Source organism: Panicum virgatum, chromosome 9K (genome assembly GCF_016808335.1).
Source record: "Panicum virgatum strain AP13 chromosome 9K, P.virgatum_v5, whole genome shotgun sequence".
Classification (NCBI taxonomy): domain Eukaryota; kingdom Viridiplantae; phylum Streptophyta; class Magnoliopsida; order Poales; family Poaceae; genus Panicum; species Panicum virgatum.
The window spans coordinates 4,209,075-4,485,559 of NC_053144.1; the positions used below are offsets into that span (position 1 = coordinate 4,209,075).

The following is a 276,485-nucleotide window of genomic DNA, read 5'->3' on the forward strand; positions in this document are numbered from 1 at the left end:
AAGAATAATAAACCACAATTGGTACTGGTTCATCATTTGAGATTCTAAGGAATGAAAAGATCCTTATAACAACAAGATGGGGCTTAGGAGGAAGGCATGACTCGAAACCATATTTTTCATCCAAGGAAACCTATGCATTTTACAAGTATGCTTCTAAAATCAGAGTTTCACTCACTCATGGTTTAAGCACACTAACACTTATCTTATAAGGATTCATACTAGAAATTCCTTAACAAGCTCATGTAGCAACTGCAAATATTATGAACCAATTAAACATCAACCAAATATGTATGCACTTCCTAACCGTCCTCACAAGATAGACAATTGCCCACTATGGTTGGGCTTACGGGGTTAGCACGGTGGTATACATAAATACGGCTCTCCCTATATAGCTAGTCGATACATTCTAATCGTTCTTATCTTAACAAATCGCGGTTAGTGTTCCTGCAGAAGATTGACAGAACATAAATATATATCCCCAATGAACCTTTCATGCCAGCACTCATGAAAGCGTTCCCAGACATTACCGCTCACTATAGAAGCGGCAGCCATACAATTTCCGCCGTATGGCCAACGTTAACATACGCTACTTAGTGGCGTATTCACTTGTTCCTTTACTCCCAATATAGTCGACCGAGATCGGTATATTGGAAGCAGCTCAAGTAAGTCACTGCTTGAGCGCAGCGTTCGGTTCGCATCACCGACGGGAAGGTCAGACTCCCTCAGCTGACTGAGTACACTTTACTCCCAATATAGTCAACTAATAGTCGGTATATTGGAAGCACCTCAAGTAAGCCACTGCTTGAGGGCAGCGTTCGGCTCGCATCACCGACGGGAAGGTCAGACTCCCTCAGCTGACTGAGGATCCTTACCATCTTACCTCACGTAGGTGCGTCGTTACAAGAATTAAGAGTTGCTTGTGAGTATGGTTTGACAAAATGTAAAGTGCTGGAAGTCAGATAACATAAACCATACAAAAAAATAACCACCTAGTAATTCCCATAAATTCCCTAGGACTTTACGTTCTAAACACAACTCTTAACGAATCCAACGTAGTTTTCCGAAATTCTTTATGGTTCCAATTTTATATGGAAAACGATTTTTAAGGTTCCAACACCTCTGGTATATGCTTGTAGCTCTGATGCCAGCTGTGGCAGAACCGCCTAAATTATCCCGGCTCAAGTGCGTAAACCATCACCATAAAGGCAACATTAGCTTAAACGCACTTCAAACGGAACAATTTTTGGTCTGTCGGGTAACGTCCCGATACAACCACCGATTCTCGGATCGAACAAGCATACCTCGCACGAAGGCGAGTCCAGAGATATTACAACCACAAATTTTACAACACAGGCAAGTTCAGTAGTGATTACAAAATAGTTCAAACCATTATTACAAAACCAACTTAAGTAAAACAGTTCTACAAAACATAATTATAAGTTCAGAGTCTAAACAGCGGAAGATGAAACACGATTTCTACAACACGTCGCCAAAAGTATACCAAGCTAGCCCAAGCCGGGTATCACTCGTCATAGTCATTGCCGGCCGAAGACGTATCCCATTCTACGGACCAGCCAGGAGGCAAAGCGCAAGGATAGGTCAAGCTAGCGATCTGATCCTCAAAACTCATACCTGAAAAAGGATTTCAACAGCAATGCTGAGTATTCTAATACTCAGCAAGACTTAACCGACAACGGGTATAAGTAGCCCACCTTAGCTAGACTATGCAAGGCATTTGTAAGGCTCTGGTTTTCCTTTGCTGAAAAGCAATAAAGAGTAGGTCCTTACTTTCAAGTTTTAGCTTCAAGATTCTAGTTGATTAACCATTCTATGTAAGCATCTACTAACCAAACATGGTGGAACTTCTAAGCAAGCATCAAGATTAATAAGAATATTGTTGCTCTTATTACTCTGTGTGGCAAAGAGATCAAGCAGTCTCATTTCATCGTGAGAGGCGGACGATTCTGAATCGAAATTCAACCTTGCAAGGGTAACCTAGCACACACGTCTGGAATACCGTCGGGTCATTCCCAAACAACCGTTAACCTTTCTTTCCGGCTTGTGGATAGTGCCACTCTCCCCGACTACAGGGCTCCAAGGCCGAACCTTGTCCCTAGAAGTCGTAGTGTTGCGCAACATATAATAAAACCTATCCCTACTGAGAGAGTGGGAGGTATATCCACTCCCCGGTCCAATCGGCTACTAGGCTTGCCGCGTACCATATTTACGGCATGTGACTAGTACTTTCAAAAACTTAACCAGCACTACCACACACCGCGACCTTAGCAAGTTCATCAACACAGACGGGGTCTCACATAGGACATAATATCGAACACAACCCCGTCCGTCGTCCTTATATTGATAACAGAAAGTAAACAAGCAATTCCTATAAAGCTCGCGAGTGACAGGCAATCACTCGACTTTTACCGTTCCTATAAGCTTAGCAGATAGTCGAACTCAGGTCTAGTGTTCAGTACATAGGTTCCTAGGATCATGCATCTAGGGTTTTCAATTCAAATCCTAAGAATTGTAAATGCACAAGTAAGTAACAACAGTAAATGATAATAATTTGAAATATAGGTTATGTCCGGGGCTTGCCTTCTCGGTAATTGCTAACTATTTCAGCGCTAGGCTCTTCCGAACTTTGGTTCGGGGCTTCAGTTAGTTCCGCAGTGTTCACTTGAGTTTCGAGATCACCTCCGTCAGATTCCGGGATCAGCTCGTACGTCCCGTCCGATAAGGCAGTCGTGTCTATATGCAATGCAAGAACAACATTAAAAACAAACATGGGTAATCGTTTATAGAGTAGTTAAATAACAAATTTAACTACACAAGGCATTATGATCAACAACACAAAAGAAGTTAACTAACTTCACAAAATGAGTGGTGGTGATTTTCCTATACAAGTAAGTCATGGTTTGTAAATAAATTAACAAATCAGAGTACAAATAGTACTAAAATCTACCAAAATTACCCTAAACAGAACGTGAACAAAGTAATCTACCCTGTAAAAATCATGCCAAGACATTTAACCATTTAAACACAAAAAATCATTTACTACGATAACATCTAGAACAAGCAAGAATTACACAGGTCAAACTAAAGAAGATCAGAAGCTCAAAATTTAACATGAGATCTACACAGTTATGATCTAGCTACTGTGAATTTTTCATGATTTTATCTACATAGAATTTATTCTGAGAAAATAAACAAAACAGACATCAGTTTAACAAAAATCAATTTTAACTACTGATCTAGCCATGAACTGAAGCTTAAACTTCCTGGACAAACTAAACTACTCAAAAAGAACATGTCAAAATAAAATCATGATTTATTACAAACAGAAACTATTTACCATAAATAAAGTGTACTAAACAAAGATTAAAACAAATAAATAGCTACACAAGAGAACTGACCACGAAATTTTTATAGAAAAGCTAGTGTTACATAAGTAAACTACCACCAAAATTTCATATCAATATCAGCTTTCAAGCACCAGATAAGAAAAAGATTAAACATCTAGTATTTCTTTATCTAGTGACACAAAACCATTTATACAGCAAAAACTTGCAACTAAAGCCTAACATATTATGGTTCTACTGCATAGAGCTCTTCAAAAGGATTCCAAAACATCAAGATTTGCTATTTTACGAATTTTCTATGAATTGATCTAGAATTTCAAAGTTCACTGAAAATATTACAAAGCAGCCCCTACTGGCACTATTCATCTGAGTCTAGGCCTATGCAAATAACCCCCTGGGTTTTCTTTCCTTTCAACCCGAGGTCCCTGGGCCGGGTCAGAGAGGGGAGGCGGCGGTTGACCGGCCGTTTCCCGGCGAGGGGCTCACCGGCGGCGAGAGGGGAGGGGTGCGTGAGCTTCACGGGTGCAAGGCGCACCTCTGGGTGGCCTAGAGTTGCGCGGAGGGGCTCGGAAGCGGCGGCTCGGCGGAGCAGGGCGGGTCGGCGGCGGAGGCAAGCGACGGCGAGGGTGCTCCGGTGAGGTTCAGGCGAGGGGAAGTGGCCTGGGAGCTGCGCGAGGTCGAGGCGGTGCTAAAGGTGGGGGCTGTAGGGGTAGAGCGGGTCTGGGGTGGCGGCTCCTTGGCGGGGTGAAGCTCGGCGGCGTTCGGGGTGAGCGGCGGCGGCGTTCTGGGGCGTGGGGTTAGGGAACTGGCTAAAAGAGGAGGGGAATAGAGCGCGGGGCTTCTTGTAGTGCTCAGGCGCGCGAAAGATCGAGAGCTGGGCCTCGGGTTTGGGCTCTCCACGGCGGCGTCGCGGTGGCGGCCGCCGGGGAGGTTCTGGGCTCGGCGGGGGCGCGTGGCGAGGGGTGGGGGCTCCAGCGCGAGGCAACAGGAGGGGGAGGAGCTCGCCGGCGACGCGTGGGAGCCAGCGCACGGCGAATTGATGGCCGGGAAAGCCGGGAAGGCGTCGGCGGGCGGCGCTGTCGGTGGCCGGCGGCGAGAAGCAGAGCAGAGAGGGGGAGATGGTCATAAGGGCGATTTTGCAATTTCCAAAAGTTCCAGGGACCTTTCTGTAAACAAGCAATAACTTTTAAACCAAAGCTCAAATAGAAAAGTGCCCAACATGAAAGTTGTTCAACTTTTCAAGATCTACAACTTTTATGTTGTGCAAAAATTTATTTGACCAAAGATTCAAGAGTTAAAATTAAAAATCGTTGAAGGATTTTTGAATTCTAGGAATTTTGTCTTTTTCAAAGCAATTTCACTTCAAATGTAGACCTTTAAGCAAAATTGACTACCATGCATTAAATGCACTGAAATTTTGCACAAACACCCTCCACTAAAACTATAATTACACAACCTATTCAACACAACTGCAGAAAGGACCTTGCATAAAATCATAATTACACATATACCCTTTCATAATTACAAAAAGATCCTTTTTAAGCATTTCAAGCACATGATGCAAAGCAAACCTACACCATTACTGTGCGGACACTTATTTAATTACTGTGCAAACACCCGGGGTGTTACAGCAGCAGCAGCAATTTAGCCCAAGGTCGAATGCCCCACAGTTCAATAGTGGGAATGGTAATAATCGATGCTTCAACTGCGGCAGTACTTCTCACTTTGCCAAGAATTGTCCGCAACCCAGAAGGAATAATCCAGGGCAAAACTCCAACCAGAACAACAACAAGGGCAAGGGCAAGAGGCAAATGGTGCAAGTCCGGCAAGGGCGAGTTAACTTCACTACTCTTGCAGACCTTCCAGAGGGAGCACCAGTAATGACGGGTACTTTCTCTATCCACAATAAACCTGCAGTCATATTATTTGATTCTGGTGCAACTTATAGTTTTATAAGTGCCAAATTTGGAGCCAGAATAGGATTGGACTTTTGTCATACTAAGAGATCTTTTATGATAACAACTCCTGGTGGGAAGATAGCTTCCAATCAAATCACTACACATGTACCCCTTAAGTTGGGCAGTAAAGTGATAAAGACAGATTTGATTTTGTTGAATTTAGAAGGCATGGATGTTATTTTGGGCATGGATTGGATGACTAAGCATAAAGTACTGTTAGATATCTCTTCCCGAGCTATAGAGATAGATTCACCCCATCAAGGAGCCACCATACTCTATCTACCACAACAAGAGTGCTTCAACTCTTGTGCCTATACCACAAAAGAAATTAAACTTGAAGATATCCCTATTGTGTGGGAGTACGCGGATGTATTTCCAGATGATTTGCCTGGAATGCCCCCTGATAGAGATATTGAGTTTGTTATTGAGCTTCAACCCGGTACCGCCCCTATATCTAAGAGGTCGTACCGAATGCCTCCAAATGAGTTAGCAGAATTGAAAGTCCAACTCCAAGACCTTCTTGACAAGGGCTTTATACGTCCAAGTTCTTCACCCTGGGGATGTCCAGCCCTGTTTGTGATAAAGAAGGACAACAGCTTGAGGCTATGTGTTGATTATCGACCACTCAATGCGGTCACTATTAAAAACAAGTATCCTCTTCTCCGCATCGATATACTGTTTGATCAGTTAGCTGGAGCCAAGGTTTTCTCAAAAATCGATCTTCGTTCTGGCTACCACCAAATAAAGATCAGGCCTTGTGATGTTCCAAAGACTGCTTTCTCGACCAGATATGGACGCTATGAGTATCTGGTCATGTCTTTTGGTCTTACCAATGCCCCAGCATATTTTATGTACTTGATGAATTCAGTCTTCATGCCGGAGCTGGATAAATTCGTCGTGGTATTCATTGACGATATTTTGATCTACTCCAAGAATGAAGAAGATCATGCTGAGCATTTGCGAATCGTTCTTCAACGATTACGAGGTCACCATCTTTATGCCAAATTCTCCAAATGTGACTTTTGGTTAGACAGTGTGAAATTCTTAGGCCACACTATCTCCAGTGATGGTATATCTGTTGATCCAACTAAAGTACAAGAAGTGATGGATTGGGAATCTCCTATTTCAGTTCATCAAATTCGCAGTTTTCTTGGTTTAGCTGGATATTATCGTCGATTCATTACTGATTTCTCTAGAATAGCCAAGCCTATGACGGAGTTATTGAAGAAGGGAGTGAAGTTTGTTTGGAATGATAAGTGTGAAGAAGCCTTCCAAACTCTCAAAGCACGATTAACTACTGCTCCAGTATTGGCTACACCGGACAGTACCAAACCTTTTGATGTCTATTGTGATGCTTCTGGTACGGGACTTGGTTGTGTGCTTGTGCAAGATAACCGGGTTATTTCTTATGCATCAAGAGCTCTCCGGAATCATGAAAAGAATTATCCAACACATGATCTGGAGTTAGCAGCTGTCATTCACGCTCTTAAGATTTGGAGACATCATCTTATGGGAACTCACTGTAATATTTACACTGACCATAAGAGCCTCAAATATATCTTCACTCAAGCTGATCTCAACATGAGACAGAGACGCTGGCTAGAGTTGATAAAGGATTATGATCTAGAAGTGCACTATCATCCAGGGAAGGCTAATGTGGTTGCGGATGCACTCAGCAGCAAGTCACAATGCCATTGTTTATCTGTAGAACCATTCAATGAAACTCTATGCCAGGAAATGATGAAGTTAAACCTAGAAATCGTACCTCAAGGAAGTTTGAACCATATATCCCTTGAGCCTACACTTCATGATAGCATCATCATGGCACAATTACATGATGAAGGTATCAAGATCATCAAGGAAAAGTTATCACAAGGAGAAGCAAAGTACAAATGTTTCCGAGTGGATCATAGAGGAGTTCTATGGTTTGAATCTCGACTGGTTGTACCCAAGGATCATCAGCTTAGAAAGCAAATCCTTGATGAAGCACATCTATCGAAGTTTTCGATTCATCCTGGTGGTACCAAGATGTACCACGATCTTAAACAAAATTTCTGGTGGACTCGAATGAAAAGAGAGATCGCCAGATATGTGTCTGAATGTGATGTTTGTCAAAGAGTTAAGGCTAGTCACTTGAAAGTAGCTGGTACTCTCCAACCTTTACCCATTCCATCCTGGAAATGGGAGGACATCAGTATGGATTTTATCGTTGGCCTACCCATTACTCCTCATAAGCATGATTCTTGTCGGTACCCCAGGACTGGGGTACCCCTTCTTGCTGTATCTAGGCAGGGCCTTGTAGTTATCCATGACTACGACCAAACAGCCGGACCCCTGTGATCCGGAGTCCTGATCTCTCGGCAACGGTTCCGGACCTGCCTCACGACTGGGAAAGATCCGGGAACGACACGTGTCCCGGAAGAGGCGAGCAGCCCTAACAGCCGGGGGTCCGGACCTCCCGAAGGGTCCGGACCCCCGCGGAAGTCCCGGACCCCTCATGGGGTCCCGGACCCCCAGTATGGTAACCGGACTCCTCGCTAGGGGAAGAAGTCGACGCCATGCCTCGGGGTGGTCCGGAGCCGACACGTGTCTACAGGCACGGACACATGTGCAAGGCCGCTTGGTCTCCATACTAAGCCTCACCCACCACTGCATTCATTATAGCAGGGGAACGTCCGCATTAATATAGCAGAAGCCGAGGCGATACCTTGACCAGGGGACACTATTGATCGCGTATTACCAAGATAGTGGAGCTGCTAGCGCCGCCCACGCCACGCCTGCCAGTCTGCCATAACAGATGGACACGACGGCTCGGTTTCTCCCATTATGACGTCTACATAATAGCCTCCACAGGCTACGCCGCAAGCTACGCTCCCCCAACGGACACCTTGGTGACGGGACAAGTGAAGACCACTGTAGCTATAGCAGGGCGTGGGAGCGTATCGGGGGAAGATTCGTAACCACTGTACCCATCTAAATACTCTGCGTAGTATGCTGCGCAGTCACGTTGGGCCCACTTGTCGGGGCCCCAACATCCTATGTATCCGCCCCCTTGGTCTATAAAAGGGGGCGCCCGCTAGAAGGAGACTCAAGCTGGGGAAGAGCCAAGGTCCGGCAGAGGATAGACTCATACACAACAGAGATCAAAACTTCTCCCAGTGGACGTAGGGTATTACGCTCCGGCGGCCCGAACCACTCTAGATCGAGTGTTCTTGTGTGCTTTTCTCAGAGCTAGATCAGCCCAATCACCTAGTACCTCCCCGAGCACACCCTCTCTGGGAATAGGCGGGTGCGTTCCGCCACCCGGCTGTGGGTACCCTAGAAATCCCACGACATTTGGCGCCGTCCGTGGGGAGGATTAGGCGCTGGCTGGATCTTCAGGCTCCTGGGGCCGTGTTCATCCTCTGCAACGACGAACGAGAAGATGAAGAGAGGCATGGTGGCACCTACGCCGCATATTACTACGCTGTGGCACCAGCGCCCTCGGTGCGACGGTGCACGGCAGCGGCGCCTGCTGTGCGTCGCCACTGCGACGCCTCAGAGCCGGCACGGTGGTGCGCGGGGGCAACGCCTGTTGCGTGCCGCCCCGCGCCATCCCAGTGTCGGCTCAAGGTTTTCTCTCAAGCAACGGCCATGCTTCCTCTTCGGCGGCATGACGTCGGTTCAAGGCTTTCTCTCAACATGGAGCCTGGAGCCGACGGCCATCCCGGAGGAAGTTGGCCGTGTCGTCCTGCCGTCGCCAGCACCGGAGATCCACCTCAGCGTAGCTCGGTGTTGCTGCAGACAAGGCCCGCCACCAGGCGCGGGGGACCCTGGCGCTAGCACCAAGGACAAGCCGGCGAACGACCGCACCTCTCCGTGCTTCGCACCGGTCCTTCTGCTGCGCAAGGGCGTCTGGCTTCCATCGGCAGACGACGGCGGCGGCAGGGGGCCCACTCCCATTCAAAGCCAAAGAATTTGTCTCATGCTACCTAAGCATGTGACAGCTCTTAGGCAAGGAGTGGCCCCCCGGGCTCCCGAGGTGATGCTGGATGATGCAGTTCAGGCACATCTAGAACGCCTTCGCCTCCGACGACTATGAAGAATTTAGGGGTGGCCGTGCCACTTCCAACCGGAGAAGAACACGCTGTATAGCATGCAGCCGTAGGTTGCTCCTAAGGGAAAGAGAATTCCTCCTTTGTAATAGCGTGGCGCCTATGTGTGAGTCCAGAGCGGTCAAGGTCCGACCTTGTAAACCCGACCTCTGGCCCTATTGCACAAACATGCAAGCTACGGTCCGGAGCGGTAGAGGTCCAACCTCGTAATCCCGACCTCTAATGTATACCGTGACAACCACAATAATAAAGGAGATTTCCTTTCTCAGTTTTATCTAGGCACCACCATCGATTACATTTATTCGCCTTGGTTTAGCTATCCTCTCCACTGAAACAGAATCTTCCTATTATTGCTAACAATTCAAGATAAGTTGCTGGCTTGTGGCCAGGTGGGGACACCCCTTCAGGCTGGAAGGCAGCTCGGACCACTAAGGACCTGGTCCGGAGAAGTAGTACCCGTATCCTGGGGTAGAGAAGCTCCGCGTAGCTTAGCCTGGTAATGTACCCTAAGTTTACGTACTTCACTACCCTGTTACAAGTACTCTAGTATCCGAGAACTGCTGTCTTTAAAGGTCCCGAGCTCACTTCTAGCATAAGGCTTGGTTTCTCGCACCTTACTACTCAGATCCGGTGGTATATTTCATCAGATCATCAGCAACGCCTCAAGTCCACTCCGGTGGCCCGCTCCGGCGGAGACCGCTCGCCACGGTCGGCTCAAGTCCACTCCGGTGGCCCGCTCCGGCGGAGACCGCTCGCCACGGTCGACTCAAGTCCACTCCGGTGGCCCGCTCCGGCGGAGACCGCTCGCCACGGTCGACTCAAGTCCACTCCGGTGGCCCGCTCCGGCGGAGACCGCTCGCCATGGTCGACTCAAGTCCACCCCGGTGGCCCGCTTGGCGGAGACCGCTCGCCGCGGTCGCCTCAAGTCCACTCCGGTGGCCCGCTCCGGCGGAGACCGCTCGCCACGGTCGCCTCAAGTCCACTCCGGTGGCCCGCTCCGGCGGAGACCGCTCGCCACGGTCGCCTAGAAACAGGTCCGGGAGGTGGTGCGTGCTCCCTGCGCGATCCGAGGTCTGTGTAGCCGCTTAGCTTGGTTCCGCACCCTAAGCCTACACCTTCGTCGCCCTGTGGAGAGCACTCTAGAGCCTGAACCTAGCAACCGGTGTACCGGCCTCAGGGGTCCGGAGCACCCGCTCTTTGTATGAGCACACCAGCGTAATCAAGTTGCGTAGAAACACATCACGATAGTGGCCCCACCCGCGGGTTCGTACCTCTCCCGAGGTGGGCCCGGGGGCCACTGTCGGTACCCCAGGACTGGGGTACCCCTTCTTGCTGTATCTAGGCAGGGCCTTGTAGTTATCCATGACTACGACCAAACAGCCGGACCCCTGTGGTCCGGAGTCCTGATCTCTCGACAACGGTTCCGGACCTGCCTCACGACTGGGAAAGATCCGGGAACGACGCGTGTCCCGGAAGAGGCGGGCAGCCCGAACAGCCGGGGGTCCGGACCTCCCGAAGGGTCCGGACCCCCGCGGAAGTCCCGGACCCCTCATGGGGTCCCGGACCCCCAGTATGGTAACCAGACTCCTCGCTAAGGGAAGAAGTCGACGCCATGCCTCGGGGTGGTCCGGAGCCGACACGTGTCTACAGGCACGGACACATGTGCAAGGCCGCTTGGTCTCCATACTAAGCCTCACCCACCACTGCATTCATTACAGCAGGGGAACGTCCGCATTAATATAGCAGAAGCCGAGGCGATACCTTGACCAGGGGACACTATTGATCGCGTATTACCAAGATAGTGGAGCTGCTGGCGCCGCCCACGCCGCGCCTGCCAGTCTGCCATAACAGATGGACACGACGGCTCGGCTTCTCCCATTATGACGTCTACATAATAGCCTCCACAGGCTACGCTCCCCCAACGGACACCTTGGTGACAAGACAAGAGAAGACCACTGTAGCGATAGCAGGGCGTGGGAGCGTATCGGGGGATGATTCGTAACCACTGTACCCATCTAAATACTCTGCGTAGTATGCTGCGCAGTCACGTTGGGCCCACTTGTCGGGGCCCCAACGTCCTATGTATCCGCCCCCTTGGTCTATAAAAGGGGGCGCCCGCTAGAAGGAGACTCAAGCTGGGGAAGAGCCAAGTTCCGGCAGAGGATAGACTCATACACAACAGATATCAAAACTTCTCCCAGTGGACGTAGGGTATTACGCTCCGGCGGCCCGAACCACTCTAGATCGAGTGTTCTTGTGTGCTTATCTCAGAGCTAGATCAGCCCAATCGCCTAGTACCTCCCCGAGCACACCCTCTCTGGGAATAGGCGGGTGCGTTCCGCCACCCGGCTGTGGGTACCCTAGAAATCCCACGACAATTCTGTTTGGGTAATCGTTGATAGACTCACCAACACCGCTCATTTTATTCCAGTACACACAACTTATTCTGCCAAGAGATATGCAGAAATTTATCTCGATCAGATTGTTCGTTTGCATGAAATTCCTAAGACAATTATTTCTGATCGTGGGCCTCAGTTTATTGCACGTTTCTGGGAGCAAATGCAAGAATCCCTTGGAACAAAACTGATTCGTAGTTCAGCTTATCATCCACAAACAGATGGGCAAACTGAACGAATCAATCAAATCCTTGAAGACATGTTGAGGGCATGTACTATTCAATATGGCAAGAACTGGGTTAAGTGCTTAGCACTGGCAGAGTTTTCATATAATAACAGTTATCAATCCAGCTTGCAAATGGCACCATTTGAAGCATTATACGGTCGAAGGTGTCGAACTCATTTGAATTGGTCACAAGCTGGAGAACGCAAAATATTTGGGCCAGATTTAGTCTCTAAGGCAGAGGAGAAAGTCAAAGTTATCCAGGTTAATCTTAAAGTGGCTCAATCAAGACAGAAAAGTTATGCAGACAAAAGAAGAGATCCTTTACAATTCGAGGTAGGGGACTTCGTATATTTGTGAGTATATCCTACTAAAGGTGTTCAACGCTTTGGCGTAAAAGGGAAATTAGCACCCCGATACATCGGACCATTTGAAATTATCGAAACTTGTGGACCCATTGCCTACCGACTTCGTCTTCCATCTCAGTTGGCTGCCATTCATGATGTCTTCCATGTATCGCAACTCCGGAAGTGTACCAGGGTACCTACTGAGATCCTTGAACCACAAGATATCGAGATTGAATCCGATCTATCTTATGCGGAGTATCCAATCAAGATTCTTGACACCAAAGAAAGAAGTACTAGAAGGGAGAAAGTTAAAATGTACAAAATCCAGTGGAATCAGCATACTGTAGAAGAAGCTACTTGGGAGACTGAAAATTTTCTCCAACGAAACTTTCCCGACTTTCTTAGAACCAATCCAGGTACCAAGTCTTTGCATCCTTTCTTCCTGTAATCTCGCGACGAGATTCCTTTTAGGGGGGAAGGCTGTAACACCCCGGGTGTCTGCACAGTAATTAAATAGGTGTCTGCACAGTAATTATGTATGTTTGCTATGCATCATGTGCTTGATTTGCTTAAAAAGGATCTTTTTGTAATTATAAAAGGCTGTATGTGTAATTATGATTTTATGCAAGGTCCTTTCTTTAGTTATTTCTGAATATAGCTTTTGTGGAGGGTGTTTTTGCAAAATTTCAGTGCATTTATTGCATGGAAGCAAATTTTGCTTTTAAGTCTAGGGTTGAAGTGAATTTGCTTTGAAAAAGATAAAATTCCTAGAATTCAAAATCCCTTCAATGATTTTAATTTTAGCTCTTGAATCTTTGGTCAAATAAATTTTTGCACAACATCAAAGTTGGAGATCTTGAAAAGTTGAACAACTTTCACGTTGGGCACTTTTCCATTTGAGCTTTGGTTTAAAAGTTATCGCTGGTTTACAGTTTAGTCCCTGAAATTTTTGGATATTGCAAAATCGCCCTTTTCTTCCACCTCCACCCCCCCTGCTCTGTTCTCGCCGCCGCCCACCGACAGCGCCACCGCCGGCGCCATGGAGCGCCTTCCCGGCCATCCCGGCCATTACTTCGCCTCGCGCTGTCACCCACGCGTCGCCCCGGAGCTCCTCCCCCGCTTGTTGCCTCGCGCTGGAGCTCCCCGGCCATGCCACGCGCCCCGCCGCTTCCAGAACCGCCCCGACGGCCGCCACCTCGCCGTCGCGGTGGAGAGCCAGCTGCAGAAGCCGCCGGCCTCTTCTAGCGAGCGCCTGAGCACTACACATACCCCAGAAATCGATTTCGTTCACTCTTTTGCTCTCCCCTCGCTCCCACGCCTCGGAACGCCACTGCCGCTCCACCCCGAACCCCGGCGAGCTCACCCCGCCGCGGAGCCGCCATTCCAAACCCGCTCCACCCCAATAGCCCCCACCTTTAGCCGCGCCTCGTCCTCGCACAACTCCCAGGCTACCTCCCCTCGCCCAATCCTCACCGGAGCACCCTCGCCGTCGCTTGCCTCCGCCGCCGAGCCGCCCTGCTCCGTCGAGCCGCCGCCTCCGAGCCCCTCCCCGCAACCCTAGACCACCTAGAGGTGCGCCTTGAACCCGTGAAGCTCACGCACCCCTCCACCCTCGCCGCCGGTGAGCCCCTCGCCGGGAAACGGCCGGTCAACCGCCGCCACCCCTCTCTGACCTGGCCTAGGGACCTCGGGTTGAAAGAAAGAAAACCCCAGGGGGTTATTTGAATAGCTCAAGACACATAGGAATAGTGCCTTAGGGACTTCTTTGTGATGATTTTCAGTGATCTTTGAAATTCAATATCAATTCGTAGAAAATTCGTAAAATAGCAAATCTTGATGTTTTGGAATCCTCTTGAAGAGATCTATGCAGTAGAACTATAATATGTTAGGCTTTAGTTGCAAGTTTTTTCTGTAGATTTTGATTTGTGTTTCTAGTGCATAAATATTAGTTGATTTCATCTTTTTCTTAACTACTGCATAAAGCCATGTCTTGCAGTGAAACTTTTATGGTAGTTTACTCATGTAACACTAGCTTTTCTATAAAACTTTCATGATCAGTTCTCCTGTGTAGCTATTTATTTTATTTACTCCTTGTTTAATAGACTTTATTTATGATAAATAGTTTTTTTTCTTGATAAATCCTGAATTTATTCCTGAGTGTTCGTCTGGAGTATCTTAGCTTGTCCAGGAAGTTTGAGCTTCAGCTCATGGCTATATCAGGGGCTAAAAATAAATCTTGCTAATCTATTGTCTATTTTGTTTATTTTCTCATATTTATTTCTGTGCAGATAAAATCTTGAAACATTTACTGTAGTTAGTTCATTTCCGTATCAACCTCCTGTTAAATTTTGAGGTTCTTCTTTGTTCTAATTTGACTTGTATAATTCAAGTTTGTTCTATGTGCTGCCTGCATAAATGATTTGTTGTGATTAAATGGCTACATGTCTTGGCATGATTTTTGCAGGGTAGGTTGCTTTGTTCATTTTCTGTTTAGGGTGATTTTGTCAGCATTTGTTACAATTTGTACTTTGAGTAGTTGATTTGTTAGCAAACTATGTTTTGTTTGTTATAAGAAAACCACCCCCACTTGTTTATGAAGTTAGTCAACTTCTTCTGTGCTGTTGATCATGATGCCTTGTGTTGTTAGATTTGTTATTTAACTACTCTATAAACGATTGCCCATGTGTGTATTTATAATATTATTCTTGCATTACATATAGATACGACTACTTTGTCAGACGGAACGTACGAGCTGATCCCGGAGTCTGACGGAGGTGTTATTGAAACTCAAGTAAACACTACTGAACTAACTGAAGCCCCGGACCAAAGTTCGGAAGAGCCTAGGGCTGAAATAGTTAGCAACTACCGAGAAGGCAAGCCCCGGACATAACCTATATTTCAAATTAATATCATTTACTGTATTGCTTACTTGTGCATTTACAGTTCTTAGGATTTGAATTGAAACCCTAGATGCATGATCCTAGGAACCTATGTACTGAACACTAGACTTGAGTTCGACTACTTGCTAAGCTTATAGGACCGGTAAAAGTCGAGTGATTGCCTGTCACTCGCGAGCTTTATAGGAATTGCCTGTTTACTTTCTGTTAACAATATAAGGACGACGGACGGGGTTGTGATCGATATCATAACTTCATGTGAGACCCCGTCTGTGTTAATGAACTTGCTAAGGTCGCGGTGTGTGGTAGCGTTGGTTAAGTCTTTGAAAGTACTAGCCACATGCCGTCAATATGGTACGCGGCAAGCCTAGTAGCCGATTGGACCGGGGAGTGGATATACCTGACACTCTCTCTTAGGGATAGGTTTTATTTTTATGTTGCGCAACACTGCGACTTCAAGGGACAAGGGTGGACCTCGTAGAAGGGTGGACCTTGGAGCCCTATAGTCGGGGAGAGTGTTCCTATCCACAAGCCGGAAAGAAAGGTCAACGGTTGTTTGGGAATGACCCGACGGTGTTCCAGACGTGTGAGCTAGGTTTATCCTTGCAAGGTTGAATTTCGATTCAGAATCGTCCGCCTCTCACGATGAAATGAGACTGCTTGATCTCTTTGCCACACAGAGTAAGAAGAGCAATAATATTATGATCAATCTTGATGTTTGCTTAAAGTTCTACCATGATTGAATAGTAGCTGCTTACATAGAATGGTTAATCAACTAGAATCTTGAAAGCTAAAACTTGAAAGTAAGGACATACTCATTATTGCTTTTCAGCAAAGGAAAACCAGAGCCTCACAAAAACCTTGCATAGTCTAGCTAAAGTGGGCTACTTATACCCGTTGGCGGTTAAGTCTTGCTGAGTATTAGAATACTCAGCCTTGCTGTTGAACTCTCTTTCAGGTATGAGTTTTGAGGATCAGATCGCTAGCTTGACCTACCCTTGCTCGTTGCCTCCTGGCTGGTCCGTAGAATGGGATTCGTCTTCGACCGGCAATGACCTTGACGAGTGATACCATGCTTGGGCTAGCCTGGTGTCCTTTTGCGACGTGTTGTAGCCGTCGTGTTTTATCTTCCGCTGTTTTAAAACTCTGAACTTAAATTATGGTTTGTATAACTGTTTTACTACTTTTGGTCTTGTATTAATGTTTTAGAACCAGTTTGTAATAACATTTATGCCTGTGATGTAAAAATTGTGGTTGTAATATCTCTGGACTCGCCTTCGTGCGGGGTATGCTTGTTCGATCCGAGAACCGGTGGTTGTATCGGGACGTTACCCGACAGACCAAGAATTGTTCCGTTTGAAGTGCGTTTGTGCTGATGTTGCCTTTATGGTGATGGCCTGCGCACTTGAGCCAGGATAATTTAGGCGGTTCTGCCATAAGCACAACCATCTGTCAACTGGGATGACGACCTAGATGATTTCATGCCATGATTTATAACATATGATGTTCATCGGTTTAATATGTATTCGCATTTAGTATTGTTAATATTGTATTTTGCTTGCATGTATGTCTCGTACCAAACTTGCATTCACTGGACATGTACATAATGTCGAGTTTGAATCGTATTTAGTCGTAATGGAGCATCGAAGTATAAACATACCATCTATTGTATGTAATGGAAAATACGAGAGTGATCAGAGGCGAACGTTGAAGTGTATAAAAAGCACTAGGGCGTCGGACCCTCTTAGCCCTCTGCTGGGCACGGACATGGCCCTCGGAGCTTTTCATGTGACTAGAATACTATAAAGCACACATTTAATTAATATAACGATAAGAAATAAGAACTAAGAAATGCATTACATAATGTGAACCATCAAATTTTACATCATAATACAACGATAATGAAACAAACATCACACATGCAGTGGCATGGCAGAACCCATTGCAAACTATGGTAAACAGATTCCGGACTAACCTAACATGCCTTAGGTAATTTAAAAAAAAAACAGAACAAACACAATGATGCAGCAAGTCACTAGCACTAGGGTAGTTCTAGTAGCCGTACCCCCACGTAGCAAACTGCGTTGAGCCTTCTCCGCAATATGCACCCATTGCAGGTGGTGCAGGCGGTGGTGCCGGAGGCACAGGGCCCTTGTTCTTGTGACAAGGACAGTTGCAGTAAGGAATAGTGCATGGTTCATCCTGTGAACCGGCAACATTGCTGGTATCATCAACTTCGTCGTCTTTGTTACCCTCGCTCACTTCCTCATAATGGTTCACCTTGCATTCCAGATCAAAGATCTTTATCTGGAGGCACTCGATGAACTCCTGAACAGAATCAATTGGTGCAGGATCGACCCACCTAGTAAAACCACAGTTTTCTGGAGCATCGGAAGACTGCAAAACAAATTTCATGTAAGGTGTCTCATTAAAGATAAAGAAATGAAACAACCGAGTATTACCAATGCGTGTGGACATTTAAAGAAACGCCAACCGCCATCCATCCCGTCGGTGCACATCTGCACTAAGCAGTCCTCACCATGTCTGCATTTTGGCCATGGTTCTCTACGGTTATCGTATTGTCGAAGAGGAGTTTCATTGGTAAATTCACTCTTGTGCTGTGGTGGAAACTCAAACACTGGTTCCGGAAAGGAATCAGGTCCAAGAGGCCCCTCCCATATTATGGGGTCTCCCTTTCTTCCCCCTTTTCCTTTCCCAAAACCGTAGTAATTCTTCCCGCTAGACCCACCTCCAGACATTGGGTATACAATGAGGTTTGGTGTTTAAGTGCTGCTGGGAGTTCACAAACTTCGGAGTATTTATAGGCGCACAAAGGTCTGATACCCGGAGTGTGGAGTGTAAATGCACCTAAAAAGCCTACATGACAACACAGTGAAGAGGCTAGCTGACCAAACACTGAAAAGACTAGATTCGATTCTCGAAATGACTACTCGATGCATCTCTGTGCATGCAGACTCACAGCGCTGCATTGCTGCCGCTCGGTCGATCACGCCTAGATGCCGCCTTTCCCACTACACGCCACAGACCTGCGCTGTAGAATGACAGGTCCTTCGTCCTCGACAGAGAGACTGCTTTGAAGGTGAGCTGGAGTGGTTGCCGTGTTGTCACATCTTTTTGAAATGGTGGAAGGGCACTGTTATTGGGTCACGTATGTCTGGGCAAAGAATGCGACATTTGGGAAACCTGTGATCGCCGTGCTGAGCAGTGGCAACCTGTGATCTTGTACTCGCAGCTAGATACAATATGGTTCCTATTTTGAGCTATTCGAGCGTGTAGTCGTCATCATCGTCGACAGGATCTCGGCCGCTAACTCCTACCGCACCTAACTTGTCCTTCATTAAATCACGGGAAAAATTGCAAGAACTTCCCTTATTTCACGAGCATTATGGAACCCACAAACATAATAAGTTCACATCAATAGTATATATAGAAACAAATGACAAGTAAACTAGCACAATCATAAACATCGGATACAAATAAGCGGTCCACAGCTATCTCATTACAAATAAACATCAAATATACAAACATCAGATATATCTAACCACCCCTAGGGCGTCGGACCCTCTTAGCCCTCTGCTGGGCACGGACATGGCCCTCGGAGTAGATGAGACCACGAAGAATCGTTAGATTCGACACGAATGTATGAGCCAAGTTCATTCATAATTACCTGTGGTCCTGGCGACTGACACGCTCCAACGCGGTGGGCACCGGAAACTCCTGGCGCTGCCCAAACTGTCTCCAGACTCTCCAGGGGCAATATGCCTCAACCGCGATGTCATAAACCAGGACGGTGGAAGTAAGCCACAGGCTCGCATTCGCGGAGCAGTGCGAAGACAGGCCTGCTGGTGCACGGGTAGCCACAGCCTCTGGGTTGTAAGGCTCCCAGACAACGTCCTCGGGCGTCAGCATGTCGAGCTCCGAAACAAACTCAGGATATGCGCGTCTAACCTGCGCATGCGCCCAGGACCTCTGCATTCGGAATAAGTAACATTAAAAGTGCGCTAATGCATCATGTAACAATGAATAACAAAATTAGATGTATAAGAACGTACCTGACGCCAGATCCAGATAGTTCCCATAGTGGGCCTCTCGTCCTCCTTGTCGCCGTACATGCCCCCGTGGTAAGGCTCGTGGCTGACCATGGGCCAACCAACGGCTAGCCTCTCGTACGACCAAAGCTATAGTAGTAGTGGGCACCCTGCCAGGATAGCGTTCCCATGTGTCTTCATGCAGCCGTCGCAGAGTCCACGGTAAGTGGCTGCAAGTACCGCCTCACCCCAGCTGTAGGGCGGTTCGTCCTCGTCCCCATCCGCAATCTCCCGTGCATACGGAAGGAGAATCCTATCGACCGAGTTGCCATGAGTGTTGTTGAACATGATGTAACCAAACAACCAAAGTAGGTACGCCTCCAACGATCTGGTCACACTGTACTCGTCGGCATCCGCAGCCAACAGGGCAGGCTGCATAAATAATTAAGATTAATGGTTTCAACTGACTATGGAACATGTGAATTGTAACAATTAAATTTATATATGGAATGAATACGTACTGTAAACTGTAGAAACCAGGTCTTCGAAGGACCTGCTGCTCGCGGGTGCGGGTTGATCGGACCTGCTTCTTCCACGCGGTCAACCAGGGCAAAACGGGCCTCCAGGTCATCCTTCCACGAGGCCGCCACCACACGCGGACCTACAGCCTCCCCGACGATAGGGAGGCCGAGGAGGTAGGCCACGTCCTGCAGCGTAGGAGTCATCTCCCTACACGGGAGGTGGAACGTGTGTGTCTCCGGCCTCCATCTGTCAACGAGCGCCGTCAGGAGGGATTGGTCGAGCTGAATAGGCCCAACTTCGACAAGACAGCTCAGAGTCAGTAGACCGGCCTCACGTAACCTGCAATAAACAAAATTGTCTAAATAAAGGAATACCGACGAATACATAAGTGATAAACAATAATATTTCATTACATACCTGTCACACCAATCGTGGTGTATAGAGATCGCCTCCCCGGGTGGACGAGGACGTAGCACCTCTAGGGCTCGGTGCTCAACAGCTGCAAAGTAAGACCTGTGGCTCGAGTCGATAACTGGGTCTAGCAAGGAGTCCATCTCCATACCTGCATTTTCAAAAATATATGAGAACACATAGGTACATATATGTTTCATACAAACTGGACACATAGGTACAATAATATTTCATTACATACCTGCAATATTTCATTACTACATATTATAAATAATGAAATATAATTGTGGATCATGACACCGAATGACTTCCACGAGCAATTCTCGCCGATGCTCGTCTGAACGTAGGAGGTGCTCCATCTCTGGGATTTCCGGAAGGACCGACGTCAGCAGCATCGTGAAGTGCATTCTGAGGACACTTCTTGTAGTTGTGACCCAATGCTCCACATTGGCTGCAATGCTTTTGTGCCTTGCTTGCTTCCGACTCGTCCATACTATTCCGAATACGACGTGTCTGACGGCGGCCTTTGCCTTTCTTAGTGGCTGGATCAGGAATAAACATCTTATTCTCATTAGCTTGAGTGAAAGGCCCCACAATTCCAATCCCGTATACCTCATGTCCCCAGGTGGATACAGCTGCTTCCTTGCTGAAGTAAGGTGAAACAAATACTCCTGGCTGCAACGCAGACTCTGCACATGCCGCAATGAGATGGGAGCATGGCAAATGCAATAACTTAGGCTTCATGCAGGAGCAGAAGGCTTTGCCATCTACTATAATCAAACTCTCATGTACCACCCTATCTCTACGGATACCACGACCACTTCTATCCTTGCATAGAACCTCAAATCTATGCTCCATTGTACCTGCCGATATGACGCGGTGCAGTTTGGCCTTTTCAATCTTCTCTTGCATATATTGTGTCACTCTTTTGCAAAACTGAATTTGGGGGTTGCTGATGTTTATGCTTGCAGCCGTGTAACGCTCTCTGAAATACTTCATGCACCCATACATGATGAACTCAACAATTCCCACAAGAGGAAAGGCACGACAAGAACGCATAACCATATTGAAACACTCTGCATGGTTCGTTGTCTGAATACCATACCGTATTCCGTTGGTATCATACAGGAATGACCATTTCTCCTTAGGTGCACCTCGAATCCAGTGTGAAAATGGCTTCTCAATTGAATCCCTAGCCTCTGCTGCCTGACTCGTGCCTGCTCCTGATGCCTTTACCTTCACTAGCTCTGCAGTCAACTGATTAAGCATCTGCCATAATGCATTGAATTTTCTCTGTTGATTTTGGGTGCACAACCTCTTAAACAGGTTCTTAAGATCCTTGTTCTTGAAGTGGTCATAGAAGTTTGCACCCATATGCCTAATGCACCACCTGTTTTGGACATCGGGCCACAATGGAGGCGTTGTCGCAGTTCCACGTTGCAATTTCAGTATTGATTGCAGCAGACCTGCATGCCTATCACTAATAAGACACACATCTGGACGTGCAGCAACAACATGAATCTTCACTCATTCAAGGAACCAATACCAACTGTCTATGTTCTCATTTTCAACAAATGCAAATGCGAGCGGAACTATTTGGTTGTTGCAATCTACACCGATTGCGGTGAGTATCTGACCTTTATACCTTCCAGTCAAAAATGTGCCATCAATGCAGATCACCGGAAGACAAAACTGAAATGCTCTAACAAAAGCACCTATGCAAAAGAAGCCTCGTTGCATAATTCTTTGTCCCCTAGTCACGGCTGGTACGAGGTATGTGTCATAAAAGCTTCCAGGATTTCTAGCAGCAACCTGGGATAACATACGAGGCATCATATGATAACCTACCTCGTATGTGCCGAACCGCATCTCGAACACCCTTTGTTTAGCCCGCCATGCCTTCAAATAACTGATGGTGTACTGGTAAGTCTGCTCAATGTGTCGAACAATCATTTTTTACTCATAATTTAGGTTGTCCATAATAAACCCATATATTTGCTTTGTAACAAAGTCGCAAGATATATTGCGATGCGAGGAAAGAACTTCTGACAGCAAACAAGTGTGCTCTGTCACAATGGAACATTTCCAGTTTGACTTCCATTTTCCCTTGAATGCATATACTCGCCATGGACATCCATCATTCACACACTTCATCTCATATTCTTTACTGCCAGACTTTACAACTCTGAATTCTCGTTTCAATGATATTGCCCATAGTCTCACAGCATCTTTTACGGCTTCAATGTTTGGATATGTTGCACCTTGCACTACCTCATTCCCTCTGTACTCCCACTCCTGATTTCGTACTTCTTCTGCGACATGACTGCCAAAACCATGCTCCTTCCACTCTTTTGGCAATGAGTACTGCTCGTCATCAGATGAGCCATCATATTCTTCCATCTCTATTGCGGTTTGGTCTTCTGGCTCCATTTCGTCGACAATGCTATGTATCCTCTCTCCCTCATCAGCAAGGCCCTGTGGTCCCATGTTTTGGTTCTTTGTCTCTTCTGACTCATCTTGCTCAACATAATTGGTCTCTCTTCGAATACTCGGAGTTCCTTGATCTGCACAATATTGGATTTCATTTTGTGTCTTCTCCCGGATTTGAACAAGAATGGCCAGAGGCCACCCACGCTCTAGAGCTGCTTGCATGTACTTCTGCCGGTCATCAGTGTTGTGTATCATCATCAATTCCCATAATTCACTTTCAGAGACTGGACGGTGATCACATGTGTCAACGGATCAACACGGAACCCACGCTGCAGCCACTTACATATGGAACCAAAACTCCTTTCCAGAGGTTTATCTATGGCGCTAGATGTGCACTTAAAGGCAGAAAAATCTACTCCATTTGACGCATACATAACATTATAATCACCATAAAATACTTGAAACTGCATCTTGCTCGACATATCTGTATATCACATAATACTTATCGAGTTATACTCTTTACTTCACTACTTTATTCAATAATCCGTAAAAACTAAGTATGAAATTCAACTACAACGTATAAGTATTCATAACTACGTGATGATACTCAAATTATATACTGCATATGCCAAATTCTATTTTAAATCATAATTAATTTATAAACACATCTCTAATAGTACTACAATTGTAATAATAAATGCGTAGTACTAATTTTCTAAACTAATTTACTACTACGTAACTACAAACTAAAGTATCATTAAACTCCTACTTAAATGGTTTTACTATAGCACTAATTAAATTAAATTACTCACCCCTACTTAAATTACTCCTACTTAAATGCGTAAAACTTATATAAAAAATTATATAAACTAAATGTACTAACCTGCAGATCACAAGTGCTGAATCCGGTAGGGCTTCGCCGCTTCCCTTCTCCTCGCCTCTCTTTTTTTTTCTGGATTTTTGTGAAATTTTCGGGCTCAAATGAGGAGGGAATGAGGGGTTGGAGCTTCTATAGGGGGTTACCCCGGTCGCCCGTGGGGGGGCGACAGGCCCCCCCTCGCCCGCGGGGGGGGGGGTCGCCCTGCCGCGCCCGTGGGGTCCGACAGGCCCTTTTTTCCAGGGACATCGTTGCAAATTTGAAGAAAAAAATTACGCTTAGGGTCTGTCGTCCTATGGGGGCGACCGGGGGTATTTTTGAAATAATTCAAAACGGATATATATTTTTGAAAATTTTATTTTTTAAAAATATAAAAATGAAAAAAGCGCCCCGATAGAGAGAGACGTTGGAGCGGCGAGAGATTGAGCCCGAGGAAACGGGAGGAGAGGAGAGAAGCAAAACGAAGCTCGCAACCACGGCGGAGATGGCCTTCCGCTTCCTGCTCTCCCCGCCGACCCTTCCGCTTGGGAGCCCCACCGCCACCGCCACCGCCACGGTCGCGTCGTACCTAATCCCCGCCGGCCACGGCCGCCGCCCTCGACGCCCGCTGGAACACGGCTGCCGCTGCGGTCGCCCGCCAGAGACGGCGCTCCGTGGCAGCTCCAGGGGCCGCGACTCGTACGACGACGAGGAGGCCGCCCCCCGGCCCCTCGTCATCGACGGCAGCAGAGAATCCTCCTCGGACCGTCAAACGGGTGAGACTCCCAAGCTTATACGCTAGTTGTAAAGTAATTCGTGCGTGCGGTTCACTGGTTCTACCGTCTAAGGGAATTTTGGAGTTGGCCGGGGGTTCGCAGTGCGATCGGAGAGAGCGAAGCGTAGGATTTTCTGCGGAAGCAAGTACTATTGGAGTGCCATGAGCCCATGACTGAATTTTCAGTAATATATATATAACTTCTAAAATATGGATAAATTAGTATGGCCCGTTGTGGGGATACCTTAATGTGTGGATACGGTCATCCGAAAAACATTTGGGAGAAATTCTCTGTGTACAGGTGAGAAATTGACGTGATGATGATTTCTGCACGTTGCCTGGTTGATAATTGTTAGAGTGATAGCACAACCTTATTTCAGTTAATTTTTCCGTAACCTTTGCTCGTCAGAATAGTTGGCATGTTCCTTGTGGATAACACAATTCCTAGCATAATGAACGTCACAATTTAGTGGCACTTAACACTGGGCTACTTTTTTCCCTAATTTGTAAAGCTACCTGTTATATGTTTGTATGTTGTGCTTTCATTTTCATCATGTTGTCTATTTTAGGGAGTGCAGCAACAAGACACCAGGTAACTTTGAAAGAAGGGGACACAAGTAATGCAGACCACGAGGGGTATCAAAATAGGCAATGTAGTGCAGATGGGTTTTCAAAGAGCAGGTCCAAATCAGGCTACTTCAAAGCATTCGGGGTTGATTTATCCCCTGATAATGTGGCTGTTGCTATCGTCTATTTTGTGCAAGGAGTTTTAGGTCTTTCCAGGCTTGCTGTCAGCTTCTACTTAAAAGATGATCTTCATCTCGGTCCAGCAGAGGTATGGTGGTGACGATTCTTATTTGCTTCGTCCAGATACTAGTCCATTTCAGCTTTCAATCTCCGGGCATGTGTGCCTTTCTTTTGCTGGAGCATAAGCAGTATGAGAACAACAAGTGTATTCACTTAGAACTCTTTTGTGCGAACATTTTAACTTGAAGTGATATGCCTGGATACAGAGATTCAGCATGGTTTCTGTTTTCTAGACTGCAGTTATATCTGGTTTCTCAGCCTTGCCATGGTTGGTCAAGCCCCTCTACGGCTTTATCAGGTTTCACCAAAATACCAAATCTCCTTCCTGCATTCCTTTCTATCTATTTATATTCACTTAATTGCAATGCTGTATTGTTGCTATTTTCTATACAGTGATTCCATCCCTCTCTTTGGATATCGAAGAAGGTCATATCTATTTCTATCAGGCCTCCTTGGAGCACTTTCATGGAGTTTGATGGCGACTATTGTGGATGATAAATACAGTGCAGCACTCTCTATTATTCTTGGATCTCTTGCAGTTGCCGTCTCTGATGTTGTGAGTCAGAAAATGCGTGCTTAAAATATTTTAGTTCCACGGATTGTATTTCTCTATCATTTTCTTTATGCGCGGTTCACTTCATTTATGCAATCCATGGTACTCAGCTGCTCGCTCTAATTATGTTTTCAAATATTTTTAAACCTAAAGAAATTCAAGATATAATTATCGCAGATGCATTATTCATGCCATTATATCTTGTTAAAATAACTCAATTCCATATGGGCCTCATGTGTAAGAATATCTAAAATTTATCTAAAACATCAAAGATATTCTCTGCACCTTCTGAACTCGTATATATGTTCAACACATTTCGGAACAGAAATGTTAGAACTTCTGGTTTGTTTTTATAATAAAACTTAAAAAAAACTTCAGGTGGTTGATTCTATGGTGGTTGAGAGAGCTCGAGGTGAATCGCAGAGTACATCTGGATCTCTCCAGTCTCTATGTTGGGGATCCTCAGCCTTTGGAGGAGTTGTGAGTGCATACTTCAGTGGTTCTTTTGTGGATACTTACGGCGTAAGGTTTGTTTTGTAGCTAACAAATCTGATAAGAGTTGATGAATCCTCTTGGTGTGTTTATAGTTCCCTGATCAGGTGCTCCCTTAAATGCAGATTTGTCTTCGGTGTTACAGCACTTTTGCCGCTGATGACGTCTACTGTTGCAGTTCTTGTAAATGAAGACCGCTTGACTTTGGAGGAACGTTCATTCTCACTGTCAGTTTCAAGTTCAGAATTAATTGAGAGATCTAAGCAGCGTATCATGCAGATTTGGAATTCAGTAAAGCAACCCAGCATATTCCTACCAACCTTGTTCATATTCCTTTGGCAAGCAACACCACAATCAGACTCTGCTATGTTTTTCTTTACGTATGTTCTGCAGACTTATTTTATCTGGTTAATTGCTCCGCACTGTTCTGTTAGATTTATTTCTGAATTCAATAATGTGATCACAGTTTGGGGGTCTTCAAAATAATAAGAGTAGTTCAGGAAGTACCAGAAGAAAGTTCAACTTCTTGCTGAACACTGTTGGATGCTGCATCTAGCTTGTGTTGTTCTTTGATAGCTGCAATTGAACTGAAATGATTTCCTCCCATGCTAAAGTTCCTTACTCTAAGCTGATTTCCCGGTAACACCACCAGTAATAAATTGCAATCCCATAAGGTAATCGCTATATAGATTATGGTCTACTTCATAGCAAAACCTGAAGATAACTAGATTTGTTGCATTCTTCTTTGTAATCATATTCATCACATTACTCTCTGTGGTAACATGTATGTAAGCTCAAATTATGTGTTAATTACGTACACTGAATCATACATCTACTTAGAAGCTTAAATGCCCTAGATACATAAAGTCAGAACTTGGTCATAATTGGCATTGTTCTGATATGAATATTAGCAGCATCTGTGATTAACTTCTCACTGAAATTGCTGAATCTTCATATGCTACTTTCTCATGTTTTTCAGCACAAACAAGCTTGGGTTTTCTCCGGAATTTCTAGGACGTGTCACGCTTGTTACATCTGTTGCATCCTTGTTGGGTATTGGGCTGTACAATTCGTTTTTGAAGGAAGTTCCATTGCGGAAAATTTTCCTTGTGACAACAGTTTTAGGTTCTGCGCTGGGAATGACACAGGTCCTCTTCTGTGCTTACTTGTTCTAGTGTTGTTGCTATAATGTTTGTTGCCAAACCAAGTTTACTTGTGTATTTTTCAGGTTCTTCTTGTCACTGGCCTGAACCGAAAGCTTGGTATAAGCGATGAATGGTTCTCCATTGGGGATTCCTTGATTATCACGGTCCTTGGTCAGGTATGCAACACTTTTGCAACAACTAGATTATTACATGGACCATTGGGGGTGTCGAAGTCATGTACGAGTACGACAGGTCCAAACAAAATTCTAAAGTTATAATTTTGTTATTGATATAATTTTGTTCAATCAGCATTTTCATTTTTGCCTTGTGCTACAACTAGGTGATATGCTGCAATAGTTCTTTTTTGTTCCTGCTCATGAAAGTCGACATCAACCTAATTCCTTTTTATATGTCTATTACCCACTCCAGGCTTGGTACAGCAAAGGCGTAAGTTTTCTTTTAAAAATAGGCAAGGTTGTAAATATATATATAAAAAGAGAAAAAGTGTAACTATAAGACACGTGAGATATGAATATGCTGCCAAAGACTCCTTTCGTGCAAGTGTCGAATATTCAGATTTGAATGTGGCATTCATTTGTCATAATGGTTCTTTATCGTACCATTTCGACATAATAAACCTTTTGGATTCCATAAGTATCAATACATCTGGATCTGAACCATGCTTTCAGCATTCTTTTTCCTACCTAAAATCATATTCAATTAATATATATAAACTTGTGTTGTAGGCTTCCTTCATGCCTGTCTTGGTGTTGGCTGCGAAATTGTGCCCTCCAGGAGTGGAAGCAACTTTATTTGCTACTTTGATGTCCATTTCGAATGCGGGCAGTGTTGCTGGCGGTCTAGTGGGCGCGGGTCTAACTCAGTTCTTGGGAGTCACCAGAGACAATTTTGAAAATCTGGCTCTGCTGATTGCCATCTGCAATCTCACTTCCCTGCTACCTCTTCCTCTTCTGGGTCTCCTGCCAGATGAATCCCCTACAGATAGTGCACAGACAAAAAATGATTGACGTACTCTTTTGATGGATTGTTACAAGACGTGCAAACTCTTTCGGCAGAAACCGGTGACAATCTGCTTTATCTTGAGCGGTGCAGTGCTCATCACTGTATAGAAAGAATAATGTTGCGCTGACAATGTAAAAGGAGGAAGCAATTTTTTGGAGCCAAGATTGTTCACCGCCTCCCTCATCAAAATGTACGAAGGGGAAGGCAATCCTGTTGTGGTCGTGGGCTCATGTGCCTGCATCAGGTTTTGTTTTCGTGTGAGAAACGATGTGGAGGTGAGGCTGTACAGGTGTACTATTGTAACCTATGATGTAAACTGCAGAGTGCATTCAGATTTCACCATGTTTGCACCTCTGTCCAGCTGCTGTAAGTTTGAACCCCCCGTCTGAATGAGAATATGGGGTAAAAGGAGTTGTGATTACTGAATAGTGGTGAAGATGGCTTTCCTTTTGCAAAATCCAAGAACTTCGTATGGAAATGTAAGCTGAGGGGATGCCAAAATCTTGGACTATGTGTTATTAGTGTCGTACTCTTAGTTCTGTTTTTTCGAAACCTTATATTTTGGAGGGATGCCTTGCGATCAATCTATTGGGATATTTAATAACTATTTACCATCATTGCAAATAACACATCTTCAAATACCAGTCTTAAAATGACACCTACATTTTTACCATTGGTTCAGCATGTAAGCGGGCCGGTCTGCAGAGTTCCTGCAGGCCGCCGCAACTGCCGCGTGCGCAGGCAGCTTGCTCGGCAGGAGACCATGTGCTAAAGATTTTCAACCTGCGTTGTCCCGCTAGGCCTTGGCGGAGGATGCAGCGCTTTTTTCTTTTTTATATTTAAAAAAAATAAAATTTCAAAAATATATGTCTGTTTTGAAAAATACCAAAATACCCCCCGGTCGCCCCCATAGGGCGACAGGCCCTAAGTGTAATTATTATTTTTTTCAATATTCGCAACGAGGTCCCTGGGCAAAAAAATGTTGTGGGGCCTGTTGCCCCCCCCTCGGGCGACCACTGGGCCCCACCCACAGGCACGGCAGGGGGGCCTGTCGCCCCCCCCCCCCCCCCCCCCCCCGCGGGCGACCGGGGAAGCCTCCGACCCCCCATTCCCTCCTCATTTGAGCCCGAAAATTCCACCAAAAATCCAGAAAAAAAGAGAGGAGTGAGGAGAAGGGAAGCGGCGAAGCCCTGTCGGATTCAGCACTTGTGATCTGCAGGTTAGTACATTTAGTTTATGTATTTTCCCATTGGTATTGTAGAGTAATTTAATTTAATTAGTGCTATAGTATAACCATTTAAGTAGGAGTTTAATGATACTTTAGTTTTTAGTTACATAGTAGTAAATTAGTTTAGAAAATTAGTACTACGCATTTATTATTATAATTGCAGTACTATTAGAGACGTGTTTATAAATTAATTATGATTTAGAATAGAATTTGCCATATGCAATATAGAATTTGAGTGTCATCACGTAGTTATGAATACTTATACGTTGTAGTTGAATTTCATACTTAGTTTTTACGGATTATTGAATAAGGTAGTGAAGTAAAGAGTATAACTCGATAAGTATTCTGTGATATACAGATATGTCGAGCAAGATGCTGTTTCAAGTATTTTATGGTGACTACAATGTTTTGTATGGGCCAAATGGAGTAGATCTTTCTGCCTTTAAGTGCACATCTAGCGTCATAGATAAACCTCTGGAAAGGAGTTTTGGTTCCATATGTAAGTGGCTGCAGCGTGGGTTCCGTGTTGATCCGTTGACACATGTGATCACCGTCCAGTCTCTTGTTAATTGGGAGGTAGAAAGTGATTCATGGGAATTGATGATGATACACAGCACTGATGACTGGCAGAAGTACATGCAAGCAGCTCTAGAGCGTGGGTGGTCTCTGACCATTCTTGTTCAAATCCGGGAGAAGACACAAAATGAAATCCAACATGGTGCAGATCAAGCAACTCCGAGTATTCGAAGAGAGACCAATTATGTTGAGCAAGATGAGTCAGAAGAGACAGAGAACCAAAACATGGGACCACAGGGCCTTGCTGATGAGGGAGAGAGAATACATAGCATTGTGAACGAGATGGAGGCAGAAGACCAAACCGCAATAGAGATGGAAGAATATGAGGGCTCATCTGATGACGAGCAGTACTCATTGCCAAAAGAGTGGAAGGAGCATGGTTTTGGCAGTCATGTCGCAGAAGATGTACGAAATCAGGAGTGGGAGTACAGAGGGAATGATGTAGTGCAAGGTGCAACATATCCAAACATTGAAGCCGTAAAAGATGCTGTGAGACTATGGGCAATATCATTGAAACGAGAATTCAGAGTCATAAAGTCTGGAAGTAAAGAATATGAGGTGAAGTGTGTGAATGATGGATGTCCATGGCGAGTGCATGCATTCAAGGGAAAATGGAAGTCGAACTGGAAATGTTCCATTGTGACAGAGCACACTTGTTTGCTGTCAGAAGTTCTTCCCTCGCATCGCAATATATCATGCGACTTTGTTGCAAAGCAAATATATGGGTTGATTATGGACAACCTAAATTATGAGACAAAAATGATTGTTCGACACATTGAGCAGACTTATCAGTACACCATTAGTTATTTGAAGGCATGGCGGGCTAAACAAAGGGTGTTCGAGATGCGGTTCGGCACATACGAGGCATCATATGATAACCTACCTCGTATGTTATCCCAGGTTGCTGTTAGAAATCCTGTAAGCTTTTATGACACATACCTCGTACCAGCCGTGACTAGGGGGCAAAGAATTATGCAACGAACCTTCTTTTGCATAGGTGCTTGTGTTAGAGCATTTCAGTGTTGTCTTCCGGTGATCTGCATTGATGGCACATTTCTGACTGGAAGGTATAAAGGTCAGATACTCACCGCAATCGGGATAGATTGCAACAACCAAATAGTTCCGCTCGCATTTGCATTTGTTGAGAATGAGAACTTAGACAGTTGGTATTGGTTCCTTGAACGAGTGAAGGTTCATGTTGTTGCTGCACGTCCAGATGTGTGCCTTATTAGTGATAGGCATGCAGGTCTGCTGCAATCAATACTGAAATTGCAACGTGGAACTGCGACAACGTCTCCATTGTGGCCCGATGTCCAAAACAGGTGATGCATTAGGCATATGGGTGCAAACTTCTATGACCACTTCAAGAACAAGGATCTTAAGAACCTGTTTAAGAGGTTGTGCACCCAAAATCAACAGAGAAAATTCAATGCATTATGGCAGATGCTTGATCAGTTGACTGCAGAGCTAGTGAAGGTAAGGGCATCAGGAACAGGCACGAGTCAGGCTGCAGAGGCTAGGGATTCAATTGAGAAGCCATTTTCACACTGGATTCGAGGTGCACCTAAGGAGAAATGGTCATTCCTTTATGATACCAACGGAATACGGTATGATATTCAGACAACGAATCATGCAGAGTGTTTTAATATGGTTATGCATTCTTGTCGTGCCTTTCCTCTTGTGGGAATTGTTGAGTTCATCATGTATGGGTGCATGAAGTATTTCAGACAGCGTTACATGGCTGCAAGCATTAACATCAGCAACTCTCAAATTCAGTTTTGCAGAAGAGTGACACAATATATGCAAGAGAAGATTGAAAAGGCCAAACTGCACCGCGTCATATCAACAGATACAATGAAGCATAGATTTGAGGTTCTATGCAAGGATAGAACTGGTCGTGGTATTCGTAGAGATAGGGTGATACAGGAGAGTTTGATTACAGTAGATGGCAAAGTCTTCTGCACCTGCATGAAGCCTAAGTTATTGCATTTGCCATGCTCGCATCTCATTGCGGCATGTGCAGAGTCTGGGTTGCAGCCAGGAGTATTTGTTTCACCTTACTCCACCTAGGGACATGAGATATATGGGATTGGAATAGTGGGCATTTCATTCAGGATAATGAGAATAAAATGTTTATTCCTGATCCAGCCACTAAGAAAGGCAAAGGCCGCCGTCAGACACGTCGAGTACCTTCAGATAAAGATCTTTGATCTGGAATGCAAGGTGAACCATTATGAGGAAGTGAGCGAGGGTAATAAAGACGACGAAGTTGATGATACCAGCAATGCTGCCGGTTCACAAGATGAACCATGCACTATTCCTTACTGTAACTGCCCTTGTCACAAGAAGAAGGGCCCTGCGCCTCCGGCACCACCGGCTGCACCACCTGCAATGGGTGGATACTACGGAGAAGGCTCAACGCAGTTTGCTACGTGGGGGTACGGCTACTAGGACTACCCTAGTGCTAGTGACATACTGCATCGTTGTGTTTGTTCTGTTTTTTTAATTACCTAAGGCATGTTAGGTTAGTCCGGAATCTGTTTACCGTAGTTTGCAACGAGTTCTGACATACCACTGCATGTGTGATGTGTGTTTCATTATCGTTGTATTATGTTGTAAAATTTGATGGTTCACATTACGTAATGCATTTCTTAGTTCTTATTTCTTATCGTTATATTAATTACATGTGTGCTTTTTAGTATTCTAGTGACATGAAAAGCTCCGAGGGCCATGTCCGTGCCCAGTAGAGGCCAAAGAGGGTCCGACGCCATAGGGGTGGTTAGATATATCTGATGTTTGTATCTCTGATGTTTATTTGTAATGAGATAGCTGTGGACCGCTTATTTATACACTTCAACGTTCGTCTCTGATCACTCTCGTATTTTCCATTACATACAATAGATGGTATGTTCATACTTCGATGCTCCATTACGTCTAAGTACGATTCAAACTCGACATTATGTACATGTCGAGTGAATGCAAGTTAGGTACGAGGCATACATACAAGCATAATACAACATTAACAATACTAAATGCGAATACATCTTAAACCGATGAACATCATATGTTATATTTCATGGCATGAAATCATCTAGGTCGTCATCCCAGTTGACAGATGGTGGTGCTGCAGGTGGTGTACTATGGCTCGACGAACCTCTTGACTTTCCCTTTCTCTCTTTTCTGGATCTACGTTCATGTACAGGGGGAGGAACATCATGTGTTCGAGGCCATAGTTTGGGGGGCATGAAGTCATCCATGTCGTCATCCCAGTTAACACAAGTTTGTGCTGCAGATGGTGCAACATGACTTGACGAACCTCTTGCCTTTCCCTTTGTCTCTTTTCTGATTCTAGGTTCATGTAAAGGGGGAGGAACATCATGTGTTGGAGGCCATGGTTTGGGGGCATGAAGTCATCCATGTCGTCATCCCAGTTAACACAAGTTGGTGGTTGAGGTGCTGCAGCATGACTCGACGAACCTCCGGGCATCTGTTCTTGCGCAGGCCAAGTACTATCACCCGAAGATCTTATCCACCTCCTTCATCTAATTTGCGGCATAAGTCCACCGAAAATACATACCAATTTACGGAAATTTGGTATCGTTTTGTTAATCAACTCCGTGTCCTCGGAGTAATCCTAGCATATAATTAAAAAAACAATGTTACTATTTTATAAATATGGATTCGAAATGACGGACGAGATTACAACTGAATGAGAGTTACCTTAATGTGCATCTCATACACTTCTGGCTGCATCCATATCTTACAAGAACTTTGTAAGAATCCAATGATATTAGGATGATTCGCTAGTTCACATACTCTCATGTATATCTTCCGACGTTCTAGCAGGTGTCCCTTTACATCTTGCGTCGTAATACCTCGAAATAATGTGAAATCTTTAAACTCTACTACTTTGGACAACACCATCTCTATCGTATCATCCGCTAACGGATTCAACTTCTTACTGATAACAAGATGGGTCATGATATCAAGTATTATACTAGATTTTTCTTCGGTCCATGAAAATCCTCCACAATTGGAGGCAGCCATTGCCTTATGCTGCAATATCAATAAGTTACTTTCATAATTCTATTCTAATTCATAATTAATTTAAAAACAAGTCTGTAATAGTACTGAAATTGTAATACTAAACAGTGTTCTAAAGCACCAAATCTAATTTAGCTAATCCGCTAATTAAATTAAATTGTTATACAATATCAATGGATTCATACGGAAGTTACCGGTAGATCACAAGTACGCAATTCGGCAGAGATTCGCCACTTTTCTTCTCCTCACCCCTCTCTTTTTTCCTGAATTTTTAGGCTCAAATGACAAAGGGAATGGCGGCGAATGGCGGCCAGGGCTTATATAGGGGGAGGGACCCTGTCGCCCCCCCCCCACGGCGACAGGCCCCTGTCGCCCCTGGGGTGGGCGACAGGCCCCCTGCATTTTTTTTTCTCAGGGACCTCCTTGCGAATTTGAAAAAAAAAATTACACTTAGGGCCTGTCGCCCTATGAGGGGCGACTGGGGGGTATTTTTGAAATTTTTCAAAACGGACATATATTTTTGAAATTTTGATTTTTTTTAATATAAAAAAGAAAAAAGTGCGAGGATGCAAGCACACCTGCAAGCCGCCGCAACCACTAAAACTCTATATTCCAAAATTAAACTGACTCAGCATTACCTACTACATTATCTTAACTATCACGTTTTTCTTCCATCATTTGAAAATAATTGGACGGACATATATGACTGTATCCTTACTGGAATGTCGTCATGGTGTAAAGCAGCAGAAAACAGAATCTTCATCACAAAATATGTAAAACGAGCACAAAGAAATTGAATTGGTTTTCTGAAAACCAAGTGAAACTTATTAATATGCAGAATTGCAGCGGCTGTTAAAACTATTTGGCTAGTTAAGACGATTATTTGAACATAGTATATTGCAGTAACCAACCAATGCAAAGTGGGGCAGCTCTGCCAACTGCTCAGTTTTGCAGCATCTATTTCCTCCCTCTTCTTACAGATGCAGCCTGGGTGAAATGAAACTGATGAATCGCGCTAATGACGCTTTAACAGCTGAAATGGATGTGCGTTCGCGTGTTTGAGAAGGAGATTGGAATCTAACAACGAGTGGTGACAAGGAGCGAGAGCGCTACATCGTCTGGCTTGTCCTTGCCTCCAATAGCTGGGAAAAATAAAGTGAAGAAATATATCAAGGATTACTTGAAACATGGCAAGATGAAATAACAAACGAAGTTCACAAGTCATGCACATCATAAGTAATTTCTGGAAAAAAGTGACAAAAGGCAAGACATCTGATTGTTTTTTGGTTCACATCTTATTGTCTCCAAACTAATAAGGTATATACATCTACTTGCCATAATATTCTAAAAACCAATTGCTTGATGTTTGGTCACAGAAAGAGATATTTGAACTGAGTAATCTTACCCCAAAGACCACATGTTTGTTGTCCAGCCAGTCACACTTTGCACAAGTTATAAAGAACTGCAAGCACAGGAAAGAAAATAAGGTTTTCATCAAAGAACAGATATAAGGAAAATAACATAAGGTATCATCCATAGTCGACAGCTGAGGAGCTCTTTACCTCTTCCCAGTTGGTATTCAGAAATACATCCATGGTAATTGCACCTTCCAGTATAATAAGCACAAATACAATGATCATGTACTACATGTAACATTAAGGAAAAAGAGACGTAACATTAATGCATTGGTGACAGAATTAAGATTGCGTTACTTTTTTGCCAATTTGATGTGGCACAACAGGTCCGCACACCAGCATAGATAGACAATGTAAAAAATCATCTATTAAATTCCATTGAGAACTATTGGTTTGCTTGTTGGCAGGCGCCTCAAGAGTTAGACTTATGTTGTGATTGAAACAGACTCAAGAGTTAGGCATCGGTTTTGAGATTAAGAGTTCGGTAAACATGTTTTCCACTTTTCCATCCATTATTGTTTCATTGTCCTAGAAATGTAATAACCGGGTGAAGTACAAAGGTAATAAGCCGTCAAGCTTGGAGGAGAATAAGCACAGAAGTGTATTATTACTACCTGGTGCAAGCAAGGCACATGCAGACCTAGCTAGGAGCTAGGCAAATTTACAAGGTAAGAATGATTCATTGTAGAACAGATTGCAAGAAGTCAAGTAGCTGTCATCTTCACCTCTTGAATACGAGCTTCCCAATGCATAGGCAATGGGCTTACCAAGCGTCTTGCTCTGCATGTTAGCTGGAACAAGCAATGTCCCCGCACCTCCTTTCCCTTTCAATGCAAAGTAAACAATTTGGGGGTACTTCATGTCCACAAGAGGGAACATTGGCTGCACCCGAGGAAGGCCTAGCAGGCACTTGGCGAGGTCAAAAAATTTGTCAACTTCTATTGCGCCATCCATTATCCATGTGACTTGATCGTTGCTCAGTACCCAGGAGGTGAAGTTGGATGGACCAGCAGAAAGAGAACACTGACATGGGCATGGGCTGCCAGAAAACTAAACGTTGCTGGTCGCCGCATCAATGAATCTGATAGCACCATCTTGTGTGACGCAAACACTTCGGTGTGCAAATATACCCCCTCTATCACCTGTTTCCGGATGTCTATTTCCCTTAAAAGGAGTCACTGGCAGTGGGACGTATCGCAGCTCAGGATCAGGGCTAAAAACATCACAAAACAGCATCCCCCTCAAGTAATCCACCCAGCAAATCGTGTCACGGAAGGCAATGACCGTATCGGTTTCCCACCAGACCAAACCATCACCTTCTCCCTCACCATGGCGGATCGGCAGGCACCTGGTGCGCCATGTGCCATCCTTGCTGAGCATGTAGCAAAGTTCCCCTGTCACCGGGGTAGCGCTCCACGGGATGGAGCGGCCTTGCGGTGTCACCGTGAGGTGCGCCACCGCGAACTCATCGTCCTCCTCACGGCAAAGAATCCCAACACTGTTCTCCACACAACAGTTGATGAACTCGTGTCCGCAGGGGCCAAGCCTTTTGAGAGCCACAGGATCAGATCTGTAGATGAAGAACTCCTCGTTGCGTCCACCTCTGGAAGGGACAAGGAAACGCAGTAGCATGGAGTTCCTGTGGGCAGCGACGGCTTTTGAAGCATCCGAAGGCCAGAGGGAAGAATCCATCCGCCCGTCTCGTCGGAATCCGAACTGCTGTCCTTTCTCCTTCTTCTTCGTCTCGCCGGGAAACAAGCTGAAGACGAGGCGGGACGTCTCAGGGGGAGCCGCCGCTCTGAAGCCGACGCCGATGATGTCGCCGGCGGAGGTGAACTCGTAAGCCAAGGTGGAATCCTCGACGCTCAGGTGGCGGATGAAGCAATCCAGCATTACCCACTCCGGCTTTCCAGGACGGGGAGGGAAGGAGAGTCCTTCGAACGCGGGGGCGACGACCGCTGGCGGTCGCACGGAGGAGGAACCGGCGGGACGGCACGGTGCTTGCTCGATCGCCGGCGCCGGCGCCGTCTGATGGCGCACGGTAGAGTCAGAGGAAGAACCTCCCCCGGCGATGACCCCCGCCCCCTCATCGAGATCCATGGTAAAGCGAGCGGCCGGACGGACGGCAGGGGGCTTGTGTAGGAATTTGGGTTAACGTAGATTGACCCTTTGGCCTCTACGGTTCCACGTTAACAAGAATACATAGTCAGGTACAAAAACAACTTTGACGTGCAAGTTTAGGTCTCCTAGTCTATCTCTACTAGGATACATGAATGAGTTCGGTTCAAACACAACTAAACCGTATACTCCCTCCATATTGTAAAAGAAATCGTTTCAGACATTGACACAGTTTCAAAATACAAGTTTGATCACAATCTTTTTACTATAAAAATATAAAATATAGTCAACATATATTTTTACGAAATTACATTTGAAGATGAATCTACTTACATCACTTTCATATTTTCAAACTCAACCTAAAATTTTTTATGTCAAAGTGTAAAATGTTTCACTCAAGACAAGCTCAAAATGACTTTCTTTACAATATGGAGGGAGTACATCACAAGCAATATCTCTAACACCCTCCCTCAATCATAGTTGGGTTGGGTGACAGGTTGAGATTGCGCTTGTACTCTTCAAAACTTCACTCGGAAGTGGTTTAGTAAAACCATCAGCTATCTGATCACTCGAGGCTATTAGCCGAATCTGAAGCAGCTTCGTAGTCACTCTTTCTCTGACAAAATAAAAATCAATTTCTATGTGCTTAGCTCTTGCATGGGACACAAGATTAGCTGATAGGTAAGTGGCGCCCAAATTGTCACACCATAAGCAAGGAGCTTGATCAAGTTTAATTCCCAGCTCAGCAAACAATGATTCCAGCCAAATTACTTCAACAGTTGCATTGGCTAGCGACTTGTACTCAGCCTCAGTACTTGACTTGGATACGGTTGCCTATTTTCTTGCACTCCATGGTATTAAATTTGGACAAGAAGACAGCAAAACCACCAATAGATTGTCTGTCATCAATGTCGCCAGCCCAGTCGGCGTCAGAAAATGCACTCACCAAGTTTGATTCTGATTTACTAATCATCAAACCAATATCAGGTGAATTCTTGATGTAGCTCAAAATCCTTTTAACTGCAGTCAATACATTTTGGAGGATAACGATGTCTAATACATATGAAGTTTGCTTAAACAGGTGACAGATTATGAAGTGGTGAAAAAATATTTATTGGAGCATTAGAAATAAAAAGAAAAAAGGGAAACAAAAAATAAAAAATAAAGAGAAGGTATAGCTCTCTCATGCATATGCCTGTTTCACGCCGCTGGTCAACAAATTCGCACGCAGATGCACTACTGCGCAAAAAAGTAAAATCTATAAGAGAACTAAAGTTTGCACACAGTACGAAAGAAGATTAAAGGCATGCATGCAACGCTAGCTATTAGACCAAATAGGGTTATAGAACGGCCCAATCGCTCCTTCTGGTGACTGCTCGTGCATTTGTAGTGTGAGCGGCCGAGCGATATATAACCGGGCCACCAAAATTTAGCCCCTAATCCTGTCTGATTTGGATGACGAAGGAAAGCCGAAAATACCCAATATTTTTTTATTTCTAACCAAACATACCATGCAGGCTATCCAACATGGGAATGCCTAACTTGTGACTTGTGAGTCCTTCCAGGTGGGTCCTTCTCTCCTTCCCTGCTCATACTTCTATTCTCATGGGTCTGGCCCTCGAGGAGGTCGCTTGCGGGTTTGGTGGCATCTTGGATTTGAAACCAACAAGGTGGTGACGTCGTTTTCAGATATGGGTAGAGCGATGGATTCTTCGACGAAATGTCTCGATGTCTGCGGGAGCCTCATCGTATCTTTTCGCTAGTTCGCTCCATGGTGGTTTTCTTGCACGCCGGTGGTTTGTAGCTTCGATAGAAGTTGCCACTGAAACCGAAACGAACAACCATTCTCCATCCTCTGGCGTAGCCGCCCACCGAGTTAAAGCGACCAGATGCAGAATCGCTTCCCCTCTACTGACTACAACAAACCAGCATCACGGTCACCATCCCTACATCGAAGAAGCAAGCTGCTGCCAAATCTTTTGGTGCAAAATACCAGCGCCGTGACTTTGGCAGCTAGTCTCATCCAAACTGGGCAAATATTGCATGACGTACTCGTTGCCACACAACAGAAACTTAATGTCAAGGTTTATTTACCTTAGCTCCATTGGAAGGGCCAAGAATACCTGCCCCCCAACTCTTTCACAAGATACGGGAGGGCGGGCAGGCAATCCATCCTTGGCGCAGAGCGGGGGAGATTATTAAGCAGTCAGCACAAAACAGTTTTTCAGTTTTCCACCTAACAGTTTCACTTTCACTAGAGCAGTGCCTGCCCATATCCTGTCCTAACAACTAACAAGGCCTTTTCTAAATCCCTTGTTCTAAATGTAACCAACTCCTTTCCATGTAATACAACAAAACAATTCATCAATGGGAAATTACAGGGATACAAGAAAAGCAATGCCTGCTACACCAAGAGATTATTTATCTCCTGGCAGCAGGATGCCCACACACATTAAACACGGCATGCAAATTTCCAGGAGCTCAGCAGCGCAGTTATGCTGTGGGTTCTTCCTGTTTACCTGACTCTGACAGACCATTACCATTAGTAGCTTGGGTTTTGACACGGTAAACCTTGGTAGCCTGCTGTTTCTTATCCTGTTGTGATCTTGGGTTATCCTGCTTCGGCTGCCTATCCGGGACTGTCCTCGGATCATGCTTTGCAGGTACACCCATGGGGCATCCACTTGGTTGCTTGCCAATCCAGTTACTGGGAGGTAATGGTGGTGGAACCCCATTTACTGGTCGCTGCTGCGGGAATCCTCCAGTTTGGAAAGGCCGCTGAGGTGTAAAATTGATGTTCTGCATGGGCGGCTGGGGTGGGGGTCCAGGATAGTGATTAGGATGTGGTTGATTGGGCCAGTACCCGGAATTCTGCATCCTGTTATTCTGATGTGGCCTTGGCCCTTCATGGATTGTCAGTTTTGACATTGATGCACGGATACCAGCTTCATGGCTTCGGGAGTTTGGACGTTCCAGTATCCACATAGGCTGTCTGTTAGCTTGAGCATCACCGAAGAATTGAGGGTGAGAGTTCGGGACACTTCTGGACATGTGTGCATGGTATGAATTGTCCACAAAACCCCTCTCATATCCTAATGGTCCGGCAGGCCTTGGTCTGTTTCCAGGGCCATAGGGTGCACCTCTATAAGGCATATCAAGTAGCCCAGCAGCGCTGCCAGATTTGATCTGGAGGGAGTTTTTCACCAGACGGTGTGCAGCTTCTCCTAAGAGAGAACCTGACAGAGCTCCAGAAACCTGAGGCCTGCAATTGGAAATTCATGAAAAGAGCTAACAAATTACCATATTGGTAAGGCTATAGTTAACAGAGAGAAAGGGCTAAGCAGAATGAAGCAAATGTGTATTCATCTATCTTTGCTAGAGTACAACTAATACAGTATATTCCATTGATAAGACATAAGAGATGTCCAGAATCTATGAGTACTCTGTAGTGCAAGTGGAAATGTTCTGCCAAAAGCATAAGAAATATTAATCATACCTGTCTCTTGCTTGCCGGCGACTATTATCTTCATGCCACAATACAGGAAAGGGTTTGAAATCACTAGGTTTCAATATCTGCAAAATGCCAAAATGGTACATTTGTTGGACTACGAATTTGTCTTAAACTGCTTAGCAAACTAACATCACAATTGGTAAAAGGAAAAAGAAAAGGTCGCCATATATTTCAAATAGCATGCTGCCTAAGGTGGAGCCATGACAGTGCAAACACGAAAGGATAATGGAGCTAAATAATTGCAATATAGTTCTAAAGGATAACACAACTCAATAATTGAAATATAGTATCATTCACACAAAAAAAAATATTATGCTTATGTGTTCCACATTTATAACCAATTGTGCTGCAATGTGCCTTGCTTGCTGTCGAACTTTTCAAAATTCGTCAGCTTATACAAAAGCTGAAAGGAAATTGAGTTAGCCAGATCAATATATAATCACTAAAAATTTTCCAAAGAAGTTACACACTATGATATTTTGCAAGAAAAAGTTAGCAAACACTGGCTGTTTGCGTCTTGCAAACTGTGTATAATGTTTAAAGAAAACTCCATATTAAAAGAAACAGACGAGTAAACATAAAAGAATACTAAACAACACAATACATAATACTTTTGCTTGCAAACACTGAAATATTCAAAGAAAATGCCATACAAAAAGAAACAGATGAGTAACATAAAAAATACACATAATACTTTTGCTTATGGGTCAGTAATTACTGTTCCCCAAAATGGAAAGAAGTGATCATTTTTGCAGTGCTGATGTCAAAACACTGAACTATACATGCCTATGTTTTTCTTGAAGAAAAAAACAAGCTGCTACACTTTCATTTATTAAGAATTATATGCCCATAGCACATAGGGTTTGGGTCAGCAAATACCTTTGCGGGTATGATGACCCCCATTGGGGGCTCCGGGATGTGCTTGTGATACTGAGGATTAAGGTAGGTAGCATTCCTGAAAATATAGAAGAAACAAAGAAATATAGCACTAGAACATTTACAGGGTGGCTTTTAGTTTACAATACGCTTTTAGATTATAAGATGCTTACAAAACTCTGTTTTGGGCAATGCCATTGAACCCTTTAACTGGAGATGTTACAGTGATGCAATACCAGTTCCTTTCAGATAAACAAAGGAACCCATTCATTCCACCACTGCAAAGAGTATTAACATATCACAACACAGTAAATAGAGAAAATAGATGCCGACAGAAATAAAATATCAGTATCTAGTGTTTCTACCGACCTAGCAGCAGGGTCAATGGGTACAACATAAGGATCTGTTCTTGGTAGATGGTTGTACATTTGATACAGGAACACAATCTGAGCAGTCAATGGATGAGAGTCCCGAACATATATGATGTCAAACATTGTCCTGTTCCTGAATTTCTCTTCTTCCTGCAAAAGATACCAAAAACAATAAACACATCGAACAATTGAAATGGAAAATAAAGCCCAGAACAAGAATGCTGCAGAGAAAGAAACTATAGTACAACCACAATGAAAATAACAAACCAAGAGGGTTCACAAAGAAGGAATGTAGCATATACATACTGTCAATGTATCTTCTAGTTTTCTTGTCTCAGCAAGCAAACGCATTTCGTCAATAAAAGGCAATTTTGCAACACCCTGGATAACAGAATTCAAAATAAACAAACTTTCGTAACAAAATCAGCAGCGTAAAAAAGAAAGGTGAATTTACTGTCATTACCTGCCATGCAAAACGTTTACCGTTCATGTCTATCTCAAAATCTACAGGTGCATTACGAGGTGTTAGGCAGCATGGATTAGTATGATTTTATAATACATATATCATCCTATGCATTTGGTAGTTCCTGAATACTTTTATTTTGCGTTACATAAAAAGAGGTAATACCTTTGGGATAGAATGAACTCAAAGGTGAATTTGGATCAGTCATTAAATCACCATAGTACTTTGGCAGTGCATTGGAGCTACAGAAGAATATAGTAAACATCTCAGAACCTACATTTGACACTCTTTCCATCTGAACATGGAACAGATTCATTTGCATAAAGGATAGCAAACCTTGCAGCTGGTAGTGTCCCCATGAGTTGATCGAATGGCTTGAAAGGTTGACCCAAGAAAAATGTTATCTCCAATTCAGCCAAGTCTTTTAAGTCAGATGCAAAAGGCGCATAATGATATGGATAGAACCTGACTTAGATGAAAAAGCTGGAATTAACATGTCATACTAAACACAAGAAAAGTGCTACCTAGAAGAGTGTGTCAATCTAATTGCTAAGCATGTCCATGATTAAAGAAACTTTAAACGGGGCTAGCTAAAGTGGGCATAAATTTAGGTCAGAAATACTGAAGAACAATACTCTGACGCTCTATAAGTGAGGTTTTAGTATCTACCAAACTAACAGTGGTAACATACTCTTGACATGGTCAATATTTACCTACCACTGCCATGAACAAACACCTTGATAGTAGTATCTCATAACCCAACAAAGACCTTCCACATATTTCTGGACCTGCAATATGCATAGTTTAGATGTGTAAGGAGTTGGCGACCAAATAGCAGTAGCCAGTAACATAATCTTACCATAAAAACCTGCTAGTCTCAATCTTGCTGCACTATAACCAAGTATTTAATATAATATGTAAATTTAATAAGCATACAAAAAGTCAAAAAAACAACAATAAAGCCTTTATAACAAGCAAGTTGGGCAGGCCAGCGATAAAACTCAATAAGAGGCCAGTGATAAAACCCAATAAGAGCCACATGAACAATAGAAAAGGATTGTACTAAGTACATGGATTGCTAAATTCACACGCTACTACTACTTCTATTTAGGGTTTCATCTGATGGCTGGGTTTTTACTAGTGGTCATCCAGCCTCACAACCTTCCTCCATTACCCTGGCTTGAGAGTTGAGACCAGTAACACTTAAACAAAAAAGGCTTATAAAAAGATTAAAAAAAAGTTTCAAATCACTGCGGACATGAATAATCTATAGTAGGTTGAGACCAGCTCACAAATTGACAAAACCAAACTTAAAACATTTAAATCAGGTTAAGTTTTCACTGTAAGCAAAGACAGATCAAACTCATTAGTTATTTGGCAATTGACCATGCAACCAACAAGTCAAAAAGTTGGTTGATTGTTCCAGTCTGTAGTGCTAAGGTCGAAAAAGGCATCTAAATGGTGTATTCAATATTTCCAACAATGAACCATCAATATCAGTCCAGTTAGTTGTAAGTTGTAGCTGTTTGAATTATTAGGACAACATTCAGAAGATGGTTACTGAGTATTTGTTATCTAGCAAACCTCATAATATAGCCACAGCAGAATTTAAAATAAAGTGTCTTGGAGCTTATTAAGATAACATTGCGTCATTAAATTAGGACTTGCTGCTCATGATAAATCAACAGTGCCTAGAGAGGAGACTCACAACATCTCTCCGAACTTGAGCAATAGGTTTTGATTCTGCCTCTTCTTTAAATTTCTCTGCATAGTACCGCTCCCTGTATCCTGGCTCTCCTAACTTGACCTGAAGGAAGAAATAGAATGAGGGACAGCAAACAATTTTCATAAGTACAATCATCAGAGACATTACTGAACGAAGATATTCAGACATTTCATGGGGGAAAAAAAGAAGACCTTGTCCACATATTGATTCTCCTCAGAATTTTCCTTCTGTATTTTGTTTCTCTCTTCATAGTTCTCACGTGCCTGCAATTTAGCAATCATAAACTTAAGTTGTCTTCCAAGGTAGCAATGTCAATGCAAAGATTTAACAAACAAGCTTTTGTACTTTTAAGTATTAACACATAACATCTGCAAGAATCATGAATTTTTAAAAAATTGGAAATGTATGCAAGTGTGGAATTTGAAACGTATTCCATGTTGAAAAGTTCTCTTAAAGGTATTATCATAATCACCAGAGCTATGGTATCTTAACATGCTGATATGATGTCATAAAGACTGATGTCGCACTATAAACATAATGTAGCATATTATGACTTTGATTGGCCCAGAATCACTGGAATAACTTAAAACAAACTACAAAATGACCTCACAACTTTCATGACAATTATATATTTTCACACATAATAGTTTTAAAAAGGTGAACCTCATTCAATTTGCATGCATAAAGAACATATGGGCGTACAGAAATCAAGAAGGGCATCAGATGAAGATCGGCTAGAAAGTAAGTACCTGTTGAATGTGTGCACGTTTCTGGAAAATTTGTTCTTCATTGACAGCAACAGACTGAATGAAGTGTTGCACTCGGTCCAATAGAACCTTCCATTGGAATGAAGAAAATGTCAAAATTTCAGGCATTGGCCACATTTAAAAGAAAAAGGACAATCTGGGCATTCAGAAAAGCATCAACTTTGGTGAATAATGAGACCAAAGATTTTAATTATTCTTATCTTTCATCATAAAACAATCTTTACTCCTTGCGAAAACTTGATCGCAGCAGGACAGGGGAAAAACTAAGGGTCTCTGAGATGTCTCGGTGTCAGCTGTGGTGGCATAATGAACTAAATATACATGTATGCAATTGAGCAGCATGATGTACAGAGTATGCCACTGTTGCAGCAAGAACAACATATTACAAACAAGCACATATCTATCCCTAACTAAAACCAATGTGTGCCATTTGCAAATTGCCAAAAGGGCCATGCTAAACAAGAAAAACATCGACCAGTGATGACATATGAGTTGACTCAAGTTACGTGCTACTGAGCTGTAACAAAACATGCTTGGCAAACACAGTAAAGCCACTGGGCACTTTAATTAAAACCTTACAACATTGGGTTTGTCTTCAGACATTCAAAAGCAGTTCCTTTTCACATGCAATGCTACAAAAGGAAATGTCCAAGGCTCCCATAACTCATCTGGCACTAAAATGGTATGATGTTCAAATCAGCCAGTCAACTTAAGTAATGATACTCTAATTTCTGCAATTCACTGGATCCTAGTAGCTATATTACATGGATTGCATTTCAAACCAATATGGTTGTATAATACCAAACTTGCGAAATGGTGGGATTGGTATTATTTAAATAAAGCTTAAGGAGCATTAACGTTCTGACAGAAAACACGATGATACAAGATGACAGCATAACCATGAAGAGAGAATTCCTTTCTCAATTGGCTTCCCTAAACAGTCGTAATGATGCGCTACGAAAATATTTAACATCTCAATGTGTATCACATGGGTTAAGAAAAGCCAACAGTCCACTTAAAACTGACCAAAGGACTATGTTCCCACATTCTGTAAGTATTTGCTAAAACTAAAAAAACATTAAAATTGAATGGCGTCAAACAGTATAAGAATTTGCATGTGAGGAACTACCTCGCCCCCATCGGTGAGGTAGCCACCCATTGATGTGAACTCCGCCCTGTAGATACTCATGAGAAGGTTAATAGCACCCTGCAGAATACAATTAATAACAGTTATGCACAGATCATCAAACAAGATAAAGCGTATATGAATATAATGGATGTTTTTAAGATCAACAAACCTCACGAATTTCTAAAGTTGGCATGTGAGGCAGAAAGTCATTGCCAACAAAGAAACACATAAACACAAAATCATCGATAAGGCGTTCAAAGTTTATCTTGAAGGGAGCATCTACAATTTCCAAATCCTTTGCCAGGTATTCACGCAGCACCCATATGTTAAGAAACTGTTAACAGGAATGTGGTCACATAGAGAACCAACAGAAGTAAAAGATGAACTGTAACATACCTCAGGTACACAATAAATACAGTGAACCCAAAAAAAATATACTAGACAAAATGGTGATATAGTTCAGAGTACCTGGTACTTCTTTTTATGAATAGGAGGTAGCTCCACAGAATTATCAGCCTGGCTAGGGCCTCTGCATTCAGCAGCCAAATGCCCAACTTGACCGCACAGAAAACATTTTTCTTGTTGCCCTGGCATGGAGATCACCTGTAAAGTCAGTTGAATTTTGTAGTTATGGAAATAGTCCTAAATTACCATAATAAAGAGGACAAAACTGTACATCCAGAAACTGGCCATAGCTATAAGTGTATAAATATACTCCCCAATAAAGAACTACCAGAAGTTTACCTCTCTTAAAATTGAGAAGTGGATCTCATGAGTTGCCAGTGCAAGCATAATCAAATCAGCATCCTGGAGAACAGGGTGGCTAATGTGTAATGCACATACTTAGTTTAAACAGAAGCATACTAGTTTAAAAGTTGTAGTAGACTTACGAGGCCGTATAAGCAATGGCGTGTATTGGGATCAAATCCAGGAAGATTGCGCTGCAGGCGGATGTATGACATAATTTTGTGCTCTCCCTCTCCAGGGACATTGGAATCAGACAATATTACCTTGAAAATACACACGATGGAGATCTCAGTTAACACACTACAGACTAACTCGGATTGAGAGTAACTTTACAATTCCAAGTCAGTATATGAACACCTTGACAGACTGCCATCCAAGGGTATGATTTAATCTCAATTGTATGTAGTACTGAAGCGCCGTAGATAGTACAAACATGAACTGTGTCCCGGGAGTAATGACGTTCGAGTCAATTGCCTCCGACTTCTCTTTCTGGGCTAGAGTCCTACCCTCTGCCTCAAATTCCTTCCTCAGCCTCTCCTCCTCGGCTGCCTGAACAAATTAGAAACGATATGAGAAAAACAGCTGCCACCGCCTGCATGAGCCAAACAACCACAGTAGCTATAACGTTACCGCATCAGCCGCGTCCTTTGCCGCCCGGAATCTCCTGGACCTCTGCTGATTCATTTTCGCCCTTGGAGCAACACCATCTAAGTTGACAAAATTGAACGAGCTTGTTACTCGTAGTCGGAGCCCAAGCTGGCTACATTACAGATAGGACCACTGCAGCAGCGACTCACCAATTGCCATGTAGAGGAGCTTCCTGGGGCGGACGATGCCGAAGAGGTGGTCGATGTAATCAAAAATCGACTTGAACACCTCGTCGTATGTGGTGGGCGCCGGCTGCAGGGAGTAAAAAAAACCGTAGCTGTGGGATCGAGAGCTGAGCAAACACTAGCTGGGGCTTGGGAGGCGGGAATCGAGCAGGATGGAATGCGTACCCGGCCTTCGGGGTGGAAGCAGGGGTGAATGATGCCATTCATGTCGAGGTAGAGGTTGTCGAACTCGAGGCCGTTGGGGTTGGGGCGGCGGAGGTCGACGGGGACGAAGGCGCCGGGCTCGAGCTCCACGGGCTCCTCCTCCGCGTCCGACACGGTCAGCGGGTAGCGGTCCGCCAGCCACCGGTAGAACGCCGGGACTCCCATCTCCGACCGACCTGCCCTGCCGCCGGATCTCCCCCTTGCTCCGGCCTCCCTCTCGCGGGGCGGCGCTTCTGGAAGCTTCTAGCGCAGCAGTGGCGTCCGGTGGTTGCTGCTGCCTCCTCCCTCTCTCTTCGGTTCGATCTGGGGGAGACGGGGAAGGAAGGGCGAGGCTGCGGGGAGGAGGGCGGATGGCCTCGCGCGTGACGCGTGCGTGCGGGCTGGGCTTCCGTCTCGGCCACTGCGGCTCGGTAGTTCTTGGTCGGTTTCTAGCCCGATCCGGGATGGATGAATGATGGGCTGCAGTAATAAACCTGTGTAAGTACGACCTGCAGCTGCAAGTGATGACTGGAGGCCGTACGATGCGTATCTTCCATGGTCAGGATCAACGTGGCGCTTGTAACTGCGGCTCAGAAAAAATCAGCTTCAAGTTTTTGGTTACCAAAAAGCTGTAAAATCTCGGCATCTCGCCAGGTTATTTGTTTATTCTCATTTATATTTATATAGTAGGTTAAGTAGATTAAATGTGTATGTGAAGTGAGCTCCATCATCGAAGTTTGAAGTGAGCTCCGCGATCTAAAGTTGGATGTAATATTCTTCCAGAAGCTTTCCAAATTCCAACACATTCTCATTATACTTTCATGAAACAATTTATATTTTAGATAAAACACACAAAAAATATTTGAACTTCCAAGAATAATGATCAATTCTATTCAATGGCCCACTGGCCACTGCAGAACCTTCCTTTTGGCTACTAAAATCCGCGCTCTGCATTCGCATTGACTCCATCCGTATAGAATTTCTGTGTTGCTGTGTTCTGCGGGGTGAAAATATCTGCATTGCTGTCAATCCACCTATAAGGATGGCAACGGGTCGGATTCGGATCGGGTGGAGTCTCCGTGCACCCAAAACCGAAACCCGAAATCGAAACCCGAACCCGAACCCGAAACCGATTCGGGTGGAAATCCATCACCAAAACCAAACCCGCGGATACCCGAAACCCGAATAGATACCCGAAACCTGAATGGATACCCGAAACCCGCAGATAAATATACACATATTCACATGAATAAACAAGATGCAACAAATAATAAATATTTTCATGACTCAACTTTCAATAAATTTAATAGTCTAAGTAAACAAATTATCATTAACATATTATAAAACATGAGTTTTAATTCCAAATAATTTATTTCGGATATCCATTGGATATCCACGGGTGGAAACCAAAACCCGAAACCGAACCCGAAACCGAACCTGAAAACCGTGGGCGAAAAACCAACACTAAACCCGAAACCCGAAAAACCGAAACCCGCGGATACCCGCACCGAACCCGATCCGCTGCCATCTCTATCCACCTATTATTTCTGCATCTTGGGCTGGCAAAACTTGTTTTGGGCCTGTCGGATGTATACACTGGGCCTTTGATGGATACGCAGGAGGCCCCTTCCTCTCCCCATCAAATCGCAGCCGTCCGATGAAGCTCTAGGGTTTCACCCCCCGTATATAAGCCTCCCCACAGCCCCGCCTCCAAAACCTTAGCCGCGCGGACGCTCTCCACCACCCGAGCCTTCCCGCTGTCGCCGCCTCGCTCCGCGCGACCGATCTGCCGCCATGGTAAGCTCCTCGTCTCACCTCCCCAGTGCTTGTTAGTGTGCGGATTTTCCGTATCGTGCTCTGACGCCGTGATGGTGCTGTGGCTGCAGTCGCTGATCGCGGGTGAGGACTTCCAGCACATCCTGCGTCTGCTGAACACCAACGTGGATGGGAAGCAGAAGATCATGTTCGCGATGACCTCCATCAAGGGTATCGGCCGCCGCTTCTCCAACATCGTCTGCAAGAAGGCCGACATCGACATGAACAAGAGGCAAGTGCCTTCCATTTTGCGCCGATGGTCTTACCAGATCTCGCTAGTGATGATGGGGCTGAGGCGTTCGTTGTGTTGGGTGGGCGTGCAGGGCCGGCGAGCTGACGCCTGACGAGCTGGAGAGGCTGATGACGGTGGTGGCGAACCCCAGGCAGTTCAAGGTGCCGGACTGGTTCCTCAACAGGAAGAAGGACTACAAGGACGGCAGGTTCTCGCAGGTCGTCTCCAACGCCCTCGACATGAAGCTCAGGGACGACCTCGAGAGACTCAAGAAGATCAGGTCACTACTCCACTCCACTCTTTGGTCCCTGCCTGTTATTCAGCTGCTACAAGTAATCTTACATCTGCTGAGAAATGATGCTGCTATCAGTGCTTATATGACATTCTCGAGGTCGCAATTTCCATCTTAGCAACCTAAATCAGTGACTAAACTATTGATCTGATGCATTGCCAGCTCTATGTATTTGTTAATCGTCTACATTCTTGTTTGGGTCTATGTTCTACCAACATGCAGTCGCGTTACATTATGAAAGTTGTAAAACGTCTGCCTAATGATGCCAGTCAGGATGGCAGGAACGTTCTTCCTCATGCTTGAATGTGGCCAATGTTGTTTGGGGGGCTATAGCTATCTTTGTGAGTAAACCTGGTAATGGGCCAGGATCCAAACTGAAACTGCACCAATCTGATTCTAATGCGGAAGCAAAGCAGACCCACACCCAACCATTTCTCTGCCGACGGAAACCACACCACACCAAACCGTTGTTGTGCTTAAGCCCAGACTAATCCAAACTAGTGGCCGAACTGTGGATTCTAACCCATTTGAACCTGTTTTCCAAACTGTGGTCTGCTGTGCAAAGGTAACTAGTGGTCTGCTGCTAGTTACTGCCGCTGGTGGACTGTATGCGTGGACCGTGGTGTGATGCTGCTGTGCAAAGGGAAAAGTAACTAGCGGTCTGAACATCCAAGAATTGGACTGCACAAAAAATACTGCCGCTGCATTTTGCTTAACTTAAAAGACGAAAAACAGCTGCTGCAAACTTCTTGTTGTCTGAACATCCAAGAAACAAACAAAAGATAAGAACACTGTGACTTAGCTGCTACTAACGAACAACAAAATAAGGTACTGCACTGGAATTAGTGTTGCTGAACAGTCTCCAACCCTTCGGTGTACAAAAAGTACAAAATGATTGTAGTTCACATAAACTAAAACATAGTGAATCTCAAAACTGAAACTGAAGTCATTAGGAGGTCACTCGATAGAAACTCTGTTCAGTCACTCCCAATCGCAACCTGCAGCTCGTCCGTGCCTCCCACCATTCTCGTGGTGTAGTAGTAGACCCCGAGCACGATCTGTACTTCAGGACATGAACGCACACAACATTGTTAGGACATGGACAAAATCAGCAAGATGTACTAGTGCATGATAAATTGGAGATGAAAGGTGACTAGATAGATAGTATGACAGTATTCACTCCTGTCATCATCACTTGACATTTCTTATAGCAAAATACAACTGATAGTATGACAGTATTCCCTGAAGTCATTATCACCGGACATTCTCACAGCAAAAATTCTTACACACTGGGCGCGACCATGGACACCAAAGGCAGGCAGGACAGGCTCAGCAGCTGAAAATACCATGGAGAAACTCTACTGAAGTGTACTAAACACAAGCTACAACGAAGAGGAACCAAATGCACTACCACTGGTTGAGGAACTAGGTACAGAGCAAATACCAAATAACACAAGTTTGGACCTGTACTGACAAATGTTAGGAATGCAGAGAAGCTTTGAACTGACTGAAACAAAAGAGTGTGCAGCTGATTCAGACGTGGAGTCGAAGTTGTACCAGCCTCTTCACTATGCAGCCTATTAAAGATATATAGGGTAGCTGTTAGTTTAACCCATGCATTTTTAGAAAAGCCAGCTCAGAAGTAAAGAATTCCCCAAACAACGCCGCAAGAGCATCTCCAACAGATTACTCATCCCTCTCCCCAATACCAAAAAAATAATATTTTGGTGTTGAAGTTGTTCCAACAGATTACCAATACGATCCCCATTACCTATAAATTTTTGGTAATCACCAAAACACATCTAAAGCAACCTAGGATTGCACACCAGGAAAACAAGAAATGGAACCTTCACCTCCGGCGTTATCAGGAGAAGTCACGCACCGATGCCGCCAGGATCCGGTCCAAGACGAGCTGTGAGGTGACCGCAGACACGATGGAGAAGGAGGTCCCGGAGGCCGGCCCGCTGGCGCCGGCGGAGTCGGCGTCGAGCTCTGCCCACAGGCCGCAGCCGGCAGCCCCGCCCCGGCACACCGCAGCAGCTGCACGCGTCGCGGCCGCGAGCCCGAGCCGGCCAGCTGTCGCCGCCGCCGCCTCCCGCACGCGCAGTCGCACGCCGGTCGCCCGCCGCCGCCGCCGTGGCTCTAACAGTAGGGTTTGGGTCAAGGCGTGGCTTCTCCTATGCGCCGTCACCAGACTCACCACTCGCTAGCTCCGCACGCGGCGTGCTTCCTCAATGCTGCTGGACCGTGGTGTGATGCTGGGTTGGAAACTGTGGCTTCAACCCGTTAGCAAACCAAAACAATGAGCCCAAAACCAAATCAAACTGAACTACTCCAAGCAATCACCTAAACTGAACTAGTCCACCAGTTTGCTCAGCCTGTTTCCATCCAAATTAAATTGGCCCAACAAAAAAACCAAACCATAAAAACTGGTTCCATCCAAACCATTGTCAGGTTTATTTGTGAGCATTTGTTACAGCAGATGGGCGATGATAGCATCATTGAATCTATGTTCTGTGGTCTGTGTTTTAGTGAAATGAGATGGGAGACCTGGTCTATGTTGTTGGTTGTACATGCCTGTCAATTATTCAGGTTGTACAAATGCTACCATTGAACTAGTTACAATTTGACTGCAGCGTCATTTGTTTATGTGATGATTCTGTAATTAGTGTCAAGTTTTGTACCTGAAATTGCACATAAGCTGGTTGATCTATACACAGGAGGGTATCATTAATCACTTGGAAATCAGTTAGTGTTATATGGTTATCTCATAGAACTAACCTTTGATGTTTTTATTCATATTCTTTCAGTTTGCTTTGTTGTCATTTTGTCGTTTGATGTCTAGGCAGGCTCACTGAATACAGATATAACTTCAGACATTAGAAGTTTGAATGTTGTTATGTACTGCCTAAAATATTTGATGTCTATGTTTGCATGCTGACAATTATATTTTCTGCAGGAACCACCGTGGTCTGCGTCACTACTGGGGCCTCCGTGTCCGTGGCCAGCATACCAAGACTACTGGCAGGCGTGGAAAGACCGTTGGTGTCTCTAAGAAGCGATAAGCTATATATCTACCAATCTTGGCCTTATTACTGTGTTGGTTCGTGTCCAAACAGTCTTGATGAAGCTTTTCTGTTTAGACAGTTCCCTGAAATGATGTTTTGCCCTAGGAAAATCATGCAGTTATGGAACCTTAATATATTGTATCGTACAATGTGTTTTTTGCAACCTCTAAGAGTAATTTGATTTTGATGAGACAGTTGTGGATTGACTCTTTACATTTTATTGTTATCTGAGTGATCGTTCCCTCCAGTAGTACATACTTTATGCGCAAGTTTGAATGCAGTACCAATGTAATATCCATTCTCCACTTAAAAAATGTTATTTTCATTCTTTAAGTTACACCGCTCTTATTGTTCTTGGTCCATCTGCTATTTCCCCTGCCGATTTATCGCTGTGTGAGTTGTTACACCTGTATTTTTTATTTTTTGAAAGCACCTAGGAGTATTGGGGAGTCATGTAAGAACTTAATTGGTCACCCACGTCGACCGCAAGCTTGAACATAGGTGCGACACCAGCGAACGACTCCTGTCGACAGGAGTCGAACGAACACTAGCGCTCCACCTGAGCTGCTACCAGCCTACCACCGAGACTAGTTCGCTACATCTGTATAATTAAAAGTTGTTCTATCAGTGATAAGCAAAATCTGTTGATGACAGACACAAATGTGTTTGGTTAGTGAGTCACTTCACCGGGTCGCTCCGTCCTATTTCAGGATTGGGATGGTTCCATTGGGATTACTGTCATTCACGCATCTCAAGTGAGAGTCACTTCATCTGTTCATCCTATCTCATTTACCGACAGCACATGAAAAAATGGCATCCTGCGAACCAAACACTACCTAAGAGGTTTTGAATTTGTACAGTTTCGCGTTTGAAATCCTCGAGCACTGACTTTAGGTGTGACACAACCTGTGTTCTGCAATCGTAATCAATCCTTGCATCATCCCAAACTTTAGGTGTGGAGTTGCAAAGAGTGTCAACATGTGTGGCTGTGGACTACACAGGCCTCTCGTTTCCGCTTTCAGTGTCCATGGGTTGTTGAATGCAGGTTAATATATGTGATCTTTTCAGCCTTTCGTGTTTCATCCTCTGCAATACCCTGCGGATTTGGGATTTGGAGCCTCGAGAGGCCAATTCTGGGCGCACGCAGCGCTAGCGCAGCTCCCCCCTCCCCCAGCTCTCTTTCGCCGCGTCTAGGGTCCCTTTTCCCGTTCAGTTGTGCCCCCCGCATAATGATTGCAGCTCAAGATGGGGCAGTTCTCGCTTTGCCCACTGTTCTGTAAAATATTAATCCTGCATAACTGAAAGGGGATGCTGAGAGCTTCCTTTTGCTCGCAAGTGTAGTCCTAATCGACACCCAGTTTGCTTGCCAAATACTTAAATTCTGTTCTTAGCAAAAGCGAATCATGGTAAACAATGGGGTCAATGCACTTGCATACCCAAGTCTATGAACTCAGGTCATGCAAGCTTACACCACACATTGCTGTCTAGCGAACAGTGATACACACGACTCAAATGCAAGTCGATGCAGCAAGGTTCGAACCTTGTGTGCGCAGCTGAGCTTTATGCTCCAAGAACCTAATGGAGCATGACGCTTCATCCATGACGACACAGGAAATGTAGGCCCGGTAATCTGCGTAAATGCAGCAGTATCTTGTAAATTCTAAAGCAAACGGCGTGTCGGGGTGCTGTTGGAACCCAATTGCGCCAATTTGCAGAAACGCATCTTGCAGTTGTTATTCTTCTTGTGTGTGTGTGTGTGTGTTTTCAGTTTTGTTGGGGATCGGAAGATCAGTCTCTCCAGGTAATCGTGGATGATGCAAGCAAGACATGTCACGTCGTGACTGTACACGCATTTGGCTGTGACTTGGAAGTTTTTTTTTTTTTTTGAAACAACCGGAGACCTGAAAGCTGGAACGCTGCAGCATTTCTTCCTTTGCTTGGGGATACGGACTGACTGGCTCAAGCTGAGCATGTCTATCACACACCCGCCAGGCAGCTCATTCCTGGATGAACACGCTGCCAGTTATACAGGGATTGGGTCGCGGAAGGATATGAACACCGACGGATATGAGTTGGAATGCCGCGTCACCACGAGGCTGGAGAGGGGAGATACTCCGTTAAGGGTTCTGTTTGGCTACGCCAGGAACCGTAACAACTTTGACTAATAATTATGTATACTAAATAATGACAGTTTATAAAACTAACTTTAGAACACCTGCGCTAGAAACTTTGAAGAATCTAACGAAATTTTTGACCACGTGATTTTGAGAATGGTTACTGTAGCATCACTGTAGCCAATCATTTACAAATAGACTTCATTTAGTACTCTAAAAAAGTTTTACAAATAGACTTTATTTAGTACTCTATACATGCAAAAAAAAATCGTGCTAGAAAGTAGCACGGAGAAACCAAACGGGACCAAGACCCCCTCTGGCTCTAACTATAATGGCACAAGAACAAAGCATGCTTTCTTGAGCCGAAAAAGCCGGAGAAGCAGGTCAAATCCAGCCGTCAGATCACCGTCGAACGGCTAAAGAGGAAGAAGGGGGAGGAATCAAAAGACGGGAGAATGGAATGAGATACACGCACACACACCCAAAGCAATTGGAATCACAGGTGGATCCAATTCCGAGCACTGTCGCCGTGGCGTCATCGCCCAATTCCCCGCCCTCCCTCCGCCTAGCACACAGCACCCAGTTCCGAATGCCCCCCACATCTCCATCGCCCCGGCTGGCAGGAACATCCCATGCGCCAGACCCCTATAAAACCCCGGCTAGCCCGCCGCCCTGATGGCACCGGCGCGCACACGGCGGAGAATTCATCGGTCGAGTCAATTCGCTCGCTTCTCCGGGGCCCTGCTAGCCTGCTTGTAAGACACCCTGTTCTGCAACTGCGCCCGGTTTCATTTTCTGAATCGAGTTTATACTGATTATTAGATGTTTACACTGAGATGTAATATGCTAGTTTACACAATCTTGTCACCATGCTTTGCGTTTATGTTGCTCCTTTTTTGGATGATTGTATTGCTGCTGATTCTGGGTCAAGGAAAATATCCCACAGAGGCACTGCCGCACTGACCACTGCAGAGTCTCAAATTATTGTGCGCAGTACAACCCACCCACCCCCACAACACTTTAGTACTTTGCCATGCAACTTCTGAAAGTGCTCAGCTACCTTCATCATCAAGATCATAAGAAAGAATTCCCTCCAAAGTTTCAGTGACTTAGTTTTTTTTTTTTAAAGTTTCAGTAAGAAAAAAGTTTTGAAACTCCTCCAGAGCTTGGGCGGCCTCCCCTCAGTAGTTATATTTTGTCCTGCCTTGGGAAGATAAAAGAAAAATATATCCTTGGTTACTCGAGGAGGTTTGATTTGTTTAGCTTCTCTAGCTCTTGTGGTTAGGTTTTCTGGATACTTGCTCATCCCATTGGGCTTCTTGTTTGGTTTCAGGTGTGATTCTGAAGGGAGATTTAGTCGAGCAGGATGAATGCATTGGCAGCAACCAGCAGGAACTTCAAGCAGGCAGCTAAGCTGCTGGCCCTCGACTCCAAGCTGGAGAAAAGCTTGCTCATCCCATTCCGGGAGATCAAGGTGATGAAACCACTACAGTTTTTTAGATCTGGTAAACTTTTTTCAGTTGTTTCACTTGCTCGTGGTGGTTCCCTGTATTCCTGGTGAATACAATAAAAATATTAAAAGTATTTACTTGAATAGCTTCAGTGTTCTACAAAGTTGTTCTGATCATTTTTCCCCATCTGAAACAGCATGTTCAGCTTTAGAGTAACAAGGAGTTTGTGGTTGCAGGTTGAATGCACAATCCCAAAAGATGATGGGACTTTAGCATCCTACGTTGGTTTTAGGGTTCAACATGACAATGCTAGGGGACCTATGAAGGGTGGAATCAGATACCACCATGAGGTACGCAAATATGTTACTCAGGTTCTTCTTTCAGGGCAACACTAGTCAGCATTTGATTCTTACAATACTTTTGCTGACTTGAAATGGTCCTTAAGCATAAAGGCTTGAAAAGACCCTTCAGCATAAATTCCAGTTTTTTCAGCAATCCACCATAGGTAGAATAGTTCTCAGTTGATCATGTTAGTTTTCTGTTATTTACCTTTTTTCCGAACAATTTTCTGAAATTTACCTGAAGAAATGGTAAACAAAAGTATATAGGATTATTTTTTGGGACCAAGTATATTTGAAAATTAGGAAAAACTACCAATATCTGAGCCATATGGAGTCACATTCTAGATCTATTTACTTATAAGCATAAAGAGTTGAAATGGTCCTTAAAGCATAAATTCCAGGTTTCTTCGGAATCCACTACACGCAGAGTAGTGCTCTGTTGTTCCTGTTAGATATGATCTGCAGTATCTGCCTGAAGTAATGAAAAACAAATATATATCAGAAACTAGGGACATCTCACAATATCTAAGCTATATGGGCTGAGGGGTTCACATTCTCCGTTCCTTTCTTTAATCAAATTTCTCTTTATTTAAAAATCTTTGAAAGCCATTAGTAAAATCAGATTATGTATGACCATTGCATGCCCTGACATTTAAATGCTCTTATGTAACTCAGGTTGATCCTGATGAGGTCAATGCCTTGGCACAACTAATGACATGGAAAACAGCTGTGGCCAACATACCTTACGGAGGAGCTAAAGGTGGAATAGGATGCAGTCCTGGAGAACTGAGCATCTCAGAGCTTGAGCGGCTTACCCGAGTTTTTACTCAGAAAATCCATGACTTGATTGGCATCCATACTGATGTTCCAGCTCCAGATATGGGTACCAACTCCCAGGTTACTTTCCTTTGTATATATTATTTCACAATGGACTTTGACGAGAATTAGTCACATGTATATGTTTATTTTAATACGAACTATTTTGTTTGTTTTATGTAGACAATGGCATGGATACTTGATGAGTACTCAAAGTTCCATGGTTACTCACCTGCTGTGGTGACAGGAAAGCCTGTTGTAAGGATCTATCTATCCTGCAATTCTCGATACTTATGTGTACTGAAAATAATGTTTCCAGATGAAAAATATAAGATACGAAGATTTCCACAAAGGTGGTCAAATAAAAAAAAATCCAAGCACAATCCTTTGGAATTTATCTAGGTTGCAGCAACATTGTGTGTACAGTCATTCTGAGTATTTGGATGGCAGCAAGGAGTTGATTATTCAGGGGAAGCTGGTTTATCTGCTCAGCATCTTCATATTCTGTGAACTTCCTGCTCAATACAGGACCTTGGAGGCTCATTGGGAAGAGATGCAGCTACCGGAAGGGGAGTTCTGTTTGCTACTGAAGCTTTGCTTGCAGAGCATGGTAAAGGCATTGCAGGTCAGCGTTTCGTTATACAGGTAAATGGTGTGTAGATTAAGCATGGTTTAAACGATTCACGGTAGAGAATTTTCTGGAGCCCGTGAATTGCATTATATGCACCTTTCAGCTCCTATTATGACAAATTGAAGGCTACCAGCTCTTCACCTTTATTCTTTCATTGAAAAGCAACCACAGCTAAACATTTCATCTGCCAAGGATCTGTTGAGTAATAGGTGCCTCGCTTGCCTTTTTCAGGGATTCGGTAATGTTGGTTCCTGGGCAGCTCAACTGATCACTGAAGCTGGTGGCAAGGTGATTGCTATCAGTGATGTCACAGGCGCTGTCAAGAACGTCAACGGCCTTGACATCGCCCAGCTAGTGAAGCACTCGGCACAGAACAGAGGGATCAAGGGCTTCAATGGAGGAGATGCGATCGATCCGAACTCACTGCTCACAGAAGAGTGTGATGTCCTCGTCCCGGCAGCACTCGGGGGAGTCATAAACAGGTAAAATTTCCTCATAACTGTCCATTTCACCATACTGAAAAGTCACTTCTCTTTCAGTACTGTAATGTTTTTTTAGTTATAGTTGTTCTTGTAACTTCAAACCTGAATAAATTGTTGTTTCACCAATTGTTTCGCAGGGATAATGCTAACGATATTAAAGCAAAGTACATCATCGAGGCTGCCAATCACCCCACAGACCCTGAAGCAGATGAGGCAAGTCATACCTGGACAGTTTCAGACAGACTGACAAGAAATTGGCCGCTTTCTGCAAATTTTTCTGATTTCTCCTAGTGTTCCATCACCAGATCCTGTCGAAGAAAGGCGTTCTCATCCTGCCCGACATACTCGCCAACTCTGGTGGTGTCACGGTGAGCTACTTCGAGTGGGTTCAGGTTAGTAATTCAGTCCTTTGAACTGCTTATATCAGTTGCTGCACGATGTCTTGTGCTTTGTTCAGAGCAGTGCAAATCTAACCGTGGGCATCTCCTTCGATTGTTCAGAACATCCAGGGGTTCATGTGGGACGAGGAGAAGGTGAACGCGGAGCTCCGGACATACATGACGCGCGCCTTCGCGGACGTGAAGCAGATGTGCCGGAGCCACAACTGCGACCTCCGCATGGGCGCTTTCACCCTCGGCGTCAACCGCGTCGCCCGAGCCACCGTCCTCAGGGGATGGGAAGCCTGATCAAGATCACATCTTCATACCATGCTCTGTGTCTTTGTGTCAGTGTCCTCTCGCGCGTTTTTCTTGAGCCTAATTTTTCTTTTGGTTACTGATCAACGGGAGGTTTGAGGAAAACAAGTTCAGCTAATAATTTCATGACGTGTGTATCTCTTTCTAGAGATCAGTTGAGGGAACAAACAGAAGTAATAAATCTGTAATTCCTAGATGAGATGCTTGTTGGTTTGCAAGCTGCAATGCCATATAGTTTCTTTTGCAAGACTTTGGGTCATCCAATCCAACCATGTTGTGAAATCTCTAGGTACATGAGCAGCTAACCTTTTCTGGATCAGTCTACGAGAGGGTCAGTGGAGATGAAGCTGTAGATCACCATGTCCCTGAGCCTTCCCTTGACCACGCAGTAGCTCCGCAGCACGGCCTCCCGCTGGAACCCGGCCTTCTCGAGCGCCCGCTGCGAGGCCGCGTTGTCGGCGTCCACGAGCGCCTCGACGCGCTCCACGCCGTCGAGGTCGCCGAACACCGTGGCGACCGCGCGCTTCAGGGCCGCCGTGGCCACACCCTTCCCCCAGTGCGCGCGCGCCAGCACGACGCAGAGCTCGGCGCGGCACCGGTCGTCCGTCGGCGTCACGGACACCGCGCCCACGGGCTCGCCGCCGCCGAGGCAGACGGCGCGGAACCAGGGGTGCGGCAGCACGGCGTCGCGCATGAAGGCGAGCAGGGCGTCCCGGGACGTGTAGGCGTCCCACGTCATGAACGCCGTGACCACGGGGTCCGACGCCCACGCCATCATGGCGTCGACGTCGGCGAGGTCGAACGGCCGGAGCGTGACCGCGTCCGCGCGCGCGGACCCCGGCTGGGCAGGCGCTTCTTCTTGGTCCATCCTCTGAGCCTCCAATGCTCAGCTGAGCTCGGTCACACTACTCAGAGCGAGCCTTTGTCTCTGCTTGATGGCTGGTTGCAGCCAGACGAATCAAAGTGTAGGGCCCACCCACGCCAGCACGCACTCATCACAGGGAAGAGAAAGGGCCAGGCTTTACTTAAATCTGGATTAGCAACAGAGTGACGTGTTGGATTGGTAGTGTCAGGCTTAAGCTAAGAAACATGACCAAAATGGCCAGCAAGATGGATGATCAGAGTGGTCTCTGAGCTACGTTAAGCCTCCTCGCACTAATCGCATCTGGTATGACGTCGTGTTCACCACGGGCCCGTGGCACCGTCAAGCTTTACTCGCGGCGCCACGCACCGAAGCAGGTGCTCTCTGGGCACCACGCGCGGTACCAAACAACCAACTCCAATCACCCCAATGAACAAGACACCAGTGAAATCCATGGAGCTGACAAGTGACAACCGAGAGCTGAATCATCCAGAGACAGTGAGACACCATCCAAAAGAACACAGATTCATCCAGAGCTACCTGATTGCTGTCATCTTCATCCTCCAAACACCGCCGATGCGAGATCAGATCATCCGGGGAGCGGGTCGGAGGCGAGGAAGCTGTACATGACCATGTCCCTGGCGCGGCCCTTGTGCCAGTAATGCCGCCGCAGGACGCCCTCGCGGCGGAGCCCGGCCTTCTCCGCGACGCGCAGCGACGCCGGGTTGTCCACGTCCACCAGCGCCTCCACGCGCCGCAGCCCCTCCACCTCCGCGAACACGTCCCGCAGCGCTCGCCGCACGGCCGCGGTCGCCACGCCCTTGCCCCAGTGCGCGCGGGCCACCACGTAGCCGAGCTCCCCGCAGCACCGCTCCGCCGTCGGCGCCACGGACACCGCGCCGACGACCGCGCCGGAGCCGGGGGCGCACACGGCGCGGAACCACGGGTGCGGGAGCACGGTGTCGCGGAGGAACGCCAGCAGGGGCTCCCTGGACTCGTAGGGCTCCCACCGGCAGAAGGCGGCCACCTGCGGGTCCGACGCCCACACCATCATGGCGTCCACGTCGGAGAGCTCGAAGCGGCGCAGGGTCACCTCCGCCATCAAGCGTTTCTTGGTCTGAGGCTATGAGGCGGGGAGCGGACGCTGCTGCTCTTATAAAGTGACACCACAGAGAGCAAAGCAATAAAAATCACTGAAATTTGGACACATATGTCCGGCCAGAAATCTGCAGGAACTTTTACACATACGATAGTGCAATGGAGTTGTTCATCTGTAGCAAAAGACTTGTGCGTGCATCAAAATTCAAAACGCCCAGCCAGGTGAATCGGGCTTGGGGAAGTGGTAGCACCTCGACGCCTTCCTAGCGCAACTCCTCGCTCCCCGCGGCGGGCGTCGCCTCCAATGCCGTCACGACGGCGATTTGCAGGAAATCTTTGGTGGAGGTTAAGAACCTTGTGACGCAGAACCTGCCGGCCCCCAGGTAGGAGAGGCAGTCAGCCCCCGGGTACCACTCGTCAGCGTGCTCATCGATGCCGTCGACGTCGGGCCAGAGATGCCTCTGCACCGGCGTCCTGCCCCCGTCGACATCGGCCGCGCGCAGGCCGAACCCCCCTCGGTCCGAGTCCGAGAACCCGAACCAGAGGCCGTAGTCGGCGACGTACTGCGCGCGGCCCTCGAAGGGCAACGTCCAGGCGCCTTCCCTGCGCCACGACCGGCGCACCGTGTCGAACGCGTACGTGCCGCCGAGCTGCGTGGACACCCTGATGACCGCGCCACTCGAGTGTGATGGAAACGCCAAATTAAAACTCCAAATTAAGTGTAATGGTCGTCAATTGAACACATCGGGCGTATTAGCTTAATGTCTTAATTTGTCGATCCTTTCTCAACCCACGGCCCGATCGAAACAACACCGGTAGTCCCACGCGAAGGCGGGCACAGATGGTATAAGCACAACAATTACTTGAAATTACAACACGTGACATAATAGGATAAAACACACTTACAAACCAACTTCGAATACAATAATTTTACAAACCGGGTTTAAATACATACTTGATATACAAGTCTTCCAACTATTAAAACTAGAATTTATGCCAAGAAAAAGAATATACTACATTACCCCTAGAGGTTCAGCCTAACACCACCTGTCAGACCGGTGCATCCCACCGGTCAGACCGGTGTGCATGGGTTCCCCACGTAGACACTGGTCAGACCGGTCTCTCCGACCGGTCAGACCGGTCCAACAAAATCTAAGGGACTGCAACTCTGCCCTTAAGTGTGCAACCCGACAACTCTCTAACCTAGGGGTCTCGATCCACGACTTCCCACCCCTCTGGATCCCGACGGATAAATTTGACGCAGCAGGGGCAAAATCCACGTCTGTGTGCCCTGAAATAAAAGTATGGTGGTAACAAACACTGAGCAACTAATACTCAGCCAGACTTACCCGACCAGTGGGTATAACTTAGCCCACATACCTAGACATGCATGTCTTTTGGCTGGTGGTTATTTTGCAGAAAAATGACTAAAGTAATTCCTTACTTTCAGTATTTTAGCTCCAGATTCTATACAATTTACCTCTAATCTAATATTTGCATGAATCAACTATAGCAAACATGTTGTACCAATCAAATAATAATTTCATGTGTTCATTGTCATATTTATTCATATCCTCCTCATTCTATCATGAGACTGCGATGCAGCAAAGATATCAAGGCTCTTATGACCGCGAGACACGGCGAATCGATTCGATTTAACCTTGCAATGTGGATCTAACCAACACGGCACGCAAAAGCCCCGTCGGACCCCACGCACCAACATTTCCCCTCCCCGCCTCGAACTACAGGAACCAGCCCAACGACATATGGTCAGCCGAGCTCAACGTGAGACCACCAAAAGTAAACATGTGCATCCTCAATTCTCCGCGACTACTCGACTCGCCCCAAGAGTTGGGTGCGGGTTCCTGTACTTTCGAAGCAAAGCAGTACTCGTCTTACCGGTTTCGACTACCTTCTACTCCCGGTATGCGGTTAGTACAATTCAATCCCCAATCAGCACTGCCGACAACGACCGGTCCTTAATCGACACGAACGGGGCTAAGACACCCAGGAACCTTGTCCTGCTGCCATACCTATATATCATCATCACTCCCCGTCCGGTCTCACATTTCCATATCACTTTCAATAACTCAGGGACTGTAATATAAACACATATAACTTATATCTCGCGAGTAATCCGACTTCTAAATATCTTATATCTCGCGAGGGACAAGAAGTCACTCGACTTCTATCGAGAACTTATTAAGCATAGCATTTCTATCGTCCTATACATGCTAGTACAACTAAAAAACCTAAGGATCATGCAACTAGGGTTCCAATCAACTCCTGAAACGTAATGCACAAGTAATAGAAACGTATATAGATGTCATAATTTAAAATAATAGGACATGCACCGGGGTTTGCCTTAAGTGTGCTGTTCAGCACTAGGGTTAGCCGGGCCTTGGGCCGACTCCTCGCGAACCTCCTGCTGCGGGGCTTGCCCCTGGGGCTCCTGTGGCTCCGCAACCACCTCGTATACCACCTCCTCCGCGGCGGCTGCTACACGTGTGCATATGCATATGACATGAGAATGCATGTATGATTTATAAAAAATACAAGTAACCTATATCCGAATTAATTTCTAACTAATTGCACTAACAACCACATATTTAACCCTCTCAGCCACTGCCCTACCGGTCAGACCGGTACCCCATACCGGTCCCATTTAACTTAACCACGACACCGGTCAGACCGGTCCCTCCGACCGGTCAGACCGGTCCAACCCAGACCAAAAGCTAGAATCTAATTCGCGGCTAAACAAGCCCTCAAATTTCAAATCCCTTCTAGGCCCTAATTCAGAGATGCATATAGGTGATCTTGACCTAAGGAAATCGACTAAAACCTCCTAAAAAGGTCGATTCACCCAACCCTAGATGAATCACTTCGAATGAGTAATCTAGCCCACCAAATCTAAACCCCTTCCAGGCTTTAGTTTCTGGGTTCAATTAGAGGTGTTTAACCAAAGGAATTCACTCATAATCACCTAGAAAAGGAGATCGAACCAACCCTAGCTTGTTTATCTTGAAAGGGGCCTCTCCTCCACGAGAACTAGAGATTCCACGTCACCCCGGGGAGGAGGACATGGAGAGGATGATCCTTGACTCCGATTTGAAGCTCCCCAAGCCTTGGAATGTATTTGGGGTGAGGGATTTGGGAGTAAGGGAGCTCGGGAGAGGGAGGGAGTTGGCGTGGTGAGGAGTGAACTGAGTTGGTGAGAGTGAGAGGGAGTGTGATTTCAATATTATGGGCCCAAAACGGTTGACTCAGATCCGACCGATCAGACCGGTTGCCCTGACCGGTTAGACCGGTCCAGTCAGACTGATCAAGAAACTTCTAACTTATGGTTTGTCGCTTAAACTTAAAACTAAGAGTCGTGATTAATTTAATTAGAGTTGATAAATATCTGGACGTTACATTTTAGGCCCCGCCGCCGCCGTCGGCGAACGAGACTGTCCAGATTTCTCGGTCGTCGGTCGGCGGCGACGGGTGGGGGTCCCAGAACCAGTCCTCGCGGCGGCGGTCGTAGGTCAGGGCCTGCAACTCGAACGACGGCGTGCCGAGGATGTCGGGGCGTGCGAGGACGTAGAGCTTACCGCCGACCTCGGCCCAGGAGGGCGGCAGCTGCATGCTCATGTCTCGGCGCAGGTCCGGCCCGGCACGCACGGCCATCGTGCGCGTGTCGCAGATCATGGTGTGGCGGCGCTCGTTGATTCCGACGATCCTCTCGATGCCGCTGCCGAGGGGGAGGAACTGGGTGAAGCCGTCGCCGGGCGATGACTCGAAGCGTGCCACCGGGGGTGGCAGTGGGGTGGTGCGCATGGCCGCCGGCGACAGCGAGCCATGTTGGGGCCACACTCCTGCCGCGAAGAAGGGCGCCGTGTCGATCTTGCGCAGGGTGTGGGCGCGGTGGTGGTCGTCGATGACGAGGTAGAGAAACCTCCGGATTGGCGTGGCAGCCCTGAACGAGCTCGCCATGGATCAATCTGAATCCCAATATCCTCGTCATTGGATCTATAAGTGTACAAGAAGATGTAAGATCAAGGCGATTTATTCTTACTTATCGTCCCTTCAATCGGATCAAATTACAGGAGTACTCCTATTCGACAACAGATTTGCATGCATCAACGTGATTCACTCGGGCACTGGATCGGCGTTGATGAAGCTGAAGATGACCATGTCCCGGACGACGCCCTTGACGGCGGTGTACTTGCGGAGCACGGCCTCCCGCGTGAAGCCGGCCTTCTCCAGCACGCGCTGCGACGCCGGGTTGGCCACGTCCACCAGCGCCTCCACGCGCTCCAGCCCCGGCACCTCGGCGAACACCGCGGCCACCGTGCGCTTCACGGCCGCCGTCGCCACGCCCCGGCCCCAGTGCGCGCGCGCCAGCACGTAGCCGAGCTCCGCGCGGCACGGGTCCCCCGTCGGCGACACCGACACCGCGCCCACGGGGCGGGGCTCCCCGGCGACGCAGATGGCCCGGAACCACGGGTGCGGTAGCACGACGTCGCGGATGAAGGCGAGCAGCGGCTCCGTGGACTCGTAGGGGTCCCACCGGCAGACGGCGGCCACCTGCGGGTCCGACGCCCACGCCATCATGGCGTCCACGTCGGACAGCTCGAACTTGCGGAGCGTCACCTCCACGGCCGCCTTGACCATGGTGGGCTTGGCGTCCTCCATTGATAAGCTAGCTGTTTTCTTGGGCTGAGATGCCTCGCCCTCGATGCAGCAGCGCAGCTACAGGCCGGTGGTCTCTGTTTTTATACTTCCACTGGATGAGGCAGAGGAGCACGAGCTAAAGCAACTTACTTTGACCGAAGAGAGGGAGAATCTTGACGGGCAAGTTTGTTGTGGATTCGCTTTTGCAAATCTCATGGAAGGAACAAGGAAGGCGGGAGGAAGCAGGTGTGGGCGGCTGCACACAAGTCCAACGGTCAACCTGACTACGGCTTGTTCAGATTTTGGGAACAAAAAATCCAACGCATCATCCACCATGACATCGACCCTGAGAGACCCCAAAACACGCAGCCTAATCGATAGCTACAAAAAAAAATGCTCGAGTGAACAATGTAAAAAATGCTCTGCTCCTCTGAATCCTGGAGCAACAAGCACCCCAAACTGTACAAGCTGCTCGTGTGAAACGATTCGGTCGCTCGGAGACGAACACAAGAAGCTTTCGCGTCATCTGATTCATCTCACAAACGATGGAGCAACGCCAGTGCTGCTGCGGCGAATACGAAGATCCTTCCAGGCCTCCCAGTATTTCCGTCAGAGTATGGAAGGGTGGATGCTGGTGTAGACTTCGATCCAGACCCTCCTGCAGCTTCACAAATTCAGAGATACAAAATGATGCAGCGATTTCAGCGTGACCTGTGTATGGCTGCTGCTGTACCTGCAGGGGTCGCGTTGGCGTCTGACGGCGCCGCCGGAGACGCCACTGGAGCTCCCACGGCTGCACAAACAACGCGCGACTCGTGTCAATCTCTTTGCCATTGCCTCTAATGCGTGAAGCTGGACGCGCGCACTCACCGTTGCACTGGGTGGCAGGAGGCGCCTGGACCTTGCACGCCCCGGGCAGCTGCGCCACGCGGGCGCCGTCGACGGCGACGCCGAGCGACGTGGCCGTGCCGCCAAGCACCGTGCAGAGGCAGCCCGGGCTCGACCTCAGCATGCCCGAGAGCGCCGAGCAGCACGACGGCACGTCGGGCGTCGTGGCGTTGCCCGACAGGTAGTCCATGCACGGCGACAGGCCGACCAGCTCCGGCATGCAGCCGGAGCCCGACGGCTGCGCCGCGCACCGGCACGCCAGGAGCGCGGCCGCCACGGCTACGCCCAGCGCGCGCACGGCGGCGGCGCAGGATGCTGACCCCATTGGCTTTCGGCTGACAGGTGAGACGAGCGTTCCTATGCACATCATTCGAAGTTTTTTTGTGATTTATAGCAACAATCTTGTTGGTGACAGATAAAAACTTGTTGAATTTGGATGCCCTGTCGTGGCTGGCCATGTAAGCCGGTGAGAAGGAAAGAAGAACCATTTGTGTAGTTGTGTTTGGTCAACTTCTCACCAAATTCTTTCATGTTTGAACTTGGTTTGTAGAGTTAGTGCAGGTCTAGAAATCAAACTCTGTAACCCTTGATTTATTCGTTTGGTCACTAACCATTCCTACCTGAAACAGGATCATGAACCATCAACAAGTAACTAGATCATGAACCAGCATGCATCAACATTAGCTCCGCGTGGATGCTGGCGGCTTCAACGTCGATGTTGACATAGAGTTTGTTAGTAGATAAATTCTCATACGATAGAAAAAGATACAAAGTAGATGGACACAATGACACATGATGTATATAACAAATTTGGTGCTTCTGTCATACAGTCATACTCCTTCCGATTTCTGAGTTTCTTCGTAATAAGGTTGCCCTACTACCATGTCTCATTTGACATCACTATGCGATTCAGGCTTGCAGAATTTGTCAACTGATCTGTCCTTGTGTCTTTGCTACATAACATACGTGGCTAGTACTGCACAATCATCGGTCCAAATCCTGGATTGTTTTTTGTTGTGTGGCAATGGATGGATTAAGAGGCAGGGAGCACGATGAAAGGCACATTTGCTGCTGGATCCGGACCTTTTCTTGCCTGTGTAATGTGGCTCATGAAACGAAAAATCTGAAACAAATATACTATGCAACTCTGTCGGAATCCCATTCAAATTATGATTAAAAGAGAATCCATTCTAATTCATGCAAGTTCACACCATCATCTGACTGGATCAGGCAATCTCACAGGAGTATGCAGGTCTGTGCTTCAATGCTCAGTGCCCTGCAACGGAAACTTCGTGATTCGGCAAATTAGTTGACACGTTCTCCGCATGCCTAATGAAATCCAAGATTTAATATCATACATGAACCAGGTCCATACAAACATTTGCTCCAGTTCGGAGTCACAATGCAAGCAAAAGAGAACAGATAGATAGCCATGAGAACTAAGCAAGCCTACATATAAGGCTGCAGAACGATGGCATCATGGCAGGGGCAGGACTAAGCACGACCTGTCGCTGGTCACCACCCTTCTAAATTCATCATTACTTTGTTGACATCATAGTGTGCATCGTCCGCAGTCTCACCATAGCCAGCATTGTTCATGACGGTCAGGAGGGTGGCAAACTCAGGAGCCTGGAGGCATGCCACGTTCTGGAACTGCTCCGAGACTTCATCGGTGCTGAACTTGTTCCCCATCATGATCCTGAGGAGTGTGGTGGGATCAGGCGATTCCAGGTTCAGGATGCTGTCATAGGCGACCTTGCCGATGTTTTCCTCATCATCGTTGGTCGCTACAATGGGCCAACAGAAGTCTCCGGCAGCGTTGCTGGTTGGCACCATGCTTCCATATGCAGCCTCACTGATGGCAACCTCACCTACATTGATTGTAACTGAGGGGCAAGGGATGACCTCACCAACGTTTTCCTCGTCTCTTAACGCGGCACTGAATGGCACCATGTTGCCTCCATTGGTCCCTTCCTGGTTGACATGGGTCGTGACAAAGCGCCCTTTAGTACGTCGTCGACGCTGCTTCCAGCCAACAGCCTACATTTCAAAAAAGAGAAAATAAGAAACAATTCAAGGATTATTCACATTGCTTTGAAAAAGATAGAACCTCCAACTAATACTCCTACCCAACTCTCATGATATTAACTTTTGGAAGCACTTATGGCAGGATATTACTGGAGGTCATCACTTTATCTCATGTCATTGGCAAGTCATGTCACATCTAAAAGAAAAGGGCTGATGCAAAGACAGAGTAAAACCATCAATGCGCCCAACTGTAAATTTTATAAAACAGTTAATGTCGCACGGAGACATGTGCCAACACTTGGAAGAATCAGTATGTGGTTTCTGCAATTTCAAATTCGAGTTTGTGCTAAAGTAAGCTTACATATAATAATGTACACGCATAATTGAAGTTAAGAAAACAATCTAGTTAACTTCGTTTTTATGTATTTTACATGCTACTATTTTTTTAGAACAAAGGCCACCCTGTCCCTAATTTATTAGAAAGCATTTAGAATTCTGTTGGGGTTACCAGCTATTACAAGAGCAAGTTCAACTGATCTAGCTTACATCCAGTCCAGAATGTAGCTAGACCATCTCTAAAACACCCTCTAAATAACAAAAGCTAGAGTGGATAACATATAGTTACTAAAGGTGATTACTTCATCGTTAACTTGAACCAAATGTTCATTATAAGAACTTAATAATCATCAAATATGATAAGAAAATAGGACATATTGTTTATCTGGATCAGGGAAACTATAAGGAACATGGTATTTACTCAGGAAAAAACTGTCCATTCAGAAAAGTATTGCATTATGACTGTAGTCAGTTGGCTCTGTCCTTTTCAAGACAAGAAGGTCGATGGAATAACTTACCATTGGCTGACCAACAATCATCTCAGACGAACCATTATATTTTGCGGACATATCCAATACTGCAGGAGCAAAGCGCCCAGATGCCTTTGCGATGCTCCCTGGATCTAAATGTCACAGAGCAGCTACTGTTACATTTCCATATCCATAAAATCCATCAAGAGTCCTTATTGAAAAAGAGGTGTCCTAAGGCATCAATGAATGATGAAGTAGCTGGAAACCAAAAATCCTTCCACGCACAACACAAATCCCAATAGAAGCCACGAAAGATATGTTAGCTATATGAATATATTTGATGCTTTCTGTAGAGAGTGTTTCCACTAAACCTGTATGTACTTAAGTTTCCTACAAAGTCCTACTAGGACAAAAACATTTTTTTCTCGAATACGCAGGACAGCTGCATATCATTGTGAAAGCGAATATGGCTTGGAAGATAATAGATTGATTATGGAGAGGCAAACCTCGTGTACATATATAGGCAAGGAAGTCCTAGGGTTTGGTTTATAGAAGTAATACCAATCAGGAGTTCCTTGTCTAATCCAAAACCATCTAGAATCCCCAGCAGGGGAGGCGCATGAGCTCATAGAATCAAGGAAGACAAACGACATGCCTTTCTTAGTTGGGTTGATAATGTCCAACTTTAGTTGAAGTTTCTCTTCTCCTTTCTCAGAGTTTTCTATGAGGTTTACCCCTCCTTTTTAGGTCCCCAGGGCCCTTTGTGGTTGGCGGCCTTTTGTACAGTTCTACTCTTTTTTCTTCTTATTTATATATATACCATACCACAGTGGGGGCTTCCCCCGCTGTACAGTTTTCAAAAAAAAAGAGAGGCCGGCGCAGCTACAGCCCACAGCAGAGGCCGGCCCATATACACACACACACGCTAACACATTGTATTAAGAAGAAGGAATGATCCAATTACAAAACCCACGCCTCACCTTGGATCAGAATGAGCGGTGGGGAGAAAAAACAAAAAACAAAAACTGTTACAGAAATTGACCTGATCGGGAACACTTCCCACAGCTAACTCAACTAGGTTGCTCGCCCTAGGCCCAGGGCACCAAGGCCCTTAGCACCCCCAACAATCCAGAAATGAGCAATAAGAAACAACAAAAACTGTTACAGAAACTGAAAAAAGGTAGGACCTGACCGGGAACACTTCTCACAGCTAACTCAACTAGGTTACAGAAACAGAATTCATGATTGTAGTATGTAAATGGCCAACAGTAGTATTGTCTGATCAATTATAGTCTTGCCAGTCAAAATTATTCATGATGCACAATAAGGACACTTGGATAAGGTCCTGGATTTTTCCTCATTTTTTTTTCTTGTACAAAATCACCATCATTTGGAAATGAGTACTCTTTGGAAATTCTACAGCAGTGTCTGATTAAATGCCATGCTGATGATCTATATCAATATCAGATCAGGGCCTAGTTGAAGTGCAGGAAATTCTCTAAAACAGTTCAATACTTCAATTCCTACCAGGAATGTGACTACAGGTCACTCGGAACATGGACTCGGTATATGTATGTCGGATTCGAAGCATTCACAGATCAACTAATGGATAGTAGATGCATAAAAGAAAGATAGACCTTTACCAATGAAAGTGTCCTATAATGTGTTAGATTAATGATAATTAACAGAAAAAATAAACTACATGTACTTCACAAATTCACATTACAAAGAGGCACTGATTGGGAAATCAAAGTCCACAGTGAAGGATAATAACATTTCACAGCTACTTCACATTTTTAGAACATCCAATCCAACTTTTTTACTTTATTAGCTACTGGATACAAATAGAGTAGATATTGCTGCTCACACCGTACCCGTAAAATTCCATAGTATGAATACACCACATACCACACACTAATCACTGTTTAGAAAACAAATCTCATGCAGGATTTTCGCAATCTACTATTGGGTCAGAAGTAAATCATCCCTCCCATTTTCACCCATCCATCCATCATCAGGCTATGGTCTACGTACAAAGTGCAAATATGTCTTAAAGATAGAGATACGACTATATGAGCATCCTCACCTTGATACAATGATAAGGTTAGCAGCTTCAAATCCGGCCCACGAAGCTCACCATCTTAGAGCTGCTTAATCAACAGCATGCACAAAAGAAAAAAGAAACATCATATAGTATAATAATGAAAGAATTTACGAAGAGAGAAGTGGTATGAAAAAAAGATGCATCATGGAACGTTGAACTAAGGATCATAAGGATCAGATGGAGTTTAGAAACAATAATTGAAAACACGGCCAAGCTATGCATGATGGCATGTTTGGTTCCAGCTCCAGTCATGCTGCCTCACCCAGGCAGCAAATCCAGGTGTTGGATTTCACCATTTCGGTGGCCTGCGGTAGGTGTTGTTGCCTGGGACAGGCAGCCGGCTCCAGGGTTCCAAGCAAACATGCAACGCCACAAACATCGTAACAGAAGATATCCAAGACATGGAAAAGAAGGTTAAGAAAGCAAATATCGCTACCTGTAAAGAGGCAACACAGAGATTTGGGGCGGAAGAGAATGAGGACACTGGTTTGATGCGTATATATAGCCAGTGATGGCCTAGAGTAGTAACGGTCATCTTCTCAAATAAAATCCACAACAATTTAATGCAGATTTGTTCCTTAATGCTCGAGATTCGAGAACACTATCATATCAACAGTATACGAATGGCAATATGTAGAATAGCATCATGTCATCAGTATATAAATGCAACAGGTAGAATGGTGCTGGCAAGAGAAACCACTGTACGATACGATTGACTAAATGCTGGAGGAAGAAGATACGCATACGACAAATGGAAAGTAGTAAAACAGGAATAGTAATGGCATCTAAAATCCTACTTGCACCATAGTGATAATGCTCCATTTATGGAAACTGAACATAATTGTATATGATGAAATAAGCACATGGTATGAAGTTGTTTTAATTTCCAAAACCTGAAATAAGAGTATCCGATTTTACCCTTAATTTCCAAAACCTGAAATAAGAGTATCTGATTTTACCGAGCCAAAAAGATTGGATATATTGACTGTATAAATTTCCAGTTAACTTCTCGAATATTCTTAAGTAAACTTTTGGATTGCCGTATGTAAATTTAGATAATAAAATGTGCATGCTCTGTTTAATAGTCATTGTGTCATTTACTATCGTCTAATGGCATAACATCATTCCTACTTAACTTTGGGTGTGGTACATTGGTGCTATGTGATAATGTGAGAACATTGTAGGTTATATTACAATAGAACTCGATGTTGCCACTCTGTTTCATATCTAATTAGTATTTGCAGGCAGTATATCTAATTAATTCAAAAAAGGTCAAGAAACTCCAGATATGCTTGCTATGTGAACAAGACGATCAATTGTGAGCTGGATTGTGCAATCATTAATTACAAGCCAAGTTAAAAGCAAATTCAAGTCTATTTTTCAACCCTGGTTGGCCACGCCACATGACACAATCCACCTAAGACACATCTAGCCAGTTATTTGAACATTTGTGTGTTTGAGGTTCAGTGAATCTACAAACTGCTGACTTATTTGTAGCTTGTAAGAAACCTTCGGTAACGAATTATCACTTTTGCTTAATCATTCAACTTGAAGTCATATTTTGCAATTCAAAACACATGAATGTCTATTATTTTACTGTTTATCCATCTAAAACGCTGATCTTTTTTATACGGGAAAACGTTCTAAAGGACAACTGGATTCTGGTCAGTTACAAAACATCAAAGAGTAAAATGCACCAACAGCCCTTAAACTTGCCCCGTAGATTAATTAGAATAGGGCTCATCAGATGTGACTTTATTCTTGACTCTAGTCAATAGAGGGAAAAGAGTGTACTCCTAAAATGCACATATAGATACATAAGCATGTCAAGTGTGCTGCTTGGTGTTCAAATCACTCTAACCAGCAAGTAATTACATATGTGGTTTTCTTGCATGGAGCCCGAGATATCCCCCAGCTTACTACATGCTATCACCTTAATAGACAGAACTTTTGCTAGTTCATGCTGACAAGTAATACCCTTGTCCCATTCCATCCGAGAGACACTTTTGCTGATTTCGGCATCGCTAGACCTCTTATTATCACCCTCCTCTGCTCCACTTGCAAGTTGCAACTCCTATGACCAAACCGCCAGGATCCTTTTATTGAAAAACAAACCGCCAGGATCCTCAAGCTGGTTATTTTAAACCTCTACCTCTTACCTCCGCCCCACTCCCCTCTCCGTTCAGGGCATTTCAGTCGTAACAAAATGCCAAAAATCAGGTTTCATGGTTGCAATCGAGCCTATAAGTCATCAGGAGGTCTTAAATACCAAGATATGATATAGTTTCTAAATTGCCTGTTTTCTTATGAAAGGTTGATATTACGGGTTTTCTTTGCAGAGTTGCTCATTCCTGCAGTTCTCCTTCACATGAGGTTTTCTTGACTTCAACCATGTTGGCTCTCACAGCACCCAAATTGAGACCCATTGTTTATAGGTCTGGGGATGAATTAGTGACTTTGGATATTAATATCTTTATAAGAGAGTTATTCGTTTTGTGCTGTCTAGTTATGCGTGAAAACAAAACATTTCGCCTATTCGTTGACAGCAGAGAAAATTACCCTGGTCCCCTCTCATGCTGCAGTTCCAGAACTACGGACCAGTGACTATTCAACGCAGAGGCTCAATATTGCACATCCCTTTTTCAGCTCTCAAGAGTTACAAAGAACCAATACCATGCAAATGCAACAAAATTGCAATTCAGTAAAATCTCAATTCTCCGCTAACCTGATAAAGTTCCTCCGTTACTCGAGGTAAGATCGCCATTGGTGGTGCCACTATTTCCTCCAACTATTCCATGGGAGATAGCCTGCAAGCCGGAACCCCGAAGACTCTATCACTCAACAATCTGAAACGATTCACAATGCGAGACAGACTATCGCAAATGAACTGCTCACTAGTCACTCACTACCATGAATGTCGGACCCGCATCCACCAGCCGCCTCGCCTCCTCTCCGCCGCATCCACCGCCCCTGCGCCCAGCAAACCCGATCCCCGTTCCAAGGCCATCACTCGAGAGCAAAATAGCGGCGGCGAGAAGGTGAGGAGGGCCCGACCCCTCTCCATGTCGGCTGTGATCCGCCATGCTCCTTCCGCCGCCTGACATGCGCGCGCCCCATTCACGCACACCATTCCTCGCCACCGGCCGCCGCCACCAGCGCGGCAGCCGAAGGCCCCGGCACCAGCATTAGCGGCGGAATTCGGAGCGCGAAGCCCTAGCGCAGGGTCGGCTCTCGCAGGGAGGTGGGTGGAGAGTGGAGACGGTGCGGTGCGGCTGCGCGAGCCGACGGCAGACCAAGGCGAGGCCAGCAGACTGGTGTGCTTGACGGCCATCATAATTTTGCAAAATGGCCCCTCCGGATCGCGACTATTCATCACGATCTAATTATTTGCAAATTAGGCCATAAATATTTTTTGGAACAAATTAGTCCACCAATATGGAAGCTCCAAATTTCGATCGTTTCCTTGTGTGGATTAAATCAAATATTTACAATTTACAGTCGCGATCTTTGATTCTTGTTCGTGACAGGTCCAAACTTGTTGAATTGCACACCTTGTGTCGTGGCAGGCCACGTAGTCCGGTTGCGAAGTGCCAATGAGCCCGTGTGCCTCACATGTGCCTGTGTCTGGTCAACTTCTCCTCAAATCTTTCCGTGCCGCTTCAACTTTGTTTGTAGAGTTAAAGTTTGGAAAAGTGTAGCAACTCTGCAGGTAGCTATGCGTCCTTCTCTTTCATCGATCCGTTTGGTCACGAACCATTCCTACCGGACCTAAAACAGAAGCAATTAATTAATCAACAAGTAAACTGGATGATAAACTGGCATGAGTCAACATTAGCTCGGTTCGTGCAACCAACCTGACCAGATCTTCATCTACCACTCGAAAGTCGAAACCTTCTCCGATATATGTAGCATCAAGATCGCAGGATACTGCTTCAAATCCTTTTTTTCCCTCCAAAAAACCTGCACGCGCGTCAAATTTGCTACGCACCCGAGGGCGAAGCGTACGCCATGCTGAGGCGTCACAGGATGGCGGCGGCGGCGGCGGCGGTCACGGCGCTGCTGCTGGCCGCGGCGCCGGCGTCGGGGCAGGTGGCGACGTCGTGCACGGCGTCGCTGATAACGACGTTCACGCCGTGCCTCAACTTCGTGACGGGGAGCACCAACGGCGGCGGGTCGCCGACGCAGCAGTGCTGCGGCTCGCTGGCGGAGATGGTCCGCACCGGCGCCGACTGCGCCTGCCTCATCCTCACCGGGAACGTGCCCTTCAGCCTCCCCATCAACCGCACGCTCGCCATCTCCCTCACCAGGCTCTGCGGCTCCATGTCCGTCCCGCTGCAGTGCAGAGGTTGGTTGCCATTGCAACGGACTCGCCACACTTAGCTTCCTGCACAATGAGATTCCAATCTTTCTCTAATGAACAAGATCGGTCACTGAAAGTTATCTTTTGTTTCATTTTGGTGTTCCGCAGACACGGCAACGCAAATCCCAGCTCCAGGTAATTTCATCTTCTTAGTTGAACAGGCAAATTTAAACTCAATACAGCTGTAGGTTAGCAGTGAACAGTTTAACTGAACTCTGTTGCAATTATAGGCCCTGTTGCGTTTGCTCCGGCGCTGCCACCTCTGCGTAAGGATCTCTGCTCACGCCGTGACATCAAAGATGCAAAGTTCCTTGTCTGAATTCTCACTGACAGATCTGATCAACACATTTTTGACAGCGCCGACTCCACCGGAATCTTCAGTGCCCGGCTCTCCGGTGGATCCCACGGCGACGTCTCCGGCGGCGGACTCGCCGCCGTTCCCCCAGAGGCCAGTGGTGGTGCCCAGCTCGGCATGGAGGAGTTCTCACGTGTCCATGGCCGCTGTCACCATTGTATTGTCGATAGCTGGATTCATTTTCGTTTGATTAGGATAACAGGATGTGATTTGTAGGATGAATGTGTTGTGTTTGTGTGGTTGAAGAAGGAAAATTATTACTACAAGGAGATTACTTTTCGGGGAATTGAGTTGGTAGTACAATCATAATTCTGTATATTAAAATAGTGATATATACTTCCAACTTCCAAGTCAGAATGAAATCTGTTTTTGTGCGGGAGACCATATATTTCAGTATCTTAAGAACAAAATCGCACAATATTTTTTTGAATCGAGGATAACCCCATTTCCATTACACAACGGAAATAACAAGCGTTCGAGCTGACGACGGCGGGAAGGAGATGGGGGGAGAAAAGGAGGGGAAAACAACGAGAGGGAAAAGAGTCCCAAAATAAGTCTGAGCTTCAGACCACGTAGGACCCCCGGGTTTGTCATCCCCAGAACCTAGGATTCCTAGGATAAGTTTACTTATTACCAAGGTATAAAATCGCGGGCTAAGACGTTTAGCGGAAACCCTTCCAAAAAGCTAAGAGAGCTATAGCGAAAGCTATAGCGGGGCTATCAATTTAGCGGTTTGCAAAAAAAATATGCATAATGTGGCCAATAACATCAGTAATGCAACCAATTTCAGCAAATTTTTCATAGCCATACGTCCATAATACATATAAAATTAGAAGCATCATTGGTCTAACATTCTAAAATAGACTCAACACGTCTCTTGACTGCCTAACTGTGCCCGTGATGCTTTGTCTATGGTCCACTCTAGTTATATTGATTCTTTATTTCTTTTGGCTACATCTTTAGCGGAAGTAGCGGACATTTATTATCACTAAATCCTATAAAAAACTCCTATAGCGGACATAGCGGACAAATATTGTATAGCGTAGCGGGAGATCTCTTAAAAAGCTAATAGCGGACAATAGCGAGCTATTAGCGGGCTATTTTATACCTTGCTTATTACAGCCCACAGAACACTGCAGAAGCTAGAAAGAGGACGAAATGCAACAGAAGTTTCACAGCAGTTAGGAGTGTGGATCACTCCTCATCATTCGTTGTCTCCTCTTGCGATGCCTGGGACGGAGCAGAATCGAGCAGCAACAGTGGAGAGGGGCGCCAAGGTTGCGTCGATGCCCAATGGACGTAGGAGAGAAGGGTCTTCACACCCTCCAGGATCTTGCCTTGCATCTCCTGGCCGTATAAACCTGACCAAAAGGACATAAGAGCACAAGCATACGTGATGATTTCAGTAGGGTTTTTAAGAGGTTTACTGTCGAAGCACGCCTCATTTCGACGTTTCCAGATTGCCCAACAAATGGCAGAGAGACCGAAAGTGTATATCCGGTTGCCACCGGGCAGCCATCGGCGTATCCAGTTTTTATACTGTGTCAGGGTACTAGGGATGTTGTTTGCACCTATACTGGTACCAACTATCCCCCAGGTTGCCTTGGCAACAGGACAAGTGAAGAATAAGTGTTCAATATTTTCATCAGCTGAACAGAAGAAACAGGCAGGGCTTCCCGACCAGTTTCTTTTGATCATATTATCTTTGGTTAAGATGATACCATTCTCCACAAGCCACATAAAAACTTTGATTCTTTGTGGGATTTTGGAGGACCAAATATGTGAAAAAGTTTGGCCAGAGTCGGTGGAGGTGATAATGTCATAGGCAGATTTGGTAGAAAAGTTGCCTTTCAGACCATTCTTCCAAAATATTAGGTCACGCGAGTTGTTGTAAGGGTATGAGAAAACTTCATCTATTATAGTGAGCCATGAGTCAAACAAGATCGGGGGTAGCCATCTGGAGAAGTTTAGCTGACCCCCCTTCAGCAGCACAGCGTGGATTGAGACATATTTGTCATAACAGATATCATAAAAAATAGGATGTAAGGTGCAGAGGGGTTTATCCTTCAACCATGCTTCCTCCCAAAATAGGATAGATTGACCATTGTTTACCTTTACAGATCTATTTCTCAGATAAAGATGTCTTATCTTTAATAGGTCAGTCCAGACAGGTGAGTCACTGGGTCTGTGTTTGATAGCAGCTATAGGGGATCCTTTTACATATTTGGCTTTGACAATGTTCTGCCATAGACCTTCTTCATTCTCCAGTCTCCACCACCACTTACACAGCAGGCTGATATTCATTTTTCTAATACTCTTGATTCCCAAACCCCCTTTTTTATTACTTTTGCAAACAGTCTCCCATCTAATTAGGTAATATTTTTTTCTGGGGCTATTGCCTTGCCAGAGGAATTTCCTCCTTTGTTTATCCAGAGTCTGTGTTGTTGTTTTTGGTAAGAGGTACATTGACATATGGTAAATGAATGTGCTAGATAGACTTGAGTTGATTAGAGTAATCCTACCAGCAATGGATAGGGAATTTCCCTTCCATGAGGAGAGTTTTTTTTGCATTTTTGTTCTCTAACATGGCCCAGTCCTTGACATGGAGCCTGCTTGGGTTGACAGGAACACCCAAATACCTTATTGGGAAAGTTCCAAGTTGGCAGTTGAAGATTTCAGCATACAGGTTGTGTTTCATGTCGTCTCCATGGATCGAGATGACTTCACTTTTACCAAAATTTATTTTTAGGCCAGACATTAGCTCATATAAGTAGAGAAGAAGCTTCAGATTTCTTGCCATGTCCACATCATCTTTTATGCAGATGATGGTGTCATCTGCATACTGCAATATAGCAACCCCTTTGGGGATGAGATTGTCAGGCAAACCACACAAGATATTATTTGACTGAGCCTATTGAACCATTCTTGCGAGGCAGTCAGCCACAAAGTTAAATAGGATTGGGAACAGGGGATCTCCTTGCCTGACTCCTTTGTGGCTTACAAAATAGGGTCCTTCAGTGTTGTTAAGTTTCACACAGACAGTTCCACCTGTAACCACCTTCCTGATCCAATCACACCATGTAGCACAAAAACCCCACTGTGATAGGCATTCAAACATAAAGTTCCAGTTTACTTTATCATAGGCTTTCTCGAAATCCAGTTTGAGAACAACCCCAACTTCATTTTTTTCTCTTAGTTTCATGTAGAATCTCATGTAGGGCCATAATACCATTCATTATATTCCTTCCCTTCAAGAAGGCAGATTGAGTTTTCAGAATTAGCTTGTCAGCCAAGAGTTCAAGTCTTATAGTCAGTACTTTAGTAATCCACTTATATAGGCAGTTTAGGAGGCAGATTGGCCTATATTGTTGAATTCTGGGAGCATCATGCACCTTTGGTAGAAGGGTTATGACACCATAATTCAGTCTATAAACATCAAGCTTCCCTTTGTGGAAGTCTTCAAATAGCTCCATAATGTCCCCCTTAATTATGTCCCAACATGTTTGGTAGAATTCGATGGGAATCTTGTCAGGGCCAGCTGCCTTGTTTTTCTCCATTGAGAACAAAGCAAATTTGATTTCATCTTCAGTGAAAGGACTAGATAACTTGTCATTTTCCTCCATAGACACTTTTTCTTCTGCATTCCACAAGGTTGGGTCCAGGGGGAAGGAGTTTCCTTCAGCCGGCCCAAAGAGGGTTTTATAATATTTAGTGGCATGAGCTAAAAGCTATGCATTCCCTTCAATTATTCTGCCTTCATCTTCCATTGAGATGATGAGATTCCTTCTTCTTCTCCCAGATGCCATTCTATGGAAATATTCAGTGTTCTTATCCCCCTCTCTCAGTTGCTTGTCATGAGATCTTTGTTGCCAATATATTTCCTCTTCCACATTAATCTTGAGCAATTCAGTAATCAGGTGAGCTTTGTGCATTACCTGAGTGATAGACAGTAGCCCTTCTTCTTCTTCTAATAACTCTAACTCAGATAGCTCCTCATGCATAGCTTTTTTTTTTTTTGCTTTTTGTTCACCTTGCCTGTTAAAGCCCCAGCCTTTGAAGAACTGTTTAAATCTCTTAAGTTTGATCTGTATCCTATTCAGAACAGTAGGTGCCCAACAGGGTTTATCCCAGATAGTTTGGACAATAGAAGTGAAGATCTGGTCTTTGAGCCAAACCAATTCGAATCTGAAAGGGATTTTGATTGGGGGTGGGGTGTTAAGGGTAGATAGGATAGAGGATTGTGACCAGAAACATCCCTGGGTAACTTGTATACAAAGGCATTTGGAACAAGAGATTCCCAATCTTTGCTGACTAGAATTCTGTCAAATCTTTCCAGAGTGGGATCAGCTTGATTATTAGACCAAGTGAATTTCCCCCACTCATATGGATATCTAGAAGGTCAAGTGTGGAGATGACACTGTTAAACATGTCAGTGTGCTTGTGCAGACTATTGTCCTTGTTTTTCTCGGAAAAGAATTTGATGATATTAAAGTCACCACCAACCAGATATGGGACATTGACACCATTATAGAATCTGACAAACTCTGCAAGGAACTCATTTTTGTTTTCTTCCTGAGCAGCTCCATAGATATTCAAGAAGTCCCATTTTCGCTTCAATTGCTTATCCCAAAGGTTAAGGTGGATTAGATATTTTCCTTCATGAAAGCCTCCCACATCCATCAGATCAAGGTTAACACCATTTAAGATGCCACCTGATCTGCCTCTGGATGGAATCCACTTCCAGAGGTAGGACCCCCTAGGATCAATTTTTCTTAGGGTTTTTTCTTCAATGTGCTCAACCATGGTTTCTTGGAGGCCAATGAAATGAAAGTTATGTTCCAGAATGAGATTTTGGAGGAAGGAGGAGACACCTTTTTTTATGCCCCTACAGTTCCAAATTAAGCCTTTCATGATGTTTTAGTTTATTTTTTGTTTCTTTTCGTCCTTAAGCATGGAGTTTTCCTGCTTAGAGATCTGAGAGGTTTCCTCCCAGATAGGCTTAGTCTAGCAACATGTTTCCTATTACGTTTGGTGGGAACAAGAATGAAATCATCAAATTCAGAGACGCCATCCTCGATACCATTATCAGATTCACTTTCAAGCACAGCAACTTCTTTGGATTGTGCATCTAAGGTATCTTTGGGTTGAGTATTGGTTAACATACTTCTAGCAGTTTCAAGGTCCTTTAACAAATTTAAGGAAGCAAAATCATTTTAGCAATCAACTCATCATTATCTAGAGCAGAAAAGGAGTTAGGAGGGGGACATGAGTTACCTTCCAAATTTCTTTTGTTGGATGAAATCTCCTGGGACATGCCGACACCAGTCAAAATGGTCTTTTGGATCCTTTCATATGCCCTCCTCTCTGTCCTCCGAGCCTTGATTTCCTTGCATGGGTTGACCAATTTCTCCACATTAAATTCAGGTTCAACTTGAGCTTCAGGCTGTGTCTTGTTAAGTATATCATCTGCAGCCCAATTTTCAATTTAGAGGGTAGAGAGATCCATCTGTGTGATCTTAGCAGCATCAAGGTTCTTGACCAAATTAGGTGGTTCAGCATGAATGCAGCTAGCCAGGAATATATTAGCTCCCCCCTGTGACAGTTCAGCATCAGCACCAATAGCCTTGAGCACTTCAGTTTCTTGTCACAGCTAGTGTCACTTTCAGTTTCAGAATCATTTGCTAGCAAGTCTCCACTGGGTTCATATGTAGCAGCAGGAATTGCCTCTTCCCTAGATAGTTTGTCACTGGAGCTAGATTTTTGGGGAGCATCAGGAGCGGGATCCTTGTTAAAACCTAGTTTAGAAGCAGCAGTATGCATAGCAGTATTGAGTTTACTAGGAGCAGATTTTGTCAGTTTGAATGGTGAGCCTCCAACAAGATTGGCTTTCCAACTGAAGTTGCCACACCCATCCCTGTTATTTTCATCCTGGGGTACAAGATTGCTGCAGCCAGCGTCACCAGTGCTGCCAGAGGGGGGAGTGGTTCTTAGTTTCTTGGGGCTGGGTTGTCCCTCATCACCCACATCCACCTGGGTTTGTAATTTGTCATGACTATCATCAGTAGGAGTTTCTCTTTCAAAGAAGAAGTCATATAGAAATAGTCCCAGAGAGCATTCAGCAGAAGGGGGTACAAGATCAATGTTCCTGCAGGCAATTTTCATCCTGACATAATCTCTGTTAAATCTGGTACTTTCATCAATTATCAAGGTTTTGCCAACAAGGCCACCTATTTTAGCAATTCTTCTTAAGCCTCTTTGCTCAACAGGAATCCCTTTCACCCTGAACCAGGCTTGTTACAGCTGCCCCTTTGCCCCCATATAAGAAGTCCAAGGTTCAATGGTGAATTGAGCATCCACACCTTTGATTCCCAAGGTAAAATTGTTGTAATCCGAAATCATCTTAGTAGTGGGGAATTTCATTGTGTATTTGTTGTCAGCAAGTCTTTTGGCCACCCATTTCCAATGGGTGCTGCTGACTAGTCGTTTGAACTCATTTTCAATCATTTTGACCGACAGCTCCCCTCTAACCACATTGATGAGTGCAGTTGTCCTTTCTTTAGCATTCTTGTTGTCCAAGTTCTCCTCTATATAAAAGAAGCTCTGTTTGGGGGACTTGTATAGCACAGAATTCAGGGCCATTGTTCCACAAAGGTTCCCTCTTACAATCAAGAGTAACATGATTGGCAAATCCACATAACTCAAAGAATAACTTCCTCCTACAGTCAGCAGTAGAGTGATTCTTGAGCCCGCACACTTCACATGCAACATTACCACCAAAAGATCTTGGGTTGTTCTGCTCTTTGGCTTTGACTTTATCTTGTTCCAGATTTTTTCCCGAATCAACATCTTTCCTGTGCTAGGGATATTGTGATTCAACCCTATCTCTGTTATCTGCAGCACCCTCATATTTCTGATTCCACTTTGCCCCCCCCCCATAGGGCCATCAAATTTTGCAGGTATCGATTGTTTACCTACTGCATGATCCCATGCACTGGAAGGTGGCGCCCCTGCTCCTGCAGGTCTCCAATCGCGCTCAGCATGGGCCCCTCCGTATTCTTCAGATCTCCCGCCCTCATCAGAATGGGAAGATCCACCTCCAGATCCAGCATCAACATGAAATCCACCATCACGCCGACCATCTCCACGATCGCCACGTTCCCTGTCTTCAATCCTCTGCCAGATGTTGGTACGAGCACTCGTCCTCCCGGCGCCATGACCGTCTCGACTGGATCCAAATACATCGCCATGCACTGTCTTCATTTTTCGCCTCATCTCTTTTTTTTTCATTCCTTGATCAATCGCTCCTACATTGTCTGTCCACTTTCATCTCTTATATTACAACTCCCTACATCAAAATTCTTCCCCACAGCCTCTCCTCTTTTTCAAGTCCGGACATCCTCCACATCAGCAGCCCATCCCCGGGCCTCGTTTAGCCTAGAAGTTTTTAGAAGTGAAACTATTCATAACTTTGACCACTAATTAAGGGTATTAAGTAAAGACAGTTTACAAAACCAACTCCACAACACCTGCTTTAGGAACTCTGATGAATCTAATAAGACATGTGATCGAATGATTAGAGGATGGTTACTGTAGCATCACTGTAGCCAATCATCGATTAATTACTGTTATTAGATTTGTCGTGAAAAGTTACATCCATCCATAAAGAGGTTTTTACAAATAGAATTCATTCTGGATAGGAAGATTCCCCATTCTAAAAACTCTAGAACGGGAACCAAACAGAGCCTAAACTCTATAACCGTACCCCCACTCTAGGTCGGACTATTGCATGAAACAACGTTAAACTTAAGCATGTAACAACCGATGGTTTACAAATAGAGAGTTGTCATACCAAATTGAGTCAGGAGTATGAAAAATATATGTTTTGGTATTCACTATGTGAGCTTAACCAACTATATGTGATCACTACTGAACGATCTATGAGATATAGGCCTGTTTGGGACGGCGTTGGCGATGCTTAAACGCGAAATGTGGAAATAATCCTGCCGGACGGGTTGCGTCGGATGCACGTTTGTTGAACACTCCCGTCACAAAATACGGAAGTTTGAACAGCGCAGGGAAAAATTGCGTAAGCGACGTCCGAGCCGCGTTGGCGTTTAAGCGTCACGCTTCTGCTGCTTGCGGTCCCAAACATGACCATAACTAGACTTGTGAACGACATATTTAAGTTCGAAAATTCATGCTTTTAAGTTGAGTTGACTGTCCATTATTGAGACGTCGTCCATTTAGGTGGAAATTGTATTAAAACTACGTGGATTAAAAATTCCAGAGCCCAAAAAAAATTTAAGTAAAATTTTTTTAGATCATTTTAAGTAAATCAATATTACTATTTATAAAGAACTCACTTTGTCCATAAAAAATAAATTGGTCCATTTTACAACATGGAAAATGCGCATAGTCTTGGTTGACGCATGTCTACGACTGTACGTACAGCAGACGCTGAACATTTTACTATCAGAATCAAACGCGTGAAGTCATCAGCTAAGAGGAAACAACGGGAAGATGGTAGCAAGGAAATGTTTTTTTTTTGAAGCAGTAGCAAGGAGTTGTTAATGTGACCAGGGACCAGGGTAGGTGAACAACAACAACAAAGTATGCATAGCCGTCAAGTGGTTGCTTAGCAGCCCCCTGGGATGGCCGATGGCGCAAGCCAGCACACAATCGATCAGGTCAGGGCTCAGGATCACACACGTTACGGCCCAGAAACAAAATCACATCGATCAACAACTAACAAGGCTTTCAGTACCCGTTATTAGAGCAAGTCCAGCAGGACTACTAAATGAGCTTCCATTTCTATATTTGTTTGGTGGGTGTAAAAAATTGATCTCCAGCAAGCCTTCCAAATATGCTGTCATTTTAGTAGCCCTTCCAAATTCCTCCCCCCCCCCCCAAAATTTGGTGGCTCTCTATTTGTGCTGCTAACTATGGGCCATCTATATAAGCCCAATGTACTCAGCTTGCTGGAGTGGAGGCCCATATTTGTGTGACTAAAATTTAAAAGTGAGTTTCTAAATAGACATTTGTTCACCCAAATTTAAAAGTCCTATTGGAGTTAACACGGCAAGGACCAACACCAGGTTGAAATTCCGAGCAAAAGTTTTTTTCAGCAGAGACCCCGAATCAACCACCGCCAATTCTGTAACCACTACTGCACGAATTCAAGAAAAACAAAGATTATTTGTTAACGGATTAGGAAGCTGCAGCTCACCAACGTTATTTCTTGACAGATTAGGAAGATGCAGCTCACCAAAGTTAACCAACCCGTCCAACCTCCCAAACCAATCAGTCCTATAAAAATCTCATCAGCACAAATCCAGAGAACACAAGCCCATAGATATCAGCAACCAAGCAATCAGCAGTTCTCACCACCAAATCCACGAGCTCGAGAGGCATCTGTCTCCTCTGCTCTCGCGTTAGCGAAGCCAGCACCCAGCAGCAGAGAAGCATAATGGCGGCGGCAAGAGCCGGAGCGTTGGCCGTGGCGTGCCTCGTGGCCGCCATGGCGGCGGCGGCGCTGCTGCTGGCCTCGCCGGCGTCGGCGCAGTCCGGGTGCACGACCACGCTGATCAGCCTGTACCCGTGCCTGAACTACATCAGCGGCAACGTGTCGACGCCGCCGTCGTCGTGCTGCTCGCAGCTCGCCAGCGTCGTGCAGTCCAACCCGCAGTGCCTCTGCGCCGCGCTCAGCGGCGACTCCTCGTCCCTCGGCGGCGTCACCATCGACAAGACGCGCGCGCTCGCGCTCCCACAGGCCTGCAACGTCAAGACCCCGCCGGCGAGCAAGTGCAACCGTGAGTGCTCGACCAATGCAAACCCACACCACGCCGGCCGGTGCAGTGCAGAGCTGCCGGTTCTTGCGTGGCTCAATCAAACTACTCTAACTGATCTCGTTGCTTTTCCTTTGCAGCTGCCAGCGGTGGCAACGCTCCGGGCGCGGCGACCACGCCGTCGACCGGCGTGCCAGCGACCGCAGGTAAAGACAACCACCATCTCCCATTCCGTTGCTTCTGCATCCTTCTTTTTTTTTTCTTTCCGCGCCTTAGCCTTCGTTCGCGGAGCTGCTGCCACACCCCCACGGCTTGTTTCTTACATCACGGCCGGGAACCCATGCAGGGACCAGCGGCGGCGGATCGAAGGCGACGCCGACGGCGCCGAACCTGACATCCGGCGGCGCGTCGATCCGGGGGGCGGTGAGCCTGGCGCTCGCATTCGCGGCTGTCGCCGTCTACGCGGCCGCCTCGGCCGTGTGAGCATCATCTCGGCTCAGCTGGAGCATGTTTCCCTCGGCGTTTGGAGATTCACAGCCGTTCATGATGTGTTTGTGTTATTGTTGTACCGTGAATTGGCTGATCATGGCATTGAGTTTTGGGCATCACATTTGTAATATTGGTTATATCTAGTTATCGCAGTAAAGAATATTGTTCGTGGTTTTATTTTGGAAATCGCTCGTAAGCTGATGTTCTTCTCCCTCCCTTTCAAATTATAATTCGTTTGACTATTTTGATTTTAAATTTGACCACTCGTCTTATTCAAAAATTTATGCAAAATATTATTTTTTGTCGTGTCTTGCTTTATTAATAAAAATTCTTCAAAACTGACTTAAATTTGACCATATTGGTATAATTTTTTTAAAAATAAGATGAGTGATCAAATTTAGAGTTAAAAAGTAAAACAAATTTTAATTTGGAACCGATAGAGTAGATGTAAAGTTTTGCGTCTGCATTACCTTACCGGCATCGAGTTATCGAGGTTTTTCTATTTAAATGGTGCCAAATTCGCTCTTCACCCTGTGTCCTTAATAGAAATCTACTACTACCTAAAAGGAAGTGAGCCTACCTCTTCCGTGGTTCTGTCTTCTTCGTGGTTCTGCCCACCGCTAAAAAAAACGGCCTCCCCGTCATCCTCCTTTCCTTGCTCCGTCCGCTACAGATCCGCTTGGCTCGGGACGGTTCCTCCCCCCGCGCTCCTACCGCTCGGCGTCCCCGCCCCGCCCCAGCTCGCCTCCTCTCCGTCGCGACACACCTGCCCTCTCGGCCGGGAGGCGGAGGTCCTCCGCGGCGAGCGCCCCGCCCCAGTCCGCCACCTCTCCATCGCCTCACACTTGCCTCCCGGCCGGGAGGCGGAGGTCCTCCGCGGCGAGCGCCCCGCCCCAACCTGCCTCCTCACCGTCGCGACACACCTACCCCGGTCATGTCGACCCGTGGCCGCGGTGGCGCCTGCACCCCTGGCCGGCGGCTCTCTTGTGCCTGCGTCCCTGGCCGGCGGCCCCCTAGCGCCTGTGCATCTATCGAGCCTGAGTGGGCCGCAGCCACTTGCATCAGATCTATCTCCTGATTCAAATCTCCTCTCTGTCAAGCTTCTTGTCCCGTGGCTTGAATCCATGTCTGCTTGTCCCTGCAGCACCATCTCGCCCTTTTCCCTGCAGCGAAGAGGAGGTGGCCGCACTAGAGCAGATGGCGTCATCTTCGACCTAAAGACTTCCCTATTTACCAATAACTGTTGTAGTGCGGAGGTGCCGCACAACATCTCTCCCTCCTCTCTGTATTCTGCTCCTTCTTTTCCCCTTAACGGAAGCTGAAGTTTGTATCAGGTATTCTTCCTCCTATCTGTATTGTTCATCTTGATCTTCTGTTGTTTAGTTGACCAATTATGCTCATTCACGTTATGGAGTACGATTTACCATTGCTCTGTAGTTTATTACAATCCAAATAGTACATCATTCCAAGTAAAAAGTAAAAACTGATAAACATAAAAGGCCAAGCAAACCTACTGTTTTTTAGTTTAAGCAAAGCTACCGGTGCTAGACAAATGAATTGAGTTTTGACTGGAGAATATGCAATAGATTGTTTTTTTCCTAGCTGCTGAGCATACCGGTTTTAGATCGAGTTTGACTGCCAGATAAAGTTATGTGTACTTGGAGAATATAGAACATACCAGTTTCTTATTGAGTTTTAAGGCTTGTTAATATAATACTATCACTGATATATTTGTTAACATAGGTGACTTGTTTTAGTATGATCATGTACATATCTTTCATGTGAGAGTTCCATACCTTAAACATTGCAGAGGTGTGCATTCATATGTGAGTTTGTTAATCTCTAAATATGTAAGTGAGTTGGATCTGTTCATGCCTGAATATACCATGTTGGTAACCTTTTTGCCTGAATGCTTGTCGTGATCCAGTCATATGCTTGCATGATGTCTAAATATTCGTGCCGCACATATAATACTTCAGGCGGTTGCACAATGGTATAGTTGCAAGAAAATTAATAAAGTTCAATTGTATCATGGTTTAATTAGTAAAAATAGAAAAACTTTCACTTTCCAGCTCAGCAGTAACTTCTTGCTGATTAAACTAATCGGGCCAACTATTGTTGTATGTCAGGATGGGATTCTGCATATGTTTTCTTATTGGTTCATATCCCCTGGGTTATGCTATTTTGCCTGCAAAATGTTAGCTGAGTGCTTACATTTGCCTTGGGCGGACCTTTGGAAAATTGAAGAACCACTGAGCTCAGTAGGTGAGACAAATTCCCTCTCTTCATTTTTGTTTTGTCATATAAAACAATAGTCAGCTTCTCTGAGTTGTGACCTCATGCAGTGGAGGCTGCCATCGAGTTCTTGGAAAAGGCGGCCGATGCGTACTACTCCAATCACACTATCTATTAATGATGGAACAGTTCGCTCATGGTAGCGTGCAGGCAAGGTGCAATGCTGCTGAATGGTGGCGTGGACTCCTCTTGTGGACATGCGGCTGGAGCTTGGAGCTATGGAGAGGATATAGAGAGAGAGAGAGGGTGTGCATGGAGAAGAAAAGAAATGGTAAATTACTTGTTAAGTGAGTCCTACATAATTTTCTATATCTGCATATGAGCTTTGATCTCCATGTCAGTCGGCCGTTGGACATGGTCTAACTGAACCTAGGATACATTCTCCGGCTCCTCTTTGACTGGCAACTATTAACTGAACCCAAGATGGAGCAGGAATAAATGGCCCTCGGAGCAGAGCAGCCGGCTGCTTCTCCAGTTCGTCACAGAGCCTCCAGATTGACTGGATTCCAGGCATGCCCTCCAGCCATTCGATGGAATACCTAACGATAATATTCAATTAACATCTTTGCCCTGTAGGTGGTCTCCACACTGACATTTTATTCAATAATGAATAATATTCAATTAACATCTTTGCCACAATATCGAGTGATGATTCAAGGTGGAGCTGATTTGGAAATAACAATGTTGTTGATGTTGTCACAGAGGTGGACCACAATTTAAAATCAGTTCAAATGTTGGTTGCAACTGAGGTCGAGCAACATACACGTAAGCACGCTGGCTTTCCCCACTTGAATTGAAAAAAATGTTTTACTAACATATACTTTTGCTTAATAGAGGGGGAACCAGGAAAGGCCGATGTTGGAGAGGCATTGCTCGATGCTGTCACAGCACCATCTCAATATGGACATTCAAATGGAAGGAAAATTTACTCTGTGGATGTGTTTGTGTAATCAATATAATAACTTTGTCCTTTGTATGAAACATCTATTCTCAATTTGGACTATGGATCATGTGTGTTTGGTGTACGTCTGAAATTTACCCGTGGCGTTAGCACGGGCATCTTACACATTTCTACTTGAAATATATGGCTGCAATGAACGTTCATATCCCCGGGTGGAATGAAGATTATATACCAGTGGAAGTTCACGCATGAAAAGAATATTGTTCAAGATGACGAGCGAGGGTAACTTACTATAAAATACTAAATAATTTTTATTTACTCTATACAATATGATTGAAAGGAATGTTGTCATAGGTATTCCACGGGCCATCTGGTTCTGCAGTATATGTCTGCGTGGAAAAGTACGCTAAGCACGGTAATTTATAAGGTGTGTATACTATTTTGTGCAAAAAAATATTTCGTGATCTTTAATAATTATCTCTATCAATCACATATGAGGTTGTCTGCAGGATGCTCGCACCATGCGTCAAAACCTCATCATCGATCTGTTGACGTCGGACTTGAATTCTTATAAAAGTTTACTTCCTACGGACGTAAAAAATTATCTTAGCCGCATCGTAGGAAGAGATATAAAATAGAATATAGTGTACATTTGTTTGAATATTCAGTTGACCTTGGTGACAATGGTGAATATTTGTTGGCATATTTGCAATTTTTTATAATTGAATCTTTAGCTCAGACTGTTGGTATCCAGTTGGATATTTGATTTGCCTTATAATTTGTTCTTGTATACTCTTTTCTGCGTTAAGAAAATCAACTCCCGTAGCAACGCACGGGCATTCAACTAGTTTCATTATAATATTAATGATAATACAATATTAAACAATCATAGGTCCAGGCCAAAGTGGATAAGGCCTGCTCCGATCCGGCCCAATATTATAGCCTGGCTTCAACTATGGGCTGCAACCTTAACGTTTGTCCATGTGCATGTGGTTCCCATTTTTCTTTTTACTAAATGAATGCCCGTGCATTGCAACGGGGTAAAAAATTATATATGTATGAGCTATATATTCATGTGATGCTACCAAGAATCAACTCAACCAAAACCACTTGGTTCAAATTTATGGTGATCTCTATCTTTGTCACAGGGTCATACATCAGCTATGCTTGTATTCATGTAAATAGAAATGTGTAAATTACATGTCCGCTCGAAATTATTTTTTTTATCATTTGACATTGAACAAATCAATTTGCTCAAACTAACAAGATGAACAAATAATTTAATTTTATCTCTGCAATGAGGACACATGAGGATATATCTGAGGGGGATGGAGCCGATCTGATTGGAGGCGGTGCATATGCATGCGGACCAAATAGCAAAACTTAGAAACTAATAAATTGTAGACAAACATATTTGAATCTAAAATTGAACAACTATATGTCCTACGGACACAAGCCAAACATGAATACAGGATGGCAAGATAAATCCTCATGTTTCAGAGGGAATGAACAAATTCAGATGGTGACAACCGATGGGGAAAACGTGAAAGGAAAACTCACCAGATCACGCCCAAAGGCGTCGTCCTTCGTACCATGAGAAACCAAGGAGACCATGGACCTTCTAGGAGAAATTTGAATCCATGGAATCTGCCGTGGGGATGGGATCCGACATTAGCACTTGTCGAGGACTACAACGGCAGAACAGGATGCAACCACCCACCTCCGGCTCGTCGGCCGCCACCACCTACCCTCGGCGGGTGCTGCTCGACCACATCTGCAAGGAGAAGTCCGCGGTGACTGACCGCAGCTCCTCCGGCCACCACATCGGCGTCTCCCTCCACCTGGCGGCGCCACCGGCGGTGTCGTTCGTAACTTCGTATGCGTCCACTTCCCTCGCGGCGTTTCCCCCAACGGAGCCGGCGGCGCCGTCGCCGCCGCCCATGGCGACTCCATCCTCATCCAGATCTGGTTCCAACAAGGATCCCTCAACAGGAAGGACGACTACTTCGTGTACAACGCTGGTGCCGCCGATCCGCGGCCACGGCTGCCGTCGCTGACGCTGCTCCCGGCGAACTGTCTCGCCGAGCAGGAGCGGGAAAGCGCCGGCCTTCGTAGGGAAAGCACCGGCCTCCTGCGCCGCGGGGAGGACGAATTTGTGGTGGCGGATCGCAAGTTAGAGGCGGCGGCGAGCGGCGGCGTTCCTTCTCCAAGCGCCGTCTAGAGTTAGAACCAGGCTAGGAGAGGGAAGCGGACGCGAGCGCGAGCAACAGACTAAAATGCAAGGCGTCTGATTAACTGAGCGGCGACCTAGACTAATCACACGGCTGAAAATCTTTTGCGGAACTACGACGGTGGGGGACGTTCTTTGTTTTAGTAGTAGAAATTAAAGGAAATCACTGTGGCAGACGCCCGCCTACACGTCAGTAGTATCCGAAGTGCTGCGCATGCAGTGCACGCGTGCGTTCCGGGAATGGCACGCATACACGCAACGCTCGCCGGCTCTCTCGCTTCAGCTGATCGAGCTCCCATGCATGGCAAACGACGGAGCGTGCGTGTGCTGCACTGTGTAGGCATGCATGCAGGCGGATCGGAGGAGTGCGCGGCTTGTGGTGGTGGGCAAACGGGCGCATTGAAAGCGCTGCGGTCGCGCGTTGACCTTGCCTACACACACGTAGCCGGCCGACGACTGTAGCCGTGCCGTGTGGCGTGCAAGCCTCGTACGCACGCGCAGCCCCATGCGTGCGCGCACGTACGTACTAGTAGGAGCCATCAGCCGGATACTGCAGCGCGCGTCTGTGCACGTGCCGCCGCGCGCGCCCGGAGTTTCATTTACTCCCTCCTGCCGGGCGCCCGAGACGTGCCGTGCTCGGGTGGGACTGCCACGGATTGGCATGGCGCGCGGCGGCCGCCCGGTACGTGCCTACACCAACTGCGGATGGGTGTCGACGGCCCGGGAACTTTAACGTTTCTTTCTTTCTTTTTTTGAAAAACTGGCACTGTAACGCTTCCAGTACGGTCGAGCAAAGCAAGCAAGTGAAGCCAGCGTACGGGCGAGCGACAGAAACAGCGGCGGCCCCGGGAGCGTCCGAGGCCTTAAACAAGGCAATGCAAACGGCCCGTCGCTGGGTTGCGCAGTGTGCAGTGCACAGCCTGCCAGCCCGAGGCGTGCCAGCCAGCCCAGCCACGCACGGCATGACGCATGGACCCGGCCGGCCGGCCGTCTCTTCGTCCGCTCCATCAATCCGCCATGCATCAGTCTTTCGGCTTGGCAGGGGTAGCCTTTCCGCTCGAGCTCACATCATCCATGCACGTCAGCCTTTACTTCAGCTCAACTTCTCGTTCCGAGCGCACAGGAAGCTAGACGACTCATCAGACCCGTCCATCGGTTTCAGTGGCTTCTTTTTCTTTCTTCCCGCCCTCCGATCCTCGCCTCGTGGTTTTGAGATCGGACTTGACAAAAAGAACGGCACGGGCACGGGTGCCTCCATGGGCTGCGTCAAGATTCGTACTGACTGACGTGCCGGGCAAAGCTGCTGGTCTCGCCAGTCGCCAGGCGGACTGCGAGAGTGCGCGGTTATGGGTGTGTTTAGTTCCCACAAAATTTCCAAATTTTTCATCACATCCTCTATCACATCGAAACATTAAATATAGCAAATGATCCATGCATGTAGTACTAAATGTAGTTAAATAAAAAAATTAATTGCATAGTTTTAATGTACGTTGCGAGACGAATCTTTTGAGTCTAGTTAGGTCATGATAGGACAATATTTACCACAAACAAACGAAAAGACTATGTTTTCCACTCCTCGAGGGCCGTACCGTACCCCTACTGTACGTGACATGATAGCATGATGTACGGCCAAAATATACATATATATAATTATAATTACAAAGAGGGAGACGGCTAGCGTACCATTGGCACGTGTGCCGTGTCGTCACCATCTCTTCTCACCTTTGCACACACACTCTCTTCTCGCATCTCGCCCCCGTACTATTATCTATCGGTGACCAATACTGGGCCCTAGCACGTCGGAGTTTCGATATTTCACGGCTTCTTGGACCTGCTATAGAAAAGCCTGCAGAAATATCAGGTTTTCTTATGCAACCAAAAAAAAATCCAAAATACATGCACTAAACGCATGATCCCAATACTGTGACCTTTTTATGGACGGAGAATCGCAGGCACTAATGGACCAACCGGCACTGGGAACGCACGGAGCACGAGGCGCCAAGGTCTGGGCAATGTGTTGGTTGGTTAACAAATGGCTGCCGCTGCTAGAGCTGCGAGACGAGCAGAGCCAATTACCAGCAGGCCACCTCGCCCTGACGGCCGGGACCATCCACCGGGGCCCGGGCACGAGCGAGCAACAAGCCAACAAAGCCGGCGCCGGCAACGCCAAACGTTCGCAGAAGTCGGCGGCGTATATTATCAAGGGAAACAGTGGTTGGTTATACTGGATGGATACGGTTCAGTTCAGTATTTGAGAAGATACGGCCGGCCGGACGACGAGCCTGCTTCGTAAATAATCGTACAAAAAAGCCGCGTGTCGACAGGGACGCCGTCTGCCAGTGTCATCTCGATGCCAATCTATCGCCGTACTATCCTATCCACGGGCCATGGCATTGTTGGCGACTAACGGACAAAAGGATGAGCAGGCAGAGGCAGGATGCAGATGCGTTGGGCGTGTTTAGATAGAACGCAAAAAAAATTCGACGGAATCTTACTAATTTGAAATACTAAATGAAATCTATTTATAAAACTTTTTACATAAATAGATTGTAAATCACGAGACGAATCTATTGATACTAATTAATTCATGATTAATCCATAATTCGCAGATGGTTACTATAGCATCGCTGTTGCAAATCATGAATTAAGTAGGCTCATTAGATTCATCTCGCGATTTACAGCCCATCCATGCAAAAAGTTTTGTAAATAGACTTCATTTAATACTCCATGCATATGTCGAAATATTCAATTTGATGTTTTTTTTGCGTTTACTTGTTGTGGTTGTGGTTGTGTTGCTCGCTCGTCCTCTCATCCTTTGCTTGCGACGATCGAGTTACAGCTCCCTTTTCCTACTTTTACCGGCCTCCAGCTGCTTTATCTTTTTTACTCTGTCTTTGCTTGCAGCACGGCGGCATCTATCGATTCTATCCCACCCTTTTGCTTTTGCTGTTCTGATCTCGGAACTCCGGGGGACAGTTACCACAGCAGCCTGACCGTAGCTCAAATTTTGCTGCGCATGGTAAATGCAGGCCACAATTCACAGCTCACCGGCTTAACTGATTTCTTGTCGGATGTCACCTTTGACGTCCTGAGTTTTTGACAGCTACGGAGCTGTTCTTCGCCTAGGATTCCAGGGAATGGAGAGACGTCAGCAGGCAACAACCGGTCAGAAGTCAAAGCCACCAATCTTAAATTCTCAATCACATCTCACGAGCCATGACATCTTTACCCCTAAACCCGTAAAAAAAACATCATATCAAATGTTTTAATATATGTCACATCAAATGTTTTGATATATGCATGAAGTACTAAATAAAATCTATTTATAAAACTTTTTGTATGAATGGACTGTAAATCGCGAGACGAATCTAATGAGCCTACCTAATCCATGATTTGCAACATTGATACTACAGTAACCATCCGCTAATTATAAATTAATTAGCATCATTATATTCATCTCGCGATTTACAACCTATCTCCTTAAAAATTTTTGTAAATAGACTTCATTTAGTACTTCAAATTAGCAAGATTCCTTCAAAAAAAATTTGCCGTTCTATCTAAACACGGCCAAAGCCTATTCAAGTGAAGGTACGCAGCACGTGACCACTGGGCCCGAAAGGTGGTCAAACCTTGCTCTCTCAACAAGGCAACAGGAGTGATTACATCACAAGAGCAAACAAGAGTAAGCAAGATTACAAGAGTAATCAACTTGCAGAAATGAATGCTTTCAAACCAGATACCATGTCTGATATGGAGGGCAAGCAATCTGATAAGTATGGCACCATGTACACCATCCAGGAAACAAGGCTCTGACCAAGAATTAGTAAAAATTTAACCTCACTTTTTTTTTTGTCACAGCAATGAGCACAGCAAATGCAGGCATCATTTTGCTTCTCAGGTACTGCACCACAGGGATAAAAGTTATGCACATGATTACACCTTTGCAAACCTCGCAAGTCACATCAATCGATCACTGTTCCCTCAGCACCGGAGATCATGATCCAGGATCAGTTCAATTCGAGCATCATTTCACCTTTTGCCGATTTGCAATGATTTACATCTCATGCTCATACAGTCATACTCATGCACGGTGCACCCCAAACCTAATACTAACAGGTTTCCCAAAGGCAAAAGGAGAAGAAAAATGATATACGTAAATTAACATCCCTAGAAATAGAGAAAATCAAAATGGAGGACAAAGGTTTCTTGAGCTGTGTAGTTATGTACACATGTGGGCTGATCCTTGTTTGAGCATGGCTGTTCACAGGCAAATAGTTAGTTGCAAAATTGCCCAACTATCCTGCAACAGCAGCAGCGGACGTGTTAGGCAAGATATCCAGGAGTCCCTAGATTCTTGCAGCAACTCACCAGAGTAGACTACAAATCGGTTACCTTTATGTTAGTTTTGTTGCAATGTGCTTCTGAAGCATCTGGCTGAAAGCTAGCAAAGGAAACCAGATTCAAAAAAGGTCAAGTTTAGACCTGAACATCCAACCAATCTTCGACCCCAGCTGCATCAAGGACCCAGTAACCTGTGTCATCAAGGCAGTTATGTGAACAGAACGCTTAAATGTAAAAACAAGCAGTTTTATCGAGAATAGACCAAGCTTACCTAAGTACAAAACAAGCTCCAACCATATGGCAATGTGAGCCAAATTAGTAGAACTTCATTTCTCCAGAGTTGTAAGCATACGGCAAAAGCTCTTCCACCTCAATTCTAGAGCTGAAATAGCCCATATTCCTTCTTCTAGGACGGACAATTTCAACCTCAGCCATGAAAATACTGTACACGGGTCTGTGATCAGAGAAGCGGGATTCTCCACGTACATAGGACAATTGCATGAGGCCATTACCATACCACAAAATGCGGTCACACCTTCAACCAGACAAAGAAAAGATACATCAGTGAGTTCCTGTGGAGTGACTCAAAGCAGGATACAATTCTGGTGGATACTAGGACAAAAGAAATTACCAAGCTGGTGTTCTCCGCTTTTCTTTGGGGCGAACACCAGAATAAAGATCTGAGTTGAATGAATACTTATATGTTGGAGGAAAATAGATCCTGCCTTCTTTCCATCCATGGAAAACACGCCCACATCTCCGTTCTATACGAAGCTGTTTCAAAGCAGGGAATTTAGACATAGTTCTCACGCCTACTAGAAAAAGGAGGTACTGTAACAGAACAATAGAAAATTACCTGATCTTTCTCCAATAGTTGCTTCCAATTATGCATTTCAACAAGAGCTTTAGCTGAGCAGTACGAAAGAGCGATCCGGTAATTCAAATCCCCAAGCCAAATGATACGACTGCAGGAACAAAAGGACTATCAAATTAGTGCCAGTTCTTTGTTGCTACTTGCTACTGCACCACTATGCATATAAGGAGCATCGCCTCTAAAAGGAGCATAGATACGTACTCATGCTCAAGAATTGTTTCTGGTGACTTAACATAACCAGCGCCGCGGACCTGAGGAAATCTAGTCTTCCTTAGAATTTCCATAACATCAGAATTCCTTCGCAGTTCATCTCCCTCCTTTTCCCCCGAGGTCAAGTGACAACAGATAAAGCAAAAGGTTGTGTGGTGCAAAGACATGCTTATGGATATAGACCCCTGCCGCAAAATAAAAGCATGTTCAGTAGTCAATATTACAATCCACATCCACGTCTAAGGTGATCAATCTATGAACATCGAACTGTTTTCTGGTAAATTTCTAAGCAAAATGCATAGCAGGTCAAAAATGAAAACCATGCAGAATGTACATCATTTACCTTATTTCCCAGATAACCCATTAGTCCTCTACCCACACAAGAAACTTTCAGGTTTCTCACATCATTTCTTATTTCGCTGCGTACCCAAATGGTGAGAAATATACCAACCATCTGCTTGCTAGCAACCAAACAATACCTGGTATAAACAAAACCTCTGTAGTTAGTCTCAGGAACATAGAAACAAAGCATCATAGGATTATTAAGGTCAAATGATACAAAAGTGTAAAAAATGTATACAAGAATAAGCATGTATAAAGATTTATGGAAAATGTAAAAAAATACCTAGATGTATTTGGCTGATCATTATTTTCTTCCATAGGCGCTGAGGCGAAAAAGCAATATGGGAAGGGTGAAAGATATGTTCCATTGCTTGTATCCTCCTCAATACAATGATCATCTGGTGATCCCATGAACGGGAAATTTCCATCAAAGTCACTTGGCCTGCCTCCCAAGCTAACTGGATCACACACACTGAACCTACGATCCAACCTTGGGTGTGATAACATATGGTTCCCTTCAACTCTTAAACTCCGGCTAAGGTTGAATGATCGACGATGCAAAAATGAAAGACTATCCTGCGTTCTCGACGATCCCTCAAAATCGGCATCCAGTTCGACAACTGGATCAGGGACAGGAGATGGTGTGCGATAGCCACCATAACAGCACGACCCAGGATTCTTATTCAATGTCCTCCTAACTAGGGATACCCACTTTTTTGCTGGGAGATTATCTTCAGTGCCAAGAACATTTCCAGCATTCAAGGGAACAATTTCTTGAAATCTGACAACAAGAAATAGAAATCTTAGGGATTAAGTCAAGAACATATAATTAAGTCAAGTTCTGTTCAAAAATTAGGAAGCCCTTGGGCAGTACACACCCTAACACGTAGATATCAGCTGGAGGTGAAGAATGGAGCCAGTCATCAAGATTTAATCCCCTTGGTGGCGATTTACCACCTACATTCCATGTAGAGGCAAAGACTCTACAAAGGCAAAGGAGAAAAAGAGCTTGGTCAGATTATGGCAGTAAAGTCAACCCGCAAGAACTACCTAAGTAACATGGTCCATAATAACCAACTCATTTTCAAAACTGAGTTCCAGACCACCATACTACTACTGCACAACAGATATGTTTTTCTCCAGACATTTCATTCAGTTTCTAAGCTCACGAGGCAAAGAAGTACATGCAGTAAAAAAACTCTACCTGTAATTCTGAATTTCTGTCAGGCGTGCCGCATCGACATCATTCCTTCCTCCACGGATTCGGTCAATACTCCGCTTCGACAACCCGTCTATAAGTCATCAAGGAGCAACAAAAACAAAGATTAATCGGATGAACCAGTAAAAATCACATAGAAAACTTCATTTGGAGGAGTTTAGCAAAAAGAGGATCTCTGGCAAAATGAAAGGGAGGTAGCTGCAATCTTTGATGCCTTAAGAGAGAGAAAGAGAGAGAAGGGTGGTCCAAAAGCTTTTTACTGACCAGTTCTGCTTTTCTTGGCTGTGCCTGCTTCCCTCTCTGAGCAGCTGGTCCTCCTTTCATCACCATGCTCCTCCCTTCCTGAACCACTAAGCAAATTTAGCCTAAACAAACAGATACAGCAGATGCAAAGAAGAAGCCATTTGTTTGAGTCCGTTTGAGCAGAGCAGCCAGAGCTGTCGTCTCGGAAATGAAAGTGGAAACTTAGACATGTAAGCATGCCATGAGACAAGAAAGACACAAAAATTCCAAGCAGCAACAGACAAACATCAGCATCAGTTGGGAAAAGGTGTCTGATTGGGACATTCTAAGGACCAATACCAGGAAAGGTAGCCGTGTATGTATTTATCTTTGAACAAAATCTAGGAACTGAGAGCGGAAAATCTGGTAAATGCAAGAAACTTCAAGCACAAGATGATAAAATTTCCACTCAGCAAACATTCCTAAACCACAGTTTGGGAGAGCCAGACACAAAAGCAGCAAAAGTAAAAGCAGAGGTCGTTGGTTGAGACTTGAGACTTGGGCCTTCGATTTTCAACAGCCAGGGACTGAGCTAAAACAACTTGGCGATGACAAAACAAGTGCCGCAAAATGCTATGAATCAAAACGATTTCACCAAAAATGCAGCGGTAACGTTACCTTGGCTCGCATCGTAATCCGCGTGGAAATCCTGCGCCTTAGACTTGACGTTGAACCACTTCCTCACAAGGGATTTCGACCAGGAGAGCTGCAGATGAACAAGCAAGGCACAGCAAGCCGATCAAAAACAGAGCAAACGGAACAGCAAGACCCAGCCCAGATTGAACTGAAACCAAGCAAATACCTTGCCCTTCTTGTTGCTCTCTTCCCTCATTGTCTCATACCACCCCGTCCACAGCAATGGAAGAATCCGCGCCCCTCTCTACTCCTCTTGGGGCCCGAAACAAGGCAGGGCGCGCCCTCGGCGGAAAGAATCCTCAAATCCCGCACAAATTTCAGCTCACGGCAAGATTCTGATCCCGGAAGCCGCAAATCCTGGACCGAATCGACCGACTGCCGAGTATAGGGGCCAAATGCTTGAGCTTGTCGCAACAGCCCAACCACGCCGGGGGATCAAGAATCCAGCTTCGCTTGGCGCAGGAAAAAACACCACCACCAAATCTTTCCCCTCCTCGCAATGGGGAACAACGAATGCCTGCCCCCGCTCCGCTCCGCTCTGCTGCAGCAGCCTAGCGCCGTAGCTAGCGGTATGGCAAGTCGCCACCGCTTCGTTCGCTCCTGAAATCCCGAATGCTCTCGTCCTCCTCTCCGTAGGGCCTCCCTCGCGCTCTACGGCTCTAGACTAGGGGTTAAGCAGGCAGCGGCACGGGCAGCAGGAACAGGACTAGGAGTAGAGAGGAGGTAGAGAGCTCAGCTCAGCAGAGCGGCGTATGGTGGTGCGTGCAGTGCGAAGCGAAACGCAATGGTGGCCTACGGCCTGCCCCCGCAGATCTGCGGTCTTTTATCAGTCCTCGCTCGCTGCGTGGCCACTGTCCCCGAGCTCTGGGTTTTCTATTTCTAATCGCCCCCTAATCTCGGCCAGCTCGCCCAAACCCAAGCTGCTTAACAGTAAGCTGGCGCGAGCCTAGCTGGGGGTCATGGCCCTCTTGGGAGCAAGAAAAGGTGCGCGTGCTAGCCTGGGAGAGCGAAGCAGCAGCGACCCCAAATGGAAATGGCGATGCAGATCAGAAACGAGCTTCTGCCTCTGCTAAAAGGAAGGTGTAAAAATCGCATGCCATTTGCAGGATTTCCAACCAGATTTCGTGCACAAAATCGCATCGTTTGTAGGGAGTATGTATGGTAGGTTATACTTGATGAGGCTCCTGGTTGTACGCATCAATCTAGAGTTCTTGCAGATCGACCATGTGATCCGCGACACCAAACGAGGATGGAATGGAAAGAAACGGCTGGCTGGCTATGGAAAGAAACTGAGAACCAGATTCCGGTGGCCGTAGGGAGATGGCGATGGGCTGGCTGGCTCCCACGGGGAAGGGGACAGTCTCGCTGGGAAGCGGGTCCCACGTGCAGTGGCCAGGTGCGACCGGTTGTTGGGCCTTTTCCTCCGCGGGCCCACCTGCAGCCCACTGTCAGTTTGCCGCGTTTCCTGGGTGCGTGTGCGTGGGCTCGGGCGCGCTTCTTCTATTCGCGTCACTGCCCGTGGGCCCGCGCCACGTTGGACCCACCTGTCATCGGGCCGGTCTTTAAACAGGACGTCCCGCTTTTTTTTTTGAGGAACAGGACGTCCCGCTTTGTCCTAGGGTTTGCGGTTAATTTCTTCTTTTGGGAGGGTTTCGATTTCAATCTCATTCTCATAGAGGCACGTACAGTTGAACTACTGTGACAAAGTTAAACAAATCCGAAACATCCTGGCCCAATCTAGATAGCATAGACGAGTAGTAGTAGTAGATGTAGATCCATAGAGACGACGCCTTTCTAGTTTCTACTACGTTTTTAACATGTTTTTCTCCCTCTCACAGCACAGCCATGAGCCATGCAGCTTGTACATTACTACATGCTGAATCTAGCTGGCGTAGGCGTAGCTGCCACTGAGTGACATACCTATAGGTCTCGCTAGCCAGGTGAGCCAGCAGGGGCAGTGACCAGTCGTCGTCCCGAATTGAACCCAAACGTGGCCAGAACCGTCGCATTGGCTGCTCGATATCTCCTCACCTGGGCTGGGAGACTGACGAACACGGCCGGATTCTTCGATGCATCGTCGTCCGGTCGACGTGACACGGTTGTTACACGAAAACTTAGAAAGATTCATCGATGCAGCAGTGGCCAGCACGCGCTTTACCCGGCGCCCTCTGCACGTTCCGTTCCCGTGCTAACCCGAGACGATGAGCGGCTCGGCCGACGAACCGAGGGCCACGGCGACGCTCCTTTCCATTCCCCGGCGGGCAAATGGGCGTCGCCTTCGCTGCTTTGCATGCATGCGAGATCAGGGGCGGAGGGCCCGTTATGGCCCAGTATGGCGAGCGCCATACCTAAGCCCAGGCCCAAAAAAAAAATTTCTCCCCCCCGCTGCGTTCCGCCGGCCGCCCGCCCCACAGCCGCCTCTGCGCCGCGGCCGGACCCCTACGCCTCCGCGCCCCTCGCGCCCCGGGGTCTCCATTCCCGTCGTCGACCTCTCCCTCCCCGCGCCCCTCGCCGCCGAGGCCGCCCGCAGCTGGGGCTTCTTCCACCTGGTCAACCACCACCGGGCCCTCGGCGTCCCCGAGGTGCACCCCGCGCGGGCGCTCGCCGCCGTGCGCGCCTTCAACGAGCTCCCCGCCGCCGAGCGCGCCGCGCCATGCTCGGCGGGGTCTCCTACTCCTCCAACGTCGACCTGTTTCGGGCCCCCGCCGCGAGCTGGCGCGACACCATCCAGATAGCGTTCGGGCCCGAGAGGCCCGACCCGGCGGCCGGCGCGCATCCCAGCCGTCTGCCGCGACGAGGCCATCGAGTGGGATGCGCACGCCACCGCCGTGGGGCGCGCCCTACTGGGGCTCCTCTCCGAGGGGCTTGGGCTCGGGCCCACGAGGCTGGAGGAGGCTTCGTGCCTCGAGGGTAAGGTCAGGGACTGCCACTACTACCCGGTGTGCCCCGAGCCCGAGCGCACCATGGGCCTCGTCTCGCACACAGACCCCGGCGTGCTCACCGTCCTCGCGCAGGATTGTGCGGGTGGCCTGCAGGTGAAGCAAAGTAGCAAACCGATGACGACGAGACGAGCTACTGGGTGGATGTGAAGCCTGTGCCCGGTGCGCTTGTAATCAACGTTGGGGACCTCTTGCAGGTACAATCAGATTGTTGTTACTTTGAAAGTAGCCAATTAATCCAACTGCAACCCGTATGATCAGAATCAAGTCATATCTGAAGTATCTGAATTCGGTCCTCTGCCAATTCAGTTCAATCTGTACCATTAACTCTTTGTCTCTTTGTGGGCTCTAAGTACTTCAAATAAGTTCACTTCACATCACTCAAAAACTCCAATGTTCTAAATACTTCAGTTCTTGTACTGCTTTTAAGCATTCAAACGGCAAAAGTACACCATTGCTGGTTACACTTACGTCTTGGCCAAATCATGGAAGTAAAATAGTTGTTACAGCCTTGCCTGTTGGATTGTTGGAACATATTGCTCCATAGTATGCAACTCTAGTATTACTTGGCCTGTTTAAATACTTGATATTTCGATTTCTGACAGAAACCATGTATAGAAATGCTGGTTAGCTTCCAAGCAAAAACTCAGAACATGTTTGGTATTATGGTGAGAGTATATAATAAAGCTCTAGACATTGGTCTTTGATTTGACCACAACTCCACAACTATGCATAGGTAACTCAGTGTCTGTCATGCTGGCATGAGTTATACAAATATACCAATTCACACATCGCAATCCACCATTTAGTGTGGTAAAGCTTTGTGGACCAGCTTTAGTTAGGATGGCATCATCTTATCTAACTACTCTTTTTCATCTTAGTTTTTTATCAGATCATGTCTAATAATAAGTACAAGATGCCAAAGTATCCTAGACACAACTAATAAATTTATCGGTATAACTCTATACTCTAATTGTATATCTCGTATTATATTTAATATTTTTACTCTAATGTTTCACTACTAATTGATATTTTCTCATTGTTTCACAGCTTTTTTGGTCCAATTGTTGATTTGATGAGTACTCTATATATTTTTCTTTATTTAAGGTACTTCTGAACGATGTTCTTGTTATGAACTTTTATTTTCGTATAATATATGACTATAGTCTATAAATACACCGCCACATCTAAATTTTCGGTAGTCCTCCGCCACTGTGCGAGATCGAGCTCGCCCCTCTCTCCCCCCCTAGCTAGTAGCTATACGCATGGGTGTGCGTGATCGATGCACGGTATGGCACGCACGATTTCCTTTCTCTCTCTCTCTTTTGTTCGACCTCGCTCCCCTGGATCGAGAGGGCCGCGTCGTCTTTTCACGTCTGTCCTCACGCGCCACACGTACGAAGAAGGGGCGCGTGCGTGCGTGCGTGCGTGGTGTGGCTGCCCTGCCCCTGGGCATGTGTTGGTGTGCACTGTTCACTTCCCGAGCGAGCGGGTGTAAAAATCTCTTTGGCGCAGTGTCCCCTGGCTACCACACCGCTACAGCTAGAGCTAGAGAGCTAGCAACTAGCATCCATGGCGGCAGCATGGAGGAGATCGAGAGATGAGGGACGATGATGGCGTGGACACTGATTGGTTTTTGTTCCGGAGCGGCCTTTCGGGGGCCGGCCGGATGATCGGATCGGATCGGAGCTAGCACCGGGCTCGCGTCGTGCTGTCACCCCCCGCTGGCGCGTGTTCGCAGCGGACCCGACACTGTAGCTTTCCACGCGTCCATGTCTAGCCTCCGACCCCTCCAGTAGACCTGGGCAAATGTCGGGTCGGGTCGGGTTCGGGTCGGGTCAAGGCCGGGTCATGGGTCGCATAGGACGGCCCGCGCCCGACCCGTATCTATCACCGGGTCGGGTTGGGTTGGCCCGTGCACCCTGCGCGGGCGTGTCGGGTCGGGTTTTTTTCGGGTTGGGTCGGGTTTTTTTGGCATTTGGGTCGGGTTTTTCGGGTTGGGTCGGGTTTTGGGTCAAAAATCACGGCCCGTGCCCGGCCCGTTGATTGTTGCGGGTCAAAAAATACGGCCCGCGCCCACCCGCCACGTAGCTCGGGTCGGGTCGGGTCGGGTTTTTTTTCGGGCGGGTTGGGTCGGGTTGTTCGGGTCGGGTGACCCATGCCCAGGTCTACCCTCCAGTAACCTGGGCTAGCTATCAGCTTCGGCGCACGTGCACGATGCGTTCCATCGGATTTGCTACGTCGTTGAGACTTGAGATGCAAAAATCGATCTCTCAATGCAAGTTTCTTTTTTTTTTCGTTCGGATTTGCATTAGACCGCTCAAACAACGTACAAAACTATAGGACACAAACACATGCATGCATGAAGTGATGAAGAATGCATGTTCATCTTTGTTCAATGCCAAGAAGGGCGCGCATCGAGATTGGGGCGCGAGGACGTGGTTAGAGATCATCAGCAAGAACTAGAGGTGATTACATGCCGGCTAATCCGGCAACAAAATGCATGAGGGCCACGCGTAATATATCCGAGGACGTTTAGGATTGTAACAAAATGCAGTAGGACGGAGCAGTATACGCGAACATGCTGCGTGCATGAATGCTCGATGGGTGGCGTCCTACTAGACGGTGGCCGGAGGAGTGTCCCCGCGACAGCCACGGCGGCCGGCCCGCGTCGCCGGGACCCAGGCCGCTGCCGCTGCCGCCGCCACGCGCGGCACGGGCACGGCATGGCCGCGCTGCATGCCCTTCAATTCGTGGGCGGGCTCCGGCCGGCGGATAATTTTGTTTGCTTCTTTCTTAACCCTACTATCGATCTGCCTCCGCGGCTCTGCCGATGAGTTGTTTAATTAGGTGCTCGATCTAATCCATGCTTTTGCACCGGCTACTTGCATTGATCTCGCCCGCCTAGCTAGACTCATGATCTAGCTAGCTCTCTGGGATCTCGCTTTGAGGCGTTCTGGGGGCGATAACCTAATGGCATGGGGCCATGGCCCACGGCTGGGGTGGTGAGACCGATGGGTTCGTCAAACTTGCTGCTCTGCAATGGCGGGGTTCTTTATTCTTTTCAGATTTATATACCCCTGCAGATGGGAGGATCGACACCCATTGGTACACGTGGCATCGGAATCGTCGTGAAAGAAGCCGGCCAGTCCGACCCTGTCACGTAGAATGTGTTACGTACTCTTTTTTTTTACCGTAGTAAAGAACAGACATGCTACTACTTGTTAGTACTCCTGTGTATAGAGCATTATCAAAAAGAAAAAGAAAAAACAGAAGCGTGCAGGGATCAGATCGCATCGTCGTCCTTAATTACTACTGTTCTGTTGCAAATAAAAATGATCCTGTACGGGAATGTCCTTGGCTGGCAGCTGCTTTGAGAGAGCACTCCCACATGATCTTCTCAGAAAAGCTGGAATGGAAGCTGATGGTGGGCGATTATCCTGTTAACCAACCAGTGAGCAGTGGCACGTCCCAATCATCATCGCGGCTTTCGGGAAAGGCAGCATGCACGACGGGGCGAGGGTCCTTGATTAGCTTGGTAGTAGCTTTGTTTTTCCATCTCTCTCTCTCTCTCGGCAGCGGCACTGGCCGGCCGCCCAGCCTCGCGGACCGTGCAGTGCGCCGTCCCGGCCGAGCACGACCGCCGCCCTCACCGTCCGGGGCACCTGCCTGCATGAATTTCTTCACAAAACATCCATCACTGGGCTGGGCGAGTCTCGAAATAAGCTTTTTTTTTTTGTTTTTGAAAGATTTCAAAAATAAACTCCCAATTGTTAGCATGCATGTCACACCTTGAAATTTCAGGATGTAATTAAAATTAAAAATAAATCAATAATTTTCTGATAATTTTAAAATGTTCTCAACATTTATTTTCTTTTCAGGGAATTTTGTACAAAAAAATTAATTGGTTGCCTTTTAAATTAAATAAGGTTGTTCTTTTTGTGTTGCACTCATGCCGCATTGCATTTTTTTGGTGTTGTTCAGTTTAAATTTGAATTCTCTGAATTCGAATTTGTATTGAACTTGTTTGCTTCCTTTTCAAAAATGCAAAACCAATCTCCTTCCTTACCCTGGTTTTCAGCCCAACCCACTCTCTTTCTCATTCTTTTTCTTTTTTCCCCGCGGGCCCATTCCCCTTCCCATTTCTCTTTTTCTCCCGCCGGCCTGTTTTCATTCTCTTTTCCGCGGCCCAGAAACCCCCACCGCCGGCCCACTTCTTTTTTTCCCAGCCCAACCCGGCGGCCGCCCCTTTCCTTTTTCTCTCTGCCGCCGACAGGTGGGCCCCACCTGTCGGGGCCGTCTTCCCCGCGCCGCGCTCGACCAGGACTCTGGTTGAGTCCGAGTCCGGTCGCGCCCCGCTCGCCCGGCCTGCCCTTGGCCCGCACGCCAAGGCGGTCTGCTCCGCCCTATAAAAGCAACGGCCCGCGTGCCCTTGAACCCCATCGAGGAGCCGCAGCCGCCGTTTTCGCCTCGCAAACCCTAGCGCGCCGCCGCACCATTGTTGGCGCTCGGGGTCTGCCGCTGCGCCGCCGTTCCATTGCTTCGAGGGCGAATTCGAGGTTTCCCAGAGCTTCGCGTGGAGGTATAGGAGCTCTCCAACCCCGTTTTCCCCTTCCTCGCGCTCCGTTTTGCTCGGGCCCGCTCGCCGGCGCAGCCGCCCCGCCATGCGCCACCGTGAGCTCTGCGCCGCTGCCCTAGATCGATTGCCCACGCTGCGCGCTTGCTCCCCGACCTACCCGCGCTCGAAGCCAAGCCCCGGACGGCCGTTTTCGGCGAAGCTGCCGCCGCGCGCCGCCGTCAACCCCCGTCGTCGGCGCTCAGCGCCGCCGCCGCTCGCCCTGACCCGCTCGCAGCCGTCCGATCTCGATCCAAGGGTCTAGATCCAATCTTATCCAAACCAAATACCGGTCAACCCGGGGTAGTTTTGCAAAAGAGACCCTAAGTTCTCTAGTAGTCAACCCGCCATCCTGCTCTGTTCAAAAATAATTTTGTTTAAGTCCTTTTATTTGCAGAAAGAACCCTGAGCTTTCCCAAAATAGGACCCGCCATCCTTAGTGCGTAGTTTTGCAAGCTAGCCCCTGTAGTTTAGGTTTAATCTCATTTTAGTCCCTGGTTTCTTTAGAGCTAGCCCTGAAAGTTTAAATCTATCGCAAACAAGTCCTTAGAACCCTGTTTTAGCCATAACTTCTTCGTTTAGCTCCGTTTTCATCGATTCTTGCGTTCACGTGATCCTTACAACGTGTGCAGTAGCCTTATCACTTTGTTATTCTCTGTTAATACACTTTGTTGTGTCTTACAAATCCTTTCTGTTAGTCCTTAACCCTTTGATTAATCGTGACTAATAAATCCCTGACTCACCATTTATCCCATAGAATCGCCGTTTTAGCTCCGTTTTCCACGTTTATTGCGTTTTTGTAACCGTAGCAGCGAGCCTTATCCTTTAGTATGCTCTTTTAAAGCTTTTTTTGGTGTATTGTTCTTAGACGTATATTCTTGTTTGTTTTGTATGATTGCTCGTTGATTGTTTCGAGTAGAAAAAACGCCGTTCAAAGGTTGAAGATCAAGTTGTTCGAGTGAGCAAAAGCTGAAGAGCAGTAAGAGTAGCTTTTCGTTGGAGAAAGGCAAGTGACAATAACCATACTTCTATCTATACTTATTTATGAGAATACTTTATTTAATTGGAACATGGAGAACCACCCAAGAAAACTGTACAACCACAATATCATATGGCTCTGGTCTTGGCTAAGTAATTAGATGATATATATGTCGTGCCTGGGGCGTTTGATTGGTGGATTTTGGGTTATCAAAATTTGAGGAGCGGGTGAAGGAAGCTTCGTCTTCTGAGCTACCGCAGAAAGCAAGGGACCAGTGCGTACATATAGTGATTCTTTGGAAAAGCCTCGTAGCGTCCCTATGCAGTCATACCTAAGGAAGTGTGATATGGTGCTTGGCCCGCACTTGCATGGTTGTGTTTAAAGTTCTTTGAACTTTTACGCGAATTGTGGTGAAAGTGTACAATCTCTGCAGAGTGTAAAACTGATATATCAGCCGTGTTCACGGTCACGAGCGGATTGGACCCTCACATGATTAATTTAACTTAAAGATGAAATTAAATTATTTTCTGGTTATTTCTTGTGGCCTTGCTAAATACCAACTATAAGTGTATTCATCCTTGCTTACTGCTGCTCAGAAGAGAAAAGTTGTGGTGAAATCTATGGAAGATGTTGCTGAGTTCTAGGCGTACGCAACTCCCAGACGATTGCCTGTGAAGTTCGAAGCCATCGTTTTCAGGATAAGTTGTATAATTCTGATAGTTGTCTTTTATCTGTTTTAGTTCTCTTTTTCGTGATACTGTTACTGATTATTAACTTATAATGTCTCTATATGTATGAAACTTGATCCTGACATACATATAGTTATGCATTCGATTTTATCCTTAAAACCGGGTGTGACAATGCATCTACATGTCCTGAAAGCCTGAACCAACAAATCCGCAACGCAAGCCGCCTGATCAAGCTAAGCAATTGTTTGCCCATAGATTGATTGTACTAGTATTATGGATCAGACTGGCGCAGGGAAGGGGGCCTGGATGATGCCGCCCTTCGCTGGGCGCGCGCAGTACGTCGCCCACTACGGCCTGTGGTTCGGGTTCTCCGACGAAGGGAACGCCGACCTCTGCGCGGCCGACCTGGCCGTCGACGCCCAGGCCGGGCGCGCCGGCACGTCTGGGGACGTCGTCATCGGCCCCGCGAACCACGTCGACGACGACGCCAGGGCGGATGGCGAGCACCTCCTGGAGACCTGGACCCTTTAGACAAATTATCGACGGAAATGAAGTGATTCACCTTTTGAGATCCATAATCCTTGTTATTAGTTATACGGCACAGCCAGTTTGTCCCTGTTCACAGTGTGGAGGTAACCATTGGGAAGAAGGGAAGATACGAGCTGAATCATATATCGCCAAAGCTAAATGTGCCAATGGTTATTGGAGAAAGCACACATAACAAACATGAAACTAGCTTGTGGGCAAGGTTCACATCTGATACAGCATCGCAAACACATGATCCTTTACAACTAGACTAGAGTAGGATCCTGCAACAGGCCATGCCAGCCATTTGCAATCCGATGCTATATGTGCAAGTTTGTTCCGACTTCCATCTCGCAGGTCTTCAGCCTCCACTGGAAACTCGAGTGCCTTCACCTTGGAGCTTTGACATAGCTGTCAGCACACAGTTCGGCCATAGCAGATTGAGGAAATATATAGGTTCTTCACCCATTTTTCCTATTATTTTCCAATGTTAGATTGCCCGAGAGAAAGAAGACCGAAGAAAATTGGTTCGATAAATGGATGAATCCTATGGATGCAAATATATATACCTTTACATGGTTGCTGGGGAAGGCAGATGTCCGAAGAGTTTCTTGCGTCTCATCCATTGGTTTCCTCTTCGGTATGCTCAAGATAAAAGCAGCTTGGTCAGGGGTAGCAGCAGTTGATGTTATTCTGTAACCAGTCTCCCATCGATGATGGATCCCTTCACTAGGATACAGAAAGTCCAACTCCACAACCTATGTTTGACGACATATTCAGTTATGTAGGGAGCCATACTCTTACAAATGGGTATATTACATGCAAGGCTAAAAGTGGAAGAGAAGTTTGCAGTCATCTGAATTATAGATCAATTTTACGAGTTGAAGACACTATCAACCCTTGCTAAGGGGAGAAGTAACTCTTCTGACTTTCTGAGTGATGAGAAAGCGGGATTCACTATGGATAGGTTTCTACCGGAATTCAGAACCCAAATTTGAAACCCTTGGCATGTAGGACCACCACTGATGAATTGCAGGCAGCTTAAAATATAGAACGCACAGAAATTATAGTTAACAAAAATTAGCCCTTTAATGCCGAGTTTCAACCCAGAGGAAAGCAATTCAGATTTCAGATTATGCAGTTTGAGGAGGTTCTTCAATGGTTCGGACAAGGTTGGCATGACGGCATAAAAAAAAGATTATTGCTGGAGAAAGATTCATCAAATTAATTTTCCCAAAGGAAAAAAAAATAGATGAGAGGAATTGATGCTTAGTCAACACCAAACGTAGTCAAAGATGGAAGTTATAGCACACATGAAACTACCTGACACATGAGGAGCTGCAAAATTCATCAAAAACATGATAAATCATTTTGTATTAAACGTAAAAATTCAGGTAATAAGTAACCTGAGTAGCATAGCCTGAATTACTGGACATGACCACCCCCCAGCGATTCCCAGCAGTAGCCATGGATGTTACATGAAAGCCTTCTTTCCATTTTTTATTAATCCACTTATAAGGAAATGATTCACTGACTTTGTACGACTGCTGTGTGTAAGGAGTTCCTGTAGTGATAAGGCATACCATGTCAGAAAAATACCGTGGAAGAAAATACACCAACAGTTCACAAGGAACACAAAATACACAGACATCCTGTCAATGCTCAGAAAAAGAAAAAAAATTGCATATCAATATATTAAGAAGGGTGAATCCAGTACACAGTTTTTGTGTGTGTGTGTGTGTGTGGGGGGGGGGGGGGGGGGGGGGCTGTAGAAACCACAACACACTCTAACACTCTATTACCCTTACACTATGGCAGAACCTTGAACAGGACTTCTAACCTAACCAGCTGGCAGCAGGGCGAGGATGTGAACAATTCCTCGAGCCCAGCAATATCCCACAAGTGCAGCTCCTCCCTGATGGAGGAAAGAATTCCATTCAGGTTAGCAGAAAAAGAAAACTGCTCATGCCATCAGCTTATCACTAGCACATCAGAACTTTGACCAAAAGGTAAACTAACATTAGCAAGTACTAGCAGGTCGTTTATCAGAATTATGGCCAACGGCAAACTAATATTAGCAAGAACCGATAGATAATAAATAATATGGTGGCATGATATGTTTCCCACAATGCTGTGGCAACCTCAACATCAATTCTGACGCAACCATAGGCTAACACCATATATGGCCAAGTACCTCAACACTGCATATTTGGATGCCTAGGCCTAAGCATCATTGCAAAAAAGGAAAGATTATCTGATTATTTGCATTCCACACAATAGAATGAGAATGACCACATTACTCCCCCCTTTGATTTTTAGTAAGTGTATAGAAGTTTATTTATTTCGGGTTTCATCTCTAGCCTACCCCAACTTGCTTGGGAAAAAAAGGCTATGTTGTTGTTGTTGTTGTTGTTGTATAGAAGTTTATTTATCTCGAGGTTCAAAATCTTGATAAAATCAAGAAAAATAAGAAAATCTTTCATATTCTCTCTTATCACTTGCACAAAGTGGAGGTATTTTATTATTATTGACCAACAATTAGTCAAATTATAACATTCTTAGTGTAGAAATTTCCATACTTCAGATATCTTTTAACATAATGTTGATTTCGCAGCAATTAATGATATATTGTAAGATAAATTGGCCATCAAAGTACAACTCTAAAGCTTTTCTCAAAATGTAATACGCCTATTAAAAACGAATGGAGGTAGTACTTCGCAACCAGCCATGGCTTTAAAATCTCTATGGCATTCAGTATAACGCTTACTACAACAAAACAAAAATAGACATATCATAGTTGGACAGGAAACACTGATGGCTATCCCAGAAAATAGAAGAGGGGTGTCATGTCCACAGGATCCTCTTTACCTACAAGACCATGCTTATATAGGGAAGACAACTACAAATCTTTGGGATGTAATCCAAGTTTCAATCACATCCTAAAAATTTCACAACACCACCCCTCATCAAAACATCACCTAAATGATTGCAACTGATGCCTCATTGTTGTATCACTGAGTCAAGTATGCAAGGCACATAACTTTGGTGCACAATAAGTTATGCCCCACTCTTGTTTCACTGTAACTGCTCATTTTCCACAGAAGAAAGTGGACATAATTAGAGTAGCATTTAGTAAAGAAAAGATAATCAACAAACCTTTGGACATTACAACCAAGGAACTTCCATTGGTTGCTCCAGCTACTGCTGTTATGTGATAATTCTTCTCCCACTGCTCCGTAATCCACTCCTGCAAACATACACAAGCTGGAATCAGGAGATAGAGGGAGGGAGGGACAGAGTGAAAGAAAGAGATCATAGTGCACCTTGTTCAGAAACAGTTGTGAGAGCTCATAAACTTGAGAACAATACCCAGTCCCAGCATCCATGATGAGAGCCCAGAAATTTTCTGAAGAAGCCACAGAACTGATATACAAGCCATCTTGATTACCTTTTTCTATATGCTGGTGCAGCCTTGCATCAGCTACATTATAATGATATCTAAAGATGAAAGAAGTATTTTACAATCAAATTTAATAAAATATTTAATTTGGGAAAAGCGGTGAAATATGAATCAACAACTGAGTAACTGGAGGACTTCATATATTTCAAACTAAGAGCAAGAGAGCATGCATACACACAGAAATAGGAACCGCACAAGCTTAGATTGTGCATCAGTTGAACTAGCATGTAGCGCATTAATTTTAAATTGTACAGCAATGCTGATTGCTGCTTTTGTCAGGACAATGTGCGCAACACAATTAAGGTCATGCAAGATGTATGACAGTTTCAAAGGGGAGTTCACACTAGAGCTATCGCAAACATGACCAAAAAGATATCCTGATTAATTCAGCTAGAATTATCCAATGCTTAAAAATGTAGTCTTGTGAATCCAATCATATACTTGATATCATCTACAAAAGTTCTTGGTATCATGAATGGAAACCCTAAAATCGCTAAGTTCCTGCTCTAGTTTCCTCCTGTGTTTATGTTATGTAAGTGTCTATTCAAATCCATCACATTATGATAAAGAAACAAACAAACCATCATCCAGAATCGTAAAGTGACACAGTGTGCTTTGAGTATTGGAAGCACTTAGTCCAGGACATACAATCTTTAAAGGGAAAAGGAAATGTCAGTCTATATAAGATACCGTGTTTGGATACACAAACATAAAAATAAGAATCGTAGCACTTTCATATTTAAGTGCAATTACCTCTGCTTCATTGGCCGCCTAGCATTATAAACTGAAATCCATTGAGTTGCTGGGCTTCCCAATCTAAGTTTTTTCTTAGGTTGTTCGTCGCCCTCAAGATTTGCAGGTGTTCTTCCACGTTTCTGTCCAACCTATAGTTTGCATACAGATCCATGACCAAAACTAATACAAGCAAAATAAACAAGGATTTATGTTATGGGCATAGCAGTGCAGACCTTTAGAGCTCCATCAATTCTGATGGGCCTTGAAGCATGCCCTTCTATCAAACCATCAAAAAGAGAAATAAGCTTTGGGTAATTTGGCTCTTCATCAAATTTCATATTGGTGACCATCTCAAGAAAATGTTTGAAAGGAGCTGGACAGAAGCAACACAGTATCTCCGGAGAAGTGGACATTTTCTTCTTACAGACAAGAAAACTCTTGTTATCTCCCTGCACATTAAGCCATTAGCAAAAATAGGTTCAAAGTCAGAACAGAAGATTTTGACACTGCAGAGCATGCTGAAGGCTACCTGGTAGCCTTGCCAAGGCAATCTTCCTCTTATCAAAAAAATAAGGGTGTATGCCAGTGACTCCAGATCATCCCTCCTACTACCATTACGACCTAAATGAGCATGGACACTAGCATATCTAATTGTTCCCCTGGAAAATGTAACGAGGAGATAGTTATATTAGTAGGTGACATAGTTTAATATAGTTATATTAGTAGGTGACATAATATAATACAGAGAAGCTAGTACAGTAACATGCATACAAGATCTAGCTAACCTAAAGATATCTGGCCTCTGATCATATTGAACATGTTTACCAGATGCTACTTCTTTCCACCTGGATGCTGCATAATTTTAGCATTAATATAAGAGTGTGGCAAAGGTCAGTGGGGCATAAAACGCATGTGATTATGTCAAGTAGCCAATGCCAACTAGTGAAGGCCATAGCGTCTTAAGAATTTGAGACGACTATCTTCACATAGATATGAAATTATTTTTAACAAGAGGGTACCTAAACCAAGATCAATCAGGAAAAGCTTCTTTTCATCAGGTGATCCCGGCTGACCAAGCAAAAAGTTCTCTGGTTTCACATCGCCATGTACAAAGCTTACAATGATAGGAATAGGAGACCATGTGAATGTTAGCATCAAAAGCATTGTAAAATTCATGCATCTTAGGATGATTATCAAATGCATTTCGGTTACCCTTTTGAGTGAAGTTTCTCAAGAATTGATATGGCCTCAACAGCAATACAAGCAACCATATGAGGAGACATCCTGTTGGAGATGTTGATATCAGTAGGGAGTAAGAAAGCATATGAACAAGGCAAGCAGATTGACAAGATACTGACGCCTGTCCTACAGAATTCCAAACATCCCAGAGGCTAGAACCAAGCATATCCATTACCTGAAATTTTAGAATGCTGGTTAAATAAAATTTCCAATAAAGTTTGGTTACATTTTGCAGTTAATAACTAACTTTAAACTCACGAGAATGTAGTAGTCTCCCTGGCGACCCTTGTAGTGGACTGATGGAATGCCATAACAACCGTTGAGAGTTCTAGTAAGGCAAGATAATGGATCATTGTCCATAGAGGATAATGTTAAATTTAGGAGGAGGATTGTGCAGGTTCTTACTGATAAACCTGCCACTCATATGGGGGGGCGTAGTTGCATCCCTTGCTACCTCGATGCTCAAATTTCAGTGCAACCTACAGTATATTCACCCAGATATTTTAACGGTGTACTAAATAGAACTTCAGTGTTCAACTGAAAGACGTAAAAGAAGGAACCTCATATGCATCAGGACCCATACGAGAAGATCCACCAGATACTCTTTTTCCAACATAGACCTGGCCAAAGCCACCTTTTCCTAACTTTCTATCAGTTAAATATTCTGGGGATTTACCTACTTGAACCTGCAGCAATCATATAGGTGCTTAATTCATAGCAGAACTCTACAGCATAACATGGCCTTACAGGTAAGTAACAATATGGATCGGTAAAGAAATGACAAACTGAGGTAATAATAGAAAATTAGAAACGATTTCTGCAATAAAGACAGTCTTTTGCCAAGTGAATGCGTCTTTAGTGCCGATTTCTAAAAATGTAAATGGAGTGAACTGAATGTGCCAGCCATGTCTTCACAATTTTGTGCCAAACGAGGAATACAATCTCTCTGCTATAGGTAGCCACTGAAAGACTAAAACCTACTGTATTCCCTAAGGGACTGCACATGAAAGAGTAGTTGAAAAGTGGCGTAACGAATTATTTCAGTAATCACCGAAATACAACAACAACAACAACAACAACTAATTCAGGAAAAATTATGTATATTATTTCCATTTCTTTCAGTTCCTTGTCCTTGCCGGCATCGCCCTAGGGCGACAATGGCGGAGTGCCAGTCATGGCACTGCACGGCAGGGAGGCCGGCGCGCGGGGGCTGCACGGCGAGGGGCTGGCGCGCTAGTTGAGCGGTAGCGGAGAAATCCGAGGTGGAACCCGGACTCTTGATACCATGAAAGACAATGAATTGGGAAAATTGTGTGTGATTAATGGGAGCAAAGGCTCAAGTACATATAGGCAAGGATGTTCACGGGAATAGGAAACAATCCTATCAGGGAAGATCTTTCCTATTATAACCAACTAACCAAAACAGGGGGAGGCACACAAGGCAACATGCCTGTGCAGCCGCACCACCCTAAACCCAAGGGTCCTGCCTAACATAGCCCATGCTAACAAACACTAATAGTATTGTGATGGTACAATCCAACCATTTGATTTCTCTATTGAATGCTATCAGTTCGAGTATGTAGACAAAATAATACAATGCAAGCAAAAGTTCCTAGATTCCTCTCATGCAAATAAAAATGCAACCTCTCAAGCACAACAAAGCCGACAATTTTGCTCCTCTTCACCACTGAAATGGATCATCATCGTGGTCAGTCCTCGCTTTGGTTTTGTTATCTGTGTTTATATGAAATAAACGTGTAATGTGGCCAACATATAGCAATGGATACCTAAGACTGCATGCTACATTCTACATGAAGGTTATCAAGTACAGCACAAAAGAAGCATGTTGGCAGTGAGTGTAACTGATACAGCAGGACACGTGTGAACTTCAATAAAATAATACAGTCTCAATATGATGCTAACTGTGGAACCAACAAAACAACTAGACCAAATAACACAAGTATAGGCTTTGTAGAGGGATATAAGGACAACATTTGATCGATCAATTTACCAAATGATACATCATGTAAAGAAACACATCAGGAAAAGAGAAGTCATACCCTCTCAGGCACTGGGGTTGCTGTGGCATCATCCTCAGCCACTGCAAATTTGTCCCCACTATCACCATCCATTCTTAAGCTGGGACCCCGGTCAGCTGCCTTGCTCGAACAAAAGCCCTCCTGGGCTGTGCCAATAACTGCCTCACCAGCAACGGCTTCAGGGAGGTTCTTGCAAGGCAGATCAGTCTGCAAATCAATAGCCTTGAACCTCTTTCCTCTATGTTTTGAAGCCGACCTACCTCTTCCCTTGGCTGCTACCTTGTTAACTCTACCAGCCGCAGCACCTCCAAACCTTCCAAGCCTCCCTCGTGGAGTTGGCACTGCTGGACTCCCGATGGGGTCTGCTGCCTGGACGTTGTCAACGTTGTTTGACCTCAGACCTCTCCGAGCACCACTTCGCAACTCTGGCATTATCCCTCCATGAAACTCAGGCTGGCGTTACATCCTTCAGCACTCCTTCGCACCTCCAAATGCAAAAATACCCAACATAGAAGAATAAATTCACCGATCAAAGGAAAACCATGAGCGAAACCAAAACAGTAAACATCTGAATTTCAGCTCAACTGCGCGAGACTTTTTCCTTCACGCCGTGGCAACCAAACAATGACGAGTTCAGGTGGACAAAAGTGGCGGAGGAATCAAACTGGGGCCTTCATCTCAATTGCGAACCGCCTTAAAGACACGACCTGCTTTCCAATCACCAGGGTCCTTTAAGCGGAATCGAATGCCGCCATCGGCACAAAAGGAAGAGGCGGTATCTCCATCACCCGATGCCTCCCAGGGGGACTCCAACCAGGAAAATTCCACCTCCTACCCCCAGATTACCACCAATCGGGAGCTAAATCACTTCTAGACTAACCAAAACCCGTCTCAGGGTGCCAATCCCACCCAAACCGCGGATTCCTCCTGAATCTGCATTGACACACCGCGCGACAAGCATCTTATCATCAGAGCCGACGCATTTCCCGGCCCGAATCCGCCTCCGGTAACCGAATCAGGCCGGCAAAAACCCCATCGGATCGCGCCCACGTACCGCCGGACGCCCGACGAACGATCCGATCGTGCGGAAACCGGGACCCGCCGCCACGCGCGCGGATCAAAAAAAAACGGAGAAACAATGGGGGGCGGGCGAAATGGAGAGCGCGCGGCGGTGGAGCAGCAGCGAAGAGAGACTTACATCGGCGGCATCTCCGCGGCGACGGCGATGGCGGCGGCCGTGGCGCGGCGCCTCGGGAGCCGTGCAGCGGGGCGTGGCGACCGGGGGCAGGAACTGCGGCGCGGAGCGCTGGCTCTCTCCTCTGTCTCGCGTCGGTCGTGGTGGGAGCAGCGCCCGGTGTGTGCCGGAGCAACTCATGCAGGTGGAGGTGGCACGAGCCTGGGCGTGGGGCCGGGTGTCCTGGTGCCTCCGACAGGTGGCCCCTACACGGCAGTTACGGAATTCTCTTTTATATTTTATCTATAATAATATAAATTGACGGATATGGCGCTGGGCCTCTGGCCGTGGGCCATGTCTGGTGCCGCGCTTGACCAGATTGATTTTTTCCACGGACCAACCACGGTTCAGAGGCTCTCCATTTGTTGGAAGTCAGGAATTTCCCCCTCCTGCTGGAGCTAAGGCCGTGAAAATTCATGTGTTTACATCAGAGATCAAAGTTTTTTTAAAACACAAAATTGTTTAAAGTTCGTATAAACACATCACAGGCGTAGCACCACCTGAAAATTCGTAGCTTCGTTTGAAAAACGGACGCTTGACAGTCGTGTCATTATACTAAACATGCATTGCATGTGGTCGTGGCATGTTCTACTAGTTTACTTCTGGTTGTTCAAAAACGATGGCGTGTTAGCGTTAACCTGTCAACTAATCAGCCACGGTGCGTGTGCTGAATTTCTCAAGATCTTTTCTGATGGCGCGAGCAACAGGTGATCACACCAAGCCAGGCCAAGCCGTACCGGTTCTTCAGCGAGTCTAAACCACACCACACGGTTCCGTGAACAACCATGGAATTGGAATATGATCGAGCAGCTAGCTGCATCCTTTGCATCGTCAAGCAAAGTAAGTAAAGCACAAGGCACAAGTAATTATACATTCTTCTTAATTTATTTAAACCAATTTAATAACACCGGATGATGTGATTTTATTGGAACAAAGGAAGAAGCACGCGCCACAACTCATTCCAGAATTATCTGAGGCGGCCAGCGAAACCCAGCCGTGAGGTCGTCGAGCACCTCAGCTCGCTCGCACTCGTGCCACTCCCGGCGGCGTGGGACGATCTGCAGCGCCCCCAGCTCCTGCTCGTCGTCCCTGACCTCCCCGTCGAGCAGGTGGACGCGCCTCAGCAGTGGAGATCTCTTCATGATCAGCCTGACAAAGCCGGTCTGCCATCCCAGTCCTTCGAAGCCGGCCACGACGAGCTCCTTCAGGTGCCGGTACCGATCCTGCCGCACACCGGCGTCCAGACTGTCGCAGAGATCACCTGCGCTTCTCTCTTCTGAGCTGTTGTCAATCTGCATACGAATTTCAGAACAATTAGGTTTTACAGTTGTTTCCCAACATCCATGCACGTACGTTTTCAGTAAAGTTAAGTGGTCAGGAAACAACATACATGAACATGGAGTGACTCCAAGGCTGGTGTTGCATCGAGCAGTAGGAGAATCCATAGCGCATCCCAGTTCACTGGGACATTTGCGATGAACAGCTTCTTGAGCTGAGTGAACTCGCTGAGAACAACAAATGGTTCGATCCACATCTGCATACAGAGTATGCAGCTGGTTTTATGTGGCTGTGGCAATGCAATGTTGATACACAATTAGTCTGTATAAGAGATGATTACTCACCTGGGGCCCTTTGAACTGCAAAACAAGGCAATCTAGTTGTGGGACCCTTTTGAAGAACTTGCTCGGTGGATATGTCCTCTTGGAACCAGACTCATCATCTATGTCATTATCTTCAGTTTGTAAGTAGTCCAAACTCACAAGCCTGAGCTGAGGCACCTCACCATAGAATAACTTGGTTGGCCGACCGCGGCAAACAAAAATTTCAAGACAAGGTAGACAGTTCAGATGGATTTTCCCAAAGTTGCACCTGTCCACTTGCAGATTCTTTAATTTCGACGATGGGGCACAGATAACAAAATTAGCTCGGTAATATCTTGATTGTGTGATCCTGAAATCAGTTAGCTGCACGCAGTTTGCAAGAATACCATTGACCATTCCCATATATGAAGATTCACTCAACGAGAGTTTGGTGAGCCTCTTTACTGTCAGGCAGCTCCATACACAAACAGGCTGGCAATTGGTCAGCGCAAGCCGCTCCAGCCGCAAATTCCGGTATGCATCTAGCTGCCTGAGGTCATAGTCCAGGCAATAGCCATCACAAACAAGCTCAAAATCCTCAACGCCCCACTTGACAATGGCTGTGGTGGTCCATTCATCAATATTCTCATGCCAACGCCCTAGCATTTGGAGCCTCAGCTTCTGGACAGGCCGGAGTTGACGCACATTCTTTGAAGCCAGAAGAAATGCATTCACCTGCTTGACATAGCGTCTCATGGCCCGGCGCCCATAGCGTTCTAGGATGGCGGTGAGTGGTCTGATCTTTGCCATCCAACGCTCATGACGAGCCTTGATGGCATAGATGTCAGTCAGCTTGTGCACATTCTTTTCTGTCTCATACGCAGACTTAGCCTCTTCGTTAAGGTGTTTGAGGCGGTGATAACGTGGTGGGAGAATGTCATCGACAGCAAGGTTATAGGATGTGGGCAGACGTCGAGGAAGATCACGCCATCTTTTCGAAAGGATGATGGTTGTTACTGTTGTCCGTGTGTCTAGCTTGTCAAGGATCATGAGTAGTATCTCTTCAGGTAAGCTGCTGATCCTGTCCTCATGACTGGTGTCTTTCTTGCCCATACGAATCTAGTTTCATTTGGTGAGAAACATGGAACTGTAGTCATTGAATGCAGAAGACAGCAGCCACTACACCTAATTGAGCCACTTTATTTACAAAAAGTTATCAACACCACAAATTAACACCTCAATCTTAAGATAAAGGAAATTGTTCCAGCCTCAGCATTGTGAGAGACACAAAGCAGTGCATTATTGCAAAAGCTGAGGTTCAAGGCAAATCCCATATTACTTCCACCTAAAAATTGTAAGCAATGGTATGAACAAGGTAAACAAGAGTAGTCCTCAATCGACCAATTGTAACAACAAATCGAGGTACAAAACTAACAGTTCTGCAGCTAAAACTGAACATCTTTAATTTCAGTGTAGTCTGTTCACAACAACACTAGTCCTGTGCAGGGTTTACCTTTTCGTTTTTTTACCGAATCCTGCCAACTGCCGGAAACGAAATTTCGGCAAATTTCGCTAATTCCGAACGGAAAGAGAATTCAAATTCAAAAACGAAATTTTGATGAATTCCGACCGAAATTTCGGTGATTTCGACCGAAATTTGGTGATTTTCGACCGGAAAATGATGTCAGTTGTGATTTTCATACTGTTTCCGAGGTCAAATGAAAAACTTTTGAATACCAACTTTGTTCAGTTTTTCGAGATCTACAACTTTTGTTTCAGGAACTTTTTCATTTGAGCAATGGTTTGAAAGTTATTTAATTATTTCAAAAACTACCAATTAAAAGTCTTGTCATTTCATGTGACAACTTTCATTTTCTCTCTTAGGCCTCAACTAGACTTTTATTATTCTTGTTATTGCGGATATGTCTATAAAATTTCAGGGACATTGGTTGATCCAATTGAAAATTGTTTTAAATCTAGGACAAACATGATTTGAATTGGTTATCAATTCATGTGACAGTGTTTGAATTTTTTTTGGATTCAATTTGTATAGAGAATTGTTAAAGCATTCTGAAAAGGTGTGCTTTCCTACTTCGTTACCTCTCATGCCAACTTTGAACTATAAATTCTACCTCATTAGACTACAAATAACCTTGTTTTTCAACTAAAATGCAATTTTAGCCTAGCAAATGATCTTAGATTTGAGTGTGTTCTAGTCCTATTTGCTCAGAAGAACACCTAGTTTTTTATCATATTTTTTCCGAATTTTTTAAAAATATTTTTGAATTTTTAAATTTAAAAACGAAAAATGGCGAAAAGTACCGAAATTCAACTCCCCGGTAACTAGCGAAAACGAAAAAAAAACCGAAATTTCGGCGAAATTCGACCGAAAATGTAAACCCTGGTCCTGTGTATTCCAGAGTTTAGTGGGACGACAATCCAAAATAAAATAGAAAAGCTGGCAGCTCTGCAGTGTGATTGGCCCACGATTTTGAAAAACTGCTTGTAATTGATTCAATGGCTATCTGATCTGATAGATCGTGGAAAAAAACCTAAGAATAAAAAAGATTTAAAATTTGAAGAGCTGGAGAGTGACGGGGGCGTACCCGTTTGAAGATTGGGGAGGCGGTGGTGACGTTAGAGAGATCCGAGGCCTTCCGAAGCCGGCGATAGCGGCTTGGACGCGTCTCTGAGGCTGAGGCTGAGGCTGAGGCTGAGGCCATCGATTTTGGAAGGCGGTGGTCGCCGGCCAGCCGGCCTGCGGGAAGGGAGCGATGGGTTCGAGCTGCGGCGGCTTCGACCCTCGAGCTTGTTGTGGTTCAGGTTTGGGACTGTGCCCGGCCGCCTGACAAGCTGGGTGCAGTTTGGGCTTCGACGTAAAATCGGTTCCACAAATTCCATCTCTCCCACCGTTTTACTGTCAGGCAGTTCCACGCGCAAACAGGCAGGCTCGCAATTAGGCTTGGTTTAGTTGCTCATTGTAAAGTTTTTGAAACAATATCTTTATATATTTATAGTATTAAATATAGACTAATTACAAAACTAATTACAGAACTAGTCTGTAAACTACGAGATGAATCTAATGAGGCTAATTAATCTGACATTAGTGTATGGTTACTGTAGCAACTTAGTGTCTAATCATGACCTAATTAGGTTTATTAAATTCGTCTCGTAATTTACAAATAAAATATGAAATTAGTTTTTTATTTCGTCCAGATTTAGTACTCCATGTATATAAAATTCTCATTAGACGTGATAGTTTTAGAATTTTGAATTTTACAACTAAACAAGAGGCGACCGCGAGGCGGCGGCGTCAGTGGGGAGATCAGAAGCCTTCCGGAGCCGGCGATAGCTTAGGCGTCCCTGAGCCCGAGGCCATCGAATTCAACGGACGGTGGTCGCCGGCCGGCGGGAAGGGGACGAGCACGATAGCCTATCGTCTCCTTTTTTCTTTTTTCAGTGGACCGTGTTTGATTGGTCTGAAAAAACTTTTATGAAAACTTTTCGGTATTTTTGGCCACTAATTAGAGATATTAAATAAAATCTAATTATAAAATTATCTCCACAACTATGGTAACTAATGAGGTCTTTGATTGTACGATTAGGACAGTCCCAATGCAGACTCCACTCATAGAGTCTAAACCTCAAAGACACCATCACAAGAAACTATACTTTCTAATGCAAAGTGTGTTACTTTGGTTTATATAGCTCACTTGTCTCTCTCACATTTATTCTTGATTTGCGTGAAGATTTGGAGTCTAAATAAGACTTGGAGTCTAAATAAGACTTGGAGTCTTTGTTTCTCTCCCTCTCTCTTCTATAAATATATTGTCTGTCGTGGGATCTCTAGGGGACCCACTGCCGGGTGGCGGAGCGCACCCGCCTATTCCCAGAGAGGGAGTACTGGGAAGGTACTAGGCGATTGGGCTGATCTAGCTCTGAGACAAGCACACAAGAACACACGATCTAGAGTGGTTCGGGCCGCCGGAGCGTAATACCCTACATCCACTGGGAGAGGTTTTGATCTTAGTTGTGTATGAATCTATCCTATGCCGGGCCTTGGCTTTTACCCAGGCTGAGTTTTTCTTCTAGCGGGCGCCCCCCTTTTATAGACCAAGGGGTGCAGATACATAGGACGTTGGGACCCCGACAAGTGGGCCCAACGTGACTGTGCGGTATACTGCGCAGAGTATTTAAATGGCTACAGTGGTTACGAATCTTTCCTCCGATATGCTTACATGCCCTGCTGACCCTCTGACGAAGGGTGATCTTCTCTTGTCCCGTCAGCAAGGTGCCCATTGGGGGAACGTAGCTTGCGGCGTGACCTGTTGAGGCTATTATGTAGGCGTCATAATGGGTGAAGCCGAGCCATCGTATCCATCTGTTATGGCAGACTGACAGGCGCGGCGCCAGCAGCCCCACTATGCATCTTGGTAATACGCGATCAATAGTGCCCCCTGGTCAAAAAATCGCCTCGGCTTCTGCTACATCAATGCGGACGTCCTCCTACCGCAATGAATACAGCGGTAGGTGAACCTTAATATGGAGACCAAGCGGCTTTATATGCGTGTCTGTGCTTGCAGACACGTGGCGGCTCCGGACCACCCCGAGGCGGAGTGTTGATTCCTTCCCTTGGCGAGGGGTCCGGTTACTATACCGGGGGTCCGAGACCCCAAAGGGGGGTCCGGAGCCTCCGGCTGTTCAGGCTGAGCGCCTGCTTCTTCCGGAACACATGGAGCTCCCGGACCTTTCCCAACCAGAGGACGGGTCCGGGACCGTTGTCGGGTGAACAGGGCTTCCGGACCGCAGGGGTTCGGCTGCTGGACGTAGTTAAGGATAACTACAAAGCTCTTCTTGCCTAGACACAGCAAGAGGGGGTACCCCAGTCCTGGGGTACCGACACTGTCACATCAGCAAAACACAATAAATAGGAGGCTTAGACTCCATGATAGAGTCTGGGTTGGGACTGCCCTTAGAGGATGAATAGGCGCGGTTACTGTAGCATCACTGTAGCCAATTATGATAGAACCTGGCTTATTAGATTCATCTCGAAAAGTTATACTCATCGGAGAAAAAGTTTCGCAAATAAACTTCGTTTAGCACTCAATATATACATTTGTCTTTTTTTAAAAAAAAATTCACGGTATCATCCAAACACCTTGATCAGGGCTTCCGGGCGCGGGGGCTTTGCTTGGACGATTGGATTGGGGCCCTCTCGAGTTTGTACTTCGGGTTTTGGGGATGGGGGAGTGCGAGGCCAGAGTCCTGAAAGAAAAAGAGGCCAGGGTCTGTTCTTCAAGTTCAAGACCCACCCCAAAATCTGTTTTTAAAAAAAGACCCACCCCAAAATCAAAGTACAGACTGCGAAGTAGATATTAGCCTAAAAGGCCGAGGCCCACAACATCGTCGAAATAGAAAATTCCAGACGGTACACCTCGCCGGCGGCGATATCGCAGTTGGCCGGCGCCGTCGCGCTCTGCGTATATGATGCGGTGACGCTGACGCCACAAAGGTCGACGCGACACATCATCCTGAGCAAAGCAAAGTGCACCATGGACATGGCGCGCTCTGCGTTTCGGCGGCGCTGGGCCTCATCACACTCACGCCGTCCAGGGAGCGGCGTGATTTCGTTCGCATGACTCTTGTCATTCTCGGCTACAGTTTTATAAGCAGTTTTATAGGTAGTGGATGCTGTGTGTCACGTCAGCAAATTTGCTGACTTAGCATGATAATTATGAAAAGAAGAAAGAAATGAGAGTTTTATAAGTGAGAGAATGATTTTATTCTCGTATAACTTATCTAACTTAGTTATCAAATTCTCAGTCTTGGTAACTGTGCTACAAAACCACGCAGCGAGAGAGGCGCAAGGTAAGGTGAAGTGAACGGCAAATGCAAAGGTCACGGACTCACTGGTCCATGAGCGGAATGCATCAACCCAGTACAATAGTAGATTTTATTTTTTGAAGTAAAAACGTAGGGGGGGGGGGGAATCATGTGTTGAACACGAGCACACAACGTCCAACACTCATCACACCATGTCGCTCGATCTGGATGGCGCAGCGGAAGCGGAAGCTCCTAAACGATGTGCAGCCGTGCAGAGATTGCATATATCCATCACCACCACCTGGACAGGGAGCGCCGAGAGCGAGGATCGGACGGCGCCGGGGCCGGCGGCAGCGGCGCCGGCGTTCCCGGAAGGACGGTGACGTTGAGCTTCATGCCAAGCCGGCAGTGCTCGCCCACCGCGCAGATGAACCACCTCCGGCCGGGCTTGTCCAGCGTGACGCCGTCCTCGCCGGAGCTCCAGACGGAGGTGGCCGCGGCCTTGTTGCACGCCTTGAAGTCCGGCCCGCTCAGCTCCACCACGTTGTGGGAGCTCTTGCTGTACTTGAACGCTGCAAAGGGCTCGCTGTCACAGCCCAAGAAAAAAAAAGAAATATTTTTTTTACTCGTCGGGCCCACCCATCAGCCTCTCCATCTCCTCATCTCTCTGTTCTGCTCGGCGCCGCACCGCACGCGTCGTCCCGCCACCGGCCAACCCCGGGACACGTGCCGGCCATCCTCTGCAGACGTGCCGCGCGCGTCCTCCACTCGCCCTTATCCTCCACGACGACATCGCGGCCTTACCCTCCACGGCCCCTGCTCCCCCTCCAACCCTAGCTCCCGTTCCCCTCCACCATTAGCGCCGGCCCGAGCTCCGTCACCGCCGCGATTCGCCGTCTCCGGTGAGCGCCGCCTCGATTCCTCGCATAGGAAGCTTCCTCTCGTCGTCCTCCTTCGATTCCCCTCCTCACTCGGCCCCTTCCCTCACCGTGCAGGGCCGCCGCCGCTCACCTCGGTCCGCCGCCGCCCAATGTCGTCGCGCCGCCCATCCGTCGCCGCTTCCCGTCCGCGCCGCCGCCGGTGAGGTTCACCGCCTCCTCCTCTTCGCCGTGCGCGCCTTCCCCGGCCTGTTCCGGCCTCGCCTCGCCGCGCCGCCTCGCGCCGCCGCCGCCGTGGCCGCGCGCATGCCGTGGCCGCGCTCCTGGGCGGGTCAAGGCCTTTGGCCTTCCCTTGACCCGGCCTGGGTGGGGCGCCTGCCCGTGGGACCCACCTGTCGGCCTCTGGCCTGACGGGTGTGGCCGGATCCGGGTGCACCTAGCAATTTTGCTAGGGTTTCATTAGGTTTTATTTATCTGTACTCTTGTAAAATCCATAGAAATTCATGTATAGCTCAGAAAAATATGAAAATTGTTTTGTTAGATTCCTCTAGCTTAGATCTATTCAAGAAAAATATTTTTTTTCATGTTACTTTGCTTTAGATTTATTTATAGTCTTATTTTGCAAAAGTGAGTTTAATATTTAGTTATTTGAGTATTGTTCTAAAAATTTCAAACTAAATTTAGTTAGACTCCTTGTGAGGTGTAGTTTTCAGTGGTGCAACTTGTTCACATGCTTCCTTGCTGTTTATCAAAATTTTAGCTTGTTTTCTTATGCTTTATCTGGAAATGGTTTAATATAGAACTTTTTGCTGGAAAGTTAGAAAATAGTAAAACCAGTTTTGTTAGCTTTTTTTTCATGCGTAGTATCTAAGCTAATTTTCTTGGATTTGTTTAGTCAAGTTTGTATGCATTTTCTGATTTACCTTATTTAGAGTGGCTGAAAACTAATATATTTATGATTAATTATAGGAAAATGCTTTTGCTGCAAAACCAATTTTCATGAGTTTTTTGCCATGTTCTCTGCATGGTCACTTTTTAATGGTGATTTATGCTTATTGTTTAGTTCATTTCTTAATTCTTGCATCGCATTCATGCATTATAGTGACCGAACCGCCGGAGGTCGAACCCGTGGAGCCCGCCGAGCCCGTTGAGCCTGAACCCGGAGTCCAGTTCGTGGTCGAGCCTGAAGTTAACCCAGGCAAGCAGCTAAGCATAATTTCTTGCACCTATCTAATTTGACTAGCTTAGTTATCTCACTTGGGTAATGTTGGGTTATATATATTATGTATGTATTGCATTGTTGTACCTATCTTGATGCATAGTCCTTCCTTGATTTGTTACCCTTGTTCTTGGCACTAGTTAGTTAGTTAATTACTTAATTTGACTAGATGCTTAGCCCTGCTTAGAATACTTACATTGCTCGCTAGACAGGAATGGTTTGGAGGATCACATTTACCGTTTACCCTTGATCGCACTGGTTCAGTTGGGTTGTTAAGAGTTTGGTAGTATCGAGATTCGAGCGGAATGGTAGGGCCTAGAGAATGGAGTCACATGGGCATAGTCCGCTTGAATCGTTTAAGGACCGTCCGTGGATAACGTCGGTTTTGAGCACCTTTCCGTGCTACCACATATCCAATATAATGGTACGGATAAGCCAATTACCTTCTTTGACTTGATCATTGATGTGCAGTTGTGGATTATTGGCGATGTATTCGATTGTAAACGGTATGTGCATATGCGGATTCTGGGCGTATGTTGGAGCACATATCGGGACTACCGGATTTGATATTATTTTGGATGAATGACGTGTCGGTTATTCGTGTCTCTAGATGTGGGATAACACGTGGCACGCTCTCCGGTAAGCACGTGTTAACTCTCATCTGGATGATAATGACCGACGATTCGTTTAAAATAATATCAAATTGGACGGTTCTCACACTCGCCAAATCAGATAACCTTCACTCCTTCAGATGCATGGCGTGGCGCGCTCTGAATGAAACGAATAAAAAAACCCCCGGAATTTCTATTCATCTTGGGCTGGTGTGACTTAGTTACCTAGCGTGTCGCCGACTGTGAACTGCTTGCTCTCGGCCCAGGCGGCGTAGTCGAACCCGAGCGTCCAGCCACGGCCATCGCCCACGACGTGATCCGTGGCGGAGGCGAGTGCGGGGAGGAAGACGACGGCGATCGCGGACACCGCCGCTGCCGCAAGCATTTGATTGGAAGCCATGGAGGCGAGGAGGGCTTCGATTCCTTTCTGCTTTTTCCCCTTGGTTCTGTGTATGCTGTGAGTTCAGAAGGACAGATACAGGTGCATGCTTATATAGGTAACAAATTCTTGTTTGTTCCGGGAAGGTTGGAGAACGGGTCAGCTGCAACGGGATCCAAGCAGGCTCAGGGCGGCAGGGTGATCACACGCGCCAAATCAATATTTTTGGCTTGACTAGTAATGGCCTGCAAGTGTATACTGCATACGGCACGTAATTAAACAGGCACACAGCAAACTATGCGATTCTCATTTGGCACCAAATGGAGGCTTTCTTTCAAAAAGAAAAAAGAAAAGAAAGGAAAGGAAATGGAGTCAGCAGATAACAGGCGTGAAAGCTCTGCTTCTGAGTAACCAATGAACATACAATGCACAGGCGCATCGCTACAGATTTGAGTTGTTTGACATGGTCTCGCTACCTGTTCACTTCGAGGTAGGGGCCTAGGGCCAACTTTTTCTGGTGTCTGGTGAGAGTACAAGAGAGGGGCAGGCTAGCTAGGGGCTGGGACTGAGCTTTGAAATTTAGCTTCCATTAAGTTAAAAAGAATTAGCTTGCATTTGTTTGATGCTAAAATTTTAGTTGAGTTACGTGCAGCGGCCAGCAGCAAGCCAAAAACGTCGGCAATTTTTTGGCGAACAGCGAGCGAAACTTGAACTTTGGCCCGTGTGACGTATAGCTTATAGTGAGACTTCAAAATAAAACCTATAGCATGTACTAGTTCAAAGTGTATTTCCAACACAAAGACACCGCAAGATTACACCGTACCCTTCACCAAAATAAATAAATAAATAAATCGAATTACAGACTCCATGCAGGAATTCCATGTTGACATTGACCGCAGGGTGTAATTCGAACAAATGTCAACTTGACATTGACCGCAAGTTCAAACTCTGGTTTCTTCCCATCAATTTCATGTTGACATTTATCTTCAGTAGGATCATTCGTTCAATCACATATTTTCGTACATATGGAGTGGACGAACTGGAAATAGCATTGCTGCATATAACCACTTAGGGGTTGTTTGGTTTGAAGGGCTAAACTTTAGACCATGTCACATCAAAAAGAATCTTAACATTTAGAAGTATTAAATGAAGTCTAATTACAAACTAATTACAGAACTTTGTGGCTAAACTGCGAGACAAATCTAATGAGGTATACTAATTCATAATTAGCGAATGGTAGCAAATTATGAATTAATTAGAGTCATTAGATCCGTCTCGTTGACACATTGAATTACTTGGATTGACGACAAAAAAAAACACAACGCCAAGTTAATCTGCTGGGTGCACTATATTCCTGACTGCCAATCGATGGCGTCGCCATGTATCTTGTTCGGCAGAATTGAAGTTTTTTTTTCTCGAATACGCAGGCGAACTGCACATTATTTGTATTATTAAGAAGAGAATAAAAGTTTGTTTACGTTTACAACCCGCAAAAAGCAGAATTGAAGTTCCTTGATACTTCAAACAATTGGAAGAGTGCAATGGAATATAGCACACGATGGACAATAATCTGAAGATACAATCTGTAGTATCTTAAAATCTCGATAATTTAGCACCCCAAGCATCAGATGATCACCAGTTCTTTAGCAACAACAGTAGCTTCAGCAGTGACCAAATTAGATTAGATTAATTTAATCATCGACATTCAAAAAAATGTTGGACACGTAGATTTCAAAATATTCGATACAAATACACAATGAAATTTTCTCTCGTAGACGCACAGAATGAAACCGAATTAGGACCCTCTTACAGTTACAGAAATAATTAAACCAGCACGGCACCACAAAAACTCAACGCTCAAATCATCAAATCAAGTATACGTTTATGCAGGCGCTGAAGGCTATAGAAGCCTAGAACACGAGCACGGCGGCGATCACGGCGGTCACCGCGAGCACGGCCTGCGCGAGGCGCGCGCGGACCTCGGCCGCGGGGCTGGACGCCGGCGGCGGCGGCGCGGAGGGACCCGAGGCGGCCTCCTCGGCGGCAAGGACGTCGATCCTGACCTTCATGCCGTTCTGGCAGTGCGCGCCGACGCCGCAGACGAACCACCGCCGGCCGGCCTCGCTGAGCGTGACCTGGTCCTGGCCGGTGGTGAGCACCTTGGAGTTCTCCGGCTTGGTGCACGTCTTGAAGTCGGCGCCGCTGACCTCCACCACCGTGTGGCTGGGCTCGCTGTACTTGAACACTGCAAACGCGCAGAGGGCAATCAATATCCAATACACATGTCTTGCTCATCTCGTTTCGGAGGAGATCGTCTCCGGCGTGCGCCGCGAAGAGCAGGAAGCTAGCTAGCGTCGTCGCATGCGTACCTAGCGTGTCGCCGACCTTGAACTGCTTGGTCTGGGCCCAGGCGGAGTAGTTGAAGCCGAGGGTCCAGCCCTTGTCGTCGCCCACCCAGTGCTCGGTGGCGGCGGCGAGCGCCGGGAGGAAGGCGACGGCGAGGGCGGCCGCGGCGAGCACGAGCATCTGCTTGGAGGCCATTGGAATTGTCGTCAGAGACTCAGAGCTAGCAGCTAGCGCGCGCACTCTTCTAGTTTCCCTGCTGCGAATGATGCCTCGATTTTCAGGCTTTCAGTTTCAGAATGCAGCTACGCTAGCTCTTTGCTCGTGCTGCTTGCCTGCTTCTCGGTTCTGGCCTGCCAAGAAACGGTGCATCCGCATGTGTATATATAGACAGATGGAGAGCAAAGGATCGGCACGGAGAGGCCAGTCACTTGCTCAGGCCGGCTGTCAGGCAGACTTGTTCGGTGCGTCGACGTCGCAGCTGCAGCAGGCCAATGGCGGCAGCCATGGAGCTGCCCGGCGTCGCGCCAAATGCAACGAAACGGCGCCATCTCTTGAGCATGTGTGGAGGAGAGACGCCGAACAGTTTGCCTTAGTTTCCCCGCCGGATCGTTGTACTTACGTATCCTCACCTCAATCTCCCCTGTTTTGCTGCTCGACACTCAGACCTGGTCTTGATTTGACACTTGCTTGTCGTCGGCGTGAGCAGGGCCATCCCCGTGGCGAGACCCCCTCGTCACGCTCGTCGTTGGACTTTGCGGGCCACAGAGATCCGTCACAAAAAATACTCCCAATTCGTTGGCATTTATTTGGCAGGAATTTCGGAAGTCGCTGAGGGGCGGTCCCACTTGTCAGTGACCTTGCGTACGAGGGCCCAGCTGCCAGTGGCGTAGATAAGAAACAGCCAATAATTGTGCGCAAAGACAACGGGGGGATGTTCACCAATCAATCCGCTTCCGCTCACCGAGTCGTCGAGATCAATCGGAGGAAGGAAAGGCAGCGGAGCGAGCTGGGAACTGGGAAGGCAGGGGCGCCGTCGATCATAAGAGAGAGGGGCCGGATCCACCCGCACCACCAACCCACAGCCACCTACCCCGAACCCAAGAGCGGCGAGCGGGGATGTGCGAGGGGAGGCGGCCGGCGTGGGCGGCGGCGGGGGAGCTGCGGCGGAGGGAGGCGGCGGCGGACGCGCAGCTGGCGGCGGCGCGGGCGCGCCTCGCGGAGGCGCTGGCGGAGCTGGAGCGGGCGCGGGCGCGCGCCGCCGAGCTGCAGCGCCGCCTCGAGCAGACCTACGGCAAGCGGCGGCGGCTCGTCGAGGAGGCGCGCGGCCGGATCCACGAGATCCGCGCGCGCCTCCACGGGGGCGAGCCGCAGCAGCCGCCGGCGTCCCCGCGGACGCCGCCCCGCGCGGAACCCGAGCCCCAGACCGATCGCTCCGCCGCCACTGCCTCCTCCTCCTCCTCGTCTTCCTAGGTGCGTGCGTGGCCTCACCCGATCGAGTCTGCCATCCGGTTCCTCGATGCGGCGTTGTTGAGCAAACGGCTGTCGATTGCTAGCAGTACCGATTGGTCGTGTCCGGTCTCAAGATCGAACAGTAGCTACCGAATTCCCAACTCGGCTGTTCTCCGTCTCTGATCGAACTGGAGCTACCAAACTCTCCTCCCCGTTGATGTCCGTCTCTGAATCTGACCGAACAGTATTGCTAACAAATTCTCTTCCTTGATTTTCGTCTGCAGGGCAAAGTGCTTTCATTTCCATTTCGCATTGGGAGCTGCAACGAGCTAGTCAGGCTACGTATGTAATATACTAGTGTCAGTAACTGAATCGGATTGGAAATTGGTGGTAGAAACACTCTAATGCTACAACAAATTAAGCTCTGGCCTTCGTTGACCATCTCCTCTCTTCTTTTAACTAACGCTCACTTGTCAGTTGCTGGCCGCTGGTGATTGCTCTTGTCAGGAGATAATCCCAAAGTTCAATTTTCCTAACCTCTCTGTTAAACTTTTTTGGAGCGGATAGAACAGGAAAGAAAGGGGGAGCACATGCCTCGCCCTGCCTTTGCAGTTTGCACGGCACGGCACTCCAAATTGTTCATGCTGAAACGCATGAGGATGCCTGCAATTGCAAGGAAAGAACCTGCCAAACCCTGAATGGTCACCGTCAGTCGTCTGCCCAAGCAAAGCATGCCCGTCCTGTTCTACGGCCACCAATGGGCAATGGCAGTCTTCGCCCACAAATTCCACCAAAACATCATGGCATGCTAACAACATGCCGCGGAGGCTGCTGCTGCGTTTGCTAAAATCGTAGAAGTACACGTCTTTAGTAACTACGTGGCTCTCATACGCTTAGCCAATGAAGCATCTCTCGATCCAGAATCAACCAACCAGCCTGGATTTTCATCTGTTCCTCTCCAGTCAAAAATGGGGGCACGGCTTCCTTTGCATGTTGCATTCACTTTATTTTGTTTTTGAGCCAAAGGAGCATCGACACTACCGAATCACAATCGCGACAGGGTGATACTTGGTACTACGCACCTCCGAATCAAGGCCTGGTTTTTGAACATTACACTACACGTCAAAGAAATGAAACGTTCAAAAAAAGAAAGGGAAATGAAGTGTTTGTTCCTCTCGACCCTTCCTTCCCCTGCTACAGTAAATAGGGGTGAAAAAGGCGATTTCGGGGCGGAACCCGTTGCCGCCGGCGATTCCGGCGGTCCTCCGCCTCTACGATGGTCGTTCCGGCGTCGGAGAGGGGGACGGACCACGAAATCGACGCGCTGCTGTACATAGGTTAGGTAGATGTATGCCTAGATCTAGGGTGTGCTCGTCGTCGGAGTGCGGCAGCAGAGCTAGGTTCTCTTCGTCGACGGCGGCGGAGCTAAATAACTGCTCCATGGCGGCGACGTTGCTATGGGAGCTGCTCTTCCTCATCGCCGATGGCGTGATGAGGATTTTGGTCCTCCGTGGCGAGTCCGATGAGTTCTACTTCTCCGGTCGCTCTGTGAGGTTGGTGGTCAGCCTTTTTGCGAAGGGGTTGGACCTTCTGTGCTCCCCTGTGGGCCTTCACTTCCGGGTTGGTGCTTTCGTCGCCGGCCGCGGATCCTGTTCAACACTGGCGGAGGGTAGTGATGGCCATAGAGGGCCATGCCCCCCTTGCCGGCCGTGGATACTGTTCATTGCTTTAGCACCTCAATTACCAAAGGGTGCCCCCCCCTCCTCCTTTGGTCTAGCCCCGCCACTGCTGTTCAACTCTTCTTCTTCCATCGGAGAGATCGCCGATTCTCGTTCAGCGATTCAGATCCATCTTGGTTGGAGCTCCGAGGTGGTGTTTGATGCGGCTTTATCAAGGTTTGAGGTCTTCCGGCGGAGGAGGTCGAGTTTCTGGCTTCGTTTGCGCCTCTACTACTCAGCCGAGCGGAGCGAAGTCGATGAAGACGATGAACAGGACTCCTAGGGACCAGTCTGTAATTTTCTTTTTCTATGGGGTCTTGTGTGTAAGACTGTGGGGATGTACTGTGTTCCAGCTTTAATATAATTCCCCCTTTCGCAAAAAAAGAAAGGGAAATGAAAATATTGGTGAAAAACTGAACAGACACCATGCCTATAGACTGCACAGGGGCTCCCTATATCTCTTCCGGAAGATGGATAAAAGATGTATCTATAAAGCCCATGTTACATGGCCCATTAGAAACTCGCAGCACGATCCTCCATCCCACGGCAGCAGGCGCGCTGGTGCCCCGCCCTGTTCGTTGAATCGTGCAAGCATCTGCAAATGTCACCAGGAAGGTGCAGGTGATGGCAGGCGTTTTTTTTTCCTTCCTCAAGTTGCATCAACAATTAATATTTTTACTAAACTGCTACAGTCAGCATTTTAAAATACAATATTCAACATTCCTTCAAAGTTAATGCAACATTTCTTGTAAACTAGTTAAACATTTTATATAAAATGTTGAAACTGTATATACAAAATATTGAGCATGTATTCTCAAATGCTGCAATACTATATTCTGAATGTTGATTTTTTTAAAAATAAAAATAATTAAAATATATGCATATGTGATCTTGTTTTGCTGCATTAATTCTAAATAGTATCATGGTTCAAACTGAATCCAAAAAGCAATTACGGTTTGAGAGAAAAATAAAATTAAAATTTCTAATCTTAACAGAATCTCCGCCTCCACCTATACCCAACATCAACCCAGGTGCGCAGTGTTGCTGTCCGCTCCAATCCCATCCACTTGATTCAGTCCGCACAAATTTCAAACACTAAAAGTTCAATAACGTTTTTATCTTCGGGAAGATGTATAAGATTCCTCAATTGCATAGGGCCACAATATTCGGCCCATCTCCCATGCTAAGAATAAGCTCCACTGGGCTCCCCTCTCCGAACTCGATCCTCTCGAAAACCCTACTCCGACACGACCGACCGTGGAGCCCACCCCGCCGTTCCCTCTCCGCCGGCGCGAGCTTGTCGGCGGCGATGTCGACCCGGATGGCTCGATGGCTTCACCGTACAAGTATGACGCCGATGCCGATGCACTCTCCGAAGCTAGTATAGCGCCGCCGTTGTCTGGGATGCCGCCACTGGCGGAGCTTCTCAGGGCCAAAGGGGCCATGGCCCCTGGCTCTGCAATTTTTGCACTGGGTGAACAGTAATTTTGACACTGTTTATTACTGTAGCTAAAGGATGACTCCTCATTTTTCTGAAATCACAGATCAAGCTCCGCCACTGGATGCCGCCACGACGCCGCCGCACACCGCAGCACGGCCTACAGCAACCTGCAGAACCCGATTCGGTAATCAGGTGAGATTTCAGGAGCTCTGATTCTGCTGGAGGTATTGTATGGTCTGTAGTGTATACAACTGTCAACAGATGCCGTCCCTACAATGCATTTTATCAGTGCAAACCAAGCAGTAATATCCCCTGCAACTGCAACGTTATAGACCATCTAGTCTCGTTTAGTAGAGTTCGGTGAGAAATTCTATTGAAATTCGGCCATAAATTTAAGTTGAATTATGGTTGTCCTTGTGATATTGATGTGAGCTGCTTGCACTAGTATTTCTAAAATTTTTCACTTAATGCATATCTGACCAACTATCATCTGATCTGAAATGGTTTGCCTTGTTAATGTAGTGTGATTTAGACATTTAGTGCGAATTTTCTGGGAACTGGATTGCCTTTCATTAATATTGGTATGCATCAGTACAACATTCCTATTTACCGCAGAATGACTGAAATATGAGTGCCAATTTCTCATTCGCAACTAGCTCACACGGCAGATACATTCTTCACGGCAGTTAATATGCCTCAGATACAAGGAAATGGTCTTGGGGGCTCAAATGTTTTAGACCACGTAGTGAGGCTTTAAATGCTGAAAGTTATTCAGTCCTGCCCACGGTCTTGGATGCCGCCATGGTGCCACCGCAGCCCAGCCCACAGCAACTTCAGAACCCGCTTCGGTAATCAGGTGAGATTTCAGGACCCCTGTTTCTGCTGGAGGCATTGGATGGTCTATTACTCTATAGTGTATACAACTGTCAACAGATGCCGTCCCTACAATGCATTTTATTGGTGCAAACCAAGCAGTAATATCCCCTGCAACTGCTGGAAATATGCCTCATTCAAATGTTTCAGACCACGTATTGAGGCTTTCTGCTGGAAATTATTCTGTCCTCTTGCATGTCCTTTGAATCTTTGTGATTTGCTCTTATGGCATCGCATACTGTTCATAAAATTAGACTAGTCACCCTAAGCCTCATTCAATCACTCACACGGTCTATTGTGCCTTGTGATTGCATCACGGGATACTTGCAATCACTATGCTCATTCTGAGCTGTCAAGATTAGTGTAGTCCTGAGATGTGGGATGGGCACCTATCTGCTTTACTCTGCAACCAGGGGCGGAGCTACCCTATCGGCAGGGTGGGGCGGCCGCCCCAGCTACCAGCGGGCTCATCCCAAGACCCCCACATATTTTTCTAGCCACCCCTACCCTTCACCGCCCTCCGTCAGGCCTCCATGGCTGCTTGTAGCCGTGAGATGGACATGAAACGAGCAAGAAGAAGGCGGAGTCGTGGCTGGGTCTTACTTGTGGCTAGGAGCCCGCACAGCCCATCATGAAATTGAAGATCAAAGAGTAAACTTGCCAAAGGGTCATAGAGGATCTGGAGTTTCTTAGTACTTTGCTAGTGCTTAGTGGTATGTATATTCTTATAACATCCATTGCCATTTGAGGCATATGATGGCTTTACTATTACTATAAAAAAATTTATAGCGAATTGGCACAATAACCATAAATTTATTCTTCAAATTTGAGTAACATTCTAAAACTTCGCTTGAATTTTGTGATATTGCAATGTGTCAATGCGCTAATGCGGTGTGAATAGATGTGTTTTACATTTGATTTAGTCTCTTGCTAAAAACCGCCCCACCTATAATATTTTCCTGGCTCCGCCATTGTCTGCAACTATTCTTAGATGGGAGTTAGTACCCTAGTTTATTGGTTCAATAAGTTGCGTGAGCAGTTAGAAGATGTTTTTATTATGTGTTCTAAAGTAACTCCCTTGATATTGCTTCTTCATTATGATAATGCTAACCTAGTTCTAGATCTGAAATCCCCATTGCTGTTGATGCAATATTATGTCTTATTTTCTGTGTTTGTGCTTGCTTATGTAGAAGCCTATGCAACAGTAGCATACCTTTTGTTAAAAGTTCTTTGCCATGCTGTCACGCCCATCTTTTGCCTGTTCTGGTTGTTTGCCATAAATTTTAGAGTTATTGGCCCCATATACTTGTTGGATTCAGGGCTGCTCTTCATTGGTTGCCCTTTCGAAATTGTGTGTAGAAAATTGCACATTTTCCAGCACGCAACCGAAAATAATTGTGAGTAACTTATTTGTCTAAGCTTAGTGTTAGCTTATGACTTGTAAGTTATCATAAACATTATTTTTTTACAGTTTAGATTTTTTATCATTTATCTTCCTCTTAGTCTTTGTTTGACAAGGACAGGCAATCATGAAAATAATCATCATGATAGGTGAAATAAACAAAACATGTTCTGATGACTTACTTCATGAATATTGAAGTATTTAAAGTGTCTTAATGAGAAGTGGCTTCACACATTTTATTTGAAAATTATCATGTTACGTCATGCTAAGATAAGTATTCAAGCGACCTGAGCATGGTCTGAGGGTGATATCTTTACCTTCTGCTAATGCTATCTAGATCATTTTGTTGAATTGATCTGCATATAAGCTTAAAGCAGCGCCTGCATTTGCACCTATGCAACATCATCCCTGGTGAACTGCTCAACTAGATGCCTCTTTTTTTTTCGCTTGACCCTTTGTTCTATTGGGATTTTGTGTCTCAGGGTATATCTAGATCAAATTGCCTCTTTTCCATCATCATGTGCTTAAAGCCTGTAGTGCTTAACCTCGCACACCCTGGTTGTAGTTTAGTTGCAGCTTTTGTTAAATTGCACCCGCCACCTGCTTCTTACAATGTGCTTTCTTTGAACTTGTTCCCGGGCTTCTGTTATTATGTATGAAGAAATTATTCTTTCCTCCTTTTGAGGTCACTTTCGTACTACTACTTACTACTAACTACATTCGTCTCCATAATATGTAGCTAACTGTACAAAGGTTTGGTATGCCGGAGCCAAAGGTTGAAGTGGCCCTTAGTTTTTGAACTTGTGATCCAAAGTTGATGAGGCCATCATGATAAAGGCAAAACTACACCCTTTAGTGCTTGAAGTTTCAATGATCCATTCCTCCTTTCATCTGGGCACTCATCGTTATTGTCATATGGAGTTTCCACATGGACCACAAGCTGCTCAAGGTGGTTCGAGTGTTTGCATGGTACCAGAAGACCGTACACTGACGCAACAAGCACAAGATTTGCCATGACGCCCAAATGTTATCTCTGGCGTTCCCTTTGTTCTTAGAGCTGACAAACCTTTCCATTGTTCTCGTCAGTGCAGTACCTTCTTCTACACCCCATGTTTGATCTGTATAGCTGCTAGCCTGCTACTGAAACCCTGTTGCACAATGCGAACTGGCCCGTACCTGGAGTGCTGTACCGTGTCCTGGAGCTCTGAATTCGCCAACGTCTTCGTACGACGGCAGTAAACCCAAGCCAGGCAATCAGTCGCCCCCAGGCCCTGGTCCTTAGCCTCCGATCACGCCATGTGATCGTTCATGGGCTGCGATCTGGAGGCGGCAACACACGGCCATCGGGCGACGCCGTGACGGCCACCTCGCCGGAGTCGGATCTGGATGCCGTCCCGCGCTTGATGGCCGTGTCGGGCGGGCGTACGAGGGGCAGTTGCGGCGGGATTTACTCCGTGCTCCCGGGAACGCCGTGCCAAGACGGCCATGGCGTTCGCGGCCGCGGGCGCCCACCCTTGCGTCGCGGGGGTGATCCAGTTCTGATCCTTGGATGCTACGAAAGCTCACGGCCGCCGGCTGATGGCCGGGCCGCCGGGGGCTCCGGGCTCCGCCACCGGCGGAGTAATGGCGCTAGGCGGATCGCCACCAACCGGACCTGACACCGGCGTCAGTAATGGCGCTCGTGGTACGTGCGAGTACGTGTGCCGGATCGATGGCGATGGACTCTTGCCATGCCAGCACTCACTCTTCGAGCCGCTAGTCTTCACTCACTCACCCACACATTGGTGAACAGGATCGGCTCTCTTGCTTGCGTGCATCGCAAACTCTGATGGTGGAGGCCATTGTTTTTTTTTTGTTGATCTTTCCTTGATTTGGTGTAAATGTCTAAATGACTGTTTCAACAGGGAAACACTTGTTTGGTTTATGACAAGGTACACGGTGATGCACTGCAGCACTGATGCTCTCTCTTCTTTTTCTGTAGTTGCAGGCCATGCGGTATGCTTTTTTTATGCCTAAAATTGGTAAAAGTCAGTCTCTGGTTTCTCTGCAAATGGTAGTCAATTTGGCCGGCATCTCCTTTTCTCTTCTTTGTTCTTGGAGAACTGTTAGCATACACACCAAATAATCACTACTTTTGTTCTGAACGAAAGTAAATGGTACGGCATGGTTCTTGTAGGATATACCGTGTCTTTTCATGTCGAATAGTGCTGGTAAATGCTACTGTTTTTCACTCGGGTCTGTCGCGTATAGATTAAACACGGGCACATGCACATCACCACGTTGCTCCACGGCATGGACCACAGTTCCGCTATGAAGCTGAAAGAACTTCCAGGCGCGTAACCAGTTTGTTCAGTTCCAAGAACACTTGCGCACCATGATCTGGCATCCTCTCTGACTAGGAAAGAGTTTTTTTGTGCTGTCCAACCAAGCAGGTCATCATCTTCTACCTCTAGGGCCCAAGTTAGTTGGACGGTGCCATGGCAAGCATTGATTTCGCAAAATCGCAAGGGATTCAATTCACCTTCACAAAAGTCTCACAAACACCAAGGATTCACGATTTCAGGGCGACCTGCAGTTTTGCACGGATGAAAATGTTTCCAGTGCAGCTGCAGATTACCTGTGCAGTCAGTGTGTGTGTGTTCAGGGGAAGGCTTCTCCCCTGCATCCTCGCAGGGGCATGAATGCAGGCGGCGCTTTTGGTCTTGGCCCCTCGCCCGTCGCTTTAGGCAAAGCAGCATCAGGTCGGCAGCTCCTGGGGTAGAAGTGCCGAGGAAATCGAAGAAAAGATGGAAAAAGCACGAGGAAAAGAAAATAAAGGGCGTGCTCATCAGCTCATGATCTAGCTGAGGAAAGCATGGTGGCTTACCGTGCAATAATGGCACCATGTCGGTCGTAACGTCTGGGCTACAAGTCCTACTCCTACCGTTCTTCAGGACTCCCCCTCCTGCACAGATCCCCCCCCCCCCCCCCCCGGCTTAAAAGGAAGACGTTTGCGAGACTGATCATTGCACGGAATCTATAGGTTTTTCTTTGGTTTTAACGGATAGATCATTGTAATCCTGGGCCGTGTTTGGTTAGGATTTCATGGATTTTTTTTTACGTTTGATCACTAATTTAGAGTATTAAATAAAGTCTAATTACAAAACCACCTTCACACCCCTGTGTAAATCGCGAGACGAATCTAATGAGGCCTTCAATTAATTACCGTCATTAGATTCATCTCGAAAAGTTACACCCATCCTTCAAAAAATTTTACAAATAGACTTCATTTAGTACTCTATGCGGACATTCGTCTTTTTGTGTAATTTTAATTTGACGGCTAACCAAACACGGCCCTGAGCATGGCAAAGCCAAACAGGCGAACATCACCTGTCAAAGTGAAAAGCTTGCCAGACTAACTAAAAAAAACTCTACAATGTTCTGCCTTCACAAAAGTTTACAAGAAAAAATAACATATATACTCGGAACCACTAAAGCAGCACTGTATCCTACTGCCTATAATTGAACAAGCACAGATTACGAAAGATGATGAATCTAATCCCAAGAAAGCAGTGAAGCATCACACCATCTGATTGGACTTTATTATTTATTTTATTTGCAAATATAAAGAGAGTGATAGTGTATCTCTCTGTCTGTGGCCTGTGGAGAGAAAGCACTAGCAATACTGGATCCCTTGTCCGTTGCCTGTTGCTGCTCCCCCATGTCCAGCTCAACCTTTGGAGACACCACCTGTCCGTTGCTCCAGTCTCCTCTTTCCTCTGCCACCCCCGTGAATCCGTGATGCACAAGGCTGCCGCACTACTAGTACTTGGTGACACTCCTTGAGTGAGCTCCGAGCGGTGCAATACCACAGAACACCGGCAAGCGGCCATAGACCGCAAGAAACACGAAGCTCCCTCCTACTGCTTATCCATCCGCTGTTCTGCTGCCTTCACCATTGATCTGAGCTCTGAAGAAGGTTTTCCTGGCCCCTTCATTGCTGCTTCGGCCGCTGCAAGGTGATATTCAGTTCGCTCACGGGTTTCTTGTGAAGCGCTAGTAGTAATCTCGGCGCCATGTGGTAGCGAGTATTCATTCTGTGGGATTCTTGCAACGGGTAGCAGCAGGGCTCACTGGTTTCTCTTTCAGTGCTTTGAGGAACTGCTAGTGCTAGTTTACTTGCCAGCCAGGTGCCCAAGGTCCTCCTTAGAAATTTGGACTACACTCTGCTCACTGTTTCTGGTGTCCGATAGCTGTCTCGACTTCCAAGCAGCTTTGCTCAACCCTTCTTTTTCTTTTGCATCCTTACCTTTAAACCTCTGAAGTCTGAACTTTATTATTGCCACATCTCTACTGCTACTGATCAAGGGGGAGATGAGCTCGTTAGTTTTGCACTTTTGCTTCCTGATGATGTTTTCTCCACCTATTTACCCACTTCTGGCTATTCATTATTCTACTGATGCTGTTACTGTTCTTGGTCAGAAGGAGAAACCGATCCACGATTAGGCAAAGAGCAGAGTGAAGCAGTAACCACACAGTGTCGTGGAATCGTCTCCAATGGCGAGGCCGGGGCATCTCCTGCTTATCTTCTTCTCGGTGTTTCTTGCGTTGCTCCCGGAGACCACACAGCTCCAGCCTTCGCAGGTATGGACTCTGATCAAGATCCAGCAGCTCCTGAACGACCCTCCGATGCTCAGCCACTGGCGCCACAGCACCGACTTCTGCGGCGGCGTCGGCGGCTTCATGGGCCCTACGGGCTCGGCCGCCGTCTTGTGCTACGGCGACACCGTGACGCAGCTCCACATCGCCGGCGCCCCGGGCTCCCCGCCGCTGCCCAGGAACTTCTCCGTCGGCGCATTGGTCACGACGCTGTCCAGGCTCCCCGACCTCAAGGTGCTCACGCTGTCCAGCATCGGCCTCTGGGGTCCCCTGCCAGGGAAGCTCGGCCGGCTGGCCGCGCTGGAGATCGTCAATGTCAGCGGGAACTTCCTCTACGGCGACATCCCGAGGGGCATGTCGCGGCTCGCCGGCCTCCAGACGCTGGTCCTCGATGACAACCTACTGGGCGGCGAGCTGCCGGCGTGGATCGGCGAGCTGCCGGCGCTGGCCGTGCTGAGCCTGCGGAACAACACGTTCCGAGGCGCCGTGCCGGAGTCCGTCGGGCGCATGCCGGCGCTGAGGTCGCTCGTGCTCGCGTCCAACAACCTGTCCGGGAACCTGCCGGACATGAGCCGCCTGACCAACCTCCAGGTGATCGACGCCGGCGGCAACTCTCTCGGGCCAGCATTCCCCAAGCTCGGGAGAAAGGTGGCCACCGTGGTGCTGAGCCGGAACAGGTTCGGCGGCGGCCTCCCGGAAGCGCTGGGCTCCTTCTACCTGCTGGAGCGGCTGGACGTGTCCTGGAACCGGTTCGTGGGTCCGTTCACGGCGGCGCTGCTGTCCCTACCGTCCATCCGTTTCCTCAGCATCGCCGGGAACAGGTTCACCGGCACGCTGTCCGACAAGACGCCGTGCGGCGACAACCTCCAGTTCGTCGACCTGTCGTTGAATCTCCTCATGGGAAGCGTGCCATCCTGCTTGAGATCACCGGACAGGAAGCCGGGCGTGGTGGTGCTCGACTCGACCAACTGCTTGGACGATGGTGATGGTTCACAACGCCCCTCGCCGTTCTGTCAGAACCAAGCCCTGGCCGTGGGCATAGTGCCCGGCAAGGAGAAGAAGAGCATTGCCAGGCACGCAGGCCTCGTGGCCGGCATTGTGATGGCGGTCCTTGTCGCCGTTTCAGTTGTCGGTTTCATTGTCTTCCTCGGCGTGAGGAAGGCAGCAGCCATGAAAGGTTCGAAGGCAAGGACTCTGGCAACTTCAGAGGAAGAAAGTTCTTCGACTGGCTACCCTTCCAAGCTGCTCGCTGATGCACGTATGATCTCAAGCTCTGCTGGCATAGAATTGCTTCTTTAACATTTCATTCTGTTGAAATCACTAACTTCAGTTTTTTCTCTGGGGATTTGAAATAAAAAGGATACATATCGCAGACGGTGAAGCTAGGAGCTCTGGGGATCCCATCATACAGATCGTTTTCTTTGGTGGAGCTTGAAGCTGCAACTAACAACTTTGAAAACTCTTACTTACTGGGACAAGACTCTCTTGGCGAGGTATGATGTGTTGCTCGATTCACTGTCAGCTAAGAATCGGAACATCTGATATGTGCAGTTTACTCTCTCCCTGTTCGAATACTGTCTATCAGCTTACGCGAATACGAGATCATCATGTTTGATTTGGAATACCATGGAAGCACATTTGTATAAATGCATCTTGCTTTACTTTCAGATGTACCGAGGAAGGTTAGGCAATGGCACCCCAGTGACGATCAGGACCCTGAAGATCAAGAGGAGCCAGACTACCCAAAGCTTAAACCGTCACATTGATACCATCTCTAGGCTCAGGCATCAAAACTTGGTCAGCGCTCTAGGACACTGCTTTGAGTATGATATTGATGATTCCACTGTGACCCAGCTGTACATTGTGTTCGAGTACGTGCAAAATGGGAACCTTAGGAGCAGGATCTCACGTAAGTTTTTCCACCTCTTGCATTGGTTTCATTTACTCTGACAATGCAGGCACTGAATGTGTAGTTCTTTCTGAACTGAATTTCACCAGAAGGAACTGAAGGATGCAAGCTTACTTGGTCACAAAGGATATCAGCTGCCATCGGTATTGCCAAGGGTATTCAGTTCTTGCACGGAGGGATCATACCTGGTATAGTTGGAAATGATCTGAGGATCATCAATATTCTTCTAGATCAGAATCATGTTGCCAAAATCGGCAGCTACAATATACCAATCCTAGCAGAGACCATGAAATCTGAGGTAGACAAGCAAAACGCTTTGACATCAAGCTACTTCTAGCAACTTTTTGGGTATCTGATACTGACTAACAAGATCATTGCTTTGTTTTTCTGTCAATCCAAGAAGGGAGGAGCTGGAAACAAGTTCCAAACCGACAGGTACTCAAGCAGAATAGCATCCAACACGACCCGGTAGTTTCAAACAATGTGGTAAATCACACCATTTTCTTTTTGCAGTCCGATGTACAGCGATAAGGCCGACATCTTCGATTTTGGGGTGATCCTACTTGAGGTTGTGTCCGGGAAGACCATCACATCCATGTATGAGGTGGATATACTGAAAGAACTGGTGTGTGTCATCACTTATCTCTTTTCTGACTATCCTAACTTGTGATCACCTGAATGAACCTCAATGTGTTGCAGCTTGCCTGGGCGATCGCCGACGAGGACCGGGTCAGGAGGAGGAGCTTTGCGGACCCATCGGTGAGCAAGGGTTGCTCAGACGAGTCACTGAGGACGGTAATGGAGATCTGCCAGAGGTGCCTGGCCAAGGAGCCAGCACAGCGGCCTTCTGTGGAGGACGTGATCTGGAACCTGCAGTTCGCTGCCCAGGTGCAGGACGACTGGGAGGTGGAAGCCTGGAGCAGCGGCGGCGGGAGCCCGGTGTCCTCTTCGTCCAGGGTCACCAGGTCATCTCGGCTGAACTTGAGCAGATGATCAGTGTATAAATCTTTCTTCTTCTTCTGTTTTCTTTATTGTTTTGCTATTTAGAATAAAAATAATGATGTGCCTTTTGTTGAGCGTTGCCTATACGGGAGTACAAGTAATGATTATACCTGTCGCTGGGTAGAGTTCTCTTATTAATGATGTAGCGGGCATTGCCTTGCGCGTTCTCAATTTCGCTAATCATTGTGTAACAACTTGGCATACCTATAGCTTTTGCATATGCAAATACCCAAGTTCATGAGACCGTTCAGCACCACATCAGGGAAAGCAGCAGGCAGCAGTACAACAAACAAGGGACTGAACCACAAGGACACAACAGCCACCGAGGATTTTTAACGGTTAAGTGGACAATACAGACCGGCGGAGTATGAAATGCAGATGCTTATTGCACCATCTGGTGAAGCGGATAGAAACTTAGTCGGCTGTCCAGCTCTGTTCCACAACCTCGCGAACTTTGCGGTTGTACTCACGTTTGTTCTCACTGAACATTCTGGCTGCTTCAGAGTTCGCAGGGGAATTTGGGTTTGGGTCACACAGCAGGGACTGCAAAGGGAAGCACAGCATATGGAAATAAGTATGGTATTTTGATACGTTTAGTAAGGCATCACCCATGCCCCAAGACCACTTTTTAGAAGTGGGACCAATATAAATTAAGATAACAGACACGGAATGCATAGAAGACTACTTCGATGATACAATAAGCATTTCCATTGCTAACTGCCTATTGGTGGCATATTGCCCATGTGGAACTGTCTGACAGGTGGTTCGGTCAACAATCTCAACTTCCAACAAAATATGGATGAAAGGGTTTAGGGTTTATTGAGATGAACAGAATTTATGAAACATCCTCGAAACAAACCATATTGTTGTTAGGGTTTCATAGGGATGTATTGAGATGATAACAGTATGAATTAAGTACCTATCGTGTGAGCATTCTACTGGCAATAACAAGTAGTACAATCAATCACTGGAACACAACAGACATCGCAGTGGTAGAACAAAATGAAAGAATTCGACTCTGATAGGTTGAGAGAGAAAATAAATGATGCCTGAATAGAGGTCAATATTGCTGCAACATCATATATAGGGCTCCACTGGTTTTGTAGGATGTCCAAGCAGATGCTTCCATCTGCGTAGACTGGAAAACAAATGATGGCATTAAACCACTTGTTGTGTATATATTAAGGCTTTAATACCTGAGGATAATTTTTTTATTTTTGAAGACAACAATATGGATGAACAAAATATATAAAGTCATACTGTTTGGGTGAAACATCCTCGAAACAAACCGAACAGTTGGTGGCTTGTTGGGGTAATCTTCTGTAAATTGTAGTGTCAACTTAAACGTTCCTACAATAAATAATCAGATGTTTAGTGAATTTCCAATTAAAATTATAACACAGCCAGATTGTTCCGCTTCGTAAAAAAGACATAACACGGAACATGTTCCCATGGAAAGTCCCAAGGACTGATCTTAGTCGATTGCTTCTTAACAAACCAAAAACAAGGTACACATTGAAAGATGCTGTAATCGATGATCCTAAATTCCTAATCACATTAGACTTTCAGGCAACAGAGTGCAAGTGCGAAGCTTAATGTTTGCCAGATGTTATCTTAAATAGTTCCAAACAGAAACAATTTACAGTTACCAATGAGTTGTCCCAAATTAATTATTAAGTAATTATGCGGCCAATGGCATTTTTAGCAACATAGCGGCTTCCACTGGGGAGGGGTCCCCTGCTCTGATGTATCATATGGTGTTATGTCGCAACACAAAAGTACTCCTGACAAAAGATTGTCATGTATTTATCAAGCACAAATAACAAAGTGTTTCTCTTACTTTACTTCTGAAGTTGTTTCTGAAATGCTAGGAAATAACTCTCTTGAGTTGAACCAACCATTTTCTAGTCCAACTTCAATACTCAGCTATAAATGTTTTGCAACAGGTGCAGGGATGCAGGGTGCAGGCTAAAGTCGCTCTCATTAGCTCTTGTGAAAGTCAATAGTTCAGTTCCTCAAGTTATAATCCCAAGTGATATGAAGCTTGTTCTTTTATTTGCTCTATAATGAAGGATAGAGATGTACCAATATGATTGGCCAAAATGCACATATGCAGAGTTGACTAAATAATCTTCAAGCTAATCAGACACACCTTCCCTTCTGCCAGCTTGTGACAGCTCTTAGCATTAAAGAACAATACAGACGCATGACAGAACGAGGTCTTTAATTTTTGGTAAAGAGCACACAAAAGAGATGACACAGCTGTAAGTTTCCAACATCAGGAAAGCATGAAAATGAAACAGGGCGCCAAGGTAAGCAGCTTGCTCTTAAGCTCGCAAGGGTGAATATTCGCATTTCGTTGCATCTACACTTTGAGATGCCAATGAAACGAGAAAGATGGAACCTACAGCGCACAATTACTGGATAAATATCGGCATGAGGTAGAATTTCAGTCAACGAATCACCAAGTAACGAAATTGGGCAGTACCAAAAGTGCAAACTCTAGCTATCGAGCGACTACAGATCGAAGCAAACTAAATCAGATGAGCTCACCTCCATCCCACGGCGTGTCATCCGGCCTGCAGAACCGAAAGACAAACACCAAGAACACGCACAATTAGCACAACAGCCCACCAAACGAAGCACAGCCTCACTAGATCCTGAGCCAGTTAACCGAAAATCACAGGAAAAAAAGACGGCTTGGTTAACTTACCCGAATATGACGGCGTTCCAGAGCATGATGTTGTTGTCGTGCGGCGCGCCGCTGATGCCGGCGGGCGGGTCCTGCTGCAGCCGCTTGAAGTCCCGCATCAGCCGCTTCCTCGCCGGCGTCGACATCTCCGCCTCCCAAACCCTTGGCTCAGGCGGTCAGGCCCCGATCCCTCGCCGGGCCCCCGGCACCGCAGCGCTCGCCGGGTCTCCTCCCGGTGCCAGACGCGAGAGGAGAAGCTTCGCCGCTTCGGAGCGAGAAGGCAAGTGGGCGGGTGGGGAGGGGGCGGGTGCGAAAAGGAGCCGACGCGGGGGGCGAGCGGCGTGACGTGTCGTCCCCTTCCCCCGGGAGCTCGCGTTACCCACACGCGCGGATCGCCTCCGGAGTCACTGACGATGTGGGCCCTCCCGTTGGGAAGAGGTGTCTATCCGCTGGCCGACCTGGCTCGGCGCGACGCTCACGGACCTAGTGCGGGAGTGCCTGCCCGAGCGTCCCCGCTCGCCTCTGACCGCGGGACCCGCCGTATGTGGGACTAGATGTCAGTGGCAGAAGAAACAAAGCGGGTTGCAGGGTACTCCCTCCGTTCCAAATTATAATAAGAGCCCGTTCGGCGGACCGTATGAATAGTATAGGATTGGAAGAATGAATAGTATTCTGTGAGAGGAAATAAGCCGAAGAAAGTCGAGACAAGTCGAGACAAGTCAAGCCGAAGAAAGTTGAGACAAGTCATTATAAGAATCTTGGAGAGTCAAACCATCTCAAAATTTGACCAAAATTATAAAGAAAAATATAAAAATTTATGACATCAAATAGGTGCACTATGAAAATATAGCTAACAAAGAATCTAATGATACTTAATTAATATCATAAATGCTATTATTTTATTATATAAATTTGATTAAATTTTAAAAAAATAAAAATGTTTAAAATGACTTATAATTTGAAACGGAGGGAGTATGCTCCGTGCCAATGCCCGCTTTATTCGGACGCGAGACGTGCTGACGATGCCCGTGGGCCACGCAGGAAAAGTAGGTTACCTGGGCCCACGCGTCAGTGTGGGCCGGCCGGGCCGATGTGGGCTCCAATTCCGCGATTTTGGACCGCTGGTGGAGCCCGCAAGCCGCAGCTGGGCCACGGCGTCTCATTCATGAGTATTTTGTAGGCTAGTGGTTACAAGAGTATCGATAGAGCATCTGGAGTACTGGGTTCGACTTTTTATGGAAGCGAATATTCTGGGATTTAATGGTGTTGTGCATTCAGTGAAAAACGACGTTCCCGTCGACAGCGAGGCGTCTGTGGTGACTTCGGCAATCTCGAGGATTTGCCGGCTCAGTCTTTGAAAATGCTCATAATAAGAGTAAGGTTCGCGTACGTGTGTTTATAGGGGTGTGAGTGTGCGTAGATTATGAGTGTCAGAATTGTACTGTGTAATTAAAAAAAATCTCCGCAATTTCTTTCCTTCGGCTTCTAGTCCTGGCCGTGGGATATGTTTATTTATGACCTGATTCGTCACTCGTGCCGACATGTTCAAATTAAAAAGAAAACTCCATCCGATTCGCTTTTCTGTGAATTTATCCCGTTGTGAACGTTTCTTCTTTCTTTTACCTAGCTAGTGGGCATCTTGAGTGTTTCTCGATTTATTTTGTTCGTTCATAATATAACGCACCGATCTAGAGATGCTCGTTTCTCTAAATTCGATTCCCTTTCTTATTTATAAAAAAATTCCGTTCAAATATTTGGATCGGTGGTTTTGTTCCAGCCGATCTAAACCCAAGCCCAATTGCCCAAACTGCGACCCAACCATGGGACAGCCAGCGTGAAACTGAGAGGATTTTTCACGGATATTTCTTTTTTGAAAAATATTTTCACGGATATTTCTTCGTTGGACTTTACCCTGGAATATAAGCGTCGCCGCCAAACTCGCTGCCACGTCGGTCCAAACCAAATCCAGCACCGCTCGGGCTCTCCTCCGCATCGCGCACCCTATCCACCCCCACACCCCCCTTCCAGGCTCAAGTCCCCACCCTTCCCTCTCTCCCGCTCCAGACTTCGACCACCGCACCGGCGAACTCGGCGCCGCACGCCAGGCTGGGGATGGCCGCCGCGCTCGCGAGCTCTCCGCTCGTTCACCTAACCGCCTCCCGCCCCCGCCTCCCCAGTCCCCGGGCCTCCGTCGCCAGCTCCGCCCCAGGCTGCTCGAGAGGCGTGTGCCTGGGATGGAGGCTGGCGGCGGGGTGGAGGGCCGGGAGGCGGTGCGAACGGCTCCGGTGCTACTCCTCCGACGGGGGCGGCGGGGAGGAGGGAGAGAAGCGGGGCGAAGAAGAGGCCTCGGCAGCCGCGGCCCCAGGGGAGGAGCTGGGGTCCGAGCGGAGCCGGTCGGGGAGCTTCTCTTCGTCGTCCTCGTCGGCCGGGGTAAGGTGCTACGGTGTATTTCGGCATACTATTCTCAAATGCACTCGCGATCAACCTTTTGAAATGCAATGAAGGAACACTTGAGGGTTGCTTTGTGATTTGTTTTTTGTTTTTTAAAGTCGGGGGTGTTAGGCATTTCGATGGGGTAGTGGAATGAGAGAGCTAGCTGTGGGCGGTGGGTTATCTGGCCGTCGGACGCCTTCTAATTGGTGCAGAGTTTCGTGTGGGTTTGGCATTGTGTTGACCTCAGTGCCTCAGTGGTATATCTTTGCCAATTTACTGGCCAGAACTTTTGTAGTTTTGTGGAATGGGATGATTTCATACTGTTAGAGATGTGGGGCTAACTACCATTTGTAATCTTCTCATTGTTAATTTTCAAACGTATACTGTGTGTTCCAGTGGCTCATTAGTTGTCTATTTGTACAAACTTGGAGAAAATAATAGTGCTAGCATATAATGTGTGGCATTCCAGAAAAGGTAACTATGAGTTTAACTCAAACGAGTCGCTAGGTGCGCAGAGGGGTGTTGGTCATGAGAGAAGTTTGGACCCTGGTATGCTGCAAGAGTTTAATGGTTCCTTGGGGGTCAGTCAGATAGTGTCTTCATTTGATATGGAATGTTCATTTAGTTGTGACAACAGTTAACTGAGTGGGAAGGAACCACAATGTGCTGGCTCTGGTGGTTGATGTCACAATACTGCAGTGCATATCTGTTGAAAACTATTCATGTCAAGTTGGTGGATGAAATTGCACCCAAACATTGAATCTCAGCAGTGCTCTGCTATCTGACAATGATCGTACCATAAGAGTGTAGCTGTGTTTTATGCGTTGTTTGCTGTATGGTTCAACGAGTATCAGTGTTTTATGTGTCTTTTGAGTTAATCCTTTTTTTGAAAAGATCCTTTGAGTTAATCCAGTGGTAGCTCAGATGTACCATTCATTTTGTCACAAATCTTCAACTTGTTTCCTACTTTCCTTGACATGGAAACCCCATTTTTTTTCTATTTGCTTTTTGAAAACCATGATTGGGTTAGTTCTTTTTCTCTTTGGTTTTGTCATATATGACACTTTTCTTATAATTCGTAGATAGTAATATTATGCACCTGGATACTTCTTTTTCTTAAACATGTTCTGCTACATTTTACTTTGATCAGACTCCTGGTGTATCAAGCGAGCCATCACTGTTGAGTTTTAGTGTTGATAATATTGATACAGTTAAACTGTTGGAACTTCTGGGCCCGGAAAAGGTTGACCCAGCTGATGTCAAGGCAATCAAGGAAAATCTCTTTGGCTACACAACATTCTGGTTGACAAAAGAAGAACCTTTTGGTGATCTTGGTGAAGGAGTTCTTTTCATTGGGAATCTCCGTGGGAAAAGGGAGGAAATCTTTGCAAAACTTCAACGACAACTACGTGAACTTACTGGTGACAAATACAATCTTTTTATGGTGGAGGAACCCAATTCAGAAGGGGATGACCCACGTGGGGGACCGCGTGTTAGTTTTGGTTTGCTTAGGAAGGAAGTTTCTGAGCCTGGACCAACTACCCTATGGCAATACGTCATTTCATTATTACTCTTCCTTCTCACTATGTTCTCCTGTGTTGAGCTAGGAATCGCATCAAAGGTATGTTTATCTTACTCTTCATCTGTTATATTTTGCTATATGATAATCCCAAGTCAATCTCAAGTTGCTTATGGACTTTAATCTTATGCAGATTAGCAGTCTTCCACCAGAAATAGTTTCATATTTTACTGATCCAAATGCTACCGGACCCCCTCCCGATATGCAGCTTTTACTCCCATTTGTGGAATCGGCTTTGCCAGTGGCTTATGGCGTCTTGGCTATCCAAATATTTCATGTAATTTATGCACTAAATATGTTGAGCATCTGTTTGTCCATTAGTTTTTATTTGTTTATTAGTTCTTTCTATAATGTGTAAAGAAGTTATCTGAACAATATATTACATTTTACCTTTTAGGTCAGTTCGATATACCTTAACCTTATGTGCTCCAATTTGCCAATTAAAAATCTTTTGGAGTTGTCTTGGATTAATGAATTGCCTTTATTTAGAATTATTGTCCAACTAGTTCCAAAGTTGAAAGCATTCTTGCATAGAATTATTTATTTAAAGCTCAAACTGATTCAACATTATATTGCTTGGTCTTACAGATGATAATGTGAAGCAAACTATCAAATCAATAACCAATGTGTGAATAATTGAACTTTGGCCTGGGGATCCTTTAATCTTATGATAATGCACATGGTGTTAGAACTGCTTTTTCATGTAACCTCTTCTTTTGGTGATTGTATTAACTCTACCTAATATTTCACCATTATGTATGCAGGAAATTGGGCACTTTTTAGCAGCATTTCCAAAAAATGTGAAACTGAGCATTCCTTTCTTCATTCCAAACTTCACGCTCGGAACTTTTGGTGCAATTACTCAGGTTAGTATTCTAAAAGGATATAATATCAACTCGAGTTTCTAGGAGTTGTACATGTAGATATTGATCAGTTGCATGCCATATTAGTGTGATAGTCAATATCTTTGATAAGGCAGTATATTTTAATGTTTTCTTGATCAATCTTTTTTGGCACAATCTATTCCAGTTTGAGTGTGCATTGGACAGATGACTGATACCTAATGCATACCATTTTCGTGGATATTTTCTTATTTTTATTATTACTCCTGTAGTTCAAATCCATTCTGCCAGATAAGAAGACAATGTTCGACATATCAATGGCTGGTCCTGTGGCTGGAGCTGCACTTTCCTTTTCAATGTTCTTTGTAGGCTTGCTACTCTCTTCAAATCCTGTTGGGGCAAATGATTTAGTTGAAGTACCTAGCCAGTTATTCCAGGGTTCCTTGCTGCTTGGGCTTATTAGCAGAGCAACACTTGGATACAGGTATCTAGTACTTGACATTTTGAATTCATTCATTTTCAATCTAAGCTAGTCATTAGGTTTTGGTTTTCCCCAGTTCTGTCTGTCATGCCTCCAGATTTTCCATGAATCACTTGTTATTGGGACCTATAGGTGCCATTTCAGAACACATGGAAAGTCTCACCAATTTCCTTTATCTCGCTCTCACACTAGATCAGTCCAAGAGGAAATCAATCAGCCACCAACCTGTACATATCTTTTGAATTGTGTGATGGGGTCCTAATAGACCATCATTGTGGATTATATGTATGCGCTCCACCAATTTACATAAAAATGGCACTTGTTCTAGCACAATTCCTTTAGTGCAATTTCTGAGAACATTAGTCTGACCATGATCTGTGGTGGTGTGATTTGAAATAATCTACCTTGTTGATTCTGTTTTAACAAAGGCCGGACAGCAATTTTTGTTTCTAATGAACTTATATCTACTTACAGAGCTATGCATGCTGCCACGGTTTCGATCCATCCTCTTGTGATTGCAGGCTGGTGAGTTCACTAAACAACCGAACTCCTGCAGCCAAAGAAGTGTTACTTTTCTTATTGTTGTTGCGATTTTTTTAGGTGTGGTTTAACTACTACTGCCTTTAATATGCTTCCTGTTGGATGTCTTGATGGTGGAAGAGCATTACAGGTAAACATTCCTGTAAATTTTGATTAAATTAAGTCCGATGACCACACTGTACAAGATGTTGAGATGGTCCTCACTCAGCTCATCAGTTGCGTTTCCTATGCCTAACACTGTTGTCTGAACAGGCTTTTCTTCAACTTGTGATAATAAATTTCTAAATAGTAAATAATGCGGCTTGGAATTTCATAACAAAACCGAACAACTGTAGACTGATGTCTAATTATAAGTGTATGCTGTCACAATTACATTTAGTACTTAGTTGCTTGTGTACTCAAAAGCTCGTTAGTGCAGCTATGTTAGGGTATTGCAGATGCTTTTCATGTTCAACTCTGCCATGACATGCTATCTGTCATGATAGTCTCTAGTAGTTATTTGGATTGCAGTGTCACGAAAACAAATGTGCAGCCAAAATCTCATCAAACTGTTCCTTCCAAAAATATATTTGATGTGAGCATGAAGTTTTTGCAGTAGGTGTTGTTCAAGCTCTGTAGGCAGCAGCCTTCATTGAACTCTTTGTCCCTAGCTGTGGCTTGTACAGAACTCCATGAATATTAAGCAGCAAAATATTGAGCTGCTTCATCAAATGGTGTGTTAAGTCCACTCATATATTCAACAGGGGGCTTTCGGCAAGGAGGCTTTGTTTGGATTTGGCCTCACAACATACTCATTGCTTGGACTAGGAGTGGTAAGTCGGTCCATCTTGCACTTCACAATTTCTATTGCAGTCGTAGCCAGTTTGGTTTCTGACCTCTTTGATAGCTCTTTCATCCATCTGCTACATGCATAACTCATATGTATGGTTGCTGAATCCCTACTGTTTCTTTTTTCCAAATATTATGCTGTATAGGAAGTCTTGTTTGAATAGTACTGTTTAGAAGTATTGCTTAAGTAACCTTCTTAGTGCATCTGAATCCACATTGTGCAAGATGGTAATATGCTTTACTGTCTTGATCCAAGCTTCATGTGCAGTACTATATTTTTATGACCCTTCAGCATGGTTTACTTTTATGTGCGCCTCAGTGGTATTACATCCAACTCTGATGTCCCTTGCCCTTTTTTTTTGTTGTTTCTTTAAGCTTGGAGGACCATTATCTCTTACTTGGGGCCTATACGTGCTAATATGTCAGGTAAGAATGGGGGCATATTGATGTTTCAGATACATGTTTACACAAAGACAAAATTGATGTATAGAGAAACACACCAACTTATCTAAACCTTCTGATTTGTCTCAGAGAACTCCTGAGAAACCATGCTTGAACGATGTTAGCGATGTCGGAACCTGGAGGAGGGCAGCCTTGATAGCTTCGGTGTTTCTTGTTGTATTGACTCTCATCCCATTGTGGGATGAACTTGCGGAGGAACTAGGTGTAGGGCTTGTTACATCGTTCTGAGATACAGAGTGCTCACTGATAGAATTAGGCCATGATGTAGCTCAATTTTGTATCAAAATCAGTATTAGAAGTGTTGTAAAGGAACATGCCATCCCCATCCGTGAATATGCGATGCGTCTCGTGCAAGTTGGTTTTGCACGAACTGTAAGCCATAATTTGAAGGCATCCTGTGAATATGCTGCAGCTACTATATGCGATTTTGAATACGATGTGTGAACAAATTTTGTGACAATCAATTGTCAAGATCTGCGGCCCTGATCCACACGCCTTGCAAGTTCTGTTCGCGTGCGCTCTACTCCAGTACGTTGAATCGCTGTAAACTAATCTGAAATTAGAAGCAGCCAACATGAATTTTAACAGTAGTTCTGGCGTTTGATGGTCAAATTTGAAACACGAGTGGGGCCACACGACAGCTAGACCATTCCAAACTGCTCTTGATCACCTTTCACCTCCCCCTCTTGCAAGCGCAACGCCCCTCCAACCTGGCAACTCTCTTCCACCCCCCTCTCATCTCTCCCGTGCTGTACAATACAGCATCATCGCGTACCCAACTCCCAACCAAATCCCCAATCCCGGACTCCACCACCCGTCGCGTCCCCTTCCCGACCTCGCCGAGGAGCCTCCCCACCCCAAACCCTAGCCTCTCGCTCCCCCACCCCGCACCGCAGCATGGAGGACGAAGACGCCGGCCCCGGCGGCGGGGGCGAGGCCTCCCCTCCGCACCACGCCGCGGCGTCGGGCGACCGGGCGCGGGACATGGCGGCGTCCCCGACGAGCTCGCGGTCCGTGACGCAGACGGTGAACGGGTCGCACCGGTTCGTGATCCAGGGGTACTCGCTCGCCAAGGGCATGGGCGTGGGGAAGCACATCGCCAGCGAGACCTTCACGGTGGGCGGGTACCAGTGGGCGATCTACTTCTACCCCGATGGGAAGAATCCCGAGGACAACTCCGCCTACGTCTCCGTCTTCATCGCCCTCGCGTCCGAGGGCACCGACGTGCGCGCGCTCTTCGAGCTCACGCTCCTCGACCAGAGCGGCAAGGGCAAGCACAAGGTGCACTCCCACTTCGACCGCTCCCTCGAGTCTGGGCCGTACACCCTCAAGTACCGCGGATCCATGTGGTAATGATCTAGGATAATGTTTCTCTATCTCTTGCCGCCTCCTTGTGTTGAGTTATCAGCTCTTAGGTTTACACTGAGTGGCTAGATTGGCCACAGGGGCTCTTAATTAGATTGATTTGAAAGCAGCTGGTGTTTGTGGAAAGCTACTTTCTGTAATTACTAATTAGCCTCCATTCTGTGTTGTATTGCCCCCAGCCTTTTATACTGCTCGTGAGTTTGCCAATCAACACTACGAGACGAATTGGTGATTATATAGTACCTAGATGTGATTCAGTTGCGATGTGGGCTTGTTCCTCTGTTGTGGTACGACTGTGATCCTACAGAGACATGCGATGCGTTAAACTGTTGATTACAGTCTTATTCAGTTGTTTCTCTATTTGCGTTAAGAACTATTCACTAGTGCTCAATCCATTGAACTGTTTAACGCTTGATCCGCGTATTCCAAAATTAGTCATGTGGCATCAAGCAAATTCCATTTGGAGTGGCATTTGTTTGAATTCTTGTCTTAATAATAGAAAAAGTGTGCCAAATTTTCCCACGAAGAATCTGGACTGTGCTTCCTATATACCTATCATTATTTCTACTCCATGCTAGTGGTATTTATGCGTGCTTGGTTATCTAACTGTAAAGAAGTCTGTTACGGAACATATTGTCCAATGTGGATATTTAATTTAACTTTCTGTTTTCTACGATGGAGTACTTACTACTTAATGTTGGTCCAGCTTTCTAGTTATGGTACTTACCAAAATTGGAGATACCTAGCCTGTTTCTCTATGCTTTGCAATTTGTTGATTAATATTCCAAATGTGTCAATTAGTTTCAGCTTCCACATTAGTTAACGTACAAGAATATCTTGGAGCGAATGAATTGATAGGAAAAGTTTGTCTTCTCTGATACTTTTGGTTAAGATGGCTATAGCGTCTGTATCTGATAATGAATTGTGGGGAGGTTTGTCTTCTCTGATACTTCTGGTTAAGGTGGTAGAAACTATAGCATCTATAGTTGTTAGTGGATTGTGGGAAGGTTTATCTTCTCTGATACTTTTGGTTAAAGTGGAGTGTCTATTAACTGATATGCATACATGTGAGGTCGACGATCAATTAAGGGGGAACTTCCCTGCACACCCTGTCTGCTATAATAACTTGTGTTGGTTTTCTGGGGTTTCATCTTGTGATCTATCACAGTTATTGAACCTTAAGGGTGACTATGATGACCAATTGGCCCTCACAGATGAGGTGTGCAACCTTGCAAGTATATTAGATCATCCCTTTTGGCTGCATTTGTACCCAACTAATTTGTGAATAGCATGCACACATATATCACTTCCAGATTGTTTAGTTGTTGATGAAATGTATCTGGTTGTTTGACTTTACCTTCTGTATTTGACAAGTTTGCTACCAAAAAAGACCCTTATTTCTTTATTCCGGTTTCAACTTTCAGGGGCTATAAAAGGTTCTTTCGGCGTACTGCTCTTGAGACATCAGATTTTCTTAAAGATGATTGCTTGAAGATAAATTGTACTGTGGGCGTTGTAGTATCAACTATGGATTATTCTAGACCACACTCGATAGAGGTTCCAGAGTCTGACATAGGCTATCATTTTGGAACGCTTTTGGACACTCAGGAAGGTGTAGATGTTATTTTTAGAGTAGCAGGAGAGGAGTTTCATGCCCACAAGTTGGTATTGGCTGCCCGATCTTCCTTTTTTAGGTCAGAGTTTTTCGATCATGAATCAGATGAAGAAAAGAATGAAGCTGATGTTTGGAATGAAATCAAAGAGATCGTCATTGATGACATGGATCCTAAAGTGTTCAGAGTATGTTTCTATTTTTGTGCAGTCTCATATCCCATTTCATTGTTGAATAAACTTTGGGATTTTGTATTCATATGTGCAAATATTCTCTGTTGCAGGCTGTGCTTCATTTTATCTACAGGGACAATCTTGTTAATGATGATGAGTTATCTGCATCAAGCTCCGACTGCTCCATCTTTGATACTTTAGCTGGAAAGTTAATGGCTGCAGCAGACAAATATGATTTGCCAAGGCTAAGATTGTTGTGCGAGTCTTACTTGTGCAAGCATATTTCTGTAAACTCTGTGGCAACTACTTTAGCATTGGCTGATCAGCACCATGCTATGGAGCTTAAATCTGTTTGCCTGAAATTTGCTGCTGAAAATCTCTCAGGTAATAACTAATAAGACTTCACATAAAAATCTTTTCAACCTTTGTGCCTTCATGAATCATACATCGATATATTCCTGATTGGCATTTTCAATAAAAAGTTTGATCTTTGATTTGGAGCTTTACATAATCACAAACGGGCTCTGTAATGCTTTTTTATTTTATAAATAAAATGAGTACGTGTTAGGTGTTTTCTTGTTTAGATGTCAGACAATTCCCAGTTTGCTCCAAGGCATGGCATGCATGGAGGTCAAATGTCTGCAGTGTGTTCCCATGCCTATAAAATTGGCACATATGGTATTGATAAGATGCCTTATTATCTGCATAGCTTTTAAGTGTGAGATGGCACTGAGCCACTGATGGTGGTTATGGTTGCTGGATTACTAGTCATGGAAGTATCGGGATTTCAGTCATTTCTTGCTTCTATGAGTATCATAGTTCTTCCATCTTAAACTTTTAAGTGCTTACTGCTTAGTAATTTGTGTACGTATTTTCACATTTCGTCGTTTGCTGCTCGGTGGTGCCCAAATAAATTTGAGCTGTATAACATTCCAGATGCCCTTATGTATCTGCAGCTGTGATCCGGACTGAGGGATTTGATTACCTCAAAGACAACTGCCCATCGCTGCAGTCAGAGATACTGCGGACGGTTGCCGGTTGCGAGGAGCAGTGCAGCAGCGGTGGGAAAAGCCAGAGTGTATGGGCGCAGCTATCGGACGGTGGCGACACCAGCGGCCGCAGGGTGAGGCCGAGGGTCTGAGCTGGTGATGAGGCATCACCAGCTCACTGCCGTGAATCCGTGATCTACTGACCTGTGTAATCAAACCTGCTGTAGTGTAAATGTGGACAGGGATTTGTGACAACGCTTGAAATAATATAATTAGCATCTTGCTTGTTGCCACCATCGTAAGTTCTTTGTTTCAGTCAACAGGCTTTTGCTTCTGAGTAGTAACATGTGGCAGCTAAGTGAAATGAGACTTCGGATGCCATCGTAGCATCCTCAACGTGAAGTAAATACTGAAGAGCTGTAACCACGGAACCTGAATGACATTGATGGTGGTTAAACAGACTGGATGTAGCTAATCGTCCATAGTTTGGTACGAACAAACTAAGCAGACAGGGCCCCAGATGATGCAACTTCGTCGGAAACAACCCTAACGCTTTGGATTTTGCTCAACCAAATGAAGCCACCAGGAACTCCTTGTAAATGCTCATGAATTCGTCGGAAACAACCCTAACGCTTTGGATTTTGCTCAACCAAATGAAGCCACCAGGAACTCCTTGTAAATGCTCATGAACTTTGCCACGAAAGCTGCAAAAGGGTTGTAAATAAGTATGACTGCTATACTGCTATCATCACTCTAAAAGACCATACGTGCAAATCTGAGATATTTGCACATAATAAAACAAAAAATATATATACAATCTAAGTGAGCTACACATGTCTAAACCAATTTATACACGAAAAAACATGCTTTCACTGTGTTTCAATCATGGTATATTCATATTAAAGTACCAAAGATAGGGTTAAAAACAATGATAACCAATAAGACTGAACAGGTGAGGGCCATATACATGCAAGCAATAAGCATAAGAATAAGGGTGCACTTAATAGAAGGGGCAAGAGAAGTACCTTCTAGGTGAAAAATGGCTTTTGACCCAAGGCGCATCTTGTGCTCCTGCAAACATAAGGCCCTACAAGTTAGAACTGAGATAGCAAAAGCACCACATCAAAAACAGCTTCAATAGGTTATGCCCTCCAATTTCTGTTTATTTGCCAAACCAGGGTGTCATGGAACTAAATCAATTGGGAGAAATTGTTTCCAAATTGTTTACTCACATAGTGTGCAGCCCAGTGACAGATTTCGTGTTTCAGATCAGCGTCTAACTTCTTAAGTAATTCCGCCAACAACTTCTGCAGTGGTCAAGGAAGTTCAGCATGCATGATATCAAATAGCATGGGAGAACAAATAAAGCAGTGATAGAAGCATTAAATGACCTTCAAAATACTTTCAGGTGGGATACAATTGACAAGTAATTCGTAGAATTTCTGGCGTACAGCATATAGCCTGAAATGTTCAGAGTCAAACCAAAGAATAAGGCACTTGTGTACATCACTATTAAGTGTGATACAAAATTTCAACAAATGGATGTCCACGAAAAAATTGCACTTGTTCGAAAGGGGAACTCTCTCAAATCTATATTTTCCTCGATATTGTAAAAAATAAAATAGAATAGACAAGTAACCACATCATATTTAGCTGCTTGCAATCAGCATTTATGATATTATTATTATTAGATTTAAAAATCTTCCCATGTAGTTGTTCGAGGCTGCAAGAAAAATATACACTGACAGGAAGCATGGAAAGTTAGTTAAGGAACTTGAAAGGAAACTATATACCAGAAAATGATAGTTATAACCGCTTGTATGATGCATCAAACGAGTTGTCCAGGAAATAGTATCACTATATCAGTACCCAAAAGCAAACTAATATCAAAGCTATAAGAGCATCCACCAATATGGCACCCATCACTACTTTCAACACTGATACTGATGATATGAATCTATCACAAACTCCAAACAAAAATTACCTAAGATAATACAAACTAGAGCTTTTCTATGTCCGAGAAACATGCATCAAGTCTCTAGCCATGTGCTCATGCCTTGTATTTTCAGCAAATATAGGCATGACATCATAGTACAAATGTAAAACTAAAGCAATACTGCAGCGGGAATCCTATTAGTTTAAGAAGAGGAATAAAAATATGCAACAAGAATTATTAAGCCTGAAGTACTTTCAACAGAAGATGGAACCTTTTAGGGCTTTGTTCTGTCAGGATATCAGTTGATATTTCAGACACATATTGTTCCCAGTCAAGAGGAGGTGCGACTTGATTTGATGTAAATGGGTATCTGAAAGCAGAAAAGAAAACGATAGTAGTCAGTGCTGGCAAGGGGTAGAGATTGAAATAAGTATAAAAGCAAACATGTGACACATCAGTAGAGGAACTGAACACCAAATAAGCTCAAATGCTTACTGTTGCACTTTGCAAGTCTCAAAAAACAGTATTGCCCGTCTCAGATTACGGTTTGAGTGTGCAGCAATACGAGCAGCAAATCCAGCTGGAAGCTGCAAGTTTTCTTTCTTCCCAATGAACTCTAGAACTTGGATAATCTGTGAAATGAAGAAAGGTGTTCATGCTTTAGTATTTTCAATTTTCATAGTACATTTTGGGCTCGCGGGATGAGCACATTAAGGAATGTCAACAACGCTTTTGAACACCCATATGGCATGTAGTGTCAATGAACAGCCAAGATACTGAGGCAATACAACAAGTAAGATCAGATGAAAATTGAAAGTTTGAAGCATCTATCACCAACCTGATCTTCACTAGGAGCATTCACTCGCACATTTAAGCAACGGGATCTTACAGCCTCTGTGACTTTTGATGAGCTGTTACAGCACAGGATCAGTCTGCATGATGCGCTATACTTCTCCATAGTCCTACGGAGGGAATGCTGGGCTTCTCGTGAGAGTTTGTCAACTTCATTTAACACAAGGACTGCAAGTTCAGATGAAACTTGTTAAGTTCCTGTTGATAGGACCTATTCGTTAAACCTCAAAAAAGATGCATGCTCATGTCTGAGGTATCCAACTTATGCCACTTAAGGTTTACAATCATGATGAAAATATCATTAGTTTAAGGCTAATAAGCAAACCTACTAGCATCATGTGAGGCAACTGCATGCTTGTCAAATCATGCATAATAACACTGAATATCAAGAAGAAGAAAAAGTAGAAGCACATGCTTTAATAGCCAATAAAGAACTAGGAGGAACATAGACACAGTATTGCATGATAGAACACCAACCTTTAAATGCTCTCTTGCCTTTGGCATCGATTGGCCTATTCTTCGCCATCTCTTTGATGACCTCCTGGACAACATACCTGTCCTGAAACCCAGCATCACTAGGGTTCATTTCCACATGATGAGCACTCGACAACATCACCAACTCTATCTCAAGTGTTCTTGTTCCAGTCTGAAGAGGAAATAGCAACTCAGATTCCAGACAAATTCATAGCTACTCCAACTTGCCAATAAAGCCTAACACATTGAAACCATGACGTACCAACCATTTTACACATCAGACTACAGCCTAAGTGCCTAACCCCAAAAGAACATATGAATTGCAGTACTTTCCTATCATGGTGATGTGACCATCACAATCATATAAAAGGGGATTCATCTACATCTTACATGACACTAATACCTTCAACTAAGAGATATTACTATTATTTGTACACTAGCATTTTGTGCAGTCCTCAGCGCATCATCAGAATTTGTTGAAGCGTCGCTAATTAATAAGAACAAAACTTAGGCAATTGAAAGGTACTAGGACTCACATCGATCTTCCATGTCTTGTTCTCCATCTTAACCTGCAACCGAGCAACCAGAACACGGAAATGTCAACACCAAACGACGGCCTCAACATAGAAAAATCTAAACAACAAAGAAGAGACCCCCCAAATAAATTTATATTAAGAAAATGCACCTTCTCCGAGCCGGCGCCGAACATCTGTTTGATGAGCGCCAGGATTAGGGTTTTCTTCCCGGACCCCGACGGCCCATAGAACAGCAAGTGCGGGCAATCCTGCTCCGACACCTGACCAAAACGAAACCACACATGATTAGAGCTGCAAAACGTCGGGCGAAACCCTAGATTAACCCGAAGAAGCGCAGATCGCGGGGGCTTACGAGCTTCCTGAGGTTCTGCGCGACCTGGTCGTGGACGGTGACCTTGTCTAGGGTCTTGGGGCGGTACTTGTCCACCCACAGCATCCTCGCCGCTCCCTCTTCTTCCCCGCCTCGCCTCGCCGCTAGAGAGGGTGGAGCGGTAGAGAGATTTGGGGATGGGATTGGGAGGGCGGGGGAATGGAGGGGAGTGGCGGGAACTCGGGACTGGTGGTGGGGGCGGTGGGACTCCGCCGCTGGGAGACGAGGGTTTTTGCCGGGCTCCTCGCCTATCTTTTCTGACGGGTGTGGTCCACATGTCAGCGGAGCTGGTGCCGGGCCTGGACGCGCAACGCGATGTGGGCCGTGGGCTTTGGCTTGATGGGATGTCGATGGGGTAAACCACACAAGAGAGCCCACAGTTTGCAAGGACTTGTTTGTTGTTGTTTTTTCAAATGCTCTTGATTTGTAATTTGCTTAGCACAAACTTAGCTTCATGGTTAAAGGTTAATTTATTTCAGATTACAAGGGCTCGTGCCCGTGTTAGTAAAATAGTCAGTCTGTGCTGTTGGTCCTGGAACAGGCAGCGGTATTCAAGTTGGGGGGAGTCATTAGCAGTTAGCAAGTGTCTGTGCATAACAAGGAGTTCGTCAAACAAACAAACGCATGAACGATGTGATAATATTCTGGTTCCACGTAGTAATGACATGTTTAGACTGTACTCGGGGTACTTGTACCTGTAGGTATATCGCATAGGGGCTCTGCCCCGCCTCTACTTTTGTGAGTGCAGTTAGACTGTCTCCGACAGTGGAAACCCAAATACCATACCCATTTGCTAGTTTGGGTCGCGAGCAACCAAAGGGGTCAGGCACCCAAAACTGCCCTTCTCCAACAACGGATGCAAACCCATTTGCACCGCTGCTCGTTGCCGGTTCCTTGTCGTGCCCCACTCCCCACCGCTCCAGCTTGGCCAGAGCCCGCCGTCGCCGTCGGCCACGCCCCGCCTCGCCGCAGCTCCCTGCCTCGCCGCCGCCATCGTCGTCGGCCACGCCCTGCCTCGCCGCCGTTCCCTGCCTCAGCGTCGTCGGCCGCGCTTCGCCTCACCGCCGTTCTCCGCCTCAGCGTCGTCGGCCGCGCCCTACCTCACAGCCGGCTCCCCGCCATGGTCCCACCTGGCCGCAACAGCAGCTCCCCATCGCGGGCCCGCCTCCCATGGTGCTTTGATTTGGGTTGAGGAGAGAGAGACGCAAATTTGGCTACCCTCTTCCCTGGGACGCAAAATGGGTCTCCCCTTTGCCTACTCTGTTAGAGGACATTTTTTGATTGTGGAGCACCCATTTTGGGTATGGGCAGCGCGACGGGCCTCCTGTTGGAGATAGCCTTAGGCCCTGTTTAATTTTCAAAAAAAAATTCTACAATACCTATCACATCGAATCGTTAGACACATGCATGAAGCATTAAATATAGCTCAAAAAAACTAATTACACAGTCTATCTGATTAGCACGAGATGAATTATTTAAGCCTAATTAGTTCATGATTGGACATTGTTTATCAAGTAACAACGAAATATGTTACAGTATCAAAATCCAAACCTTTTCACGAACTAAACACAGGCTTAGTACCGAAACATCAGTCCCCATTGTTAGGCACAGAAGCATGCATGCCTTTGCCTGCAGCAAACTTGCTGCAACATTAAAGGCAGATCCAGGAAGAAATGATCAGTGATCCTGGCAGAAACAGTGGTAGGCGTTGCCGTGGTGTGGGCTGTGTTCAGTTCCCCTGGAAAGCACTGTAGCGACAGGAAAAATAACTGTGGCATACTGTAGCACGTTTCATTTGTTTGTGGTAGATATTATCCTACCATGACCTAACTAGGCTCAAAAAATTCGTCTCGCAACGTACATCAAAACTATGCAATTAGTTTTTTTATTTACCTACATTTAGTACTCCATGCATGGGTCATTTGCTACATTTAATGTTTCGATGTGATAGAGATATGATGGAGATGTGATGGAAAGTGATGTTTTTGTGGGGGTTTTTAGTGGATCTAAACACTGCCGTGGTGTTCATATGTGAAGAAAGACTGAATGAACGGAGCACTCACAAGAGCACCAGTGGTCTAGTGGTAGAATAGTACCCTGCCACGGTACAGACCCGGGTTCGATTCCCGGCTGGTGCATTCTTAATTTTTTGAAGAACTAACGTGATGCTGGCATCGCACAAACGAAGAGCACCTGATCGTTGTTGATGTTGGGGATTGGAACTTACGTGATGCTGGCATCGCACAAACGAAGAGCTTAATCCCGCCCTCGAAAATATCTTTACGTGATGCTGGCATCGCACAAACGAAGAGCACCTGATCGTTGTTGATGTTGGGGATTGGAACTTACGTGATGCTGGCATCGCACAAACGAAGAGCTTAATCCCGCCCTCGAAAATATCTTTTTGCATGTCTGCAGGGAGACAAACGCACCCCAAAGGGTGATGTCGTCTGCAAAAGCTCGAAGGCCAGAACCTACGAAGGGACAGTGGGCTCACCTTCGTCTGCGAAGGTGATGGCTGTTCGCTAAGAGTGAATAACGTCCGGGAGAGAAAGGCCCGTGAAGGATCCTGAAGCCCGAAGCGTATCAAGCACGGAATACAAGCCGGACGAAGGTTGCTAGGACCTTTGTCGGGAATAGGCGTGCGTGTAAATCGTGAATACGTGAGCAGATCGGATTTGTACACCTCTCATCTTGTAATTTTACCCCGAAACTGGCTGTAAGTGAGCTGTAAATGGGTTAGAATGGGGCAATTTAGGAAAACCTGGCCGAGGGCTAGGGGTATAAATAGCCCCCTCTCTCCACAGTATAAAGGGTTGAATTTTCTGGTTATTACTGGGGAATTTAGTGTTTTTTTCCTTAATCATTTTCATACTGTTCATGCTTCATATTAGGCATCTAAAAAGCAAAGATCTCAACAGTTGATTCTCTTTTCTGACGTTTTATTTACGTGACGTGGTGCTGAAACCACAACGCACAACGGCACAAACGGAGAGCTCCAGCTCCTGTTCTCTTCAAGACGAAAGTTGGACGAAAACTCCAGCAGCGATTGGGCTACGTCATTACAAAAATCTCGACCGTCCGTCATCAGACTAAGTTAAATCGTACCGTCAGTATCTGGTACGGCGCGTCGTCCAGCTCTAGCATTCTCCCGACTCTTCTCAAACAGCTCGCTCCTCCCGTTCCCGTCGTTCGTCTTCGTATCGCTCGAGGCTGAGGCAGACCAAGCCTACTCGGCCTCCCTCGGTCCCTCCATCGCCGCGCTCTCTCACCGTGGCGGCCATCAAGGGGCTCCAATCCCGCTCTCCATGTCGATCCCCCCTGCCGCTCACCCCCTTCCATCTCTCCGCACAGGCCTTCCTCTGGCGCCGCACCTCCCTTTCCCCCCTCCTCTTTCACTGGCGTCGTTGATGAGTTCCACAACAAATCCGGCTGCACCGCTGCTCGCGCCACGCTTCGCCAAAGTGCCGGGGCATGCCACACCGGTCGAGTCCGCGGCGGCGCCGCACATGGGTTTGCAGTCTCCGTCATCCTTTTCCTCGCACGGATTTAATCCGATTGAAGCTGGTTCTTGCATCGCCGCTGCATGAGCTCATATGAAAAGCTCGAGAAATCTGAGCGACTCACGCTGGAATGCTGTAGCCGCCCCTGCTCCGCGTGGGGCCCTCGGCTCCCTGTCTTGGCTTCGCTCTTCGTCCGCGACAACGACCTCGCTTGCCGCCATGACGGTGGGTAGGGCTGTCGCGGACGGGCGCTCGCAGCCTCAGGCACACCAGCGCACCGCCTGTCAGAGGCCACACCCACACAGAGCATATGCACGGAGGGAGGACCGCAAGTCCCGCGTATCAATGGCACAGCGGCTGCGCATCTTGCAGCAGTAGCATCAGGTACCACTTCTGCTAAGCCCAGCAGGCTGCTAGCTTGATTAATGATGTGCCCGATCAATTTCTTTGCTACTAGAGTCCAGAGCGTTCAAACGAAACGTCCTGCATGTCATGTGTTTGATGAATTGCGCACAAGAAGCATCCACCATTGTTTTCACGACTGTAGGTCATATTCAGGTTATTTAAGTTCTGATAATGTTATTACATCACTTTGTGTATCGATAGGAGTATGGCCGGTGACGAAGTACACGGCCAGGCAGCTTCAGGTCATGCGCTATGATCTCCCTATTTGAATGTCCCATGTATGAACAAGAATTTTCATTCTGATAGATAGATGTGCCAAATAAAATTGTTAGATGTTCCATCAAGCTAACCCACCATGCTCTATGGTCACCACCTGGAAACTGGCAGATAACAGGCGATGAACACATACAACAAAGCTCGATGAGCACATCAAAGGCAACAATTAGCTGCAGAAGAAAATATTGGGCTAATGCCATCTTGGCTTTTCAATTGGCAAGTTTATGGAAAATGTTTTTTTATGTGTCTAAAATCAATATAAATACTTCATGTTTCTGCTTATACATTTGATGCATTATTACAAGTTGTATAGAGGGGAATAGGTTTGTGATTAAACAATTTCTTCCACAGCTTCTCACAATATGATCTTCTCACAATTTCTTTTCCATTAACCTACAATGGAGTTGAGTTGATTATTTGTTTTTAATTTACCTTGTCATACTCACATTCAAATGGAAATTTCTGCTACACATTATTTTTCTAATCTATTTATGATGGAGAATCAGCATTTCCGCCATACAAAGAACATACACTGATAAAATCATATTGTCAATAATTAATCACGAATCTCCTACTAAAAGCCATGGCCAGCTGGCGCGGCAACGGCACGCCCTAGGTTTTCTATTAATTTCGGAATCAAATCATGCAGCTTAGCCCTTTTTTTTTTTAAGTTCCCATCACATGACGGGAGCATGGGACCAAGTGCACAAGGACAAGTCTGTGCCGCTTTCCATTCCTCTCTGAAAGATACGTAACGAAGCAACAAAAAGAGGCGAGGAGCGTGGCCGACCACAACAATCAATTTGAAATGATGGGTTTTTTTTTCGAACCTAGAAGAGAAGCGCGTGATGGGTTGATCACTTGAACGCTCGCCTGACCCTGCCACCTGGTACTGATGATCCGCAACGCGGTGAAGTGCAAATCCATCCGCGGAAAGCAAACCCCAACGGGAAATTAAAAGCAAAGCAACCGTCACAGGCCGCAGCTACGACGAGCTCGACTAGAGGTAGCTAGATAGGCTACGCGGCGGATGACCGGGAAGCGCCACGCATCGACGGCGGCAAACCGGCGAGGCGCCAGATCGCCAGGTCTGCTGCGTCTGCGCTCCCTCTCCTCCAGCGTGGGGCATCACGACGCGGCAGCGTGGAGGGCATGTGAGTAGCCACGAAAACCGACGGAAACAGACGAAAAAAATCTCATTTCTATTTCTGTTTTTATATTTTTTTTGCAGAAACAGAATCGGGTTCGGAAAATACGGGTACAAAAACAGGATCGGATAACGCGGAAGTACGGAAACGAACCAATACGGATGTTGAGCCAGAAAGAATAACGCGATCAAATATTCTTGAGTATACATTAACAAAGTCACAAAATAATATACACGTACGAAGTTATTAGTCCAATATTCACTAGTATGTCATGTGTTAACATGTTAATATGTATACTTAGTGATTGGTGTGTTTTTGAACATATCAATTTTTAGACATATTTTATGTAGATTAAAAACGGAATGAAAAACGGAATAAATACGGGTCAATTCCATGAAAAAACGGAATTTCTCGGAAACGGACGAAAAAATCTCATCTCTACTTCTGTAAATATGAAAATGAGATCCCATAAATATAAAAAATAGACAAACAAAAATAGAAAACGAAACGGATCGGAACGGAAATATTTCCATCGGTTTTCAACGCTACATGTGCGGCACCGGCACGCAGCCACCGGAGGCCGGGGCCCTTTTGTCCGGGCGTGCCGGGCGATTTGAATCGGGGGTGGGCGTTTTGGTAATTGGGCTAATGCAACGGCCGAATCGCCCGTAGCCTGGACTGGGATGGTGGTGGGTGGAATCCGGCACAGCGCCGGCCATTTGGGGCCTCGGGCTGTCGCATGATACGCCTGTCCCCTAGTTTCTTCTCTCTCTGTTTTTTTTTTCAGTTCAATTCGTTTCTTGCACGAAATTGAATCCGAATAACGAATCGCTCGAATTACATACAAAAGGTAAGGTATGGACCTCAAGAAAAAAGTTCGGAAACTTTTTAGCATCCACGCTACTCCTCTTTTCTCCGAGCGATTTGCACGCTACCTTTTGCTCCGTACTACACCGGACAGCGTGTCTGTCCGGGAGGGCCGGCGCAGGCGTCAGGCACAGCAGGAGCGGAGGCGCCGCCCCGCCCCGCCCCGCGCTCCCACGTGGGCTCCACGAGTCAACCCGGGAACCGCGTGCCACGTCGTCCTCCTCCCCCGTCCCCCCGCGCCGAAACGCTCGCGCGCCGAGATGACCAAACCGCCCTCGCCTTCGCCTTCGCCTCGCCGCCCACTACCACCACTACCACCACCACTCCCCCCCACCTCCTCCGCGTCCTCTGCTTCGCGATCCATCCGCCCGTCGCCGCTGGCGTCACGTCGCTCCGGGTCATCCCACTGCGTCCCGGCGAGGAGGAGAGCTCCCCCCACCGATCGGCGGTGGCGGACCCGGGATTCTGATCCCTGCTCTGGATCATCTGGGTCCCGTGTACTAGTATCCTCTCCTCTGCTACCCTCTCTCCCCTCGATTCTAAAGTGTTCTCTTCGCTTTTCGGATCCGTCCCTGTCACGGTTTTCCTCATCCGCCGCGTCTTGCTTGCGGTCGCCGTCCAACTCCCCGGCCCCATCTTCCTTATTTGGTCCGTGGGATTTTCCAGCACTCACTCGCATGTGAAAACCTCTCTTCTTCCTTTCCCGTGCTTCTGTCTGTCACACGGATCGGGTGGGTGACCTCGAGCTGGAGGAAACCGTGTTTCGTGTGCTGCCTTGGCTCCTCCGTTTCCTTGGAGCGGCGTCTCGCCGTCCTGTCTATAGAAGCTTCCCTTCGCGATTGATTCTCATCAATCTTGCATCTCTCTTCGCCGCAAATTTAAAGCTTTCTTTGTTTGGACTTGTGGAAGCAATAAATCTCGAAGCTTCCTTAGTCTGATTGGTTGCTGGGAGTTCAGAGAGCTGTTGAGATCTTCGCAGGCTCCGATCGGCGCGCCGGGATGGCGAATCTAGCCGCGCTGCGCCCGTGTCTCTGCTTGCTGGCGGCAATGGCGGCGGCGGCGTCGTGGTCCGGCGTCGGGACGGTGGACGCGCTGGGGATGAACTGGGGTACGCAGGCGACGCACCCCCTGTCGCCCAAGGTCGTGGTGCAGATGCTCAAGGACAACGGCATCAAGAAGGTGAAGCTGTTCGACGCCGACCAGGCCACGCTCAGCGCGCTCGCCGGCAGCGGCATCGAGGTCATGGTCGCCATTCCCAATGTCCTGCTCGACAGGATCACCGACTACGACACCGCCAAGGAGTGGGTCCGGCACAACGTCTCGCGCTACAACTTCGACGGCGGCGTCACTATCAAGTGAGCTGAGCTTCTCTTCTGCTGCTCATCCAATCCATGGCGCCGCCCGGCGCGGCGGCATGAAGCATGATGTGTGGATGGCTAAAGCTAGCTTCTTATGATGCATTATCGCAGGTACGTGGCCGTGGGCAACGAGCCGTTCCTGGCGGCGTACAACGGCACGTTCGACAAGGTGACCTTCCCGGCGCTGCAGAACATCCAGAACGCGCTGGACGAGGCCGGGCTCGGCGACAGCATCAAGGCCACCGTCCCCCTCAACGCCGACGTGTACATGTCCCCGGCGGACAACCCGGTGCCGTCGGCGGGGCGGTGGCGGCCCGACATCGCGGACCTGATGACGCAGATGGTGCAGTTCCTGAGCAACCACAGCGCGCCCTTCACCGTCAACATCTACCCCTTCATCAGCCTCTTCCTCAACGACAACTTCCCCGTGGACTTCGCCTTCTTCGACGGCGGCGCGACGCCCGTGGTGGACAACGGCGTCTCCTACACCAACGTGTTCGACGCCAACTTCGACACCCTGGTGGCGGCGCTCAAGGCGTCGGGGCACGGCGACATGCCCATCGTCGTCGGCGAGGTCGGCTGGCCCACCGACGGCGACAAGCACGCCACCACCGCGTACGCGCAGCGCTTCTACAGCGGCCTCCTCCGGCGGCTCGCCGCCAACGCCGGCACCCCCGTCCGGCCCAACCAGTACATCGAGGTCTACCTCTTCGGCCTCCTGGACGAGGACATCAAGAGCGTGGCGCCGGGCAACTTCGAGCGCCACTGGGGCATCCTCCGGTACGACGGGCAGCCCAAGTTCCCGATGGATCTGACGGGGCAGGGCCAGAACGCGATGCTGGTGCCGGCGCGCGGCGTCGAGTACCTGCCCCGGACATGGTGCGTCGTCAACACCGAGTCGCCCAACATGGACAAGCTCGCCGACAACATCAACTTCGCCTGCACCTTCGCCGACTGCACGGCGCTGGGCTACGGCTCGACGTGCGGCGGCATGGACAGCAACGGCAACGCGTCCTACGCCTTCAACGCCTTCTTCCAGATGAAGGACCAGGCCGACGAGTCCTGCGACTTCCAGGGCCTCGCCAGGCCCACGCAGACGGACCCCTCCACGCCTGCCTGCAACCTCACCATACAGATCGCCACCACCTCGGCGGCCGCGCCGTGCCTCGCGGCCGCCGCCGCCGCGCTTCTGTTCTTGGCGCAGCTGATGATGATCCTGCTGCATTAGAGTGCTGTTCTTGGGGCGCAATTGATGATCCTGCTGCGTTAGATAGGCAGGTTATTGTTGATCTTTGGTTGGTTTGGGGCATTTTTCGCAGGGCACTCTTGGAGATTATTATAGTTTGTTCGTTTGTCGGGGTTATTCTTGGTGGAATAATTGGTAGGAACTAGTAGTAGTAGAAAGTGTTCTTCTGGAGATATACATGCATACTTCAGGTAGTTCGGGATATATACTGATGTGAGATGCTGGACATTGTGTTCATGTGGAACAACACTGAACTGAACTGCTGATGCAAATCATTGGAGCTAGATGACTGACGAGTAAACAGTCGGTTCATTCAGTTTCATCAGTGGGCACCATGTGGCCACATCATGGGCACATTTTAGGATGCAGGGTTGGAACTTGGAGATTGTTTGGCCTCTTGCACTATACTAGTGCCATCCACATGATTTGAATCGAGATCCGTGATGCGTAGGAGATGCACTTGACATGGTCCCCAGATCCAGCATAACATGGACACATGGTGTCATGGTCTAGATGCGCAACTTTTCTCAAACTTCTCCCTTCCAAAGTTGGAACTCGTTCCTGGCTTCCATACGCAGGTGAAGTGGCCAATAAACCAGCAGCAGAAGCTTTCCGGATCAGCCGTGCACGTGGGGACTCCAATTTTCTGCCGGTTTCGTTTCGATTTTTTAATCAGTAACAGCTGAGCGAGCCCAAGTTTTCTCGGTGGATCTACCTGACCTCCTCATACTCTGCAGCAAGCTCTCCGTTCTGCACGGTCAAGTTGCTGCAGGTGTATCTGAATCTCACGCAAAAGCACACCAGAAAAATCGACAGAATAACCAAGTAGCCACCGCAGCCCGGCGCAGCCCAACGGGGCAATGGGCCGGACCAGCGAGTGAATTCTGTTCGTCATTGGCCATGTCTGAGACTCCTGAGAGTTGGTTTTGTTGGCGCTTTGCCGGAGCAAAAAAAAAACTGTGGAATTCTCAGTAGAACGATGAACAAAATTCAGATAATAGTCGCGGACGCGCAGCTCGCAAGCATAGCCGGAGAACGAAGCGGCGGCACCATCAGGGAACGGGAACGGGAACGAGCCAAGCCATGGGCAAGCCATGTGCGGTGCGGGCGCGCCCGGACCGACTCGCCGAACTAGCGCGCGGCCTGACGTGACGTGGGAAACACAGAAACGACCTGACGTCGTCGGCCTGTGCCCGTCTCGTCCCGCTTCGGCGCCGCGCCGTGATCCGAGCGCGGTGGTTCTTGTTTGGAACGAGACGTGGGCGGCGGCGCGGCGGGCACAGGGAACTTCTACAGCGTGAGGCGTGCGCGGCCTCCGGATGCTTGTTTAGGAAAGTGGCCTAAACTCAAAGCCATTTGAGCATAGTGCTGGATTCATCCTCCCCTAGTATTTTTTATTTATTTTGCGTGCTGTTGTTTTCATCTAGAGTGGTTGGCGTCCAACTCTGTTTGGATTGATGAAATTCTGATGAACTCTTCTGCACATGAGCTCTGGAGTCATACCTCTGCAGCTCTGCATCTGCCTGTGCTTTCTGGTACCGCAAAAGGAAGGGTACTCTGAAGATGTGACTGAAACCAGGATTAGCATCTGACCGAAGCAAAAGGAAGGGTACTATGTCTGGACCTCAGAAGTAACACCGGAACTAATTAATTTACTTCGGTCAGAAACAAGTATTGTTGTCACTGCACTTGCCAATGGCATTCCAAATTGTCCCCATATATGCTGAAGGTTATACTGCCACACTAACCTGTCGCATGATCAACTGACCAAGACATTGGTAATATGATGTACTGCAATATGTAAGCCTGAAACTTGTAGAAATCGAAAGACATGTTTACACCGTAGGACAAAGACTCTGATGATCGTCTCCTGCGCAAGACATAACTGAACTTTTACAGCGACAGGCACAAGTAGGGTGATGAAGAGTCCGTCTACACCTTCTTTGTTTTTTGAAAGTGTACATCTGATTCGTATAAGAGAAAGAATTTGCAGGGAGCTGTGGAAACAGCAAACGAGCACCGCTGTGTTCAAGCCAAACTGATATATGTATGCATGTATACTTTCAGACTTGATGACTGCGTTCGATGACTTCTTCAGCTTCTCTCCTTCCAGCCGACAGCCAGAGCAAGTGGCCATCGGCAGCGTAGTAGAGGTGCATCAAACTCAAAAGGGTAAACACCTGACCACCGGCTGAGAGACAAATTTGTGCATCAAAGGACATGGACACTGAAAGCGAAACATAGAATTTCGTCCTTTGAGGTGTTCATGTACACACCCCGACATGGTTCGGTTCGATGTGTTTTCTCAAGTTCAGTTTCCTTGATCTCTCGTTCATATGCCAGCTGACCTGTTGAGGAGCCGGATGTCACGGCCCATGGCCCGACTGGGCCGCGTGGTTACTGTAGCATCGAGGCACAGCTCCGCTTTAGTTCCATACTAGAAACGGAAAGGGAGTTGAACCAGCTTAAATAGCCGGTCCCTAGGAAACTAATAACTCCGGTTCGAACTCCTTGCGCGAAGCGAGGACGAAAGCGCAAGAGAGTTATTTAGCAGGTTCGAACCTTTTGCGCGAAGCGAGGACGAAAGCGCAAGAGAGTTATTTAGCAGGTGTGGTCTACTCAACGTGTAAAATAAATTTTAGCCGTTATGCTGGGCCGAGTCGTTACACCGGACGGCGGCGGCGAGGCCAGCGAAGAGCGGCGTACCGGGATGACCGGCGGGAGCTACTTAATTGGAGATCGGGAGCTCGTCGGGCGGCGGCGTCGGCACTGAAATAAGAAATCTAGTGCACGCATGCACGTCTCGGGAGCTCGCCGGAGGGCGGCGGCAGCGGGACGACGAGCGGGCGTCAAATTAGCGCTCGGCCCATTCAGCGTCCCGTTTGCCGGCCGTGGGTCTCCCACGCTCAATCTCGGCCGTGGGCTTAGGATTAAACGGTTCACAGGTACCTGGGGTGGACGGTAAATGAAATACCGTCCACCCCTGGTGTGGTGGCGGCGAGGAGAGGCCAGCCCAGCGCGGCAGCGCCAGCCGCCGGTGAGCTGCAAGGCGGCAAGGGAATCCATGGAGAGGATCGGAGGGCCTCCCCACCCCTACCTTCAACGGCGCCATCGACAGACACCTCCCAGGTCGGGAGCAGCGCCATGGAGAGCTTCTGCCAGTTGAACAATGCAAGTACGAAATCACTCGGTTTATTTGTAGTTTTATATCAGTACCCAAACTAGTAGGAAATCTTCAAGCTTCATTCATCCCCGAGCAGCTGATGTGATGATCATCCGTGGACGTCGACGGCGAGCTTCATCCCCGAGTCGCAGTGGCCCTCGACGCCGCAGATGAAGAACCACCGGCCGGCCCGCCGCAGCGCCACGCGGTCGTCCCCGGAGGCCATCGTCGGCGCGTTGCTCGGCACGGCGCACGACGCGTAGCTCTGCGCGTCCACCACTACCACGTTGTGGTACGCCTCCGAGTACAGGAACTCTGCGCAACCACCAACCCAGTCGGCTGTCAGCTATAGCCCATCAACATTCAACAGGCGCCCGCGAACACGCAGGTAACGTGCACCATGCCGCGCGGGGCGTGCGGCCAGTCACGTACCGAGCGTGTCGCCGACTTCGAACTTCTTGCCGGCGGCCCAGGCGTCGTAGTCCACCCCGATTTCCCAGCCGGAGTCGTCGCCGACCCTGTACGACGCCGCCGTGGACACCGTGGACGGCAGCAGAGCGGCCACGGCCACGGCGGTGATGATTAGCGTTGCGCGCAAGGCCATTATTTGGAGCCCCGGATCGGATGCCGAGCGAGCACTGCAGGACTCTGACTCCGAGGGAGGGGTTCGCCGGACGCTGCAGTGGCTGGGGCTATATATGGTACTGATACCTCCTGGGTATCAGAGTTGACAGTCACGGAAAACTACGAACGGTGGCTGGACGCCTGTGAGCTTGCAACATTGAAACGTTGGTGCGACCACCGGTTGCGTTGGCTGCGTGGCGAGAAGACGGTTTGTTTGTTCCTGCGGTGTAACCGATGGAGGGCACCGGGCCTGGATTCATCGCCAGGTTAGGTTAGCGCTGGTTCCTTTGACGAACTCCAAGTTTTGTTTTGTTTTTTCTTGCACTACTAGTAGCTGACCGGTTCAAGATCTAGTGAGGGACCGCACCGCACGGTAACAATAACACGAACGTCCTACTCGTAACAGCACTGGTCTGATCGCGTCGCGTCTTACGATCAGATCAGGAGAGCGCGGTGCTGCTGCTGATCGTCGTGCCCCTTCCGCGTGGCGGCGCTGGGCAACCAGGAAGGGAAGGCCCAGTTACCGAGGCTTTTTCTTTTTTATATTTAAAAAAAATCAAAATTTCAAATATATATGTCCGTTTTGAAAATTTTCGAAAATACCTCCATCGCCCGGCCCAGGGGCGACAGGGGTCCTGTCGCCCAAGCAACGGGCGACAGGACCTTAATGTAATTTTTTTTTGAATTTTCAAAGAAGTCCCTGGCCGGGGTGTGTGGAGGGCGGGGGGCCTGTCGCCCCCCCCCACGGGCGACAGCCCCCCCACGGGCGACAGGGGTTTCCCACCCTATATAAGCTCTGGCCTTCATTTCCTTCTCATTTGAGCCCAAAAATTACACCAAAAATTCAGAAAAAAAGAGAGGGGTGAGGAGAAGAAAAGTGGCGAAACTCTGCCGAATTCCGCACTTGTGATCTACCGGTAATTTCCGTATGAATCTGTTGATATTGTATACCAATTTAATTTAATTAGCGGATTAGCTGAATTAGATATTGTATGAAATATTAACATTGTTGTTTAATTATATGCTAGGATTACCCCGAGGACACGGAGTTGATTAACAAATCGATACCAAATTTCCGTAAATTGGTATGTATCTTCGGTGGACTTATGCCGCAAACTAGACGAAGGAGGTGGAGAAGATCTTCGGGTGATAGTACTTGGCCTCCACAAGAACAGATGACCGGAGGTTCATCAAGTCATGCTGCAGCACCTAAAGCACGAAGTTGTGTTAACTTGAACTTCATGCCCCCCAAACCATGGCCTCCAACACATGATGTTCCTTCTCCTGTACATGAACATAGATCCAGAAAAGAGAGAAAGGAAAAGGGAAGAGGTTCGTCAAGTCATGCTGCAGCACCTCAAGCACAAACTTGTGTTAACTGAGATGACGACATGGATGACTTTATGCCCCCCAAACCATGGCCTCTAACACATGATGTTTCTCCCCCTGTACATGAACATAGATCCAGAAAAGAGAGAAAGGGAAAGGCAAGAGGTTCGTCGAGCCATACTACACCACCTGCAGCACCACCATCTGTCAACTGGGATGACGACCTAGATGATTTCATGCCATGATCTATAACATATGATGTTCATCGGTTCAAGATGTATTCGCATTTAGTATTGTTAATGTTGTATTATGCTTGTATGTATGTCTCGTACATAACTTGCATTTACTGGACATGTACATAATGTCGAGTTTGAATCGTAGTTAGTCCTAATGGAGCATCGAAATATAAATGTACCATCTATCGTATGTAATGGAAAAATACGAGAGTGATTAGAGGCGAACGTTGAAGTGTACAAATAAGCGGTCCACAACTATCTCATTACAAATAAACATCAGAGATACAAATATCGGATATATCTAACTACCCCTAGGGCGTCGGATCCTCTTAGCCCTCTGCTGGGCACGGACATGGCCCTCGGAGTAGGTGTGACGATCCGGAGACCTGACCTGTCGCTCAGGACGCAAAAGGGGCTGCGGTGTCTGCTGCTGAGAGATCCCAAGTGGTGCTCCTCCTAACTGTGAATACCCCAAGACATCGGGGTCACCGTGCGCGCCAGGTGAGTCTTGAGTTAAGCTGTCGAGTTCGTCTAAGGTGACGCCCTAGTTATTTGGAACGAACGTACTCGAAACAAACCCTACGTAACATATAAACGTAAACCAACATATGTTGCGGATGTTAGCGTACGCTCGTGTCTTTGTCATGACATGTAGAAACCGAAATACGAAACATAAACTAACCTGTATAGGCCGGTATCTGTGGCCCCGGTACCATCCCTGGATACGGTCCGCCAACTGGTGGTGCCCCTCTAAATATTCTAGTATGGCCGAACGTAGTAGCTGGATCGTATCCTGTTTGTGATATTAGTAAATATGTAGCAACACTTGATCTAATTTTAAAGAGATATCTATGTTACCTGTAGTTGTGTAGTACTGCGACGTCGGCCCGTGCACGGTCGCCGGACACGGGAACGACGACGTAGCCGGGGACGACCCGTGGCTATCTTCGTACTGCACACGACTTCCCAAGTTGTGCAGTACTGAACGCAACTGGTCACGCTGCCTCGACCATGCCTCTGTCTGCTCAAGCTGGGTCATTGGGGATCCAGCACGTACCCTCGTCAGGTAAGTACCAGGTGAGGTAAGCCCTAAAGGAGCTGTCTGTGTGTGGTCCTGTTGGATGGAGCCTCAACCGCGATGTCGTAAACCAGGACGGCTGTAGTAAACCACAGGCTCGCATTCGCGGAGCAGTGCGAAGACAGGCCTGCTGGTGCACGGGTAGCCACAGCCTCTGGGCTGTAAGGCTCCCAGACAACGTCCTCGGGCGTCAGCATGTTGAGCTCCGAAATAAACTTAGGATATGCGTGTCTAACCTGCGCTGCGCCCAGGACCTCTGCAGTCCGAATAAGTAAAATTAAAAGTACGCTAATGCATCATGTAACAATGAATAACAAAATTAGATTTGTTGCGAACGTACCTGACGCCACATCCAGAGAGTTCCCATAGTGGGCCTGTCGTCCTCCTCGTCGCCGTACATGGCCTCGTGGTAAGGCTCGTGGCTGACGATGGGCCGACCAACGGCTAGCCTCTCGTACGACCAAAGTTGTAGCAGTAGTGGGCACCCCGCCAGGATAGCGTTCCCATGTGTCTTCATGCAGCCATCGCAGAGTCCACGATAAGTGGCTGCAAGTACCGCCTCACCCCAGCTGTAGGGCGGTACGTCCTCGTCCCCATCCGCAATCTCCCGTGCATACGGAAGGAGAATCCTATCGACCGAGTTGCCATGAGTGTTGTTGAACATGATGTAACTAAACAACCAAATTAGGTACGCCTCCAGCAATCTGGTCACACTGTACTCGTCGGCATCCGCAGTCAACAGGGTAGGCTGCATAAACAATTAAGATTAATGGTTTAAACTGACAATGCAACATGTGAATTGTAACAATTAAATTTAAATATGCATTGAATACGTACTGTAAACTGTAGGAACCAGGTCTTCAAAGGACCTGCTACTCGCGGGTGCGGGTTAATCGGATCTGCTTCTTCCACGCGGTCAACCAGGGCAAAATGGGCCTCCAGGTCATCCTTCCACGAGGCCGCCACCACACGCGGACCTACAGCCTCTCCGACGATAGGGAGGCTGAGGAGGTAGGCCACGTCCTGTAGTGTATGAGTCATCTCCCCATACGGGAGGTGGAACGTGTGTGTCTCCGGCCTCCATCTGTCAACGAGCGCCATCAGGAGGGATCGGTCGAACTGAACAGGCCCACCCTCGACAAGACGGCCCAGAGTCAGTAGACCGGACTCACGTAACCTGCAATAAACAAAATTGTCGAAACAAAGGAATACCGACGAATACATAAGTGATAAACAATAATATTTCATTACATAAGTGTATAGAGATTGCCTCCCCAGGTGGACGAGTATGTAGCACCTCTAAGGCTCGGTGCTCAACTGCTGCAAAGAAAGAACTGTGGCTCGAGTCGATAACTGGGTCCAGCAAGGAGTCCATCTCCATACCTGCATTCAAAAATATATGAGAACACATAAGTATATATATGTTCCATACAAACTAGACGCACGATATTTATACATTACAGATATGTTCGATACAAACTCCACGCACGATTACTACATATTACAGATAGGTTTGATACAAACTCCACGCACGATATTTATACATTATAGATATGTTCCATACAAATTGGACACACGATTACTACATATTACAGATATGTTCGATACAAACTCCACACACGATTAGTATATAGGTACAAACTGCACATTGGTGGATCATGACACCGAGTGCCTTCCACGAGCAATTCTCGCCGATGGTCGTCTGAACGTATAAGGTGCTCCATCTCTGGGATTTCCAGAAGGACCGACGTCAGCAGCATCGTGAAGTGCATTCTGAGGACACTTCTTGTAGTTGTGACCCAATGCTCCACATTGGCTGCAATGCTTTTGTACCTTGCTTGCTTCGGACTCGTCCATACCATTCCGAATACGATGTATCTGACGGCGGCCTTTGACTTTCTTAGTGGCTGGATTAGGAATAAACATCTTATCCTCATTATCCTGAATGAAAGGTCTCACTATTCCAATCCCGTATACCTCATGTCCCCAGGTGGATACAGCTGCTTCCTTGTTGAAGTAAGGTGAAACAAATACTCCTGGCTGCAATCCAGACTCTGCACATGTCGCAATGAGATGCGAGCATGGCAAATGCAATAACTTAAGCTTCATGCAGGAGCAGAAGGCTTTGCCATCTACTGTAATCAAACTTTCATGTACCACCCTATCTCTACGGATACCACGACCAGTTCTATCCTTGCATAGAACCTCAAATCTATGCTCCATTGTACTGTCGATATGACGCGGTGCAGTTTGGCCTTTTCAATCTTCTGTTGCATATATTGTGTCACTCTTGTGCAAAACTGAATTTGGGGGTTGCTGATGTTTATGTTTGCCGCAGTGTAACGCTCTCTGAAATACTTCATGCACCCATACATGATGAACTCAACAATTCCCACAATAGCAAAGGCACGACAAGAACGCATAACCATATTGAAACACTCTGCATGGTTCGTTGTCTGAATACCATACCGTATTCCGTTGGTATCATAAAGGAATGACCATTTCTCCTTAGGTGCACCTCGAATCCAGTGTGAAAATGACTTCTCAATTGAATCCCTAGCCTCTGCAGCCTGACTCGTGCTTGTTCCTGATGCCTTTACCTTCACTAGCTCTGCAGTCAACTGATCAAGCATCTGTCATAATGCATTGAATTTTCTCTATTGATTTTGGGTGCACAACCTCTTAAACATGTTCTTAAGATCTTTGTTCTTAAAGTGGTAATAGAAGTTTGCACCCATATGCCTAATGCACCACCTGTTTTGGACATCGGGCCACAATGGATGCGTTGTCGCAGTTCCACGTTGCAATTTCAGTATTAATTGTAGCAGACCTACATGCCTATCACTAATAAGGCACACATCTGGACGTGCAGCAACAACATGAACATTCACTAATTCAAGGAAACAATACCAACTGTCTAAGTTCTCATTCTCAACAAATGCAAATGCGAGCGGAACTATTTGGTTGTTGCAATCTACCCTGATTGCGGTGAGTATCTGACCTTTATACCTTCCAGTCAGAAATGTGCCATCAATGCAGATCACCGGAAGACAACACTGAAATACCCTAACACAGCCACCTAGGCAAAAGAAGACTCGTTGCAGAATGCTTTGCCCCCTAGTCACGGCTGGTACGAGGTTTGTGTCATAAAAGCTTCCAGGATTTCTAGCAGCAACCTGGAATAACATACGAGGTAGGTTATCATATGATGCCTCGTATGTGCCGAACCGTATCTCGAACACCCTTTGTTTAACCCGCCATGCCTTCAAATAACTAATGGTGTACTGGTAAGTCTGCTCAATGTGTCGAACAATTATTTTTTGCTCATAATTTAGGTTCTCCATAATCAACCCATATATTTGCTTCGCAATAAAGTCGCATGATATATTGCGATGTGAGGAAAGAACTTTTGACAGCAAACAAGTGTGCTCTGTCACAATGGAACATTTTCAGTTCGACTTCCATTTTCCCTTGAATGCATATACTCTCCATGGACATCCATCATTCACACACTTCACCTCATATTCTTTACTACCAGACTTTACGACTCTAAATTCTTGTTTTAATGATATTGCCCATAGTCTCATAGCATCTTTTACGGCTTCAATGTTTGGATATGTTGCACCTTGCACTACCTCATTCCCTCTGTACTCTCACTCCTGCTTTCGTACGTCTTCTGCGACATGATTGCCAAAACTATGCTCCTTCCACTCTTTTGACAATGAGTACTGCTCGTCATCAGATGAGCCCTCATATTCTTCCATCTCCATTGCGGTTTGGTCTTCTGCCTCCATCTCGTCCACAATGATATGTATCCTCTCTACCTCATCAGCAAGGCCATGTGGTCCGATGTTTTGGTTCTCTATCTCTTTTGACTCATCTTGCTCAACATAGTTGGTCTCTCTTCGAATACTCGGAGTTGCTTGATCTGCACCATGTTGGATTTCATTTTGTGTCTTCTCCCGGATTTGAACAAGAATGGCCAGAGGCCACCCACGCTCTAGAGCTGATTGCATGTACTTCTGCCAGTCATCAGTGCTGTGTATCATCATCAATTTCCATAAATCACTTTCTACCTCCCAATTAACAAGAGTCTCGACGGTCATCACATGTGTCTCCGGATCAACACGGAACCCACGCTGCAGCCACTTACATATGGAACCAAAACTTATCTCCAAAGGTTTATCTATGGCGCTAGATGTGCACTTAAAGGCAGAAAGGTCTACTCCATTTGACCCATACAAAATATTGTAGTCTCCAAAAAAATACTTGAAACTGCATCTTGCTCGACATATCTGTATATCACAGAATACTTATCGAGTTATACTCTTTACTTCACTACCTTATTCAATAATTCATAAAAAACTAAGTATGGATTTCAACTACAACATATAAGTATTCATAACTACGTGATGACACTCAAATTCTATACTGCATATGCGAAATTCTATTCTAAATCATAATTCATTTATAAACACGTCTCTAATAGTACTGCAATTGTAATAATAAACGTGTAGTACTAATTTTCTAAACTAATTTAGAACTACGTAACTAAAGTATCATTAAACTCTTACTTAAATGATTCTACTATAGCACTAATTAAATTAAATTACTCTACAATACCAATGGAAAAAATGCATAAGCTAAATGTACTAACCTACAGATCACAAGTGCGCAATCCGGCAGGGCTTCGCCGCTTCTCTTCTCCTCACCCCTCTTTTTTCTGGATTTTTGGTGGAATTTTTGAGCTCAAATGAGGATGGAATAAGGGATAGAATGGTTATATTGGGGGGCAAGACCCGGTCGCCCGAGGGGGCGGGGACAGCCCCCAGTCGCCCGAGGGGGGGGCGGCATGCCCCCCTGTCCCCACGCGCCCTCGGCCAGGGATCTCATTTTAAATTTGAAGAAAAAAATTACATTTAGGGCCTGTCGCCCCCCAAAGGGCGACCGGGGTATATTTTCGAAAATTTTCGAAACGGATATATATTTTTGAAATTTTGATTTTTTTAAATATAAAAAAGAAAAAATCGCCCCACTTACCTGTGAGCCCAACACTTCGTCGTGGAGGCCTGTTCAATATTGGGCCTAAGCGGGCCGGGCCTGTAAAAGATGCCGGACAGGAATGCCGGCGGCGAGGTTTTCCGATGCAGCCAGCCCTGCCGGCGTGCGCGAGCTACGGCCTCTGTTTCTCCGGAGGCCGCGAGGCGCCTGATCGACAACCTATGGGCGCGATGAGACTGTCCCAAGTTGATGGCATGAAGAACAAGCCGTTGGATCAGTACGCCAGCGCTCTATGAGAATCCAACAGAGGCCAAGTGGTTTTCATCTTAGCAATGCGTTTCTGGACATACCCGTCTCTCCACTCAGCTGTACTACCATTGAACAAGCATTCCAGAAGGTGACTCATCTTGCCCGTATTCATTTGTCACAGCTGGAGTGACTATTTTACCCCCATTCCAGAGAAAATTTTACTTACGTATTTATAATTTGAGGTGACATAAGTCGATTGGAGCAAACTTGTCTGAATGAATGACCGGACAAGACTGACAGGACATACATCACTCTGTCTGTTTATTCGTAAGCACGCACGTTCTGGTATCTGAAATGCTACGATGAACTACTCCAATTAAACAAGACACTGCTATGAACCGAACGCCGACGGACGACGCAAGCACGGCAGACGGCGATTTCGAGGCTGGCAAAGACACGTACGTGACGGCCAAGCTTAATTCGCTAGCTATAGCCGGATCAGTGGACGTAGACGGTGAGCCTCATGCCGGAGCTGCACTCCCCCTCGGCTTCGCAGATGAAGAAGAACCGCCCGGCCTGCCCCAGCACCACGTGGTCGTTGCCGGAGGTCATCGCCACCGCGTTGTCCGGCGCCACGCACTCGGCGTAGCCCCGCGCGTCCACCTGCACGACGTCGTGCTCCGGCGTCGAGTACCGGAACACTGGGAGAGGGAGCCGACCAATCAGGTTAGTTACTAGTTAGCCACGCCGCGTCGCCGCGCCGTGGGCACGCCATACGCGTGCGCTTGCAGAGGCCTGCGTACGCACGTACCGAGCGTGTCGCCGACCTTGAACTTCTTGCCCCTGGCCCAGGCGTCGTAGTCGACAACGCCGTTGTCCCAGCCGGCGGCGTCCCCGACCATGTACGTCGCCGCGGACGCCGGCGCCGGGAGCAGGGCGGCCGCCATGGCTCCGGCTAGAAGCAGCGTCCTAGGCGACGCCATTTGATTTGCTGCGTCGCGAGAGGGTAAACGGGGGCGCGTACGGTGCTTGATCGATGTTTGTTTGCCCGGGCCGGGGATGCTCTGCTGGCTGCTGCGCTTGCTTGGCATCAGGAGTTGCCCGGCCCGCGCGTATGTATAGGCAGACACCACCGTGCGCGTCCGCCGTTTAGAGTTACGTTGGTGCGACCACCGCGGGCGTTGCCTGCTTGGCGACAGGACGTGAGTTCTAGCGGACCATCCGATGCGACTCCATGTCAAGACGCCCTGTTGTTGCCTGGACGCGACAAAGATAGATCCTCTATGTGCCTAGGCTAGCGTACGTTTGCAGCAATATTATTCAGTAATTCAGACATGAAAATTGAAGAGAATTGAAGAGAGAAAAAAAGGCTAGTTAGAGTTCACCGGCGGCGGGTCGACCAACAAGCAGTACAACGAAACAAGGATAACGGTAACCAACGGCGAGTGAATTTACATGTCATCATCCACAAAACTAAACACCAGAGGCTAGTATGACGCCTGCAAACTAGTAAACACGTTCAGCGCTGATGGATTGCAGGATTGGCTGTCTGCTTTCGTTCAAATCTTGGCGATCTTGTCGGCGACCACGACCGGGTTGTTCCTGGCGATCCGCTCGCGGCCGGCGCGCTTGTAGTCGAAGCCGCAGGCGTGCTTCTCCGCGTACCGGTGCGCTCCGCAGCAGCACCGGAACCCCAACAGGCCAACCTTCTTGCGGCACGCCGCGCACCGGCTCGCCGCGGGCTTCGCGGGACCCCCCGCGGCCGTCGCTGATGTCTCGGCAGCGGCCGCGCCATCGGCGCCGCCACCGTCAGGGGACGGCGCGACGGCGGTGGCGGCGCACGTGTCGATCCTGGCCTTCTTCTCCGGCGGAGGGAAGGCGGCGCTCGTCTTGAAAACGTCCTGCATCTTCTTCCTCTCGTCGGTGTCGGCGGCGTGGTCGCGGTAGCACTTGGAGCACATGCCGGCGGTGGCCGGGTTGCCGAAGAATCCGCACCCGGTCGCGCACGGGGCCGCGGCGGCGGCGGCGGCGCCGATCTCGTCGACGTCGACGCTCTTCCTCTTCTCCGCCATCGCAACCGTGCGGAGCGTCGTCGGACACGTCGTTCGTCGACAAGCGAGCGTGACGAACTTGCTCGCGTCGATCGAGTATTGCAATGGTTGCGGTGCGGTGCGGCTTTATAAGGACAGTAGGACACGTGCGAGGGCGACATGGCGTGGCCGACGGAGGCGTTGCTGGTTCGGAGCGTACGCCGTCCGCGACCTTTCTTCTGATCGGATCAGATGCATTCGTGACTCCGAAAGGAAAAAAATCTCTGGTTCCGCTCGCTGACCTTAACAAACACACAGCGAATCCTTGAGGAAATTCTGATGAGCTCTTCTGTGTCTGGGCATCTGCATCTGCCTGTGCTTTGTGGTACTGCAAAAGGAAGGGTACTCTGAAGATGTAACTGAAACTATCTATGCCCGTCATGTGCGCAGCCCGTGTCTCGCCCACGCCTCGGACATCCTTGGTCTCGTGGAAGAAAATGCCAGGCCAGCGCGCTGCTCCTCCGTGCAGGTCGCCCGTTCCCGTCCTCGCCGGCTCAGGCACTTGGTCGTCTCCCAGTGCATGTTGTTCTCGGTTTGACCAACATCAATGAGTATCACGTACGTAAGCCCCAACTTCCAAACCTCTACTGGGAGCAAGATGATGGACGGTGCCGAAGAACAGCGATGGTAAGTGGGAATGCCACCCCACACCCCGCGGAAGCTGTTATCTGATTCGACTTACATGTAATCTTTTTTCCTGATCGCACAGCTCCTCTCCAAATTCAGTACTACATGATTAGAAATTTAGAATAGCATTTGTTAAGTCCATCTCTGAATCCTCACCAGCTACATTTGCCAGAAATCAGGACTTGCATTAACCACGTCAAGCACCTCATCAATCTTTGTCGGTAGCAGAAGACTGATCCAGCAAGATTTTTGTAAATATTTTATTAACCATCGGTTTGTTGCTATAGCATCTAAGAAAGTTTCAACAAGCCAATTGCAGGACTTTGGCCTGCGGGAGCCCGGCGCTTTCTTTGTTTAATGATTAGTGTCGTGGTGTGCAAACCCACAATCGGGTGGCGTAGTGTACCCGCATAAATCCAGAGGGTGAATATTCGGGGGTTAGCTAGGATTAGCTCAATATAGATGCAAGAACATGATGAACACAGCTGGTTTAGAGTGGTTCGGGCCGTCGGAGCATAATACCCTACATCCACTGTGTGTTGTTTTGCTTATGCTCTCAAGAGATTGAGAACGGAATTGTTCGGAGTGAATCCGAGCTTGTGTTGCCTTGACCTCGCTTGACCCTTGCTTTTTTTTCCTAGAGCGTGCAGCGAGCGCCTCCCTTTTATATCTCAAGGGAGGCGCGTACATGGCCGTTGAGTCCCCGACAGATGGGTCCAACGATGTAGTATAAAATAACATACTGTACAGACATTATGGCGTTGCAGGCAACGGAGATCTCATTCCTGGATTTCCTTGCTTTGCCTGTGGGAATCTTCCGTCCGGCATAGCCATGCCCTGTCTTGTCGAAACGGCGCCAGGGCATAGCTTGCGGCGTAGCTTACCGTAGCCTGCCGCGTAGCTGAACGGCCCGTGTAGCTTGCGGCGTAGGCGGTATGATGAAAAGGTGCCGTGCCGTCGTATCCATTTAATGCGTCAGACGGGCTCTGGGCGGATGCGGCGCATGCGGCTGCACAGTGTACCTCGGTCATATGCGGTCTACAGTGAGGCCTGACAAAAGCTGTCCCGCATGCTGCGGCGGCAGAGCACGCCTCAACCACCCGCATTGAATGCAGTGGGTGGGCGAGTCTTCCTGCGGAAGACTCGCGCCCGCGCCTGCGCCTGCGGGACAAGTGGCGCCGCCGGACCCTGCCCCGGCGGTATATTGGTTCTACGCGCGTGGGAGGTCCGGATGGGGGGTCCGAGCCCTCGGCTGTTGGCGCGGAGCTTTCCCTCCTCAGGGACACGTGGCGCACCGGACCCGTCCCAGAGCGGGGAACGGGTCCGGGGCCGTTGGCCCGATGAGGTAAGAGCCTGAGCCCCTGGGGCCTGGCTGCTCCGCCCCTTAGGGTGTAGTTATGGATGACTATGCGAGTCCTGCCTTGCTGCAGTAGAAGTGAGTATCCCTGCTACAGGGTACCGACAGTGGCCCTCAGGCCCACCTCGGGAGAGGCAACGAACCCTCAGGTGGGGCCACTACTGTGATTTGGCTCTGCATAACTTGAAGCCTCTAGCGTTAGACTGTGCGCGCTGCAGGAGTCTTGTCCGGCTTTGACCGTCATCGGGTTCCCTACTGGCCCATCACGACGCAACGGCTCACTGACTCAAGGCCCCCACGCACAATGGTGCGCCTAGTCACGCGTACGTCGCTCGGCACAATTGCCGCCGGGGTAAAAGGGATTCTTTTCCGCCAGCGCGGTTCCCGAAAGGTCTGACTATGTCAGCGCTCGTACAGGCGCGTCGGTTCGGCTTCCGCCTCGCTCCGCGCGCACGCGACGGTTCGAATCCCACCTTTTCACACCTTCGTTTGTTACCCGCCTCTCCTGACTGGCGGGCCTGGGCCCCCTTGTCAAGGACTGGGCGGCTAACACCAGGCGTGAGCGTCGCTTGGCTTCCAGCGACGGTTACGGGGCGCGCCGGATGGATCAGGCTTCATAAAGGGCCGAACCGCATACCGCGGTTACTTTTCCGCATTCGCCTTCTTCCTTCCAAACCTTTGAGCCCCTTTGCCTTCGAGCCTCCTCGCCCCTTGCTCTTCTATGCAGATTGTTCCTCGCCTCCATAGCAAGATGGCGTCCCTCGTTCGTCCCCGTCGTTTCCAAATCGAGGCGGAACTGAACATGGTGCGCCACCTGCTTGGTTGGAGTCCACAGGAGACTGCTTGGGGAATTCGAGCAGGCTCGGTTCCCCTCGGTGATCTGCGCGTCGGGGAATTTGTGCTGTTTATTTCTCACATTTCCGCCAGCTTGGGGCCGCCGATCTCTTCGTTTTTCCTGCTGCTGCTGGAGGATTTCGGCCTCCAGCTCCAGCATCTCACGCCCCACTCCATCCTCATGACGTCGATCTTCATCCACCTATGTGAGATGTTCGTGGGGGTGCGGCCCTGCGTCATTCTCTTCCGCCACTTCTTCGTCCTGGTGAAGTCCGGGAAGGGCAAGGATGAAGTGGGGGCGTACTACTTCCAGACGAGGAGCGATCTGCATATGCCCTACATCCCCGGGCTTACTGGCGGAAAGTGGGAGGCTTGGCGCAAGGAGTGGATGACAGCCACCACCGAAGCCAACGAGCGCCTCGCCCTGCCAACCGAGGGACCCGCCTCCGACCGCCAGTCCTGGAGGGCCAAGCCGTCCCTGCCGCTGGCGTTTGGCCCCGTGGTAAACAAGATCAAGATGCTGGCGGAGGGCGGCCACGCCTCGCTGCACATGCTCGGGGACTTCCTGAAGTGACGGATCGCCCCTCTGAAGCAGCGGCCGCGTCCTGCCTGGAGCTTCACCGGGCCCCAAGACTGCAGCAGGACCCACCGCGGGGAGGATAGCGATCTGACCCAGGAAGGCCTGGAGGTCATGGTGTGGGCGGTGACGGGGGAGATCTTTGTCCTGGAGCACCTGATCCTCCCTCAGGGCGTCATTCCCCTCTGCGAGGACTCGAGCCTGAGGGCTGGGGTGCTGGCCACTCTGCCGACCCTCGACGACGGTGGGCTGGCAGCGCGCCAAACTGGCGGTGACCCGGACCGTGGGATCCGGATCCCCGGTGCGTCTGAGGAACAGGCCGTGCCGAGCGCCGCGGGGTCTGGCCCTTCTGCCAAGGGCAAGCAGGCCGTGGCTGGTAGCTCCACCGCGAGCGGTCCCAGCCAGGCCCGAAGCAGCTCCGGCGCATCACCGGAGGAGGCGAGCCGGCGCAGGTTGCACCGTAGCGACGGGACCCCAGTTATGGAGCCCGGCGCTAAGTGTCAGAGGACTGCTGAGGACGCGGGCCAGGGTAGCTCCCGGGCCCCCCGGCTCATGTGGGACCCCTGGAGTAGCCGCGTCACCACCAGCATCGCCGGGAGGTGCCTCTCCCCGGCAGCAGCAGCAGCGGCAACCACGAGGTGCGCCTCCGCCGCTGCCACGGCAACAGCAGCAGCAGCAGCCTCCGCCACCACTAGGGCAGCAGCAGCAGCCACGAGGTGCGCCTCCGCCGCCGCCACGGCAGCAGCGGACGCTGGAGACCGGGCGCTTCGGGGTAAGTGTTCTTCCGTTCACTCCTCTTATTCCTGATGCTTCGCTTTTTGCTGAAGAGCTTCTTCTCTTTGTTTGCCAGGGCCTCTCACCCAGGCAGCTCTTCTGCCGCCGCTGGCTCGTCAGCGGGGGTCCAGGCGGCCGGCACCTCGGCGGCAATGGCAGAAGCGACGGTGGATGTGGGAACCTCGGGTGCGGCGACCTCCACTAACCTGATGGCGCCCAGTGCGGCGGCGGCAGATGTGCCAGTGCCAAGCGCAGCAACGCCCGACGCGGTGGCCCCCCGAGGACCTGGCTACGCGGCAGACGCGCCGACACCGGGCTTGGCGACGGCGAGCACAGCGGTAGCGGGCGCAGCAACGGCGAGCACCTCGGTACCTGAGGTCCCAACGTCTGTGCCAGATGTCCCCACCCCCAACTCCCAACCTGTAGCAGAGGAAGAGCTGGAGGTGGTCTCTGGTAGGGGGCTCTTGCAGGGTCCCCCAGAGGAGGATGCGGTTCCCCTCCCCCGAGTGCTGGTCCGGGTTCGAGTCCGGGTGCTGGCATATCCGCCTGGAGGAGCGCACAAAGGCCGAAGCCTCCCGTGCTGCCGCCGCCCGGTCCGAGCTTGAGGCCGACCTTGAGTCCTACAGGAAAGGGCTCTGGAAGGTGTTCGATCGGGAGCTCGCGGCAGCGAGACGGGAGAAAGCCCTGGCGCTGCCGGAGGAGGCTATTGCCAAGGAGGAGGCTAGCCTTGCAGCCCAGTGATCCGAGGTCGAGTCTCGCAGCCAGGGACTCAAGGTCCGCAAGCTGGAGCTCGACAAACTCTCCGAGTCCCTGCATCAATGGCGCCAGGAGCTGTAGGAGACCGCCAGCCAGCAGGCTGTTGCCGAGATGGAGCTCGAGGGGGGAGAGGAAGTCCCTTGCACGGCGGGAATCCCTCACCACCAGCATGGAGCAGGCTCTTGCGTGCCAGTGCGAGTGTCTTAAGACCCTGAAGGAGTTAGCGGCGCCGAAGGAGGCCTCGCTCCAGGAGAAGACCCGCCAGCTGGAGGCGGCTCAGGCGGCACTGGATGCCCAGGTGCAGGAGGCGGTCCAGGAGGCAGCCCGGAAGCTGCAGGAGGACCAGCGCATGGGGGCCCAGCGAATCATCGACTAGGCGAGCGAAGCAAGCTCAGCTCTGGTGCCACTTGGAATGAGTCCAATCCAAGTGGCGGAGCCGCCAGCTTCAATTGCTGACGCCCTCCCAGTGCTGAACTCTACTTCAGATAGACTCCGGCGCCTGGAGCCGATCCTCGCTGGCCACCTTGAAGCCGAGGGCCGTGAGCTGTGCCGGGTGGCGGAGTACATTTTGACTTGCCTCCGGAGCCACGACCCTACCATCTCGCTAGCTCCCGTCATCGATGGTCCAGTGGCGGAGATGAACACCTCTGCTCGGGAAAGTGTACGGGAGGTCGTCGACTTCGTAGCTGCTTATTTCAAGCGGGAGCCTGCAGATTCCTGAGCTGGACCATCACAGCTGTAGAACTTTTGTTTTTTGTGTTATATAAAAACATTGTACTTGTTAAAATTTTAATAGAAGAAATTTCAACTTAGTTGTTTGTCAGTTTGTCAGTTGGCCCCCTGGTAGATAGGTTTAGTTGTTAGAAACTATCTGCCATCCGAGCCGATAAAACGCTCCGGACCCCCCTATGAGGTTGAACAAGTGTTCTTGGGCATAAGTGTAGCACAGATTGTGAGTCAAACGAGCGACTTATTCCCTAAATAGCAGAAAAAACTACAGAGAGTAAAATCAAACTAACTGGGATGGTAGTAATGATACTGCAAATTAGCTGCTTGGCACATGCAGAATCTATCCTTGTTATCTGTCTCAAAACGAACGCTCCGGGCCCCCTGGGAGACATGCTCAGTTGTTTGAGTCTGTCTACCACCGAGACTGGACCTCTATCTGCATGAAGCCTTAAAGCGGATGCCGGGACCCCCTGGTAGGTAGGCTCAATGGTTTGAGGTTAACTACCACCAGTCAAGGCCTAACCTGCATACCACTCAAAGTCAAAGCTTAGTAGCAGGCCCGCGGGACCTATTTTGAACCGGCCCCCAAGCTAGTATGAGGTCCGGAGCTCCGGATACACAGGTCTAGGCAGCACGATGCTTGTTACAGAGTGGTGGAGTGTGTAGGCTTAGGGTACGGAACCTGGCTAAGCCGCTACACAGGGCTCTGAACCACTCCAGGAAACAAGCACGACTTTACCAAACCTGGTTCCGACGTTCCGGACCCCTCCCTGGCAGTGGGTGAGGCCATTCTGTCGTACTCGATCCTTTGAGATATGGAGCTGGACCTGCCGTGTAGGACTTAGGAAGCCAACCCTTGAGCTAGAACAAGGTCTGGGCCCCTAATTACCCAGCTCCGGGTACTAGAGCACTCGTTACAGGGTGGTGGAGCGTGTAGGCTTTGCATACGGAACCGGCTAAGCGGCTACACAGGGCTCCGGACCACCCCAGGAAACAAGCACCCCCTCTCCAGAGCAGGTCCCTAGGGGTCCGGACCTGTACGGCAGTCCGGCAACTCAATACAGATCTTTGCTGTAGCGATAAGAGTGGAAGTCCGCGTGGGGGTTAGAAAGGTAAAAGCTCGAGAATCGAAATGCAAAATAAGATTTTGACACAAAGACAGAACTGGGATCAAATCTTTCCTTTGCAACTTGATATACATGGCTTGCGCAATGGATGCCAGAGGCCGGGTTTATGAGGGCGGACCTCTACCGCTCTGGGCCGCGCGTTAATGTTAGCCGATGGAGCGATGGATGCCAGAGGCCGGGTTTATGAGGACGGACCCCCACCGCTCTAGACCGCATGCCAATTCTACCTTATTACAAAGGAAAAATTCATTTCCTGCTCTGTCTAAGTGTAAAACTTACGCAGATGCTCTATGTTCCATGGGTTGGGTAGCGGCACCCCTTCTTCTGTGGCAAGGCGAATGCATCCGGGCCGGCATACTTCTGTAACCTTGAAGGGACCCTCCCAGCTGGGGGAGAGTTTGTGGAGCCCTGCTTGGTTCAGGATCCGCCTTTGGACAAGGTCCCCAGCTCGGAGCTCCCTACTGTGCACGAACCGTTGATGATAACACCTGAGCGCCTGGTTGTAGCGTGCATTTCGGATTGCTGCTCGCCACCTTCGTTCGTCAACGAAGTCCACATCGTCACGCCGCAGTTGTTCCTGCATGGATTCGTCAAAAGCCTGGACCCGTGGTGAGCCCAGGTGAATTTCCGGGAGAAGACATGCTTCAGCCCCGTAGACCAGGAAGAATGGGGTCTCCCTGGTGGCTCGGCTGGGTGTGGTCCGGTTGCCCCATAGTATGCACGGAAGCTCATCAACCCATTTTGCACCATGCTTCTTCAAGCAGTTATAGGTGCGGGTCTTGAGTCCCCTAAGGACCTCTGCATTCGCTCTCTTGACCTGTCCATTGCTGCGGGGATGTGCCACGGACGCAAAGCATAGCTGGATGCCGATGTCATCGTAGTACTCTTGGAAGAGTTTGCTTTTGAATTGGGTCCCGTTGTCCGCGATGATGCAGTTTGGGACGCCAAATCTGCACACAATGGACTTGAGGAATGCGACTGCTGATTTTTTGGTGATGTTCACCACAGGGGTGACCTCCGGTCATTTTGTGAATTTGTCAATGGCGACATAGAGGAACCGGTACCCGCCGGCGGCCCAGGGGAACGGCCCCAGGATATCCACGCCCCATACGGCGAATGGCCATGAGGGCAGGATCATTTGCAGAGCTTGAGCCGGTGTGCGTATTTGCTTTGCATGGAACTGGCATGCTTTGCAGGACCTTACCAACTCAGCTGCATTCTGGAGTGCTGTCGGCCAGTAGAAGCCATGCCTAAAGGCCTTACCAACAAACATGCGAAATGAGGAATGACTTCCACACTCGCCTCCATGGATCTTCGCGAGCAACTCACGGCCCTCTTCCTGGGAAATGCACCGCATGAGGATACCATTGGCGCCACGGCTGTAGAGATCCCCTTCTACCACCGTGTAGCGTTTAGCCAATCGTACTATGTGCTCAGCGGACACATCGTCATCAGGAAGTATATTGTCTTTCAGGTAGTCCCGGATCTCGAAGATCCATGCATCGGGACCTACCTGAGCAGGTGGGAGTGGCGCTATGAGGTCTCCAGGGTCCTCAACAGTGCACACAACCCTGGGTGGGCACCACAGATGGAATGCCGCCGGGACCGCTAGCTTCGATGTGCTAGCTTGATCCCCTTCACCCAGTTCGGCAGGCTGGGCGGTAGGTCTCAGCAACCGTCTTTCGAAGATGCCCTCGGGCACGGGTGCCCAGGTAGATGCTCTCGCGGAGAGATCATCTGCTGCTGAGTTGAATTCGCGGGGAACATGTTGCAGTTCCAAGGCGTCGAAGTCCTTCTCGAGCTTCCTCACGTGAATGAGGTATGCCGCGAGCTGGGGATTGTTACAGCTGAAATTCCCCCGGACCTACTTGATGATCAGCTGAGAATCTCCCTTCACCAAGAGCTGCCGGACCCCCAGAGACAGAGCTTGTGTCAGGCCAAAGATCAAAGCTTCATATTCTGCCATGCTGTTGGTAGCCTTGAACTCAAGGTTCACCATGTACTTCAGCTGATCTCCGTTTGGGTTGATGAGGACCACACCAGCTCCAGCCCACTGCTTGCGGACGGACCCGTCGAAGAAGAGTGTCCAGTTGGGCTCGGTGAAGACTGATGTCCTGACTTCCGGCTCCGGGGGTCCAGCGTTGAGGTCCGGACCCCCCAGAATTGCTTGGGGAAGGAGTCCATTCTGCTATGAAATCAGCCAGGATTTGGCTTTTGACTGCATGGCGGGGCTGGAAGTCCAGCTGGAACTCAGCCAACTCTGCTGCCCACTTGGTGATGTTGCCCGTGGCGTTGGAGTTGTACAGGATCGCTCTCAGCGGATATGAGGTCACTACGATAACTCTGTGTGCCTGAAAATAGTGGCGCAGTTTCTTGGATGCAATAAGTATGGCATAGATAAGCTTATGCGTCTCAAGATACCTGGCCTTTGCCTCGTGAAGGACTTCGCTGACATAGTAGACTGGCTTCTGGATGGTCCGGACCCTGGCCACCGGGTCCGGCTCGCCCTTATCCACCATGTCAGGTCCTTGGGCCCCCAGCGGTTCTGGGTTCCCACTGGATCGAGGCTCTTCCGGACCCCCTTGTCCGAGGTCCGGACCTTCAGACAGAGGAGTGGTTGCCGGACCCCCATGTCTGTGATCCGGCTCACCATCCTTGGCCGGGGAGACCCTGGTGTCCCCCTGGCGAGCTTGCTCCATCCTTTCGGCAACCAGCACCATGCTGACCACCTCTGCAGACGCAGTAAGATACAAAAACAACGTCTCACCTGGCTCTGGTGCCACCAATACCGACAGTGAGGTGAGGTGCTGCTTCAGTTCCTGGAAGGCTTGTTCAGCCTCTTCAGTCCAAGTGAATGGACCGTACCTCCTCAATAGCTTGAAGAAGGGGAGAGCCCTCTCAGCCAGCCTCGAAATGAAGCGGCTAAGAGCGGCCAGAGATCCAGTAAGCTTCTGGACGTCCTTGATGAGGCCAGGAGGCCTCATCGCCTCGATCGCCTTGATCTTGGCTGGGTTTGCCTCGATGCCTTGATGTGAGACCAGGAAACCCAGCAGCTTCCCCGCCGAGACACCGAAAATGCACTTCTCGGGATTCAGCTTCATGCGCGTGGCGCGCAGTCGGTCGAAGACGAGGGACAGGTTCTCAACTAGTGTTGACCCTACCTTAGTCTTGACCACAATATCATTAACATACACCTCAACTATATCTCTAATTAGATTACAGGAAGTTTTGTTCATAGCTCGCACAAACGTGGGTAAGGCATTCCGCAGACCATATGGCATGATGATATAGCAATAAAGTCCATCCATTGTTAAAAAAGCAGTATGTTTCCTATCCTTTCTAGACATCTGAATCTGGTGGAAACCAGAGTATGCATCTAGGAAAGACAAAAGGTCACACCCGGAGGTGGAGTCCACAATCTGATCGATACGTGGAAGAGGATAGGGGTCTCTAGGACATGCCTTGTTGAGGATGGTGTAGTCGATGCACATCCAAAACTTCCCGTTGGCCTTTGGGACGATGACCGGGTTGGCCAACCACTCGGGGTGGTGGACCTCCTCGATGAAGCCAGCGTGTAGCAGCTTGCGGACTTCTTCATGGATGAAATTCTGCCGCTCCACGGACTGCTTCCGAGGTTTCTGGCGTACCGGCGTGGCGTCGGGGTAGATCCTCAGATGGTGCTCGATCAATTCCCTAGGGATCCCGGGCATCTGTGACAGTTCCTAGGCGAACACGTCCATATTTGTCCGGAGGAAAGTGATGATCGCGTCTTCATATTTCTCCTCTAGGTTTCCCGCGATGCGGGTGGTCCTGGAGGAGTCCGCTCCGATCTGCACGGTCTTCACGGGAACATTGTCCGGGTCGGACGGTTGAACCTTAGGTGACTTTGCAGGCGCCCTGGCTCACGAGGTGGATGTGTCCTCCTCGGAACGTGCAGCCTCTGCCGCCAGAGCAAGCAGTTTCTCAACTGCAGCGACGGCGGCGGTGCGGTCACCCCGCACGGTGAGGACATCGGCAGGGGAAGGCATCTTCAGGACCAAATACCCGTAATGGGCAATGGCCATGAAGCGGTAGAGAGTCGGCCTGCCAATGGTGGCATTGAACGGGAGGTTCACCTCCGCAACATCGAACTGGACGCTCTCTGTGCGGAAGTTCTCATTGGTCCCGAACGTGACCGGCAGAGTGATGCTCCCTAGAGGGAACACCGGATGTGGGCCCACTCCGGAGAATGGGCGAGAGGGAGTCAGCTTGGTCTCCGGGATCTGCAGCTGCTTGAACGCTGCATAGCTGATGACGTTGAGGCCAGCCCCACCGTCAATCAGTACGTGATAGAGCCTGATGTTGGCTATGACAGGGGCGGTGACTAGAGGTAGTACACCAGCCCCGGCCATATTCTCCGGGCAGTCAGATGGCCCGAAAGAGATGGTGTTGTTCCTCCACCTGTGGTGCGGCGCCGCCTTCAGGAACCCCGGCTTTGCCGAAAGGACCTCTCGGCGAAGGGTCTTCACGTCCCGCCGGGAAACAAGCTCCCAGCTTCCGCCGTACAATACGTACTGCTTCTTGCAGCGCTCCTCGTTGTCAAAGTCGGAGTTGTCGCGGCTGTAAACGCCCTTCAGCTCCCGAGCGGGGGATTGGTACCCCAGCTCCTTCTCCCCGGCAGCGGCCTCACTGTCGGAGGCTTTCTCCTTACCAGACCGCTGGTGAGGAGGGGGTGAGCTGTCCTTGGAGGCCTGCTCACGCCGCCCACCGACCCGTTTTGCGAGTTTCTAGATCTCGCGGCAGTCAGCGGCACTGTGGCGAGCGGTGGGATGAACTGGACATGAACCTCCATTGCCACCTTGCGGGCGTGGGCGCTTGCCATGCGTATTCTGGCCCCCAGCCGCTGCCACAGTAGCTGGTGCCGCTGCTGCAGCAACCGGACCGCCGGCTTGTGGCTCCCCGCGCCCCCGGTTCTTGTTCTTCTTTTTCTTGCCACCGCCCTGGATGGTAGCTCCGGAGTGTAACACCTCCGGTGTTTAACACTATATTAAACAGGCAATTCACATGCGATGACACGTTAAACCCTCCCCCAATTTCTCAATTACTGCAAAGCCGAAATTCAGTTTAAACACGCCAAAAAGTCAACCCTCACACTTTTGCTCAAATGAACTCTTGCCCATAACAAAAGTCGTAGAGTTGGACAAAACAAACTACTTTCGTGTTCAAAGTTTTTCAAGTTCTAACATGAAAATTTGAATTAACCCCGAAAAACAAGCGGGATCATTAAACTTGAATTCAAATTTTGAACTTCCAAACCATCGCTCAAATGAAGTTTTGCCTGAAAGGAAAGTTGTAGGAAATTTAATTTTGAACAACTTTCGTGTTCAAAAATTTTCGAGTTTCAATTGAAAAATTTGAGTTTTTGCTAAGTCAAACCGTGGGCTTTTAAATTTCTCTCTCCACTCATTTCTCTCTCCTCTCTCTCTCTTCCTCGCTGACCCTCCCCTGCCCCGAGCGCTCAGCGCGCCGCTGCCGCTCGCTGCGCCGCTGCACGCTCCCGCTCGCTGCCCTGCTGCCTGGGCGCACGCCGCTGACCCCCTCCCCGCTCGAGTGCGCACGCGCCTGGACGCCGTCCTCGCACCGCCCTGCCCGTTGACGCGCGCGCCGCGCCAAGCGCTCGACGACGCGCCGCCCTCGCCGCCGTAGCGCCCAAACGGGCCGGCCGTGCACCTGCCGCCCGCACGCCACCCCGCCATCATCGCCTCGCCTTCACTGCGTCGCTACCCACGCCACCGGCCCGCTTGCTGCGCCCTGACCCGCCTTGAAGGCCGCCTGGCGAGCACGCCACCGCCAGGCCGCGCGCACCGCCGCCGCTGCCTCTTCTGTGCCCAGCCCCTCCTCACGCCCTCACTCCCCCTTTTAGCTCGCGCCGCGCGTGTGCCCGCTCGCCCACGCCCCATTCCCCACGCCCAAGCCCCACCCCTTCGCCCAGAACGGCCAGCGCCGCCGCGCCACCGCGCAGCGCCGCCGCGCCCCCATTTTCCGCCGCCAAGCCACGGCTCTCGCGGAGAGCCCGGCTCAGCCCTCCTCCACCCCTATCGAGCACCCAGCTAGCTTCGATTCACCCCCAGGCAACTCCCAGGCCCGCCCATTTTCACCCAGAGCCTCCCAGTGCCGCGGAACGCCGCCGCCCACGCCATTGCCGCCGTCGAGCACCCCCCTCGCCGCGGAGCCCCTTCCCCGCCCTTCCCCGACTCCAATCGACCCCGGAGCTAGCTTCCTCATGGCGCCGTGAAGCTCCCCGGCCGGCTTTTGCCCCTCCTCCCACACCGGAGCGCCGTCGTCCGCTGCAGCCGCCGCCGCCGCTCCCTGGGCGCCGCCGCCGACCCTGCTCCGGCCGCCCCCGTCGACCGCATCACCCATCCTTAGGTAGAGCTCGGTGAGCTCTCTCCCCTGGGCCCCATCCCAGCCGCCGGCGAGCCCCTCCTCGCCGGGAAAACCCCCACCGCCGCCGCCTCTGTCCCCAACTCCGGCCAGGGACCCCTGCGCAAATAGTTTTGGGTTTCCAGGGGGTTCTGTGAGAAGTCCAGGGATCCCTTTGCAAATCTGAGTTTATGTTTTCTAATTTTTCCAGTAAACTTGTAAATTCGTTTAAAAATCGTAGAAAAATCAGAAAAATTCAAACTCAACTGTTCTGGAATCTTTGAGAAGAGACCTACAACTTTTGTTACATGGACTTTTTCATTTGCTCAATGGTTTTTATTTCATTTAAAATACAAAGAAAATGTACTTTATATTAGATCTCAAGTTACAAGCATGAGTTGCTAGCCATTTTTGGTCGGTAGGTTACATATTAGATGTATAACCTTGTGTAAAAGTTTCATAGACTTTTGACATGCCTAGATATCAGTTTATTTAAATCTCGCTTTATGCCTTGTTTAAAATAGTTTGTTTGTACCTACTGTTTAACTTGGTTTACTGAGCTCAAACTTTTACAGTACCCTTAACTTGATGTTTTGTTGCTGTACAAAAATTTTGAGAAATTCTAGATGGGTGGAACCTGTCCAACTAATTAATAGTATAGATGTTTACACTAAATCAAGAAAAATAGTTTATTTGCATAGAAAAATCTGATAATTTTTCTAGGGGATGAAATTGGGTTCATAACCATGCTGGTAAAATATGAGGCTCTGGAACTTAGTATAACAGCCTATAAAATTTAATTTCGATCCATGCAGCATTACTTTGTGCTATTTTTCATGCCCTGTAAAATGCTTATTTAATTGTGAAAAATTTATGGAAGGCCCATATTTATGTATAAAACCTTCAGTTAAAATTTCATTACCAGTACTTGCATAGTTTGACCTGTAAAATTCATTTTTGTTTCCAGCAGTAGATATTTGTTTTATTTTTCGTGGTAAATAGGCTGCATAAAATGGTCTGAAAATTTCACAGTAGGCAAGTTACTCAGATATGTACCTGGAATAAAAATTTCAAACCCAGAATCTTTGTTTAACATTATTTATGATAAGGACATGCTTAACCTAGTAATAAATGAGAGAAATCCTTTCTTTTGCTGCATAGGGATAAATGATAAAATCCACCCTAGTTACTTTATGAATTCAGTTATAACGATTATTACTCTATAAATGATTGTCCAAAATGTTGTAACATAATCTTTTGCAAATCATCCTGAGTTTGTGTTGGATTACAACTCTTTAGTGGAGAATTGATTAAATCGTATCACTAAAATAACTCACGCATATGCATGTCATTTAGATTCGACTACTCTCCCTGACGGTACGTACGAGTTGGTGCCGGAGTCCGAGAGTGAGCCGCGTGAAGCTCAAGTGAACCTAACTGAAGTCACTGAAGACCCGAACCGAGTTTCGGAAGAGCCCACAGCTAGCTACGCTCAGGAAGGCAAGCCCCGGAGCATGTTCTACCTATTTGAGTTTATGCCACTATTTATATTCCTGTTTATTTGTGCATTTAAGTTGCAGGAATTGTTTGGAACCTTAGTTGCATGATCCTAGGTACCTATGCTTGAACACTAGTATTTGTAGGTCGCTAGTTGGCTAGGCTAATGGTTCGGTAGAAGTCGAGTGATTGCCTGTCACTCGCGAGCTCATAGGAGTTGAATGCTTACTACACACTGCAATATAAGGATTACGGGCGGGGTTGTTGTACTGGTGATACCCCGTCTGTTTAGTCAAAATGGATAAGGCCGCGGTGTGTGGTAGTGGTGGTTAAGCGTTTGAACGTACTAACCACATGCCGAGAATATGGTAATCGGTAAGCTTAAGTACCTGATGGAACCGGCCGTGGAACATACTCCCCACTGTCTGGTCTATGGTCACGCACGGGTGCAGGGCACCCTAGGACGGTGGGCCTGTTTCATGCCCGGGGAAAAAGGGGAAAAGTCGCGTGGGGACTGCATTTCCCATGCGTGTGTTTAGGTCTGCCTGGCCAGGTTAATAAATTCGATTCGAATCGTCCGTCTCTCACGGATATTGAGACTGCTTAACCCTTTTGCCACATAGAGTAAGAAGTGGAACAATGATGATGAGAAATTTTGGTTGATTGATGAAAAATAATTGCTCTCCACCATGTATGCTTTAGGATAGATGCTAATGTAAAAGGGTTAATCATAATAGAACTTGAAAGCTAAAATCGGAAAATAAGGACTCACTGCTTTTCGGCAAAGACAAACCCCTCAAGCCAAAAGCCTTGCATGTCTAGTTAGAGGGTTAGTTATATTCTAGTCGGGTAAGCCTTGCGGAGTATTAGTATACTCAGCCTTGCTTGTGGCTCAATTTTTGTTTCAGGTAATACTTTTGAGGACATGATTGCTAGCTTAACTTGGCCGTGTACCTTACCCCCTGGTTGGTCGGTGGAGTGGGATACGACTCCGGCCAGCGATGGCAAGGCCGAGTGATGTCATGTACGGGCTTCATCATGACATCATGTATCGTCGTTTAGAACTCGTTTTATTTTTCCGCTGCAATGAACTCTGAACTACTTTCATTTCGAATTTCAAGTACCTTTCAAAGACTTCGAACTTGGGTTGTAATAATTAAGTTAAGACCCGGTAATGTAATATATTTGTGAAATGTTGTACTCTCTGGACCCACCTTCGTGTGGGTTACATGTAAGCTTTGGGTTCGATCGACGCTTAGGTGGATTCTTCGGGACTTTACCCGACAGCACTGCCGAATTACTCCGTTTGAAGTGCGTGTTAGCCGGGATTGTCTTTAAGATGATGGTTAGCGCACTTGAGCCGGATTAATTAGGGCGGTACTGCCACAGCTGGTATCAGAGCCGAACAAAGCGCACACCCGAGAGTGCGACTAGATTTTAAAAGTTTTACTTAAAACTTAGCCACGTAATCGCATTTGGTAAATACGTTGGTTCGTTAAGGATTGTGTATAGTACGTAAAGCCCTAGGGAATATTATGGGAGTTTTAGGTGGCTATCTAACTTATGGTTATTTATATCTGACTTCCAGCACATTACTTTCTGTACTTTAATTCAGTACTTTACATTATGTGACGACGCACCTACGCCAAGGTAAGACGGTAAGAATCCTCAGTCAACTGAGAGAGTTTGACCTTCCCGTCGGTGATGCGAGCCGAACGCTGCCCTCAAGCAGTGGCTTACTTGAGGTGCTGCCAATATACCAACTGTTAGTTGGCTATATTGGGAGTAAAGTATACTCAGTCAGCTGAGGGAGTCTGACCTTCCCGTCGGTGATGCGAACCGAACACTGTGCTCAAGCAGTGGCCTACTTGAGCTGCTGCCAATATACCGACCATGAGTCGATTATATTGGGAGTAAAAGAAAAACCGTGAATACGTCGCCTCGGTAGCGTATGAGCACTGTCCATGCAGTGTGGGACGCATGGATGCCGCTTCTATAGTGAGCGGTAATGTATGGGGACGCTTTCATGTGTGCTGGCATGAAAGGTTCAATGAATATATATATATCTGTCAATTTTCTGCAGGTACACTAACCGCGATTACGTAAGTTAATAACGATTAGAACTCGGCTAGAAATATATATATAGGGAGAGACGTAAGTTGTGCCCTGCCACCGGTGCTAACCCCGTAAGCCCAAAAACTATTTGGCAATTGTTTTCTTGGAAGGACGATTAGGTCGTGCATGCATCATGCTCATAAAATCGAAGGCCACTGAAAATAGATGTGGGTTAGTCGGTAAGGTTAAGGTTTGCACGTGAGCACGGTTCATCTTCTCTCAATTAAGGTCTATCTAGAAATCTGTCATTTCTGCTATATCGTGGAAGATGAATTATTTGGCATAGTAGAAGACTTTAATTGTAGAGGCGCTAGTGGATAATTTTGCTCCAAAACTTGTCTACTAGTTGCTGTTTAAATTTGGGAATTTTTCGACTTGTATATATTGGGGCACATTAGAAACTTTGACACCCAGTTTTTCGGTCAGCTTTGAGCACTTGGGTTGCACGAATTTTTAGGCTTTCCTAGAAATAATTTCTGCAGAAGTGTTCAACACAAAACTTGTGCCAAATTTTCTTACCAAGCTTCTGTAAAAATTTGGTAATTTTAGGCTTAGTAATTTGTCCTCAGCACTCAGTTTACTGGCTCTCTGGTCACTGAAAATTTTGGGCTGACAGCAAAGCAAACTATAAGGATAAGACCTTCTTAGGCTCTGATCTAGCTCTTGAGTTGACTAGCAAAGTTGTTTCTAACAACCTAAGGAATGTCCCTGTAAATTTTGAGAATTTTTAGAGCTCCATGCTTTCAGTTATACTCGTTTTTGTGCACTACCTAAAATCTGTTTTAGACATCACTCACTTGTGTACATCTTTTGTACAGATGGCTGCCCCTGCTCTCCTTATATTTGATGAGGATGGGCGTGCACACTCCGAGTGCACACACTGGCAGGGTTTTCCCTCCATTCTTTGGGAGGTGATGCGCGATGCCGGATATCCCAGTCCCCCGCGCTATGTGGGCGAGGAGTTCCATGAGATGGGAGTTGCGCGCTGTCGCGTGCGCATGACTCATGCTCCCCACCCTTTTCCAGATCACTGGGCTTCCTTGGAGCTAGAGGTAGTTGGACACCGTCTGATTGACACTTGGGAAGTTGCAGCCATGACAGCACTCAACAAGTTTTGTGAGAAGAATTACGCAGCTGTCACACTAGCTCCTATTGGCCTCTTCCCAGCAGAGCAGCCCCATGACCCTAATTGGCTTAGTCGGGTCGGACACACTGGGTACCTTCAGCAGAACAGAGCTGCAGAGACTATCTCCATGACAGTGAAGTGCATGAATGCACTCTACCGCTTGCAGACTTTACAGGCCAAGGCCATGACCCAGATCATTGCTTCTGCACGGACCAGCCATGAGATAGTGATTGCTAAGAATGAGCAGATCAGGGATCTTGATGCCCATGTTGGTGAACTGGAGGGTCTGATTGAGGAACGTGATGTCCTCTTGGACAACAGGGATGCTGACTTTGCACTTCTGGAGCAGCAGTTCACCACCCAGCAGGTTCAGTTGAATGCTGCCTTTGATCACATTGAGATGTTGGAGGCTCAGCAGGCCCAGCCTGAGGCCATGGAGGAGGAGCCCCAGGAGGTTCAGGGTATCTCAGGACTTGACACTATGTCTGGAGTGCCCCTGCCACCACTTCCGGGAGCTCACTCTCCAGTGAGGAGCGAGTCTTCCGTCAACAACCTGGACGACTTTTAGATGATGTCTTAAGTAGTCGTTCGCGCATACTCCTCTGTAGGGTAGCCTAACTTTGGATGGTGATGTAATAGGCTAACTAAGAGTTGAGTACCTCGCTTTTGTCAAAGAGTACCACTCCTATGTAAAAGTACCTTAATCGTTTAGGCGGAAGCTAAGAACTTGATGCATGGTTGTAATGGTTTAATTGCAGTGGAGTCTATCGCTGCAGAAACTTGTCTGAATTTTTATCCATGTTTTCCTTGCATTTCTGGGCTGTGTGTTGAATACCAAAGTGGTTGGGAATTTCATGATCTAAGTGCTCACCAAATTTCAGCATTTTTAGACCTGTGTGTCAAAATTTATGGCCCGAACATTATACCTCGGCCTGCTGAAAAACAGACTGGACAGAGCAGGAGAAATTGAATTTTTCGCCCACCTTAACTGTCGATTCAGCTTTGGAGTTGAATACCAAAGTTGTAGTATGATAAATTATCTATCTGCTGTAAAAAAATTGGGCGCATTTCGATGAACAGAGTGCAAGTTATGAATTTTCTTGTAACAAACAGCGTTGCTGTCCCTACTGTTACGTGCTCCTTTCAGTTCTACTTTTCCGCGCTTACCCTTCTGTTCTTGGGGTTTGTCATGTGTCATCCTACTAATGAGTGAATTTGCCATTCCAGATGGTGGGAGCGACACGTGGCAACCCTGAGGGTTTCGGGGACGCGAATGGTAGCAGTTCGCAGCGACCGCCACCCCCGCCACCCAACTTTGCGGAATATCTGGCCGCCCAAACCGAGTTACTCCGTCAACTCGTCCAGGGGCAACAACAACAGCAACAGCAACGGGGTGGACCCAATGTTCATCAACCTCAAGCTGCTGGTTACCCGGAATTCTTGGCAACTCAGCCCCCTCTGTTCAATAAGACAGAAGAGCCACTGGATGCGGACGCTTGGATTCGCACAATTGAGTCCAAGTTTTCACTACTTCTGGCACCATGCTCAGAACAAAACAAAGCTCGTTTTGCCGCGCAACAGCTTCGCGGTTCGGCACGTCTTTGGTGGGATAACTACCTTGGCATGCTCCCAGCTGATCAAGTTGTCACTTGGGATGAATTCAAGGCTGCATTCAGGGGCCACCATATTCCAGAAGGACTCATGGACAGGAAGCTAAATGAGTTCCTGGCTCTTACTCAAGGGACACGTACAGTTCTCCAATATGCCCAAGCTTTCAACAATCTCTGTCAGTACGCGGGCTATCATGCTGACACAGATGTTAAGAAGCGTGATCGTTTTCGTAGAGGCTTAAACACCAAGCTCAAGGAACGACTAAACCCCATTAGGGTCGACACATACAATGAGCTGGTAAATCTCGCACTCACTCAAGAAGACTGTATCATGACTCACCGTGCTGAGAAAAAGAGGAAAGCGCCAGCTGGACCCTCTAGTGCGCAGCCACAGAGATATCGCATAGTACAGAATGTTGCACCCCAGATTCCTCAGAAAGCCCCTCAGCCAGGGCGTTGGGTTATCAGGCCTCCACTGCAGCAAAGTGTTGCACGTTTCCCTATTCCTCAATTAACTGGTCCAAGGCCAACTGCTCCACCGCCAGCCCGTCCAAGTGAGGGAAATCGTTGTTTCAATTGTGGGAGCTCAACTCATTTCGCCCGTGAGTGCCCGCAACCCAGGCGACAAAACCAGGGCCAAGGCTTTAATCAAAACAACAAGAACAAGGGCAGAAGGCAAACTGTTCAGGTCAAGCAAGGGCGTATCAATTTCACCACTCTTGCAGAACTTCCTGAAGGCGCACCAGTGATGACGGGTACATTTTCTATCCACAACAAACCTGCAGTTATATTATTTGATTCTGGTGCATCGCATAGTTTCATTGATGCAAAATTTGGTGCAAAAGTGGGTTTGGATTTTATTCACACGAAAGGGTCATACATGATATCAACCCCAGGAGGTAAAATTGCTTCAAACCAAATAACACGACTTGTGCCAATCAAGTTGGGTAGCTTAATCGTCAACACCGACCTTATACTCCTACCACTTGAGGGTATAGATATCATCTTGGGGATGAATTGGATGACTCAGCATGGGGTTATTATAGATATTCCCGCCAGGGCGGTGGAATTAAATTCGCCAAAATATGGAGCCACTACTCTCTATTTGCCCTTCCGAGAGTGTGTCAATTCTTGTGCTTTTGCCCTGAGCACATCCAACCTAGAAGAAATTCCTGTGGTATGCGAGTACACCGATGTGTTCCCGGATGACTTGCCAGGAATGCCACCAGATAGAGAGATTGAGTTTATTATTGAACTACAACCAGGCACTGCCCCTATCTCAAAGAGGCCGTATAGAATGCCACCTAAAGAGTTGGCCGAGTTAAAAATCCAACTTCAAGAACTTCTGGACAAAGGCTTCATTCGCCCCAGTGCATCACCTTGGGGTTGTCCCGCCCTTTTTGTAAAGAAAAAGGATGATAGTTTGAGGTTGTGTGTGGACTACCGACCTCTCAATGCGGTGACAATCAAAAACAAATATCCCCTTCCCCGCATTGATGTTCTCTTCGATCAATTGGCTGGAGCTAGGATTTTCTCAAAGATTGATCTTCGCTCCGGCTATCATCAGATTAAAATTCGTCCATGTGATATTCCTAAAACCGCATTCTCCACACGGTATGGACTCTATGAGTATTTAGTCATGTCTTTTGGTCTCACAAATGCACCTGCCTATTTTATGTATCTCATGAACTCGGTATTCATGCCTGAGCTCGACAAGTTCGTCGTGGTTTTCATTGATGACATCCTTATTTATTCCAAGAATGAGGAAGACCATGCTAAGCACCTGCGCATTGTTCTCCAACGTCTTCGGGACCATCAGCTCTATGCTAAATTCTCCAAATGTGAATTCTGGCTAGATAGTGTGAAGTTCTTGGGCCACACTATTTCCAGCGAAGGCATAGCCGTGGATCCTAGCAAAGTGCAAGAAGTGATGGACTGGAAACCTCCTACCTCCGTTCATCAGATTCGCAGTTTTCTTGGTTTAGCCGGATATTATCGTCGATTCATTCCGGATTTCTCCAGAATTGCTAAGCCAATGACCGAACTATTGAAGAAGGGAGTAAAGTTTGTGTGGGATGAAAAATGTGAAAAGGCTTTCCACACCCTAAGGGAGCAGTTGACTACAGCACCTGTCTTAGCTCAACCTGATAACACCAAGTCCTTTGACGTGTATTGTGATGCGTCTGGTACTGGTCTTGGTTGTGTGCTCATGCAAGACAATAGAGTTATTGCTTATGCGTCACGAGCTCTTCGACCCCATGAGCAGAATTATCCTACTCACGACCTTGAATTAGCAGCGGTCATTCATGCTCTAAAGATGTGGAGGCATTATCTTATGGGTACTCATTGCAATATCTACACCGATCACAAAAGTCTCAAATATATCTTCACTCAAGCTGACCTAAATATGAGACAAAGACGGTGGCTAGAATTAATCAAGGATTATGATCTTGAGGTGCACTACCACCCGGGCAAGGCTAATGTTGTAGCAGATGCACTCAGTCGCAAAGCTCATTGCCATTGCCTATCCGTGGAATCCTATTCGGATACCCTCTGTCATGAGATGAGGAAGCTCCAGTTGGAAATGGTTCCCCAAGGTACCTTAAATCACATTTCAGTTGAACCAACCCTTCATGATCAGATCATTATGGCCCAATTACATGATAAGGGTGTTGGGATCATTAAACAGAAACTCTCTCAAGGAGAAAGGAAGTATAAGTGTTTTCGTCAGGACCATAAGGGAGTCCTATGGTTCGAAAGTCGTTTAGTTGTTCCGAAAAATCATGATCTTCGGAAGCAAATTCTCGACGAGGCACATCTCTCCAAATTTTCTATTCACCCGGGCAGTACCAAGATGTATCAAGATCTTAGGCAGAATTTCTGGTGGACTAGGATGAAAAGGGAAATTGCTAAATATGTCTCGGAATGTGACACCTGCCAGAGAGTAAAAGCCAGCCACTTGAGAGTAGCCGGTTTGCTTCAACCTCTGCCTATTCCATCGTGGAAATGGGAAGATATAAGTATGGACTTCATTGTTGGATTACCCAACACATCCCAGAAGCATGATTCCATTTGGGTTATCGTGGATAGACTCACCAAGACGGCACATTTTATTCCAGTACATACTACTTACACTGCCAAGAAGTATGCTGAGATCTATCTCGATCGCATTGTTTGCTTGCATGGGGTACCCAAGACAATCATTTCTGATCGTGGAACACAGTTCGTTGCACGCTTTTGGGAACAGTTACAAGCATCTCTTGGGACAAAATTAATTCGAAGCTCAGCTTATCACCCACAAACTGATGGACAAACTGAGAGGGTAAACCAAATCCTGGAGGACATGTTAAGAGCTTGTGTCATCCATTATGACAAGAGTTGGGACAAATGTCTAGCTCTAGCGGAGTTTTCATACAACAATAGTTATCAAGAGAGTTTGAAAATGGCACCATTTGAGGCCTTATATGGTCGACGGTGTCGTACGCCTTTGAGCTGGTCGCAAGTCGGAGAACGAGTAGTATTCGGACCCGATCTCGTAACAGAGGCAGAAGAGAAGGTGAGGGTAATACAAGAGAATTTAAAGGCCGCCCAGTCTAGGCAAAAGAGTTATTTTGATAAAAGGAGAGACCCTTTGCAATTTGAAGTGGGTAATCATGTCTATCTTCGCGTCTCGCCAACCAAGGGTGTACAAAGATTCGGAGTAAAGGGCAAATTAGCTCCACGATATGTTGGCCCTTATGAAATCACTGAGGTTTGTGGACCCGTGGCCTATAGACTACGACTTCCTCCTCGACTAGCAGCAGTACATGATGTTTTCCATGTTTCTCAACTCAAGAAGTGTATTCGAGTCCCCACCGAGATCATTGAACAAACAGAGATATTAGTGGAACCTGATCTCTCTTATGTCGAGTATCCTATCAAGGTTCTTGATCAAAAGGAAAGGGTTACTCGAAGAAAAGCAGTTGGAATGTACAAGATTCAATGGAGTCACCATACCGAAGAGGAAGCTACCTGGGAAACTGAAAGCTACCTAAATCAAAATTTCCCCGGTTTTCTGAATTCAACTGGAGGTACATCTTTTCCCTCGCTTAGTTGCTTATCTGAATCTCGGGACGAGATTCTTTTAAGGGGGGTAGGCTGTAACACCTCCGGTGTTTAACACTATATTAAACAGGCAATTCACATGCGATGACACGTTAAACCCTCCCCCAATTTCTCAATTACTGCAAAGCCGAAATTCAGTTTAAACACGCCAAAAAGTCAACCCTCACACTTTTGCTCAAATGAACTCTTGCCCATAACAAAAGTCGTAGAGTTGGACAAAACAAACTACTTTCGTGTTCAAAGTTTTTCAAGTTCTAACATGAAAATTTGAATTAACCCCGAAAAACAAGCGGGATCATTAAACTTGAATTCAAATTTTGAACTTCCAAACCATCGCTCAAATGAAGTTTTGCCTGAAAGGAAAGTTGTAGGAAATTTAATTTTGAACAACTTTCGTGTTCAAAAATTTTCGAGTTTCAATTGAAAAATTTGAGTTTTTGCTAAGTCAAACCGTGGGCTTTTAAATTTCTCTCTCCACTCATTTCTCTCTCCTCTCTCTCTCTTCCTCGCTGACCCTCCCCTGCCCCGAGCGCTCAGCGCGCCGCTGCCGCTCGCTGCGCCGCTGCACGCTCCCGCTCGCTGCCCTGCTGCCTGGGCGCGCGCCGCTGACCCCCTCCCCGCTCGAGTGCGCACGCGCCTGGACGCCGTCCTCGCACCGCCCTGCCCGTTGACGCGCGCGCCGCGCCAAGCGCTCGACGACGCGCCGCCCTCGCCGCCGTAGCGCCCAAACGGGCCGGCCGTGCACCTGCCGCCCGCACGCCACCCCGCCATCATCGCCTCGCCTTCACTGCGTCGCTACCCACGCCACCGGCCCGCTTGCTGCGCCCTGACCCGCCTTGAAGGCCGCCTGGCGAGCACGCCACCGCCAGGCCGCGCGCACCGCCGCCGCTGCCTCTTCTGCGCCCAGCCCCTCCTCACGCCCTCACTCCCCCTTTTAGCTCGCGCCGCGCGTGTGCCCGCTCGCCCACGCCCCATTCCCCACGCCCAAGCCCCACCCCTTCGCCCAGAACGGCCAGCGCCGCCGCGCCACCGCGCAGCGCCGCCGCGCCCCCATTTTCCGCCGCCAAGCCACGGCTCTCGCGGAGAGCCCGGCTCAGCCCTCCTCCACCCCTATCGAGCACCCAGCTAGCTTCGATTCACCCCCAGGCAACTCCCAGGCCCGCCCATTTTCACCCAGAGCCTCCCAGTGCCGCGGAACGCCGCCGCCCACGCCATTGCCGCCGTCGAGCACCCCCCTCGCCGCGGAGCCCCTTCCCCGCCCTTCCCCGACTCCAATCGACCCCGGAGCTAGCTTCCTCATGGCGCCGTGAAGCTCCCCGGCCGGCTTTTGCCCCTCCTCCCACACCGGAGCGCCGTCGTCCGCTGCAGCCGCCGCCGCCGCTCCCTGGGCGCCGCCGCCGACCCTGCTCCGGCCGCCCCCGTCGACCGCATCACCCATCCTTAGGTAGAGCTCGGTGAGCTCTCTCCCCTGGGCCCCATCCCAGCCGCCGGCGAGCCCCTCCTCGCCGGGAAAACCCCCACCGCCGCCGCCTCTGTCCCCAACTCCGGCCAGGGACCCCTGCGCAAATAGTTTTGGGTTTCCAGGGGGTTCTGTGAGAAGTCCAGGGATCCCTTTGCAAATCTGAGTTTATGTTTTCTAATTTTTCCAGTAAACTTGTAAATTCGTTTAAAAATCGTAGAAAAATCAGAAAAATTCAAACTCAACTGTTCTGGAATCTTTGAGAAGAGACCTACAACTTTTGTTACATGGACTTTTTCATTTGCTCAATGGTTTTTATTTCATTTAAAATACAAAGAAAATGTACTTTATATTAGATCTCAAGTTACAAGCATGAGTTGCTAGCCATTTTTGGTCGGTAGGTTACATATTAGATGTATAACCTTGTGTAAAAGTTTCATAGACTTTTGACATGCCTAGATATCAGTTTATTTAAATCTCGCTTTATGCCTTGTTTAAAATAGTTTGTTTGTACCTACTGTTTAACTTGGTTTACTGAGCTCAAACTTTTACAGTACCCTTAACTTGATGTTTTGTTGCTGTACAAAAATTTTGAGAAATTCTAGATGGGTGGAACCTGTCCAACTAATTAATAGTATAGATGTTTACACTAAATCAAGAAAAATAGTTTATTTGCATAGAAAAATCTGATAATTTTTCTAGGGGATGAAATTGGGTTCATAACCATGCTGGTAAAATATGAGGCTCTGGAACTTAGTATAACAGCCTATAAAATTTAATTTCGATCCATGCAGCATTACTTTGTGCTATTTTTCATGCCCTGTAAAATGCTTATTTAATTGTGAAAAATTTATGGAAGGCCCATATTTATGTATAAAACCTTCAGTTAAAATTTCATTACCAGTACTTGCATAGTTTGACCTGTAAAATTCATTTTTGTTTCCAGCAGTAGATATTTGTTTTATTTTTCGTGGTAAATAGGCTGCATAAAATGGTCTGAAAATTTCACAGTAGGCAAGTTACTCAGATATGTACCTGGAATAAAAATTTCAAACCCAGAATCTTTGTTTAACATTATTTATGATAAGGACATGCTTAACCTAGTAATAAATGAGAGAAATCCTTTCTTTTGCTGCATAGGGATAAATGATAAAATCCACCCTAGTTACTTTATGAATTCAGTTATAACGATTATTACTCTATAAATGATTGTCCAAAATGTTGTAACATAATCTTTTGCAAATCATCCTGAGTTTGTGTTGGATTACAACTCTTTAGTGGAGAATTGATTAAATCGTATCACTAAAATAACTCACGCATATGCATGTCATTTAGATTCGACTACTCTCCCTGACGGTACGTACGAGTTGGTGCCGGAGTCCGAGAGTGAGCCGCGTGAAGCTCAAGTGAACCTAACTGAAGTCACTGAAGACCCGAACCGAGTTTCGGAAGAGCCCACAGCTAGCTACGCTCAGGAAGGCAAGCCCCGGAGCATGTTCTACCTATTTGAGTTTATGCCACTATTTATATTCCTGTTTATTTGTGCATTTAAGTTGCAGGAATTGTTTGGAACCTTAGTTGCATGATCCTAGGTACCTATGCTTGAACACTAGTATTTGTAGGTCGCTAGTTGGCTAGGCTAATGGTTCGGTAGAAGTCGAGTGATTGCCTGTCACTCGCGAGCTCATAGGAGTTGAATGCTTACTACACACTGCAATATAAGGATTACGGGCGGGGTTGTTGTACTGGTGATACCCCGTCTGTTTAGTCAAAATGGATAAGGCCGCGGTGTGTGGTAGTGGTGGTTAAGCGTTTGAACGTACTAACCACATGCCGAGAATATGGTAATCGGTAAGCTTAAGTACCTGATGGAACCGGCCGTGGAACATACTCCCCACTGTCTGGTCTATGGTCACGCACGGGTGCAGGGCACCCTAGGACGGTGGGCCTGTTTCATGCCCGGGGAAAAAGGGGAAAAGTCGAGTGGGGACTGCATTTCCCATGCGTGTGTTTAGGTCTGCCTGGCCAGGTTAATAAATTCGATTCGAATCGTCCGTCTCTCACGGATATTGAGACTGCTTAACCCTTTTGCCACATAGAGTAAGAAGTGGAACAATGATGATGAGAAATTTTGGTTGATTGATGAAAAATAATTGCTCTCCACCATGTATGCTTTAGGATAGATGCTAATGTAAAAGGGTTAATCATAATAGAACTTGAAAGCTAAAATCGGAAAATAAGGACTCACTGCTTTTCGGCAAAGACAAACCCCTCAAGCCAAAAGCCTTGCATGTCTAGTTAGAGGGTTAGTTATATTCTAGTCGGGTAAGCCTTGCGGAGTATTAGTATACTCAGCCTTGCTTGTGGCTCAATTTTTGTTTCAGGTAATACTTTTGAGGACATGATTGCTAGCTTAACTTGGCCGTGTACCTTACCCCCTGGTTGGTCGGTGGAGTGGGATACGACTCCGGCCAGCGATGGCAAGGCCGAGTGATGTCATGTACGGGCTTCATCATGACATCATGTATCGTCGTTTAGAACTCGTTTTATTTTTCCGCTGCAATGAACTCTGAACTACTTTCATTTCGAATTTCAAGTACCTTTCAAAGACTTCGAACTTGGGTTGTAATAATTAAGTTAAGACCCGGTAATGTAATATATTTGTGAAATGTTGTACTCTCTGGACCCACCTTCGTGTGGGTTACATGTAAGCTTTGGGTTCGATCGACGCTTAGGTGGATTCTTCGGGACTTTACCCGACAGCACTGCCGAATTACTCCGTTTGAAGTGCGTGTTAGCCGGGATTGTCTTTAAGATGATGGTTAGCGCACTTGAGCCGGATTAATTAGGGCGGTACTGCCACACGGAGCCACCAGCCTTGGCGTCTCTGTCTTGGGGGACTGAGTGCCATGCGCGGCCCTCAGCAGCCCTGGCACACTTGTCAGCCAGCGAGGAAAGTGTGGTAACGCTTTCCACCTCGTGCGTCGCCAGTTTCTCAAGCATCTTCTCATCACGTACCCCCTGACGGAAAGCAGTAATGATAGATGCGTCAGAGATACGAGGAATGGTACCCCGTACCTTGGTGAAGCGCAAGATGAATGCCCAGAGCGTCTCTCCGGGTTTCTGCCACACGGCGTGGAGGTGAGCCTCCACACCATACTGCTGGTACGCACTGGCGAAGTTCGTAGTGAACCTCGCACAGAGCTCCTCCTAGGACTGAATCGTCCCAGGAGTGAGGTTCATGAGCCAAGTCCGGGCTGGCCCAGTCAAGGCTATATGAAAGTAGCTCGCCATGACAGCGTCTTTGCCACCAGCTGCTGTGATGGCGGTAACGTACACCTGCAGGAATTCCGACGGATTAGTCGTATCGTCGTACTTCTCCGGCAGGTGCGGGCGGAACATGGACGGCCATGCCACCGCGCGGAGTTAATCCGCCAACGCAGCGCAACCCACCACAGCCACTGGGGTGCCCGCCTGTATCCTGGCGTTTCTCGGAGGCTTGGGTGCCGCTGCATCTAAGTCGACGTTGAGGTTGCGGCCCTCGATGTTGAGGCGGCGTTCTCGCGCCCTTTCCACAGAGATACGGGCGTCCTCACCCGCGCGCCTGCGGTTGAGCTCCGCCCGCAGGTCTTCTGTTCGCACACCCCTCACCGTGGGGGAGCACACGGACGCCGACGCACCGCCCTGGCGCTGGTGGTAGGGTACCACCGCATTGCCAGGCGGAGGTCGTTGCCCAGTCCTTGCAGAACTGGGAGAGGCCTGAGCAAGATGGAGGAGACGGTCAACGTCGTCCTGCCACTGCTTCAGGGCGTCTGGCAAGGTTGCAGCAGCTGGACGGTTGCGAAGCAACTCCCTAGCTGCCGGCAGCGCTCCGCCGCTCGCAACTTGTGAGGGGGCCCTTGACGGGCGCCCTGACTCTTGCCGACGTGCAGCGCGCGCCACTGCCGACGTGCAGAGGCGTGTGGCGCGGATGACGCCACACCCTCCGTCATCTCCACATCGTCGTCGTGGTGGAAGTTCTCAACCACTAAACCATGGAGATGGGCAAGAGATGAGCTAAAACTAATTAAAGCTCCCCCTACCTGGCGCGCCAAATGTCGTGGTGTGCAAACCCACAGCCGGGTGGCGTATTGCACCCGCCTAAACCCAGAGGGTGAGTACTCGGGGGTTAGCTAGGTTTAGCCCAATCTAGATGCAAGAACACGGTGAACACAGCTGGTTTAGAGTGGTTCGGACCGCCGGAGCGTAATACCCTACGTCCACTGTGTGTTGTATTGCTTGTGCTCTCAAGAGATTGAGAATGGAATTGTTCGGAGTGAATCCGAGCTTGTGTTGCCTTGACCTCGTTTGGCCCTCGCTTTTTTTTGGAGCGTGCAGCGAGTGCCTTCCTTTTATATCTCAAGGGAGGCGCGTACATGGCCGTTGCGTCCCCGACAGGTGGGCCCAACGATGTAGTATAAAATAACATACTGTACAGACATTATGGCGTTGCAGGCGACGGAGATCTCATTCCTGGATTTCATTGTTTTGCCCGTGGGAATCTTCCGTCCGGCATAGCCATGCCCTGTTTTGTCGAAACGGCGCCAGGGCATAGCTTGCGGCATAGCTTACCGAAGCCTGCCGCGTAGCTGAACGGGCCGTGTAGCTTGCGCCGTAGGCGGTATGATGAAAAGGTGTCGTGCCGTCGTATCCATTTAATGCGGCAGACGGGCTCTGCGCGGATGCGGCTCATGCGGCTGCACTGTGTATCTCGGTAATATGCGGTCTACAGTGAGGCCTGACAAAAGCTGCCCCGCATGCGGCGGCGGCAAAGCACGCCTCAACCACCCGCATTGAATGCGGTGGGTGGGCGAGTCTTCCAGCGGAAGACTCGCGACCGCGCCTGCGCCTGCGGGACAAGTGGCGCCCCCGGACCCTGCCCCGGCGGTATATTGGTTCTACGTGCGTGGGTGGGGGGTCCGCGCCCTCGGCTGTTGGCGCGGAGTTTCCCCTCCTCAGGGACACGTGGCGTGACCGGACCCGTCCCAGAGCGGTGAACGGGTCCGGGGCCGTTGGCCCGGGGAGGTAAGAGCCTGACCCCCTGGGGCCTGGCTGTTCCGCCCCTTAGGGCGTAGTTATGGATGACTACGTGATTCCTGCCTTGCTGCAGTAGAAGTGGGTATCCCTGCTACAGGGTACCGACAATTAGTGTTTGGAATTTACAACCCATCTATGCAAAAAGTTTTGTAAATAGATTTCATTTAGTACTTCAAATTAGCAAGATTCTTTCGAAATTTTTTTTGCGTTTCAACTAAACATGTCCTTATTGAGATAAGGTTTGCAACATTATTGTTCAGGCACGTGAAAATAAAAGAGAAGGAAAAAAGAGTAAACGATCGACGAATTTACAAGTCATCATCCACAGTTTTAAACACCAGATCCAGATCAGAGAGCGCATCGGTTGTCTGCCTCAGATCTTGGCGATCTTGTCCGCGACCACGACCGGGTTGTTCTTGGCGATCTGCTCGCGGCCGGCGCGCTTGTAGTCGAAGCCGCAGGCGTGCTTCTCTGCGTAGCGGTGCACGCCGCAGAAGGTCTCGCCGCAGCAGCACCGGAACCCCAGCAGGCCAACCTTCTTGCGGCACGCCGCGCGCCGGCTCGCCGCGGCCTTCGCTGGCTCGGCAGCGGCCGGGCCAGCGGCGCCGCCGCCGTCAGGGGACGGCGCGACGGCGGCGGCGGCGCACGTGTAGATCATGGCCTTCTTCTCAGGCGGCGCGCCGCGAGGTGCTCCGGGCGCGACGGCGCTCGTCTTGCAAACGTCCTGCATCTTCTTTGTCTCGTCGGAGGGCGCCGCGGCGCCGCCCGCGTCGGCGTACTCGCGGTAGCACTTGGAGCACATGCCGCCGGTCGCCGCGCCGCCGAAGAATCCGCACCCGGTCGCGCACGGGGCCGCGGCGGCGGCGGCGCCGATCTCGTCGACGTCGACGCTCTTCCGCTTCTCCGCCGCCATCGCCACCGTGCGGAGCGTCGTCGAACACGTCGTTGGTCGAGGAGCGAGCGTGACGAGCTTGTTCGCGTCGATCGAGTGCAATGCAACGTGGGTGCGCGGCTTCTTATATAAGGAGTGACACGTGCGAGGGCGACACGGCGTGGCCGACGGAGCCGTTGCTGGTTCGGAGCGTACGCCGTACGCGACCTATTTGTCCTGTTCGGATCAGATGCATTCTTTGTGACTCCGAACCGAAACAAATATGTGCTTCCCGCCTCGCCGATCTTAACAAACATACGGACCTTAGGCGAGTTTTCTTTTTAAGTAAATTTTCTCATCCCAACTTTTTAATTTAGGAAACTTATAGCTTATGTACATAAATTTTACATTATGTATAATTTTTTCAAAAACAACTTCTCAGGGAATGTTTTTCAGCGCAACTTTCGTGATACACAACTTTTACACACATCTTTTTTCAATAAAATTTTCAAAAGATATTCTTTAGCATGACTTTCCACGACATACAATTTACTTGTATAACTTTTCTTAGAAAATTTGTCGGAAGTTTTTTTAGCATATCTTTCACGGTAATATTATCTAGAAAACATTTCACGCAAAACTTTTAAGCCTAAGTTCACTATCCAACTTTCCGACAAATATTTTTAGCATAATTTCAATGAAACTTTTATCAAACAAAAACTTCTCAGCAGAAAATATAATAGAAGGTAAAAATACTGAAAAGGAAAAGAAAAGATAACACTTACCAAAACTCAAAGGAACACCTTAGAAAAGAAAAGAAAAAGAAAAGAAAAGAAAAGAAAGAAGAATGAAACTAATACATGTGTCCATCACGGCATCACGTGCGTGTGCACTAGTAAAATAAATCGTATTAGCTCATAATAGACTTCTGTATTTGTAAGACTGTGTCTCGACGGAGCGCGGACAGCTTGTCTCGCTGTCTCGTCACGTATCAGAAGCTTGCAAATATGTGCCGGTGGAATTGGATTTCCGTGCTCCGCGCTGGAAACAAGAAATTGAAGAAGGGCTCCACGCCAGTTGGAACAATTGCTGTTAAGAAAACTAGCGCGCAAGGGTGCGAATGGAATCGCATTCGCATGTACCAACACTGGTGGCCCTTTTATCGCATTCATCATCCACAAAACTAAACACAGAGTGTAGCACAAGCACACAACTAAAACTAGTACAGACTTTTCAAAAAAAAAAATTGCACAGCACAGCACAGGCTTGGTCGTTGATGCACTGCTGGCTGGTTGTCTGCCTCATATCTTGGCGATCTTGTCGGCGACCACGACCGGGTTGTTCTTGGCGATGCGCTCGCGGCCGGCGCGCTTGTAGTCGAAGCCGCAGGCGTGCTTCTCCGCGTGGCGGTGCGCGCCGCAGAAGGTCCCGCCGCAGCAGCACCGGAACCCCAGCAGGCCAACCTTCTTGCGGCACGCCGCGCACCGGCTCGCCGCGACCTTCGCTGGACCCCCCGCGGCCGTCGCTGGGTCGGCAGCGGCCGCGCCATCGGCGCCACCGTCAGGGGACGGCGCGACGGCGGCGCGAGGTGCTGCGGCCGCGAAGGCACTCGTCTTGAGGACGTCCTGGATCTTCTTGCTCTCGTCGGTGGGCGCCGCGGTGGCAGCGGCAGCGGCGGCGGCGTGCTCGCGGTAGCACTTGGAGCACATGCCGCCGGTCGCCGCGCTGCCGAAGAATCCACACCCGGTCGCTCACGGGGCCGCGGCGGCGGCGCCGATCTCCTCGACGTCGACGCTCTTCGGCTTCTCCGCCATGATCGCTACCGCGCGGAGAGTCGTCGAGTGCGTGCTGTGGCCGCGGAACGCGCCGTTCGTTGCAGAGCGGGGCGAGTTTGTTCGCGTCGATCGAGCTCAAGCAAAGTCTTGGGTTTTTTTTTTTTTGGCTCTGGGGCATCGGGGTTGGTCTTATATGGACACGCATGGCGACACGACGGAGGCGGTGCTGGTTCGGAGTGCGCGCCGTACGCGACCTCTCTCTCCGAATTAGATGCATTCGCGACTCCGAACCGAAATCTCTGGCTCTGTCTCGCCGACCTTAACAAACATAACCACTCGTACGAAACCGCGTCGGGGCCGGTCGTGACGGGCTCCATCACGCATTTGCTTGATGATGATCTGGCCACTGGCCTGGGTCGCGTAGCGATGCCCGAACAAGATTTAGAGAGAGAAAAAATGGCGCACAGAATTCTAACGAGAACCCTTGCTGGATGCGTTCGATCAAGAGGGGCGGCGGCGTAGCCGATTCATTCTCGCGGGTTGGCCGCCGCCGCCAGCCGGTGGTCGTCCCGCTTGGCGACGACGAAGCACAGGTGCTGGTCTTGCGGCCGCCGGAACGCCCACACCTCGACGCGGTCGCCCTTGTTGAAGCCGCTGCCGGCGACGAAGCTCCCGTACCCGTGGCCGTTGATCACCATGGCCATGGTGCTGCGGAACGAGTTCAGCCTCAGCGCCGCCGGCGCCCGCGCCGCGCCGCGCTCGTAGACGAGCACCGGCACCCCTGGGTACCTCGTCCTGTCGTCCCTCTTCTTCGCACCGTCGTCCTGCCCTTGAGCGGCGGGGCTCTTCGAGCGGCGACGGTGGGTGCCGTCGAGGCCGCAATGCGTGAACTCTCAGGAGAGGGCGGAGGCGGTCGGAGCCGCCGGACCAGATGAGGAGGCGGCTCTGGTCCGACCTCACATCAGATTCTGTCAAGACCTTCTCCTGGACAAAGTGCAGCGACAGGTCGGGAGGGAGGGCGTGGCGGGACAGGAGCTCGGCGCGCTCCCACGCCGGCTCCGTGCCGCCGCCGCCTTCCTGATTGGCCTTCTTCCCTGCTGCCGGAGGGGACACCGGCGGCTCGGTTTTCGAGCGCTTGCTCCCCGGCTCCGCGGCTGCTGCTTCTTCCTCTTCGTCGTCTTCTTGGGGCGCCTGCAACAACTTTGGCGGCGCTCGTTGGCTGCTCCGTCTCACCATGATAGCTCACCGCGCCTTTTATCGCATCGGTGGAAAGCAACAGATCCACCCCGGGCCCCTCCGCCGCCGCGCCATTGCTCCACGGCGAGGCGTCACGAGGCCCCAGCCGCAAGTCTAGGTCAAGCGTGTCGTCCATCTTCACTCCTCGGAAATTAAACCACCCATGCCGCGTACCGGCGCTCTTCAATTTGGACACCACCGTCTCGTCGCCGGGGTTTAAGCAAATCCTATGGATGAAACTGCAGCGCCGGCCGCTGGTGGGAGCAAAATGTGTTGGCTAATAAGAAAGGAAGACACGAGGGAAGGGTGGTTAAGCGCGGTGGAAACTGGAAACCGCGAGGGTTTTGCAAACAACCGTGTCTTCCACCAGCACGAAACCAGCTTAATTAGGACTAAAAAGTAAAAATGGAGATTGCCGCTGTGGGATCCACTCGGAGGTTAGAGATATCGTGTTGAATTTGTAGATAGATTTCTCCGAGATTTATTTATAGATAGATTTCACAAAGATCTATTTAAATAAATGCTAACAGCGTTTCATATCCTACGGCTACGGTGTCACGCCATGTCCATATGTCAGTGCACCGTAAAATCTTTCCTAGGTACAAGAACGAGGAAGGAGGAGCCGAATGGCTAGCTAGCAGCCCAACTATAGCCTATATCTTTTTTCCTTTCATTTTACTTTTTTTTCCAAAACACACTACAAACGCAGACGGTTACAAACGCACGCACACTCCACCATGTAAATACACACACGCGACCCTATCCTTACGAGCACCTTCAAGAGAAGGAGCCGCCAGATCCTCGACACTGATGAAGTCCACCATAAGAATACACGCACGCAATTCTACCCTTACGAGCACCTTCGAGAGAAGGAGCCGGCAGATCCTTGAGACTGACGAAGTCACCACTGGAATGCGAAAACAAATGCCGAATCGAGGACTCGAACCTGGTGGGCAGGTTCCACCACAAGGAACCTTACCAGCTGAGCTATGCTCCGTTCGCATTTTACCTTCTCATTTAACCTAGAATATACTCGAGTGATTTATTTTCTTTCTCTACTCTTTTCACTTTTATTTATCTTTCTTTTCCCTTCAATCATCCGTTAGATATTTTTTAGTATGTAATATATGTATTGTTTTTTCACCCGCAAAAAAAATGTATTGTTTTTTTTCATTTTTTTCCTTAAAAGGATAATAAATCTATACTAGATTGTTCTACATTTTGGATTGTTCTAGCAATGGAAAATTATTGTTTTATTGTATACTCATGTCGTTATAGTAGTGAGAATTCATTAGTCACTGATATTTTTTATTGTGCCAACTATGAAGTTTATAGTATTCCATGGTAGACTTAATAATTCCAGCTGTCAATAATCCATGGTTCCATACTTCCATGGTTCCATACTTTCAGTGAATATTGATAAACAAACACTATGAATCAATATTCAAAATCATACGTTCCACTAGACATCTAGGATTGATCTAGAAGTTATGCTTAGGATTGTTCTAGAAGTTAAATTTTATTGTTTTGTGTCGTTTCTATGGTCAAGAATTAATTATTCCATTGTGTATTTACATTAAATTGTTATGGAACATTGTTTTGAATATCTTGCGTGCGAGTGTGGCATCGAGCTATGTTCTTTTCACTCATTTACCCAGCTAGCCGGGGCGTTCTCCTAGCGATGGCTATAAAAGAAAAATTACGCCCAAACGAGGAAGGCGAAGAATAACGGCTCGATCGGCCCAGCCGCCCAGCCTTACTTTTCAAGTCATCTGCAATGTCGCCAAATGTTAAGCCCAATACGTAGCATGGGCTACCTGCCTCCACTCGGTTGTTTCTCAAGCCTGAGTATCTAATGATTTCGGCCCAGCTCATCCGCCTTGCAAAGTTTTTTCCATTGTTAAGCAAATCTGCAATAGTTAGTTTCGAGACTTGGATGACGTGCCGGCTTGGCACTATGATACAAGAGGATTGTTCTGCGAAAGGGTGTGTAGGCTACTGGTTACAAGAGTCTTAGTAGCATCTGAGGTCGTAAATTCGACTCCCCATGAGAGCGAATATTTTGGGATTTAACAGCATTGTGCATTCAGTGGTAGGCGATGTTTCCGTCGACAGCGAGGCGCCTGTGGTGATTTCGTCAATCTCGAAGATTTGCCGTCTCAGGCTTCAAAGATGCTCATAGGGGTAGAGTTCGCGTACTTGTGTTCATATGGACTGACATGACAGCCTTATTTATAAAGAGAGAGGAGGTAAAGTTTCATAGGACGAGAGAGCTCTTCCGACTCGGCTATCTAGTTCACAGTCTTTTGATAACCGCACGATGACACTTGTCAATCGTCGTCGAACGGGTCAATAATGGAGAATGAACACCGGAAGGGTTTGTGGAAGCTAAAATGCCCATGCAAGATTAAATATTTTTTCTGGAGATTTGCTTATGATTCTTTAGCGGTGTGCTCTGCAGTCTGCTGGGAGATGAAGGCGGCCACTTGTTCTTTGGTTGTAAGGCTTTCTCCAACCATTCCCTCCATCCAACTCCCCCCAAACGTACTATTTACTATATTTTACTATCTCCCTCCAAAAGATTCCTCCCCCCATAACTCCTTCTCTCCAACCATTCCCCCCATATCTATTCCCCCTATATACTATCACTCATTAACTAACTATTTATTTAATGTTTTTGAATTTAAAAAAATCATACAGTATTTGTACTGTCATAATACACATTATCATCATGTTACGGGGCTCAAACGGGATTAATATCGTGAAGAAACGATGTGATTAGAGATATAGGAGGGAGTTGGAACTCACCTTATATGTGGGGGGGAGTTTCAACTCCCTCCGTATATAGGGGGAGCTATAGGGGGAACCGTTGGATCGGATTTCCCCCTATAGCTCCCCGGATATGGGTGGGGGGAGGGATGGGGGGCACCGTTGGAGCTAGCCTAAGCTAGTCCGTCCTGTTTGGCAGGCACTGGGGCTGGAATCAGTGCGTGACATGCTAAGAAAAAAATCATCAGCTAATGATGCTGTCAGAAGGATTATGGAACTGAAAGAGACTACTCGTGTACAAGTGGTTACTTTGCTTTGGAACAGGTGGCTAGAAAGGAATCGTGTGAGGGAAGGAGAGAGAGGAGAATGGAGCCGATTCACTTGGCTTGTATTGTCAGGAAGTCTTCTGACGAATTTCTGGCAATAGGAGGTGAGCGGCCCACCCCTGTCACTAGAAGAGCAAAGCAGTGGACGAGGCCGACAGGCGACAGAGGATGTTCTCAAGATTAACTGTGATGGGGTGTACAGGAGTGAGACTTCTTCTGGTGGATGGGGTTTCGTTATCCGTGACCGCGATGGGCAAGTGATCCAAGCACCAGCGCACCCACCTGCTAGATGCTCTCGACGCTGAATTGCTAGCATGCTTGGCTGGAGTTCGGGCGGCTGGGGTGTTGGGGAGGAGTAAAGTGGTTATCGAAACTGACTCGATGCTAGCTCGGATGGCTCTGGAGACAAACTCGTTTGCCTTGGCGCCGAATGGAGGAGTTTATGAGTAAAGAGTTTGATGAACTTGTTCTTTTCGTTCTTCAGTTATGGTGTCTTTTTGTCCTAAGAAATGTAATAGGGTTGCGCATGCTTCGGCGGCGCTTGGATGTAAGTGTCTTCATGATACCATCCTTTCCTGGGAAGGTATGCCCGTGGGCGTCGAGAACCTTGCGACTAGTGATATCACTATGTCTATGATCTATTGGAATGAAAGTTCCTTAAAAAAAATAGAGACTGTCTATTCTATTCTTGGCATCTTGAAGCAGCAGTCTAGCTACGTCCTGAGTACGTATCTACTGACCAAGGAAGGAAAAGGAGTCGGTTCTTTCACTCTCGCGAAGACGCCAAGCAACCAGAAAGTCAAGAACTAAACAAACAAGCAGCCAACACAGTCCAGACGAAAAACTAAGCATCTTTGTTTGAAAAGAATCCAATCATTAGTGGATCGAGAAAACAAAAGATGATGGTGGCGCTATATATCGCCCATCCGGATCAGATGAGTAATAATCCAATCCCTCACGACATTTTACCTGGCCATCATATTTTCTGTACATGTCATGAGTGACGCCGCAAAACCGATACTTCTCTGTAAGTGGTAGGCGACTACTTCCTCCACCCCCAAATCGTTTTTGACTTTTCAAATACACCTAGACACATCATATATCTAAATACATAATAAAAAATTATGCATCTAGAAAACCCAACACAACCAATCTTACTATTACTAATTGGAGGCTCCTTTTAAAGTCCTCCAGGTGAAGCCACCTAGAATCCTAGATGGACAGTCTAAAAAAATAGACACCCTACAAATTCTCACGAAAACCAGAAATATCCGGCCATCAATTCAGCAACTCTAATCATAATAGCCATTGGATCTGTTATCTTTTTTAATAAATTACCCACCTTTGCCATTATGAATATAGACTAAAGTAACCCCCTAAACATGTATCTAAATTACCTACCTATGCCATTATAAAGAACTAATCTAAAGTAACCCTAATCTTCATGTAAATTACCTACTTATGCCATTATAAAATAATATCAAATAACCCCCCTAAATTTTTATATATATTATCCAATGATAACATAATAAAAAATTAAAATGAACCCCAAATCTGAATCAAAATTATGTTATTATAATAAAATCTTAAAGCACGTCAATATAAAATTCTAAAGTACTATTCCTATCATTATTAATATATATTTGTGTTATTATTTATATAAACATACTAACCATAATGTGTTTGTCACTATATATTCATGTATAAGAGAAGAGATAAGAATACTAATTTTTATGTTGTTCACATAGCTCAAACAAAATGTTCAATTAAACACATATGGAGGTGTGATGTGAAGTGAGAAAAAATTATTAGTAACTAAACTTATCACATTTATTATAATTACATAATGATAAATATGTATCTTTGCAGTACTAGATTAGAATGTTTAATTAGTTAAAGAGAGTGTGAGATAGAGAATTATTAGATATCTCTAACTAGCCCGTGCAGGAGCGCATGTTGATAGACTAGTAATTCGGAATGGGAGTAGTAGTTCTTACTTCTTAATTAACCCAACACAATTGATAATTTGGAACGGGAGGAGTAGTTCTTAATCAATCTAGCCGCTTTTTTACAACTTATCCTGGATCAGGACTAGGAGCAAAATCTAGCGGGTTTAAAAAGTTTTGTTTTCCCAGAAAGGAAAATCTCAATTCGCCACCAGAAAAGAAAAAAACAATATGACGCACGTGTATGTTCTTGGGTGGGCTGGCATGGGGGAATTCTGGGTTTCAGATTAAATACGATCCACGTTCACTTCAGGACGGAGCAATCAGTTTGTAGTGGAGGGTAGCTGTAGTCGATCGGGCCTTCAGCACTAGTTTCTCTATTTTCCACATCAACTAGCAAGGTGGCCCGTGCTGATAGCGCGGCTAGCTAGCTTTATATTTTTTGAGATATTATAATGGCAAGATACTTTATTTAGCACAGATTGTGTACTATAGTTTTGATATATCATTAGTGTGGACAAAATCATCCAAGGAATCTTAATAAACTTAATATTAGTTGGTCTTATGGTCCCACATTTTTTCTATTGGACAGGTGCAATTTGCTCTTTCCAAATAGGTCACAAACAATGTTTAAAAAAATGTTTCTTATAATTGTGTGCCTAAATATTAATGATGATATAAGTTCTTATATTTCCTCGCTAAAAAATATCTAACATTAAAACTTGTAGATTTATCTTTTCGTACAATGATGAGACAAATAGTCTTTACTAATAATGTTATAAGATTTGAAGAAATTAAAGAAACAACTTGAATTTTAAAATAATTACATTAGTGGATAAACAATCAGAATTTTTTGTAGAAAATTTGATTGCTGACGTATTGATAGCCCTAGAGGACAACATCATTCTAAGTCTAATCAGTTTCTTTTATATATTCATGAATAATAACGAAAACAACAAAACAAAAGATACTATACTCTATCCAGTGTTGATAAGAGGATCGAGGTTGAATTAAAGTAGAATAGAATTTTCACCAAAGGGATGTCAGATGATGAAGCATCAATGTGAATCTAGTTTCTAACTTATTCGCCGGCTGAGTAACAAAATCTTACATGATATAATTAAGTAAGGCACATAATTTCAAACAAAATACATTTTGTAATGAGTTTAAATTTTAGACTGATGCATGTTATTAAAATTATGCGACTCTAATCATTTAAACTACTTGACCTAACACCACTTATAAAAAAACTTTGTTCATATGTTTGATCATACACTCCTTGTATGGCTCGGCATTGTTAATAATAGAAATAGTTGCCATTTTCTCCTTCACCATAGCTTGGTTCATTCCTTCCTCTTTCTGAAAACCAAACTTATTTTTCCACTTTCTCATGTACTTATTTTGGCTTCGGACTAAGGAAATTAATTTTCCTGCCTCTCTCTCTCTCTCTCTCTCTCTCTCTCTCTCTCTCTCTCTCTCTCTCTCTCTCTCTCTCTCTCTCTCACACACACACACACACACACACACACACACACACGCACACACACACTCCCTTGCCTAGAAATTGGAAGCCCCACTGCGAAATGCATAACAGGGCTCTAAATAGAGTACAATGAAATATATATATATCAGGGGGAGAAGCAGGCATAGGGCCCATCTCCTTCTAAATTTTTATTACTATTTATGTGGCCTTGAAATCTATTTCTAACTAAGAATGAATAATTAGTGCTAAAGTCCTAAAGATAGATTTGGGTGCCCCTAGTAATTTTTTGGGGCCCTGAACAGCTACACACCTTGCACCTGTCACTGTATGGCTCTCTCTATTTCCTCTGTTGTTGTTATGGCACTTGCTTATGATTTGTTCCTCGTTCGCCACTTGGAGCTGTGTTCTTCGTGAGATGATTCCCGATATATAGATGTTGATGTTTCGCACGCAGTTCAGCCTAGTTGTGTTCAAATGTACGCATTGGCATGGAGACCAAAAATTTGACTACCACATTGCGGGCAACATAGTCATCACCAAGTCCGGAGCAAACCCAACGCACGGGGGCCTCGCCACTTCCGCCATTGGACGCCACTCTCGCGTGCGCGGGGACCTCCAACCCGCCACTCAGCACGCCTCTCTCGTGTGCGGGGACCTCCAACCCGCCACACGGCACCACGCTTCGTACTCGTTTCAGGGATTGCCGTCGAGGCATCAAGAAGAGGTGCCCCGCCCCCCCGGGAACTGAACCAAGCCGCCATACCACCTCCGTGGTTCGAGATCATCACGTTGCTTTCCCCCTCGCACGAAGATGCCACCCTCGAGCCAGAAGACCGAAGATGTCGCCCGCGCCGTCTTCCGACGTTGTACCGCACCGGAAGGGTTCAGCCGTGTTGAACACCCCGCCGCGATCCGTTGCAGGCCAAGTCATCACTGATTGTCGTTGCCGCTAGCGCCGTCCGTCAAACGCTGTCCCGCACCGCACTGGAGACTGCCACGCAGCTCCAGGCACCGCGGAACGCTGCAAGCATGCGAACAACAGCCGAGTGATGACCCCCGGCCACCAACAGAAGAGCAGGCGTCTTGGCGTGAAGTAGGCAACCCCCTTCTCCACACGCTCTCCGACAGAATTGTCACCACCAGCCGAAGAAAATCGCGAGCAGCAGACCGGCCAAGTCGCCGAACAGTGTCTCTAGAGACGACGCCTCCAAGGAGGTCATGATACCCACAGGCGCCGCCGTCGCTCGTCCAGGAGCTGGACCGGGTTTTCACCCAGAGACCTCGTGCAGGAGGGTTGCAACTCCAAAATGACGCCCTCAACAGGGAGAGCGACGCCCGGAGGCGCCGCTGCCATTTCACCAGAATGAATCTGGCGAGAGCTTTCGCCCGGAGTACCGACACCCTACTGCACACGTTCGTTGCCTCAAGCCGGCACCAACACTGCGGCCGCCCCAACCGAGGGACGCCACTGTCACAGCTCCACAAAGCCCGTTGCCGAAGCTCCATCTTCCTCCGCTGCCCTCGCAACCCGGCAACACGTCGGCGCCATACCGCACCACCGCGCCCGCCGTCAAGCCGCGCAGCCGTCTGCGCACACCTGCGCCGCCAGCCGCCCGCACGTATGCGCCGCTAGCTGCCCGCACGCCAGCTCGGAGCTGCCACCAGCCGTGTGCGCCAGCCACCAGCCCGAAGCCGCCGCCAGCCGAGCGTGCGCGGTCACCACCCCTGGCCGCAGATCCACCCATGGGGGGGACGAATCAGTCGGACGCAGCCCCATCACCGGCCACCACCACGCCTTTGCAGCCGTCGCCGGGGCGGCCACCTATGCTAGGACGACGCGCAAAGCAGCCCGTGTTGAGACAACGAGCCGCCGTGCCCATGCGGCAGCCGCCGCCACCGACGCCGCTCCCCACTGGAACCACCACAGCAGCCGATGCCGCACCACACCGCCATCGCTGCGCAGCCGACACCGCGCCGCCAGCACTCCGCCGCCTCGCTGCACCGCCGCCGCGCTGCACCACCGCCCTGCCGAACCACCCCCCACGCCGCCCACCACCTGACGCGTGCGCAGGGAGCGCGAGCACCGGATTCGGCCGGCGCCGGGCCGGATCCGAGGGGATCCGCGGCAGTGGAACGCCGCCCCCGCCGGCGAGCCTCCAATGGCGGACCGGACGGCCTCACCCGCCCGAGAGCGCCGGAGGAAAGGGGAAGGGCCCCGCCGCCGCCCTCATCGCGGGTCGCACGGGCTTCCGGCGGCCCGCTCCGGCGACGGCGCGGCGGACGGAGGCGGCGATGGCGAGGCGGCGGCTAGGGTTTCGGGACGCCCGAGCCACCCGCGCGGGGGCGACGCGAGCGCGCGGAGCTTTAATACTTGCCGCCGAAGGAGATGCGCTCGACGTCCACCGACAGGACGGAGCCGCCGGAGTCGCCCATCCCCGCCGCCGCCGCAGCCGACCGCACGGGCGCTGCTGTCGAGGTGACGTGGCCCCGCCTTCCCTCTTCTCCACTCCTGCCGCCTCCGGTTTCACCTACCACCCCTTCTTTCTCTCTCCAGGATGCTCCGGCCTGCCGTCGGGCGGTCGGTTTGGGTGCAGCAGCACTGCGGCATTGGGTCCTGCACGGCAGTGGCCTCCTGGTGTGGTGGTGTCTGCCCCTTCTGCTCCTCTATCAACGCTGGAACACTTTAGTTGTTTCGATAGCTGTAAGAGTGTGATGGTAGGTGGAAGCTGCGATTGTGCCTTTTCTCCTCTGTTGTCGTTGTGTTTAGAGTTTGGCCGTGTTGATGTCCCAATCCAACCGGACAGTGAGTATAGTTTGAGCGGTAACCCGTGTTGACGTCCCAATCCAACCGGGCGAGTTTGTTGTTTTTTTTTCTTTTTGTTTCCTGCCTATGGCCTCCCAAGGCCGTAGTCTTGTATTTTTCTGCTATATCAATAGAAACGCACTCGTCGAGTACCGTTGGTTCAAAAAAAAACATAGTCATCACAGGTTCACATCATGGTGCTGCCTCCCTACACTGCTACCTGCTCTGCAACATCAATTCATATTTTACTCATTGTTAGAGCTTGCTAATTGGCATGATCTCGGTTGACACCGTGAAACCACGTGGCTGGACGAAAGGACTTCTAGCCTAGTGGTTAGAGCATTTAAGCAGCACCCAGCGGACCCTAATTCGAATCCTTGCGGGTGCTAATTTACAGGGCTAGTTTTTTTTTTAAAAAAAATCCCTTCGTTGGCATAGCGAGGGTTCAGGGGAACAGGTCTTAATCTCTACCGGTTCTATTTTTTAAACCGCATGGCTGATTTCAATCATTAGCCACCTCCGTTATCTTATCATGTACTCCATCCGTTCTAAAATATAGGTCTTTTTGGATTTTCTAGATTCATAGTATTTGCTATGCATCTAGATATAATATATGTCTAAATACATAACAAAATATATAAATCTAGAAAAGTCAAAACAACCTACATACATTTTGGAACGGAGAAAGTAGGTGCCTTGCCGACGGCATACCCTCCCCATAGAACTGAAACGGAGCTGCCTCACTCTGTAGTTCCCTAGGACGTGGTCGTGCCTGCACATGCGACATTATCAGTCCATATGCTCTGCGGCAAATGTCAATAATCCTGAGTTATGTCGCATGGTACCCAAATCTACCATGTAACCTCACCTACCATGTGACACAATAATCCTGAGTTATGTCGCATGGTACCCAAATCTACATTATTCATCTATCTCTCGCGGACCTGTGCTAGCACGGAGACGCACTGAACGATCGATCCTGCCTCTCTGCAGGGCTACGTGCTCATAAAAACAAATAGACCACCTATTTTATTATCAATATGGAGGCTACCGCAGGAGCTTTGGACTCTCCCTTTCGTTGATTTTTTTTTCAAAGTAGCATTGGATTGCAATACCTTTCTAACTATTTGATTATTTATTTATTTTTCCTTTCAAAGTAGCATTGGATTGCAATACGGTTCCAACCACGATGAATAAGGATAAATATTTTTCTTTTTCCACCAATCAAAGGGATAAGTTCCCTATTTTTAACCTAAATCTATATATTTATTTATTACATTTAATATGAACTTTTTATGTTAATATAGGCCGTTAGATCTTCATAAAATCTAACGGTGTAAATCCTTCTCTTTTTTAGATTAACGTGGGAATTTCTTGACCCTCTCGGCGAACGTAGTAGCTTCTTTTAACACTCCCTTATTAATATAATAGAAGATATTTTCGTATGTGTGCTTAGTTCAGTTTCAGTTTTGCGTGTGCGTGCTTTCGTTACAAACTTTGCATTCATTTCTTGTTCAGCATCCTCAATTGTAAAGAAACTCATAGACGGTGACCATCTAGTGTTTCTTAAAATCTAATTTAAGACACTGCTTTGCAGTTTTTTTAAAAAAATTATAAGTTAATCATTTTTAAGAAAACTAATGTAGATCATCCTCACATACAATTTACATTTATGGTAGTTCATAGAATTAATATATTTGGTGGTCGAATACAATTAGTTCAGGACGTCAATATGGTCCATTTTTTGAAAGGTGCCAAGAGATTTTCTGCAGAAAATAGTGGATTATATAAAACAGTAACAAAGAAAAAGAATCGAAGGGAGTACAACAAAAAGGGAAAAAACAACTAATAGAACCATACTACCGGAAACCGGTTATACTGACATGATCTTCAATATGAAAACTAGATATTTCTTGAAAATATATTTATTAAAAAAGGAGCTAGTTATATACTATGTGATGAGAATATTTCTCACGATGGGTATATGTTGGAATTATGGGCTTGGCCCATTTATTCTAATCAATACAATAAAAGAATTTAAAGCCCACTATTAAATGCTAGGGAATCAATTGTTTAATTCCGTACCGGGATTTGAGGAGGATCTCAACCGACTTAAAGGGTGGACTTCGTGTACACCACTTGTGAAACCGGTAAGAGGAGGTCGGTGAACCACACGCGCGCTCGCTCGCCTCGCCGGGCCGCGGCGCGGTCGGACGGACGGTGCGCGTGCGCGGCCGGACGTGACGTGATGAAATGAGATGAACGTTTTGCTGTTAAGAACATTAAAACAGAGAATAAACGTTGACAGTAATGACTGGAGAATCACACCAGTAACTGCCGCTCATCAAAGCTCTTTACGATGTCTAGGTTCGTGGAACCTGAGGCACCTCCACGCCTATATAAACCACCCCTTCCTCCTCTCATCTACACACTTCAGCACTTGATCCAGGTACTCCTGCTTAGGAGACCTCTTCCTTCTCCCTCTGCTGCTTTCTGTCGTTCGAATCGCTAGTGCTGTGCACAAAGCTCTAGCGAGAGCAGGCCTCCAGAACCTCTGCTCGCTGAAGGTCCTGCACGGGACGCGGACAATCAGATTTTTGGGGAGCGTCTTGACGCGACTGCTCGCTCCCTAATCGATTACTTCGTCTACTTCCCGGCGTGAATGAACGACTACTTCTTCTGCTTCCTGGTGACCATTCGTGGGACTGCATTGCGAACCTCTTCCTGCATCAACATCGTTCAGCTACTTCAGACAAAGCCAGTCGAATAACATGTCTATTCCAGCTAGTAACGGCGCAACCGGTGCCTCCGGCACTGGTCCCGCCTTGGGGTACACTCTAAACCTATTCTGGTTTAATTTTTTGTTCATGCTTATTAGTAAGAATAACATGAACACATGCACATATCTTATTCACACATTATCACTCATTTATGCCATGAAATTGCTAGTAATATTTGGAACTAAAATATATCGAAAATTGCCTAGTTATCTAACAATCCAAAAACCTGACTTTGTTAATAGGCTTTCGGTATCTAGTTTTGCTGCATCAATCAAACCACCACATTTTGATGGATCAAATTACAAATGTTGGCAAGAGCGGCTTATACTATGGTTAACAATATCGAGAGTGATCCATGTAAAAGAGGGTAAGCCTGAATAGTTCACTCCAGAGGAAGGGAATGCGTTCGATGAGGCTGATACCGTCTTTCGAGGCTTGATCATTAGTGTTCTCGGTGAAAACCTGGTGGATTCCTATGTCCGGCTGCCAACTGGCAAAGCGTTGTGGGATGCTCTTGAGGCTCAATAGTGACTGTAAATGCAAATCACAACAAGTTCATATATTCATTCGTTTATTTTGCAACTTGTTGGACCGAAGTGATACAACCACGTAAGTTGTTGTATGGTACGTGCAACTTACTCAATTTAATTATATACCTTCCATTCCACGTTAATTCCTGCCAACAAATCATATGCAACTAAATATTTTTCTTTCTCGAAAATGTTCATATATTAAATGTATATAGTTCGCCGACCGCCGTATAGGCTCTGGCGGCGGCAACGAGGAGCACCTCACCGGCGTGTTCGCCGCAGCCGGACGTGCAGCCGGACACGGCCGCCGAACCTGAAACCATTTGGGCGTCGCCATAGCTACCCCTGGAACCGCGCACGCATTGATGATGTACGTGTACATTGTGTGTGTGTTGTTGTAGAAGGTTCATTGGACATGGGTATAGGGTCGCAACGAGTGCGTATTTATAGCGAGTATTTTGCTACAACAACTTGTGTCGGGCGTCATCAAGATCTATAAACTTTTTTTTGGGATTGATTTTATTTAATTGTACCTTCCTCTATCTATATCTCCCCGCCGCGAGCCACTGCAACAAGTTGGCGACCGAGTCCCGAAGCAAACGGTATGGGGGTTAGCTGTACGTTGTTAACTAACGCACATGGTGGTGCTACATCCGTCGTTTTGCCACAACTTGCAACCCGTGTTCACGGAATCAAAGTTGGGATCAGATCGAGTAATTATATTATTATCTCCCTCCCATGTTCACTGAGTCGATCAGATCGAGTATATATTATTATCTTCCTCCATTTCAAATTGTAAGTCATTCCAACTTTTGTTGAAGAGTCAAAATAATAAAGTTCTAACATTTATAATACCAAATAGTAAGTATAATTAGATTTCTCATTAAATATATTTTCATAGTGTATCTATATGGTGCTATAAATTTTATAAATTTTTCTTTAATTTTAGTCAAATATAAAAACAGTTTGACTCTCTATGAAAGTTGAAAGGACTTATAGTTTGAAATGGAGGGAGTATTATCTATGAAGACCAGACCCAGATCCAGTTGGTAATTTTGAATGCGGGTTTCTTGCACAAAAACCAAAGGATAAGAAACTATGTGAACCCATTGCGATCGATATCGCAAATACTAAGATAGAATTAAATAGCGGGGAGGAAGTGGATTGGTAGGGAGAGGAGAAAGGTCATCAAAGAAATTTATTTTGTAACCACAACAACAAAATATGCATTGGAAACTAGGTGGTGTCTACTATGTGACATGGAAACCAAATGTCATAATCCAACATAAAATTATTTTGAGCCAAAATCAAAATATGCTGGAAAGCCTGATCCACTGGCAGGGCTGAATTCAGATTACTGTACTATCAGCTCGCAGTACAGCATTTGACTGCCACATTATTCCCTCTGGATAGTCTATCTCCGTTTCAAAATGGAAGTTATTTAGTTATGTCCAAAATTATAGAAAAACATGGCAACATCTATAATATCAAATTAGATTAGTTAAATCCATTGAAATAAGTTTTGTAGATTTGTTTGGTACATTTGAAGTTAATATATTTTTATATGAACATGTTTAAAATTAGAGATTCTGAAACGGAAGGATTTCCTCAATATCATTGTAACACGATAACAAAAAATTGGATAAGGCTAGCTGGAGGATCGGAACTACAATAGTCACAGCAGCCCACATGACCCGGCTCTATCCTTATCTTTCCGAGCGACGGAAACCCGAGTCAGCTTTGTGGAAGTTGAATTTCGAACAGCTTGCTTGCTGCAGAATTCCTCCACTCTAGCTATTCGATGACACCAATGTATGAGACGTCCTCGACCATATTCAATAATTTTTTACGCCGCATTACATGTCACTATGTATGTCTCGCTTGTAAGTTACAACTTACTACAAGGATAAGTGGACAACGGCCGCCACCTCCAACAGTAACATGTTACATGTATACGTGTGACTTTCAGATAAAGCGAACATCATCCACCCTGTTCGCTGTGTTATTCCCGTAAGTTTTTTTCCGTTAAAAAACGAATGTGCTGCAAATCTTGATGTTATTATGCATATAATAATGATGAGCAAAATATGCTAAGTGTGAGATTCGAGAAGGGATTGATTTATTAAAAAAAAAAGAGATTCGAGAAGGGATGCGATCCACATGTATGACTCCGCTAACGACTCCATGGAGGCGTACTTCCAACGATGTGCCCATCTGGGCGTCGCCATGTCTTCCCCAGGCACCGCGCACGCATTTTCTGCGACCAAATGCATTGTACTCCACTATATATTGAAAGCGTAACGGGCATACTCCCTCCGTAATGGTATTAGAGGTCGTTTAGGACAGGATTACGCTTACCAAGGAGTGATTTATTAGGGGTAATTTTTCCTTGTTTGCCCATAATAAATACAGGGACGGGTGCATAATAGCACCAACATCTACTCGGCTGATTGGCCAGCGCGACGTGTCCTGAGACAGTTGTGCTGGGAGGGCACGGGTTCGACTCCTCCCCGCTGCGTTTTTTTTTTGTCTTGTCGTTTGATAGTTTTTGCATGGGGCTGCATGGTAGTCGCGCGCTGGACGCCCCGTTTTTTTTTGCATTTTCGTTGCTGGCGCCCGTTTTTTTTTGCGTTTTTGTTGCTGGCCCGCGCTGGACGTGGACGTAGGCGTCCTGGTGCCCGTTTTTTTCGCTTGATTCTAGCTTGCGCGCGCTGCTGGCGTGTTTTTTGCTTGATTTTCGCTTGCACGCTGCTTTCGTGCGGCCCCGCGCTGTTAAAGTCTGACGGTTCATCTGCCTGCATCTGTTCTATTTAAGCTCCTCTCAGTAGAGTGAATCTTCATGCTCCACCACACTCAAGCAAAAGACAACAGCAATGGGTGACCTAGCTGGTGGCTTCGATCTGAACGTCAGATTAGAGGAAGACGACAACAACAATGCTGCGTTTGATCTCAACCAGCCCATGGACGACAATAGTAATGCTGCGTTTCATTTTTTTAATATGATTGCAATGCTTGTATCATTTCAATTGATTCATTTGTTATTACTTTCCTGAAGACGACGTGGATGAAGTTCATCTCGACGAGCCTGATGACGACGTCGTCGATGAAGTTGACCACGACGACGGCGTCAACGACGACGACGGCGTCAACGACGACGACGGCGTCTACGAAGATGACAACGGTAATGCAGTGCCGTATTACTACTGAATGCCGTAGTACTACCGAGACAGAAACATGCGGTGCCGTATTTCATTGTTTGTTTATATTTTCTTGTGTCATCTCTCATGTTCCACGCTTCCTTTGGACAGGATTTGATTTGAACTTACCTCTAGATGAGTTTGGCGCGGTTAATTTTGATGCCGTTCAAAACATGACTGGTATTTGTTTGAACTCATGGCCATGCTTGTATTTGTTTCAATTATTATGTTACATGATTTCTAATGAACGCTCGTTTGTAGAAGATTACATCGATGCTCCGGTTCAAGTGAACCAACGAAGGAAAGAGGTGCCAGAAGATGTCAGAAAGCAAGTGTATCAAGCGTTGTTGACTAGGAGCAACAGTGGGATACTCCACAAGAAAGACACCCAAATTGTTGCCGATCAATTTGATCTGCACCTTCGGACAGTTCAGTGCATATGGAGGAGAGGTAAAACAAAACTTGCAGACAATGTTCCGGTTGTGGCCCGCGCAAATAGCGCGGGTAGTGTGACACCCCGGCCCAGAGCTTAATAGGATTAATAGGATATTCATACAAACAAGTTGCAACTTCTTTTCCGGAAGCCGGTCTCCAAAGAACTCCGAGGTTAAGCGTGCTTGGCCCGGAGAAATTTGGGGATGGGTGATCGACCGGGAAGTTCTTCCCGGGTGCGCACGAGTGAGGACAAAATGTGCAGAAAAGACTGGTGTTGGTCTGTGAGGACAGTCTATGTCCTAGAAAGCAGCCAGATGTAAGCGGGCCCGGCCTCGGGGAGGCGGGACGTTACAGGTAACTAGCTATTTTTTTTGTTTTAACATTTAGACTCTTTTTTACTTTAAAAAAATTTGTCCAAAGATTTTTTATTTTGTTGTCATTCTTTTATTCAAATAGCACAAACCAAGGTATCACATTTTTCATGATATTTGTGGTGGATGATGAACTCTTAGTAAAAAAATTATATAGAACTTTATCTTATTGAATGTATTGTATTTTTGGTCTTGTAATGTGAATTCATGTTAGAGAGTTTTAGATATGACATTAACTATTTTTAAGGCTAGAAGATATGGCCTATGGGTACGTTAGTGGTTCTGTGTAGTCAGCAAGTGAATGTAGTCCGGACTCACTCAACCAAATTATTATGTCTAGCTAGGCTAGTTATATTTGACTTCTCTGTTCAATCTTATTTTGGCAAATGCATTATTCATATGCCTTGTAGCCATGCCTTGTAAGCCATAGCAGTGTTGCATCTTCAACTTTTTGCGTAGGTGATATGGCATCAAGAGATAAACCTTGCTGAGGGATGGCCATAGCTAGAGGTGTCATCCGTGGTGCCTCTTCTAGCGATGGCCAACCACGTGGGCGACGACATCATAGAAGTTGAAGCCTTCCTCAATGCTAGCTCCTTCTCATACCATGTGATTCTCGTTTCCTATCAATTTTTCCTTTTGTTTTCATACTAATGAAGAGTTCCTTCTATTCTATTCATCATGAATTTTAATTTCTATACAGAAACTGAGTCACAGTAATCCATATACGACTGCAACAAACTTGATCTTTTTCACATTTTCCATTTTTATATATTCTTATAATACATTTATCAGTTATAACTTGCATCTATGCTTAAAAAACAATATACATTTTTCCCTTTGTTTTCAGTGCTTAGACTTGAGTAATTTTTTAAGTCAAGCCAATAAAATACCGTACTAATTTGGGGTCTAAACTTCGCACCTAGTCCTGTCCTATGTGTAACTTTCGGACTGAGCTTGAGCTTTCCACTATTTCTTGGTTGAATAATAATTAACTTATGATGTCGGCCATGCTCTCGTGATGCTGAACTTATCAAGCCTAGTTTTCTCCGACTAATCCTGACCATACAAAGGTATGGGTGGAGCAAGACCCAATGAACTTAGCAGAGCCTAAAATGCTTAGGTTTACCATTTATGTAATATTTTCTTGTCCCTCAACATTAACATGGTGGCACGATGTTTTTATGTTAAAATTTATGCAGTAAGTTGCATGAGCTCTTAATTCTTAATTTATTTTCTTAATTCTTAATTCTTAAGCACTTAGCACAACTCCATATTAATTCTTAAGAAACATTAACAAAATCTCTTCCAATAAACTACTATTTTTTATTTTCTTAATTCTTAATTTATCTATTTATTATCCATATTCGTCATGAGCTCTTAGCACAACTCCATATTTCCTTATTCTTCTAAAGAACCTTTAATTTTTTTGTTTATTAATATTTTTTATGTGAGCTCTTTAGTCAACTACTAAGTTTATTAATTTAATTTCTAAATTTATTCATGAACTCTTTTAGTTACTATAGACTATTATTATAGTAAAATCCACCAATGTGTATTATTTTCTTTTCGAGATTAATGTTTTAATCTCTTGTCGCTCTTGACTAACGTGGCTGCTTGTTTTAACATCATGGTATTAAATGCTAAAATTTGTTAGAAGGTTGAGTGTGCACTTTATAAGAGAGACAAAGTTTAGTTTTTTATCCATTGATTAAATAGATTATTGGTACCCACAGATACGTAGAGCTCGGTTAATGCATTTCTTTTGACTATTCACATGACCTATTTGGAGTTTGGATTATAGATTTACGTTTGGCGTAAGATTAGAAAAAAAAACTATAGTAACTGGGTACAGTATACAAAAGAGAGTGTTGACTTGCGAGTGTGTGTGTGCGCGCGTATGATGATGAATGCGCTTGTGTAGATTAATTACCGCCTACTCAAATTAGCTAATGAAGGAGCTTGGTTGTTGTTATCAATTGCCCCGCAGTTACCACCTTGTGATTACTACTGATGATGTGGAGTATTATCGCTACCGTACCTTTGACAAATCAATCGGTCATTGTTCGTGAGGTGGTAGGTAGGTAAGTGTGCATGTGGCTTGTTGGTGCTAGCTAGCTTGCTTTGCAGCCGCACGCAAGTTGTTGGCTTCTGATCTCTGTTGTGACCGAGTCCTATGGATTTATTAGGAGGTCGTCGATGCAGTGATCTATGTTGTCGGCATCTAATACTATTAATTTGTTTTGTTTTCATATTAATAACATGGCAATTTTTACTTCTCTTTTGTCAAATGTGGACTCTTTAGTGTACCCTAGACCGTTAGAACTTTTTTCTAATTAATTTGGCAATTTCATACTTCTTTTGTCTGACGTTTTCCTATTATAATATAACATGGCAATTTTTACTTCTTTTATCAAACATGGACTCTCCAGGCTATCCTAGGCCATTAGACCATTTTCTAATTAACCTAGCAATTTCTTACTTCTTTTGTCAGACATGGACTCTCTAGGTTAACCTAGACCGTTAGATCTTCATAAAATCCGACGGTGCAAATCTTTCTCTTTTTTAGATTAATGTGAGAATTTCTAAATTCTCTGGACGTGGTGGCTTCTTCTAACACTCAAATATGTATATAATAGATAGAAGATAAGCTAAATGTTGATACGTGTAACAGTGCTATCTTCTACTTAGAGGTGGTAATGGATCATAGCTCTAGTGATCTCTTCACAATTCACCTTGATTTTTATGTATTTTTAGCTTAAAACTGTATAAGATTAGAGCCCGACTCTTTTAAGATGTGATCATTAGATTATCTAAGTCAAATTTAAGATCATTTACCACAATAAATATAATAGCCAGAGGAACGCCTGCCACTAGTTGCTCAAAAAAGCTAGTAATGGAGAGAGAGCTAGGACCCAGTGCATGCCTTGCACTAATAAGAGTAAAATGCGCCACCGGTCCTTAAACTTTCTTGGGTGTGTCGTCCCGGTCCACAGACTTTTAAAGTATGTCATCCCGGTCCACGAACTCCTAACGGGTCTCTAATCAGTCCATAACGGGTCCAAGTGGTCTAATCTTTACTCAAAAACCCCCTGCAACTTTGTTTCTCGATAGAAAGGTCCCTCCACCAAAAATCAATCTAATCTACCGATCGTTTCCTCTCCCATCGCGCGCAGGTTCGTCTCCCTCTGCGTACGTTCGCTCGCACGCTCGCTTGCGTTTTGCTTCCCTCTGCGCACGTTCGCTCGCTGCAGTCACAACTCAGAGCATGCAAATCAGGTATGTCTCTCCATTCATTGGCCATCACGTCCGTGCTGCTGTCGTTGGTCAAGGCCATACCGAAGGCCATCCCAGCTGCTAAGGAACGTACGTGGAATATTTGTTGTGCATGCAGACACCGAGACAGCTACAAATTAAAACTCACAGGAGTGGAGTACTGCACTTGGCCACGCACCTTTTTGCCATACTTGCAAGGCTGTCAACATCTAAAAAGGAATTTAAAAACCAGTTTAAAAAAACACCGATCAGGCAATGCTTGATTCTTTCACATTCAGGTAAGTTAAGTTAACAGAATTGGATCTCACTTTTAACCATCTTTGTTCAACCAACCAATATAATAAACATGCTGATGATCTTAACATAGTTCATAGAGGTAAAATCTTAACATAGTGCATAGATACTGATACGTTCTAGCATTTCATTAAATACATATATTATCATGATGGCCTTCCTCTTCCTCTTGTGGATGCTTTCCTCTTCTTGGCAGCTGTCTTGGCACTTGTGGATGCTTTCCTCTTCTTGGCTAATGCAACCCGGCATGCAACTGTGCTTGTAGTAAGCGGAATTGGTCGTTCGACTAGCTGGTTAGATAGGATAAAGGTTGGATCTGGTAGAGGCCCTTGAGGTTGTGACAGTGAACTCTCTAAAGTTTCCTGTGATAGAAAATAAAGCCAATGAAGATTTCATGTTAGAAATAAGACAACAATGAATGTATGAGTTAAATAACTGACCTCTCCAAGCATTTCAGAAAGCACTGTGGTACTAGCTTGTGTCAAGTCTTCAAATGGTGGTGGTTGAGTGGATGAAATGTTAAGTGGATCTGGAATCTCATTTTCAGTGACTGATCCCCGGTGTCACCTACATGACCAACACAAATTTAAGTGATTACATATAATGAAAAAAATTGGATGGCATGCAGTTACATATAAAGCAAAAATTTAAGTGATTACAAATGCAACCTATCAGGAGGTTTAGCTGATAAGGATTTGTGCTTTTACGCTAGCTGGAAAATCTTTGTTGTTTCTCATTTTCAGTAGGATAAAGTCTTTATGATAAAAGAAAAACGACTGCTAACTGAACTTTTGAAACCGATACATCCATCACTGTCACCTATTTAACCATGCATTATTCTATAGATCTGATTCGTCTACAGAATAGTACAGAAAATATTAGACTATACTAGTAAAACAGAGTGATGAAAAAAATGCTTGCGAAAATAAATGTGGTGCAGATTTGGGACGTGCTGTCGAACACGGAGGTGGTGAAGATTGTGTCTTCAGGCAGCGACCCCAAGGCGGCGAGGCAGGTGATCGACCGTGCGGTCCGAGCATGGCGGCGCAAGTAATCACTATTACATGTAAATGCAAAACGGAGGGTCCGGCAGGGAATCATGTGCCGATGCGGTTGCAGAGTTAGGAAAATTAACATAGGACGGAGGCAAGAATCCATTCTCCTGCGATCGACTAGACCATGCACGCACGCAGCCATCGGGAGCAGCGGCGCTGAAGGTGCACTGACACCACGCCTGGGGACAGAGGCCTCGCGCCTTGGCGCCGCTCCTCTCTAGTTTACTCGCATGCATGCTGTCTTCTCCGATCCTTTGCTTTCAACTTGAACTCAGATCACAATCACCAACGTAGGGATGGAGGAACTTACTGTACACCGGCGCAGGATGCCCTTGGCCGCGCAATCGCGCCGCCATGGTCAACCGCCACACTACCCACCTCGCCTTCTTGCCCGCCGCGTTCGCCGCACTCTCCTTTCCGCCAGGCGCGCTCGCCTCTCGCGCGCGTCGCGTGCCCGCAGCCCCGCACACGTACAGTCACAGGCGGCAGAAGAAGCGGCGGCGGCGGCGAGCGAACAGAGGGAACGATCGGTAGATTAGATTGATTTTTGGTGGAGGGACATTTCTATCAAGAAACAAAGTTGTAGGGTGGTTTTTGAGTAAAGATTAGACCGCCTGGATCCGTTACGAACTGATTAGAGACCCATTAGGAGTTCGTGGACCGGGATGACATACTTTAAAAGTCTGTGGACCGGGACGACACACCCAAAAAAGTTTAAGGGCCGGTGGCGCATTTTACTCCACTAATAAATATACACCCGTTTCATCATCATCACCGGACAGCGCTATCGAGCTCATAGCCGCCTCTGCCCTGAAGATCGAATTCCTCCATGCCGCCCATGTCACAGCCCATTATGGAATATAATAATATATATAGTTGGTAATTACTATCATCCACTAAAGTGGTAGACGTGACTCAAAAAAAAAAGAAGTAAAGTGGTAGATTAAGTGCAGACAAAGATTTTTGCTCGATCTCGCTGCTTCACTAGTTGTTGCCATGGATCAGTACTACGCCAGTGCAAGCAGAAGCTCCATATCCAAAGCCGCCGCGTGGCCTCAGCCTCAGCCGTCAGCAGCTAGGACACATCATGCACGCACGCGCGGGGTTCGTCCACTCTTTGAGACTGATCGAGATGAAAGCGGCGTCGCGTCACTCTCGGCCGAGAAATTTGGATGGATCTCCTTGCCCCGAAAGCAAGCGGCGAGGAGTACATGAACAGGCGGCCGACGAGCCCCGAGCCATCTCCGGCCGGCGCTCCTATCCACGCCGTCGTGCGGCTAGCGTAGGTGACGGCAAGACCGGATAGCCTTCGCCGCTACCGACAAGTCCGGAGCGCCGGCCGCCGCTCCGATCCTTATCCCCCGCGCATGCCCCTACTCGACCAATCTGCTCGAGCCCATGCTCCGATCCGCCCCATCCGATCGATTCGTATCCCGGGGCGTGCGTCGCCGTCCCCTCGTCCTCACGCGAAGCCGTTTCGTGAGCGGTCGAGGCGGCGCGCGGGCGCTCGCCGGAAGGGCGCGTGGCCGGGCTCCCCCTCCCCCGTGGCGTGGAGCGCGCTGGACGTCGTCGTCGTCCGGTGGCTGGCTGGCTGGGTCGCGGCACCGGGCCAAGCTCCGATCCCGCCGAAACTGGGGAGGCCGGCTTGATCTGACAGGCCAGCGCACGGTTGCGGTTGTGTGGGAATCAATGGGAGTGCCTGTTGATGTACGTCGAGCATCATGTCGCCTCGTGACTACTACTAGATCTACGTATCGTTTCTACGAGAAGAGCCTCGCCGCTCGCGGCCGGTTACCACGATGGCTAGCTCTACTCTACCACGACCCCCCCTCCCAATCTCCCAATCAAACTCTTCCAATGACTGGAGCCTGACGCCAAAGCATGTCGCAGCTTGACGGGCCGGCAGGCGTGTGCTCCCCGGTCAGTCCCCACATCACGGCGCGCGGGTTCACGGGCCCACCGAATCCAGCGATCCATCCAGTATATTCCAACGCGCTGCCGTCCACCCATCCGGGCTCGGCGCCACTGCCGAAACGGTGGTGGTGGACAAGCTGCGGGCCGGTTCGCCTGCCGCCTCGCGTGATCGATCGATCCTGTACTCCACCTGGCCCGCCCGTCCTCCTATAGCTAGCTCGCGTGATGCTCTCGCTCCCCCTCTCCGCTTGTCAGGTGCTCTGAGTGTGGCAGCGCGTGCGCCCGTGCTTGCGCGTAGGTCAGGGGCGCTCCCTGCAGCTAGCGGTCGAGCCGGGTCCGGCTGGCCTTCGGGTGAGAACGCGAGTGCCTAGCGGGCTGGCTCCTCACTTTTTCCTGTCGCTTACCGCCGGGTGATGCACGCCCTGACGCCGGCGCCGCTGTCAGCGCGTGCATCACCACCGTCCTGCGCTGGAAGACTCGCACTCGCGCGCGGTATAAACAACAGGCCGCGAGCGAGTGCCCCTCGCTCCCTGGCCAACGTTCCGCGCGCTCCTGTAGCAGTACGTGGCCGGGAGAGGAAGCTAAAGGGGATAGCAAAGTGGTGCCTGAGGTTTCGGAGGGAGGGGGATAAATGGGGTCGGCGGCGCCAGCGCCGCCGGCGGTGGTGCTGGCCGTGAACGGCGAGCGGTACGAGGCGGCCGGCGTGGACCCGTCGACGACGCTGCTCGAGTTCCTCCGCACGCGGACGCCCGTCAGGGGCCCCAAGCTCGGCTGCGGCGAAGGTACGTGCGTGCCATGCATCTCTTCTCTCTCGTGCATCGTATCCGTTCGCCGCCCTTGCTCCTGCCTTCATTTCTTGGCCTCGTCGATGATCTGAGCACAAGAGAATCGGAAATTAACCACCTGCCACCACGTCGCACGTACTGGATTTCCTCAAGTTTTTTCTCGAAGAAATAGGGTTTCCTCAAAGTTTTTCTTTTTTGAAGAAATAGGATTTCCTCAAGGTTACTGTCGAGTACGGCGAGGAGCAGCTTGGCCATCGGTGTCCTCCCTGTGTCGGGGCAGTGGCGGATCTATGATTCTCGGGGAGGTAGAGAGAAGAGCTGGTAGAGATTGCAAGGGTGTGAATCACTTCGTCGACGTGGTGGATAGAGGACAACTTGGCTTGTAACACAGGAGTTCAGAAAAAAGGCTTCAAGAATACTGGCCGTCCAAGGGGAGAAAACGCTTAGAGATAAAAAAAATATTTACCGAGGTGATGAGTGTTAACTGAGAAAAGAAAGAAAAAAATTGACTCCCTGCACTATACGAGCCTGACCAGATCTTGGATATGCCGCGACCCAAGAACTCGCGTACCGCGAAAAGGGCTGTAGCCTCTTGATTACAATTGATTACAAGAGTCTCAGTAGCATCTGAGATTCCGAGTTCGACTTTATATGTGAGCGAATATTTTGGGATTTAATAGCGTTGTGCATTTAGTGGGAGGCGGCGTTTCCGTCGATAGCGAGGCGCATGTAGAGACTTCGTAGGGGTAGGATTTGCGGCTCCGTCTTCGAAGATGCTCATAGGGGTGTGAGTGTGCGTGCATTGTAAGTGTCTGTGTTGTACTGTGTAATCTAAAAAAACAACCCGCGTACCACGAGTCGTGGCCGAGCTTCAGCCGGTGGAGCTGAAGCGCTAAAAAATTTCTACAGTACCCGTCACATCGAATGTTCAAACATATGCATGGAGCATTAAATACAGTTGAAAAAATAATAATTACACAGTCTAACTGATTAGCTCAAGATGAATCTTTTAAATCTAATTAATCTATGATTAGATATTATTTATCAAGTCGAAATGTAATAAAATATCAAAATCAACAACTTTTCACTAATCCAATAATTGCTGTCCATACACGAGCTCCCCATTCTGTGGCTTCGTAGTGAACTGCAATAAAAAAAGGATTAAGTGGCGAGGGAACCCGCGCACACGTGCACCATGCACGCATGCCTCACCGTCCGTACGTGCACCGGTTTCGGCGACATAGGTCCATAGCTACCTTCGATTTTCCTGTTCTCCCGGTTTATCTTTGGGATGTCGCCATCTCACGGAAGCTCCAACAAAACTGAAGCCGTGGAAAATTCTCACAAGTATACTGTCCGAACAAAATCCTTACACAATATATGTCCTTTTTTTTTGAAGAAAACACTACCATTGTCCATTACTAGTACAGAAAGTTCAGCAGAAAGCGCTGTAGGGGGAATAGATACGTCCCAGGTTATTACAGGAGCTGAAGAACCCCCCGGGCATCTATAGCCTGCTCTCATACCCAAACGCGAAAGGAGGCTAGGAAGAGATAGCTATCCACGCACACTGAACATCCAGTGATTCCAGTCCAGCGCCGAGGTTGAAGACGACTCTGTTTCCAGCAGCCGACAGCTTTCACGTTTCTGCTCCTCAGGTCTTCTTCATCTATCATCAGAACATCAGCGACTAGGCCTTGTTCAGTTCGCGAAAATTATTGGATTTTAGTACTGTAACACTTTTATTATTATTTGACAATTAATGTCCAATTATAGACTAAGTAGGCTTAGAAGATTCGTCTCATTGTTTACAGTTAAACCGTGTAATGAGTTATTTTTTCAACTGCATTTAATGTTCCATACATATGTTCAAATATTCGATGTGATGGGTACTTGAGGAAAATAAGTTGCCGACCAAATGCTATCCAGGCACTATGCCAAACCTTCACGGTAGATAAAGTACGAAAGATCTCGAATTGTCAGGCTAAATAATTGGGAGGCCCCATCTCAAATTTGCCACTACATGTTAGGCCATGAGGTGGTTAGGTACTCAGGTCTGATATATATAACGAACACATTAAGAACTGTATAGCTACATACGGTGACAGTTTGCACAGCACAATTATGCTAACCGAGTGCACCTTTTTCTTTAAAGAGTAAGCAACTTTCATTTTTTTTAAAGTTATGTAATGATGCACAGATCTTTCGCGTGTTCAGTGAAAACAAACGAAGCTAACCTGTTGCTCTTTTTTCGATTTCACCCTGCTGTGCAGGCGGCTGTGGTGCATGCGTCGTCCTCGTCTCCAAGTACGACCCGGCCACCGACGAGGTGAGCGAGTCCTCGGTGAGCTCCTGCCTGACGCTGCTCCATAGCGTGGACCGCTGCTCGGTGACCACCAGCGAGGGCATTGGCAACATCAAGGATGGCTACCACCCCGTGCAGCAGCGCCTCTCAGGCTTCCACGCCTCGCAGTGCGGCTTCTGCACGCCTGGCATGTGCATGTCCATCTTCTCCGCGCTTGTCAAGGCTGACAAGGCGGCCGACCGCCCGGTCCCGCCCGCCGGTTTCTCCAAGCTCACCACATCGGAGGCTGAGAAGGCTATCTCAGGCAACCTGTGCCGGTGCACCGGGTACAGGGCCATCGTTGACGCCTGCAAGAGCTTCGCGGCCGACGTCGATCTTGAGGACCTGGGTCTCAACTGCTTCTGGAAGAAGGGTAGCGAACCTGCAGAAGTCAGCAAGTTGCCGGGCTACAACAGTGGTGCCGTCTGCACTTTCCCTGAGTTTCTCAAATCTGAGATCAATGCCTCAGTAGAGCAGGCGAACAATGCTCTGGTTCCGATTTCTGATGATGGCTGGTACCGTCCTAAGAGCATTGACGAGCTTCACAGGCTGTTCGAGTCTAATTCCTTTGATGAGAATTCTGTAAAGATCGTGGCTTCAAACACTGGGTCTGGAGTGTACAAGGATCAAGACCTCCATGACAAGTACATTGACATCAAAGGGATCCCAGAGCTTTCAGTTATCAACAGAAGCAGCAAGGGAATCGAGCTTGGATCAGTAGTGTCCATCTCTAAAGCAATCGACGTGTTGTCAGATGGAAACTTGGTCTTCAGAAAGATTGCTGATCACCTGAACAAAGTGGCTTCACCATTTGTTCGGAACACTGCAACCATAGGTGGAAACATAATCATGGCACAGAGGTTGCAGTTCCCATCAGACATTGCAACAATACTACTAGCTGCAGGTTCAACCGTCACTATCCAGGTGGCTTCCAAAAGGCTATGCCTCACTTTGGAAGAGTTCTTGCAGCAACCTCCATGCGATTCTAGGACCCTGTTGCTGAGCATATTCATCCCAGATAGGGTGTCAGATGGCATCACCTTTGAGACTTTCCGAGCCGCCCCTCGTCCATGTGGCAATGCTGTCTCATATGTTAATTCCGCTTTCTTGGCAAGGTCATCAGGAGGCGATCACATTGAGGATATATGCTTGGCGTTCGGTGCTTACGGAGCCGATCATGCCATCAGAGCAAGGAAGGTTGAGGATTTCCTGAAGGGCAAATCGGTGACCTCTTCTGTTATACTTGAAGCAGTTCAGTTGCTTAAAGAGACGATTTCACCATCCGAAGGCACAACACATCCTGAGTATAGAATCAGCTTGGCTGTCAGTTTCTTGTTCACCTTCCTATCTTCCCTTGCCAACAGCTTGAATGAAGCAACAGAGATTAATGTTCCCAATGGGTCATATATGAATGGAGTCACAAATGGAAGTGTTGAGCACTCACCAGTGGATCATCTTAAGGCTGACATCAATGATTTGCCAATACGCTCAAGACAAGAAATGATTTTCAATGATGAATACAAGCCAGTTGGCAAGCCAATGAAGAAAACTGGGGCAGAGCTCCAAGCATCTGGTATTACTCTTATACCAACATATATGCTGATTTAGCTTAGATCCATCTACATACCTAGAGCTTCTGAAGATATTTATTGTAAATCTTGTCTTTTTCATAATTCACAAAATAGCTGTCTGATGTTATTTTGTTGATTTTTACTAAGACAGTTTAGTCAGGACAAAATAACCATTCCATATTTTTTCATTCCATGTTTAGTGCCTATAGTTTCCCAGAAAAATGCACTTAACCATATTCCTTTTACTAACACAGGGGAGGCTGTTTATGTTGATGATATCCCTGCTCCCAAGGATTGCCTCTATGGAGCATTTATTTATAGCACACACCCTTATGCTCATGTTAAGGGTGTCAACTTTAAAACATCTTTGGCTTCGAAAAAGGTCATCGCAGTTATCACTGCAAAGGATATTCCCACTGGTGGAGAAAATATTGGATCTACCTTCCCAATGCTGGGAGATGAACCACTTTTTGCGGATCCAGTTGCTGAATTCGCTGGTCAGAATATTGGTGTCGTGGTAATGTTTCTTTATTGTTCTTTCAGATTACACAAAACCAGCTATTTGTTTTGTCTACCCAAACCTTACTGTGCTGAGTTGCTTTTCTATCACTCAGATTGCTGAAACACAGAGGTACGCCTATATGGCAGCAAAGCAAGCCGTTATTGACTACAGCACAGAAAATCTGCAGCCACCAATTCTGACAATAGAAGATGCCATCCAACGAAACAGCTACTTCCAAGTCCCCCCAAGTTTAGCTCCCAAGCCTGTTGGTGACTACAACCAAGGGATGTCTGAAGCTGATCACAAGATTATATCAGCTGAGGTACAGACCTTGATATGTTTCAAGATGATGTATGTATGAGTTTCCAACAAGGCCAAACATACTACTAATTGTTTTTTGTTTCTGCAGGTCAAACTTGGGTCCCAGTATTATTTTTACATGGAGACACAAGTGGCACTTGCTATTCCTGATGAAGATAACTGCATAACCATCTATTCATCAACACAAATACCTGAGGTCACACAAAATGTGGTTGCAAGGTGCCTTGGCATTCCATTTCACAATGTCCGTCTCATCACCAGAAGAGTTGGAGGAGGCTTTGGTGGAAAGGCAATGAAAGCAATACATGTAAGTCCTGAGTAACTAGAACTTCGCTTTGCCAGATATTTGAACTTTTAGTTACCAGTATACTGCCAAGGGATATTCATAATCTGACCAGATAACAGTTTGAGATAATGTGTGCTAGAGATGACGATGAATTACCTCTTTGTCAGGTTGCATGTGCATGTGCTGTTGCTGCATTCAAGCTACGGCGTCCTGTTCGGATGTATCTCGATCGCAAGACAGACATGATAATAGCAGGTGGGCGGCATCCTATGAAGGTGAAGTACTCTGTTGGGTTCAAATCAGATGGCAAGATCACGGCCTTGCACCTTGACCTTGGTATCAATGCTGGAATATCACCGGATGTGAGTCCATTGATGCCACCTGCTATCATAGGCGCTCTCAAAAAGTACAATTGGGGCAATCTTGCATTTGACGCCAAGGTCTGCAAGACAAATGTCTCATCGAAATCAGCAATGAGGGGTCCTGGAGATGTACAGGGCTCTTTCATTGCTGAAGCCATCATTGAGCATGTTGCTTCAGCACTCTCAGTTGACACTAACACCATCAGGAGGAAGAATCTGCATGACTATAAGAGCCTTGCAGTGTTCTATGGAGAAAGTGCAGGTGAAGCTTCTACATACAGCCTGGCCACCATGTTTGATAAGCTGGCCTCATCTCCAGACTACCAGCAGAGAGCTGAAATGGTTGAGCACTTCAACAGAAGCAATATGTGGAAGAAACGTGGCATTTCTTGTGTGCCAATCACATACGAGGTGCGGCTTCGGCCAACTCCAGGCAAGGTGTCTATCATGAATGATGGTTCCATTGCGGTTGAGGTTGGAGGTGTTGAGATAGGGCAAGGGCTGTGGACGAAAGTGAAGCAGATGACGGCATTCGGGTTGGGACAGTTGTGTACTGACGGCGGCGAATGCCTCCTTGACAAGGTGCGGGTTATCCAGGCCGACACATTGAGCATGATCCAGGGAGGGTTCACCGGTGGGAGCACCACTTCTGAAACCAGCTGTGAAGCGGTTCGACTGTCCTGTGCCGCACTTGTTGACAGGCTTAAGCCTATAAAGGAGAGCCTGGAGGCGACTGGCACAGTGGAATGGAGCGCCATAATTGCTCAGGTAAGGGTAAACCATGTAAATTCAGTATTTGTTCAAAACAATACCAAGAAGATTCAAAGTAGCTTTAATCTTCTCTCCCTCCTTTATATCATCAATAAACTGCAAGTACTAGCAGTAGCACTTTAGTGGTGGGATCGTGCATGACATTTGTTCCTCAATAAACTGTAAAGTGCTACTGCTACTTCAGTGGTGAGATAAATTGTGCACAGTACCTGACACTTCCAATTGTTCATGGCATTTTTTTTTTACCCTCACATGCAGGCAAGTATGGCAAGTGTGAACTTATCGGCACATGCATACTGGACCCCTGATCCATCATTCAGTAGCTACTTGAACTATGGAGCTGCCATTAGTGAGGTATCCCTGATCCAAATTGCAATAACGACACTGCAGATTCAGTTACAAAGCTAAATTGTCGAAGGCTGCAGCTTCGGTCCTGCTCATTGCTGACAAATGATTCGAAACTTGACCACAGGTGGAAGTTGACGTCCTGACAGGAGCAACAACAATTCTAAGAAGTGATCTCGTGTACGATTGTGGGCAAAGCCTGAACCCAGCAGTAGACTTGGGCCAGGTTAGTCCTGAAATACTAACTGCTTGCGCACATCACTGCATGAATGGAAACGTGCTCCTCCTCCGAACACTGGTTTTGAATCTTGATTAACTCAGGTGGAAGGTGCATTTGTCCAAGGAGTGGGCTTCTTCACAAATGAGGAGTATGCAACGAACTCTGATGGCATGGTCATCAACGATGGCACATGGACGTACAAGATCCCCACGGTTGACACCATCCCGAAGCAGTTCAACGTCGAGCTGATCAACAGCGCCCGCGACCAGAAGCGTGTCCTCTCTTCGAAGGGTGAGCCTTCTCTAGCAATTTTCATCCTCTCCCTACATTCTTGCAGACCATGTCAATCTCCTGGGAGCTGAAAACACTCTTAAGTTGCCTGCGCGGCTGCACCCCTGACATCCCGTGTCTCTTTGTTTGCAGCATCGGGTGAGCCACCTCTGCTTCTCGCGTGCTCGGTGCACTGCGCGATGAGGGAGGCCATCAGGGCCGCCAGGAAGGAGTTCTCGGTCTGCACCGGGCCAGCAAACTCCGCCGTCACGTTCCAGATGGACGTCCCGGCGACGATGCCCGTCGTGAAGGAGCTCTGCGGCCTAGACGTCGTCGAGAGGTACCTCGAGAGCGTGTCCGCTGCCGGCCCAATCACCGCGAAAGCATAGATCCAGCAGGCACACTGCCCATGACGAACGAGGTTAATCAGTCAGTGTAAAATAGTATTACAAATAAATGGCATGGCATGCCTAGCTTGTAAGGTGTGATGCTCTGAATCTCTGATCATGTACAGAAAACATAGAGGGAAACTAAACTAACAAGTGCCGGGCAGTGCGAATTCGTGGGTGGAATCATGTGATTTCGACTGGGTTCTGAAGCAATATCTTCGTTCAGGGGCGTGTCGCACTCGCACCTGCCTTGCGCGTAGATGGGGATCGGATTGGACCAGCTAGGTTAGGCCTTGCCGTCGCCGCGGCACGGGACGCCATGCTTTCGGCCTCGCGCCCTCGGCGCCGGCCTCAACGGCGGCCATTCCTCCTCCACGCGCCGTGGTTGGTCCCGTGCCGGCTGGCCATGGGGGCGCGGCAGCCGCGAACAGGCGCCGCGGCGGGGGAGCGAGATCACCTCTGCTTGATTTCGCGGGAGCCGCGTGCCCCTAACGCACGGGGCCTGATGGCCGATGCTGCGTGGACTTTGCCGCTGCCATTGGGCCCGGTGATTGATGGCGCATTCCGCCCGCCGCCGCCGCCGCCGCCGCCAACCAGCCAGGCAGCCTCGGGCTGCCGGAGCGGCCGGACGTTGCGTCCGATTTGGTCTCGGTGCTTCTCGGCCGATCGATCACAATCTAACGGATGTGAAGCGCGCGCAGTTCGTCTTCCGTGGGCACTAGTGCACTACGGTCATAACAGGTTTGCTACATTGGCTGATAGTGATCGGCGATACCCAGCGCTTGATTGATTTGTTGCTCAAAAAAAAAGCGCTTGATTAATTTTTGCTTGACGCCATCGCAATTGTAATGACACTATCAGTTTGTAGCCTTGTACAAAATCCTCGAGGTTTATACAAGATTCGATCATCAGGCCTATAGAATTCTGGCTGTCAGATTTTCCTTTAGACAAAACATAAGAAATATATTTTTTTTGATCCCCTAAACTATTAAATTTATAAACAAATTCTAGAAGACAACAATGTGCTCAAACGCACTCACCGGATACCCTTCGTTTGGGTAAAAACACCGAAGTATCCATTTTTTTATTGGAGTATCTAGATATAAGGGATCCCACCATGATTCTTCACGTGAAATTCTTTTACAAAAAAGTATATTGCTACAGGTCAGATTTGGACACTTCCTATTGATTATATGAGTATAAATTTGTCAGGGTGAACTCCATCAGACATGATGTCTGCTGCTTTGTTGAAAAGCTGATTTTGCTTGAGGGTTTAGGATTTGGATAAGCCGATTCTCTTGTGCTTTTCATCCTTTCGCAGCACAGGTATGATGTAGCCACGCGCATGGTAAAAAAAAATGGGTATCTGGGAGAAATTTGACCAGATTACAGACTTGATCGAAATTTGTTCAAACATACTCCGGGCTTACATTTCCATCTACCGACTACCGGAGGCCCGGTCAGCGCCAACGCAGGTCAGCAGATGACAAGGCAGCCAGCCAGCGCTTCGCCTATCCAGGCCGCCGGTGACGTCAGCGTCTACCTCAAGCTCACCGCCGGCCGCAGGCCTGCAGAAGCGCCGGGGAACTCGTGTATAACCAGTAGAGGTGAGGGAGCAGCCGTGCGCGAGAGCCGCTCCGTTGTGCGGTTGTGCCGTGCAGCGAAGCGAAGGAGCGCGAGGGTGCCGGACCACTGCCGCCGGTAGGTCATCCAAGCTGCGGACGACGGAGGAGGGGATGGTGGGGAGCAATGCGGCGGCGGCGGCGGTGCTGGCCGTGAACGGCGAGCGGTACTAGGCCGCAGGCGTAGACCCGTCGAGGACGCTGCTCGAGTTGCCACATTGTCTGTGCTTGCTCGATCTGCGGAACACCTACTGCTGCTGTGTAGCATGCCTGCTAGTCCTTTTAGACAATTCCTCAGATGTAATACAGATCGATGCGCGCGCTGTTTGGGGTGTCATTGGTCGAAGGCGAGCAACGCAACGCCGCAAAACGTTCTGAGCGGCGAACGCCGGCGGTGCTCCGGCGAGCCGAAGCCGCATAGAGCGAGGCGGCGGCGTTCATGGCGCGCGCGTCTGCCGGTCTTGTCGTCGTTCGAGACGCAACGCCGAGCATGATATAAGCATCCAGGTTGCATGATGAACATGCGCGCATAGGGAGGGAACCAAGTCCCGGGGTGCGGCAGCTCTCCGGCGAGCCAGGGTATGCAGCCACGGCGGCGTCCCTGCGACGACCGGGGAGGACGGTGTTGGAGAAATACCGACCGGGGGTGGACGGTATTTCAAATACCGTCCACCCCTAGCACCCTTTTAGCCGTTGGATTGGACTCGTACGGTCCGGATCGAGCGAGGACTCGGTCGTCCTTCTCAGGCAGGCGCGCCCGCGCCCGGGACCGGGAGGTGGATGCCGCCAGCGCCATGGCGGAGGGGTTCGGAGGCGGGAGGCGGGCTCGTTGGCCGAGGACGCGGGGGACTTCGCCTCCGCTTCCTTCGAGGACTGCCCTCGCGCGCTCTTGTCTGGGCAGTCGTCCGTGGGGCGCCCAGCCAGCGCCGGCGACCGACTCCGCACCATGCATCAGAGGATGCAGCCGTAGCCCATGGTCTGACTGCTCCAAGGGGAAAAGAGGCGGCGCGGCGGCGACGACGACGACCTTGCTGTGGCCGTCGTTCGAAAGGACGAGCAGTACGTCAGCGTCCGCGTTGCATGTCAAGGCGTGCGCGCTGGCCGCGGCGTCGCGGCTGGCCGGGGTCAGACCAGCAGGCACCCCGCTGAGCCACCGCGTGCCGTGGAGACGGAGTGCAGGCGCAACTGTGTAGTGTGTTTGCACACCGGGACGCCATGGAGGCTGACCTGTCCCTGGAGGAAGGAGGGGGAGCTCACCATGACACCGATGCCTGCGGCACGGGGCTCTCCGGCGAGACACAGTGTGCAGCAGCAGGGGCGGCATCCTCGCGACCACGGGGGTGGACGCTATTGACACCAGGGGTGGACGGTATTTCAAACACCGTCCTCCCTGGGCTCCTGACAGCCGTCCGATGGAACACATGCGGTCGGGATCGCGCTCGGGGTCTGACCGTCCTCGTCAGGAAGACGCAGGAGCTGGACGGTGGCATGGCGCCACGGCTGAGGCCGAAGGCTCAGGTCAGATTGATCAAGGGGTCGTGGAGCAGCGGCCAGTGGCGATCCCGACGCTCGAGGACGCGGCGCGGGGGAACTTCGTTGCTGCTCGCTTCCAGTCTTCCAGATCATCTCGTGCGCTCCGGGCTACCGTCCATGGGCGAACACGGGTATGGCCAACCGACCGTGGGGCCGTCGGGTCGAGCTCGCCGTCCTTGCCGCCGGCGGGTACGAGGCGGCGATCACGGCGAGGGAGCTGCCCGTGGGAACGCGCACGTGCGCGTCCGTCCCGAGCTGCACCAGCGCCGCGTGAACACCTCGTTGCCCACGGCGACGCCGGCCGGTCACGCGCGTGGCCTAGCTTGGAAGTCCGGCCGCACGCCGGCGATGGCCCGGGACCATGCCGCCATAGACCGTGAGTACATGACGATGAGGTCGATACCCCTGCTCGGCGAACGCGGACAGCACCTGCGGGTTTGGCATGTTGAGATAGAAAAGATGATGCGACGAACACCAAACGTTGTGGGCTTGTGGCAGTGTTATTTCTTTCTTCAGATTATTCAGTGAGCTTCTGTGGTTTTGTGGAGGCACTTCCAGCCTTTGACGTCTGAATCTATCAATGCGTGGTGTAGCGGTGTCTGAATCTATTAATGTGCTACAGGTTTTTCCTCTGTTCACTCAATTTCTAGATTAATCTTCAGACTAGGAGAATTCTGAATATGAACCCGTGGACAATCTGATCATAAAATGCCAGACTAGGAGAATTCTGAATATGAACCCACGGTCTCAACAGCGAACGCCGCCGGCGCTCCGGCGAGCCGAAGCACAGAGCGAGGCGGCGTTCATGGGGCGGACGTCTGGCATGGCTGTGGTCGTTCGAAACGTCGAGCATGATATCGGCATCCAGGTTGCGTGCTGAACATTAGAGAGAGGGAGGCAACCAAGTCCGGGGTTGCGGCAGCTCTCCGGCGAGCCACGGCGGCGTCCCCACGGCGACCGGGGAGGACGGTGTTCGAAATTCCGACCGGGGGTGGACGGCCCTTGGTACCCTTTCAGCCGTTAGATCGGACTCGTGCGGCCCGGATCCATCGAGGACACGGTCGTCCTCGTAAGGCAGGCAGCGCCCGCGCCCGGGACGGGAGATGGATGCCGCCAGCGCCATGGCGGAGGTCCGGAGGCCGGAGGCGGGCTCGTCGGCCGAGGACGCGGGGGACGTCGCCTCCGCTTCCTTCGAGGACTGCCCTCGCGCGCTCTAGTCTGGGCAGTCGTCCGTGGGGCCGCCGGCTCGTACCTCGTCGTCGCCGCCGGCGCGAGCTTCCTACCGCTGCGAGTTCCATCGCAGCGCGTGATCGAAGTGGACGCTGGGACAGAGACATCGACCGCAGAAACGGCGTTCTACTTTGCAGCGAGGTTCAGACTTAGCTAGTCAGGGTCTCAGGGAGACTGGTTCAGCTCTGAAGAAACCTCTTGAGATTATTCAGAGTTTCTTTGTGGCTTCGTTAAAGGGCTGAAGTCATCTTGTGTTCACGTTCGAGAACTAGTGCCTGCCTACCTGGACCTGGACGATTCACTTGTTGAAGCTGATCAGTTCGAATCTACCAATACGGATTAATACTTGCCTTGACAATCCCAGCGTGCAAGGCCCTGAGCAGCCAGCAGCTTAGCCGTGCTCAAGCAGTTGTTGGCTGTTGCAGATTCACCGGCAGCTGCAGGCTGCGCTCGTCCATTCGCCACTTTTGCGCGCAAGGCACTGAACTTCTGTTTGCACTTCACTGCTCAGATTTTTGTCTGCACCCAGCTGCATAGTTGTGAAGGATTTCACAATGAGGCATCTCGCTTTCGCGATGGCAAATCATATCATATAGTTACAAATGAAAGATTACTTACAGTCAACCTTTCTGTCAGATAACACATGACAGTGTGGATTCCGAATTCCAAAATTTTAGCGCTCATTATTTTCCAAAGAAAAATTAGAATCATTGGCTCCATCATAGATAGAACAAGACAGTTGGGGTTGGAGCTAATTGAGTGCGCGAGCTGAGTGAAAATCTTCTCTGTACAATCGTTTTTTAGATTAATTTTCAGACAACGAGACTGAAAATAACAATTTCATTTACTAGAGCCCTTCATCTTCACCACTCAAAGCCTCAAAGGAACCACCAACGCTGAACTATTTTAAGAGATCTTTGTCGATCCTTTCATCTAAAAAAAACAGGCAATATATAGTTGTTCATTCAGCCAAGCTATATACAGCTGTTCCAGGAGACGGCGTCCTTAACTCAAAAAAAAAAAAAACAGAGAGAGAGAGAGAGACGGCATCCCGGCCCGGCGCGGCATGGCTTATGTAGCCGCAGGCCGCAGCGGTAGTACGCGGCGATCTGGTTCTTGAGCGGGAGCAGCGCCGTCCGGCGATAGTTGCCCGCGAAGATCATGTGAGAGCGCCCAGCGCCGGTGGGCTGGCTCCGCGACGCGCACCAGAGGATGCAGCCGTAGCCCGTAGTCCGACGGCTCCAAGGGGAAAAGGTGCGGCACGGCGGCGGCGGCGGCGGCGGCGACGACCGTGTTGTCTCCGTCGTTCGAAAGGACCGGGTCCGACCAGCAGGCACCCCGGCGAGCCACCGAGTGCCGTGGAGACGGAGCACATACGGCGCAACTGTGTTCGTTCGCACACCAGGCCGGACGCCATGGAGGCTGACCTCCTCCGGGAGAATGGAAAGGGAGCTCACCAATGCCCGCCGGTGTGGGGGCGCTCTGGCGAGCCACGGTGTGCAGCAGAGGCGGCGTCCTTGCGACGACCAGGGGCGGACGGTATTGACCCGGGGTGGACGGTATTTCAAATACCGTCCACCCTGGGTCCCTGACGGACGTCCGATCCAACACGGGCAGCCCAGATTGAGAGTGGATCGCGCTCGGAGCTTATCGTCCTCGTCCGGCAGGCGCGGGAGCTGCACGGTGGCATAGGCCACGGCGGAGGCCGGAGGCTCAGGTCGCATTGATCACCGGGTCGTGGGGAAGCGACCGGCGCCCGGCGGCAACCCCGCCGGTCGAGGACGAGGAGGAACTTGGTTGCCGCTCGCTTCCAGTCTTCCAGAACATCTCGTGCGCTGTGGGCGACCGTCCATGGGTGCACCCTGGAACGTGGTGGAGCACGGCTGCGGGCTCATCGGCCGAGGACGCGACGTCGTCACCGCTTCCTTCTAGGACAGCCCTCGCACGCTCCAGTCTGGGGATCTGGGCAAGCGTCCGTGGGGTTGCTGGCTCGTACCTCGTCAATCGTCATCGCCGCCGGCGCGAGCTTCCTACGGCAGTACCGCTCCGAGATCCATCGCAGCGCAGGCACGCAGCATCGGAGTGGACGGTGGGACAGAGAGTGCGGCTGCAGCAACAACGTTCTACTTTGCAGCTAGATTCAGGGAGCAACGACTGGGCAATTTCTGAAAAGAAAAACCCTCTTGAAATTATTCAAAGTGTATTTGTGGCTTTGTCAAAGGGCTCGAGTCATCTTGTGAGAACTTGTTGCCCGGACGATTGACTTGCTGAAGTTGATCAATTGGAATCTATCACTAAGTGTCAGTACCTTTCCCTGACAATCCCAGTGCGCAAGGCGCTGAGCAGCCCACGCGGGGCTCAAGCTCTTGGTGCGGATTCCCCGGCAGCGGCAGTAGTCGCGACCGGACCGAAGAACAGCTTCGCGCGCTGCATGTCGCCGCAGCGGCCAGCGGGAGTACGCGGTGAGCAGGTTCTCGAGCAGGAGAACAGCCCTGCCCAGCGGTAGTTGATCGACCGGCTCCGCGACGCGCACCAGAGACGGAGGACATGCGCGCAACTGCGCTCGCGCACCAGGACGCCATGGAGGCTGACCTCTTCCAGGACGAAGGAGAGGGAGCTCACCAATGCCTGCGGCGCGGGGGCTCTCCGGCGAGCCACGGGGTGCGGCAGGGGCGCCGTTTTTTTTCTTTTTTTTTAGATCACAGGGGCGCCGTCGTGGCGACGGCCGGGGGCGGACGCTGTTGACCGTGGGTGGACGGTATTTCAAATACCGTCCACCCTGGGCCCCTGACAGACGTCCGATGGAACACGTGCGGCGCAGATCGAAAGCGGATCGCGCTCGGGGCTGGCCGTCCCCGTCAGGCGGGAGCGGGAGCTGACCGGTGGCATGGCGCCACGGCGGAGGCTGAAGGCTCAGATCAGATCGATCACGGGGTCGTGGAGCAGCGGCCGCCGGCGATCCCGCCGGTCGAGCACGCGGGGAACCTCGTTGCCGCTCGCTTCCGTCTTCCAGAACATCTCCTGCGCTCTGGAGGGCCGTCTCCATGGGCCCGGAGGCCCGGACAGGGGTACGGCCAACCGACCGCGAGGCCGTCGGGTCAACCTCGTCGTCCTCGCCGCCGGCGGGTACGAGGAGGCGAGCGCCTCTGTAACGCCCTGCCTCGCGGACAGTCCGCTTGGTACAGCGGACGATCCACGACGGCTATGTTTCACCTGCTTCGTGACCGAGGATCGTCGATCGCCGCCACGTGCCGGCTATCGAGCCTTCCTGGCCACCCCGTACGCCGCATTGAAGGCGAGCACATCCTCCTCCACCCACCCCGCGCCCACTCCCTCACTCTCTCTCGGTTCACTCTCCCTCTCCCTCCCGACGCCATGGACGACGCGTGAGCACTCCCGTTCGCCGGCCGATTTCGCGAGCTCTCCCCCATGGATTTCAAATCCATCGCACCGGAAGCTCGACCACCTCCCTAGCTCCCTCCTCAACCTCTCCAACCACAGCCACAACCCCCACCTCGCCGGGAATCTCGGATTCCCCGGCCGTCGGTCTTAATTTGGTCCAAACTCGATCTCACCGTGGAACTCCATCGTCCGAGCACCGTTTCCTTCGCCCAATGGCTCAAATTGATTGTAAGTGAGTCGCTAATGCTCATGCTTCCCTCGTTCCTCCACGTTCTTGTTGTTTCCACGCACGTTCACGAAGATGTCGTTTTGACCGCCACGGGCCGCACGTCGCCGACTAGGTTAGGCTTGAGTTCTTCGCGTGCATCACCCATGCCCGTGTGCGCCTCGTCCAGTAGATGGTGTAGTGCTAGCCTCGCCGTCGGTCGGGCCATCGTCGACGGGAACGGCGCGCCGCGGCACCACGCCGGCCACACTGGTGGCGGCGCGCGGTGTCAAAAGATAGGAATCACGGACAGTCCGCCTAGGAGGGCCAGACAATCCGCAGGTCAAGTTAGAAGTTGTCCAGAGATGATGTTGTCTCTGGTGTTTTCGTAGGATTGAACTGCGGACGGTCCGCTATTGGAGAGCGGACAGTCCGCCGTAGAGTCTAGAATTTTGTCCAGAGACGTTATCGTCTCTACTCTCTAGTGGAATTGGCAGTGTGAACTGCTGACGGTCCGCCAAGGAGGGCCGGACAGTCCGCCGTAGAAATTAAAAATTTGTCCAGAGGCGTCGTTGACTCTGGTGGTTTTGCGGAGTTAAACTGCGGACAGTCCGCTATTTTGGAGCGAACAGTCCGCCGTATAGATTTGGAATTGTCCAGAGAGGTAGTTGGTTCTGGTGGGTCTGCAGAGTTGAACCGCGGACGGTCCGTCACTTGGGTGCGGACAGTCCGCAGGGCATTTCAGTTTGAAGTATAGTAGTTGCATCATTGAGCTGCACTCAATTATTTCATATGCATTTGTGTAGCATCCGCCGTTGAGGACGTCGTGTTTGAGGTGATTGCGGCACTGCAGGAGCAGCCGGAGCAAGCCCAGGAGGAGAGGCGTGAGAACCCGGCCCAAGGCCCGCCTGACCCTAGCTCTGAGCAACAGTCCGAAGGCAAGCCCCGGTTCACATCCGATTATTTCAAATTATGACACCTTTATATGTCTCTATTATTTGTGCATTAGGTTTAGGAATTGTTTGAAACCATAGTTGCATGATCCTTAGGTCTTCTTGAGTTATACTAGTATGTATAGGACGATAGAAGTGTTATGCTTAATGGTTTCCGGTAGAAGACGGGTGCTCTCCTGCCACTTGCGAGATATAAGATGATTAGAAGTCGAGTAATTTCCTGTTACTCGTGAGATATAGGATGTATGACTATTTCAGTACATGAATATTTGAGTATGAATTGAGATAAATGGATAATGTGATACCGGACGGGGAAATGATGACAATGTATAGGTATGGTAGCAGGACAGGGTTACTGAGTGTCTTAGCCCCGTCTGTGTCGATTAAGGACCGTCCGTTATTGGCAGTCCTGATCGGGGATGGAACTGTACTAACCGCATACCGGGAGTAGGAGGTAGTCGAAACCGTTAAGCCTAGTACTGCCCTGCTTCGAAAGTACATGACTCCTTCCCACCCCTTAGGGTAGTCGAGTGGCCGCAGAGAATTGGCTTGCATGTATTTATTTTTGGTGGTCTCTCGTAGGGCTCGGCTGACTATACGCTGGTGGGGCAGTCCTGTAGTTCATGGCGGGGAGGAGAATGGTTGGTGCGTGTGGTCCGACGGGGCCTAAGTGTGCCGTGTTGGTTAGGTCTACCTTGCAAGGTTAAAACGAATCGATTCGCCGGGTCTCGCGGATATGAGGGCCTCGATCTCTTTGTCGCCTCGTGGAAATGAATTAGAAATGTTAGTGATAAATAATGAAACTATTTTGAATCATTATTGTAATGCTCCAACAAGATTGTTGTAGATATGCCAATATTAGATGAGAGTCTTTCTATATAGAACATGTGGCTAAAACATTGAAGGTAAGGATTCAACTATAGATGTTTTTCTGCAAAACAACCCGCTGGCCAGAAAGCCGTGCATGTCTAGATAGAGGCTATGTATACCCCTGGTCAGGTAAGCCTAGTATACTCAGGGTTTATTGCCACAATTATTTTAGGACACCCGGACGTTGACTTCTGTACCTGCTGCGTTAAGTTCATCCGTCGGGACGCAGTGGGATGGGAGGTTGTGGAGCTCGACACCTAGTTAGGGGACTTCTCGTTGTACACTTGTGGTAGATGTAGGCCTTTTACATCTGTTCGAACTCTAGATTCGGCGATGTAAAGTTTGTAGATTATGCAGGTATTTAAACTTAGTTTGAAAAACTTATGGCAGAATCTTGTGTATATTGTTGTATTTGAAATTTGTGTATATTATTGTATTTTCAAATATGCATCGTGCTTGTACCATCTGCGCTCACCTTCGCGTGAGACTATCAGTGCTGTTTCGCTCGGGCGTGGGCTGAGAAAGGACTGTCAAATTAAACCATTAAGCTAATGCGCCCGATGTGTTCAAATAGCGGCCATTACGCTTAATTTAGAGTTTTAATTTGGCGGCTCTGTCACATCATCGTTTCCCATGGCGATGCCCGTCAGCCGGCGGTCACATCACGATAGGATGTCCTTCCTTTGCCTCCCCTAGCTGTTCTTCAGAGCCAATCCGACAACCATGCCTGGCATGGTGCCAAGTGCCAGACGACATAGGTAGGATTGGTGCTGCTTCACTAACTACCTGATGAAGGAAGGACCAGGTGGGGGTGTCTATTCGTCGCCTTCTGCGACTAGAGGCGATTCAATCGCAGGTAGTCTTCTTCTTCCTTCGCCGTCTGTTCCGCTCCCTGCTCCCCCGCCTACCCCCACCTCCCGGGCTCTGACGCTGCCCCCAGCGCCTCTCCACCGCCGCCAGGCTAATCAAGTTCGCTGCTGCGCCACCCAGCCGCCGCCGAGCGGCTTTCTCCTCGCCCCCGCCGCCGGCCACCGCCCACCGGTTGTCCGGCCGCACCCTCTGTCGACCGAACCGCCTCCGCCGCCGAGCCCTCCTCTAGGTCCAGTGGCCATGGAGCCCCCCACCCCCAGCAATCCAGAATCATAAGTTCCGCCACCTTCCGCCACCACCCCGGCCACAGGCGACCTCGTCGGCGGCCGTCCCGCCCACCTCCCACCCCGCGCCGGCCACCCCTTGCCCCTCCCCCTTCCACTAGCTCGCCGGCGGGCGCTCCTCCCTCTCGTGACTGGAGGTAGAAGATGAACATGAGCTTCTGCGACAACTCCGCACGTAGTAGTGCGGGCGATAAATAGACACGGCGGGACCAGGTCCCCGTTAAAAGATGGTGGTCTTAGCTTTCGTCTCTGTGCTTGCGTCGCTAGCAGCTAGGCGTCGTTTTGTTTCTGTTGGGTCTTCCGCCCCGTTGGTGTACGTGGGTGTCCTTCGCTTCATCTGTGAAGCTCTTTTGTTCTTTGTTTGATGTTCCTCCGCCCATCTCCAGTCCTCTTTTCCGGCGCTGACCCGGGCTGCCTGAACGGCTGAACCTCTGTGAATTTCGTTGCTTTGGGTCATGAAATTAGGGCGCTGCCTCATTGGAAAATGAAAGGCGAAATGGTGCCAAGTGCCATGGTGGTTGTGCGCGACTGGCTGCAGCAACCCCTGCGCCATCCCGGTGGTGAGTGAGATCTGTGCCTCGTCCGGGCATGCTGACCTCATCACAAGTCTCTGGCTGCTGACCAGATGCCAAGACTCTGGGAGCGCAAGCAACGAGGTGGCATTGGACGCGGGCGTGCGCGTGCGTCATCCGACCCGGGCACGCATCGTCGCGCGCGCGCAGCAGGCCGGCCGCCGGCGTCAGCGCGTGCATCACCACCCGTCCAAAGTCCAAACCCTCTATAAAGAAGCTAGCGCCGGCCGCTGCCACCGGGAGCAGCGAGAGCAGAGCGTGCGCGTCGCCTGTGCTCGCGCACCTTGTAGGTAGCCTGCAGTGCCAGTGCAGCTGGTGCAAGGGCAGGAGGCGGTGGTCACCGGCCGAGGAGGCTGCGGCGGAGGAGATCGAGGAGAGCAGATGGGGGAGGCGGTGGTGGTGGCGGTGAACGGCGAGCGGTACGAGGCCGCCGGCGTGGACCCGTCGGCGACGCTGCTCGAGTTCCTGCGCACCCGGACGCCCGTCAGGGGCCCCAAGCTCGGCTGCGGCGAAGGTACGTACACCGAGCGGCCCGATCGACGCCCTGTGCATTCGCATCGGTTTTAGCCACGGATTTCTTGTTCCCCTCCCCGTTTTGAAGCATGTCACGATCCCACGGACATGCCAAGAGCCTCAAAACCGAAGCCGTAGAAAACGAAGGAGTCTTTTTTTATTTACAAAAATTTTAGAATCGTTGCATTTTTCGTGTTGAGAGAGTTTAGCACACAGATACGAGATCGTGTGCCTGGCCATGGATCGATTCCTTTTTTTTCCTAAGGCAAAAAGGTCTGGCCGGTTTGATCAACGAGCAAAGCACCTGTTCAAAGCCTTCTAGTGCAAATCGTTCAAAAAAAAAAAGCCTTCTAGTGCAGAGTACAAGTCGGCCTGTTTCCTCCAGCGTGCCGTTTCCTGTGATCCTTTGGCCATGTTAACTTTAGAACTTGGCCTAAAAGGGTAAAGTCCGTTTTTCAACCTGAACTATCACGATCGTTCGATTTAGACCCCTGAACTACGAAACTGGACATCCTACACCTCCAACTAACGAAACCGTGTAAAAAACACCCTCGTGCCAAAACCACCTGGTTTTGTGCCACGTCGTCCGTCCAACCTGGCACCACTTGCCCAGTCACCAAGCTGGGCCCCTACTCCCCGACTTTCTTTCTCTCTCTCCCACTCACTGGTTCACATCCGTGGGAGGAGCTCGCCGGCGGCGGTGGTGGGCACGGCGCTCGTGGACCTGCCGGAGGACGCGTGCTGTGCATCCTCGTGCTCCTCGCGCCATCCGCCGCCACCGCCTGGGCCTGGTCATGTCGTTGCCTCGCCGCCGCCGCGTCATCCCAAAAGCTCCTGCAACCTGTAGTACTCTGGGTCGATGTACCTGACCATGCCAGCCATGGCGGACGACGACGCAGTTGTACTTGGGCGGCAGCACGGCCTTGTTCATCGGCGGCGGCATGGCCTTCTCGACGACGGGCTGGGGGCGCGTGGCGGCGGCGCCGGGGAGCGCGGTTGCAGCGGCCTCCTCTTCGGGCGCGGTAAGGCAGGACGGCCATCCCTTGAGCACCCGCGGGCCCCAAGTGTCGCGGATGGCGGTGAGCTACTGATGGGGGCGAGAGCCACCGACGACACCGCGAGCGCGAGGCTGGGAAGCTCCTCCCGGAATCAAATCCGCGACCTCGGCGCATCCCGCGCACTCCACTCCTGCCCAATGCGGCTGCCACCGGGGCCTCTTCCTCCTCCCGCTCCTTGCTCCACCAGCACCGCCGCAATCCGCCGCCTCCGCGAGCTCACAGGAAAACCGAGTGCCCCGCCACCGCCGACACCGCGGTACTCGCCCGAATCCCATCGCTGGCCTCCGCGAACCTCAGGAACCGCGCTTCTTCACCACTAGAAGCTCCTGCTCCTCCTATGGAGCGCTCCCTCGACCGGGGCATCCAAAGTCGGCCGCCGAGACAGGCCGTGGCGTGGATCTCGGTTGCAGCACTGGCGCCGCGGAGTGAGGGAGCGGCCAGCGGGGAAGGGTAGGGCCGAGAGCAGGCACGCCGGGGAGGGGTAGGCCGAGGTGGAGCGTGAGGGCCGGCGGGAACGCCGGGGAGGACGCGGCGGCGGCAGGCGGCGCGAGGAACGGGTGAGTGGGAGAGACAGCACGAGCGGGCGGGGGAGATGGGCTTACAAGTGGGCCCCACTTGCTGACTGAGCAACTGTGCCAGGTCGGACGACGGACGTGGCACAAATCCGGAGTGGTTTCGGGTTGAGGGTGTTTTTTTGCACGGGTTCGGTTGGAGGTGTAGGATGTCCGGTTTCGTAGTTCAAAGGCCAAAATCGGACTATCGTGATAGTTCAAGGTTGAAAAACGAACTTTACCCTAAAAATTAAAATTAGAAAATTCTGTACTTGAAACTGGAACCTTTTCTAAGAGTTCAGTGTAGCGAAGGTTCTATGCCCACCAGGTTCATAATCCAGGCCTTCATATGATCGCAGAAACTGCATAATTCTTTTGAAACTAGCAAGATTGCCCGCGCAAATAGCGTGGGTAGCTAGATTGTTTTTCATGCTAACATTTGTGTTTTTTACTTAAAATAAATATATTTAAATGATTTTTTCATTATTATTATTTGATTGAAGTGGTCCAGATCAAGGCACTTTTTTATCATCATACTATGTGGTGTGGAACATAAATTAATTTTCATTATAGAGAGGAGGTTAGTTGTAGACAAATATGGTTTTATGAATTTATTGAAAGCGTTATTACTATTTTTCCTTTTGTTGTATTTTTTAGCATAAATTTGAAGTTTTCATTCATACGACCTCTCCTTATGCTAACCACATGATTTTTCTAATATATTTATGGCATTAATTTGTACCTCTTGATTTTTTCCTTTTGTTTACATACACATCATGGTTGCTTCTATTTTTATTTCAAACATCTCTTTGAAATATAGTATTATCTGATTATTTCAATTCCGAAGCCACATAAAAACATGGCTAATCTATCTAATTTATTATTTGCTAGGAATCAATGTGAATATTTTATTTTACTTAATTTAAAAGTTGAATTCTAAAATTAATGAAAAAATATATAGGAAATATGTTCTTCTCTTAATACTATGGTCGTGTTAATTTTCATCTGGTCCAGTAGATAATTATCGCTGTAGTTCATGGTGACCATCTGTGTGCAGAGATTGGTCAAGCGGATCAATTGTATTGCTTTGATGCAATTTTGCTTCTATCGATCTAGCTTTCATATTGCTTTGATCCCTACTCTTCATGCGTCACAATCGCGTCACTCCCTAGCTCTGCTCATGCTATCTTTTTCCCCCTCCTTTTAGCCTGGTGGACGTATAGGTCCTCATGAAAATCATGTATAGGCTAATGTGACACTCGATCTGCGAGGGGCAAGCCCCCCTCCCCCCGAGCATTGATGTAAAAAAAGAGCTCTCACGCAGACCGAGAAAACTATCGAATCTCTGTCCCATCCTTACATAAGGGTGCCATAACCCATACCGTAACCCATACGTGTGAGAGAGGGCCAGGTCCTATTTTCATATGCTTTGGCATGGAGGCAGGTGAGGGGATATTTTTTTAACTTCAACCCGAAATTCACTCCCACTGGAAAGTCGAACTAGGACATGAAGTGTGGTCCCGAGACCACCTAATCAATCTAGCTAGGAACCCATTCGCTAGGCTACCGTGACACGTTAAGTAAGAATACCGGAAAAAGTTGTATGTGATATTGGTTAAGGAATCGTGTTTATTGTGCTATTGGTTCCTAATTCAATAATCCGTATAGAAATCAACTTTTTTCACCTTTTTATTTTTCAATTTTGAATTTATGTATTTATTGATCCTATTAGACATGGGATCAACTTAGACCATTAGATCTTTATAAAATCTACAGTTAACATCGATGACGAACTGATACATCTCTAGCGTATCGATGATGAACTGGATACCTATCGCATTGTGTCCGACTCGCGTTGACTTCACATTGATAACGCCGCACAGGATACATAGCAACTCATGCTCAGCAGCAGTAGTCTCGGCACCTGCGTAGATATGAGGACAGGATTGTGGCATCGCAGCTTGTCACAACTTTGGGAGGTGACTTTTGATGCTATCCACCAGAGTTGGTCATGAGGGCTAGATTTGCGCAAAATTTTCCGGGCATGGATGGATTGGGTCCTCCCTCGCACACCCATGTTGATTAGTATGTCACCAAGCATCCATCAGTGCACTCATGCTTTAATTTTTGCTTCTGCTGAATCTCCTTGTGGGTGTCGACTCCATTGCCGCACTTTATTTTGCAGTTCCGGCCGGGGCTCCGAGCTTTTTGATTTTTGTGCAACGTGTGTCGATTCATGGGCCTACTGACATCACAAGTGTTTTAGTTTGCGCCACGCATGAGTCAGCAGGGGCCTCTATTTTGTTAGTATTTTTATTGACGGTAAACGTTAAGAAATAGAAACGCACATGTTGACATGGAAAGTAATTAGATCCTAGAGTTGTATCTCTTATTACATTCAGATTTCTCTCTATCACTAATTTCCATATATTATATATACCTCCGAATCTATATTCATTAGTAGTATTTGACATAGACTTTTTAGGCTAGTCTATACCGTTAGATCTTCATAAAATCGAACAGTGCAAATTTTTCTCTTTTTAGATTAATATGAGAATTTCTAGATTTTCTCGGTAAATGTGGTGGCTTCTTTTAACACTATTATATTAAGATAATAGATAGATTTTTAAATTCTCTCAACGATCGTGGTATATTTTCTTAATACTATTATATTAAGATAATAGAAGATAACTTGGCCCAATACGGCAGGTGGCTGCGGAGCATGCGTGGTCCTCGTCTCCAAGTACGACCCAGCCACCGACGAGGTGACCGAGTTCTCGGCGAGCTCCTGCCTCACGTTGCTCCGCAGCGTGGACCGTTGCTCGGTGACCACCAGCGAGGGCATCGGCAACACCAGCGACGGCTACCACCCCGTGCAGCAGCGCCTCGCCGGCTTCCATGGCTCCCAGTGCGGCTTCTGCACGCCGGGCATGTGCATGTCCATCTTCTCCGCTCTGGTCAAGGCCGACAGGGAGGCCAGCCGCCCTGCTCCACCCGCGGGCTTCTCCAAGCTCACCGCCGCAGAGGCTGAGAAGGCCGTGTCCGGCAACCTGTGCCGATGCACCGGCTACAGGCCCATACTCGACGCCTGCAAGAGCTTCGCGGCCGACGTCGACCTCGAGGACCTGGGTCTCAACTGCTTCTGGAAGAAGAGCGACGAACCTGCGGATGTCAGCAAATTGCCAGGCTACAACAATGGCGCGGTCTGCACCTTCCCGGAGTTCCTCAAATCCGAGATCAAGTGCTCGATGAAGAACACGAGTAGTCCTCCAGTGGCAGTCCCCAGTGATGGCTGGTATCACCCTAAGAGCATTGAAGAGCTTCAGAGGGTGTTCAACTCCAATTGGTTTGATGAAAATTCTGTGAAGATCGTGGCTTCAAACACTGGGTCTGGAGTCTACAAGGATCAGGACCTCTATGACAAGTACATCGACATTAAGGGAATCCCAGAGCTTTCGGTCATCAATAGGGACAGCAAGGGAATTGAGCTTGGATCAGTTGTGTCCATCTCTAAAGCCATTGAGGTGTTGTCAGATGGAAATCTGGTCTTCAGAAAGATTGCTGATCACCTGAACAAAGTGGCTTCGCCGTTTGTTAGGAACACTGCAACCATTGGTGGAAACATAATCATGGCACAGAGGTTGCAATTCGAATCGGACATTGCAACCATACTACTAGCTGCAGGTACTGAAGTTACTATCCAGGTGGATTCCAAAAGGCTGTGCCTCACTTTGGAGGAGTTTTTGCAGCAGCCTCCATGCAATTCTAGGACCCTGTTGCTCAGCATATTTATCCCAGATTGGGGTTCAGACGGCATCACCTTTGAGACTTTCCGAACAGCCCCTCGCCCATTTGGCAATGCTGTCTCCTATGTCAATTCTGGTTTCTTGGCAAGGACTTCAGTGGACGCAGCCTCAGGTGAGCATCTCATTAAGGATATATGCTTGGCATTCGGGGCTTATGGAGTTGACCATGCCATCAGAGCTAGGAGGGTAGAGGATTTCTTGAAGGGAAAATTCATGAGCTCGTCTGTTATACTAGAAGCAGTTCAGTTGCTTAAAGAGACTGTTACACCATCAAAAGACGTAACACATCCTGAGTACAGAATCAGCTTGGCTGTCAGCTTCTTGTTCACTTTTTTATCTTCCTTCACCAGCAGCTTCAACGAACCAGTAAAGGTTAATGTTACCAATGGGTCATATACTAATGGAACTACAAATGGTAGCACTGGGTGCTCACAGGAGGAGCATCTTAAGATTGACAGTAGTGATTCGCCAATACGCTCAAGGCAAGAAATGGTTTTCAGTAATGAATACAAGCCAGTTGGCAAGCCGATCAAGAAAACAGGGGCAGAACTCCAAGCTTCTGGTACATATTATCTTTCAAATGTAGAAACTGATTTACCATAAATTTGATTTCCATAGCTTGAACTTCAGTTTGCAACCTCTTTCTTCAGCATATTTCTCCACATGTTATGGTTACTGTAACTCATGTGCACTTAACCATGTTCATTTTACTTACACAGGAGAGGCTGTGTACGTTGATGATATCCCTGCTCCTAAGGATTGCCTCTATGGAGCATTTATCTACAGCACATTTCCCCGCGCTTATGTGAAGGGCATCAACTTCAAGCTGTCTTTGGCCTCACAGAAGGTCATCGCAGTCATCACCGCGAAGGATATTCCAAGCGGCGGAGAAAACATAGGATCCAGCTTTCCAAGGCTGGCAGATGAAGCACTTTTTGCAGACCAACTTGCTGAATTTGCTGGACAAAATATTGGAGTCGTGGTAAGTTTTTTAACTATTCTTTACAATACACAAAACAGTAATATATTTATGTATGCCCAGAAACTTAAAAGATCTGGCAAGCTTACCTTGTCATGTTGCTTTTCAATCACTCAGATTGCTGAAACACAGAGTTATGCTTATATGGCTGCAAAACAAGCTGTTGTCGAGTATAGCACAGAAAATCTGCAGCCACCAATTCTGACAATAGAAGATGCCATCCAACACAACAGCTACTTCCAAACTCCACCATTTTTAACTCCAAAGCCAGTTGGTGATTACAACCAAGGGATGTCTGAAGCTGATCACAAAATTTTATCAGCAGAGGTACATACTTTGTTATGTCAAGAGCTAAAACTCTTAGTTTCCAGTGAGGCCACACGCACACCAACTGTTTTTCGTTTCCACAGGTAAAACTTGAATCCCAGTACTACTTCTACATGGAGACACAAGTGGCACTAGCTATTCCAGATGAAGACAACTGCATAACCATCTATTCCTCAACGCAATTGATTGAGATCACACAAAATGTGGTTGCAAGGTGCCTTGGCATTCCATTTCACAATGTGCGTGTGATTACCAGAAGAGTCGGAGGAGGCTTTGGTGGAAAAGGAATGAAAGCAATTCATGTAAGTCCTGACTAACTAGTAACTAGAGCTTTGCTTTGCTAAACATCTTAGATCTTCAAATACAAATGTACAGTCAGCTGAAGTTCATGGTCAAAACATAAGGCTATTTGAAATGCAAATGTGTTAGAGATGACCAAAAGATTCCTATTTGTCAGGTTGCCTGTGCCTGTGCCGTTGCCGCATTCAAGCTGCGGCGTCCTGTTAAGATGTACCTTGATCGCAAGACAGACATGATAATAGCAGGTGGGCGGCATCCTATGAAGGCGAAGTACTCAGTTGGATTCAAGTCAGATGGCAAAATCACAGCCATACACCTCGATCTTGGTCTCAATGCTGGAATAGCAATGGATTTGAGTGCATTGTTGCCGTCTACTATCATAGGTGGCTTCAAAAAGTACAACTGGGGTGCTCTTGCTTTTGACATCAAGGTCTGCAAGACAAATGTCTCATCCAAATCAACAATGCGGGCTCCTGGAGATGTGCAGGGCTCTTTCATTGCAGAAGCCATCATTGAGCATGTTGCCTCGACGCTCTCGGTCGACACAAATACCATCAGAAGGAGGAACCTTCATGACTTCGAAAGCCTTGCAGTGTTCTATGGAGAAAGTGCAGGTGAAGCTCCTACCTACAGCCTGGTCTCCATGTTCGATAAGCTAGCATCATCTCCAGACTATCAGCGCAGAGCTACAATAGTAGATCACTTCAATAGCAGCAACAAATGGAAGAAATGCGGCATTTCTTGTGTGCCAATCACGTATGAGGTAAATCTCCATCCATCTCCAGGCAAGGTGTCCATCATGAATGATGGTTCCATCGCTGTCGAGGTTGGAGGAATTGAGATAGGTCAAGGCTTGTGGACGAAAGTGAAGCAGATGACGGCATTTGGGTTGGGAAAGCTGTGTCCTGATGGCGGTGAATGCCTCCTTGACAAGGTGCGAGTTATCCAGGCCGACTCACTGAGCATGATCCAGGGAGGGTTCACCGGTGGGAGCACCACTTCTGAAAATAGCTGTGAAGCTGTTCGACAGTCGTGCACTGAACTTGTTGAAAGGCTGAATCCTATAAAGGAGAGTCTGGAGGCTAAGACTGGCACAGTGGAATGGAGTGCATTGATTGCTCAGGTGAGAATAAACCTTATGAAAACATGAGAATAAACCTTATGAAAACAAATTTTGTCGGTAACATGCAAGTTAACCTGATTGGAAGAGATGCCAGGAGTTACAGTTATTTGAATCTTCTGCCTCCCTCCTTTCTATCATCGATATACTGCAATTGGTAGCAGTAGCAATTATTAAGTGTGAGGAAGTCACTATCTAACTGTTTCAATTGTTCTTGGCATTTTTTCGTCACTTGCAGGCAAGTATGGCGAGTGTGAACTTATCAGCACATGCATACTGGACCCCTGATCCAACATTCAAAAGTTACTTGAACTACGGAGCTGGCATCAGTGAGGTATCCCTGCTCCCAGTTGCAATAAAGCACTGCAAATGCAATCAAGAAACCAAAGCCATTGGAGGCTGCAGCTTCATTCCTGCTCAATGCTGACACGTTATTGGAAATTTCATCACAGGTTGAGATTGATGTCCTGACAGGAGCAACGACAATCCTACGGAGCGACCTCATGTATGACTGCGGGCAGAGCCTGAACCCTGCAGTAGACCTTGGCCAGGTTAGTGCCAAATAATAACTGCTCGTGCAGAAACATCGCCAATGGAAATGTGCTGCTCTGAACACTGTTCTTGATTCACCCAGGTCGAAGGCGCATTCATCCAAGGAGTGGGCTTCTTCACAAATGAGGAGTACAAGACGAACTCCGATGGCATGGTCATCCACGACAGCACATGGACGTACAAGATCCCCACAGTTGACACCATCCCGAAGCAGTTCAATGTCGAGCTGATCAACAGCGCCCGTGACAGGAAGCGTGTCCTCTCTTCAAAAGGTGAACCTGCTCTCACGAATTTTCATCCCCATGAACATTCTTGCAGACCTTGTCAGCCTATTGAGAACCGACAATACTACAACTTGAGCTCACCATCAATGGCCGACTGACAAACTGTGGACTGGATCTTACCAGCGTCGGGCGAGCCGCCGCTTCTTCTCGCATCCTCGGTGCACTGCGCGATGAGGGAGGCCATCAGGGCTGCCAGGAAAGAGTTCTCGGTCTGCACCGGCCCCGCAAACTCCACCGTCACGTTCCAGATGGATGTGCCAGCGACAATGCCCGTCATCAAGGAGCTCTGTGGCCTCGACATTGTCGAACGCTACCTCGAGAGCATTAACGCCGGCCCAAACACCACGAAAGCATAGATCCAGCAGACTGCAAGCTCCGTAACCCTGTGGGGGTGGTTGATAATTAGTGTAAAATAAAAAAATAATGGCATGCTTGGCGTGGTACGTATGTGTTGCTCCTTGCTCTGGAGCCTCTAGTGTACAGGTACAGCTATGGCGATTGGCGAGCAGCGACAGTGAGCTGTGGTTTTGTGAATAATTGAACACTATAGAGGGAGAATTAAACCGAACAATTGCCAGGCAGGATAAATGTGTGGAGGAACTCATGTTATTTTGACAGGATTTCTGAATAATTTCGCAGTAACTGGCCAGGTAGATGGGGGATCAGTTGAATCAGTTCGGCCTAGCCGGTCTCCTTCCTTGCATTTGGCCTCACTAAAGCAACAGGAACACTTACCTAAGGAAAGGAAATTAACTTTGTTGAGCCTGCCTCAAACAAATTGCTTTAAAGGATCAGAAATACATTAGTGATGCCTGATGTGGAGAAGCAATAACACAGCAGCGATCATGTCTTTGCACTCATGTATGAGAAAGAACAGAGAATACTGTACTTGAGAAAGCCAATAGGGCAGCGAGATAGGCAGGGAACACTCAGTGTTCCTTGTAGGCAAAGCGTCGAGCACCTCGAGCGCCGCCTCCTGCCGGCACACCAGTCATTAGTCAAGCGCATGTACAGACCGGCGAGAGAGATGAATACATGATGGCAGTCATGGATTGGGTCAGGGGAGGGAGGGGCACCTTGCAAGTGTAATGCGCGAGAATTGCCAGGGGACGCCGGGACGGTGGCCGGAGCCGATGCAGCCGAGCGAGCAGTGTCCTCTGGCGAGGAAGCTTGGCGTTGTGCGCAGGCAGCGAGCGGCGGCGCATGGGATAACCCGGAAGAAGATTGATTAACAATGGCGATTGAACTGGCGGCGCGGCCGCTGCGGCAGGAGGTGGCGGATCATCTCTGCTTGGATTCGCGGGAGCCAACCTGCCTGCTCTTGTCGCAAGGGCTCTGAAGCGGTGTAGGCTTTGCCGCTGCCGTTGGACCCGTGGATTGGCGCCGCCGCCAAGCAGCCAGATTCGCGCGCGTTGGACCCTGTTTAGTTCTCAAATTTTCTTCTACAGTACCCGTCACATCAAATAGTTAGACACATCATGAAGTATTAAATATAATTAAAAAATAAGTAAATATACAGTATAACTGATTAGCACGAGATGAATCTTTTAAAACTAATTAGTTCATATTAGACATTGTTTATTAAGTAACAATGAAATGTACTACAATACCAAAATTCAAACATTTTCACGAACTAAACACAGTCCTGTTTATTGTGCATGCTTTTCTGAATTGGTTTATTATATTTTGAGTGATTTCTGAACAGGTTTTGTGAGGAATGTTGAGTACTCTATCCTGCTTGTGATGAGTGAATTGTCAACCATGCGGTGTGATCGTGCGCTTGGTATTTGGATTGCAGGTACACGGGGAGCTGCCGTGGAGGTGCTGTGGCCGATGGACCGTGCGGTGGATGGCGGTGAAGGGCAGCCGGGACAGGAGCTCGGACCGGGAGGCAGCTGTGGCGTCCACTCCTGGATCGTGGGCACAAGCGGCGACGGAAGGCGGGTTTCTTGGTTTGCGCCACAAAACCAAGGAGGCAGACGGCTGTTGAAGACGTCAAGTCCTGGAGGCACGGGCGTCGGTCTCGGGACTGACGGAGGCGACGGGCGTCGACGGCGTCTAGGGCCTTGCTGCGGGCGAGGAGGTGACGGGCGTCGTGCGGCGTCTAGGGTCGTCAGAAGGCCGAGGCGGAAACAGCGTCTAGGGCCACGACGTGGAGGCAGGAATCTTCCCGTGCGTGAAGTTTTGGCGGTTTTCTCAAAACCGGCCACCTACCCGGGTTTCGCGGACCCTCCAAAACCGCGGACCGGTACTTCGTCGATGTGGCGGCATCGCAGCAAAGACTTCGAGTCGAAGAAAGAAACTCCGCCGTCGATCGAGTCTGTACAGCAGGCTGCTGCAGACCCGACCGGTCTGACCGGTCTGGCCGCAACAACTGGGTATAAAAAACCCCACCAGCCCGTGGCTGGTTGAGTCTCTTGAGTCTTTTTGTTTTCTCTTCGTTTTTCCTTCTCCTTGCCTCTGCTCCAGGTTAGGGCCAAGGACTCCAATGCAAAAGAGGGTTAGGGTTTAGCTAATCTCTCAATTTTAGTGGGTAGGATGATGGGCGGTTGGCTCTAGCTTTGTATAGGTGA

General features: G+C 47.8%; 30 protein-coding genes, 3 long non-coding RNA genes, 1 other non-coding gene and 1 pseudogene across 49 annotated transcripts; 15 read left to right on the plus strand and 20 right to left on the minus strand.

Moving 5' to 3' along the window:
* The first annotated feature begins 23,962 nt into the window (after positions 1-23,962).
* LOC120649478 (folate-biopterin transporter 1, chloroplastic-like) lies at positions 23,963-28,851 on the plus strand. 3 transcript variants are annotated; one of them, XM_039926277.1, is made up of 9 exons: positions 23,963-24,321; positions 24,890-25,155; positions 25,361-25,425; positions 25,521-25,683; positions 26,059-26,207; positions 26,298-26,552; positions 27,152-27,320; positions 27,401-27,493; positions 28,064-28,851. In XM_039926277.1, exons 1-9 carry the CDS (start codon positions 24,051-24,053, stop codon positions 28,343-28,345), a joined length of 1,713 nt encoding a protein of 570 aa, XP_039782211.1. In that variant the 5' UTR covers positions 23,963-24,050; the 3' UTR covers positions 28,346-28,851. The 3 variants fall into 3 exon arrangements, with proteins under 3 accessions (XP_039782211.1, XP_039782214.1, XP_039782213.1); XM_039926280.1 differs by lacking the exon at positions 28,064-28,851 and adding an exon at positions 27,658-27,900 and having other exon boundaries at positions 27,401-27,569; XM_039926279.1 differs by having other exon boundaries at positions 23,974-24,321; positions 24,899-25,155.
* A 6,130-nt stretch (positions 28,852-34,981) lies between these two features.
* LOC120649479 lies at positions 34,982-37,759 on the minus strand. The gene is made up of 2 exons (XM_039926281.1): positions 35,594-37,759; positions 34,982-35,330 (listed from the first exon to the last, which is right to left on the minus strand). The coding sequence occupies exon 1, from the start codon at positions 37,701-37,703 to the stop codon at positions 36,654-36,656; it is 1,050 nt and encodes a 349-aa protein (XP_039782215.1). The 5' UTR covers positions 37,704-37,759; the 3' UTR covers positions 34,982-35,330; positions 35,594-36,653.
* A 2,137-nt stretch (positions 37,760-39,896) lies between these two features.
* Positions 39,897-48,788, minus strand: LOC120649480 (5'-3' exoribonuclease 4-like). The gene is made up of 22 exons (XM_039926282.1): positions 48,310-48,788; positions 48,109-48,211; positions 47,942-48,018; positions 47,669-47,860; positions 47,455-47,574; positions 47,309-47,371; positions 47,033-47,167; positions 46,734-46,898; positions 46,565-46,642; positions 45,418-45,504; positions 44,860-44,931; positions 44,651-44,749; positions 43,660-43,730; positions 43,279-43,407; positions 43,108-43,184; positions 42,943-42,983; positions 42,786-42,860; positions 42,478-42,629; positions 42,282-42,386; positions 42,112-42,187; positions 41,218-41,294; positions 39,897-40,983 (listed from the first exon to the last, which is right to left on the minus strand). The coding sequence occupies exons 1-22, from the start codon at positions 48,511-48,513 to the stop codon at positions 40,215-40,217; spliced, it is 2,967 nt and encodes a 988-aa protein (XP_039782216.1). The 5' UTR covers positions 48,514-48,788; the 3' UTR covers positions 39,897-40,214.
* Positions 48,789-49,970: 1,182 nt separating this feature from the next.
* LOC120649481 (40S ribosomal protein S18-like) lies at positions 49,971-53,954 on the plus strand. The gene is made up of 4 exons (XM_039926283.1): positions 49,971-50,124; positions 50,214-50,374; positions 50,466-50,654; positions 53,626-53,954. The coding sequence occupies exons 1-4, from the start codon at positions 50,122-50,124 to the stop codon at positions 53,729-53,731; spliced, it is 459 nt and encodes a 152-aa protein (XP_039782217.1). The 5' UTR covers positions 49,971-50,121; the 3' UTR covers positions 53,732-53,954.
* Positions 51,491-52,597, minus strand: LOC120649482. Its single transcript, XR_005665268.1, has 2 exons — positions 52,520-52,597; positions 51,491-52,243 (listed from the first exon to the last, which is right to left on the minus strand). It is a non-coding gene; the product is annotated as an uncharacterized LOC120649482 (long non-coding RNA).
* Positions 53,955-56,471: 2,517 nt separating the features above from the next.
* Positions 56,472-60,511, plus strand: LOC120649483 (glutamate dehydrogenase). Of its 2 annotated transcripts, none has more exons than XM_039926284.1 (10): positions 56,472-56,603; positions 57,182-57,322; positions 57,536-57,649; positions 58,316-58,537; positions 58,640-58,714; positions 58,985-59,101; positions 59,319-59,569; positions 59,707-59,782; positions 59,875-59,961; positions 60,070-60,511. In XM_039926284.1, the coding sequence occupies exons 2-10, from the start codon at positions 57,215-57,217 to the stop codon at positions 60,253-60,255; spliced, it is 1,236 nt and encodes a 411-aa protein (XP_039782218.1). In that variant the 5' UTR covers positions 56,472-56,603; positions 57,182-57,214; the 3' UTR covers positions 60,256-60,511. The 2 variants fall into 2 exon arrangements, with proteins under 2 accessions (XP_039782218.1, XP_039782219.1); XM_039926285.1 differs by lacking the exon at positions 56,472-56,603 and adding an exon at positions 56,952-57,096.
* On the minus strand, positions 60,424-61,170 carry LOC120649484 (uncharacterized N-acetyltransferase p20-like). The gene has a single exon (XM_039926287.1). It carries the CDS (start codon positions 61,130-61,132, stop codon positions 60,581-60,583), a length of 552 nt encoding a protein of 183 aa, XP_039782221.1. The 5' UTR covers positions 61,133-61,170; the 3' UTR covers positions 60,424-60,580.
* Positions 61,171-61,262: 92 nt separating this feature from the next.
* Positions 61,263-62,898, minus strand: LOC120649485 (uncharacterized N-acetyltransferase p20-like). 2 transcript variants are annotated; one of them, XM_039926289.1, is made up of 2 exons: positions 61,667-62,898; positions 61,263-61,585 (listed from the first exon to the last, which is right to left on the minus strand). In XM_039926289.1, the coding sequence occupies exon 1, from the start codon at positions 62,226-62,228 to the stop codon at positions 61,716-61,718; it is 513 nt and encodes a 170-aa protein (XP_039782223.1). In that variant the 5' UTR covers positions 62,229-62,898; the 3' UTR covers positions 61,263-61,585; positions 61,667-61,715. The 2 variants fall into 2 exon arrangements, with proteins under 2 accessions (XP_039782223.1, XP_039782222.1); XM_039926288.1 differs by having other exon boundaries at positions 61,557-62,273; positions 62,375-62,897.
* Positions 62,899-66,204: 3,306 nt separating this feature from the next.
* On the minus strand, positions 66,205-68,149 carry LOC120649486 (non-specific lipid transfer protein GPI-anchored 15-like). 2 transcript variants are annotated; one of them, XM_039926291.1, is made up of 3 exons: positions 67,751-68,149; positions 67,614-67,673; positions 66,205-67,538 (listed from the first exon to the last, which is right to left on the minus strand). In XM_039926291.1, exon 3 carries the CDS (start codon positions 66,899-66,901, stop codon positions 66,356-66,358), a length of 546 nt encoding a protein of 181 aa, XP_039782225.1. In that variant the 5' UTR covers positions 66,902-67,538; positions 67,614-67,673; positions 67,751-68,149; the 3' UTR covers positions 66,205-66,355. The 2 variants fall into 2 exon arrangements, with proteins under 2 accessions (XP_039782225.1, XP_039782224.1); XM_039926290.1 differs by having other exon boundaries at positions 67,146-67,538.
* A 924-nt stretch (positions 68,150-69,073) lies between these two features.
* On the minus strand, positions 69,074-76,024 carry LOC120649487. Of its 3 annotated transcripts, none has more exons than XM_039926292.1 (5): positions 75,616-76,024; positions 75,432-75,513; positions 72,689-72,749; positions 70,651-70,754; positions 69,074-69,808 (listed from the first exon to the last, which is right to left on the minus strand). In XM_039926292.1, exons 4-5 carry the CDS (start codon positions 70,699-70,701, stop codon positions 69,284-69,286), a joined length of 576 nt encoding a protein of 191 aa, XP_039782226.1. In that variant the 5' UTR covers positions 70,702-70,754; positions 72,689-72,749; positions 75,432-75,513; positions 75,616-76,024; the 3' UTR covers positions 69,074-69,283. The 3 variants fall into 3 exon arrangements, with proteins under 3 accessions (XP_039782226.1, XP_039782227.1, XP_039782228.1); XM_039926293.1 differs by having other exon boundaries at positions 75,613-76,024; XM_039926294.1 differs by lacking the exons at positions 75,432-75,513; positions 75,616-76,024 and adding an exon at positions 75,266-75,422.
* A 618-nt stretch (positions 76,025-76,642) lies between these two features.
* LOC120648472 (non-specific lipid transfer protein GPI-anchored 21-like) lies at positions 76,643-77,805 on the plus strand. The gene is made up of 4 exons (XM_039925246.1): positions 76,643-77,051; positions 77,175-77,201; positions 77,297-77,332; positions 77,424-77,805. The coding sequence occupies exons 1-4, from the start codon at positions 76,715-76,717 to the stop codon at positions 77,609-77,611; spliced, it is 588 nt and encodes a 195-aa protein (XP_039781180.1). The 5' UTR covers positions 76,643-76,714; the 3' UTR covers positions 77,612-77,805.
* An 8,919-nt stretch (positions 77,806-86,724) lies between these two features.
* Positions 86,725-87,877, plus strand: LOC120649488 (non-specific lipid transfer protein GPI-anchored 5-like). Its single transcript, XM_039926296.1, has 3 exons — positions 86,725-87,230; positions 87,347-87,412; positions 87,553-87,877. The coding sequence occupies exons 1-3, from the start codon at positions 86,888-86,890 to the stop codon at positions 87,687-87,689; spliced, it is 546 nt and encodes a 181-aa protein (XP_039782230.1). The 5' UTR covers positions 86,725-86,887; the 3' UTR covers positions 87,690-87,877.
* Positions 87,878-97,118: 9,241 nt separating this feature from the next.
* Positions 97,119-101,867, minus strand: LOC120649489 (type I inositol polyphosphate 5-phosphatase 4-like). Its single transcript, XM_039926297.1, has 13 exons — positions 101,192-101,867; positions 101,008-101,095; positions 100,372-100,449; positions 100,093-100,180; positions 99,767-99,871; positions 99,172-99,669; positions 98,890-99,025; positions 98,538-98,731; positions 98,319-98,427; positions 98,094-98,236; positions 97,734-97,997; positions 97,514-97,653; positions 97,119-97,421 (listed from the first exon to the last, which is right to left on the minus strand). Exons 1-11 carry the CDS (start codon positions 101,219-101,221, stop codon positions 97,778-97,780), a joined length of 1,689 nt encoding a protein of 562 aa, XP_039782231.1. The 5' UTR covers positions 101,222-101,867; the 3' UTR covers positions 97,119-97,421; positions 97,514-97,653; positions 97,734-97,777.
* Positions 101,868-103,357: 1,490 nt separating this feature from the next.
* LOC120648968 lies at positions 103,358-104,498 on the plus strand (annotated as a pseudogene).
* Positions 104,499-110,886: 6,388 nt separating this feature from the next.
* On the minus strand, positions 110,887-119,598 carry LOC120649490 (casein kinase 1-like protein HD16). Of its 3 annotated transcripts, none has more exons than XM_039926298.1 (17): positions 119,444-119,598; positions 118,267-118,730; positions 116,767-116,892; positions 116,612-116,685; positions 116,465-116,534; positions 116,326-116,381; positions 116,180-116,251; positions 115,987-116,081; positions 115,753-115,819; positions 115,497-115,626; positions 115,201-115,416; positions 114,986-115,116; positions 114,096-114,270; positions 113,929-114,019; positions 112,179-112,336; positions 111,342-111,530; positions 110,887-111,246 (listed from the first exon to the last, which is right to left on the minus strand). In XM_039926298.1, exons 2-17 carry the CDS (start codon positions 118,675-118,677, stop codon positions 111,187-111,189), a joined length of 2,121 nt encoding a protein of 706 aa, XP_039782232.1. In that variant the 5' UTR covers positions 118,678-118,730; positions 119,444-119,598; the 3' UTR covers positions 110,887-111,186. The 3 variants fall into 3 exon arrangements, with proteins under 3 accessions (XP_039782232.1, XP_039782233.1, XP_039782234.1); XM_039926299.1 differs by lacking the exon at positions 119,444-119,598 and adding an exon at positions 117,851-117,940 and having other exon boundaries at positions 118,267-118,804; XM_039926300.1 differs by lacking the exons at positions 116,767-116,892; positions 118,267-118,730; positions 119,444-119,598 and having other exon boundaries at positions 116,454-116,534; positions 116,612-116,644.
* Positions 119,599-120,314: 716 nt separating this feature from the next.
* On the minus strand, positions 120,315-123,913 carry LOC120649492 (F-box/FBD/LRR-repeat protein At1g16930-like). The gene is made up of 4 exons (XM_039926301.1): positions 123,666-123,913; positions 121,102-122,178; positions 120,870-121,013; positions 120,315-120,771 (listed from the first exon to the last, which is right to left on the minus strand). Exons 1-4 carry the CDS (start codon positions 123,780-123,782, stop codon positions 120,436-120,438), a joined length of 1,674 nt encoding a protein of 557 aa, XP_039782235.1. The 5' UTR covers positions 123,783-123,913; the 3' UTR covers positions 120,315-120,435.
* A 3,260-nt stretch (positions 123,914-127,173) lies between these two features.
* LOC120648969 (mavicyanin-like) lies at positions 127,174-129,990 on the minus strand. Its single transcript, XM_039925586.1, has 2 exons — positions 129,816-129,990; positions 127,174-127,454 (listed from the first exon to the last, which is right to left on the minus strand). Exons 1-2 carry the CDS (start codon positions 129,988-129,990, stop codon positions 127,174-127,176), a joined length of 456 nt encoding a protein of 151 aa, XP_039781520.1.
* A 1,660-nt stretch (positions 129,991-131,650) lies between these two features.
* LOC120648473 (blue copper protein 1a-like) lies at positions 131,651-132,994 on the minus strand. The gene is made up of 2 exons (XM_039925247.1): positions 132,339-132,994; positions 131,651-132,214 (listed from the first exon to the last, which is right to left on the minus strand). The coding sequence occupies exons 1-2, from the start codon at positions 132,508-132,510 to the stop codon at positions 131,880-131,882; spliced, it is 507 nt and encodes a 168-aa protein (XP_039781181.1). The 5' UTR covers positions 132,511-132,994; the 3' UTR covers positions 131,651-131,879.
* A 255-nt stretch (positions 132,995-133,249) lies between these two features.
* On the plus strand, positions 133,250-134,205 carry LOC120649493. The gene is made up of 2 exons (XM_039926302.1): positions 133,250-133,785; positions 134,049-134,205. The coding sequence occupies exon 1, from the start codon at positions 133,432-133,434 to the stop codon at positions 133,783-133,785; it is 354 nt and encodes a 117-aa protein (XP_039782236.1). The 5' UTR covers positions 133,250-133,431; the 3' UTR covers positions 134,049-134,205.
* A 2,451-nt stretch (positions 134,206-136,656) lies between these two features.
* Positions 136,657-140,383, plus strand: LOC120649494. The gene is made up of 3 exons (XR_005665269.1): positions 136,657-136,828; positions 137,027-137,779; positions 139,938-140,383. It is a non-coding gene; the product is annotated as an uncharacterized LOC120649494 (long non-coding RNA).
* Positions 140,384-142,828: 2,445 nt separating this feature from the next.
* LOC120649496 (probable inactive leucine-rich repeat receptor-like protein kinase At3g03770) lies at positions 142,829-146,918 on the plus strand. 4 transcript variants are annotated; one of them, XM_039926303.1, is made up of 8 exons: positions 142,829-143,196; positions 143,660-145,094; positions 145,196-145,329; positions 145,505-145,745; positions 145,835-146,043; positions 146,146-146,180; positions 146,259-146,370; positions 146,445-146,918. In XM_039926303.1, the coding sequence occupies exons 2-8, from the start codon at positions 143,735-143,737 to the stop codon at positions 146,736-146,738; spliced, it is 2,385 nt and encodes a 794-aa protein (XP_039782237.1). In that variant the 5' UTR covers positions 142,829-143,196; positions 143,660-143,734; the 3' UTR covers positions 146,739-146,918. The 4 variants fall into 4 exon arrangements, with proteins under 4 accessions (XP_039782237.1, XP_039782239.1, XP_039782240.1 ...); XM_039926305.1 differs by having other exon boundaries at positions 143,663-145,094; positions 146,445-146,858; XM_039926306.1 differs by having other exon boundaries at positions 142,830-143,196; positions 146,149-146,180.
* Positions 146,919-149,782, minus strand: LOC120649497 (ubiquitin-conjugating enzyme E2 2). Its single transcript, XM_039926308.1, has 5 exons — positions 149,461-149,782; positions 149,301-149,326; positions 148,008-148,097; positions 147,797-147,885; positions 146,919-147,290 (listed from the first exon to the last, which is right to left on the minus strand). Exons 1-5 carry the CDS (start codon positions 149,583-149,585, stop codon positions 147,162-147,164), a joined length of 459 nt encoding a protein of 152 aa, XP_039782242.1. The 5' UTR covers positions 149,586-149,782; the 3' UTR covers positions 146,919-147,161.
* A 1,657-nt stretch (positions 149,783-151,439) lies between these two features.
* LOC120649498 (probable zinc metalloprotease EGY1, chloroplastic) lies at positions 151,440-157,064 on the plus strand. Its single transcript, XM_039926309.1, has 10 exons — positions 151,440-151,869; positions 153,023-153,493; positions 153,585-153,728; positions 154,216-154,317; positions 154,566-154,777; positions 155,249-155,299; positions 155,375-155,444; positions 156,058-156,126; positions 156,518-156,568; positions 156,674-157,064. Exons 1-10 carry the CDS (start codon positions 151,552-151,554, stop codon positions 156,830-156,832), a joined length of 1,647 nt encoding a protein of 548 aa, XP_039782243.1. The 5' UTR covers positions 151,440-151,551; the 3' UTR covers positions 156,833-157,064.
* Positions 157,065-157,299: 235 nt separating this feature from the next.
* On the plus strand, positions 157,300-161,039 carry LOC120649499 (BTB/POZ and MATH domain-containing protein 5-like). 2 transcript variants are annotated; one of them, XM_039926310.1, is made up of 4 exons: positions 157,300-157,953; positions 159,394-159,769; positions 159,865-160,138; positions 160,711-161,039. In XM_039926310.1, the coding sequence occupies exons 1-4, from the start codon at positions 157,502-157,504 to the stop codon at positions 160,893-160,895; spliced, it is 1,287 nt and encodes a 428-aa protein (XP_039782244.1). In that variant the 5' UTR covers positions 157,300-157,501; the 3' UTR covers positions 160,896-161,039. The 2 variants fall into 2 exon arrangements, with proteins under 2 accessions (XP_039782244.1, XP_039782245.1); XM_039926311.1 differs by having other exon boundaries at positions 157,312-157,953; positions 160,691-161,039.
* Positions 161,040-161,107: 68 nt separating this feature from the next.
* LOC120649500 (replication factor C subunit 5-like) lies at positions 161,108-165,137 on the minus strand. The gene is made up of 11 exons (XM_039926312.1): positions 164,894-165,137; positions 164,691-164,801; positions 164,542-164,574; positions 164,009-164,177; positions 163,518-163,699; positions 163,175-163,311; positions 162,951-163,049; positions 162,135-162,204; positions 161,976-162,050; positions 161,769-161,814; positions 161,108-161,447 (listed from the first exon to the last, which is right to left on the minus strand). Exons 1-11 carry the CDS (start codon positions 164,975-164,977, stop codon positions 161,389-161,391), a joined length of 1,065 nt encoding a protein of 354 aa, XP_039782246.1. The 5' UTR covers positions 164,978-165,137; the 3' UTR covers positions 161,108-161,388.
* A 1,841-nt stretch (positions 165,138-166,978) lies between these two features.
* TRNAG-GCC lies at positions 166,979-167,049 on the plus strand. The gene has a single exon. It is a non-coding gene; the product is annotated as a tRNA-Gly (tRNA).
* Positions 167,050-171,405: 4,356 nt separating this feature from the next.
* LOC120649501 (glucan endo-1,3-beta-glucosidase 8-like) lies at positions 171,406-173,986 on the plus strand. The gene is made up of 2 exons (XM_039926313.1): positions 171,406-172,465; positions 172,580-173,986. The coding sequence occupies exons 1-2, from the start codon at positions 172,110-172,112 to the stop codon at positions 173,694-173,696; spliced, it is 1,473 nt and encodes a 490-aa protein (XP_039782247.1). The 5' UTR covers positions 171,406-172,109; the 3' UTR covers positions 173,697-173,986.
* Positions 173,987-176,986: 3,000 nt separating this feature from the next.
* On the minus strand, positions 176,987-177,481 carry LOC120648970 (mavicyanin-like). The gene is made up of 2 exons (XM_039925588.1): positions 177,310-177,481; positions 176,987-177,192 (listed from the first exon to the last, which is right to left on the minus strand). Exons 1-2 carry the CDS (start codon positions 177,479-177,481, stop codon positions 176,987-176,989), a joined length of 378 nt encoding a protein of 125 aa, XP_039781522.1.
* An 8,411-nt stretch (positions 177,482-185,892) lies between these two features.
* Positions 185,893-186,377, minus strand: LOC120648971 (blue copper protein-like). Its single transcript, XM_039925589.1, has 2 exons — positions 186,206-186,377; positions 185,893-186,095 (listed from the first exon to the last, which is right to left on the minus strand). Exons 1-2 carry the CDS (start codon positions 186,375-186,377, stop codon positions 185,893-185,895), a joined length of 375 nt encoding a protein of 124 aa, XP_039781523.1.
* A 391-nt stretch (positions 186,378-186,768) lies between these two features.
* Positions 186,769-187,522, minus strand: LOC120648474 (zinc finger A20 and AN1 domain-containing stress-associated protein 7-like). The gene has a single exon (XM_039925248.1). It carries the CDS (start codon positions 187,464-187,466, stop codon positions 186,954-186,956), a length of 513 nt encoding a protein of 170 aa, XP_039781182.1. The 5' UTR covers positions 187,467-187,522; the 3' UTR covers positions 186,769-186,953.
* A 30,505-nt stretch (positions 187,523-218,027) lies between these two features.
* On the minus strand, positions 218,028-218,616 carry LOC120648972 (zinc finger A20 and AN1 domain-containing stress-associated protein 7-like). The gene is made up of 2 exons (XM_039925590.1): positions 218,302-218,616; positions 218,028-218,214 (listed from the first exon to the last, which is right to left on the minus strand). The coding sequence occupies exons 1-2, from the start codon at positions 218,565-218,567 to the stop codon at positions 218,028-218,030; spliced, it is 453 nt and encodes a 150-aa protein (XP_039781524.1). The 5' UTR covers positions 218,568-218,616.
* Positions 218,617-219,699: 1,083 nt separating this feature from the next.
* On the minus strand, positions 219,700-220,800 carry LOC120648475 (zinc finger A20 and AN1 domain-containing stress-associated protein 7-like). Its single transcript, XM_039925249.1, has one exon. It carries the CDS (start codon positions 220,232-220,234, stop codon positions 219,827-219,829), a length of 408 nt encoding a protein of 135 aa, XP_039781183.1. The 5' UTR covers positions 220,235-220,800; the 3' UTR covers positions 219,700-219,826.
* A 23,980-nt stretch (positions 220,801-244,780) lies between these two features.
* LOC120649504 (indole-3-acetaldehyde oxidase) lies at positions 244,781-253,064 on the plus strand. The gene is made up of 10 exons (XM_039926315.1): positions 244,781-245,497; positions 247,774-249,417; positions 249,670-249,932; positions 250,030-250,239; positions 250,327-250,545; positions 250,692-251,654; positions 251,916-252,011; positions 252,130-252,228; positions 252,324-252,513; positions 252,646-253,064. The coding sequence occupies exons 1-10, from the start codon at positions 245,347-245,349 to the stop codon at positions 252,879-252,881; spliced, it is 4,071 nt and encodes a 1,356-aa protein (XP_039782249.1). The 5' UTR covers positions 244,781-245,346; the 3' UTR covers positions 252,882-253,064.
* An 11,196-nt stretch (positions 253,065-264,260) lies between these two features.
* LOC120649505 (indole-3-acetaldehyde oxidase-like) lies at positions 264,261-274,543 on the plus strand. The gene is made up of 10 exons (XM_039926316.1): positions 264,261-264,936; positions 269,254-270,912; positions 271,070-271,332; positions 271,447-271,656; positions 271,740-271,958; positions 272,114-273,079; positions 273,315-273,410; positions 273,529-273,627; positions 273,711-273,900; positions 274,036-274,543. The coding sequence occupies exons 1-10, from the start codon at positions 264,804-264,806 to the stop codon at positions 274,266-274,268; spliced, it is 4,068 nt and encodes a 1,355-aa protein (XP_039782250.1). The 5' UTR covers positions 264,261-264,803; the 3' UTR covers positions 274,269-274,543.
* On the minus strand, positions 270,796-275,349 carry LOC120649506. 3 transcript variants are annotated; one of them, XR_005665272.1, is made up of 5 exons: positions 274,989-275,349; positions 274,802-274,888; positions 274,033-274,295; positions 271,419-273,957; positions 270,796-271,309 (listed from the first exon to the last, which is right to left on the minus strand). It is a non-coding gene; the product is annotated as an uncharacterized LOC120649506 (long non-coding RNA). The 3 variants fall into 3 exon arrangements; XR_005665271.1 differs by having other exon boundaries at positions 274,033-274,647; XR_005665270.1 differs by having other exon boundaries at positions 274,033-274,888.
* Positions 275,350-276,485: the final 1,136 nt, after the last annotated feature.

Coding starts and splice junctions, on each gene's coding strand:
- LOC120649478 (XM_039926277.1), top strand. CDS start 24,051: ATGGCCTTCCGCTTCCTGCTCTCCCCGCCGACCCTTCCGCTTGGGAGC. Junction 24,322..24,889: donor CTCCTCGGACCGTCAAACGG/GTGAGACTCCCA, acceptor TGTCTATTTTAG/GGAGTGCAGCAACAAGACAC. Junction 25,156..25,360: donor TTCATCTCGGTCCAGCAGAG/GTATGGTGGTGA, acceptor TCTGTTTTCTAG/ACTGCAGTTATATCTGGTTT.
- LOC120649479 (XM_039926281.1), bottom strand. CDS start 37,703: ATGGATCTCGATGAGGGGGCGGGGGTCATCGCCGGGGGAGGTTCTTCC.
- LOC120649480 (XM_039926282.1), bottom strand. CDS start 48,513: ATGGGAGTCCCGGCGTTCTACCGGTGGCTGGCGGACCGCTACCCGCTG. Junction 42,387..42,477: donor CCCATTGACCCTGCTGCTAG/GTCGGTAGAAAC, acceptor TACTCTTTGCAG/TGGTGGAATGAATGGGTTCC. Junction 42,188..42,281: donor ATTGCCCAAAACAGAGTTTT/GTAAGCATCTTA, acceptor CTATATTTTCAG/GAATGCTACCTACCTTAATC.
- LOC120649481 (XM_039926283.1), top strand. Junction 50,375..50,465: donor GACATCGACATGAACAAGAG/GCAAGTGCCTTC, acceptor GTGGGCGTGCAG/GGCCGGCGAGCTGACGCCTG. Junction 50,655..53,625: donor GAGAGACTCAAGAAGATCAG/GTCACTACTCCA, acceptor TATTTTCTGCAG/GAACCACCGTGGTCTGCGTC.
- LOC120649483 (XM_039926284.1), top strand. CDS start 57,215: ATGAATGCATTGGCAGCAACCAGCAGGAACTTCAAGCAGGCAGCTAAG. Junction 59,102..59,318: donor GTCAGCGTTTCGTTATACAG/GTAAATGGTGTG, acceptor TGCCTTTTTCAG/GGATTCGGTAATGTTGGTTC. Junction 59,962..60,069: donor GCTACTTCGAGTGGGTTCAG/GTTAGTAATTCA, acceptor TCGATTGTTCAG/AACATCCAGGGGTTCATGTG.
- LOC120649484 (XM_039926287.1), bottom strand. CDS start 61,132: ATGGACCAAGAAGAAGCGCCTGCCCAGCCGGGGTCCGCGCGCGCGGAC.
- LOC120649485 (XM_039926289.1), bottom strand. CDS start 62,228: ATGGCGGAGGTGACCCTGCGCCGCTTCGAGCTCTCCGACGTGGACGCC.
- LOC120649486 (XM_039926290.1), bottom strand. CDS start 68,138: ATGATGTGCATAGGAACGCTCGTCTCACCTGTCAGCCGAAAGCCAATG. Junction 67,674..67,750: donor TCCTGCCACCCAGTGCAACG/GTGAGTGCGCGC, acceptor TTGTTTGTGCAG/CCGTGGGAGCTCCAGTGGCG. Junction 67,539..67,613: donor CGCCAACGCGACCCCTGCAG/GTACAGCAGCAG, acceptor GTGAAGCTGCAG/GAGGGTCTGGATCGAAGTCT.
- LOC120649487 (XM_039926292.1), bottom strand. CDS start 70,701: ATGTCCGCAAAATATAATGGTTCGTCTGAGATGATTGTTGGTCAGCCA. Junction 69,809..70,650: donor TGATTGTTGGTCAGCCAATG/GTAAGTTATTCC, acceptor TTTGAAATGTAG/GCTGTTGGCTGGAAGCAGCG.
- LOC120648472 (XM_039925246.1), top strand. CDS start 76,715: ATGCTGAGGCGTCACAGGATGGCGGCGGCGGCGGCGGCGGTCACGGCG. Junction 77,052..77,174: donor CGTCCCGCTGCAGTGCAGAG/GTTGGTTGCCAT, acceptor GGTGTTCCGCAG/ACACGGCAACGCAAATCCCA. Junction 77,333..77,423: donor TCCGGCGCTGCCACCTCTGC/GTAAGGATCTCT, acceptor CATTTTTGACAG/CGCCGACTCCACCGGAATCT.
- LOC120649488 (XM_039926296.1), top strand. CDS start 86,888: ATGGCGGCGGCAAGAGCCGGAGCGTTGGCCGTGGCGTGCCTCGTGGCC. Junction 87,231..87,346: donor GCCGGCGAGCAAGTGCAACC/GTGAGTGCTCGA, acceptor TTTCCTTTGCAG/CTGCCAGCGGTGGCAACGCT. Junction 87,413..87,552: donor CGGCGTGCCAGCGACCGCAG/GTAAAGACAACC, acceptor GAACCCATGCAG/GGACCAGCGGCGGCGGATCG.
- LOC120649489 (XM_039926297.1), bottom strand. CDS start 101,221: ATGAGGGAAGAGAGCAACAAGAAGGGCAAG. Junction 100,181..100,371: donor AGCCAAGAAAAGCAGAACTG/GTCAGTAAAAAG, acceptor GATGACTTATAG/ACGGGTTGTCGAAGCGGAGT. Junction 97,998..98,093: donor AAGCGGAGAACACCAGCTTG/GTAATTTCTTTT, acceptor GTCTGGTTGAAG/GTGTGACCGCATTTTGTGGT.
- LOC120649490 (XM_039926298.1), bottom strand. CDS start 118,677: ATGCCAGAGTTGCGAAGTGGTGCTCGGAGAGGTCTGAGGTCAAACAAC. Junction 115,417..115,496: donor TGCCTTGGCAAGGCTACCAG/GTAGCCTTCAGC, acceptor CTTAATGTGCAG/GGAGATAACAAGAGTTTTCT. Junction 114,271..114,985: donor AGGCGGCCAATGAAGCAGAG/GTAATTGCACTT, acceptor TTTCATCTTTAG/ATATCATTATAATGTAGCTG.
- LOC120649492 (XM_039926301.1), bottom strand. CDS start 123,782: ATGGCCTCAGCCTCAGCCTCAGCCTCAGCCTCAGAGACGCGTCCAAGC. Junction 122,179..123,665: donor CCTCCCCAATCTTCAAACGG/GTACGCCCCCGT, acceptor AAATGAAACTAG/ATTCGTATGGGCAAGAAAGA. Junction 121,014..121,101: donor TGCAGTTCAAAGGGCCCCAG/GTGAGTAATCAT, acceptor CTCTGTATGCAG/ATGTGGATCGAACCATTTGT.
- LOC120648969 (XM_039925586.1), bottom strand. CDS start 129,990: ATGGCTTCCAATCAAATGCTTGCGGCAGCGGCGGTGTCCGCGATCGCC. Junction 127,455..129,815: donor CACAGTCGGCGACACGCTAG/GTAACTAAGTCA, acceptor AGCCCTTTGCAG/CGTTCAAGTACAGCAAGAGC.
- LOC120648473 (XM_039925247.1), bottom strand. CDS start 132,510: ATGGCCTCCAAGCAGATGCTCGTGCTCGCCGCGGCCGCCCTCGCCGTC. Junction 132,215..132,338: donor CAAGGTCGGCGACACGCTAG/GTACGCATGCGA, acceptor GCGCGTTTGCAG/TGTTCAAGTACAGCGAGCCC.
- LOC120649493 (XM_039926302.1), top strand. CDS start 133,432: ATGTGCGAGGGGAGGCGGCCGGCGTGGGCGGCGGCGGGGGAGCTGCGG.
- LOC120649496 (XM_039926303.1), top strand. CDS start 143,735: ATGGCGAGGCCGGGGCATCTCCTGCTTATCTTCTTCTCGGTGTTTCTT. Junction 145,095..145,195: donor CAAGCTGCTCGCTGATGCAC/GTATGATCTCAA, acceptor TGAAATAAAAAG/GATACATATCGCAGACGGTG. Junction 145,330..145,504: donor GACAAGACTCTCTTGGCGAG/GTATGATGTGTT, acceptor CTTTACTTTCAG/ATGTACCGAGGAAGGTTAGG.
- LOC120649497 (XM_039926308.1), bottom strand. CDS start 149,585: ATGTCGACGCCGGCGAGGAAGCGGCTGATGCGGGACTTCAAGCGGCTG. Junction 148,098..149,300: donor TGACACGCCGTGGGATGGAG/GTGAGCTCATCT, acceptor TATTTATTGTAG/GAACGTTTAAGTTGACACTA. Junction 147,291..147,796: donor CAATATTGACCTCTATTCAG/GCATCATTTATT, acceptor TTCCCTTTGCAG/TCCCTGCTGTGTGACCCAAA.
- LOC120649498 (XM_039926309.1), top strand. CDS start 151,552: ATGGCCGCCGCGCTCGCGAGCTCTCCGCTCGTTCACCTAACCGCCTCC. Junction 155,300..155,374: donor CCTCTTGTGATTGCAGGCTG/GTGAGTTCACTA, acceptor CGATTTTTTTAG/GTGTGGTTTAACTACTACTG. Junction 156,569..156,673: donor TATACGTGCTAATATGTCAG/GTAAGAATGGGG, acceptor GATTTGTCTCAG/AGAACTCCTGAGAAACCATG.
- LOC120649499 (XM_039926310.1), top strand. CDS start 157,502: ATGGAGGACGAAGACGCCGGCCCCGGCGGCGGGGGCGAGGCCTCCCCT. Junction 159,770..159,864: donor TGGATCCTAAAGTGTTCAGA/GTATGTTTCTAT, acceptor TCTCTGTTGCAG/GCTGTGCTTCATTTTATCTA. Junction 160,139..160,710: donor TGCTGCTGAAAATCTCTCAG/GTAATAACTAAT, acceptor ATGTATCTGCAG/CTGTGATCCGGACTGAGGGA.
- LOC120649500 (XM_039926312.1), bottom strand. CDS start 164,977: ATGCTGTGGGTGGACAAGTACCGCCCCAAGACCCTAGACAAGGTCACC. Junction 163,050..163,174: donor GAGACTTGCAAAGTGCAACA/GTAAGCATTTGA, acceptor TTCTGCTTTCAG/ATACCCATTTACATCAAATC. Junction 161,815..161,975: donor GTCACTGGGCTGCACACTAT/GTGAGTAAACAA, acceptor TTATGTTTGCAG/GAGCACAAGATGCGCCTTGG.
- LOC120649501 (XM_039926313.1), top strand. CDS start 172,110: ATGGCGAATCTAGCCGCGCTGCGCCCGTGTCTCTGCTTGCTGGCGGCA. Junction 172,466..172,579: donor GACGGCGGCGTCACTATCAA/GTGAGCTGAGCT, acceptor GCATTATCGCAG/GTACGTGGCCGTGGGCAACG.
- LOC120648970 (XM_039925588.1), bottom strand. CDS start 177,481: ATGGCCTTGCGCGCAACGCTAATCATCACCGCCGTGGCCGTGGCCGCT. Junction 177,193..177,309: donor CGAAGTCGGCGACACGCTCG/GTACGTGACTGG, acceptor GTGGTTGCGCAG/AGTTCCTGTACTCGGAGGCG.
- LOC120648971 (XM_039925589.1), bottom strand. CDS start 186,377: ATGGCGTCGCCTAGGACGCTGCTTCTAGCCGGAGCCATGGCGGCCGCC. Junction 186,096..186,205: donor CAAGGTCGGCGACACGCTCG/GTACGTGCGTAC, acceptor TCCCTCTCCCAG/TGTTCCGGTACTCGACGCCG.
- LOC120648474 (XM_039925248.1), bottom strand. CDS start 187,466: ATGGCGGAGAAGAGGAAGAGCGTCGACGTCGACGAGATCGGCGCCGCC.
- LOC120648972 (XM_039925590.1), bottom strand. CDS start 218,567: ATGGCGGCGGAGAAGCGGAAGAGCGTCGACGTCGACGAGATCGGCGCC. Junction 218,215..218,301: donor AAGAAGGCCATGATCTACAC/GTGCGCCGCCGC, acceptor GGCCGCGGCGAG/CCGGCGCGCGGCGTGCCGCA.
- LOC120648475 (XM_039925249.1), bottom strand. CDS start 220,234: ATGTGCTCCAAGTGCTACCGCGAGCACGCCGCCGCCGCTGCCGCTGCC.
- LOC120649504 (XM_039926315.1), top strand. CDS start 245,347: ATGGGGTCGGCGGCGCCAGCGCCGCCGGCGGTGGTGCTGGCCGTGAAC. Junction 250,240..250,326: donor ACAAGATTATATCAGCTGAG/GTACAGACCTTG, acceptor TTGTTTCTGCAG/GTCAAACTTGGGTCCCAGTA. Junction 252,514..252,645: donor GCGTGTCCTCTCTTCGAAGG/GTGAGCCTTCTC, acceptor CTTTGTTTGCAG/CATCGGGTGAGCCACCTCTG.
- LOC120649505 (XM_039926316.1), top strand. CDS start 264,804: ATGGGGGAGGCGGTGGTGGTGGCGGTGAACGGCGAGCGGTACGAGGCC. Junction 270,913..271,069: donor GGCAGAACTCCAAGCTTCTG/GTACATATTATC, acceptor TTACTTACACAG/GAGAGGCTGTGTACGTTGAT. Junction 271,333..271,446: donor GACAAAATATTGGAGTCGTG/GTAAGTTTTTTA, acceptor TCAATCACTCAG/ATTGCTGAAACACAGAGTTA.